Source organism: Chiloscyllium plagiosum, unplaced genomic scaffold (assembly GCF_037043375.1).
Source record: "Chiloscyllium plagiosum isolate Xiang-an unplaced genomic scaffold, Cpla_swu_hap1 HiC_scaffold_35, whole genome shotgun sequence".
Classification (NCBI taxonomy): Eukaryota; Metazoa; Chordata; class Chondrichthyes; order Orectolobiformes; family Hemiscylliidae; genus Chiloscyllium; species Chiloscyllium plagiosum.
The window spans coordinates 34,320,246-34,608,603 of record NW_028270173.1 but is presented as its reverse complement, the minus strand read 5'-3'; the positions used below and the strand labels follow the sequence as shown (position 1 = coordinate 34,608,603).

General features: G+C 42.4%; 5 protein-coding genes, 1 long non-coding RNA gene and 3 pseudogenes across 21 annotated transcripts; 5 read left to right on the top strand and 4 right to left on the bottom strand.

The window, feature by feature from the left end:
- The first annotated feature begins 50,757 nt into the window (after positions 1-50,757).
- Positions 50,758-52,185, top strand: LOC122541323 (muscarinic acetylcholine receptor M2-like; annotated as a pseudogene).
- A 32,393-nt stretch (positions 52,186-84,578) lies between these two features.
- Positions 84,579-102,442, top strand: LOC148140637 (growth hormone secretagogue receptor type 1-like). Its single transcript, XM_087978976.1, has 4 exons — positions 84,579-84,692; positions 88,079-88,268; positions 88,958-89,059; positions 101,538-102,442. The coding sequence occupies exons 1-4, from the start codon at positions 84,579-84,581 to the stop codon at positions 102,440-102,442; spliced, it is 1,311 nt and encodes a 436-aa protein (XP_087835102.1).
- A 19,537-nt stretch (positions 102,443-121,979) lies between these two features.
- Positions 121,980-133,332, top strand: LOC148140636 (major histocompatibility complex class I-related protein 1-like). Of its 2 annotated transcripts, XM_087979508.1 has the most exons (6): positions 121,980-122,110; positions 125,259-125,519; positions 125,730-126,002; positions 126,133-126,396; positions 129,940-130,044; positions 131,656-133,332. In XM_087979508.1, exons 1-6 carry the CDS (start codon positions 122,062-122,064, stop codon positions 131,697-131,699), a joined length of 996 nt encoding a protein of 331 aa, XP_087835634.1. In that variant the 5' UTR covers positions 121,980-122,061; the 3' UTR covers positions 131,700-133,332. The 2 variants fall into 2 exon arrangements, with proteins under 2 accessions (XP_087835634.1, XP_087835635.1); XM_087979509.1 differs by lacking the exon at positions 129,940-130,044.
- A 20,650-nt stretch (positions 133,333-153,982) lies between these two features.
- On the top strand, positions 153,983-199,426 carry LOC122541239 (major histocompatibility complex class I-related protein 1-like). 4 transcript variants are annotated; one of them, XM_087979505.1, is made up of 7 exons: positions 153,983-154,240; positions 160,331-160,591; positions 161,552-161,824; positions 161,942-162,205; positions 164,902-164,986; positions 165,553-165,585; positions 165,919-166,804. In XM_087979505.1, the coding sequence occupies exons 1-7, from the start codon at positions 154,192-154,194 to the stop codon at positions 165,920-165,922; spliced, it is 969 nt and encodes a 322-aa protein (XP_087835631.1). In that variant the 5' UTR covers positions 153,983-154,191; the 3' UTR covers positions 165,923-166,804. The 4 variants fall into 4 exon arrangements, with proteins under 4 accessions (XP_087835631.1, XP_087835632.1, XP_087835630.1 ...); XM_087979504.1 differs by having other exon boundaries at positions 153,985-154,240; positions 164,882-164,986; XM_087979506.1 differs by lacking the exon at positions 164,902-164,986.
- A 5,238-nt stretch (positions 199,427-204,664) lies between these two features.
- Positions 204,665-214,647, top strand: LOC122541324 (uncharacterized). The gene is made up of 2 exons (XR_006309568.2): positions 204,665-204,800; positions 214,206-214,647. It is a non-coding gene; the product is annotated as an uncharacterized LOC122541324 (long non-coding RNA).
- Positions 214,648-222,387: 7,740 nt separating this feature from the next.
- On the bottom strand, positions 222,388-235,922 carry LOC122541240 (class I histocompatibility antigen, F10 alpha chain-like; annotated as a pseudogene).
- Positions 235,923-240,060: 4,138 nt separating this feature from the next.
- LOC122541322 (class I histocompatibility antigen, F10 alpha chain-like) lies at positions 240,061-259,879 on the bottom strand. 11 transcript variants are annotated; one of them, XM_087979500.1, is made up of 10 exons: positions 259,679-259,815; positions 258,631-259,275; positions 255,455-255,959; positions 252,593-252,656; positions 251,589-251,849; positions 251,140-251,412; positions 250,781-251,044; positions 245,792-245,896; positions 244,918-244,950; positions 240,061-241,801 (listed from the first exon to the last, which is right to left on the bottom strand). In XM_087979500.1, exons 5-10 carry the CDS (start codon positions 251,815-251,817, stop codon positions 241,731-241,733), a joined length of 975 nt encoding a protein of 324 aa, XP_087835626.1. In that variant the 5' UTR covers positions 251,818-251,849; positions 252,593-252,656; positions 255,455-255,959; positions 258,631-259,275; positions 259,679-259,815; the 3' UTR covers positions 240,061-241,730. The 11 variants fall into 11 exon arrangements, with proteins under 11 accessions (XP_087835626.1, XP_087835623.1, XP_087835621.1 ...); XM_087979497.1 differs by lacking the exon at positions 252,593-252,656 and adding an exon at positions 244,276-244,320; XM_087979495.1 differs by lacking the exon at positions 252,593-252,656.
- Positions 259,880-264,756: 4,877 nt separating this feature from the next.
- LOC122541241 (class I histocompatibility antigen, F10 alpha chain-like) lies at positions 264,757-275,028 on the bottom strand. 2 transcript variants are annotated; one of them, XM_087979502.1, is made up of 8 exons: positions 274,803-275,025; positions 274,128-274,388; positions 273,681-273,953; positions 273,320-273,583; positions 269,285-269,389; positions 268,268-268,300; positions 267,545-267,613; positions 264,757-266,481 (listed from the first exon to the last, which is right to left on the bottom strand). In XM_087979502.1, exons 1-7 carry the CDS (start codon positions 274,849-274,851, stop codon positions 267,570-267,572), a joined length of 1,029 nt encoding a protein of 342 aa, XP_087835628.1. In that variant the 5' UTR covers positions 274,852-275,025; the 3' UTR covers positions 264,757-266,481; positions 267,545-267,569. The 2 variants fall into 2 exon arrangements, with proteins under 2 accessions (XP_087835628.1, XP_087835629.1); XM_087979503.1 differs by lacking the exons at positions 264,757-266,481; positions 267,545-267,613 and adding exons at positions 267,644-267,870; positions 267,908-267,971 and having other exon boundaries at positions 274,803-275,028.
- A 7,736-nt stretch (positions 275,029-282,764) lies between these two features.
- LOC148140635 (class I histocompatibility antigen, F10 alpha chain-like) overlaps positions 282,765-288,358 on the bottom strand; it is a 16,187-nt pseudogene continuing 10,593 nt past the window's right edge.

Sequence of the window (288,358 nt, the reverse complement as noted above, 5' to 3'; positions counted from 1 at the left end):
TCATCGTATTTAAGTCTCTGGCCAATTGCAACAAAGTGTGATTCGTGCTTTTTAAAGTATTTTTTCTTCCTTGAGCAGTCACATTGAGCCATGTGTCATATATTACATTTGACTATAAGCTGGTCTTGTGTGATTTTGGACTTTGTACACTCCAGTCCAACACTGGCTCCTCCACATCCATGTACTTGTCGTTCTTACCGAGCTTCAAACATTCAGAGAAATTGATGAATCACTCTCTTTCAATGCATAAAAGTTGAATGTCATCATCAGCTGTATAGAATCATCAGCAATTTACATACAGTTTACAGGGATAGCATTTTCTTACTTGGAACAGCTTTTAACACCAATTCTTCCGTTCCTTTTGATTTTGAACTTTAACATTCTCACAGTCAGGTGCATTTTCGTGGCTAGTCATGCCCGAAGGAACCTTCGGATCCACAAGAGCAATGAGGAAAAAGGCGAGGACCCCGAAATGAAGAACCGGAGAAAGTCATTTGTTTTACTTTTTTCAATATCTGTCAATTTTCTCCTGCTGTGGATAACAACAGTATCGTATTTCTTACGCTTTAGAATTAAAGGTCATTTTAATCTCAGATCGATAGTCAACCCTTTGGAAATTTTCAAAACGGTAGGCATCATGCTGCAGCTTCTGAGCTCCTACACAAACGCTGTCATTTATGCAGTGGCCCAGAATAGGTTTAGACAGGAGCTGTTCAATATACTGAAATGTCGCTTTATGCTTGTGGAAACCAAAGCAACTGAGAAAAATGCTACAACGAACACTGAACTATCTCCCTCAGTCGTTCAACAAAATTGAATTTAACAATTATTACATACGCTCACCAAAATGTCTCAACTGTGGAAGTCATAATGTTTAAGTTAAATTTAATTGTTGCTGAATAAACATACCAATTTATTGTCACCCACCAAAATAAAATAGCTGTGCTGAACACAATAATATTCTCAGAACATGATCGTTAACGTAGATACTTCAACAAACATGTTGTTAGAGAAAGTAATTTGATTCAAGCATGTTAAAAATAATCTGGATTTTCTTCACACGGGACTGGTGAAAAATCGAGCCCCACTACTGCATCCGTGGAACTAATTCTCATTTGAAAGTTTTTCTGAGTCCTCCAAAAAGAACATTGTCCTTGCCTTTCGATATTCTTGCACCAGCTCTCATATCTTTTATATCTTTTTCTTTAAAAAAAATGTGTTCAAATGACTGTTGAAGCAATGGAAGTTCGCACTTCTATAAACACACCCGCAATGCTAAAAGTCTCTATCACCTTAAAGCAGAGAAGTTAATGTATCTGGTAGAAGGGTGAAAGAAAAGTTAAATTCAGGAGGTGAATTGTTCTTGGTTGAACATGCAGTCGCAGAACAGAACACAGCAGGAGGTTAAGTAATCCCTAGCATGTAGTTGAATAAGGTTCATCTATCACTTAACACTATCGTCGCAAAAGTTTCACCCTCCCTGTTACATGTAGGTGGCTGGAATTTAGCAAGCTCCAACTTGAAATAATTAATGGATGTCAGTTATTTGTCACATCCAAAAATTTGTCACGTTTTAGTGAGGAACTCTTTCGCAGTTTCTCCCCTGAAAGTTCTGACTGCATTTTTAGTTATAGACTCACCAGCACGTGAAACACTTTTGCTGTCTCATTCTTCTTCATCTCACGAAGTCTTTGAGAAACAAAAATCCATGAGGACATCTAATGTAATTTTCAAAATAGTCATTGGACTGGATGAAGAAGCTGGACATCAACTATTCTCACTCGTTAGAGGTCAAAAACAGAATGTTACTGGTTTCAAATGGTTTGTAAAAGGTGAACGTGGGACGTTGGAAAAATATTTTTTCACAGGAGTCATTCGCAACAGGAACACAATGCCTGGAATTGCAGTAGAGTCAGTTTCGAAAGAATCAGTGAGGAGGACAGTGGCTGATTATTCAAGTAGAACAGTTTTCAAAGAAAAGAGGGAAGGCACGAAAATGATGCCTGGTCATGATGTTCACTGAATAAATCCAGGTCATTTTTCTCATTTTAGCTGTGATATTGCATAATAGAATGGAATCTGGAAATATAGTAGGTATATCCATTATAGTCGAAAAATACCGAGTTTTTTTTTATGTAAGGGTCCCATGCAATCGATTAGGACCTGTAAAAAGTTCCTTAATTGTGGGAATGAGTATTAAGGGTACTGGTTTCATCACTGCCTGAGGTTTTCCAATCGCCTGACACATATGACTTGTCTGGCAAAATCCAACCCCATTCTTATGCTACCCAGTCCAACAAAAATGTTTATTGTGTTTTGGCTTGAGGTTTCCTTACTCCCAACTGATCTCCTACTGTTAATTCATGTGCCGACTGCAACACTTCTTTTCTATAGCCCACCAGTAATAAAATGTTGTGGAATTCTGCTCGTGTCTCATCCACCTGAATATGTGATCTTCTCCATTTCCTTGTCAATATATCATTTTTAAGATAGTAACGTTCTGGGATATACTCAGATTCTATTTTCTAAGTACACTTTTTGATACAACTGCTTTCGTTTCCCATCTTTCTGTTCTAATTCAGTTAATTTCTCTGAATTAAAAATATCCATTTTGTCCAACACAACCTTGAAATTTCTCAATAATTTGATCAAACATGATCTCTGATAAATTGAACTCCGAAATCCTTAACTTCATTCTTTCATTTCTCCTTTTGATTCAGCCTGTGGCTTTCTGATCATGTTACCACATAATCAGGAAAAGTCCCAGGATATACTTTCTGTAATACCTCATTGTCTGATTTTCCGGTAGCTTTTCAAGAACAGTAAGCAACATTCCCACCTGCCATTCACTGATACCAATACCAAGGAGAAGCCATATTCCTGGAACCGAGAATTTCTCTATTAGTCCTATTACTGCTTCATCACTTTTCAAAAAGACTCTCCAACCTTCCTTTACAAAATGGAATACTACTCTCCTCACTGTGAATTTCACATATTACACCTTTTTCAGGCATTACTCCTTCTGAATCACAGGTCTCATAATCTCTCACCATCAAAGATTGACTTGCTCCTGTACCTCTTAAAATTTTAATTTCTTTTCCCGCTCCTCTTGGCATTTACGAGTAAACTTTACCCTCACAAGTAAATTATTTAAAGAGATTTGGCACTTTGCGCTTAACCAACCCCCTGACCAAGTTGTACAATCTGCTTGAGATTTTTTGCTTCCCCTTTGTTTTTCATTGCAACGTCAACAAGACTCACTGGTCTATCCTGTTGTCTCACATCCGTTTTCCTAGTGCTTTCTCTCAAATGTAAACACTGCGACTCCTTGTGGCCAACTTTATTGCAGTGTAAACACCTGAACTTTTTTTGTCTTCTCATTGCCCCTCACGGGCTTCCTTTTCCCTTCTGGTAAACTATCTTTGTTATCTTCAATGATATCCCGTTTTCCCTTACCAAACGAGGATTTCTCTTTTCCCAAATTTCTATCCCTCACAGATTGAAATTGATGTCAGAAGCCAAACTTTGACTTATGATCCAACTCATAATGATCTTCCAATTCCGCTGCCAGTCTTGCAGCCTTAACTCTCTGCTCTTCCAGATGAGTTCTCATTACTTCAGGAAGTGAATTTTTGAATTCCTCCAAAATGAACATCTCTGTAAGACCGTCATATCTTTGATGTGTTTTCAATGCCCTGGCAACCTTTCAAAATTAATTTGTTTGATCCTTTCAAACTCAATGTATATTTGACCAGCTTTCCTCCTTTGCTTTGTGAAACATTGTCGATCGCCTTTTGTTACTAGCTCATGTGCACTTAAGATAGCATTTTTTCAGTCATTATACTCCCCAGATGCCTTCTCTGATACTGACGGAAATGCCTCACCAGCTTTACCTAACAACTTTGTTTAATTGAATAATACCCAAATGGTCAATGGCCATTTCATTTCGTTAGCCACTTTTTCAAATGAAATGAAAAAGGCTTCTACATCCTTCTCATCAAACTTAAGCAATACTTGGACATTTTTAACCAGATTGCTCTCCATCACTGTCCTCATCACTACTCCTATTTTTCATCTCTACCTGCGCCATTTTAAGTAGACTTTGAGTTCACAGTTGCAAACTCTGAAGTTCAGATTCTCTCTCTTTCTCCCTTCCTTCTCTCACCCTCTCCCTTTCTTCCCTCACTTTCCGTCTTTCTTCTGCTTGGGCCGGCCTTTCTTTTTCTTTTCCCTCTGCTTTAAATCGTTATTCAGACTCTTTCATTTCCTTTTCATGTTCAAGCTGCATTATTTGCAATTCAATTTCAGCCATTCCCACCGATTCCGATTGCATTCCTGGCAATTGTAAATGCTGTAAAATTACCACAACTATTTCCCCTTTCCTCTTTGACACAGACAACTCCAACTTCAGTTTGTTTACCAATCCAAAAATATTTGCCTTGCTCACGTTCTGTAAAACCCCCAAAATGACGTCTTCCACCCCCAATGAAAGTTCTCATGAATCAAAGAGCTGTTCTTACAGAAGTCATACACCGTTTAAATTAACCAAATTTAATAACTGAAATAAAACATGCTCAAACTTACCACTGCTGCTTTTCAGTCCAATAATCCTAAACACAACCTGGAATTAAGCATAGTGATCTTGACAAGATGCCCCAATTCGTTATAGGCTGGACCAAACTCGGTCAAAATATTTTAAGATGGGTGCCTAGATGCAAACTTTTTTTTATTATTTTAAAGGTAAATGTAAGGTGCTGCGCTGCAGTTGCAACTTGATTGATTGAACGACTCGATGCTAAGCAAACACACTATAATTAAAATACAACAAACAAAGAAGCAATTGGAAGAACTTCCGTCTATTGGAAAAGAGAGAGAAGAAGGTGGAAAGAGAGAGAAGAAATTGAGAAAGAGAGAGATTTTGAACTTCAAATTTTATGGAACGATTAAACAGAACAAGTGAATCGGCTAGGCAGCACTCAAAAGTAGCACTGCATGTGATGTATCAGGATGCAGAGAAGAAATCAAAAATTCACAACTTTGCCAGTCGAAGTAAAGCATGAGTGTTGTTCCCACTCGGCACCGCACCCTTGAACTGTCTTACCTGTCCATCTTCCTTTCCACCTATCTGCTCCAACCTCCGCTCTGACCTATCACCAACACCCCCGACCAGCAGCCACCTGTCGCCTTCCCAACTACCTTCTGCCCCCAGCGCTATCCTTCTCCCAATTATCTCTCAGCCCCCTTGGGCCCTTCCCCACATTCCTGATGAAAAGCTTATGCTTGAAACATCGACTCTCCTGCTCCTCCAATGCTGCCTGACATGCTGTGCTTTTTCAGCGCCACAGTTTTTGCCCCTGATCTCGAGTATCTGCAGTCCTGACTTTCTCCTTTGTACTCCATGCATCTGATAATGAATCAAATGTAAGAGTGCGAACAGAATTCACTTTGACAGAGGCAAGTCAGTGAGCCTCTCTTCACAGTGCCACACACAACAGAGACTGCTTCAGAAAAGGTTGTACTCACCACAGTGCAGTACATCTCGGGGGTCTCTCTGCACGTGCTGTTTGGGGGATCCAGACTGATCTTCGGGTGTGCTGGTATCATCCCATAATTGAAAGATGTGCAGGTTAGGTGAATTGGACATCGTGTTCAGGGATGTATAGATTTGGTGAATTAGTCAGAATGTAAATATCGGGTAATAGATAAGGGGAATGGGTCTGGGTGGGTGGCTCTTCGGATTGTTGGTGTGGACTGGTTGGGCCAAATAGCCTGTTTCCACACTATAGGGATTCTATGAACATGCTCACACTGACGTCAGGCTCACTAGTCTGTGGTTCCTTTGCTTTTTCGTGCAGCCTCTCTTAAAGAAAAGTACAACATTAACCAACCTCCAGTTTCCAGCACATTGCCTATCACTGACGATGGAACACTCGGAGTGCTACGAGTTCTTACCTAGTTTTCCACAATGTCTGTGGGTGCAATTTATCAGTTCCCATGGATTTATCTAATTTATGTGTTTTAAGACCTCCAGCGCCTTCTTTTCTGTAATGTGGACTATTTTCAAGACAGCATTATTTATTTGCTTGAGTTCCCTAGCTTCCAATTCTTTCTCTGCAGTAAATGCTGATGCAAAAAATTGGCTTAACATCTCACGTGACTCCATACACAGACAGCCAGTTGAGCTTTAAGAGTCTGCATCCTCTCCCTACTTACTCTTTTGCTCTTAATAATCATGTAGAATCTTTTTGGCTTCACCTTAACCTTATCTGCCAAAGTTATCTCATGTCCTCTTCTTATCTTCCTGATTTCCCTCTTAAGCATACTCCTACATCCCAGCATATTCCTCAAGAAACGCTTTGATCCAACCTGCCACTACATGAAATATACCACCTAATTTTTCTTGACCGGAGCCTCAATATTTCCAGTCAACCAGTGTTCTCTGTTCCTGCTAGCCTTGCGCTTCAACAAGAATATACTCTCCCTGAACTCTCGTTATATCATTTTCCAAAGCCTCCCAATTATCAGATGACCCTTTACCAGCGAACAGTCTCTCCCAATTAACATTTAAAAGTTCTTGGGTAATAACATCGAAATTGGCCTTGTTATTTGGCCAGCCTGCAACACATTATCAATGAGGATGAGCCCCCCGCCAAGACCTTCCCCACACCTCCACTGCTCGCCTTTAAACAACCACCAAACCTCAAATCAGACCACGCTCTTCGACTGGAAGAAATCGAAGTCCTTAGCAGGGGTCTCAATTTTGCCACACCACGAAAATGGATTCCATGGTTCTTGCAGCAGACACGGAGGAATTCATCAGACGAAGGAGACTCAAGGAATTATTTCAAGATGTCAGTAGTGATCCCAATGAGCCCATCAATGAAACAGAAACATCATAACAGGGATCCGTAAAGGAGCGACCAAAGAAGGAGTCAACTTGGCCCCCACAAGAAAGCCACTTCCCTGGACTTGACATGTGCAAGCCATCAGGAAATATGTAAATGTCAGATTCATTAGCCATGTCCACAAGGTAGAGCAAAACATCACCCGATCACAACACAACGCCATCCATGCTCTCAAAACCAACGACAACATTGTATTCAAATCAAAAGATTAAAGAGGAGCCATCGTTATTCAGCATAGAACAGACTACTGCAAGGAGGTGTACTGAAAATCGAACAACCAGGAACATTACAGGCAACTACCAGCCAATCTGACCAAACAGCACACCCGTAAACTAAACACATTGATCAGGATTTTGGATCCAGTCCTTCAGAGTTCCCTAAGCACCCTCATCCCACATACTCCTCACGTAGGTGACTTCTACTGCCTTCTGAAGATACACAAAGCCAATACACAAGGATCTCCCATTGTATCAGGCAATGGGACCCTGTGTGAGAACATCTCTGGCTATGTCGAAGGCATCGTGAAACCCACTGTACAGGGAATCCCCGGCTTCTTTTGTGACACTACAGATTTCTTACAGTAACTCGGCACCCACGGATCAGTCGAACCCAGAACATTCTTCGTCACAGTGGACGTTTCAGCACTCTACACCAGCATCTGCCACAATGATGGCATTGCGGAAACAGCCTCAGTACTCAACACTAGCAATTGCCAATCTCTGAGCAGCGTCCTACAACTCATCTACTTTAGTCCCGATCACAATGTCTTCACCTTTGACAACCAGTCCTTCATCCAGACACACGGAACATCCATGGGGACCAAATTTGTATCCCAATATGCCAACATTTTCATGCACAGGTTCTAACAAGACTTCTTTTCTAGGCACGACTTCCAACCAGCACCAGGTACATTGACGACATTTTCTTTCTCTGGACCCATGGCGAGGAGTTACTGATAAACCTGCACAGTGATATCAACGAGTTTCATCAAATTCACCATGGACTACTCTCCAATATCTATCTCGTTCTTTGACACAAGTATCTCCATCAAGGATGAGCACCTCAGCATCTCACTCTACCGCAAACCTACGGATGACATCACGATGCTACACTTTTCCAGCTTTCACCCAAAACATATTAAAACAGCCATCCCCTATGGATAAGCCCTGCGCATACACTGGATCTGTTCAGATAAGGAGGAACGTGACAGGCACCTGGAACTACTCAAGGATGCCCTCATAAAATCGGGTACAATGGTCAACTCATTAACTGCCAGTTCCAACATGTCCCAGCGAGAAACCATAATGACCTCCTCAGGAGACAGATGCGTGTTGCAACCGACAGGGTACCCTTCATTATCCAGTACTTCCCAGAAGGCAAAAATCTATGCCATGTTTTTTTTCACAGCCTGCAGCACATTATCAATGAGGATGAGCACCTCACCAAGACCTTCCCCACACCTCCACTGCTTGCCTTTGAACAATCACCAAACCTCAAACAGATCATTGTTTGTAGCAAATTGCCTGGCTTTCAAGACAATGCCATATAACTATCACGGTAGATGCAGCAAGACGTTGCAGAATGTGGACGTGGATACCACTATTCTGCGTGGTGACACTTCCCACTATATACATGGCAGGTACTCATACGGCTCAGCCAACGTTGTCTATCTCATACGCTGCAGGCAAGGAGGCCCTGAGGTATGGTATATTGGTGAGACCGAACAGAGGCTATGGCAACAGATGAATGGGCACCGCACAATAATCAACAGACAGGAGTGTTCTCGCCCAGTTGGAGAACACTTCGGCGGTCATTGAACCTCGGACCTTCGAGTGACCATCCTCCAAGGCAGACTTCGGGACAGGCAGCAATGGAAAGCGGCTGAGCAGAGAGTGACAGCCAAGTTTAGTACCCATGGGGATGGCCTCAATCGGGACCTTGGGTTCATGTCACATTGCAAGTGACCCCCATTGCACTGTACACACACACACAGACAGATGCACACACAGACACTCCTACACGCAGGCACACATACAGAGAAAGAGAGAGAGAAAGAGACACTCCTACACACACATATTCCTACAGGCACACACACTCAAGCAGACACTCGCATATGCTCACGCATACACTCCCACACTCACAAATGCACCCTCATAGAGTTATACCCCTTTGCACTTACACACATGCCAGCACTCTTTCACAGACATTCATAATACCCTCACCCATACATACACACACCCACTTGCACACATACATATATAAGTTTGTGGTATGAATTTTTGCTTGCAGAAATACGTCCTACTTTGCTCCAAAACTGCATGAATCCACGTGAGATTCTCTAAATCCATTTTTTTTTAAAGATTAGAATCAGTCTAACCACTTTGGCAGATAATCTCACACAGGGGAGTTCACACCTTCAATACATTATCTGGGCTGACACAACACCAATTCTTAAAGTGCACTTGAGAATGTAACTTTTAACAAAAGGTTTTGCGATTTATATATGAAAGAACTGAAACCAACATTGTCATTCCAACAGATGAGCGGCTGAACAAATAATCTAGGTATTTTGCGATATATAATTTCAGTTACAACACACTGTAAACTTTTGCTATAAATTCTGTGTCTTGCAGTCTTATGCTCCATAATCACCTGATGAAGGAGCAGTGCTCCGAAAGCTCGTGCTTCCAATTAAACTTGTTGGGCTATAACCTGCTGTTGCGTGATTTTTAAGTTTGTACTGTGGTATGAACCGTTTCATGACAATATACGTCATTAATCCATCTCCCTCCCAGGTATTGACACAGGCTCGGACTCTCTGACTTCAAATGCTTCCCATGTTCAGGCTCCTATCAATTTACAAGCCTTCTGCAGCAAAGATTCATTAAAGCAAGTGAATAATGGTCTGCAGCTCTCCTGTCTTGAGGCCAAAGCTCCATTGTTTTCTATCCCTCTCTCTCGGACTCAGGTATTGTGTTTGTCATTTTTTTCCTCACACAGCAGGCTGCCTGCTTTCACAGTTTGCCACAAATCCTGCCAAACATTGAAATTTCTAAACATTTAGCAGCTTTCAAAATTCCCAAGTCATTTAGTCAATGTAGACACAAGCCCCACATTTGTTTAATCGCATGTCTCAGCTGCTTCTACGTAAGATTGATCGCAAGCGTGAATAAAATGTAAAATTCAGAAGAAGATTCATATGTGCTTTTAAATTTTGCAATTAGTTAAAAATCGGATGTCTAAAATTCCTCAAGCCATTTTAAGGTCAAAAAAGGAACAGTCCGATGCTATAAGGAAGAAAGGTTTACATTTACTCACATTATTTGAATTAGTTCCTTTTTTTAATTAGCAAGAAATCCCAACGTAGAGATTTTCCAGGATTCTAACAGACGAAGTCTGAGTTACAATTTGTTCTCATTGGACATTGATATTTAGTTTGACTTTTCAATTCATAATGTGTTATAGTAATTTTGACTTCCGCTAAACATCAGCAATAAAATACTTTATTTCTCCATTTCCTTGTCTCTGCCCTCACTCCTTATTTCAAGACAAATCCTTCGATTGTGGGGCGCATTTTGAGTCGCTTATGAGCAGCACAGATTTAAAAGAGTAGAAATTGTGTTTCATAACTGCATTCTTTGAGCATTTAATAAATATGGTGACGGGGAAATTTGGTGGATGTGGAATGCATGGTCTTCACGAAAACCTTGAACAAATTACCACGTAGTTAATTCCAGCGAAGGTAATTTAACATATTTGCGTTTGTTTTCAAACAAGAGAGCCGTAACCGGGACACTTGAACCATTCCAGCCACTCATTGCAAATTTGGAGCTAAAATGCATATCGATAATGACAAGCAACCTTTAAGACCATATCAAGCCCTTTCTTCCAAATCAGTGGCTCCCGCCTTTAAAATTTCCAGTACATTCATGGAGAAGTAGGTCTCTCTGGTTACTTCCACTGGGTGAATAGAAGTGTGGAAAATAAGAGCTGCAGTAGAGCATTCGAACCTTCAAAACTACTTAACTATTCAATCTAATCATGGTTGATCATCCAGCTTAATACCCTAATCCCACCTTCCTCCACATCCGTTGAACACCTTAACCTCTTTCTTAAAAATGAACAATGTTTTAACCTCAACCGCTTTCTCTGGTAGTGAATTGCAGAGACGCATCAATCGCTGGCAAAAGAAATCTCATGTCATGTCAGTCCTCAGTCCTCCCTTATCTTTAAACTATGCCCTCTTGTTCTCAACGCCTCACAGTGGGATATCCTTCCCACGTCTAATCCTGTTATAATTTTACAGGTTTCGATAAAATGTCCCCTTGTTGTTTTAAACTCCAGTGAATACAATCCGAACAGACTCCTAATCTCTCCTCACGCGTCAGTCCTTCCATCCCAAGTGTCAATTAGGTAAACCTTTGGTGTACTCCCTCTATAGAAAGAATATTCTTCCTCAGATAAGGAGAACAAAACTGCACATAATACTCTCGGTGTGATATCACCGAGGGACTACAAAATTGCAGCAGGCCATCCCTGCTCCTGCACTCTGGAAGAAAGAAATATTGATGTCTCGGAGAGAGCCCACATTACAAAACCGAAGATACTGGAATTCTATAAACGCATTAAGATAGATAAATCTCCAGGACGTGATGAGGTGTATCACAGGACATTATGAGAGGCTATAGAGGAACTTTCCGGACCCCTCGGAGAAATATATGTATAATCAAAATCCAGGGATGAAGTATCCGAAGATTTTAAGGTTGCTAACGTTGTCCCGTTATTCAAGAAAAGCTGCAGGCAAATGCCTGGGAGCTACAGACTGGTAAGCATGACATCTGTGGTGGTACGTTGTTACAGGGGATTGTGAGAGTACAGATATGCAAGCATTTGGAGAGGCAAGAACTCGATTGGCATAGTCAGCATGGTTTTGTGCCGAGGAAATCATGTCTAATGAATTTCATTGAGTTTTTTGAAGTGGTCAGCAAGAAAGTAGGTGAGTGTGGTAGATCTTGTCAGCATAGACTTTAGCAAGGCATTGACAAGATATCGCATGGTAGTTTGTTGAGAAAGGTCAAATCTCACAGAATCCTGGGAGAGCTAGTCAATTGATACAAAAGTAGCTTGAGAGTAGAACACGAAGGGTGGTAGTAGAGGGTTCTTTTTCAGACATATGACCAGTGACATGCCACAGCGATTTGTGCTGGGTGCATTGTTATTCATCATTTATAGAAATGATTTGTATGAGAATGTGGAAGTGTGAATGACACCAAGTTTGGTGTTGGAGTGGAAATTGAAGGATGGTATCTGGGAATGCAGCAAGATCTTGACTTCCTGACCCAGTGGGCTAAGGAAAGGCAGGCGGAGTTTATTTTAGATAAATGCAAGGTGTTTCATTTTGTTAAGACAATCCAGAGCAGGACTTACACAATCAGTGTTATGTCTCTGGGAAGTGTTATAAACAAAGACGTCTAGGGATGCAGGTTCATAGCTTCCTGAAAATGGAGTCGCAGGTACATAGGGTGGAGAAGAAAGCTTTTGACATGCTTATTTTCAGACGTCAGAGCATTGATTAGAGGAGTTGGGCCTCCTTGTTGCATCTGTACAAGATGTTGATGAGGCCACATTTGGAGTTCTGCGTGCAGTTGTTGTCACCCTACTCGAGAAAGAATTCTATTAAATTCGAAAAATGCAGAAAGGATTTACGGGAATGTAACTGGACTGGACGGTTTGAGTTATACGGAGAGATTGGATAGGTTGGGACATTGTTTTCCATGAATAGCAGGAGACTGAGGGGTGACCTTATATTATCATGAGAGGCATTGTTAAGTTAGATAACCAAATGCGTTTCATCATGTTAGGGGAAACGAAAACGAGAGGGCAGAGATTTACGGTGGGAGTAGAGAGGTACAAAATGGACCATTTGGGTAATTGTTTCACACAGAGATTGATGCATGACTGGAACAGCCTGATAGAGGCAATGATGGAAGTCAGGGTTATTTTTATCGTTTAAGAAACATTTATTCAGCTACATGGATGGGATGGGTATGGAGAGATACGGACCACACGCAGGCAACTGAGATTGGTTTCAATTGTGAAAATTTGGTAGCCTGCAGAAGTTGATGGCCTGTTTCCATGCTGTCCAACTCTATGACTCTATGAGACTCGAAATCTCTGCCATGAAGGCTAATGTGCCATTCGCTTTCTTTACTGTTTGCTGCACGTGCATGTTTATCTTCAGTGACTGCTGCATGAGGACCCATGTCTTATAATGTAAATGTTGCTATCATACTTTGGGGCAACAATAGAGTTCTTCCACAGCCAGTTGTGATGGGCAGTGAAATAATGCAAATGAGGCAAATGCTCCATACCGAGACACATTCTAAATGAAAGGGGAGTCAAACACTTCAGAGCAAAAGATGACATTACCTCCATCCTCATCCAGAAGTTCTGTGGTTGACCTATCTTGGCCTCCTCTTCTGCCAACCTTAGCAACTAGATGTCAAGAAATAGTTATGAGGAAATGGTTGAAGATCTAAGTAGAGTTGGTGAGAAAGAATGCAGCACCGCATGCAAAATGGGATAACTCAACTGAACTTATGGTTGAATGAAATATATCATATTGGTATTGATGTACATTCTGATAAAAGGTAATTGTAGATGATGCTAATATGTCGATACATTTACGCTGGACATACTTTGATCAGTGCCTTTTCAGAGAACTGAATGTGACAGTCTGATCACCACCTCAGACATCACCACCATGCAGGACAGGTTAAGTGAAAATCAGACAATGAACCACTTCTAATTTCTAATAAGATTATTTGAATGTACAGAAAGTATGGTCTGATATTGAGTAATTGTGTAAGCGCATCAACGTCATGTGCAGCAACTAATGTTATTGACTAGGCCAGACCACTAAAAACATTCTGAAGCTGCCAACCCCAGACCATAACTTTGCAATTTGTTTTGGTAAGTGTGCAGTGAATGTCACCCAGATTAAGATAGCTAGATTGGCTAATAGATTTTAATACAGACAAAAATTTATTCATAAAATTACACAATGAAACACAAAGAACACAATTAAGAACGCCTACAGAACTCAGCCTATCCAACTAGACTTCATCATGCTGTTCTGAATATACACAACAGTCCCAATAAGCAAACTCCTTTTAAAAGCAAGTATAAATGGAGCAGGTTGAAGTTGAAGGGCAAAAAAGAGAGAGACTTTACAAACAGCTCCCTGTTGAACTTCTTACCAGGTCAGACAGAACTAAAGCTGCTCAGCTCAGACACCTAGAGAGCTAACCACATCTCTTTCTTTATATGTTCTCAAACATGAACTCTTTGGCCTGAAGTCTCATCTGTTTCCGTATAAACAAAAAGCTTCTAAAAATCATTTCCATCTCTGTACCAAAGCAGACTGATCAGAGCCCGGTCTAGTTTTATTTCCCCTTGAAAAAAAAAATCAAGGACAGATTCTCCTTTAGCAAAGGAACAGCCTTTTTTTTTAAAAAAAAGGGACTAGCTTTGTGACAGTAACATTTAGAAATATGCTGAAGATTGGTTCCAAATATGCACAGCTACATGACGAAAAGCAGTTTGTAAAAGGTCTAATGTGACCTACACAACAGGCAAAAAAAATCATACCAGTCACTTGCACAGGAACTGACATGAATACAATGACAATGGTAATAGCACAAGGTAATAAAATGGACTTGCGTTTGAATCATAGATAACCTACAGTATGGAAACAGGCCATTTGGCTCAACAATTCCACACCGACCCTCCGAAGTGTCTGCCATGTAGACCCATGCTGCTACTCTATTACTGTATATTTCCCCTGACTAATGCACTTAACCTACACATCCCTGAACACTATGAACGATTTAGCATAATCAATTCACCTAACTTGCACTTGTTTAGATTGTGGGGGTAAGCCGGAGCACCCAGAGGAATCCCACGCAGAGACCAGCAGAATGCGTAAACTCCACACAGACAGTCATCCGAGGCTGTAATAAAACCTGACTCCTCAGCGCTGTGAAGCAACATTGCTTACCACTGAGCCACAGTGCTGCCCTGTTCACGCATGTGTAGGGAAAAATAATACACAATGAGAATGAACCACATGATGGCTACATGTGAAGATTCAGCTCGAAGAGCATTTCAGTTTCTGAATAATCTTGCTCTTAATAAGTGTACTTCAAAATTAACAGCGAAGAAATTAAGACCACTGTGCCAAACGAAGAAATAATGTCTTGAATCGCGTTATCTGCAGAACGACAGTGCTGAAGCAAAGTTAATAGTCAGCATAATTTTGGGAGCTTTGCAGTGTGATTGAGATATGATGAAGAAATTTGGTAAATTACTACTTTAGAAATAACTAGTCGCTAAAAATTGGTTTCCAGAAATTAACAAGACAATTTCCTTCACAACGAGATAGAATTTATACAGTGTGAAACCAGGCCTTTCGACCCAACATGTCCAAACCAACTCCCCGAACAGCATCCCATTCAGTCCCAATACCTTACCACATAACGCTGCATTCCCCTTGGCTTAACACACCTAAACTCCACATCCCTGAGCGTGATGGGTAACTTAATAAGGCCAATCCACCTAACGTGCACATCTCTGGCCTGTGGAAGGAAACTGGAGCATCCAGCGGAAACCCACGCAGACATGGAGAGAAATTATCGATAATGCAGTAGAAAGGGCAGTAACAATGTGAAGATATAATTGCGTGAGTAATAGAAAACAGAGAATGATGGTCAGTGGATGTTTTGAGAGGTGGAAGAAGGGTTCTTGGTGAGTTTTCCAAGGGTCGACACTCGGCCATGAGGTTTTCATGATCTACATTGATGACCAGGATCTTTGCATGCAACAGAAAATTTGAATGTTTGTGGATTCCATAAAACCTGCGAGAATTCTAAACTGTACAGAGGATCATCTAAACTTCAAGTGAAAGTCATAAATTGGTGAAGTTGGAGTTTCGGTGGCAGATGAGGGCCAATGCAGAGGTGTGAAGAGGTAAGTGTTGGATTTTGATTAGACAAACAAAGATAGACATTATTACATAAGGAATGCATTTTCAGATCATGTGCAAGGGCTGAGGACCTGGAAATGTACGTGAATGCACTATTGAAGGCAGCAGGACTGGTGGCGAGAACAGTTCAAAAAATATCGTTTCTTCCAGGGTTATGTTATAGGAGCATAGACTACATGAGCTACAAGCTTATGTTATACATGTAGAAGATATAGGTGAAACATCAGCTAGAAGAACGTTACCTCAGAGTACCATGGGACCTTAATTAGTGGAGCAATGGGCCGAGGAGTGGCATTTGGATTTTAATTTATATAAACGTAAGGTGTTCCATTTTGGTAAGGCAAATCCAGGCAGGACTTACGCATTTATTGGTAAGCTCCTAGGGAGTGTTGCTCAACAAGGGGTGCAGGTTCATAATTCGAAGGAAGTTATGTCTTAAATAGACAAGAGAGTAGAGAAGGCATTTCATACGCTTGCCTTTCTTGTTCAGTGCATTGAGAATAGGAGTCGTGCGGCTGTTCAGGACATTGGTTACCACTTTGGAATACTGCATTCAATTCTGGTCTCCCTACCATAGGGAAATACTGTTAAACTTTAATGGGTTCAGAAAAGATTTACAAGGATATTACCACGTTTGTGATGTTTGAGTGAAATGAAGAGGATGAATAGGCTAGGGTTTGTTTCGCTGGAGCATCACAGGCTGCTGGGTGAATTTAAAGGGGTTCATAAAGTCAAGAGGCACATAGGTGAGGTGAATAGTTAAGGTGTTTTCCCCAGGGTCGGGGGAGGCCGAACCTAGGAGACACAAGTATAATATGAAGCGGGGAAAGATTGAAAAGGTGTCTAAGCGGGAAACAATTTCAGGCAGAGGGTGGTTCATGGATGTAATGAGCTGCCAGGTAGTGTCTGGTTTGACTAACAACATTGAAAAGGCATTTGGATAGGTACATGACGAGGAAGGGTTTAGTGGAATAAGGGCCAAACACTCGAAATTTGGGACGACATTAATTGAGAATCTCTGGTCTATCCTTAATTGCAAAACTTTTCTTATTTCTGGGAAACCAGAAGAATAATGTTGACTGGAACAATTAGAAACATAGATTGGTACAGCATGGAAACAGATCCCTTGCTCCAACACGTCCATGCCAAGCAGATATCCTAAATTAATTTAGCCCTATTTGCCAATATTTGTCTATTGCCTCCAAAACCTTCTTATTCGTGTACCCATAAAAATTCTGACCATTTTTACTGAGACCAGCACTCTGGGTTTAACTGTTGTACATAGACTGAATTGTTTGGAAATGATGACTCATGACCACATTCCCGAGGACAATTTTGGAATGGGAGAAAATTCTGCCCTAAACAGGCGTGTTTTTATTTTATGTCTGGAAAAATATCCCTTTTTGGTTATTCCATTACCTGTCATATTTCTGTGGAGACGAGGGAAACTCAGTGATATTCGTTGTTTTGAGTTTATCTTTCTGAATTCAGTCAGGTTCCAATCAGCAGATGAAAGGGATTTAATGTTTTTAAAAGAACAAAGACCATAAGAAGAAAAAAGGATGGAAATCTCATTTATTCAAGCAACGTTGTGGGGAGAAATACTTCATCAACTCTGAAAGGAAACAAAGAAATCAAGGCTTTTAAGAGTGTAACGAAGAAGATGAGAGAGCCTCTTTTCTTGGACATCTGTGATAGGGTGAAGTGCTGGGACTTTAATTAATAAAAGATTTCATGATGCAGCAGTTAAAGGTACTGCGGTTCTTACATGACTCATCCAGCTCAGTTTCTGATCAACTGTAAATCCCAGGATGCTGAAAATGAAGGTAGTAATGTCATTGAATGTAATTGGCGGGTTGTTAGATTTTCTTGACATTTGACATTTCGACATTGCCTACGAATTATGTGGTGTGAAGGGTACTTGCTTCCTCAGCCGAAGCCTGAAAGTTTTGCAGGTCCTGCTGCATTGGGACACAGACTACTTCAGTGTCTAAGTAGTTGCAAATAGTATCACGTGTTGTGCAATCATGAGGGGACCTCTCTTCACATTTTGATGGGGGAAAGGACATTAAAGCAATTCTGAATGGTTGTCAGTGGAAGACGAGGAACGTCTACAGCGATGTCCTAGGATTGAGATGACTGACCTCCAATAACCGTGAACATCATTTTCTTTCTACCAGATAGGACGCAAACTCGCAGAGAAATTTGTGTTGATTCTCGTTGATTACAGTTTTGTGGGGGGCGGGGCTCCTGGATGCCACTTTCAGTTAAATGTAGCCTTGATGTTAACTACTGCACGTTTCACCTCATCTCTGGAGCTCAGCTCTTTTATTTCTATAAGGTGTGAGACTGAAATGAAATAAGGAGCAAAGGATGGATCCTGTTGCGACCTTCTCTGACCAGATTGTGAAAGGCATTTGGCAGAATACCTCATCGTCAGAATTACCCAGTAAACAACAAGACATCATTTAGTGGTGGGAAGAGCACTGCCGTCAGATCCGTCAAATACAACTGACTCTATTGTTATGAAAATGTGGGCATAATGTACCTTTAAGAGAGTTAGAAGCTAGCTGAGCTACTGAACACAGCACCAAGTGTTCTCAATAGGTAACAATGTAACACTTGTTCGAACAACTCAATTAGCTTGTTGCCTGGAGACATAAACACATTCGAATTTGGCCAACCAGATCAAATTATACCCCAAAATACCAACCTCCAATCAAGTTTGAATTTAGTTTATTGACAATCTTTAAAGCCAATAACACAATCTGAAGCTTTTTGTGGGTATAAAACCAGGGTAAATTGAAGAGTTAGGAGGAGAACTGCCAAGCCACCATGTACAGACTGCCCAAAAAATATCTGTCTTAAAGGTACCTTTATCGATAAGTAAACTGTGAAATAGAATCTCCTAGAAGAAGAAAAGAATACATGAATAAAGAGAAGAACCAAATAGCTGCCTGGTTTTGAGATAAGAAGTTTTGTTTTGTAAATCTTAATCGGGAGTTTTATTGAACTAGTATTACAGAAGGGAAAGCAAAAGGTAGGTTAGAGGAAGGAGTTGTAAATAGTTGTTAGTTAAATATTTTTGGTTATCCGTTTAGAAATACAGTTATTACTTTTACTTCAACTAGGTTTGGCGCTATCGAATTTCACAGATTTCCACATGGCATAAATCTTCACTGTGTTGCTGGATAAAGTGAACAGGAGGGTTTACCCCGTGACTTAACACTGTACAGTACTGCATACTCCCCTTGAAATAGGCATGTTGTGACTGCCACACATCTCCTTTTGGGATGTGCATTTGCAAAGAAGATCTACAGAAAGATAAATTGTTTTTTTGTTAATGTTCATCCCGGGTACAACCATGAACCAGTACTCTGTACTCAATGGGTTTTCACCACAGTTCCTTTGTGGCAGCTGCCCCAAGCGTTGTGTCCCACTGCGCATAGTCTTGGGCTTTACTCTGCAACACTTGGTCAGGGTCAACTCTTTACTTTGGATAACTACCAATTTCCAGGAGACCAAAGAATATTTTTCGCTGAGTTGACTGTCCTCTCAGCACAGTTCGCTGAAGAAATATATCCTCATTTTCGTTCTAAATTGACCCCCTCTAATTATAAGAATGTGCCCACGGGTCTTAGTCCCCCTGTCTAACAGAAACGACTTCCCAGCGTCCACCCTTTCTAAGCCTTGCATTATTTTATAAGTTTCTGCATGTGTAGGCGAGGTTCCTCTCCCAGTCTGTTCTAACCAACTCCTTCCTCATACCGCTCTCGGAAACTTGCCTTTATTCAGCTGCAATACGTTTGCCTCTGATTCTATCTTCTCCCTCACAAATTGCAGAGTAAATTTTAATCATATTATGATCACTGCCTCCTAAGGGTTCCTTCCCCTTAAACTGCCTTTCTAAATCTGTCTCATTGCACAACACTAAATCGAGTTTTGGTTCTTCTCTCGTGGGCTGCACCACAAGCTACTCCAAAAAGCCATCTCGTATATATTACACAAATTCGTTGTCTTGCAATATACAGCCAACTTGATTTTCCCAGTCCACCTCCATAATGAAATTGCCTATAATCACTGTAACCTTTCCTTTCCTTCACATTTCTTTTATCTCCTGATGTACTTTATGGCACAGCTACTGGTTATTATTTGGTGGTCTGTACATAACTCCAACTATATTTTTTAAAGTTTGCAGTTCCTCATCTCTACCCACATAGATTCTACATCATCAGACATTCCTTCGTTTCATAATATTAATTTAATTTCATTTTTTACTCATAAGGGTAACCAACCCCCTCTAACTACCCGCTTATCTTTACGATAGAATGGATATCTTTGAATATTCATCTCCTGTGATGCCCACCATGTCATACCTGCCAACTTTGACCTGTGCCACAAACTCATTTGCCTTATTCTTTATACTGCGTGCATTTAGAATAATGCCTTCAGTCCTGTATTAACCGTCTCTCTTCTAATTTTTCATTCGTTTGTCCAATGTGCTTAAATATTGATTGCGAGCACATTCCATACACTCTGTCCTATTTGTGCCTGTGCTAGAGATTTTAATAACCTCTGTAGAGTTCTGCATTCTTACTTTCTCCATTAATCCATGTTTTGTAATTTCCACTTTAACTGAGTCCTTCGCCCCCACACAGACCCACTCCCTGTTAGTTTAAAACTGTCATGTGATTCGAACTGACTCTGTTTGCAGCATAGTTCAGATGAAGACCATCTCATTGGAACAGGTCCCTTCTTCCCCAGTATTGGTGTCAATGTCCGTAAATTCAAACCCATTTCTCCCCACCCAATCTTTGAGCCAGGCATTTACCTGCTTAAACTCATTGACCCTGTGCCAATTAGCCAATGGCTCAGTTACTAATCCAGAGGATATTATCTTTTTGCTTCCTCGTTCTAATTTAACTTCGAGTTATTAATACACCCTTAGCAAACATCTGGCCTACTTTTAACTATGTCATTGGATTGTCGTGGCATGTAATTATGCAGAATCTAGTTGATAATTGGTATTTCTGATTGAAAAGGATCCACATATACCAGGTGATGAGTGGTTGCGACTTGAGGAATAATCGAATGAAAATTGGTTGCATCAGAGGGCGTGGAATGGATAAGATTTTACCAGCTTCAAAAAGGAAGCATGGTTTTTGTGGGTGGAATGCATCAAATAGGACCACTACAAAATTAAGAACCAACAGTGGAAACATTATCTGGAAGTAGCATGTGTTTATTGAGCAAGGAAATACCTGGACTACAGGCAGAGACAACTGAGAATTGGTGAGTGGGGGAGAAAAGGAAGTGGCAATGAGACACAGTGAGTGAGGGGAAATTGAGAGAGGGTGCGTGAGGGAGTGTGAGTAAAAGATGGCGTGTGATGTGGGTCTGAGAGTCGTTAAGCAGGGGAATCTGAGAATCAGTGTGTGGTTAGCGACTGAGAGTCGGTGAGTGAGTGGTGAAGTGAGAGCCATGTTTCCTCTCTCTCTGTCTCTATTTATTTCTCTCTTTCTTTCTCTGCTATACTCTCTTGTTATCTCTGTACCTCCCTCCCTCTTCCTCTCTCTTTCTTTCTCTCTCTCTTTCCTTCTTTCCCTCTTTCTCTTTCTTGTTCTCTGCCTTTCTCTCTCCCCATCTGGATGATTCCTGTCACTGGGATTTACCCTCAAGCCATCGAGATGACTGTTTGGAAGGATAGAGTGCTGATTAATGAAATCCTGTCCACTGGGATCTTACCCAATCACGACAGGACCTACCAGATCCAGAAATTGCTGGAGTTGATCCAACGGATCAGGCCGAGTGCTCCTATCACGTGGAGAATACCGGATTGGAGAAGAAACCTTCGGCGATTTATGGTAAAACTGTTTCTCACGTTTAGAGTGGAGCCAGACTCAAATCATGATTACAAGAAAAAGATCAGTGCTGACCTGCTTCACAAGCACAGTATGTACAGAAGACCGGGAACTATAGACCTGTAAATCTGACATGTTTGGATAAGTTGTCTGAAGTGAGTCTGAAGGTCAGGATTTATATGTATTTGGAGAGCCAAAGAATGATCAGTGATAGTCACTATGGTTTTGTACAAGGAAACTTTTGTGTCATGACATTAAGTTTTTTTCAGGAAGGAACAAAAATGTTTGACGACGATAAGTGGCAGAAATCATTTGTTTGGACTTTAGTAAAGCCTTTCACAAGGTTCTACATGATAGATTAATTAATAAAGTTATATCAGCGTGAGCTTGCCAATTAGATACAATTTTTCTTAATGGCCAAAGGCAGAGTAATGATGGAAAGATGTTTTTCGGACTGAAGACCTGTAACCAGAGGTATTCCATAGAGATTACTACTATGTCGACTTTGATCTGTCATTTATCTAAATGATGTAGATGGGAATATAAAAAGCATGATTAGTAAGATTGCAGATGACCCTATGGTTGTTGGTAAAGTAGACAGTGAAGAAGGTTATCTAAGATTACAAAGAGATCTTGATGAATTGGGTCACTTTTCCTCTCTCTGACTTTCATTGCCTCGTGATGTTCCTTCTGTCCTAAACACACATTGATTTCTTTCCATGTGATCAGTACTAGTATTTTGATGCCAGCATTTATTTCTAGGCATATGTCTCCTCCTTGTCATATTAAACAGCAAAACATGAAAACCAACTTTTTGTTAATATCAGAATAGATGTTTTCTTATCCTGCTTCAAACAGGATGTGATTGCAGACAATTTTCCTCATTATTCCCATTCCTAAGCTCAAAGAGCACCACCTGAATTTTAATTCATTTCCATTTGACAGCCATTCTAAGAGGAATTTAATGCTGCCCTCTTCTGCTTTGGACAGGGTATGGAAACCTGGCAATTTATGAGTCCATCCACTGTGTAATGCCATTTTTGTGAACTTTAAGACGTTGACTTCAGAGTAAAATTATTGTTTTATTTCTACCGAGAATGCCTGTCCACATAAACCTCAGCTGCAACGTTCATGGTGCAATATTTTGTTTTGAACTTCTGTTAACAAATGGCCAAAATATGATCAAAGGAGAAAGTGACAGTGATCCAGACAGAACAGTTCACTGTTTACAATGCTTTAAATGTTTATCACACACGATTATGGATCAACTGAATGTACCAGAATACTTGACCAATTCGTTCTATTTGCATTCATGTTCTTAGAATGTTTTGATATTCTTTGTATTAATAAGCAACTGTGTAAACTATATTAGATTACATACATGGTGGAAAATGCTCTTCAGCCCAACAAGTCCACACCGACTTGTCAAAGCACACCCATTCCCCTACATTTACCCCTACACCTAACACTACGGGCAATTTAGCATGGCCAATTCACCTAACCTGCACATTTTTGGACTGTGGGAGGAAACCAGAGCACCCGGAGAAAACCCACGCAGACACGGGGAGAATGTGCAAACTCCACACAGTCAGTCACCTGAGGCAGGAATTGAGCCCGGGTCTCTGGCGCTGTGAGGCAGCAGTGCTAACCACCGTGCCGCCCAGAAGGGATGGAAGCAAATAGAGCATTTGATCGTCTTAAGAAGAGAAGCGAGGGACTTTTATAACTCCTTCCAAATGTTCACTATAAACTAAAACAGAAAATAGATGCAGAATCTGGAGTTAAATAATTGTTACAAAGTTGAAAGCGTCTACTGTACCTTTAAAATAGAGTGAATGCTGTTCTGCACTTAGAGCTTAAAATCATCTGAGATATGTCAGGCTAGCAGTTTCAGAGTGTACTGGAAGGTTAAAAATGCGTAGCATTTGGCTATAGATACTTGCAACATTGTGTTGCAACATATTAATATTGCAACAGAATGTGCAAACTCTACAGTCAGTAGCCTGAGGCAGGAATTGAACCCGGGTGTCTGGCGCTGTGAGGGTACAGTGCTAACCACTGTACCACCGTGCCGCCCACATTTTGTGTTGTAAAACATAATACCACTCCATTCACACATTCTAACACTGCAGAGACTAAAAACACTTTGCTGAACAAATGGTTTCTAATAAAGAACATGAGGTCAGTGATTTGATATACTGTGAACATGAAGAACAAGGAAGGTGATGACCTCATATGACCTATCATTAATGGGCTGACAGCCCACGTTTCCTTTTCCAATCCGAATGCATAAAGCACACATCAAACTATTCTCTTAGCAAAAGAACTATAACAAAATCATAACAAATATGATGGGCCCATGGATAGTTGACAAATTCAAAAAACAGGAGAACTTGGGAGGGGACATAAGTTGCTATCTATCGCAGTTAAGATCCGATTAGATGCGAATGGTGATTCATTTAAATCAATTAACATTGACAACCATTTTACCTAGGATACTCACAATGTATTGCTTTAATTCACAATGCCATGTTTCGTGGTTTGGTCAGAGTGAATACGCAGAATTTCTCAATGGCAGAGGCAAGTATGACTTCTATAACTGAAATTATCCTGAAGTCTAATGAAAAGCAAATGATCCTTGTGGTATTTTAGAGAGACTAGTGACTCTCTGTCAACCCCAGATACTGTGCTTAATCAGAAAGCAAAACTCTTGAATCACAAGAGTTTTTACATGCATTATTCATAACTTGAGGTAATATTAATATTGCAACAGAATGTGTACTGCTTCCTATTTTATTCAAGAGTCAAAAGAACAAATTCATATTGCGGTTTGAATTTGAATGATAATCCAGAACTTGCACATCATTGGCCTCACTGAGTTGATTAATTGAATGATATGGTTTTCCAGTACTGTCGTGGGGAGTTATCGGTATCATCAGGCAATAGGTAGTGTCTACTCTTTTAGATCCATCTTTACGTTGAAAGTCTGATTGTTAGAAAAAATTGTACGCTGTAGAGATACAGCTGTCAAGGCAAGGAACACTCATGGTCAGTATTTACGGTTTCTTTATACCTCATAATTTCCCTGTCATATAACGTAATGATAATTATGAACATTTATTAAGGAAAGTGACGCGTTTCTAAATGGCCACCCAAGTATTACTAAATTGTGTGGTTCCCTTAAGATTAACAAATATTGGATCAATATCCAGGATACCATGAAGATTCTGTGAAAAGACATAGAAGTGGAAAGTGATAGATGTGGCATAAACCTCTAGCATCTTCTCCATTTCAAGAAACCCGGGGGAACAAAATCGAGTTCTTTCATCATTTCCAAAAGACGTTCTCTTAACTTTCCTAACATAGACTGAGACTGCCATAGTGTTAAGGGTAGAGTCAGAGAGGAATTTGTTAAGTGTGTACAAGAAAATTTTCTGATTCAGGATATATATGTACCTACTAGAGAAGGTGCAAAACTTGACCTACTCTTGGGAAATAAGTCAGGGCAGGTGACTGAGATGTCACTGGGAAGCACTTTGGGGCCAGTGACCATAATTCTGGCAGATTTAAAATTGTGATGGAAAAGGATAGACCAGATCTTAAAGTTGAAGTTCTAAACTGGTGAAAGACCAATTTTGACGGTATTAGGCAAGAACTTTCAAAATCTGATTGGGGGCAGATGTTCACAGGTACAGGGATGGCTGGAAAATGGGAAGCTTTCAGAAATGAGATAACGAGAATCCAGAGAATATATTCCTGTTATGGTGAAAGGAAAGGCTAGTAGGTATAGGGAATGCTAGATGACTAAACAAATTGTGGGATTGGTTAAGAAAAAGAAGGAAGCATATGTAAGGTATAGACAGGAAAGATCGAGTGAATCCTTAGAAGAGTATAAAGGCAGTAGGAGAGTACTTAAGAGGGAAATCAGGAGGGCAAAAAGGGGAAATGAGATAGCTTTGGCAAATAGAATTAAGGAGAATACAAAGGTTTTTTACGTGTACATTAAGGACAAATGGGTAACTAGGGAGAGAATAAGGCCCCTCAAAGATCAGCAAGGCAGCCTTTGTGTGGAGCTGCAGACGATGGGGGAGAATCTAAACGAATATTTTCCATCAGTGTTTACTGTGGAAAAGGGTATGGAAGATACAGAATGTAGGGAAATAGATGGTGACAGCTTGAAATATTTCCATATTACAGAGGAGGAAGTGCTGGATGTCTTGAAATGCATGAAGGAGGATAAATCCCCAGGATCTGATCAGGTGTACCCTAGACCGCAGTGGGAAGCTGGATAACTGATTGCTGGGCCTCTTGCTGAGATATTTGTACCATCGATAGTCACAGGTGAGGTGCCGGAAGACTAGAGGTTGGCTAACGTGTTGCCACTGTTTAAGCAGGGTGGTAAGGACAAGCCAGGGAACTATAGACCAGTGAGCCTGACGTGGGTTGTGAGCAGGTTGTTGAAGGGAATCCTGAGGGACAGGATGTACATGTATTTGGAAAGGCAAGGGCTGATTAGGGGTAGTCAACATGGCTTTTTTTGCCTGGGAAATCACGTCTCACAAACTTGATGGAGTTTTTTGAAGAAGTAACGAAGAGGATTGATGAGGGCAGATTGGTCGATGTGATCTCTTTGGACTTCAGTAAGGCGTTGTACAAGGTTCCCCATGGGAGACTAGTTAGCAAGGTTTGATCTCACGGAATACAGGGAGAACTAGCCATTTGATACAGAACTGGTTCAAAGGTAAAAGACAGAGGGTGGTGGTGGAGGGTTGTTTTTCAGACTCGAGGTCTGTGACCAGCGGAGTGCCACAAGGATCGATGCTGGGTTCTTTACTTTTCATCATTTATATAAATGACTTGGATGCGAGCATAAGAGGTAGAGTTGGTACGTTTGCAGATTACACCAAAATTGGAGGTGTGGTGGACAGCGAAAAAGGTTGCCTAAGATTAAAACAGGATCTTTATCAGATGAGCCAATGGACTGAGAAGTGGCAGATGGAGTTTAATTCAGATAAATGCGAGGTGCTGCATTTTGGGAAAGCAAATCTAAGCAGAACTTATGCACTTAATGGTAAGGTGCTAGGGTCGGATGCTGAACAAAGAAATCTTCGATTGCAGGTTTTTAGCTCCTTTGAAGAGGAGGCGCAGGTAGATAGCACAGTGAAGAAGGCATTTTGTATGCTTTCCTTTATTGGTCAGAGTATTGAGTACGGGATTTGGGACGTCATGTTGCGGATGTACAGGACATCGGTTAGTCCACTGTTGGAATATTGCATGCAATTCTGGTCTCCTTCCTATCGGAAAGATGTTGTGAAACTTGAAAGGGTTCAGAAAAGATTTACAAGGATGTTGCCAGGGTTGAGTGATTTGAGCTATAAGGAGAGGCTGAACAGGCTGGGGCTGTTTTCCCTGGAGCATCAAAGGCTGAAGGGTGACCTTATTGAGGTTTGCAAGATTATGAGGGGCATAAATAGGATAAACAGACAAAGTCTTTTCCCTGGGGTCGGGGAGTCCAGAAGTAGAGGGCATAGGTTTAGGGTGAGAGGGGAAAGATATAAAAGAGACCTAAGGGGCATCGTTATCACACAGAGGGTGATATGTGTATAGAATGAGCTGCCAGAGGAAGTGGTGGAGGCTGGTATAATTGCAACATTTAAAAAGGCAGTTGGATCGGTATATGAATAGGAAGGGTTTGGCGGGATATGGGCTGGGTGATGACTTGTGCGACCAGATTGGGTTGGGGTATCTGGTTGGCATGGCCTGGGTTGGACCGAAGGGTCTGTTTCCATGCTGGACATATCTATGACTCTATGACTCTATGATCCTATGCTACACGAGTTAATATTTTTTGTGAAGCAATAGATGCCAATTATTAAAGCAGTCCGCATTCTCATATCAAATATATAATTTTTAGCTCAGTTGACTGGATTGTTGATTTGCAGAGCAGCGTGGGTTTAATTCCCACCACCTATTTGAGGTTACCATGAAGAACACTCCTTCTCAACCTCTTCCCTTGCCTGAGGTCTGTTGGTTAAATCATGACAAGTCGCTTCTCTCTCTCATGAGGAGCAGCCCTTATGGTCTGGTAAGACTGTGGCGCCACAACACAAGTGACCCCATCAAGACAAGAACAAGGTGTGAATTCGTTTCGTCACTTCAATAGCAGGAAAAGTAAAACTGTGTTCCACTTATTCACCAAAGTCGTCTTGCCCAGACTTAAACATCATTCTCCCTCAGCCCGTCAATATTAATATGACGTACTTCTCTGAAAGTGTTCCTGTATCTCTTTATTTCCCTGATTCTCACTTCTCTCGTTTCATTCTGTAACTGTTAGTTCCCTCTGGAAATCAAATTTTCTTTGATAATTTCTATAGCCACCCACAAAGGCATCAGAAAAGATTTTGCACAGACAACCCTGTAGCCACTGGTGCATGTGTAACCTTTGGACACAAGCGTCTCCATGGCTGACATCAAATCATTGCCCAATCTGGACAGCGAATTCATGGTTCGCTGTACCACAACCTCGTTATTTCGACCTGCACATTTTTCGGAGAATATTTCGATCCCTTTTAAAGTATATTCAGAAGGTTGAAAAAATGTGTTAAATTGGGGCCCTTGCTTGTCAGTGCAATGAAAATTTGGGGGTAAAAATCGTCTTTGGGAAACCTTATTATCCAAGAATGCATTTATATTTTGAACATAGTAATTATGTACAAGTATCTAAGATAAAGTAAGCAAACTGATTTTCAATTTTCACAAATTCTTTTTGAGGCATCTACAAGTGCCCACTAAAAATGCATTATTGCTGAATCTTTTTTTACTGAGTTAAAAATCACACAACACCATATTATAGTCCAACAGGTTTATTTGGAAGTACTAGCTTTCACTACGCAGCTTTTTCGTCAGATGGCTGGTAGGGCAGGGTTACAAGACATAGAATTTATAGTTGCAAATGTGTGGCTGGAAAAGCACAGCAGGTCAGGCAGCATCCAAGGAACAGGAGAATCGACGTTTCGGGCATGAGTCCTTCTTCAGGAATCTTCATTGATTCCTGAAGAAGGGTTCATGCACGAAACGTCGATTCTCCTGTTCCTTGGATGCTGCCTGACCTGCTGTGCTTTTCCAGCAATACATTTTCAGCTCTGATCTCCAGCATCTGCAGTCCTCACTTTGTCCTCATAGAATTTATAGTGTAAGGCCATAGCATCATATACCTGATATGATATATTGAACAATTTGCTGTTAAATCTTTCATCTTTTAGGATGGGTTGCAAGTTTCAATTCATTAATACACAAATCCCAGAACTTCTTACAACTCACATTCCATAGATAACTTAAGATTTTGTAAAGAGAGGTGACATTTCAGTTCAGACAATGCACTAAAGGCGTGAGGTTAGAATCTGTCTGTATTCCAATCTTGAGTCAGACAGGTTCTATTTCCAAAGTAGGTATTCAGAAAATATCACATGGATTGACTACCTGCATTGACTGACTGCATATTAAGTGTTTTTTAACAAAATAAAATACATCTGCAAATAGAATTCTGCAAATGAAAATTCACCCCATAGACTTTCATGTGTGTGTGTGTGTGTGCACGTCAGGGAGAAAGAGAGTATGTGTGTGTGTGTGTGTGTGTGTGTGTGTGTGTGTGTGTGCTTAGTAGATTTTGTGCATGAGTGAGTTGGAGTATAAGCCTGTGAGAGGGTATGGTCATGGAAGAGAGTGTGGTGGATGTATGTTTGTGTGTCTGAGAGAGAGCATGTGTATGAGAGAGGATCTTTGAGAGTATGTGAGTGTGTAAGTGTGTGTGTGTGTATTATGCTTGCATGGCAGTGTTTGTGTGCGTGAGAGTGTATAGTGTAGTGAAGTTACTTGTCATATGACATGAACTTTAAGTCATGGTTGAGGCCTCTTGGGTATCAAAGTTGGCTATCAGCCTCTGCTCGGCCATTCTGCATTGCTATGTATCCTGAAGTCCGCCTTGCAGAACAAGCACCCAAATTTCTGAGGCCGAATGTCCCTGACTGCTGAAGTGTTCCCCGACTGGGAAGAAGCATCCCTCGTTGACAATTGTTGTGCGATGTCAATTCATCCATTGTCAAAGAATTTGCTTGTCCCGTCAATGTACTGTTTCTCGAGTCACCCTTGCCTGCAACACATGAGATAGACAACGTTAGACGATTCACATGAGTACCTGTCGTGTATATGGTGAGTGGGCTCCTCACGTGTATTGGTGGTATCTATGGCGACATTCTAATTGCCATGACAGAGTTGTATAGTGTTGTGGTCAATGTTGTCCTGAAGGCTGGGCAGTTTGCTGCGAACAATGTTCTGTTTAAGGTCTGGTTGTTGTTTACAGGTGAGAAGTGGAGGGGTAGGCAAGGTCTTGCCGAAGTGTGCATACTCATCGAGAATGTGTTGCATCCTGCAAAGAATGTGGCATAGTTTCTCTGCATCCGGGAAATATGGACAATGAATGATATCCTGTGTCTGTCACCTGAGGAGATCATTACGGCTTCTTGCTGTGACACGTCGGAACTGGCGATTGATGAGCTGAGCATCGTATCCGTTTGTTATGTGGGCGTCCTTCAGCACCTATAGGTATCCGTCACATTCCTCTTCATCTGAACAGATTTTGTGTATGCATAGGGCTTGCCTATAGGGGATGGCTATTTTAATATTTCCAGGAGAAGCTAAAGAAATGCAGCATTGTGAGGTTATCCGTGAGTTTGTGGTAGAGTGAAGTGTCCATCATTGATGGAGGAGCATATGTCCAAAAATGAGACAGATACTAAAGAGTAGTCCATGGTAAGTCTGATGGTGGGATGAAACTTGTTGATATCACTTTGTAGTCGTTTCCGTGACTCCTCGCCAGAGGAAACAAAATGTCATCAATGTATCCCGTGTATAATTCTGGACAAAGGCCCTGTGCAACAAAAGAAGTTTATTCAAACTTGTGCATGAAAGTTTGGTCCCCATGGCTACTCCGTGTGTATGAATGAAGAACTAGTGGCCAAAGGTGACAACGTTGCTGTCGAGGATAAGGCGGATGAGTTGTAGGATGGTGCTCTGAGATTGAAGTTTAAGGTATTAGGTACTGAGGCTGTTGCCGAGATGTTGTCATCATGACGGATGCTGGTGTACAGTGCCAAACCGTCCATTTTGATGAAGAATGTTCCCAATTCGACTAGTCAATGGGTGCTGTGTTTCTTGAAGAAATCTGTAATGTCATGACAGAGCCTGGGGGTCCCCTGTACAATGGGTTTCAAGGTGCCCTCGACATAGCCAGAGAGATTCTCAAACAAGAATATGTTGCCTGAAAGGATAGGATGTCCAGGTGTGTTGGCTTTGTGTATCTTCGGAAGACAATAGCAGTCCCCTATGCGAGAAGTGGGATGAGAGTGTGCACTGAACTCTAAGGGATTGGATCAAAAGTCTTGATCAGTCTGTTTGGTTCATAAGTGTGTTCTTTGGTCGGATCGATGGGTAGTTACCTGTAGTGCTCCTGGTTGTTCAGCTCATGGTTCACTTCCTTGCAGTAGTGATTTTTTAACTGACTGACGGTGGCTCCTCCTTTATCTGCTGGTTTCATGACACTGTTGCGTTTGGTTTTGAGAGCATAGATGGTATTGCATTCAGATCATGTGCTGCTTTGCATTACCTGTGGGTACGGCTGATGAATCTTCCACTTACACATTTCGTGAAGTTTTAAGCATATTGCGAATGAACGGCAAATAAATCTACCACTGCATAGAATGAGAAAAATTCCTTTCAATTTCTAACCTTACACCAAGTTACAGTTTGCATTTCAAAGTTCAATTCACGTTTCTTTTCCTGTATACTTACAAATGATAGAATGAGTATTCACACATTAGCAAGATTCAAAACATCTATGCATTCTGCTTAAAACTCCATGCACTTACAAAACGTGGTGCCTGTAATATCGGAGTCCAAAATAAATACAATATACCCGTTTCCCATTTACAGGTCATGTACAAGTCATGGAGATTGTGCGCTGTAAACTGGAGCACCAAAAGATCCCTTCCCATCATGACTACAACAGACAGTAACCATGACCGTACACCATGCTGTAAAGATTGTAATTTATATCTCCCACCGGCAGATCAGCAGGTCAGGCAGCATCCAAGGAACAAGAGAATCAACGTTTCGGGCATAAACCCTTCTTCAGGCTTATGCCCAAAACGTCGATTCTCCTGTTCCTTGGATGCTGCCTGACCTGCTGCGCTTTTCCAGCAACACATTTTCAGCTCTGATCTCCAGCATCTGCAGCCCTCACTTTCTCCTCCACAGGCAGATTAGCAAGCTTGGCATCTGACTTTGTGGTAAAGCACGGTGATGCAGAATTTATGATAACTCCTTTCCAGCTTCTGTCTGTGTGCATTTATACAGTGGAAAACGAATATTGTTTGGGGTGTAAGTACAAAATCGATGTAATAGGTAAATAACTCAGAAATACACTTATTTGTTAGTGATAAATTATCATTTTTTATGAACTTTACTTTGACCGGAAGTGTTAACTACTTTTCGCTTTCTACATAAGTGACCTGACCTGAAAACAATAGAGTTGCAAAATGGTGAAAGGACAGCATTGCAGGTAGGTTTTGGGAGATAAGAGTACACCCATCATTAATTATCATTAAACAACATTGGGTGTTAGGCATAACTGAGAGACAGTATACAACTAAAAAAGAGAGGGTTGCGTATGTAAGTGGAGAAGATTACAGATTCTTGAGACTGGGGTTGATATATAGAGCAACATGGTAAAATGGAGGACAAATAACTTAGAAATAAGAGAAACGACTGCCGTACAATAAGTCTACATAATGGAGATCAGGAACCATCTCCTTCACCAATATCGTAAACCAGGAAATGCCTGAAGTGTAATGTGTTTTTGTTTCACTCATTTGAGTTTTTCACTCGGTAACACAGATGCTCGGTGATCGCAATGCAGCGCACTTCAACAAAAAATCATTTGAGATGAGAAGGCAGGAGAGGAGGCAAAATGGGTACTGGAGTTGTATTGCTTCGATTGGGAAAGGTTCAGACTCGGGATCCGCTGCTGGTATTTGCTGCTCCAGTAAAACTCAAACTAGAAAAAGATAAATCCAAGCAATGAAGTATCGGGAAAGTCATGATATCATTGGTCGAGGAATGGTAGAGGATGCAGAATAATCTCATGTTTGAATAGAAAATAAAAAGGTTTAATTAATTAGGATTGGCCAAGAGATGGCAGCAAAGGTTCGTGATTCAATTGTTTATTTCATATTTAAGTGTTAAGTGTTTTTGCATGAATCCAGACTAAGTGAGTACAGTTAGCATTATAAGTAGTCATTTATTTAATGAAATAAATAAATATGAACACAATATCGTCATTAAGACAAATCAAAATGGTATGTCTGATCATGTTTTGCCATTCCTGAAATGTACACTATCAAGGCAAATACATTTGATGTAAATGTGTGATTGAAACTTAGTTCTGTGCTGGACACAAAGCATTAGAGTAGTTAAGTCATCTTACTGTTGTGCAGAAAGTTTGGTTACAACCATTAGGACAAGACCCATCCTTTTGGCAGGATTTGGAGTTCACAATAGCAGTAAGGCAATTCCAAGTGAGCACCCAAAATAAGAGTGCAGGATCCCCAACTTTTGTTATTGCCCAAAAGATTTGTGTTTCTTGCAGCTCCAATTTACGAGAATTGGGTTTGTATAATCCACGAGCTAAATCATCACACAATGATATTAGAAGTCATTCCAAACTGGTAAAAGAGAAGCAATGTAATGTTTGTAGGGTACAATAATGTGAAGAAGGTTGAAGCATAGAATTAGAGTAGTGTTATTTTTTAGAAAGTGGCTATTCACCTATTGTATCTCTATCGACATACAATGTATTTCAGCTTATTGCCTCAACCTGCTTAACTTGTATCACTGCTTATGGATAACATTTAAACAATCATCCAATGCCCTCTTGAGTAGTTCAACTGGAGAAACCTTCACTATTAGTATGTGCATTTCAAGCCGTAACAACTTGCAGTGCGATATATTTTTAAAATTTTTCATCCCAGATTTGAATCTTTTGCAAAACAATTTCAAGCTGTGCCCTCTGTTTCTTGATCATCTAAGGGGTGGGGACACTTTCTCCTAATCCATTCTGTTTAGTGCCCTCGTGATTTTTGAAAAGTCCAACCACATCTTTTCTTAGACTTTTGCTTTCCAATGAAAACAGTCTCAATATTTGCTCAAAGTCTGTAGTTATTTGCTCAATATTTGCTCATCTTTGCTCAAAACAGAAGTGCCACATCCCTGGAACTATGATGCATTTTGGAAGATCCAATTGGAGAGCGAACTATTCAGTAAATGGAAAAGTCCTATGGGTAATTGGCATACAGAGATATCTGGGTGTTCAGGTCCATTGTTCCCTGAAGGTGGCAAAGCATGTCAGTAAAGTGGGCAAGAAGGCATGCAGCATGCTTTCCTACATTGGACAGGGTATTGAGTACAAGAGTTGGCAGGCCATTTTACACATGTATAGGACTTTGGTTGAGACGCATTTGGAATACTGCGGACATTTCTCTTCGTCACATTACCAAAAGGATATGGATGCCTTGGAAAGGGTGCAGAGGAGGTTTATCAGGATGTTGCCTGGTTTGGTGGGCACTAGCTATGAAGAGAGGTTGAAAAGATTAGGTTTATTTTCATTATAAAGATGGAGGTTGAGAGGGGACCTGATTGAGGTCTGCAAAATCATAAGAGGTATAGACCAGTTGGATAGTAAGAAGCTTTTTTTCCCCCCAGATTGCAGAACTCAATTACTAGCGGTCACGAGTCCAAAGTGAGAGGGGAAAGGTTGAGGAGAAATATACATGGAAAATTCTTTACGCGGAGGGTGGTGGGGTCCTGGAATGCATTGCCAGGGGAGATGGTAGAGGTAGGAACAATAGCGCCATTTAAGATGTATCTACACAGATACAAGAATGGACAGGGATCAAAGGGATACAGATCTTTAGAAAATAGGTAGCACGTTTAGATAGAGGATCCGGATCAGCTCAAGCTAGGAGGGCCAAAGGGCCTGTTCCTGCGCTGTAATTTTCTTTGTCCTTTGTTCTTTTTTCATAGTTACAACACGGAGACAGACAACGTAACGAAATCAGTCTTTCTACCTCTGCATTCCCAACAAATTTAAAATCAAAACTGGCAACTCAGTTTTCTACTTTCTAAGCTTCCAAAAACTGATGTGGGAGATTAGACAGACAGATATCGCATCTTCATGCTGTCTCACAAGCAGCTAAACGCACCTCCCAGAAAACGCAGTTCACATTTTGATCTGATTTGAATAGATTGATTATCGTTCACAGAGACAAAACCTGCCTACACACCTCCGCCCTCACCTCTATTCAAGCCTCGAAAAAATCATTCCTCGTCTGTCAGCCATTCATGTGCATTTCCTCTAAACTGATTTATTGCAATCATTACTCTCCATGTGATCTCCTCTACATCGCAGAGACTGAATGCAAACTCGGGAACCAGTTCAGGGAACATTTATAATTTGTACGCTCTAATCAACCCCACCTTCCAATTGCCATCCATTTTAACTCGCACTCCCATTCCCGAACGACATGTCCATCCAGGGCTTCTTCCGCCATCATCACGCAAACTGGAAGAAGAACATGTCATCTTCCACCTTGGGAGCTTGAAATCATATGGCCTTAACATACAATTCACCAGCTTCCAAATATCCTGCCCTATCCCACCTACCCATCCCAGCACCCCGACATCATCCTAGACTAGGCCTTGCTTTTGCACCCCGTCCCCTACTTGCCCACCTATCTGTTTCACCCTACCCACTGACCAATTAATGCCACCTCCTCCCCGCATCTAACTGTCACCATCCCACCCACCTTTCCCCAGCCCCAACTACCTTGTTTATTTCGCAGTTCAGTTACCTTCTCCCAGTTCTGTAAGTTTCTGACCTGAAACTTCGATGGGCCTTCTCCTCTCATGCTGCTTTACCTGATGTGCTTTTCCAGTTCCACTCTTTATCCACTCTGACTGTCAAGCGTCTGTAGTTATCACTATCTCTGAGGCGTCAGTTACCAATTAGCATCTGACACCTGCTTGAACATAGCCTGTCTTCCAGACTTGCTGGAACCATTTCCCAGGTACTAAGCTCATGAACAGACAATTTCTGACATCTGCTGAACGACAATACTCCTCGTTGTATCTTGGGAACCCTTTGAATCAAAATGCTGTCTGAAACTAACCTCCAAACGTGGCCGCAAAATCAAACAAAAGCTTTTTTGACCTATTCTCTTCCGTTTACCACAAGCCGTTTCAGAAAACCTACTGTCATCCTCAGCTCACAATTCACAACACCAAAACTGATGTACTGATGTAGGAATAAAATGAAAAGAATGAAAAATCAGCGAGGATTTTAGCACTATTCTCTTCTGAACTCTCGCAAATGCAGGCTCATTCTTCGATAGTGTGCACTTAAAAATCTACACACTACCCAAGCTAAGGATCAAGCGGTACCTTGCATAAATCGATCGCATGTTCCGTCCTTTGCACAATGCGCCTGTATCTTTGAAGCCTATAATCCAGTTAGTGGCATTAACATTTGTGCCTGTACAAATAACTTGAATGCATGTGCACATCAATACCCAAGAGTCTCTGTTCCTTCACAACTCTTACACAGTACCGTTCATCTTATGATGTCACAAGAAGGCTATAACTGCTGTACCTATCTTTCTAAACTCTTTTGTACAAAATATGTACATTGCAATTTTGCAATCTCTGACAGGGCACCTGTTTCAGGAGAAGTTCAAAGTACTTAATTGCCAATGTCTCTGCAAAATTCACTCTCAGTTCCTTCAATATTCTTGAATGCATTTCATCTGGTCCCACTGCCTTATCGATTCAAAATACAGGCACCATATCTAAAACATCCGCCTTATCAATTTTACACTTTTCTCACATCCAAGATTCCTCCTTCAGCATTATGGCTAAGAAGATATTCTCTGTGCTAATCTGGAAATTTATTGGATTCATAAGGGAAATCATAGACAATCCCTGACAGGAAATGGAAAAGGTTTCAAAACTGAGGGTAAGTTAGAGACAAGGATATAACTTGCAAAGATTTAAAAAAAGAGAGAACCAAGAAAAAACAAATAAAGGCTCTGCATAACATTCTGATAACATTTAAAACAAAACAAGTGAACTGAAATGAATGCTACAATATGATAGCCATTGTAGAATCATGATTCGATGACAACATAGCCTGGGACCTGAATATCCAGTGCTGTAGGTTAATAAGTTGGAGAAAGCAGCTAGGAAAAAAAGTACTGACAATGCAATGAACTAGCATTTTAGCACAAGCGATTACCGAGTTCAAAAAATCTGGATGTGGAAGCAATCTGGACAGAGAAATAATAAATGCCAGAAGTCCAATCTGGAAGTCGTGCACAGGTAGTGCAGAAGTATAAATGCAGGAGAAACATCTAAACTGGAAGATTGAACTGGAGACTGTCAGAAAATGCATGGCTATGAACATGTGGGATTTTAAATTTCACGCAGACTAGGAAAACATCATATTGTCAAAGTTTGTGAAGGAAATGAGTCTTCAAAATGTTTTCAGGAAATGTTTTCTTTCGACCAATACATTCTGAAGCCAACGAGGTGGAATTTTTGAAGTTAACTGACTTTTTTTTCATACTCACTAATACTCTACCGTGGTTGATTCACTTTACAATCTTATTCAAAGTGAATGGATGTTTTTCTTAGCTGCTTCAACTGGGGTGGTCTTGAGAACTTTGAAATGCACTGCCTTACTGAGAGGCTGCTACTCACCCACAGTTGCACTGTCCCCATTCTACACATTTCTGAAAGAAAGTGATAGATGCACAGGCATATTATTGGCAATGGATGGCAATTCCCAATGCACAGCATGTTTGTCACTGCGAATCACAGCAGCCCATTTTACCTTCATTTTCGACAAAACAAGTGTTAGAAGTCTTAGTTATGTTGTGCCCAGATGGGTACATTCTGACTGAAAGGACATTTCTGTATTTATAGGATAAGATAGTATTACTTAACAGCATGGTGGCGAGTCATTATTTCTGGATTCATTACACCTGTGAAACAGTTGATGGAGAAATGAGTTTCTTTGTAGTTGTTATCACTGTTTAGTTCTTAGAATTTGGATGTGAAGGGTTGCTGATATAGTTCCAAATGCAGATCGTGAATGGCTTGAAAGGGAACTTTCAGCTGATTGCCCTACTGGGTATTTGCTGTTCTTGTCCTTCTGGGTGTTAGAATTCGAGATTGACTCTTCAATCTGCATTCTCTGCTGAAGATGAATGAACTATTCCAGCCTTAAATTTTGTGCTAATATATTGTTTCCACATCTTGTTGACGGTGAGATATTTGTGGAGACTCCACCTTCTGTTACTTACTTAATTGTCCATCATCATTCACGACTGGATATGACAAGACTATTAAGATTAACACGATTCATTATTCATATGTTTAATTGAAATATTTCCATAGTTTGCAGCAATGGAATGATCAACAGTTGTTCTTTGAGAGCAACATTGATAGTCGAAAAATATCAAACATAAATATTTAAAAATCAGCGAATGTACAGTCACAAATGGTCTTGAACATGCCCATCCAAATAGTCCCAACATTGTTACTTTGGTATAGTCACCTCTGGCACTGAACACAGACCTGTTCCAACATCCAAATTCATTTGTCTTACTTGGGCATTTTTATGCACAAATACAGAACTCTCCAGTCCTGCCCCTGTTTTGTCAAAGGGAGGAGACTGATAGGAAGGTCTGAAGGTTGGACATTTTTTGAGGTGAATCAATAAATTACCTCCAAATAACCCCCATAAAACAAAATAATGCATTCAAGCTCAAGAATTTCAGTGACTGCTGATATTTTATTTCAATTAGCATCTTATAAGGTGGAGTGTCAGAACTGAACAAATTGGTTTCCGAATGTGACACTTTCATTTCTTTTTTCCCCATTTTTAAAATTTCTTCTTGCATAGTATTTCGGCATTGCCAAATTGGTCAGCATTTTCATGACTATAAATTAATCCATTTGAATCGAGACATTTTCTGGCTCATTTCAGAGGGCAGTTGAAAGCTAACCATAATAAAGCATATTTCGATTCACAAGCCATTCAGACAAAAGAAGATGATAGACGTTTTGACTATAGATGATATATGTGTTTATTTAACAGTAGCTTCTCTTCCCCTCCTTTTGGACAGGGAATAAATAGACTCCGTTGCCACAAACTAACCCCACATCAGCACTGAGGGTATTTTTCCAGCTAACAGTAATAATATGCTCTCATGCTAATGACATGAGTCGAGTCTAACCACATGTATTTGATTCGTGAACTGAAAATGCTGAAATTTCCTCTGGCACCCTTTCACTTTAATTAACTAGTTGATTAAATTAATAATAGATGTAATCGGATATTTCACTGCACTTTTGAATTGCTCTCGAAACTTGGATTGCGTTATCCCATAAATAAATGTGTTTGTGCAACAACTTAATTCCACCAGCATAATCCCAATTTCTCTAAATATATAAGAAAAATCACTGTAATATTTGGTATTAATTCCTGTAATGATACAATATAAGAAGTTGATAAGATATAAAAGCCACAGAAGTATGAAGTTGCCGGATATTGTGAAGAGTAAAATTACAGACTTTCTTCTTTTCTCCATTTCTGTGTCACTGCAATTGTCTTCCTTGTTCTTACCCTTTAGTGCCTTACGCACTCGACTGGCAACTACAATATATCTGACTGTAATCGCATTGAATAATATAACAAAAGCACAAGGGAGCAATGGTGTCAAAATCTTGTTAAAGCAGTCAAATGCTATCCATGCAGGATCAGTATAGTAACTTTGCTTTAAATAACAGAACCAGGGAACATTGTTAATTATCTCTCCAGGTTCAAAAGTGAAATAAGTCGATATGCTTTTTAAACTGAGTAGAACATATGTTGTTGTAAGAACTACAGATGCAGTTTTCTTGGTGCAATATTTAATGCTGAACTTTTGGAAACAGATGGCCACCATTCGATCAAAGGAGAAAGTGACAGTGAACCATACAGAACATTCTCCAGATGTATGGAGTAGGACCATGACAACACTACACACAGGTGTGATATCTAGGAAGGATCCTGGGAAATAATAGGAGAAGATGCGTAGCACGATGACAGCAGTGACAATGAACAGCATATCTGCCATTGCCATGGCCACGAGATAGCGAGTCGTGCAGGTGGAGAGACCAGACTTTCCCCGTGACAGGATCATGACAGCCAGTAAATTAACTGTAAAAATAAAAGAGAAGGCAGTGAAAGCTGTAACTTAATGATTATCTTTCTTGTTTTCTCAAATCTACAAGATAAAAAACCAAAGAGAGAGGGGGTAGAGCACATCCTAAATAAATGAATTATACTGTATTCCTGATAACCATAATAACAATGAAATAGCTGAAAAGAGTGACATTAGAATGGCTGATTAACTTCAATGGATCTAAGTATGGAGTGCTGCATTTTGATTGAAAACTAAGTATAATAATATAATAAAGGAGTTTGGATCATTCATGAACTTGTTGAACTTCAGAGCACAATCAAGGGGTGAAACAGTCTACCCCTGTTCTTATTCAATATATCATTTCATTTTCATGATACTGTAATCCTTTACTCTAAAGTCTGTGTCTTGTGATCTTATACTCCACAACCACCTGCTGAAGGAGCAGCGCTCTGAAAGCTCATTTTTCCAAATAAACCTTTTGGACTATAACTTGGTGTTGTGCAATTTTTAACTTTGTCCACATTGTACTCAGATAGACCAGTCCACAAACCACTAAAAGGAACAATTTGGTGATAATGCGAGCTTGGTTTCAAAAATATATTTTCCCCCATTCTTTCTTATTCAATCCTTCATGTGACATGGAAATCACGAACAAGACCAACATTAGTTGGTTCTTGGCCCACGAATTGAATAGCATTTGCACCAATCTCAGCAGCCAGATAATAGACAGTGACATTGTTATCAGTTTCAAATCAAAGTTAACTGAGACTAAGTAAAAACAACAAATTTGCTTCCCGAGATGACAGTAGTCGATCCGTTGGTTTCTTTTTTAGAAAGTCAATGGTATTTTCGTTGTCACCATTATGGTGACAAGAATCAATTTTTTTCCTGGAATTGAAATATCCCTGTTCTATGGTAGGATCTCAACCAAAAACTGGCCAGAGTTGTCGAGGCAAAATCTATTGACATTAGGGAATGACAGGAGTGCTGCCCAAGCCAGTAACGGATTGCACAAACAAAAACAACAAAGTAGAATTATGCCAAAGCCTCCCTGGTTAAAAGTAATAGAACAAAATAATAAATATACTTGAATTAATGAAATTGAAATATAGGATCCAATATTAACTGTGATCACGAAGGAGAGCATGTAACACTCTCAATCAAATAGTAAAGCAAAAGACCAGTTTACATATAGATTTCAGTCACGTACCTGGGACACCAATGGCAGCAATAAGCACATAGTACATTTTACGGACGCTGTGAAATGATTCCATTCTTTCCTGTATGATTTGATCTGCTCCTTCGAACTCGAGAACAATAACTATGGTTAATGATTTATATACAAGATTGGATATATCATTTGTTGTCGTTCCATGGGGACATTGCAATGACAACATATTTCAAGTGTTTTTTTTTCAACTCATCAAAACTGCAAAGATTACAATAGTCAAGTAAAATGCTTGTTGTCTCAGGATATAATTATTGCTATGATTGAATTAGAAGCAATGACGATTGAACAATTTAATCGTATAGTTAAATGAATGAAAATCATAATCAAGAAGCTCCCAGAAATCCTGTTGAGCATTCAAACACCATCAGCTCCACGTATAGGTTTCATGTTGCTTTTCTCAATCGTGCATTCAGCAATTACATTGTCAATATTAACTCTTTTCTAAGAACTATTCTATTGCATTTAAGAATAAATTTGATCATTAAATTAAGTAACCTGTGTCAAAAAAATAATAAAACTGCCATAGTTGCTCACACGAATAGTGTACCAGAAAGAAATACAACTCTGAAAAGTTGTCTAACTCTACTACTACCCTGATCCTCATTGATTTTTACTAGCGCACATACCTTAATACCACACTCAATTAAACAGTGACTAGATATAAGGAAATAACTCTCAAAGTGCGGTTTCTGTAGTCATGTCGAAGATGTCACTACACGGTTCCTGTAGTGCGCCGCTAGTGTCCCTACCTCTGATACAGAAAGTGCAGGTTCAATTCTCACCTGCTCCAGACGTGTATAATGACTACACTCAATAAATCAATTCGTGTTGTGTAATGGAAACGTGACAGTTGTTATAAGTGCAGTGAGAAACCCAAACCACCAATGAGATTATAAGCAGAGCTTTTTTTAGTGATCTTAGCCCAGTGATAAATGTCCACCACAGAGCTGCAGGGGAAGCATACGCTGTGCCGCATGGCCCTCTGATTTTTTTTTGTCCATTTCATTGATCAAATGGGAACATGTTTTAATATCAGTTATAAATATGCCTGCATTTCAACTAACGACAATTTGTCGAAATGCAGGAAAACGTCAGGAGCAATTCAAAGAATGAATGATTAGGCATATTTTGACAGGAACGAAATATGGAATTATCAGGGCAGATGACAAAAAAACGTTAACTGAAGCAAAAGTGTTGAATGATATTTCAAAAATGAATTCAGATACAGAAAGTGTTAGGGAGAGAGTTTCAAAGTTTACAGACATGCCACTGAGGATCCGGCTGGCCCTTCCAGAGAGATGAAATAAAGTGCAACGGAATGGGAGGGGTGGATGTGAGTAGAATGTGAAAAACCTGAACTAGAAAAACATTTATATATCATAGATATATTGGATATTTTTAGAGAGCGACTAGTTTATGGACTGCAGTTTTTGATGCTTTAGTTTAGAGAAAAGAAGAGAACTGTAGTAGTTGAAGACTCATAGATGTTTTAAAATTAGTGTTTGATGGAGTATATGGTCTCAGATCGGGAACGTTTTAGTGCCATCGGGTAGTTCATTATGGGAGTATGGAGACGTTCAGAGATTTGAGGATATTACAGAAATAGCGAAGATCATAAGGTTGTAGGCTATTCCAGTGGTAAGAAATTTGTAGCTTCTGATCAGATTAAAGATATAGAAAGCGCAGTAGATGATAGACTTGCGAACATATATATTGGAGAAATTAATTGGTTCAAGACGGTAGTGAAGTATGCACAGAAATAAGGTAATATATAGTGAGTATAGTTGAATCATACCACAGAAATATGGAGTTTTGTAGAAAATACACCAGCTGCCAGAAGTTACAAGGATGACGAGGGACAATAAATTGTGGGAATTTCCAGTGGTAGAGGTGTGAGAAGAGATTGAAGGAAACTATAGAGATAATTATATGCCTAGGTTCAATATTAGGTTACTGCGATACAGAATTCTTCAGGAAGATGAGAACCTTTCAGAAATTGGAACGTTTGTCAAGGCTGGTGAAGTGTACAGAATTAACGAGAGTTGCCCAATGTTCCATAAACAGGAAGGCGTCAAAAGGCTTCCCCTGTTGTAGAGAGATGGATTTTTTTTTTCAGACCTATCGAACGTTACAGAGAAAAGAAAGACTGCAGAAACTTCACGAAGTTGCCAGGATACTGTGAGAAGTAGTTTTTACAGACAGACGGAGTTTATGCAGACAGATATGTTTCTCTTTTTCTGATGAAAATGATGCAGTGATAGGGAGGGGTAAAATGGAGGCGGTATGTAGAAGATAGTTCCTAAACGTTTTTCTTCTTTTGTGCTTCCTCAACATTTCGAATTCGTTAACAGTATAACTTATAATACCACCACTGCCTTTCTATCCTCTGACCTACTTGTCAGGATCCATTCTATGCTACAAGTTTCATTTAAGTCCACCCCAAAACCGTAGCAAACCTATCCACGAAGTCGCATTCTTCTTTAGATGTATCGCTTCCTATTTATACTCTCACTTCCCCCAGAAACTATCCGAATGCGTCAGTAACCTAAAAACCTGCTTCTTGAACAATCTCTCTAGGTACACATTCATCTGTTCTATCTTTCTATTCCTTTACTCAGTGCTGTTGCTTCTGAACACCTGTTTTTCAATTCCCTAAGTTGTTTGCCGTCACTTTGTTTTTCCTTCTTTCTATGTCAGTGACCTAACGTGGATCTCGTCCACTGGATGTCCACCCTCCTCCTTCAGAATGCACTGCCACCTGTTCGATGACATTCTTCACTATCGCACCCAGGAGACAATATTACTATCCTGGAGTCGCATTGATGGCGACAGAAACCCCTGTCTACTGCTCTCATTAATGAATTCCGCTCATGCACACGTTTCTCCCCGAGTCCCGAAAGAGCTAGATCATCCACAGAGCTGTGGTCTTGGCTCTGGCTTGTCTACTCAGAGGAGCAGCCACTGTCATACTTTTTCAAAGGCGATAAACAGTTTGTCAGTAAGAGTCACAAGTAGGATTCCTTTAATACTAACCCATCACTGAATTCTGACTAGTGTTCACCCATTTCCTCTCAGTCTGCATTTTCTTAAACTGTAGCTGACCACCTCCAAACACTTACTTTCCATCTGTGTCTCAGTCCAGGTAGTGCCTCTGATTGCCGGTCATCTTCTGAAACCTGGAGGTGGAGTTACTCAGACTGAAATGCACCTTCTGACTATCTGGATTTTTTATATACTTGCAAGATGAGCAAAATTAAAGGTCTGATTTCCCCAAGTATATCTTAATTGAGAGAATATGAACTTAACATTTTAATGCGTCCTACTTAATTATAGACTTGGAACAATCTTAATCTTGTGTATATCTGACAAATAACCAGAACAAGGCAATTCTATCAACTGAAGGAATTGAGTTGCGATTTTTAAAAAATTATTATCCTTGTTAAGTTTTGAAGCGGTATACTCCCGAATTTCAGCCTGATGCTCTTCATTTGGGACATCCTCTCTTTACCGGCAACTTTCAAAATCTCTGCCTCCGCACTCTGGTCTCAAATGCTCCTCTAGTGGCCTACCCTTCTTCTTTGTTTAGATCCACAACTCGAAACCCACCCCCCATGATGCTGACTGACTGTCACAGAGTGTTCATTTAGACCACTTCTCTGGATTCAGGAACATAGTCGACCTTGTCCACCTGAGGCCCAAAACCAAACTTGATCAATTCCTCATCTCAATGAAGCCAAATTAACAGTCCACATCAAAGAAACACGTGGAGATGCAAACAGATGGAGCACTCTGACCTTTAAATATTTAAATCATCAGCATCAGAGACACTGTTGTCATGGGGTTAACGTAGTCATGTTGCTATCCATCCATAGTGACAGAGCGATTCTGGTTGCTGTTGGTAGCCTTAAGTACTTAGGCTCTACATGCAAAAATAACCTTTTTTTAAAGCTGACATTATAATGTATATTGCAAGAGCAAAAGTGTTATATGCAAGCTGAGTCACATAGTATGCACTAACAATAAGCTGACTTGAGAATCGCATTTCTTAAGAGCAACAACTCTCAGTTCACAGTGTTCTCCTTGCAGTGGTGACACAAGGGTAACATACGTGTGAGAGGAAAAACCACTAAAGAATTGTCTGATTCGCTGCCTCAGTCAAATCCTCAAATACTCATGATAGAACAAGATCACTGATTCAGAGGCTCACGCCAATAACCACCAATTGCTAAGCCAAAGATATCTGGACACTGTCTATTTGGAGAGATTTTGTGTACACGAGCAGATATAGAAAGATAAGGTGGCTCAGGAGAACCATCTGGGAAAATAAACATCAGTGATTCATTCACTTCCCCAAGACCCTGTGTTCCTCCAAAACAAATGTGGCAGCGAACAGAATGGGATGTCTGACCAAGACCAGGCGATTTTAAACACAACTTCGAACCAAAGTTTGGAGACAAAAAAGGAAAACGGATAATATATTTCGGTCTGGTTTCTGTTTCACCTCGATGAGGCAACTGACGTTCATGATTATGAATGACACACATTTCATACACAGTATAAATGCTATACTTAGAGTGTACTTCTGGTGCAGTATTAGTATCCCGTGCAGTTAGTAACACTGTCTAAAAAACACACATTCAAATCTCACTGCTCCAGCGACGTAACATCTGTGAACAGATTGATTTTGTAAATGGGCCTATGTTACCTGGATCTGTATTTTCTTTTTCACAGTGACTGCAACACTAGTCTCTATAGAATTAAACCGTGCCACTGAGACTTTTCCTTTTTTATTAATAAGGGACCGCTTTCAACGTGATATATCGCTTACTGGAACAGGGAGAAACCAATTCAAGAATCACTGGCCTCTCGACAAGCGTGGACCAGTGGAAGACAATTTGTATCATAGTCGCACAGAAAGGCTTTATTGCACAATCGTCGCAGTCATTGGCGTTCCAGTGAGTCTGTATCTCCTCATACTTTTTACCTATTCGATTACTGATTGCACAATTGTAATTCAGCAGATGCAAATATTTTGATTTTTGCGCAAAGTCCGTTCCTTCTGTGAATAATAATGTTTTAAAATGACTTAACTTGATTACTGCACAGCAATCTGTTCCTTCTGAATCCAATTAATAGCATCTGCCCATAGTCACCATATATCCTCATGGGTGGTTCAGTGGTTAGCACTGCTGTCTCATAGTACCAGGGACCCAGGTTCAATTCCAGCCTTGAGTGACTGTCTTTGTGGAGCTTGCACATTCTCCCCGTGGCTACGTGAGTTTGCTCCGGTTTCCTCCCACAGTCCAAAGATGTGCAGGCCAGGTGAATTGGCCATGCTAAATTGCCCGTAGTGTTAGGTGCATTAGTCAGAGGGAAATGGGACTGGGTGGGTGACTCTTCGGAGGGTCGGTGTGGGCCTGTTGGGCCGAAGGGCCTGTTTCCACACTGTAGGGAATCTAATAATCATTCCTTCTCGAGATTAAAGAAGGTTTCTGATCGTCCATCACAAATCGAAACCAGAAGCTATACCTCTAATAAATGTATGGAATAATTCTGAGCATTAGATACCTGATCGGACAGAGAAATAAAAGATAAATATTGTAATCTTTTGCTATAACGACTCAGAAACTGGTACCAGTGTTACAGTTCACTTTCTTCCATTTGGATTTCGCACCAATCGTTCACCTTCCACATGGTGTGACGTTAGAAGAAGGATGAATTGTCTTTCATAAATCAGGCATTGCGTTCCATTTATTTTCTATTAAGCCGTTTCGAATCATTGTTTCAATATCGTTCAAGTTTACGTTTTCTTTCACCTCTGAATGACTCTGTCGGGCCCACAATAACGTTGCAACAACTCACTCTCACCTTCACTGAGGATGTTTCCTTTCCCATTGTAATATTTGCTCCAACAATCAGTTATTCTTCCTCGAACATGAAATAAAATGCCTGACTGAAATCAACGTTAATCTCATGGTTTACACACTGCTAACGTGCAGGTGCGACTTTATCCTACGTAGGATCGTTTCCTTATTGGTTTACTGAGTGATAGTTACTGTCTCCAACAGACAATGTAGCCACAAGTATAGCAACATTTATTTCAGGTTGGAGTGTCTCCTGAGAGATAGCGTGAAAACAGGATTTAGCCAGATCTTATGATGTCAATCAATGTATGACCTTCAACGGCTGAACAAGTCAATTCCAGGAAGATAATGCATAGAACAAATGTGACTCATGATCCTTACCCTCAAAATAGTGCGCAGACCTGATTTCAGGTCAGAGATCTGATTTGCAGGGTCTGAAACCGCATGTAAAGGAAGGAGAGACATTAATGATCTCCCGCTGCATGCCTGTATGATTACTATCAAGAAAGCTTGGTGACAAATTCCATACGGGATATGAAGCAGAGTCCAGTGGTGATATAGGTTATTTTGCAGTTTGGAAGGAACTTTTATAATTATGACTACAAGAGTTATTTATTCTGATGCTATCCTTTCTGAATGTATTACTGGCCTGCAGTTTTCTCAAAAAATGACATTTGATGCTAACAGAGATTTGATAGTTATGCTTAATAAAAAAAACTTGTAATATCAGATAAAATGAGCAACCACTTGGCTGATTAATTGACATGGGTGTAAAATTAATGCATTGTTTTTGGAACAATGAGCAAAATCAAAATAAATTAAATGAAACCGTCAGACATTAACAATATAGACTAATTTAAACTCATGGACGTCAGCGACAGAAACCCATGCTTGGATGTGGAGGAACAGCTGCCCACCAGCTCCATGTGAATAGTAACTGAAAGTGGATGCGCTTCTCTGGAAAAAGGTACATTGTGTCGAGTCTTTCTTGTTATTCACACACCAGGGCATCTGGCAGCAATACTAATCTCAGGAGAACTATCACTTTCACTGAATGAAAAGAGAGTGGTGTTCAACTGTCAAATGGACTTTGCTTCATGGAGGAGGTGCCAAGTACTATGCATCTGTTAATGATGATTGACAATTAACTGGCAGAACATTTCACAAAAGTCAACCTGTCAAGTTGTCTCTACTCTGGAAAAATGAATTTGTTTATTTGCCATGCAAAAAAATGAAGCATGTTATCTACATGGGGAGAAACTGCAATAGACGTCTGATATGCAGTGTGGTCTGGGTTTCTCATTCTTGAATCGCCAATGTCAGTCTTCAGGTACAAGAAGCAATTTGGAAAGCTATTGCAAATTTATAATTGATGAAGAGGTTAGTACAATGCAAACTTAAAACATTAAATTTGAGTTCTGCCAGGCATTGTTGCAACTGTATCTGACGTGTAGTGCACAACATTTCTCACCATCTTTAAAAAAGTCAGTCAAATATGTTGGAGAAACTTCTAAGAAGGATCAATAGAACAATACCTGAAATAATGCAGGGACGGATGAGGTGGGTTGTCCTATAAGGAAAGATTGGACAGGCGAGAACTGCATCCACGAATTTTAGCGTCCACGTCTTTGAAACTAAAAATATAATCTCCATTCCCCACAGGCAGACACATACGCGCAAACACACACTCACAGATGTGTACACACACACACACACACACACACACACACACACACACACACACACACACACACACACACACACACACACACACACACACACACACACACACACACACACACACACACCAGTACTCACATGCGTACCCAATCATATCTTACTTGCGTCTTGTTCACTTTGGTCTTCACACGCTGGACCAATTTTCCCCCTTCTAGACCTTTACTTACACACTTTCTACATCTTTCTATCCTTTGACTACCACGACTAAACCCGTTTGTCTTTGGCTTGAAGAACGCTTGCAATCTGGTCCACATGCCACCCCTTTACATGGCTAAAATTTATTTTAAGTGTCTAAAATATTTTTAGAAACAGTTTTTTTCAACTACTTTCAGTTTTGAACATCATGTCTGGCTCAACGTTTTTACACCATTTCAATCTTCACAGATGCTGCCTGAACAGTTGAGTTTCTCGCACACTTCCTGTTTTCGTTTTGTTTCAGGATTGCAACATCAGCTGAATGATGATTTTAATTAAGGTCCTGCCGGTTCTTGACAGATAGATGTACAGAGAATCTTTTATTTTACTTAAGAATCCAGAGCTAAAGAAAATTGTTTAAAAATTACGGATCACCCATTGAATACAGAAATGCAGTGATCTGAGCTTTCTCTTCAAGGAACATGAGGTTTTCGAATTCACTTTCTGATGAGGCGGGGGAGCAGAGAACTTGAATACTTTTAATCTCAAAGCACAAATACTTTTTTGTGTGAAGCATGTCTGTAAACGTTTATCTGTGGTAGTCAGACATCCACAAAGGATCAGCCATGTTATTATTGAATGGGAGAGCAGGCTTAATAGGCTGAATGCCCTACCCCAGCCTCAATTTGTATTTTCTGTGCCTTAGAAAATGTAACAGAGAATACGAGTCAGCCATTGTGATATTTCTAAGAAACACTTTTTAAGTGTCCTCTGGTAACACGTCATTCTGCAAAGAAATTATGTCTTGCTTTAAATTTTCAGTTAAAGTTTCAACATGTCAATCAATACACTGTATTCACTTTTCTTTGCAAAAGACGGAAATCCCAAAACATCTTATCTTGCATCTATTCATCATCTCTTCTAGTTCTGATAGCGCTCGTTTATGTATATCCTCTGTATCCTCCTTAATGCAATGGCATTGTTTCTATAATGAACATGCTCGTCAAATTGTGGCAGAACTAATGAGTTATGCAGTTCCAGCTTAACCTTCCTGCTCTTATAATCTGTACCTCAGATGATAACTACGAAGTGTACACATGTATGTTTTAATCCTTTTTTAATCTTCATTGCCATATTAAGATGGGGCAGACAAGGATGTTGGGGTCAAATCAGTTCATGAGTAATCGAAGGCCCAGTTCAAATTCCTTTGGGTCAGTGTTGCTATGCCACAAAAGGAAAATGTGCAAATTATCTTCTTAAATATGACCTATAAAGTTAAGCTCAAAATGGATCACGAAGCTGTCATCATCTATTTTTAAATGTCAGTTTTCCAATCACCTGCCAACTTCTTGTATATCTGACTTATATCCAACTCGTTGCAATATACAACTAAAAGTGAACTGCAATCACTGAACGTTGCGGAATCACACATGTAACATAACACTATATAAACACGAAATCCTTACATATTATAAGACCACTTTTTAAAAGGTGTTCCTGATTGAACTTTAATTCGTAAAAATGCTGTTTCTTTAACTGCAGAATATTTAAAATTTGTTTCCTAATCCTTTCCTTTTCTCTTCTGCGTTTATGCTTTCTAAGTCCTAGATACACAACAGAGCAGACTTATGGCAAGTGAAACAAGGGAAAATCAATCTCTCATCAATTTAACAGACTTGCCTGGCACTGTCGGATGGTGGCCTTACAAAATGGTTGAAGTGGTCTGCATTGTGATTGCGACAGGAGTATTAAGCTTGGTGACCATCATTGGAAACATTCTGGTCATAGTTTCAATCAAAGTAAACAGACAATTACGAACTATTAACAACTACTTTATTTTCAGCTTAGCCTGTGCTGATTTAATCGCTGGTGCATTGTCTATAAATCTATACACCATTTACACTGTCAATAGATACTGGCCTTTGGGTCCAGTGGTATGTGATTTATGGCTTACTGTAGACTATGTCGCCAGTAACGCTTCTGCCACGAACCTCCTTATCATCAGCTTTGTCCGCTACTTCAGTGTGACAAAACCCATTATATACCCAGTGAAAAGAACCACTAAGATAGCAGGGATAATGATTGCAGCTGTTTGGATGTTGTCTTTTCTACTGTGGGCTCCTGCCATTCTCTTCTGGCAGTTCATTGTGGGGGAGCGGATTGTCCTAGACGATGAGTGTTATGTGCAGTTCTTCTCAAATCCAGCTATAACTTTTGGTACTGCTATAGTTGCTTTCTATATCCCGGTTACCATAATGACAATTTTGTATGTGTATATATCTCGGGCCAGCAAGAGTCGAATGAAGGCCGATAGAAATGAATCTGAGTCATGTAAGGCCATCGTTTCTCCCAGTCTAGTGAATGGCAAATTAATGAAACCAAATAATAGAAAAACAGCAAAGGTTCTTGTTGAGTTGCCAGAGGTCAAAACGGAACCTGACACAATAAATAATGAAACATCAGGTGTTAGTTGGGTTCAAGGAGTAGAGGAGGTATTTCCCAGAGAGGCTGACTTCCTCACCCTGGCATCATCAAATGTGAACAAAGAAGGTGCTACACAAACATATACCAACGGCTTAACTGAACTCCACTATTTCAGGTCAGATAACTTGAAACTCTCTTCAATAAATATTTTCAGCAAATTTCAAAAGAATGATACCTGTGGCATCACAGTGCGAGAAGCATCAGGTACCAACAACGGAAATGGGAATATCAGAAAGATAAGAACAATAGATGACGTTGTTAAGGTGACCAGAGCACATGTTAAAAGGGCAAAGGGTGCGGTATTACGAGAAAAGAAGGTGACGAGGTCCATCCTGGCTATTCTTCTGGCCTTTATAATTACAGCAAGTCCATACAATTTCATTGTTCTCATAGATACTTTCTGCCCAATGTGTGTCCCCAGCACCGTTTGGAACATAGGGTACTAGCTCTGTTATATCAATAGTACTCTAAATCCTGCCTGCTATGCACTGTGCAATATTACCTTCAGGAGAACGTTCAAGCATCTTCTACTGTGCCAGTGTAGGAATATAAGTCCTACAAAATAAGACGACAGTAATAATCACAATATAAGTAACACATCCTTAGGTTACTGCAACAATGCATGTAAATTAGAAGCTCGTTTGGAAAGATCATAAGTCATGCACAGATGTTTATATGTCATATTGTCAACAGATTTGAATTATGTACATCGAAATGGTCACGTCTGTTGTGAAAAAAGTTAATATTTCATGTCAGAAAATATATGTGTCAACTGAAATGCATTTGCCACATGTTGCCCATCGTTGCATGTAGTGTAAGATTTTTGTGTTGAAGAATGTTCAGTTTGCAATCTTATTCAATAAAAAGTACAGTCAACTGGGCTTCTAGGGTGTTGTCTCAAGGCCAGTTCTTGTTGTTTATTTTCATTGGCTGACCAACGTCTTGCTTATGGATTAGAATGATATTAAAATTGCAGAGGTCGATTTCCTTTCTGTCTGGTGCAGTTCCTGGATTATGTCTGTACTTCACATGAAGATGTCAACTTGCAACTAAATATATGTACAGATGCGATTCTGTCACTGGAGAAGGTAATGAATCTTCCTTTAATTGGGTCAAATTAGGCAAAGCACAACCTGATTCTGATGTGTAACAAGTCCATTTAAAATGTCGAGATAGCAAATCATTCATACTTTTGAAAGACAAATTTGAAGGAAAAGAAAGGTTCTATTTTAAACATCACTTAGTTCTCCTGATCATCTCATACTCTGCAATCAAATCTCTTGTTGATGAAAATGTAGCACATTTCTTCATCAAATGATCTTCCTATGTGTATCAGCTTTAAATTCCCTCTCCAAATTATTCAGACTGAAGCAATCTTGAGTTCAATCCACACAGACCATGATGCATTTCAAAAATTAAGCTTAATTAGAATCGACACCAATGCAGCCACGTCTCTATTTGTGGTCCAGAGCCTTTTGTAATGCAAAATAATGAGTTAGTTAAGCATGGTGCTTTAGATTTTTTTCCATATAGCCTGCTCTTTGACTCGATCTGTTTGGCTCACGAAGTCAGCCGATGAAAGAAACACTTTCGTTCTGATTTTTTTTTAGGATTATCTACTGATCATTACACAAGAGGTGCACTGTTTTCACCTTTTACAACGTGCAAAACACAAGTTTCTACCACCTGTAAAGTAGATACAAAAAATTCACAGTGCAATAAGTAGAACTCAACTTCGTCAGGGACTGATTCTAATCAAACTATCATTAAAAATGCACTTGGTCAGCCTAGAATTCACTGTATATCCATTTAATAATTGGAGACATGTCGGTGTTCGTTTTCAGTTTCCGTCATGACCAGTGATATTTCTTATGGTATGTAATATTTCTAGATGTAGCTCATGTAAACTAATTGATGAAAAACTTTCGACACAAATGAACATGAAGTCATACATTTACCAATAGGAACAAAATATTGTCATGAACCACTTTTCATGAGTGCGTTGACCTTATTCTCAAACTCTCCATCTCACGAGAATTCTGAACAAAAGCAAAATGGTGCAGGTGCTGGAAAAATGAAATAAAGTAGCAGGAAAGGCAAGAGCTGAGGGGGGGGGGGGGGGGGGGTAATGCTCTACAGCTGTGACACATTAAGTGAAGACAGAGGCACAGTTATTAGTTAAAATGTTCCCATTCAATTCGTGTCAAAACAAGTGGAATAGAAAATCACAGGAAAAATTGTTTTTGTCATGTCCATTGTTGAATTTACTGATTATACTTTTCACGATACAAACTTGCATCCCCAGATAACTGTTTCCGCAGCTGTAGTCACTTATCATTGCCACTGAGGCGAGTGACTTTCGGTGCAATTGACGATAAGAAACAGTTTTGATATGTCACATTATATAGCTCCAGTTTTATTACATTCAGAGACAAGTGTTCAAGATATATGCGCTGCTTGACAAGAATTGGAAACTTGATGGAATGCAGTTCATCTATCAGAAACATCGCTCCTTTCCAGTGACACCCTCCTATTTCCAATTCTCATTTTTCCATTTTGGTATCTGAGGTAGACGCATGTTCTACCTCTGCTCAGGATGGCAAAACCAACTCCCCACCAAAAGCAGAGTTGCATAAGCTTCTTTCTCGTCAACTGCATGCCCCACAACAGCTGCAGATAAAAGAGCATGAGGACTCGGAACAGAAGTAGCCATTTCAGCTCTTCAAGTCTGTTCCACCATTTGTTGCAATCATGGCTGATCTCATTTTGGCCTCAAACCCCATTTCCTGTCGGCTCTCCATTACCCTTTAACCCATTACTAATTACAACCTATCTCTTCCTTAAATTTACTGTGCCCTCTGGCACCATGACACTCTTGGGTGCTGACTTCCACAGGTTCATGTCTCTTTGCTCCTCATCCCGATTTGGAATCTTCCACCCTTTATCCTCAATTTCTACATTACCCCACAATGGGAAAAATCCGTTAATTTGTCAATCCCCTTTCGCATCTACTATACCCCAATTAGATCTGCGCTCATTCTTCTAAACTCTAGAGTTGTAAAGTCAAAACTGCTCAACATTTCTTCAACAGACAATGCTCGACAGTGAGATCGAGTTGAAGGTATTGAGATTCCCAACACAGGGTCCGTAAGCAAGTGACAATATGATGTCTCTTCAGGCTCAGAACAATACATCTCCTAAGTGCTGAATTTTGTCTCAACTTCCTGCATCATGAAGGGCTTCCCAGTTTAGCAAGTGAGCACACACTGTCACTGATCAAAATGATATATACCAGAAGAGTGAAAAACATCTTGGAGTGTGCACATCTCACTAAGCCATGTTGTGAATTCAGCCGGAAGAGGTGAAAACAGAAGCGTCAGCGTGTTGGAAATTATTTGTGCAAAAGGTGAAAATTCGCCGATTTGGCAGGTGACTGCGAGAAACTTTCTATAATAATGTTTGTCTGTGAGTTTTTGCTATTCTTACAGTGTAAAACTAAAGGAGGAAATTGTTTCGGCTGCAAAGAATTACTGTGCAGAATGGTGGGAACGTTCTCTTTCTCTCTACTCTTTTTCCTCTTTTTTTCGGTGCCTGCGTTCTCCTGCTAAAGGAACAAACACTGCATTTGCCACGTCAGTTCAGATCTGCCTGCTCGGATTAGTTTCTTGCTATATTTCTCCAGACTAGTTAAATAGACTGTCAGATTCTGCAGAAGAAATTTTGTCACATTTGGAGGATTGCAACATTTATTTAAGATTATGAAGGGTGGAGTGGAGTGGATGAAACGCTGAGTAAAGAATGGAGGTGGGAAACATTCCACCGTTGAATTGTGGGAGCAGCGATGCACCTATGTGGAAATGACATACAATTGGTCCCTCTTCTAATCAATCACATGCTCTCTTTACAAATCCAATTGGATTCAATTCGGACCAACCAGCTTGTCCACAGAACTGCTCCCTTCTGCACATCGTGAGCAGATCCTTTGACAAGAATAGAATCATGGATTCCTTAGTTGGTTTGAGGGGTGGAAGCATTCACGTTGACCAATCAAGAAGATCATGTTGGTTATTTTTTTTAGAATTAGGCTGAAAAAGTAGGTTTTTAAAAAGTGTGTTTTGTATAGAGCTAGAGTGAGAAAAGATTGAGAGGAAAATTTGATCCATGACCGAGACATTTTATGGCAAGTCTGGAGCAGCTGGTGAAATAGAATGACTACTGATAATAAATTTGAAGGTTCTACCTCTGAACTCGAATTCTTCGTTCAAGTCCGACTTGTTCCAAACATGATATCTCTGCAAAGATTGATTCCAAGAACGCTGCATTTGAAGATTCTGATGACCCTATCTGTCTGCAGACCTTCTTGGGCCAAACGAAAATGCAAAATTCTTGGCTGAAGTTGCGTTCCGAGGTGAGTTAATCCGCCAAGAATCTTTTCCCCGAGCAAAGCCACGCCGAGGTATCGTTGGTGGTTTTGGTAACACAGATCATCGCTGCAACTTCAGTGATTTCCAAATTACAGAAATCTATCATTTCAGAATAAGTTGAAAAGTGAGAATCTGGGAGACTTGAAAAACAAAGGTCCACTCATTGCAGTTTTGGAGAATTACAAAAACGGCTGTTGCATGACATACGACTTTGCATGCTAAAACTTTAATGCAATCAGAGTCAAGAGGTGACCTCGCTAAACTGTCTACATAATTTGCGAAGAACAAACCTTAGTGGTTGAATGTAAGTCTGGGTTAAGCTGGAGTGAAACACCCCACTGATATTTTAATGTAGAAACACGTACACAGAGGTATCCCTGCTATGGCAAGGGTATATGGTTATACCGCAAAGAGATAGCCAATGATGATAATTGATTTAGAAAGCAGTATATTTTGCAATGTGATCTGCCAATTGACCAATGTTGTAGATCTTATAAGTTATATTCACATTGTTTTTGTGAACGTTATGACGGGCATGTTTGCGCAAAATGCCCGTATTTGGTGGTTAGGTTCAAACAAGGATTTAGACAGAGGTATTTGCCAGCATTGAGAGTGTATCACAGTCAAATAGAAACCGCCATCTGTATATGATTCAGATGTGGTTAGAAGAATAAGAAGGACAACTTTATGATAGCAAGTCATTCTAAGACAGTTCCAGGGTCTGAAACAAAATATATATCTTCGTAATACTACGCCACTGTCTGTCAGGTTTCAGAGAAATTTGGACAGTCAACAGACTGCCCTACTTTCCTTCTTCAAAATGTTTTGAGAACAATGCTGAAAAATGCACCTGGTTTTTATTGTATCTTTAAATGGGCTAACAAAGGGCAGAAATTTTGTTTCAACACAGTTGAACATTTTTAGCTCTTGCACAAAGATTTGCGTAGAACCTAGTTTTATTTGGATCACATGTGGCAAACTTTCGTTTCTTTCTTCAAACACACCTCCAATTCTGGCCGAAGAATACCAGCTTAATGGATCCTTAGAATTCAGCTCATACTAAGGTTTCCTTGTTGGAGAAACGATTGGTACTGGGGAGTCAAGAAATGGGCAATACAGAAAGGATAGGTAGAGAGAAGGAAAAATGAAGGTTTGCATGAAGAATTATCCCAAGGCCTACCAGATAGAGAAGTGAAAATAATTCGTCCCCCTGTATATTTCATTAATTAAGCTAGTCGCAAAAATGGTAGATTTGTATCTCCTTCCCGCATATTTCATCAATCATTCCAGCAACGGAAACTAGGTTTATATCTGTGTATCTTATTTCAACTTTAGGGAACTGGGAATGACAAAAAAAAACAAATTGAAGCGCTTGCTGAATACCTTGAAGCAAAAAGTGTTCTGGGTAATCCATCATGGAGGACAGGAAATTTTCGGGGACTGTAGCAGTAATTCCTTTTTTGAGGTATTTTAGGTGTTGGAAGTGATTTCTTCGAATTCCAGGAGCAGCAATTACTGTTTTATATGCTGTTACATTGTTTTGTAACGTTGGAGAAAAAAAGTCAAACCAACAGCACTTTTAAAAATGAGAGGAAAAGACAAAGGAAGCACATGGTGAGGTCAGTGCAGGAGAGAGAGAGAGAGAAGCCCACATTGCTAACTGACAGAGCAGAATCTGCACAGTTACTGACTTTGCTGTTTGAATTCATGTATCGCTGGACATCGCAATGCATCTGGGAAAATTAACAAACAGTGAAATTCACAACTAATCTTGGAGGGACCTGTTTGGGAGAGGTTACAATACAGAAACAGATAAGTGGATGTTTTAAGCGTAGCCTTACAATAAGTCTGCAATAGTGAGTGGCATGGGCTATTTCTTGATTAAACGTTTTTTGAGATATGTCTTGATTAAACTTAAAATGTAAGCCATAAGTATTAATTTAACATGGTGCAATACTTTGCAGTGCTATTTTCGGGTCTGTAGATTGAAAGAAGCAAAAATGACCTTTAGTAGAGTGATGTGCTCTTTTTGTCGGATGTGAGAGATAAGGAGAGTTTATGGGTTAGAGGATTGTATCTGCAATAAATGCCATTGGTACAAAATCCTATCATATCGAATGGATCAGTTGGAGAGACAGTTAGGGGCATGAAGTATTTATAAGAGCAAGGGGATGTGATGGGTGACAGTTATAGGAAGGGGGAAGAGTCGCAGATACAGTCACATAGATGGGTTAACTCCAGGAAAGGTAAGAGAGGTAGGCAGTCAGTGCAGGAGTCTTCTGTGACTAACTCCATTTCAAACAAGTATGCTGTTTTGGAAAATGTAGGGAGTGATGGATTCACAGGGGAACGTAGCATCAACAGCCAGGTTTCTGGCATTGACACTGTCTCTCGTGAAATGAGGGATACGTCGGGTTCCAAGAATTTGATTTTGTGAGGGGCCTCTCTAGTCTGAGGTACACATAGAGATTTCTGTGGCCAACAGTGAAAAATCAGAATGGTGTGTTGCTTCCCTGGTGCAAGGATCAAGGATGTCTCAAAGAGGGAGCAGAATGTTTTCAAAGGGGAGAGGAACCAGCAGGAGGTTATTGTACACATTGGAACCAACGATATGGGAAGGGAAAAGGTTGAGATTCTGAAGGGAGATTACACAGAGTTAGGTAGTAATTTAAAAAGGAGGTCCTTGAGAGAAGTAATATCTGGTGCTACGAGCTAGTGAGAGCAGGAATAGGAGGATAGAGCAGATGAATGTCTGGCTGAGTAGCTGATATACAGAAGAAGGATTCAAATATTTGGAATTGGAATCTCTTTTGGGCTACAGGTGACCTGTACAAGAAGGACAGATTGCACCTAAATTGGAATGGGACAAACATAATGGCATGGAGATTTAATAGAGCTACTCGGGAGGATTTAAAATAGTAAGATTGTGTGATGGGGGTGGGGAGACGGTGGGAACAAGGGAGATAGTGAGGAAAGAGATCAATCTGAGGCTGGTACAGTTGAGAACAAAGGCGAGTCAAACAGCCAGGACAGGCAGGCAGGGACAAAGCAGAGAATAAGTAGGACTGATAACTTAGACTGCATTTATTTCAATGCAAGAGGTCTAACAGGGAAGGCAGATAAACTCAGGGCACGGCTAGTAACATGGGACTGGAATATCTTAGCAAATACAGAAACATGGCTCAGGGATGGACAGGACTGGCAGCTTAATGTTCCAAGATACAAATGCTACAGGAAGGATAGAAAGGGAGGCAAAAGAGATGGGGCAGTGGCGTTTTTGATAAGGGATAGCATTACAACTGTACTGAGGGAGAATATTCTGGGGAAATTATTTGGGTGGAAATGAGAAATAAGAAAGGGAGGATCACCTAATTGGGATTGTATTATAGATCCTCTGATAGAGAGAAATTGAGAAACAAATTTGTAAGGAGATCTCAGTTATCTGTAAGAATATTAGAGTGGTTATGGTAGGGGATTTTAACTTTAAAACATAGACTGGGACTACCATTGTTATGGGTTTAGGTGGAGAGGGATTTGTTAAGTGTGTATAAGAAAATTTTTTGATTCAGTATGTGGACGCACACTACGAGAGAAGGTACAAAGCTTGACCTACTCTTGGGAAATAAGTCAGGGCAGTTGACTGAGGTGTCAGTGGGGAGCACTTTGGGGCCAGCGACCATAATTCTATTAGTTTTAAAACAGTGATGGAAAAGGATAGACCAGATCAAAAAGGTGAAGTTCTTAATTGGAAAAAGGCCACTTTTGATGGAATTAGGCAAGAACTTTCAAAAGCTGACTGGGAGCAAATGTTCACAGGTGAAGGGATGGCTGGAAAATGGGAAGCCTTCAGAAATGAGATAACGAGAGTCCAGAGTAAGCATATTCCTGTTAGAGTGAAAGGAAAGGCTGGTGGGTATAGGGAATGGTGGATGACTAAAGAAATTCAGGGTTTGGTTAATAAAAAGAAGGAAGCATATGTCAGGTATACATAGGATGATCGAGTGAATCTTCAGAAGAGTATAAATGCAGTAGGAGTACACTTAAGAGAGAAATCAGGAGGGCAAAAAGGGAGATGAGATACCTTTAGCAAATAGGATTAACAAGAATCCAAAGGGGTTTTACAAATACACTAAGGACAAAAGGGTAACTAGGGAGAGAATAGAGTCCCTCAAAGATCAGCAAGGCAGCCTTTTATGTGGAGCGGCAGGAGATGGGGGAGATACTAAACGAGTATTGTGAATCAACATTTACTGTGGGAAAGGACATGGGAGGTATAGAATATAAGGAAATTTTGTGATGATATCTTGAAAAATGTCCATATTATAGAGGAGGAAGTGCAGGATGTCTTGAAATGCAGAACGGTGGATAAATGCACAGGACCTGATCAGGTGTACCCTCGAACTCTGTGGGAAGTTAGGAAAGTGATTGCTGGTCCTCTTACTGAAATATTTGTACCATCGATCGTCACAGTCGAGGTGCTGGAAGACTGAAGGTTGACTAATGTGGTGCCATGATTTAAGGAAGGTAGTAAGGACAAGAAACTATAGACCAGTTATCCTGAAATCAGTGGTGGGAAAGTTGTTGGAGGGAATTCTGAGGGACAAGATGTACATGTATTTGGAAAGGAAGGGCTGGTTAGGGATTGTTAACTTGGCTTTGTGTGTGTGGGAAATCATGTCCCACAAACTTGATTGAGGTTTTTGAAGAAGTAACAAATAGGATTGATGAGGCCAGATGGTCGATGTGATCTATATGGATTTCAGTAAGGCATTTGATAATGTTCCCCATGGGAGACTGATTAGCAAGGTTGGATCTCATGGAATACGGTGAGAACTAGCCACTTTTATTCTAAACTGGCTCAAAAGTAGCAGAGGGTGATGGAGAAGGGTTATTTTTCAGACTGGAGGCCTGTGACCAGTGGAGTGCCACAAGGTCGGTGCTGGGTCCACTATTTTTCATCATTTATATAAATGATTTGGATGCGAGCATAAGAGGTAGAGTAGGTAAGTTTGCAGATGACACCAAAATTGGAGGTGTATTGGACAGGAAAGAGGGTTACCTCAGATTACAACGGGATTTTGATCAGATGGACCAATAGGCTGAGAAGTGGTAGATGGAGTTTAAATTAGATAAATGTGAGGTACTGCATTTTGGGAAAGAAAATCTTAGCAGGACTTGTACACTTAATGGTAAAGTCCTAGGAAGTGTCGCTGAACAAAGAGACCTTGGATTGCAGTTTTATAGCTCCTTAAAATTGGAGTCACAAATAGATAGGATAGTGAAGAAGGCACTTGATTTGCTTTCCTTTATTGGTCAGAGTATTGAGTACAGGAGTTGGGAGGTCATGTTGCGGCTGTACAGGACATTGGTTAGGCCACTGTTGGAATATTGCGTGCAATTCTGGTCTCCTTCCTATCGGAAAGGTGTTGTGAATCTCGAAAGCATTCAGAATTTATTTACAAGGACGTTGCCAGAGTTGGAGGATTTGAGCGAGGGGGAGAGTTTGAGTAGGCTGGAGCTGTTTTCCTGGCGTCGGAGGCTGAGGAGTGACCTTATCAATGTTTATAAAATCATGAGGGGCATGGATAGGATAAATAGACAAAATATTTCACCTGGGGTGGTGGAGAACAGAGGTAGAGGGAATCGGTTTAGGGTGAGAGGGGAAAGTTATAAAAGAGACCTAAGGGGCAACTTTTTCATGCAGAGGGCGGAGTGAGCTGCCAAAGGAATTTGTGGAGGCTAGTGCAATTGCCACATTTAAAAGGCATCTGGATGGATATATGACTCAGAAGGGTTTAGAGGGATTTGGACCATGTGCTGCCTGATGGGACGAGACTAGGTTGGGATATCTGGTCGGCATGGACAAGTTGGACCAAAGGATCTGTTTCTATTTTGCACATTTCTATGACTCTATGACTCTACGTCAATAAAAATTCCAAAACAAGGTATGTTGAGTAAAGCTCTTGATGTAAGTCAGAGATCAGTTCTTAGTCAGTAAGTCCGATATCAGTTCCAAATCAGCGTGAAATAGATATGTCTGATCGAATAACATTTCTAAAGCTTGATCAAGATCAATATTACTCTTTGTTCTCGAAATCCACTGCTCAGACTAAAGCCAATTTGGGTCCTTTCCCTACCAAACATTCTAAATATTTCTCCCTGTGAAAATCTCATTCCCTTCAAAATATGACGCCAATTGGTCACCTTTGCTTTGTGAATCAATAAAAATAATTCAAGAAAATGTGTAACGTTTTTGTTGAAAATTAACTTTTTATTCTGTGAAGGGAAAAGAGGGCTTCACGTGAGAAATATGTTTTAAAATACTTCGAAATTATACAGGAAAACTAAATGTTAGATCTTCAATATAAAAGCAGTGGCGAGGTCTGGCGAGGTAACAATTCAAAAGTGACTTCAGTTGAGGGGCAGAACAAATATATCAAAGCAGAGAAGAGCCTAAATCCATTTTTGTGCCTGTGATGGGAGCAAAAGATTGCTTTCTAACTCATTATTGAATGTATGAAGAGTAAGCTATTAGTGCATTTGCACAACAAATTGGAAACACATTACAGTGTCATTAGCATGTATTCCACTCTAAGTCGGCTTTTAAACACATGTCAAATTATCTTGTTGGTATATAATATAGACTTCTGCACGTGTGATATCACATTTAATTGGATATCACGTGTGATATCACTTTTAATTGGAGCTTCTGGAAACCTCGCTTCTATATATGCAGTATTCTGTCTTGTACATTTCAGATAATTATCATTTCTCTTTCTATTTCATTTCAGCACTTGATCTGGTGTTCAATTTAGCTTTCTGTCTTCACAATTCTTGTGTTCGTATCTTCTAAAACCTTGGGTGATGTGAAATCGCTTTCCCTGTTCAGTCTCATTCTGGATTTCTGATCAGAATCAGTTGCTGAGGAAGCATCAATTGGAACATTTAAAATAGCTGTCTTCAACCCGCATGCAACAGTGTTTTATGACAATGGAAGAAGTTGAAAAAGGAATATTTTGTGAGACTTGTACTGAAATAGAAATGGTGCAGATGGTGAATCGGGCAGTAGGAAATAAGAATGGGAAGCAAATATTTAGAGATGATTGTGGAAAAGGTAGTGTTGATTTAACATTGAAGGAAGGGAGGAATGGTGTATTGGTGAAGGGGAATGGGAGAAGGTATTGGGGAAGTGGTAAAGTAGGTAAGGGAATGGGAAACTTAGAGATATGTTTATATTAAAAAGTAATGGAATAAGGGCTGGGCACCACCAATGTGAAAGAGTGAGTCAGTGGGAAGAGGATGACCAAGGGACAAAATGGAAAAGTAAGAATATTGGAGGAAAAGGAACGTGGAGGGGTTAGGCTAGTATGTAATGTGGAGTGTGTAATGGAAAGGGATTAGCAGGAAAGGTGTGGTGGCAAAAAATGTCTGTCAGTACAATTGCGATAGGAAGTTGCTTTAAAACAGACTGCACGGTGGACACATACAGGGCAAACATTGTTTACTCATGATCTTCCAAATTCAAAACTCATGAGTCCATGGAGTCAAACAATATCAAAACATGCCAATGAGTCCATACCGACTATAATCCCGAACTAAAGTAGTCCCACTGAACTGTGTATGGTCCATGCCCCTCCGAACCTTTCTTATTCATGTACTTCTCTAAATGTCTTTTCAACATTCTAATTGCACCCACATCCATGACTTCGTCTTCCACTCATGAATCACTCTCTGTGTTAAAAAAAATCCTCCATTCTGTTTTATTTTAATCTTTCTCTTCTCACCATAACAATATGGCCCCTCGTCTTGAAATACCCCACCCAAGTGAAAAGACAGCTCCAATTCACATTATACTTTTGAACACCTCCATGAGGTTGCTCTTCCTCATCCAATGTTCCTGTGAAACAAGTGATCCAACCTATCCAGCCTCTCTTTACAACTCAAGTCGTCCACTCCAACCAGCATCCTTTTGAATGATTAAAGATAGGGAACATTGTTCCTGCAATGGAAATTATCTCTCACAAACTTCGCTGAGTATTTTTTTATGTTTTGAGGAAGTAACTAAGAAGATTGAATTGAATGTATTGTCACGTGTACTGAGGCACAGTGAAAAGCTTTGTTTTGTGAGCAATACAGGCAGATCACATAGTTAAGTAGCATAGATAGTAAATAACAGGTAAACAGTGGCAACAATCATAAACAGAGGTACAGGCAAATGGTAGGAATTTGTGAGTCCATTCAGCATTCTAACAAGAGTAGGGTAGAAACTGTTGCAAAACCAGCTGGTGCATTTGTTCAGGTGTCTGTACCTTCGTCCCGATGGTAGAGGTTGTAGAAAAACATTGCCAGGGTGGATGGATCTTTAAGAATGCTGGTGGCCTTTTCTTGACAGCAGGCCTGGTAGATGGATTCTCTCGATGGGAGGTTGGCCTTAATGATTTTCCAGGTCGCAGTCACCACTCTCTGTAAATATCTCCAATCTTGAAAGGTACAGTTGCCGTACTAGGTAGTGATACACATCCATGCAGAATGCTCCCGATGATGCACCTGTAAAAGTTGGTAATGGTATTCGCCATTATGCCAAAGTTCCTCAGCTAAGGAGGAAGAGGTGTTGTTGGGCCTTTGTAACCAGTGCATCCACATAAAGACTCCAAGAAAACTTGTTGTGGATGACCACTCCCAGGAGCTTGATACTCATTATTCAGTCCACCTGTGTATTGTTAATGCATCGGGTAGGGGCATGAGTAACATCCTGCTGAAAGTCACTAATGATTTCTTTGGTTTTTCTGGCATTGAGAGCTAGGTCGTTCTCAGTGCACCATTTTTCCAGGTCTTCCACGTCCCATCTGTAGTCTGTTTCGTCCCCAATTGAGATTCGACCAACTAAGATGGTGTCATCAGTGAACTTGTAAATGGCATTAGTCTGGCATTTGGCAGTCATGGGTATACAGTGAGTACGTTAGGGGGCTGAGTACGCACCCTTGAAAGGCTCCAGTGTTGAGTGTTAGTGACAATGAAATATTGTCCCCAATCTTCACTGATTGTGGCCTGTGGGTCAGAAAACTGAGGATCCAGTTGCAGAGTGAGGGCTTAATCCGAGATCACTGGGTTTAGTAATCAGTCTCACGGTGATAATAGTGTTGAAGGCTGAACTGCAGACAATGAGTAGGATTCTTATGTAGCTGTTCTTGGTGTCAAGATGTTCTAGGGAGGAGTGAAGGACAAGTGATATGGCATCTGACATGGACCTGTTGGTCCAATGGGCAAATTGGAGTGGGTCAAGAGTAGTGGGGAGGCTGGAATTGATTAGTCATGACCAGAATTTCAAAGCACTTTATGACCACCGAGGTTAGGGCCACTGGGCGTTAGTTATTTAAACATGCTGCATAAGCATTCTTAGACACAGGGATGATTTTGGCCCTCTTGAAACAGGCAGGGACAGTGGCCTGCTGCATGGAGAGGTTGAAGATATTTGAGAAGACCTCTGCCAGTTGATCCTCATATGCTGTAAGTGCATGGCCTAATACTCCATCTGGTCCCATTGCTTTCCTTGGATTCACACAAAGGAAAACTTATCTGATCTCTGATGCAGTCATTGTTGGAATAGGTTCATCACAACTTGTCGGAATAGGTGTTACATGTCCACCAAAATTCTGCTCAAAGCAAACATAGAAGGTGTTGAGACGATCTGGGAGGAATATGTCATCGTCTGCTATCTTGCACTGTCTCATTTTAGAACCTGTGATGTCTTTCAGTCCTTGCCATCATCGCCGTGTGTCTGTCTGGGTCTCTAGTTTGGATCAATATTGATCCTTGGCTGTCTTAATGACTCTGTGAAGGTCGTACTTGGGTTCCTTATATTTGAGTGGGTCTCCTGTTCTGAAGGCCTCATGCCTGGTTTTTAGCAGGTTCTATGTGTCCTGATTCATCCAGGGTTTCCTGTTAGGGAATACCTGGATTGACTTCCTCAGTATACAGTCCTCCACACACTTGCTGATAAAGTCTGTGACGGTGGTGGCGTATTTGTCCATGGTACCTGCGGACTGTTTGACCATGGCCCAATCAGCTGATTCCAGACAGGACTGGAGTTGATCCTCTGCCTCCTCCAACCAGCACTTGACCTGTATCGGCGGAGGGGGTCTCCTGCTTGAGCTTTTGCCTGTAAGCTGGGAGAAGAAGCATGGCATTGTTGTCGAAGTTCCCGAAATGAGGGTGGGGGGTGGAGCGGTAGGCATCCTTCACAGTGGTGTAGCAGTGGTCTAAAATGTTCGGGCCCCTGGTTCTGTTCTGATGGTACTTGGGCAACACCTTCATTAGATTGGCTTGATTGAAGTCACTAGTCACAATAAACAGGGCCTCGGTGTGTTTTGTCTTCGGGGTCTTAGCGGTGGAGTACAGCACCTCTAGAGCTTCCTCAACCTTTGCTTGTGGAAGTATATACACAGCAATTAGTATAGCAGCGGTAAACTCCCATGGTAGATAGAAGGGGCGGCATTTGATGGAGAGAGGTTCAAGGTTTGGAGGGCATTGGCTGCTCAGGGTTGTAATGTCCATGCACCACAAGTTGTTGATTAAAAAGCAAACCCCTCCACCCTTTGTCTTACCCTCGTGTGCTGTGTAATCCATACGATGGATAGAAAAGCCATCAGCCTGAAGTATGCAGTCGGGAATGGATGGATTGAGGCGGGTCTCTGTGAAGCAGGTTGCAGTTTGATGTATTTTTACAGAGGGTCTGCTTAAGACCCAGTGTAGCAAGTATGTCAGACAGGCGTCTTATGGGGCCTGGAGTATATCCTGTCGGTTGTCCTTGCTGGAGCATTTCTCGTCGGTCGCTCCATTTTCCGGCAGGCCCCAAGCCTGGGACTATGTAGGATGCCTCCGGAGACCTGGTCTCCTTTGGGGTGGTCGGATGGGTCCTGGGCACCACGTGGTCTGCTGCCTTCATTCAGTAAACTGGTTTTGAGGTTCGGAGGAACTTCAGACCTATGAGTTTAGATAAAACAGAGTTATTAGTAAGTTTTAAAAGCGTGTTATTAAGTTTAAAGATTGTAGAACGATTGTAGGAAATAGGAAATTTGATCTTCATGCAGGAGCTTGCAAGGAGTCCACCATATCCGGCGCCATCTTGATCCAAATGCTTGCTGTGTCTCCCTTATTTCCTCCACGCTATGAGCGCAATCGATACCTCCATATCTCTCCAAAGTCCTCCTATTCTGCTACTCCCCCTAGGTCTTTACCTCTACAAATGCGATACCTCAAATATTTGTGCAAGTGACAGACAATGTTTACTGATCCGATTGCCTACTCCCTCGGGCTGATACAATCCTCACTATATTGACCAACTCCTCCATTTCTAAAATGTCTCTATACATCTACAACCTTCTTCAGCCTCAATATTTTCTCTGTCTCGTCAGTTTCCCTCAGTCAAGTCAAGCCTGCCTGTTGTTCAACCTACCTCTGTATTTGTTGCCACTTTCGGGCATTGCACGAGAAGCTATAACTGGTGCCAATGATTGACGTTTGACAGAAAAACTGCATTTGTCAGAGTGTGGGAACTAGAGAGCTGAAGAAACTTTAAGTCAATGTCTGTCACCTATTCTGCTAAATTAAATGAGGCCCATTTGTAAGTACAATTCTATTTTAACTGCAATTCAAAAAAAGGCCAGGTGCAAGCATATGTTTAGCTGTCAGTATGTGTAAGTGTGCTGTGGTGTCGACAGTGCCAAACTAAATTGAAAACCAGACTTTTGTTTTGCATAATCAGGGTTATTCAGCAAATGTAGTCAGTCACATACTCACATCCCACTTTGAATTTTATTTTACAAGCACGTGCTAGTTAGTTATGATTGATGTTTTGCCTGTTCTAAATTCGTGAAAGGTTAAGCTATTCGACAGGATGTATGTGAGTGAATTTTCATTTGTTTGTTTGGGCATTGTGTATCAGCCTTCAATGTTTGAAACATTGCCTACTGTATATGGCACCATAGGTTTTCAGTCAAATTGGAAGGAAAGAACGGCAACTGGAGGGATTGCATCTTGAGTAAAGGGTAAAATTTAAATTAAAATACCCATTCAGATCTATGCATTAATTTATATCCAAAAGATTTTAAAAATTTTATTATTGATTTGTTTTTATGCCCATCATTTGAAAGTTTCATTCGTTAAATTAGTTTTCTCAATAGGAACATAAAGTCAAAATAATAAGGATGGTCTGGATAACTGCTGATCATGAATCAGAAGCAAACTTGCTTTCCCACACCTCTTTTTATTTTCTCAAGATATTGCAACGTTATTTAAATTCCACTGATGCTAACATTTTGCTGTGGTTGTACAAAAGCAAACACAGCAGCCATAATGTCCACAGGTGTGTCTCAAAAAGTCAGACATTTTTCAGCCATTATTGAGACTTAAGTATCGGTCTCAAGACAGCAAGGGCATTTACAATCCTCTGAGAAATTGTGCTTGTGGTACCTTCCATGTCTTCCATTGGCATAGTCAGCCTCAACGTTTTACAACTTATTCAAAAGAGGACGCAGTTGAGTGAATACTTTTGCTCATTGCGTTCCACAAAACATCAGATGAGATCTTTTAATCACATCTCTGCATGGCACAGACTCACAGACAGCCCGATGACTAGCGGCATGCAACTGACACCCAAATGGAGCCATTCTGTCCAATAATCTGTGTTAAACTGTCGTAAAAAAAAAATCACAGCTGAGATATGGAATGAAGAAGCTTTGCTAGAAAAGGCAGACTGGAAATACAAACTCTGCATAAATTTAGCCACTGTGACACAATCGAATGTTTCCAATTAGAAACTAAAAGTTCGAACTGTGCATGCAGAATTTCTCTGCCTGACATTGTGCTAAAGTTCATAATATTTGAAAAGTGTACAGCATTGTTCTGAAAATGGACAAGGATGACCCAGCCATAACGGACCAATCAGTTTAACATGGCTGGTGAGCAGGTGGAAAGTAGCAGGAATGATTAATCGGGCAATTAAGAAGTCAAAGCAGAGATGTGTAATATGGAGGTGCCAGTGTTGGACTGGGGTGAACGAGTTCAGAAGTCACATGACACCAGGTTATAATCCAACAGGTTTATTAGAAACCATAAGCTTTTGAACTGCTGCTCATTTTTCAGGTGGATGAAGGAGCAACGCTACAAAAGCTTATTAGTTTCAAAGAGCAGAGTAATTAAGCTTGGGTTGTACAGAACTTTATTAGGACAGAGTTGAAGTTCGTTATGCTGTTCTGGTCACAACCATCTGCAAAGGATATGATTGTACTAAAAACGTGCCGAGATGCTTCACCATGATGTTATAAGAGATGGAGCAAAGTAGCTATAAAGAGAGGCTGAATGCGCTGAGAAAGGGGGGAATGCCGTGTTCAATTTTATTACCGCTGCGAGTGAAAGTGCGGTCCTTGGAGCTGCCGCGAAGGTAAGTTTTCCTGTTAAATACTTGCCTTGTGAATCAGTGGCTTCCATTGTCGCATATAGATTGGTGAGAGCGCTGATCAGGGTGTTGCAGGAAGGTAAATTTTCTTGTTAAGTACTTGCAGAGTGAATAGGCAGAGTGAAAGCTCAACAGGAGTGGACACGGAGACAGGGATTGCTGGGCATATGAACTGATATATTCGGACTGTGGCTGAACCCCAGACACTATACATGTAATGTCTCCCAGCTATTCTCCTCCTCTAACCCAAAAAAAGACACTGTGTGGAAGGTTGGTAAGGTACTTTTTCTTTTCTTATTTATTCAATCTCTCTTGGCAATTTAGAGCAGAGAGGATGGAGGCTAACGTTGTGTGTTCCACTTGCAGGTAGTTAGAGTTGAGGGTCACCACTGGTGAATCGGCAGATAGTGCAGGGACCCCCTGTGGCCGTTCTCCGCAATAATATATATACTGATTTGGATACGTTTGGATGGGTTGGGGCCTACCAGTGGAATGCCACAGCGGCCAGGTTTCTGGCACTGAGCCTGGCTTTGTGACTCAGAAGGGAAGCGGGAAGAATAGGAGAGCAACAGTGATAGGAGATTCACTGGTGAGAGGAACAAAGAGGAGATTTTGTGGTCGCAAATGAGACTCCCGGATGATATGTTGCCTTCAAGGTGCCAGAGTATGTGATGACTCTGTGTCTACAGGATTCTTAAGGGGAAGGGAGAGCAGCCAGAAATCATGGTACATATTGGTACGAACGACACAGCTAAGAAAAGGGACGAGGACCTGAAAGGATATTGCTGGGAGGTAGGTTGGAAGCTAAAAGACAGGACGAGCAGAGTAGTAATCTTAAGATTGCGACCACGGTCTAGTAAGGCTAGGAACAGAGAGCAAGCACACAGGAATACGTGGCTGCAGAGCTGGTGTAGGAGGGAGATCTTCTGATATATAAGTCATTGGGATACTTTCTGGAAAAAGTGAGACCTGTACAAGAAGGATGGGTTGCACCTGAGCTGGAGGAGAGCCAATGTCATGGGTGAGAGGTTTGCTCCAGTTCTTTAGAAAGGTTTTCGCTAGTTAGGCGTGGGGGTGGGAACCAGAGCTGCAGATCTGAGGATGGAGTAGGTAGTGAACATCCAGATACAGCGTGCAGACAGTCTGTGGGAGGGATAGACAGTTGATAGGGCAAAGTTGCAGTCAGTGTAATGGGTTGAAGTGTGGCTATTTTAACGGAAGAAGTATCAGCAATAAGGGTGATGAAAGTAGAAGATGGATCAGTACTTGCAACTATGTTGTTGTGGCTATTATGGAGACTTGCATATCACAAGGGCAGGAATTGTTGTTGGATGTTCCAGGGATTAGATATTTCGAAAGGAATAGTGGGGAGGTAAAAGAGGTGGGGGAGTCGCATTCGGAATCAAGAATAATATCACAGCTGTAGAAAGGGAGGTCATTGAAGAGGGTTTGCCTACAGAGTCAGTGTAGGTCGAAGTCAGAAACAGGAAAGGAGCAGTCACTTTACTGGGAATTTTCTACAGACCCACCAATAGCAAGAGAGACACAGAGAAGCAGAATGGTGGGGAGATTTTGAAAAGGTGCAGAAGTAACAGGGTTGTTGTCATACGTGACTTGAACTTCCCTAATATTGATTGGAACCTCCTTAGTGCAAATAGTTTGAAGGGAACAGTTTTTGTCAGGTGTGTCAAGGAAGGATTTCTGACTCAATATTCAGACAGGCCGAATAGAGAAGAGGCCATATTGGATTTGGTGCTGGCAACGAACCAGGCCAGCTGGCCATATCTCTCGGTGGGAGAGCACTTCGGTGATAATTATCACAAATCCGTGTTCTTTTTTACAGTCACGGAGAGGGATAGGAGCAGAGGGTATAGGAAAGTATTTAATTGGAGGAGGAGGAATTATAATGCTGTTAGGCAGGAACTGGGGCTCCTAAATTGGGAACAAATTCTCTCAGGGAAATGCACGATAGAAATGTGAAGGTTGCTTAGGGAGCACTTGTAAATAGTGCTGGATAGGTTTGTCCCACTGAGGCAAAGAAAGGATGGGAGGGTGAAGGAGACTTGGGTGACAAGGGATGTGGAACATCTAGTCAGGAGGAAGAAGGAAGGTCATGGAAAGTTGAAGAGGCGAGGAACATAAAGGCTCTGGAGAGTTACGAGGTAGCCAGGAGTGTATTGAGGAAAGGACTTAGAAGAGTCAGAAGGAGGCATGAAAACTTTTAGCAGATAGATTAAGGAAAGCCCTAAGGCGTTCTATACTTATGTGAGAAACAAGAGGATGGCCCCAGTGAGGGTAAGGCCTATCAGGGATAGTGGAGAAAATGTGCGACTGGAGTCAGAGGAGGTACGGGAGGTCCTTCATGAATACTTTGCTTCAGTATTCAATGTGAGAGCTACATTATCGTTTGTGAGAACAGTGTAAAACAGGCTGATATGCTCAAACAGGTTGATGTTAAGAAGGACGATGTGCTGAAAATTTTGGAAAACATAAGCATAGATCAGTCTCATGGGCAAGACTTTATTACCGAAGTTTACTACAGGAAGTGAGGGGAGAGATTGCTACCCCTTTTGTGATGATTTTTGCGTCCTCAATGTCCATTGGAACCAGATGATTGGAGGGTGGCATATGTTATTCCCTTGTTCAAGAAAGGGATTAGGCATAATCATGGCTGACCCATTGAAGACAGAAGGTGATAGTAGCTTGAAAGTATTCAGCCTGGAGCTCAGTGACCAGTGGTGTTCTGCAGAGATCTATTCTAGGATCTGCTCTTTGTGATTTTTATAAATGACTTGAATAAAGTGGAAGAGTGAGTTAATATGTTTGCTGACGACATGATGGTTGGTGAGTGGTGGATAGTGTAGTGGACTGTTATAGTTGGCAACGGGACATTGACAAGATGCAGATTTGGGCTGATAAGTGGCAGATGGAATTTAATCTGGAAAAGTGTGAAATGATTCATTTTGGAAGATTGAATTTGAATGCAGAATACGGGTTTAAACGCAGGATTTTTCACAGTATTGAGGAACAGATATTGCATTCCATGTTCATAGATCCCTCAAAATTGCCACCCATGTTCGTAGAATTGTGAAGAAAGCGCATGGTGCTTTGCCTTTCATTAGCAGGAGGATTGAGGTTAAGAGTCACGAGGTTTTGCTGTAGCTCTGTAGAGCCCTGGTTAGACTACACTTGGAATATTGCATTCAGTTTCTGGTGACCTCATTCCAGGAAACATGTGCAAGCTTTAGAAAGGGTGCAGAGGGGATTTATCAAGATGTTGCCTGGACTGGAGTGCATGTCTTATGAAGTAAGGTTGAGGGAGCTATGGCTTTGGCCATTGAAGCAAAGAAGGAAGAGAAGTGATTTGATACAGGTGTACAAGATGATGAGAGGCATAGAAAGAATTAATAGTCAGAGACATTTTCCATTGGTAGAATTGGCTATCACAAGGGGGCCATAATTTAAGACAGTTGGAGAAAGGTTTACGGGAGATGTGAGAGGTAAATTCTTTATACAAAGTGATTAGATTAGATTACTTACAGATTAGATCAGATTACTTACAGTGTGGAAACAGGCCCTTCGGCCCAACAAGTCCACACCGACCCGCAGAAGCTCAACCCACCCATTCCTGTACATTTACCCCTTTACCTAACACTACGGGCAATTTTGCATGGCTAATTCACCTGACCTGCACATCTTTGGACTGTGGGAGGAAACCAGAGCACCCGGAGGTAACCCACGCAGACACGGGGAGAATGTGCAAACTCCACACAGTCAGTCGCCTGAGTCGGGAATTGAACCCAGGTCTCTGGCGCTGTGAGGCAGCAGTGCTAACCACTGTGCCACCGTGCCGCTCACGTGGTGGGTGTATGGAATGCTCTGCCAGCAATGGTAGTAGAATCAGATACATTCGGGACATTTAAACAACTCTTGGATAGGCACATGGATGATAGTAAAATGACGGGTATATCGTTTAGTTTGCTCTTACGGTAGGATAAAAGGTCCGCACAACATCGAGGGCCGAGGGTCTGTACTATGCTGTACTGTTCCGTTTCCTACTTTCAAGTAGGAGGTGCTTTGACAGGGATTCCAGCTGTTTCCACTTGTTGAAGAATGGATCGTGAGGCAGTAAAGATTTGATGAACGAAAATTCACACAGGTGTTGATGGGAGTCTCGCAATACACTGCCTGAAAAGGTACTTGAAGTGAGAATTATTTAAAGAATATTTGGATGAGCAGTTGAAATGTTTTAGCATTTACGTCTGTGAGCCTCTTGCTCAGAATCCTTTTTTTTTGAGCTGCAGACCTATTGAACCAAAAGGACTTTCTGGAACTGTATAAATCTATGATTCTGTGATTCTATACAAGAATTTGATGTAAACTTGACAGCACTTTTGAAATATTTTCAACTAATTCAGAAAAAAAAAGCATGGACTGACTTTGCACAAGTTCATGTTATCCTTTTGATTCATTTTTTTTATGAGCAAACAGGAAGAGCTTTCAAGGATAATTCAGATGCTGTTGTGTCCATGCTCTTCAAAAAGGCAACATAAAATTCCATATGAAAATCTTGTCAGTGGAGATTAAATCATAAAATGGAAAGTGGGCAAGCCACATTTGCTGATGACATCAAATACGTGATATGATAGGCAGTGTTGATAAAAAGTGTAAAAATTCAAAAGAGATATTGACAGATTAATTGAGCTTTGGCAAATCAAATTAAAGAACATGGAAGCATTCACTCTGGACAGAACATAAACAAAACTTGGTGAATAGACAAAACTTCAAATGATTGCAGATCAAAGAAAATATTGCCAACATGGCTTTCTTCGGGGAAAACCATGCTTTAAAAATTATTAAGACTTTTGGAGATGTAACGATTAGATTATGGCAAGTATGATGGTTCAGTGGGTAATGTCATCATGTGACTGGAGACATTGGTTCTCAACATACCACTTCTTCTGGTACACTGATGCAGGTGGCAAGACAGAAGTCTGCTTCTCTGCCATGCTCATTAATAAATGGGTTCCTTCGAGCACTGCCATCTATTAAGAGGCAAGTAACTTATTCCCAAAAATCCAGGCATGAAACCAAGAGCAAGCATGCATATTTGTCTTATGTGACTTCAAGTGCAGAAGAATAATTATCGAAAAAATATAGCAGTGTGCACTAAGACATTGGAAATGGGGCAACTCAGTAAAATAAAACACGAAATGAATGAGCGTGCTGGGGATATATATTACCCTGTACAGAAAAAAGGAATGGAATACTAGAAGGGCAAATGCTGAGGCCACAGAATGCTGAATCACCATTCTGAATTTAAAGAGATTAGTTTCCCAAATTCTCGGAAGATGCAAAGCTCAGTGGCAATGCTGTGTATAAGGAGGACACCTGATAGAGATGTGAACAGTACAAATAACAGTGCCATAAGGTGATAGATGAAATATAATGTGTGAAGTGTCAGATTCATCACTTCTGCAGGAAGACAAGAAAAATATCATATTTGCTAAAATAAGTCATTGTTTTAATTGTTCAGTACAATATCGATGTACTCTGATGAGAAACAAAGACAGTTACAAACTGATCCATGCATGAAATTAAGAAGAAAAACAGTGAGTTGCCTTTTTTATGGAATGATATTTACAATTATAGAAAAAGACAAAGATGTCTTACATTCATTTTACAAACCTTGTTGAAACCAAGAATACCCTTGCCTTGGAAGAGAAACAATGAATGATTTTGGCTCCCCATCTCACAATTGGGAAGAAAAGTGAAAAATTATGGTATGCCGTGTGTTTGATGCAAAATTAATTTACTGGCAGGAAACAAACAGGATGTGTGCAGTAGCCTTAGATAGGTTGGTCTTGGACTCCTCCATCGCCAGACCACAACAACGCGACGGTTGGAGGAAGTGCACCTCATGTTCCGCCTAGGAACCCTCTAACCACAAGGGATGAACTCGGATTTCATCAGTTTCCTCATTACCCCTCCCCCCACCTTGTCTCAGTCAAATCCCTCAAACTCAGCACCGCCTTCCTAACCTGCAAACTTCTTCCTGACCTCTCTGCCCCCACCCCACTCTGACCTATTACCCTCACCTTGACCTCTTTCCACCTATCTCATTTCCAACACCCCTCCCCCAAGTCCGTCCTCCCTACCTTTTATCTTAGCCTGATGGACACACTTTCCTCATTCCTGAAGAAGGGCTTATGCCCGAAACGTCGATTCTCCTGATCCCTGGATGCTGCCTGACCTACTGCGCTGTTCCAGCAACACATTTTCAGCTCTGATCTCCAGCATCTGCAGACCTCACTTTCTCCCCATAGGCCCAGAACTTGCAACACAATCACAAACTCTCACGGTATGAACCCCATATGCTCATAATTCCTAATGCCCTCCTGAATCTTTCATGTTTAGTTACAGTGTGGAAACAGGCCCTTCAGCCCAACAAGTCCACACTGACCCTCCAAAGAGCAACCCACCCAGACTCATTCCCCTACACGTAACACTACAGGCAATTTCACCTAACCTGCACATTTTTGGACTGTGGGTGGAAACCAGAGCAAAATCTCAGTGCTTCAGTTGGATCACGCATCTCGAACAACTTCAACATTTGATGCCTAGCTTAAAATGTTCTGGACACCAATAACTCAACTTGTGTCCATATACTATCCTCTCTTCGCAGTAGCCGGAATGCCTGGTGAGTTATTTCCTTGTGTATGCATCATGCTTTTAAATTGTACAGATGCTTATGCATTTTGCCTGCTAAATCTATTATGTTGATCTCTAACTTGCAATACGCTCACTGAACAATGTCCAATGTTGATGATCTATTCTCTCCTCAGAACTGAAATGTTTCTCCTAAAGTCTTTTTTTTGTTTGTTTTCCATTCACTCCAAAACTTTCAATCCTTGCTATTGGCATAAATCCTATCTTCAATTATAATCACATTGTCCCTATTCCCACTTTTTGTCAATTATGTCTGTTTTTGTTCTGAAATAACCGACTATTGATACATCCATTGTTCCCTTTTCTGTGTTTAGTGACACTTACTATATATTTCTATTCTAGAGTTATTCTGTCATACTTTATTTTATCCTCGGTATTGTTTACTCTCATACTGTCAATTACTGTACATATTTACATTCTCTAACACTTACATTTTCTCTTTGTTGTTATGTCGCATTGTTATGGAGAGTCTGGTTATTTTTGTATTCCTTCCTTGTATCATTTCTTGGTGTCCCATCTATTTCGAAAACTATTTTCTTTGCTGTCATCCAATTTTACCTAATACATTGTATTGAGATGGCTAGAGAAAATTACCCTTAAGATTCATAAAGAAAGAATTATTATATGAATAAGAGATTTAGCAGCACAACCTTTAGGAGAAGACGGAATAATTCAAGTGATGGATGTGAAATCCAGCATTAGCTCAGTTAACTTTTGTCGTAGATTCTTATTTACTGCTTTCCTTTGCCTTGTTTTTCTACAGTTCACCTCTTGGCCACTGTCATTTAGCATAAGGGAGACTGTGGTCTATCTAAATGTATCACTCAATATCTATTGGCTATGGCGACAGCAGATCTCATGGTCATCATTTGTAATGTGATTCTACACAGGGTTCTTGTACTGTATTTCTGGAACTTCTACCCAATTTACACTTTTGTCTGCAGAATCATTATATTCCTGTCTCCAACTGCCATAGACATTCCTATCCGGTTTACAGTTGCCTTTATCTTTCATCATTTTGTAGCCATTCGCTGCCAGAAGCTGAACACAAAATATTGCACTGTGAAAACTGCTACTCGGGTTATCATCACAATGAATATATTACTTTGCGTTAAAAAAATTCCATGGGCCATCTTGTATATTCCTCATGTGACAATTGACAATATACCACCGGACTGTGTCAAGTCACCAGCCATCTATATTCAATTTGCCAGGATAGCATTCTCTTAGATGGAACAGCTTTTAACCCCGATTCTGCCATTTGTTTTGATTTTAATCTTTAACATTGCTACACTCAGGCGCATTTTAGTGACCAGTCATGCCCGAAAGTAACTACAAATTCACAACAGAATTGGGCAAAAAGATGTGGACCTTGAAATGAAGAAGCAGAGAAGGTCCATTTTGTTACTTTTTGCAACATCCATTAATTTTCTTCTCCCATGGATAACAACAGTTTTATATTTCTTACATTTTCGCATTAAAAGCTATTTTAATCTCAGTTCCTTCTTAAACTCCTTGGAAAATTTCAAAACTGCAGGAATCATGCTGCAGCTTCTGAGTTCCTGCACAAGCACTATCTTTATGCCGTGACCCAGAGTACGTTCAGAGAGGAATTGTTTATTGTCCTGAAATGTCAGTTTGCTACTTTTGGGAAACTGAATAACTGACAAAAGTGCTGGAATCATACTTGAATTATATATCAATTGTTCAAACCGATGGGCATGCTATTTAATAATCATTATGTAATTTTATCAAAGGATTTAAGATGCATAATTTATAATGTTTTGCTTAAATTTTATTGTTCCCGAAGAAAAGTTTCAATTTACGTTCATGCACCAAAAGTAAACACCTGTGATGAACATAATAATGTTAGTAAAACATGTTCTTTAAGTTAGATGCTTTTGCAGTCACGTTTTCAGCGTCTGTGGAGTTGCTTCTCTTGTCAAAATATTTCGAAATCTATTAAAAATAAGTAAGTGTGCGAAGGAGTTTCTCAAAATAGTGAAATTTTACAGTTGTATCAAGTTACATGCCACAGTCAATATTTCTGTACCTTTAAAGTAGGGAATTGAAAGTACCTGCTAGAAGAGAGGAAAGAAAACTACGTTCAAGGGTGCAAATTCATTTTGGTTTTGCGTATTAAAACAAAATTAACAAAAGAGAACTACAGGGCAGGAACAGGCTAACCACCTCCTAGCTTGTGCCAATCATCATGCCCTCACTAAACGAAAATAACACACCTTCTGCCTTATTCACTCCGTATTCTATCTGCTCCTTGTTCATGTAATCAACTAGATGACTCCTGAATGTTGCTAATATGTCTGTTTCCATCATCTCTTCTGGCATTATGTTATAGACTGCCACCACTTTCTGCATGAAAATCTTCCCTCACACATCTCTATTAAACGTTCCCCCTTTCGCTTTGAATATCACAGCAGGACAGGGAACAAAGCAGCAGAAATAAGTTGATCGGTCCCACAGATCTGTTCAATCAAGGTTGATCTGCTGTTTAACCCTTTGCAAATAAATTTTCCAAACTCTCCTTGATACCTGTCTGGGCGAAAATTAGCAAAGTTAAATTTGTAATAAGCAATTGATGACTATTACTTGCCACTTCCAAACCTCTGTCACATTTCAGTGAAGAATCTGTAATCTTGTGGAATTCGGAATGTAATAACTGTTCATGAATGCAATGAATCAACAAAGATTAATTATGACACGTGAAGGTATAAGCAATAACTTTGTCCTGAGTAAGCTATTATGGGACGAAGACAAACTTATGCTGGAATCAAAAGTAATTAACTATGTCTGGGATAAGTAAGAGTTCAAGCTAGTTGAACAAAACTGTTTAGATATTTGCTTGATTACTGGCTGCTTTGTTCCACAAGGACAAACGTTGGCCCTATAGAGGAATTTAAAGTGGTAATCATAGGAAAGCTGTATTTTCAAACAGATAGCCAAATGTTAATGCAACAAGGAACATATGATTTAGTTGTGATTCGGAATTAAGCTGTCAACTCAAGGACTCCAAAACAATAATCAATATTTTGGATGAAGGAATGTCAAAATCATCAATAATATCACACTGCAAAACTGAAAGACGAAAATCTGTATTAAATTACAAAGCCAGAAAAATTCAGCAGCAGAATTTAGAAGAACAATACTGGACAAGGATTCAACTTTGGACACTTGTAGAAACAAACAACCTTGCTCGAAATTGCAGCTAAATTCAATTATTAATTGGTTAATAGCCAAGTTTAATTGTGAGGCTGAACCTGCAAATTTGAAATATTTTATTTTGGCTGCAGCATGAAATCAGATTTAAATCATTATTTCAGTACATGGTTGTCTGCCAGATTTCATAAGCGGCCAAAACAAAGCTAACCTGCAGTGATCTATCCAAAACTAGCATTTTCACGTTTGCTCTCTAAAAGTTCTGACTCCAGATTTTATTCTATACTTATGAGTCCTGGAGACCGCAATAACAAAAGTAGATTCGCTCTTTCATCCTTCTTATTAAATTGAATGCTCGGAGAAAGAAGAGGCCAAGAGGAGATTTAATAGAATCTTCAACAAAACCAAGGACTGAAGTAAAGTAAGTAAGTGCCAGTGCTCCCACTTGTGAAAGGATTAAGTGCAGGAAGTTACTGATTTCAAATGATTTGCAAAGTATGCACATGGGAAGTGAGCGAAGAAAAATCATACAAGCAGACATTTGGACCTGGAACACACTACCTGGACTTGATTTAACCGAGTCTGCCAAAAGGCCACTGTTTGATTGTTTAAGCAGATGTTCACTCTGAGAGCTCAGGAAAACACAATAGACGGAATACCCTCATTCTGCATCATACCACCCTGTGATCATTAATTTCAAACTGTGTCCCCATTACATGTACCATAAGAAAACCCCCATTAGTTAGTAAGAAGGATCACTAGACCGGAAATCTTAACTATAATTTCCATCCACAGCGGGTGCAAGACGGGCTGAGATTTATTTCAGCAATTTCTGTTAAATGCTTCTTTCTTCTTATTTTTTCCCTTTTTGTCTTTCTTGACCACAGCAAACACACTGAGACAACGTTTCTTTTCCTTGATACCGACCAAATTCTCTCCCCTTGATCTCCCATTTAGAATTATACGCCTTGCATATCATTAAATAGACATAAGGTCATAAGTATAACCATAAATGTGTCATGTGACCAACTTCCAATAGTACTTGTACATTCCTTTGTGATTGCACCACCCATTCGATTCCATTACCTCAATGTTTTCGAATCTAGTACAAGACAGTTTTTAAAGCGCTTTTATACATTCTACCAATCAAACCTACTGTACAATATACAAGGAAGAAAATAGCTCATGCAGAACGTATTTGTATATGGAATAAAAAAAGAGCATATATTTATCTATAATGATGTATCTTCTGGTAATCGAGCCACTGAAACTAAGGTGTGCATTCAAACTGAACGTAATTGCAGACTGTTAGTCTCCTGACGCCACATGTTATGCCAAATATTCTACTTCTGTCTGTGACCTTTTTTAAAAATATTTTGTAATGCTAAAGACCTTCAGCAGAACGTTAAGAAGGCCATTCATGTTATGGAATTCAATTAATATGAGTTTAAGGAATCTACTCAGTTATATTGCTCGATAGTGTTCTTGAAGAACTGCAGGTTAATTTCAGTTAACTACATATCATTTTGAAACCAATAATGTCTCTAATTCCTCCAGATACCATGGAGAGTCATTAAGTTTTAGGTCATTGCCTCTGCATAAAAGGAATCTTTCTGTCTTCTGTGTCCCCTACCAACACACCCATACCCACTGCCATTGCTTTCAAATGATGTTTCCCTAAACCATGCAATAAAAGTTAATGGAAGCAGGCAATCGGTACTTACCTTAATTGAACATATTATAATCATTTACACTTCAATCAAATCTAGTGTCAAATATCATTTATTCACAAGAATAACAGTGTTTTCCCACAACTCCCTTAACCCTGATCGTCTTCTGGTAAATAGTCTCTGTGATAGCCTGATAAAGACCTCCTTTCCTTCCGAAAGGTGGTGGAAATAGAACACAGCATTTCAGTTGAAAGGAACAGTTTATAAAGCAGGCTAAAACCTCAGAGAGCCTTAGAGACATAACTACATGCCACTGATTCAAACGATGCAGTGCTGAGAATCTGTCACTTTTTGGTGTCTTTAATTTTTCCATTACTGTGGTCTGTCAGATGTAAATTTTATTTCATCTCTACTGCCATTCATAAATAGCATACTTTGGGCGTCAGTTCTATTGACCTCCCCCTCATATGTAAATACACAGATGAAATGCAAAATTTTGGCATTGCCCTAGATTCATGTAACAGATTTTGAGGGCTATCGCTTTTCATGATACTTTCTTTTCATACAAATGGAACAGATTCGGTGCATTGACTTTAATATTCTTATCTAGTTTTTTTTTGTACTTCCTTTTGTTGGAGCTTTTCGAGAAATGCAAATTGCTTTTGCAGTCATTTGAATTATTTATCTCGGAATCTTAAATGGACAAAATCTGTTTCGTTCAATGAAATGAGTTTCTTTCATTTTGCAGAAAAGTGCCATGCATCAAAGCTGAAGAGAACATTTGCAACAGCTCCTCAAACATGAATCTAATATCGATGTCAGTACACTGCAGACTTGCCCCGACCTACTACAATAAAGCTATAGCTCACGGGTGAGCTACAGCCGGTGGAGAAAATGCAACAATTTGAAACGCAAATGAAGCTGCAGATATTCCAGCTGAGGCCGTCAAATTTACTTCTGATATCAAGTCTGCAAATCATAACCATATGATTTTCGGAGGAAAAACAGCTCCGCTCCACCTGACTTCAGTAATTTGTATACTGTGATTATCTTCAACAAAGTAAATAAATCATGCTGGATAAAGCATCGAGACCGTTCTATCTTCCCTATAGAAGAAAGCATCCTGACATATATTTCCTAGAATCACCCACATTCCTTGCATTAATAAATCTCACCAGAGACATGTTATGTCTAACCGTTTTAAGTTTGTTCAAATTTTTGACCTAAAAGCAAATTTGAAATAAATATAATCAATTGTCAAGAAAAAAGGCTATTTGTTTCACTGATGAGCTTTAGGGAATGATGCCAACTGTTTATTCATTGTCTGACCGACATGTGAATCCACAGACACAGCAATGTCTTTGATTCTTTAATGCGCTCTGCAATAGCTGACAAAGTCACCTAATTGTAGCAAAATACAAGTCTGATGAAAGGGGAAAAAATGAATAGAGTATGCAAATCAACTGAAGCAACCGGAACATAATGGTATACACAGTCCTCTTTACTAACAGACGAGTTAAGGTAGAACCTAAAATAATAATGTTCATGGTATCATGACGTGAAGACAATGTTCTTAAAATAAACCGGGTAAATTCAATTCACTTTGTCATCCATGTTCGTTATGAATGGGGCATTTGAGAAAAGTAATGCATTTATTTGTCAATTTTCCTTCCAAAAGTATATCTTTATACACTATCCGATCTTTCAGTAGTTGTTTGAATCTTGCACTTGCCTACTGAAGATCTAGTGCAGGTGACCAAACGGGAATGCAACATGTTACGCCCCATCCTGTTAAGAATTGTGGGAAGGGTTGCACTGTCAAAGCGTCAGCAGAAAGAGCAGTAAAGGGTTGCGTAAAGGGCTCAATCACCTCGTTCACTTCCCAAATCATGTTTTCGTATTTTTTTTTAATTCATAAATGTATCAGAGAATACCAGTCAGCCATTGTGATCTTTCTAACAATCATTTTATAAATGCCCTCTGATAATGTATCATTCTGCCAAAAACATTGTATTGATAATAATTCAAAATTGACTTTTCAACATCTCAGTCAAAACAATGCATATCCTGTCTCTTCCAAAGTGAAAAATTCCAATTCATCTGATCGTGCCTCTTTTCGTCACCTTTTCTGTCAGTACCCTAGTATATATCCTGTGCATCTACCTTACTGAAATGACATACGTTCTGTTAGGAGATGGTCAAAATTGAAAATGCTACCTATATTGCTGCAGAACTTGCGAGATATACAGTTCCAGCTTCATCTTCCTGCACTTTTAATTTACACCTCATATAACAGAAGTACAAAGTGCACATATGTATGTTTTAATTCATTTTCAACATTCATTGCTACGTTCGGACGGGGGGGAGGTGAGGTGGTGGGTTGAGGGCGTGTTGTGAAGAGACCAGGGTGATGTGGCCAATCGAGTGAATTAGTATTCCAGGTTCCAGTCAAATTCTTTTGGGTTGGTGCTCATTTGCCTTAACAAGAAAAATCAAAAATTAATAAATATAGACTTTAAAATTAACCTCAACATGATGATCACAAAAGTCATGAGATGTTGTTGAATGCCAGTTTTCCAGTCTTCTGCCAAAGTCTTGAGTATCTCTCTTACATTTGTGTATAACTCATTAAGACTTACAATTGAAAGTGAGATGCAGGTAGTTAACTCTGTAGAATCACATATATAAGATAATACCATGTTAACACCAAATCCTTCATGGCAAAGATATTAAGACTTATAAGAGCACTTTTTGAAAGTCTTTCCTAATAGAATTTTAATTCGCAAAAAGCGATTTTTAAAAAAATATAACACATCTAAACTTCGGTTCCTAATTCTTTGCTTCTCTTCTCTGCATTTATGTCTTCTTAATGCTAAATATATCAGTGAAGTAATGGCAGCAGAGGCAAATCAAATTTCAGCAATTTAACATACTTGTCTGGTATTGGGGGAGGATGTTCTTGCTAAACGGTTGAAGTACACTGCATTGTGATTGTGACAGGATCATGAAGTTTGTGACCATCGTTAAACGTTCTGATCATAGTCTCTCAAAGTAAAGAGATAATTACAAACTGTTAACAACTACTTTAATTTCAAAGTAACCTGCACTGAATTGTTCATTTCTGTATTCTCAGTGGATCTATGTACCATTTTTATTGTAAGTGAATACTGGCCTCTGGGTCCAGTGGTATGTTATTTATGGCTTGCTTCAGATTATGTTGTCAGTAACATCTCTGTCATGAGGCTCCGTATTATTGGTTCTGTCCACTACTCCTGCGTGACAAAGCCCCTTATGTACCCAGTGAAGGGAACAACTAAGATGGCAAGAAGATGATTGCAGCTGCTTCGGTACTGTCTTTATCCCTCTGGGCTGCTACCATTTTCTTCCGGCAGTTCATTGTTCAGGAGCAAGTTGTCAAACACGGGAAGGGTTATGTACAGTCCTTTTTAAATCTAGACATCACTTTTGGCATTGCTTCAGTTGTGTTCTATACCTCAGTTACGATAATGACGATTTTATATATCTACATATCTCGGGCCAGCAACAGTCCAATGAATGATGTGGAAAATGAATCTGAATCACGTAAGGCTACCGTTTCTCCCAGTCTAGTGAACGGCAAAGTAACGAAACCAAATAATAGCAAAACAGCAATTACTCTTGATGAGTTGCCACACATCAGAACAAAACCTGACGCGATATAAAAAAAGTGAAACATCAGGTGGTATTAGGGTTCAAGGAGAGCAGAAGGTACTCTACAGAGAGTCAGTTCTCCTTATTCTGGCCCCCTCAGATGCGAGCAGTGAAGGTGCTTCACAAAACAGCACGAATGAATAAACTACACTGCACACCAGAGTAGACAACACCGCACTCTCTTCAATAAATATTTTCAAAAATACCAAAACAGTGATGCCTCTGACATCAAAGGACGAACAGCATCAGATGTCAACGGCAAGAATGGGCATGACAGAAAGAGCAGAACAATAGATGACTTTATCAACGTTACCAGAACACATACCCGTTCTGGTAACCCACGGGTGCGGTACTACCTGCCAGGCATTGTGCAATATGACCTTTAAGAAAACATTCAAGTTCCTTTTCCTGTGTCTGTGTAAGAGCACAAGTGCAACAAAATAAGACAGCAGTAACAGTCACAACGTAATGAATGCTTCCGTAAGATCCATCCAACAATTCAAGTAAACTACAAGCTCGTTTGGCCAGATCATGAGTGAAGTAGAGATTTTTATATGCCAGATTGTGAGCATATTTTAATTATCTGCATCGAAATGGTAATGTTTGGTGTAAATAACGTTTATGTTGCTCATCATAAAGTACGTATGGGTAAACTGGAATGCATTTCCCTAAAATTGTAAGCATGATAGCATATAGTATAAGAATTGATGTTGAAGAATGTTCGCTTTGCAGCCTTATTCAATTTTAAATAAAGCATCGCCTCCAGTGTGTTATATAAGAGTGATTTGGCTCTATTTATTCCAATTGCTTTTGAAGTCTGACCTGGAAATATGTCAACAATGCCGAGTTGGATCTCCCTTCCCTCTGGCGCAGAACTTGAACCCTATCCCAATATATTAAAAAGTCATCTTGCGACCGAATAAATTGACAGATCTGCTTTCTTGCATTGAAAAAGAAAGCTAATCAATCGTCCCTAATTCCTTCAAATCAGGCAGAGCACATTCTTGTTTTATGAGAGCATTGGTGACAAGTGCATGTGAGCTGCAGAGATAACAAATCAACCATACTATTAAGAAAAAATTTCAAGGAAGATAATAATTTCTATTTTAAAAATCACTCAGTTCTCCTAATTATCTGATAATTTTTAATTCAAGTCCTTGCTGATGGCAATGCATGACATTCCTTCCTGTAATGAATTTCTGACGTGTCTCAGCTTTAAAATCTCCAGATAAGTTATTGAACTGGAACAAAATTGAGTTCAATACTCACTGAACAATATGTAATTGAAAAATTAAGATTAATTAGAATCGGAAAAAATGTAGGCAGGTCTCCATTCTGGTCCAGAGCCTTGAGTAATGAAAAATAATTATTCAGCTAATTCTGTCAGTACATTTTATTTTAGAATTTTTGTCCATCAATCCGGCTGTTTGGCTTAATGCATTTAGCTGAATAACTCAGATGAGCAGACCAATGTTCTTGTCCTGAGTAGAAGATTCGTTCCTGATAATTATGTAACAGGTATATTCCTATAACGTACGTTTTAAAACTACAAAACATACATAAACACCTGCAATGTAGATTTTTTAGAAAGCCTTTCACGGGGAAGTCAGCAGACCCAAACATATCAGGAGATTGTACGATTAAAAATGAATTTCCCGAACCAAGAACTCATGGTGTATGCATTTAACACTTGGCCACATGGTGGTTTAAGTTTTCAGTTTCGGTCATGACCAGTGAAATTTTTAGTGCCATGTGACCTGTCCCCCCACTGCTGCTCAAATAAAATAATGAACAAGAAACTCTGCATAGAAATGAATATGGATTAATGAATTTACAGATAGAAACAAGCAAGTGTCGTGAAAAGCTCTCTAAGTATTTGTCCAAATCATTCTCAAACCTTCCATCTCAGTGTAAATCTGACGCAAAGCAAAATGGTGCAAGTGCCAGAAAATTGAGATAAAATAACAGGAGCAGCAAGAGCTGTGGTAAAAAGGAACTCCCCAGCTGCGAGACCCTGTGTGAAGAATTGGATCTCAACGTCCAACCATTGTTCTGGTTCAAATGTTTGCACACTTTGAGGCAGACAAAGTGCAATAGAAACTCTAAGGAAAATTTGTATTTCGGTGGTCCATTGCTGAATTAACATTTTCAAGTCACAATCCTGCATTTTCCAGCTAGCTGCTTTGTCAACTGTCGCCTTTTGTCAATGCTACTGAGGCGAATGCCCAGTGAAAAAAATAAGTTGAATACACTTGATGATGAACAATAGTTTTGCCATGTGACAACGCATAGCTCCAATCATACATACTGAGAGAAAACTGCTGAAATTATGATTTTCTTCAGAAAATATGTGCGCTGTTTTACGGGAAATAGGAAACTTAGTGGAAATGCACTCCATCTATTCAAAACGCCATTCTTTTCCAGCGACACACTTGTTTGCAATTTTTCACCTTGCCATTTCGGTATCTAAGGCAGATGCATATTCTAGCTCTGCTCAGGATCACAAAACCAATCATTTACCATCAACAACATCATCGTGAGAAACAGGTATAACATATTCAGCTGCACAGGTTGATTTCTCATTAACTGTATGTCCCTCGACAGCTGCAGATGTAAGGGCTTGAGAAATAGAGCAAGAGTAGGCAAGTCAGCCAGCCCCCTCGAGAATCTTCCATCATTTGATACAATCATGGCTGATCTCACCTTGGCATCGGCCTCAAGTCCACTTTCTTGTCTGTCTCCATAAGTCTTTAACCAATTGTTACTTAAAAGTCTATCTCCCATTTGAATTCACTCAATGTTCTGGCCAAAAAAGCAATCTAGAGTATCGACTTTCACAGATCTCTGCCCATTTCAGAGAAGTAATTCCTCCTAATTTCTGTTTGAAATCTGCCCTTTTTTATATAGTGCGAGATTGAACCACAGGGTGAAACATTTATCTAATTTCTTAATCCACTTTAGCGTCTTCTGTACCTCAATGGAGATCTTCTCATTCTTCTAATGCAAGCCAGATTTGCATTGTTGAAAAGTATTCAACACTTCTTCATAAGACGATGTTGGACGTCGAGATCCAATTGAAGGAGTTAAGATTCCCAACACAGGATCACAAAATGCGGCAAATTTAGATTCTTTTCGAGCTCAAAACAATTCACCTTTCGAGCGACCTTTTTTGATAGTTTCCTCAAACACAGGAGCTTCCCCGTTTACCAAGTGAGCACACAGATTTAGTGATTAATAAGCTATCCGCCAGATGAGCGACAAACGTCTGAGAGTGTCTACACGTCATTGAGCCATATTATACGTTCTTCTGAAACAGGTGGAAACAGAGACGTGTCAGAGAGTTGTCCAAACTTTACGCATAAGATGCAAGGTCGCCGATTTCAAGAGTGACTCTAAGACTTGTTTACTGAAGGACAATAGCCGATTCTGCTTGGGTTTTGGTTATTTTCAAGATTCAACTTTCGAGGAGAAAATTGCTCAGCTACAGAGGATTACTGTGCAGAATGGTGGGAAATATTTTTTTTTCTTTTTTTTATGCTTTTTTTCTAATCTTGCATTCTCCTGCTGAAGCATCTAACACTGCATTGGCCAATTCAATCCACGTCTGTCTACTTGGGTTGGGTTATTCTTTACTTCAGTTCTTTTTATGTATGCCTCCTCTTATGGCAAACTCTCAGACACTGCAGCAGGAAATTATGTCACGTTTGGGGGATTGTAATACTTAGTGGAGGATGAAGTTGACACTGTGCCAGAAGTGGAGTTGGGCAGCATTCATGTGGCTTCTTGATTAAACCATTCGGATTCAGTTCAAACTGACCAACTTGTCTACAGAATTGCTCCCTTCTGCAAATAGGTCGGAAACCCTTCGACCAGAACAGTATTAATGATTCCTTATCTGGTTTGACAAGTCTGAAGCATTCACGCTGATCAAACAAGGAGATCGAGTGGGTGCTCACTGTGAGCATTCGGCCTAGAAATCAGCTCTGGAAAAAAAGTGTGTATCATATGAGTGGAGTGAATTCAAAATATGGCTGCATCAAGACGTATTATTGACGTGATGCTGAAGTAAAGGAATGCTCGTGAGTCCTTGTGGAATGTCTGGATCAGCTGGAGATTCCAATGACTTCTGATAAAACCAGCAAACGCTCTACTTCTGAGCAAAAATGTCGAGATTCACGTCCCACTTGCTCCACAGGTGACATCAATGCACAAGTTGATCTTCACATAAGCCTAGCTTCTGCTGGCTCCCTTGTGCCAAAGGATAATGCAACATTTTTGACTGAAGAGGCCTCCGAACGTGAGTAATTCCGCCACAAATGTGTTCTACCAGCAAAATCAAAGCCGGGACATTGTCAGAGTTTGGTTATGCTGAGCAGCGCTGCAACTCCAGTGATTTTAAATTTCAGAAAGTTTTCGCTTCCAATCAAGAAATCAGTTGAGAAGTGAGGACTTTGGAGACTTTATCGCTACACTCGAACAGAAATAATGTCTGTTCGATGCTGTTTTGGAGAATTGGAGGGCGTTCTTTGCATGGCAGACTTTTTTTGTGTGTTAAATGATAATCACATTCACAGATAGGAGGTGATTTCGCAAAAGCTAACTTTCTACATATTTTGCAACGCCAATTATTAATGGTGGTCAATGTGACTCCAAGATAAGCCTGAGTTAAATATTCCACTCATATTCTGATGGAGAAACACACAGGGATCCCTGCTATGGCAAGGGTGTGTGGTTTTACTGCAAGGATGTGACCAACAATGATATTTCATTTAGAAAGCAAATATTTTGTAATGCCTAATTTGATATGTCAATTCAATCGATGTTGCAGGTCCTGTAAATTGTATTCTCAGTAGTTTGTTGAATATGATAATGGTCTCTTAAGAATGCTTATTCAAAATAACCATATATGGTGGTCATGTTCCTACAAGGATTTAGACAGATATAATGAACATGAAGGGTGTGTTGCAGTAGAATAGAAGCCATACGTGCAGGTTGCTAATATACATAGCAGTAGGAATGACAGCAACTAATTCTAAGATAGTTAATGCTCGATTTTTGCACACCATAGTGCTCTCCATTATTTTGATTTCAAATATCTAATGTTTACCTTGTACGATTTCGGTGTCATTCTAAAAATCAATTCTCACATAAGCTTTTGTGGGAGCCGTACAGACTTTTCATTAACCCACAGCTGAATTATAGAACGCCCACAATGAGGAAACAGGCCCTCCAGCCCAACAAGTCCACACTGACCTTCTGAAGATTAGCCCACCCGAACGCATTCCCCTATCCGGATACTCTACATTTGCTCCTAACCTACAAATAGGCAACTTGATATGGCTAATTCGCCTGGCCTGCACGTCGTTGGATTGTGGGAGAAAAGCCGGAGCATCCAGACGAGACCCATGCAGACACGGGGAAAATATGCAAACTCCACTCAGACAATCGCCTGAGGGTAAAATCGAACGCAGATCGCCGATGCTCTAAGGCCTCAGTGCTAACCACTGAGCCACCGTGCCGCCAATAGCAACTCTGGCTACCACACTTTAGAAAGGATGTGGTTGCACTGAAGGAGGTACAGAGGATGATGGTGGGGATGGAGAGTTTTAGCAGTGATGGGGAGCTGAATTAGCTCGTGTTGCTTTCTTTGGAGTAGAGAACACTGATAGGGTGCCTGATTGATGTGTATAATATAGAACATAGAACATAGAACATAGAAGAATACAGCGCAGTACAGACCCTTGGGCCCTCGATGTTGCGCCGATCCAAGCCCACCTAAACTACACTAACCCACTATCCTCCATATACCTATCCAATGCCCTCTTAAATGCCCATAAAGAGGGAGAGTCCACCACTGTTACTGGCAGGGCATTCCATGAACTAACGACTCGCTGAGTGAAGAACCTACCCCTAACATCAGTCCTATATCTACCCCCCCTTAATTTAAAGCTATGCCCCCTTGTAATACCCGACTCCATACGCGGGAAAAGGTTCATACTGTCGACCCTATCTAACCCCCTAATCATCTTGTACACCTCAATCAAGTCACCCCTAAACCTTCTTTTCTCTAGTGAAAACAGCCCCAAGTGCCTCAGTCTTTCCTCATACGATTTTCCTTCCATACCAGGCAACATCCTGGTAAACCTCCTCTGCACCCGTTCCAATGCCTCCACATCCTTCCTATAGTATGGCGACCAAAACTGCACACAATATTCCAGATGCGGCCGTACCAGAGTCTTATACAACTGCATCATGACCTCAGGACTCCGGAACTCAATTCCTCTACCAATAAAAGCCAGTACGCCATATGCCTTCCTCACCGCACTAGTTACCTGGGTGGCAACTTTCAGAGATCTGTGTACATGGACACCAAGATCCCTCTGCTCATCCACACTACCAAGTATCCGACCATTAGCCCAGTACCCCATCTTTTTGTTATTCTTCCCAAAGTGAATCACCTCGCACTTAGCTACATTGAATTCCATCTGCCACCTTTCTGCCCAGCTCTGCAGCTTCTCTATATCCTGCTGTAACCTGCCACATGCTTCCTCACTGTCAACAACTCCTCCGACTTTCGTATCATCCGCAAACTTGCTCACCCAACCTTCTAACCCCTCTTCCAGGTCATTTATAAAAATGACAAACAGCAATGGTCCCAAAACAGATCCTTGCGGAACACCGCTAGTGACGGCACTCCATGAAGAAACTTTGCCATCAACTACTACCCTCTGTCTTCTTCCATCCAGCCAATTCCTAATCCAAACCTCCAACTCACCCTCAATGCCATATCTCCGTATTTTCTGCAGTAGCCTACCATGTGGAACCTTATCAAACGCCTTACTAAAATCCATATATACCACATCTACCGCTTTCCCCTCATCAACCTCCTTCGTCACCTTTTCAAAGAATTCAATAAGGTTTGTGAGGCACGACTTGCCCTTCACAAAACCATGCTGACTATCCTTGATCACATTATTCCTATCCAGATGTGCATAAATCCTATCCCTTACAATTCTCTCTAAGACTTTGCCCACAACAGAAGTGAGACTCACTGGCCTATAGTTACTAGGGCTATCCCTACTCCCCTTTTTGAACAAGGGAACCACATTTGCTATCCTCCAGTCTTCTGGGACTACTCCTGTAGACAAAGAGGACATAAAAATCAAGGCCAATGGCTCTGCAATCTCCTCCCTTGCTTCCCAGAGAATCCTAGGATAAATGCCATCAGGCCCAGGGGACTTATCTATTTTAAATATGATAATATGATTAGGGACCTCGATAGGGTGGATAGAAAGCACCGGTTCTCGCTAGTTGAAGACTTACCAAGATGGTATAATTTCAAAGTGAAAGGAAGGAGATTTAGGGGGAATTTTGTTATGAAAATTCACATGGATGGTGACGACTGCTTAGATCGCATTGTTTTGGAGGGTAGTTGAGGAGGAAAACTTTTAAAATAGTTGGATGAGAATTTGAAATGTCATTGTATTTAAGACTCTGTGCCAATTGCTGCAAAGTGCGACAAGAGCATTGTAAAGTTTTTTTTTCCCCTGGAGCAGTCTCATTAATCCAAATGGCCTTTATTGAACTGTCCGATTTGGTGGCTCATTGGAGCTGCAATTCTGTGCAACAATCTGATGTAAAGTTTACAGTATTTTTGAAATATGTCAAGATTAGTTCTGGGGAAAAGCCATGGATTCATTTATGGAAAATTATGTTTAATTAATTTGATTAAGTTGATTAATTTGATTCAGTTTTTTTAAAATGAGCAAACAGGAAGATCGTATAAGGATAGTTTAGTTGTTGTAGTGCACATGCTCTTCAAAAAAGCCACATTAAACGTCATGTTAAATACTTGTATCTAAGGATAAAATTCATCACATAAAAACCGGCAAACCCACATATGCTGGTTATAAAAAGAATGATATTGCACGCAGTCTTGGTACTACTATAACAATTCAAAACAAGATATTGATAGATTAACTGAACTGTCGCAAATCAAATACACGATCAGTAAATATGAAATGGGGGACTGGGGTTGGACTGGGGTGTATAAAGTTGAAAATCACACAACACCAGGTTATAGTCCAACAGGTTTATTTTTCGAAGCACTGCTCCTTCATTAGGTCGTTGTAAACACTCCACAACGTTTAGAAAGCTAGGTGCTTCCAAATAAGCCTATTGGGCTATAACCTGGTGTTGTATGATTTTTTAACTAAACAAATATGAAGCCATTCACTACAGACAACAATAAGGACAAAGTGCTTCGAAATAGAAAAATGTTTGAAACATTGCAGACCAAATGAGGCATTGTAGACATGGCTATCTTGAAGGGAAATAACAAGAAACAAATTTGCCTCAATTTCTGGGCTCCTAACTAATACAGTGTAGGAGATCCGACGTTACTATGCGTAGTGTCCCCATGGTTGAAACAGAATTTCTGTGTTCAGGTCCAACCCCAGGTCTTGATAGTCACAAACTGTAGCATTCATAACGTGACTCGACAGATTGGTTCTCAATTTGCAAATTCATTTTATACACTCTTGCAGATGGCAAGAGCAGGTATTTCCGTCTCTGCTATGCTAATGACAGAATCATGTCCTTCAAGCGAAGCAGCTAACAAGAGGCAAGTGGCCTGTTGCCGGAAATCCAAGCATGAAAATGGATGTGTGCGCTATAATCATACAGACGTGAGACAATAACCAGAATCTTTAAAAAAAATGCAGGATAGGTGAACACATTGGATGTGATACAATTCATTAAAGTAACGCACAAAAGAGGGAGCATGTCGTGGGGATATATATTCCCGTGTATAGAGAAGTGAAATGTATTCCCAGAAGGAAAAATTCTGGGGACTCAATCATGTACATGAACATTAATGCCTTGAAAGAAAGGGGTTCATCAATTTCTCTGAAGACTCAAAGCTAGGTAAGAACAATAGGAACGTGGATGTGGAGGAGACGGTTTTGGACTGGGGTTAGTAAAGTTGAAAATCACACAACACCAGGTTATAGTCCAACAGGTTTATTTGGAAACGCTATCTCTGGGGACACTGCTCCTTCGTCAGGTGGTTGTGAAGTTGAACACTTGGAGAATAATTGGAGGACACAGGGAGCCTTAAAGAAATGTGAATAGAACCTGTGACTCTACCACAAATTGATAGATGAATTACAACGTGGGAAGAGTCATATTGCCCATTTGATTTGGACTCCCCAAACATAGGTAGTGTCTTTCTTGAACTGAGGTGGCAAATGCAATTAAAGGTAACGGTATGAGATATGGGGACGTGATACAAAGATAGGGAATCCTCAATAAAGGGATGGATATTAAGATGAACAGAAAAAAGGAGAAATCATTGATTGCATTCCTGCAGTGCCTTGAGAGTAGCAGGACTGGTGCTAAGTTGGTGAAGAAGGTTTAGATATCATTGTCTTTTGTTGTAAGAAGTGTAGAATTCAAAAGCAAGAATGTTATAATCGAATGGTACGAAGTGCTAGTTAGGCAACAGTAGAAATGTCATGTGTAATTCTGTTCACCACGTGGCAGTAATGACACAACTGCGATGAAGAGATGAAAGAGGAGATTAATAATCATGTTGCTGAGAGTTGGAAATTGCAACTAAAATGCCAGATTTGACTGCCTAAGCTTGTTTTCCTTAGAACTGAGGAAGGTGTGAGTTTATTTGTTTCCAATGTCCAGAATTATGCGGGACATAGATTTAGTCACTCCAAGATGGAGGACAGGAAAAAATTCTGGCTGTAACAGCTGCTTCTTTTTTGAGGTAATTTCAGTGTTGGAGGTGATTTCCTCGAATCCCAAGAGCAACAATTACTGTTCCACGTGCTTTTGCATTGTTTTGGAACTTTGGAGATAAAAAAAATCAAAACAGCAACACTTCTAAAAGGGAGAAGGACAGACAAAGGACGCACATGGTGAGGTCAGTGCAGGAGAGAGAGAAAGAAAGAAACTGACACCACAGTGAACCTGCACAGTTACTGCCTTTGCTGTTTGAATTCATGTATGGCTGGCCATAACAGTGCATCTGGGAAAATTAACAAACAGTGAAATTCACAACTGATCTTGGAGGAACTGTTTGGATGAAGTCACAGCACAGAAACAGTTACGTGAATAGTTTTAAGCGTGGCCTACAGAAACTCTGCAGTAGTGAGTAGAGTGGATTCTTTCTTGATTATACTTTTTTTTAGATATGTCTCTTGATTAAACTTAAAATATAAGCCATAAGTATTAATTTAGCCTGGAGCAGTGTTTTGTAAAGGAATAAGATGGTGTTATTTTCTGGGTCTGGAGATGGTGAAGGAGCAAAAATGGCCTTTAATAGAGTGGTATGGGCTTTTTGTCAGATGTGGGAGTTTAAGGAGAGTTTATGGGTTACTGTTGATTATATCTGCAATAAATGCTGTTGGTTGCAAATCCTGTCAGATCGAGTGGATCGTTTGGAGAGACAGTTAGAGGAAATGAAGAATTTGTAACAGCAACGGTATGTGATGGATGGCAGTTATAGGAAGGAGGGAAAGTCGCAGATACAGTCATATAGATATGTTTTCTCCAGTAAAGTTAATAAAGGGAAGCAGTTAGTGCAGGAGTCTTCTATGGCTATTCCCATTTCAAACACATATGCTGTTTTGGAAAGTGTAGGGGGTGATCAATTCACAGGGGAATGTAGCACGAACAGCCAAGTTTCTGATGTTCAGATTGGCTATAATGCAATGAGGGATACGTCGGATTCCAAGAGATCAATTGTGTTAGGGGACTCTCTAGTCCGAGGTACAGATAGACATTTCAGTAGCCAGCAGCGAATAATCACAATGGTGTGTTGCTTCCCTAGTGCCAGCATCAAGGATGTCTCAGAGAGGGTACATAATGTTCTCAAGAGGGAGAGGGACCAGCAAGAGGTTATTGTCCACATTGGAACCAATGACATAGGAAGGGGAAAGGTTGAGATTCTGAAGGGAGATTACAGAGAGTTAGGCAGCAATTTAAAAAGGAGGTCCTCAAGAGTAGTAATATCTGGATTACTCCAAGTGCTACAAGCAAGTGAGGGCAGGAATAGGAGGATAGAGCAGATGAATGCATGGCGGAGGAGCTAGTGTATGGGAGAAATATTCACACTTTTGGATCATTGGAATCTCTTTTGGGTAGAGGTGACCTGTACAAGAAGGACGGATTACAACTATATTGGAAGGGGACTTGCTAGAGGACTTAAACTAGAAAGGTTGGGGGTGGCGGTGGGACCCAGGGAGTTGGTGAGGAAAGAGATCAATTAGAGACTGGTACAGTTGAGAACAGAAGCGAGTCAAACAGTCAGGGCAGGCAGGGACAAGGTAGGACTAATAAATTAAACTGCATTTATTTCAACGCAAGGGGCCTAACAGGGAAGGCAGATGAACTCAGGACATTGTTAGGAGACTGGGATATCATGGCAATTACAGAGACATGGTTCAGGGATGGGCAGGACTGGCAGCTTAATGTTCCAGGATACAAATGCTACAAAAAGGACAGAGAGGGAGGCAACAGAGAAGGGCAAGTGGACTTTTTGATAAGGGATAGCATTACAGCTGCACTGAGGGAGGATATTCCCAGAAACACATCTATGGAAGTTATTTTGGGTGGAACTGAGAAATAAGAAAGGGATGATCACCTTAATGGGATTGTATTACAGACCCCCTAATAGTCAGAAAGGAAATTGAGAAACAAATTTGTGAGGAAATCTCAGCAATATGTAAGAATAATAGGGTGGTTATGGTAGGGGATTTTAACTTTCCAAACATAGACTGGAACTGCCATAGTGTTAAGGGTTTAGATGGAGAGGAATTTGTTAACTGTGTACAAGCAACATTTTTGATTCAGTATGTGCATGTAGCTACTAGAGAAGGTGCAAAACTTGACTGACTCTTGGGGAAAAAGGCAGAACAGGTGACTGAGGTATCAGTGGGGGTGGGCGGGGGGGGGGGGGGGGCACTTTGGGGCCAGCGACCATAATTCTATCAGATTTAAGATAGCAATGGAAAAGGATAGACCAGATCTAAAAGTTGAAGTTCTAAATTCAAAAAAGGACAATTTTGATGGTATGAGGCAAGAACTTTCAAAAGATGATTATGGGCAGATGTTCGCAAGATAAGGGACAGCTGGAAAATGGGAAGCCTTCAGAAATGAGATAACGAGAGTCCAGAGCAAGTACATTCCTGTAAGCCCCGCCCCTCCAACCGCCACCAGGACAGAACCCCACTGGTCCTCACCTACCAGCCCACCAATCTCCATGTACAGCGCATCATCCGCCGTCATTTCCGCCACCTCCAAACAGACCCCACCACCAAGGATATATTTCCCTCCCCTCCCCTATCAGCATCCCTCCGTGACTCCCTCGTCAGATCCACACCCCCCACCAACCCAACCTCCACTCCCAGCACCCTCCCCTGCAACTGCAGGAGGTGTAAGACTTGCGCCCACACCTCCCCCCTCACCTCCCTCCAAGGCCCCAAAGGAAACTTCCATATCTGCCACAAATTCACCTGCACCTCCACACACATCATCTATTGCATCCTCTGCACCCGATGTGGCCTCCTCTATATTGGGGAGACAGGCCGCCTACTTGCGGAGCGTTTCAGAGAACACCTCTGGGACACCCAGACCAACTAACCCAACCACCCTGTGGCTGAACACTTCAACTCCCCCTCCCACTCCACCAAGGATATGCAGGTCTTTGGACTCCTCCATCGCCAGACCTCAACAACACGACGGTTGGAGGAAGAGCACCTCATCTTCCGCCTAGGAACCCTCCAACCACAAGGGATGAACTTGGATTTCACTAGTTTCCTCATTTCCCCTCCCCCCACCTTGTCTCAGTCAAATCCATCGAACACAGCACCACCTTCCTAACCTGCAATCTTCTTCCTGACCTCTCTGCCCCCACCCCAGTCTGACCTGTCACCCTCACCTTGACCTCTTTCCACCTATCGCATTTCCAACGCCCATCCCCCAAGCCCCTCCTCCCTACCTTTTATCTTAGCCTGCTGGACACACTTTCCTCATTCCTGAAGAAGGGCTTATGCCCAAAACATCAATTCTCCTGTTCCCTGGATGCTGCCTGACCTGCTGCGCTTTTCCAGCAACACATTTTCAGCTCTGAGCTCCAGCATCTGCAGACTTCACTTTCTCCTCATTCCTGTAAGGGTGAAACAAAAGGCTGGTAGGTATAGGGAATGGTGGATGACTAAAGAAACTTAGGGTTTGGTTAAGAGAAAGAAGGAAACATATGTCAGATATAGACAGGATAGATCGAGTGAATCCTTAGAAGGGTATACAGGCAGTAGGGGTATACTTAAGAGGGAAATCAGGAGAGCAAAAAAGGGGACATGAGATAACTTTGGCAAATAGAATTAAGGAGAATACAAAGGGGTTTTACAAATACATTAAGGACAAAAGGATAACTAGGGAGAGAATAGAGCCCCTCAAAGATTGGCAAGGTAGCCTTTGTGTGGAGCCCCAGAAAATTGGGGAGATATTAAATGAGAATTTTGCACGAGTATTTACTGTGGAAAAGCATATGGAAGATATAGAATGTAGGGAAATAGATGGTGACATCTTGAAAAATGCCCAGATTAGAGAGGACCAAATGTTGGATGTTTTGGAATGCATAAAGGTGGATAAATCCCCAGGACCTGAACAGGTGTACTCTCAAACTCTGTGACAAGCTAGCAAAGTGATTTCTGGGCATCTTGCTCAGGTATTTGCATCATTGATAGTCACAGGTGAGGTGCCAGAAGACCGGAGGTTGGCCACTGTTTAAGAAGGCCGGTAAGGACAAGCCATGGATCTATAGACCAGTGAGCCTGACTTCAGTGGTCGGCAAGTTGTTGGTGGGAATCCTGAGGGATGGGATGCACATGTATTTGGAAAGGCAAGGACTGATAAGGCACAGTCAACATGGCTTTGTGCATGGGAAATCATGTCTCACAAAATTGATTGAGTTTTTTGAAGAAGTAACAAAGAGGATTGATAGGGCAGAGCAGTAGATGTGATCTATATGGACTTCAGTAAGCATTCAACAAGGTTCCCCATGGGAGACCGGTTAGCAAGGTTAGATCTCACGGAATACAGGGAGAACTAGCCATTTGGATACTAAACTGGCTCAAAAGTAGAAGACAGAGGGTGGTGGTGAAAGGTTGTTTTTCAGACTGGAGGCCTGTGACCAATGGAGCACCACAAGGATCAGTGCTGGGTCCATTACTTTTCATCATTTATATAAATGGTTGGAATGTGAGCATAAGAGATATAGTTAGTAAGTTTGTAGATGACACCAAATTTGGAGGTGTAATAGACACCAGGATCTTGATCAGATGGGCCAAAAGGCTGAGAGTTGGCAGATGGAGTTTAATTCAGATAAATGCAAGGTACTGCATTTTGGGAAAGCAAATCTTAACAGGACTTATACACTTCATGGTAAGGTCCTAGGGAGTGTTGCTGAACATAGAGACCTTGGAGTGCAGGTTCATAGATCCTTGAAAGTGGAGTCACATGTAGATAGGATAGTGAAGAAGCCATTTGGTATGCTTTCCTTTATCAGTCAGAGCACTGAGTACAGGAGTTGGGAGGTCATGTTGTGGCTGTACAGGACATTGGTTAGACCACTGTTGGAATACTGCATGCAATTCTGGTCTCCTTCCTATCGGAAAGATGTTGTGAAACTTGAAAGGGTTCAGAAAAGACTTACAAGGATGTTGCCATGGTTGGAGGATTTGAGCTATAGGGAGAGGCTGAACAGGCTGGGGCTGTTTTCCCTGAAGTATTTGAGGCTGAGTGGTGACTTTATCGAGGTTTACAAAATCATGAGGGGCACGGATAAGATAAATAGACAAAGTCTTTCCCTGTGCTGGAGGAGTCCAGAACTAGAGGGCATAGGTTTAGGGTGAGAGGGAAAAGATATAAAAGAAACCTAAGGGTAAATCTTTTCATGCAGAAGATGGTACATGTGTGGAATGAGCTGCCAGAGAAAGTGGTAGAGGCTAGTACAATTGCAACATTTAAAAGGCATTTGGATGGGTATATGAATAGGAGGGCTTGGGAGGGATATGGGGCGTTTGCTGGCATGTGGTACAAAATTGGGTTGGGATATTTGGTCGGCATCTCTATGACTCTATGAGTCGACAGGAATGACATGTTTATCCTAGTAGAGATGCCTACTTCTATGCGGTACAGATTTGAAGGAATATAGGGGAAATGAGGAGAAGTATTTCAACTAGAAGGTCACAGATGAATGGAATTCTCTTTTCATTTGATTATAAACGTACAAACATTCCATTTGCACCTGAATGTTGTAACTTTCAGAGAGCTCACTGTCAATGATTGACAGGCAGAGTTGTTCTATGAAAAGAGATAAAAAAAAGTTATATTCCTCATGTAAAACAATGAGAGATAATCACATTGGATGTTATATTTAATTTAAAAGGACTGGCATAGTTGCCTTCTAAAAAATGGTTCCACTGGCTGGCAGAGTATCCGAGAGTTAATATCTGTGAAAATGAAAGGTAGGGGTGTGAGATTGTAACAATAATAGTAATATATATTGCAATTGTCATAGCTGGATGGATACTGATTGGAAAGAAGGATTGTCTCTGGACTTCAAATGAACTGCTCAGATTGATTGTCTAGAGTTAGAAATTATATGTTTCTTGTTAACTTAGCTACGGTTGACAAGATATCATGATATTTTTAGAAATTGTCACTTTTATTCCCATCGTTGTAAATAATTCTTCTATGTTGCATTATGACTTCATGAGTGAAACCCCAGAGAATATTAGTACATCTGTGTTCAAATTCTTAAAACAAACAGCCTTAGAGATTGAACATCTTTGTATCACTTAGGAGTTCACTATAAATAAAATCCACGTTTCTTTTGCTCATCTGAGTACTTTCAGAGATCCATCACCTCGACCACTTTCAAAATTTGAAAACAAACTGAAAATGGTTTTGAGATCAACTCAGCTTGTGTCCATATACTACCCGATCCTGGCAGTAGCTGGAGTGCCTGGTGAGTTATATTCCTGTGTGTGAATCACATTTTTAAATTGTGCACATATATCTATGCCTGTTGCCTGCTAATCCCATTGCATTGATGTCTAACTTGCCATGCACTCACTGAGAAATGTCCTCCATTGACGGTGTCTTGTCTCCTCCAAAATGTAACCTTTCTCCTAATATCTTCGCTCCAAGAATTTCATTAGTCTTTCCTTCCATTTCATTCCCACTTAGTCTCAAAGTTGTCTGTCCTTTTGTTCCGAGCACTTCTGACCTTGGCATTTGCCAACTGTCTTGTGATTGTGCATTGTGTTCTTTTATAAGTTTTCTGACTTTTACTCTTTATGTAGTCTCTCTTCTGATCTTTCTCCTGGGCATTGTTATCTCTCTGACTGCCAGTTACATACATAGTTGTTTCCACAAGCACATTTTCTTCTTTCCTGGGCTATTATCTTCTTCTGTAAAAGCTGGCAATTTTGTATCATTTTCTTCTTTTGTTTGTTGTTTCCTCCTCGATTTCTAAAACTGATAACCTTTTTTGTTATCCAACTTAATCTTTAAATTCAGATGCCTAAAACATTCATGCAGAAAAAGAAAATTAGAATGTGAATCAGAAGCTCATCAGCACAAACATCAGAATGAGATAAATTAATACAAGTGGTGAACATTAAATCTAACATTAACACAGTTAATGCTTACCGTTGATACAAGTTATTCATTTACTGTTTTCATGTTTTCCACAGCTAATTTGGTGGCAATCGTGGTTCTGTCTAAGGGAAAATGTGGCCTATCCAAAAGTGTAACTCAATACCTAGTGGCTATGGCAACAGCAGATCTCATGGTGATCATTTGTAATGTTGTACTACACAGGATAGTTGCTCTATATCGCTTCAAATTTTTCCTGATTTACACTTCTGTGTGCAGACTCATTCTATTCCTCTCTCCAACTGCTGTGGACATTTCTGTCTGGCTCACGGTTGCATTTACTTTCGAGCGTTTTGTAGCTATTTGTTGGCCAAAGCTGAAAACAAAATATTGCACTGAGAAAACTGCCACTCGAGTTATCATCATATTGAATCTTTTCTTTTGCATAAAAAACATCCCATGGCCTATCTTTCATGTTTCACATTTCATAGTTGACAATATACCACGGGGTTGTATAGAATCATCAGCAATTTACCTACAGTTTGCAGGGATAGCATTTTCTTATTTAGAACAGCTTTTAACACCAATTCTTCCGTTCCTTTTGATTTTAAGCTTTAACATTCTCACAGTCAGGTGCATTTTAGTGGCCAGTCATGCCCGCAGGAATCTTCGGATCCACAAGAACAATGAGGAAAAAGGCGAGGACCTCGAAATGAACAATCGGAGAAGGTCCATTGTTTTACTTTTTGCAATATCTGCCAATTTTCTCCTGCTGTGGATAACAACAGTGTCATGTTTCATTCTTTTTCGAATTAAAAGCTATTTTAATTACAGATCGATCTTCAGCCCCTTGGAAATTTTCAAAACGGTAGGCATCATGCTGCAGCTTCTGAGCTCCTGCACAAACACTATCATTTATGCAGTGACCCAGAATAGGTTTAGACAGGAGCTGTTCAATATACTGAAACGTCATTTTACTATTATTGGAAAACGGAGTGACTAAGAAAATATTCTGCAGCAAAAACTGAACTGTCTCCCTCAGTAGTTCAACAAAATTCCATTTAACAATTATTACATACTTTCACGAAAATGTCTCAGCTGTGAGATTAATAATGTTTAACTTAAATTTAATTGTTGCTGAATAAACATATCAACTTAGTGTCACCCACTGAAAGAAAATAGCTGTGCTAAACACAATAATATTCTCAAAACATGCTCTTTAACACCGATACTTTTGCCATCATGTTCTCAGAGAAAGTACGCTGATTCAAGCTTGTGAAATAGAATCTGGATTTCCTTCACTACGGACTGGTGAAAAATTGAGCTCCGCTCCAGCATCTGTGGAGCTAATTCTCATTTGAAAATATTTCTGAGTCCACTAAAAATAATATTTTTCTTACCTGTTGATATTCTTTCATGAGCTCTCTTCTCTATTATATCTTATAATTTTTATTTTAAAATGTTCAAATGATTGCTGAAACAGTGAAATCTCACACTTCTTTAAATGCACCTGTCATGCTAAACCTCTAAAATTTTGAAGTAAGGAAGGGAAACTGCCCAGTAGGAGGATGAAAGAGAAGCTAAATTCAGGGAGTAAAGTTGGTTTGGTTGAGCATATAATAGCAGAAGAGGGAATATCGGAGCAGCAGCAGAAGGTTGACCAATCTTTGGAGGACTAATCCTGGAGGACTAGAGATTTGTTCATGTTGTCTCCTTGTTTAAGAAGGGTAACAGGGATAATCCAGGTAATTACAGACCTGTAAGCCTGACATCAATGATAGGGAAACTGTCGGAGAAGAAATTGAGGGAGAAGATATATTCCCATTTGGAAGAAAATGAACTTATCAGTGATCAGTAACGTGGTTTTGTGCAGGGAACTCATGTCTGACAAACCTAATAGAATTCTTTGAGGAGGTAACAGAGTGGATTGATGAGGGGAGGGATATAAATGTAATATACATGGACTTTGGTAAGGTGTTTGGTAAGGTTCCCCATAGTAGGTTGATGGAGAAGGTGAAGTCAGACGGGATCCAGGGTGTTCTAGCTAGATGGGTAGACAGCTTGGGCAACAGGAGTAAGAGAGCAGTAGTGGAAGGGAGTTTTCCATAATGGAGACCTGTGACCAGTGGTGTTTCAGAGGGATCCATGATGGGACCACTGTTGTTTGTGATATACAGATATGATCTGGAGAAAGGTGTAGGTTGCCTCATTAGCAAGTTTGCAGATGACACTAAGATCGGTGGAGTAGCAGACAGTGAAGGGGACCGTCAGAGAATACAGCAGAGTACATATAGATTGGAGAGTTTGGCAGAAAAATGGTAGATGGAGTTCAATCTGGGCAAACGTGAGGTGATGCATTTTAGAAGATCCAATTCAGGTCCATTGCTCCCTGATGGTGGTAACGCAGGTCAGCAGTGTGGTCAAGAAGGCATACAGCATGCTTTCCTTCATCAGACGGGGTATTGAGTACAAGGGTTGGCAGGTCATGTTACAGTTATATAAGACTTTGATTCAGCCCCAGTTGGAATACTGCATGCAGTACTGGTCGCCACATTACCAAAATAATGTGGATGCTTTGGAGAAGATGCAGAGGAAGTTCACTAGGGTGTTGCCCAATATGGAAGACACTAGCTATGATGAGAGGTTGAGTAGATTAGAATTCTTTTTATTAGAAAGACAGAGGTTGAGCGGGGACATCACTGAGGTCTACAAAATCATGAGAGGTATAGATAGCGTGGATAGCAAGAAGTTTTTTCCCAGAGTGGAGGATTCAATTACTAGGGGTCATGGGTTCAAAATGAGAGAGCAAAGGTTTAGTGGAGATATCTGTTGAAAGTTCTTCATGCTGAGGGTGGTGGGTGCCTGGAATGCATTGCCAGTGGAGGTGATGGAGTGAGAATGATAGCATCATTTAAGATGTGTCTAGATAGATACATGAATGGGCAGAGAGCAAAGGGATACAGACCCTTAGAAAGTAGGTGGCAGATTTAGTTAGAAGACCTGGATCAGTACAGGCTTGGAGGGCCGAAGAGCCTGTTCCTATGTTGTAATGTTCTTTGTTCTTTGTTGTAATCCCTCACACCTAGTTGATTAAGGCTGGTCAGTTGCTCAATTTTACTACAGCCAATTTAGCAAACTTTCTCTGTTATTTGTAGGTGGCTGAAATTTAGCAAATTTGTAGGTGGTTGAAATGATCAATTGATTACCATTATTTGTCACATCGAAACCTTTGTCACATTTTAGTGAGGAACCCTTTCACAGTTTCATCTCTGAAAGTTCTGACTGCAATTTATAGTTATAGAATCGCCAGCAAAAGGAACAGTTTTGCTCTCTCATTCTTCTCCATCTCACGAACACTTGGAGAAAGAAAAATCCAAAAGGACATCTGATGTAAGTTTCAAAATAATCAAGTGGCTGGAAAAAGGAACTAGGTACCAACTATTCCCGCTTGTTAATGGGTCAAGGACAGGATGTTATTGGTTTCAAATGGTTTGCAAATGATGCATGTGGGATGTTAGAAAATACTTTTTAACAGTAGTCGTTCGGAACAGGAACACAATACCTGGAATTGTCGTAGAGGTACGTTCAACAGAGTCAGTAAAGAGGACGTTGGCTGGTTACTCAAACAATAACAATTTTGAGAGGCAAGAAGGAAGACACAAAAATGATGCCAGGTCATGATGCTCATTTGAGCCATGATGCTGCACAATAGAATGGACTCCAGGAATTTTGTAGCCACATCCATGGCAGCCAACCAGTCCTTTTTTTTTGTTTGGTTTTAAGTAAGGCTCCTATGCTCTCAATTAAAACTCTTGTAAAAGTTCCTCAATGGGTATTAAGGGTGCTGGGTTTATCATTGTTCTAAGGTTTTCCAATTACTGGACACATTTGACATGTCCAGCAAATTTCAACCACATCCTTATGCAGTCCTGGCCAACAAATTTTTTTTTTTGTATTTTGGCTTGAATGTTCCTTACTCCCAGACAAATGTATACTGTTAATTCATGAGCTAACTGCAATACCTATTTTCTATAACCCACCAGCAATAAAACTTCGTGGAATTCTGCCCATTTCTCATCCACCTGAATATGTGATCATTTCCATTTCCTTGTCGACATGTCATTTTTAAGATAGTAACATTTTGGGATATACTCAGATTATTCTTCTATGTATGCTTTTTGATACAACTACTTTAGTTTCTCATATTTCTGTTGTAAATCAGTTTATTTATCTGAACAAAAATATTAAATTTGTCCTGTACATTCTTGATTAATTCAAACCATTGTATCTAAACATGATCTCTAATAAATTGAACATCAACTTTCTGATCTTTATTCTTTGACTTCTTCTCTTGCTTCAACCTGTGGCTTTGTGACCTGGTTCCCACACAGTCAGGGAAAATCCCAAGATATACCTTCTGTAATATCTCAGTCATCTGAATTTTCATTGGCTTCTCAACCACAGTAGGTATCACTCCAAAAATGGAAGAGATCATGAAATGAGAGCCATGTTCTTGTCAAAGATTGATGTGCAAAGCCAAGTTTGTTTTACACTGAAATGTCCACTATCATGAATTGCAGCCATTATCATGAATTCATGGACACATTCATTTCTCACACATGACAAATCTTTGAGAACATCCACCAAATCGGGATTGATCTTTTTTCTGTTATGTACACTCCACCCTCATTTCATAATCTCTTGAATTTTTGGAGCTTGAAAACCCATTTGCTTTTCTTGTAGACATTTTGCAAAATTATCAAGAAAACAAAAGCTCTAAAATATGAATGAGCAATGTAACTTGCTATTTGTCACATCTTAATTGCTTCTGGAATGGCCTTCTGCTTCCCGGGCATCATATCTTATCCTCCTGGGTACTGCTGAGAACATTGTAAACTCTGCTGGGCACCACCCCCCAACTCATTCTCCAACCCCCCCCCCCCCCCCCCCCCCAACCTCCACCCCGCCCTGACCCCGACCCGAATATGTTCCTACAACTTTCACTTCAGGCCCTGTCCTGTGGAGCTGATGTGACCTGGCTTCATGGCCTATCTAAAGTCTGCTTTGATAATCCAAAGTTCTTAGAATTTATCTGGAGCTAGAAGCCATTGCATGGCCATGCAGTGTGTTCAGCAAGTTACAGGGAAAATTTCTGGTGAGCTCTTCCTCCCCACCCCCCCCACCCCCCCCCCCCACCCCCCCCCCCCCCCCCCCCCACCCCCCACCCCCCACCACCCATCCTCCTGCTTTAATTTTCCTAAGGCATCTGCTTAAAACCAGGAGTGGATCCGGAAGCCAGGTGATGATTAGATGTGGTTTTGAGAGTGGTGGGCAAGTATCCCAGTCATTGGAAGCTTATGTTTCAATTGAGAGGGATGACTGTCTTTGATGGGCAGTTTATAATATAATCCCTGCAGTGTGGAAACTGGTCATTTGCCTGGAAGAAAGCCAAGCAGAAATGGGGTGAATGTGCAAAGATCACACAGACAGTTGCCCAAGGCTGGGATTGAACCCAGGTCCTAGCGCTGTGACGCAGCAGGGCTAACCACTAAGCCACCATTCTGCTCTTCATGTTTCTGATTGACAGGAATTACTGCTTCTGGTGGGTATTTTATGTTTCTGATTGACAGGGATCACTGCCTGTGATTGGCAGCTTGTGTTTCTCATTATAAGAACATTCGGCCCATCGAACCCACTCCACCATTCAATCATGGCTGATGTGTATGTCAACGCCACTTACCCGCACTCTCCTCGTATCCCTTAATTCCTTGTGAGATTAAGAATTTATCAATATCTGCCTTGAAGACATTTAATGTCCCACCTGCACTGCACTCCATGGCAATGAATTCCACCACTCTTTGGTTGAAGAAATGTCTCCTCACTTCCATTCTAAATTGACCCCCTCTAATTCTAAGGCTATGCCCACGAGTCTTAGTATTCTTGCCTGACGGAAACAATTTCCCAGAGCCCACCCTTTCTAAGCCATGCATTATCTTGTAAGTTTCTATTAGATCTCCCCTCAACCTTCTAAACTCTAATGAATACAATCCCAGGATCCTCAGCTGTTCATCGTATATTAGATCTACCATTTCAGGGATCATACATGTGAATCTCCACTGGACACACTCCAGTGCCAGTTTGTCCTTCCTGAGGTTATGGGGCCCAAACCTGGACACAGCATTCTAAATAGGGCCTAACCAGAGCTTTATAAAGTCTCAGTAGCACACCACTGTTTTTACATTCCAACCCTCTTGAGATAAATGACAACATCACATTTGCTTTCCTAACCACGGACTCAATCTTCAAGTCAACCTTTAGAGAATCCTGTACTAGCACTCCCACACCCCTTTGTACTTTGACTTTATGAGTTTTCTCACCGTTTATAAAATAGTCCCTGCCTGTGTTCTTTTTTCCAAAGTGCAAGACATTGACACAGATCATTGACTCTGGTTGGCAGCTTGTGCTTCTCATTGACAGGGCTGACTATCTCTGATTGGCAGCTTGTGTCTCTGATTGACAGGTATCATCACATACCAGATGGTCATTGGCTGTGACATGAGGGATGATGGTTCTGAGAATGAGTTCACACAATATGAGTAGGACAGAAGGGATTTGATCAGCTTCGACAAGGCATGGCATGGCTGACTCCAGTCCCCTGGACAGAAATCATCAAAAAGAGGTAGAACCAGTATGTGGTGGATAATCAACAATGGAAACATCTCCTGGAGTTGGGATATGTCAAATGTCTGAGGAAATACCTGGAGTACAGACAGAGGGTGCTAGAGTCAGTGAGTGAGGTCCCTGACTCTCCATTTCGACATCCCTGAGCTGACTCCTCTTTCTTTCTCCCATCATGTGTTTTGTCCATTTGGCTAATCCTAACTAGCTGCCCTGCCTTGTCAACACAAGTAAGTCAACAAAAAAAAAACACCAGGAATACTTTCTCTCTCTCTCTCTCTCTCTAACAGTCCCATAGTCTCATTCCCAGATTCTTGTTACTGATGGAATTGTACTTGGAGCCCTTGGGATCTCACTATTGTGGCTGTCATCATTTACAAAAAGACAGGCAGGAATATGTGAGGAAATGGCAGCTCCTCACAGGGAGTTCAGGAGTTAGAGAGCCTGAGGAGCGATTTCCCACTGTGAGGTTAAGAGCCCATGATATGTGTTGCTGCAATGGGTGGGGGAGGAATCTCTATAGTTGTGTTCCATCTCAGAGTTAGAGGTGGCTCAGGCTATGGAGAGAGGGCCTCAGTTTGAGATGGAGGGTCTGAGATTGTGCCCTGGTCCTCAGGGTAAAGTGGAGGGTATCAGGGTTTGAGTCCCACATCGTGAGGCTAAAGTCAGATATTTCAGATTGTGGACAGCTCTCAGTTCACTAAAGAACAACAGGCTGAGTCTCTTTGGGAGTGAGGGTCTCAGGTCGCAATGAGGGTGATGGTCTTGGGTGACTTTCAGGAGTGAGGGTATTAGTTGGGAGACCCAGTGGGAGTGAGGACCTCAAGGGATTAACATCCATCTCTCCATTTCTCTTGGAGTTCCCACCTCTCTGATGTGTGATTTTTTTTTGTCAGTTTCTTATCACTCATTGAATATTCCTGACAAATGGTAGCTCATAATTCAGATATCTCTGGCTCTCTGTGTTATCGTGAGGCTCACTGTTCCCTCTGTACTGGGTACATGCAATGGCTTGTTTTTATCTTCCTCTGCATTTCTCTGTCTCTCTGTTTGCGTATCGGTGTGACACTCTCCATCACTCTGTTAATTTCTCTTTCTCTTCTGTTTATGTTTTCTTCTCTGTCTGTGTATTTTCATGTCTTTGATTGTTTATCACATGGCTTTTTTCCATGTATATCTGTATCTTTCCTCTTCAATTTCGCCTCTCCTTCCTTTTCTCTTTCTCTCATTTTCTCTTTCTCTCATTCTCTTTCCCTAGCTTTGTATCTTGCTCTGGCTCAGGCTCTATGATAATGAACAGTTTATCAGGTCAACACTGAGCTTTCAGACTGACCTCTGGAGGTGGCTGCTGCTGTGCAGGCCTGAGCTTTGAGATAATTTTGAGTCATTTGGGCTTTAGAAGTAGCTGGAAACATCTTATCCTGGGATTATAGCCTCCTGTCAGCTGCTGAATTTCCAATATTCCAAGAATTTCCACTTCAGTTGGGTCCTAGAGATTAGCCTTGCTGTCCCAGGATTCGGAATTACTGGGTGTTTATGGAATGCTGTGTGGTGGATGGGGTTTGGATCTGATGAAGGACTCAGAGCATGAGGAGATTTATCATCTTGGGGCAGTGCAATGTAGATGGACCAGAATGAAATCCCGACTTCAAGGGTCAAATTACGTGGAGATATTAAACAAACTAGAGTTGTGTTCCCTGAAGTGCAGAAGGTTAAGGGCTGGTTTGATGGAGGTTTTCAATTTATTAAGAGATGTGAATATAATAGATAGGAACTATTTCTACTGGTTTGGCTAGCCTTGGACCAGGGAGGGTCAGTATAATTAAAGCCTAAACCCATTGATAGTGAAACTAGAAAACACTTCCTCATTCACATGACAGGAAATGGTTGGAACTCTCTTTCTCAAATAGCAGTTTGCAAAATCAACTGTTAAGAATTTTGGTGAACGGAAAACTATAAATTTCCAAATTAAGGAGCAGGTAGAAGATGGATAAATGGAATGAGATGACAGACCGTGATGTCATTGAATAGGATTGAAGGGTTAACTGGTCTCATTATGTTTCTGTGTCACTGTGGGTTTTGCTGATCTTCTGGCAGTTTGTCTGAGGGGTTTTACTGATGTTTGGGAAATGGGTTTTTTGTGTTTTGCTGCTGTTGCTTAGGTGAATTCTCCAGGATCTGCTGGGGTTTTCTGTGCTCTGGAACCATTTGTTTCTTTCCCTTCCCCAGTGGCCTCTTATATCCTCGCTGGAAATCCAGATTCCCATTACTCCGATTGACTGTTTAATTCATTCTACCACAAGTTTGAAGCCATTCAAATCGATGATCCGGATTAGTGAACTGCTTACATTTCTTTCAGTTTTGGTTCTTGAAACCTTATCTGGCACATTAACAATCAAGTCATATTAAAGAGAAGGTGGGTTTTTATTGGCAATGTCATTTCACCAATAATTGAAGACCTCAGGTTAATGTTCCAGGTCCATGGGTTCAAATCACACTGGGGCAGATAGTGAAATATAACCATTGTTAATTGTTATAAAATACACCCATTTGATTCACTAATGTTCTTTGGTGGAGGAAATCTGTCATCCTTACCTGGTCTGGTCTATGTTTAACTGTAGTTGTGGGTAACTCCTAACTGCTCTCTGGGGTGGCCACGTCCTGTAATTTATATATATATATAAGTGTCACAATAACATTATTATTCCTGGGTAGAAACTCCTCTCTCACCTGGTAACACCCAATGCCCTTGCCACACTGTTGTCGAGAGTGTGATGCTGGAAAAGCACAGCCAGTCAGACAGCATCCGAGGAGCAGGAGGATCGAAGTTTCGGGCAAAAGCCCTCGATGAGGAATGAGACTATTGTGTCTGTTAATTAGGCATGTGATCCATTTGCCAGACATTTATCAGTGTGGCCCAAGACCTCAGTTCGAATATCCCGAGCCCTAATTACTGAGTGAAGCCTTTTTTACTGCCCTAGTTACACAGCAGTTTCCCTGGAGACTGATTGAAGCTAATCATTGCCTTACTGTGGTATAAACGGTCTAACTGTAATATACATCATGAATCCATCTCCCATCCATGTCATGCCACAGTCTCAGACTCTCTGACTTCAAAAATGTTTCCCATGTTAAGGCTGCTATCAATTTATAAACTTCTTTGGGCAAACCTTCATTAAAGCAGGTAAACCACAGTCTGCAGCTCTCCTGTCTAACCTCCATCCCCACCCCATTCAACTACTGTACTCCTTGCTACCTTCCCCCACCCTCCTCTCTTACCTATCACCTCCATCCCCAACCCTATTCACCTATTGTACTCTTTGCTACCTTCTCCCCAGCCCCACCGCCCCCACCCCCATTTATCTCTCCATCCCCAGAGACTTCCTGCCTCTATTCCTGATGAAGAGTTTTTTTCCCGAAAAGTTGAGTTTCCTGCTCCTCGGAATCTGCCTGACCTGCTGTGCTTTTCCAGCACCCACTCTGATCTAAACTCTGGTTTCCAGCATCTGCAGTCCTCACTTTTGCCTGTCTAAGTCCAACACTCCACTCTTTTCTGCCCCCCCCTCACCGGGCTTTCATAGTCAGCCCCAAATCCTGCTAAAGTTTGCACTTTATGACCATTTAGTACCTTTCAAAATTCCTGGGTCAAAAAGACCTTTGGTCAATGGAGACCCAAACCCCAGATTCCCTTCATCCTACCTCTCTGTTGCTTCCACACAGGGCTGATCACAAGGTTGAATAAAACGTAGAATTCAGAAGAAGATTCACATGAGCTTTTTTCATTTGGCAATCAGATAAAAATCTGATTCTAAAGTCCTTCAAGTCATTTCAAAAGTTCAAAGAAGGTGTGGTCAGATGCAATAAAATAAGAAAGGTTTACAGTCACTCACAGTATTTGATTTAGTTCTTTCAAATTAGCAAGAAATTCCAACATAGGATTTTCCCAGGATTCTAACTGGTGAAGACTGTGCAACAATATGTCATTGCTGGAGATTGATATTAGTTTGTCTTTTTCAATGTGGAATGTGTTACAGCAATTTGACTTCCCTGAAACATCAGCAATAAAATAATTTATTTCACGATTTCATTGTCTCTGTCCTTTGTTCAAGACACATCCTCTTGCTATAGAGAATATTTTGAGACTCTTACAGAGAGCTCAGATTTCAAAAGGGTAGAGATAGCTTTTCAAAACTGCTAGCATTCTTTGAGCAGGTGACTGGGAAATATAGTGAATGTAGAGCACATGGTCTTCAAAAAAACCTTGAACAAGTTACCACATAGATAATTATCAGAGAAGTTAATATAAGAAATTTGCATTTGCTTTCAAACAAGAGAAACTTAACTGGAACATGATGTCCTTGGACATTCCAGCCCCTCATCATGAATTCAGAACAAGAATGTAGATAGCTAATGGCAAGCAACCTTCAAGACTCTGTCCAGCTCTGCACCCCCCACACCACAAACCAGTGGCTGCCATCTTTGACATTTCCAATACGTTCATGGAGAAGCAGGTCTCTCTGGTTACTTGGACTGGGTGAATAGAAAAGTAGAAGATAGTAGCAGCCATAGGCCATTCGACCCTTCAGACTTGTTCTGACATACAATCTGATCATGGCTAATCTTCGAGCTCAATACCCTAATCCTGCCTTCCCCTCATATCCCTTAATCACTTTAGCCTCTTTCTTGAAAACAAATAATGATTTGGCCTCAACCACTTTCTCTGGTAGTGAAGTCCAGAGGCTCATCACTCTGTAGCAAAAGAAATTTCTCTCAACTCAGTCCTCAGGAAAGGATAAGGCCCTTATCCTTAAACTATGCCCTCTTGTTCTGAAAACCCTACCATTGGGACATCCTTCCCACCCTTAATCTGACTAGTCCTGTTATAATTTTGTAGGTTTCTATTGAATGCTCACTCATTGTTCGAAGCTCCAGTGAATAAAATCCTAACATACTCCTCATCTCTCCTCACACATCGGTCCTGCCATCCCAGGAGTCAATTAGGTGGGCCTTTGCTGCACTTCCTCTATAGAGAGAGTATTCTCCCTCAGATAAGGAGAATAAAACTGCATACAATGCTCTCAGTATGATATCACCAAGGCACTGTACAATTGCAGCAGGACATCCCTGCCCCTGCACTCTTGTGGACATAAATAGTGATGTCTTCAAAAGAGTTCACTTTACAGAAGAGGAGGTGCTGAAAATCTTAAAATGCATTAAGGTAGATAATTCTCTGGGACCTGATTAATCACAAGACTTTGTGGGATTTTGGGGAAGAAATTATGGGACCCCTAGCAGAAATATTTGTATCATTAAAATCCACGGATGAAGTGCCCAAAGATTGGAGGGTGACAAATGTTGTTCCATTATCTAAGAAAGGCTGCAAAGAAATGCCTGGGAACTACAGACTGGTGAGTTTAATGTCTGTGGTGGGTACATTGTTAGAGGGGATTCTGAGAGACAGAATCTAGAGGCATTTGGAGAGGCAAAGACTCATTTGGTATAATCATCATGACTTTGTACCTGGGAAATCATGACTCATGAACTTCATTGGCTTTTTTGAAGAGGTGACAAAGAAAGTAGATAGGATAGTGCAGTAGATGTTGTCTACATGGACTTTAACAAGGCTTTTGACAAGTTGTCACATGGTAGTTTTTTAAGTAATGTAAATTCTCACATGATCCAGGGAGAGCTAACCAGTTGCATATAAACCTGGATTGATGGTAGAAGACAGAATGGTGGTAGAGGATTGTTTTTCAGACTGGAGGCATGAGACCTAAAGTGTGCCACAGGGATCAGTGCTGGATCCACTACTATTCATTATTTATATAAATGATTCGGATGAAAATTTAAGAGGTATAGTTAGTGAATTTGCAGATGACACTAAGATGGTGGTATAGCAGACAGTAAAGAAGGTTGAGTTATGGAAGGTGAAGTTTAATTTAGATAATTGCAAGGTGTTGCATTTTTGGTAAGGCAAACTAGAGGAGGACTTACACCATCCATGGTAGGTCCCTGGGCAGTGTTTCAAAACACAGACAACCAGGGGTACAGGTTCATAGCTCCTTGAAAATGGAGCCAGGTAAACAGGGTGGTGAAGAAGGCTTTCAACACACTTGTATTCAGTGGTCAGAGCACCGAGTACAAGAGTTGGGCCACCTTGTTAGATCTGTACAAGATGTTGTTGAGGCCATATTTGGAGTGTTGAGTGCAGGTATGGTACCTACTATAGAAAGGATATTATTAAATTGGAAAGAATGCAGAAAAGATTTACTAGGAAGCTATCCGGACTGGAGGGTTTGCGTTATAGAGAGATTAGATAGGCACTGAGGAGTGGTCTTACAGGGGTGTATAAAATCATGAGAGAAATAGAAAGGATAGATAGCCAACAGCTTTTCTCTGGGGTTGGGGCATCCAAAACTAGTGGGCATGGATTTGAGGTGAGAGGGGAGAGATACAAAAGAGTCCAGATGGGCAATTTCTTTCATACAGGGGGTGAAGAGTGTTTGAAATGGGATGCCATAGGTCATGGTGGAAGCAAGTACAATTTTTATCATTTAAGAAACATTTAGACAGGTACATAGATGGGATCTTAGCCTGCTGGACAAACTTTCCTCATTCCTGAAGAAGGGCTTATGCCCGAAACGTCGATTCTCCTGTTCCCTGGATGCTGCCTGACCTGCTGTGCTTTTCCAGCAACACATTTTCAACATAGATGGGATAGGTGTGGAGGGACATGGACCAAATACAGGCAAATGGGACTAGTTTAAACTGTGAAACCTGGGCAGCATGAGCAAATTTGGCCAAAGGGACTCTTTCCATTCTGTAGACCTCTATGACTCGATAACACTTGAAATCTCTGGCATGAAGGCCAAGTGCCTTTTGTCTTCTTGTTGTACCTGCATGGTTATTTTCAGTGACTGGTGAATGATGACCCATACTTTATTATATAAATGTTGCCATCATAGTTTGGGGCACCAACAGAGGAGTCTAGCTTTTACAATTCTTCCACATCCAGTTGTGAATAGTGATGGATAATTAAATAATTAACAAGAGGAAAAAGCTCCATACACAGCCTCACTTTAAATGAAAGAAGAGTCAATCACTTCAGAGCAAAAGACAATGTTACATCCATCCTCAGCCAGAAGCTGTGTAGATGTTTTATCTTGACCTTATCTTGTGCCAGCCTTCAGCAACTCAATGTCAAGATATGGCTGTCAGCGTGAGGAAATGACTGAAGATCAGAGATAGAGTTGATGAGAAAAGACCCAGCACCCCACAGGAAATTGAATAATCAACTCAACTCAACTTGTAGTTCAGTGAAATATATCATATTGGTAATGATGCACAATCTGATGAAAGGAAATTGTAGATGAGGCTAATAGGTTGATAGATTTACCTTGGACATATTTGGATACATGCCTATGAACTCTTATGAGAACTAAATGTGACAGTCTGGTCACCACCTCAGACACCAGCACCAAGAAGGAGAGGATAAGTAAAAATGAGACAGTGAACCACTTTGAACTTTTGCCAAGATTATTTGAAAGTTCAGAAAGTATAGTCTGATATTGAGTAATTGTGTAAACACATCAATGTTATCTGTGGAGTAACTAACATTCAGAAATATGCTGACGATTGGGTTCCAAACATGCACAGCAACCTGACAAAGAGCATGATATAAGACGTCTAATGTGATCTACACAACAGGAAAGCATTTATAAAACACCAAGTCACATGCTGAGCAGAGGAACTGGCATGAAGGCAATGACAATGGTAATGGTGAGAGAGAATAAAATAGACTGATGTTGGGGCACATGAAGGGAGAAATAATGCACAATAAGAATGAACCACATGATGAATACCTGTGAAGGGACAACTTGAAAATCATTTCAGTTCCTGAATAATCTTGCTCTGATTAAGCATATTTCAATGTTGATAGCCTGGAAACTAATAACACAGTGGCAAGCAAAGAAGAAATGCTACAAATATTATGAAATTATTGAATTATCTGCAGAGAGGCAGTGTGGGAAAGGTCAATAGTGAACAGTTAATTCTGGGAGATTTGCTAAGTGTTTGTGTTATGATTATGAAATTAGGGAAATTCCTATTTTAGAAATAACAAGTCACTAAAAATTGGTTTTGAGAAATTAGCAAGAATGTTTCCTTCACAAAGAAATATGAGAAAAGGTATTGAATATGTAATTAACTCAGTAGCAATGTAGGAATGCAGTTGCCTGAGAAAAAGAAAACAGAGTATAGTGGCCAATTGATTTTTTGAGAGGTAAAGGAAAGTTTCTTCTGGTGTTTCTCAAGGGTCTACACCAGAACATGAACTTTTCCTGATATATTTTAATGATCTAGATTATCGCCAGCAAGAAACAATTTCAAAGTTTGCAGATGACCCAAAACCTGGGAGAACTACAAATTGTGAGGAAGATAGTTTAGAATTTCAAATGGATGTGGATAATTTTGTGAAAGAGAAGCGTGGGTGGCAGATGAAATTCAGTGCAGAAAGTGATGATTGATGAGGGCAGAACAGTAGATGTGATCGAAATGGACTTCAGTAAGGCGTTCGACAAGGTTCCCCATGGGAGACTGATTAGCAAGGTTAAATCTCATGGAATACAGGGAGAACTAGCCATTTGGATACAGAACTGGCTCAAAGGTAGAAGACAGAGGGTGGTGGTGAGGGTAGTTTTTCAAACTGGAGGACTGTGACCAGTGGAATGCCACAAGGATCGGTGCTGGGTCCTCTACTTTTTGTCATTTACATAAATTATTTGGATGCGAGCGTAAGAGGTACAGTTAGTAAGTTTGCAGATGACACCAAAATTGGAGGTGTAGTGGACAGCGAAGAGGGTTACCTCAGATTACAACAGGATCTGGACCAGATGGGCCAATGGGCTGGTAAGTGGCAGATGGAGTTTAATTCAGATAAATGCGAGGTGCTGCATTTTGGGAAAGCAAATCTTAGCAGGACTTATACACTTAATGGTAAGGTCCTAGGGAGTGTTGCTGAACAAAGAGACCTTGGAGTGCAGGTTCATAGTTCCTTGAAAGTGGAGTCGCAGGTAGATAGGATAGTGAAGAAAGTGTTTGGTATGCTTTCCTTTATTGGTCAGAGTATTGAGTACAGGAGTTGGGAGGTCATGTTGTGGCTGTACAGGACATTAGTTAGATCACTGTTGGAATATTTACAAGGATGTTGCCAGGGTTGGAGGACCTGAGCTACAGGAAGAGGCTGAACAGGCTGGAACTGTTTTCCCTGGAGCGTCGGAGGCTGAGGGGTGACCTTATAGAGGTTTACAAAATTATGAGGGGCATGGATAGGATAAACAGACAAAGTCTTTTCCCTGGGGTCGGGAATCCAGAACTAGAGGGCATAGGTTTAGGCTGAGAGGGGAAAGATATAAAAGAGACCTAAGGGGCAAATTTTTCACACAGAGGGTGGTACGTGTATGCAATGAGCTGCCAGAGCATGTGCTGGAGGTTGGTACAATCGCAACATTTAAGAGGCATTTTGATGGGTATATGAATAGGAAGAGTTTGGAGGGATATGGGCCGGGTGCTGGCAGGTGGGACTGGATTGGGTTGGGATATCTGGTCGTCATGGACAGGTTGGACCGAAGGGTCTGTTTCCATGCTGTACATCTCTATGAATCTATGACTCTCAGTGATGAATGGACTTAGATTAGAAGATCAAGGATGGACAACATAAAATAGGGGATAGAATTTCAAATACGATGCAAGGGCTGAATGACCTGGAATATGTGTTCACAGAGTATTGAAGGTAGTAGGACAGGTAGAGAGAACAGTTAATAAAATATAGATTTCCTATTGTGTTATTAATAGAAACATGGAGTGCAAGAACATGGAGGTGATGCTGAACATGTATAAGACACTTGTTACACGTCAGACAGAACATTGTGTACAATCATGGGCACCACACTATAGGAAGGATGTAAATGTGCTAGAGAATGCAAAAGATGTTTACAAGAGTGGATCAAGGGATGAGAAACTTCAGCTGCGATAATAAATCTGAAGAAGTTGGGATTATTCTATTTGGAGTGAAGAAGGTTAGGAAGTGATCTTTTCAAAATAATGAGGAGTTGAAAAAAGCAAATAGGGAGAAAATATTTCCACAGATAAATGGATCAAAAATGACACAGATATAAAGTGATTTGCGAAGTATAACAAGTGATTCAGGTCTGGAATGCACAGCCTAGAGATGTGGTAGAAGCACTTTCAACTGAGGTATTCAAGAGGCATTACATGAATAGATAGAAACCACATGTCAAGGCACGTGGAAAAGACAGGAGAATGGCACGAAGTCATGATGCTTATTTAATGAGGCTGTGTACATACAATGGGCAGAATAGCCTCCTATTTTAGCAGAACACTTCTAGGAATCAATGAATTGAGTGCTTTTAATAATTGATCGTTTTTAGAATAGTGTAGACGTCTTGAGGAATTAGCAGACATAGCACTGAATCTCTCTCTCACCCTGTAGAAAAACATAAACATTGCTGAGTATTTAGGGGAGTACAACAATGTTGAAGATAAAACTTGAATTCCCTGTACTGAGGTCACTAGCTTCTACAGATGTTCCTGAACTGATCACGCAGTGACCTCTGGCAACCTGTGTACCCTTTTTTATCAATGAACCACAATGTGAACTGACAAGTAATCTTGACGTAAAGTAATAGACAGGGACTGAATGACTATCTTGACATCCCGGTTACCTGTGCATATGCATTGGGTAGAAATGCTCAGATGGTGGCAGGCATAGGGCAAACTAACCTGCTGTTTGCATTTAAGTACATTAACTAGTGCTTACAGAAAGCAGATTTTCTTGTCAGTTGGACAGAAGGAAAATGTTCCGTGGGAAATGAAGTAAAGCTTAGGGAAGTGTTCCCTCACACAGTGACCAAGAAGCAGAATATCACCAACCTACAGAGATCATTGCACTTCAGTCCAGATGTTCATTAATCTTTTGTGATATGTGAACCACTCTCCATTCTCATGGGCCATGTAGTTCATTGATCTATTTCACTAATTCATGCTACTTCGAAACACAAATTGTCTTAAAATTGCTTACAAATATTTGATGCCCTGTCTTAGGTACTAGTGGCTAGTGAAACCAATAAAGCAAACAGATTAGTGTCAGCAACAGGATCCACACAGTTCGAGATCTCATTGGCATCAAATTTGAGAAACAACAATTTCAGGATGTAGATGGGTAGAGTAGTTTCTTAAGTGAAACCAATGGCTGCTGTAGCATTGTCAAATGCAAAACAAGCATTCCATAGCAAGATTTACCTTGAGGAGTGTAGAAGTGTGTTTCGGAGATTACAAGGGAGTTTTGACAGCTTCTCTGAAGAAGCTCGAAAAGGCAACATTAAATTTGAAAATTGCTGGAATAAGTTGGCTTGTATACATACTTTACAGCTGAGTAAAAAGAACAAGGAATTAAGAGAATGGGTCAATAAGCTGTAAAAAGAACGTTAACAAAAGCAGTGATTTTATACAGACCTGCCAGTAGATAGAGGCTGAACCATGCAGAGCCCAAGGGCAGAGAATGTTGATTTTTCACACATCCTCATCAGCATCAAACAGGCCCCTGCTGAAATCCAAATGTGTTCACAAAGATACTCATGAGTATTATGCTAAGATGCAAGAGGAGGAGGGACACAAGGAGGACAACACCACTTTAATAAACTTTGAAATCCTAAATTTTAAAAGCATTATCATGGTGGGAATAAACAGTCTCAAGGAATATGAGCCAAAGGCAGGTATATGGAGTTAGGTCACAGATCAGCCATGACCCCACTGAATGGAAGAACAGGCTCATGGGGCTGAATAGACTACTCATGCTCCTATATTCCAGTTGTTTTAAATCTCAAGATGGTGAAGTGAATGAAAAATATTGAGATTCTGTCTGATTGAAAAGAGGCATTGCCTGACATTTGTTTGGCATGAATGTCACTCACTAACAGCCAATCCAAACATTGATACTGAACCAAGTTTGGTGCATGGATTGTTTCAATGTCTGAGGAGTCACGACTAGTGATAATAAATGCGCAGTTGTCAGTGACCGTCACCATTTCTGACCCAATGTTAGAAGAAAGGTAATGGTGAAGCTGCTGAGATGGTTGGACCCTGAGGAGTTCCTGCAGAGTATATCTGGAGCTCAGATGATTGACTTCCAACAACCGCAATCTTTTTGCTCACTCCACCTCAACTTGTTTCTTTATTGGCCTCCTTGATGCTGTTTGTTGTCAAGCACCATCTTGGTGTCAAGGGCAATCACTCGACCTTCACTGCAAGTATTCAGATTTTGTGTACATAGTTAGACTATGGCTGTAAAGTGGTCAGGAGCTGAGAGGCCATGATGAAACCCAAGCTAAGCCTTGTAAATGTCACTAAATGGCTCTGCTAGTTACACTTTCCATCATTTTCTGATAGCTGTGAGCAGACTGATCTGGTGGTGACTGGCTGCATAAGAATTGACCTGACTTTGAGGATAGGACATACTTGATTTTGAGTATCTAATTATGATTTTATTTATTATTATTGCCATATGTACCAAGATACAATGAAAAATATTGCTTTGTTTGCAAACCAGACAAATCATATCTTACACAAGTAAATCTAGGGTAAAAGAACAGATGGCAATTGACGCAAGATCATCTCTATAAATTGATGTTTTTAATGGAAAGATATCTGGTCTAAATGCACAATATAGCGTTACAGCTACAGGCAAGATGCAGAAAAGAAAATCAGTTCTAATACATGAGAGGTCCACTCAAAAGTCTGATAACAGCAGGTGAATTTGTTGTTAAATCTGTTGCTACATCTTTCAAACTTTTGTAACTTCTGCCAAATGGAAAATGGTGGAAGAGAGTATAATCTGGGTGAGAGCCATTCTTTTTTTCTATATTCCTTGGTAAATACAGTGTAATTGCTGTTTGAATAGGGGCACAGCAATTTCTGCAGCAAAAGTCTTCAACATTATTGCCAGTCTGTTGTCAGGGCCCATAGCTCTTGCTGCATATCCGTTGGCTTCAGTTGTTTCTCCATATTACCTTGGAGTGAAACCAGAAATCAAAGCCGACGACAAATGAGGAGAAAGTGAGGACTGCAGATGCTGGAGATCAGAGCTGAAAATGTGTTGCTGGAAAAGGGCAGCAGGTCAGGCAGCATCCAAGGAGCAGGAGAATCGACGTTTCGGCTATTCCAGAAGAAGGGCTCATGCCCGAAACGTCGATTCTCCTGCTCCTTGGATGCTGCCTGACCTGCTGCGCTCTTCCAGCAACACATTTTCAGCCGACGACAAATGAATCAAGAAAAGCAGAGAAGAAGATAGTTAATATTAGAGTGAGATTGTTAGTAGTTTGCAGAGAGTCCCAAAGCTCATTTCCACATTAAATGTAAGATACACTGATAAATAGTCTCCTCCAAATGTCGGTGAATCTTGGCCAATTGAAATTTTGGAGTCGAAGATTGATTTATTAATTTTGACTTTTGAAGGAGATGAAACTGGAGTTAAGATCAGCATTGCCTCAATGAATGATGTAGCAGCTTCTGGACGGCTGAATAGTCTCCCCTTTTCCCGTGGGTTTTTCAATCAAATGACTTGGAGTTCAATTCGATTTACAGAAAATAAGAGTGAAAGTGAAAGTGTTTATCTGATTGGCAAGCTCTCGAAACTTGGAAGGGTTTTTTAAACCTGTGTGAAGTCAATTCTACCGGAGCCTGATGACTTTCGGAGTCTGTTTTATTCTGATTGGGTGAATGATATTTTTGCTTCCAATCAGTGTTGAACGTGGCTGAGTGAACAGGAACAGAACACAAAAGTCCAGGACACAACGAACAGACTGAGATGGTCCCCTGGAAAATGGTTTCTCATTCATTTTTCCTCCCAGACTGTCAACTGAAGTCACGATGATTGGACTAATAGTGCTGGGGCTTCTGTGGGGAGAGGTCTCTACAGGTGAGTAGTGCGGGGTATGAGGGAGGCGGTACCGGGCGGATTGGACACTGGGGCATTAGTCCTCAGGCAATGTGTAATGGGGGTAGGGGGCAATGATCGGCTAGGTACTGAGCCTTAACCCTGGAACCTGTTACTGTTGGAATGGTTTACTTGGTATCTGACTTCATCTTTTAACACATTTTTGATTGTAAAAAGAGTACAATTGTGAACTTGCAATCTAAAGAGACTTTGAAGGAGCTGGAATCTGTGTTGAAAACAACAAATACTGGAGATCACAGGAGGTCAGGCAGTATCCATGGAGTGAAAGTCATCTCTACTCGAAATGTTAGTTTGCCTTTTCTTTTGTTGCGCTGGATAATATGTTTGAAAATGTCTCCTCAAACTTCCATTTCTACCATTACATCATTTTTCTTATGCTATAGATTGTTTCATCTATAGTAGACAAAGGTTTGAGTGGTTTCTATCCTGGGAGACAAAAGATGAGCTAAAACATGTGCTAAATGCTGGCTTTTACTCCTAATAAGATCAAGTGTGCCTGTCGGGTGTGCTTGAATAATTAAGTGTTAGTCTTTTTGTCTTTTACGTTAGTAAATGTTAATAACAAATACAAGGCCCATATGCTTTAAATAAGTTAGAAATTGTACCTGCATTTAGTAAAAGAATAGAGGATATTAAACTGATTACTGCAGCTGGGTTGTGAGATTTGTTTACTATACTTACTGAGTTTTGTTTATTCATGTAATTTCATGGAAGCACAATTTATTTTTCTCAGTTAGGGTATGGTGGCTCTGATGAAAAGTATTCAACAAGTACATACTAATTGGGGAAAATGTTTAGTGTTCTGCAATCTGTTCAGGTCTGAGAGACAGTTGGTCAGGGCTGATTAATTTTATAATCTTTCCATAGTTTCAGGTATGGCAAGGATGATATTGTTCTGAGTAGTAGTCTTTGATATTTATTCTGAGTTAAATAAGTCTAAACACTACATGTAACAAATGCTGATAAGAATTGAAGGTGTGAAGAAACAGGAATGGTTGAAAGGGCTGTTCTAATTAGAAAGGGTTGTTTTAATTTGGTTGATCTTGTTAAAATATACTACAGAACTGTGGTTTTATGAATGAATGAAATCATGTTATAGTAAATAATGGGTGAATAAAGCATTATGAATGAATGAACAAGAACCTGGTATTAATGAACATTGCAAGTTGGTGAGTGACTTAATAAAGATGACCTATAATACAATATTTCACAAGGTTATAGTTGTTGGTGAATATGCAGTCTAAATATTATTTGCCACTTATCTGCCCAAACCTGAATGTTACATATGCAGTCTATATACAAATGCAGCAAGACCTCAGTATCTGGGGAGTTGTGAATAGGGTTGACCATTGTACAATCATCAGACAACATCCCCACAACTGGCCTTATGATGGACGAAAGGCCAGTTATTGAAGCAGCTGAAGATGGCTAGGTCTGGAAAATGAGGAACCACTGCAGTAATGTCCTGGAACTGAGGCAACTAACCTCCAGTAACTACTGCCACCTTCTTTTTGAATGAGGTATGACCCCAATCAGTGAAGAGATTTTCCCTGAGTCCCATTGTCTCTAATATTACCTGGGCTCCTTGATGCCACACTCAGTTAAACGTAGCCTTGACATCAACAGCCATCAGTCTCACTTCACCTCTGCAATTCTGATTTTGTGTCTATATTTGAACTAAAGCTGTAATGAAATGAGGAGCTGAGTGGTACTGGCAAAATACAAACTGACATTTTTGTGCACAGAACTTATCTGAGCAATTTTTCACATTGCTTGGTAGGTGTAAATGTTGTTGTTGTATGAGGACAAATTGGTATGGATGCAACTCATTCAGGAGCACAGGTCTTTAGTACAAATGCTGGAATGTTGTCAGAGTCCATAGCCTTTGCAGCATCCAGTGTCTTCAGCCATTTGTTTATATCACATGGAATGGATGGAATTGGCTGAAGATTCGAATCTGTAATGTTGGGGACCATAGCAACAGGCTGTGATAGATCATTTGCTTGACCATTCCGGCTGAAAGAAATTGCACACGCTCAAGATTTGTCTTTGTGCTAGCCGTTTCCATCAATTACCATGGAGATATTAATGCAGCCTCATCCTCTTGATTCCTGTTTAATTGTCAACTGCCACTCACAACTGGATGAAACCAGGTTTACAGAGCTTCAATCTGATCTATTTGTTGTGGGTTTGATTGATTCTCTTCTCTCGGAATGAAATTTGACATGATAGCTCATTGTCTCCCGTTCTTGTGCAGTTAATGCGATGATTATCACTGAGACGAATTCACAGAGGCTATGACTCTTCTTTAACAAAACAATAGCACTTCACTACACAATAAGAAATAAAATAAGAAATAATATCTAAAGATAGAAGACAAATAGATCTCTAAACACACAGTAAACAAATCTTTTCAAATTGTTTCCCGACACTGTCCATCGTAAAAACTGTGAGGGACAGTTTTTTTACACAGAGAGTGGTAGGTGTCTGGAATGCACTAACATGGGTGATGGTGGAAGCAGATATAATAGGGGCATTTAAGAGACTTTTAGGTAACCATGTAAATATGCAAGAATATCAACCAATGGCAGGCAGAAGAAATTAGTTTAATTTGGCATTGGGTTTGGTCCAACATTGTGGGCCGAAGGACCCGTTCCTGTACTGTACACTTCTATGTTCCATCTTGTTGCCTTCTGTCCAACATGGAAGGAACTTTTCAAATTCATGACTCTAATGGCTTGGCCTCTGACCTTCAGGTGAGCTGAAAGAGCACACACAGAAATGTTGGTAGAAAAGGCCAGTAAGGAGGTGATGGAGTTTGGAAACATGCAGAGGTATATATTTTGGCAGAAAGAACGAGGGAAAAAATAAATAATGTCTAAACCCCATGCAGGAGTAGACATTGGGATCGTAAACATCATTGCAGGTTGGGGAGTGAGGGCAAGTTCAGAGAGTGCTTAAAGTGGCAGATGGGATCCTGGGCTTTACAAACACAGATGTTGAGTGTTAGAAGAAGTCAACCTAAGTGTTCAATTGGAGGTTTGTAATTGGTGTTTAGGGATTCATGTCCTGATGTTTTTTTTTCTCTCACTCTCTGTCTCTCTTTCAGACATTCATTCTCTCCGGTATGTTATCACTGGTTTGACTCCGATAACCGGTTTCCCAGAGTTTTTGATTGTTGGTTATGTTGATGGCATCCAGTTTGTTATGTACAACAGCGATCAGAAGAAGTTGATCCCCCGGGAACAGTGGATGGTGGAGAGTGAGGGACCTGAGGCCTGGAAGCGGAAACTATTCCTTGCTCGGGAGCAGGAGCTGTCCTTCAAAAATGATATTCATAACTTAAAAGTAAAGACCAACCAAACAGACGGTGAGTTTTCCCTCTCCACCTGCTCAACATCTTCCTGTGTGATCAGGAAAAATCAGTGGAAATCTGAAGAAACCAGGAGTGGATCAGGATCTGTCACCAGCGCTGATTAGCTCTGGTTGGTGACCTCCCACTGACACTTTATGGTACCTTATGCTTCTGATTGACAAGGATGACCATTTCTGACTGGCAGCTTGTGTTTCTGATTGACAGGAGTCCACACACACCAGATGATGACTGGCTGTGACCTGAGGGATGATGGGACTGCGAGTGGGTTCAACCAATATGGATGGGATGGACGAGATTATATCAGCTTCGATAAGGATCTTATGGTGTGGGTGACTCCGGTGCCCTGGGCAGAAAGCATCAAAAACAGTTGGGATCAGGATGTAGTGGACAAGCAGCGGTGGAAGCATTACCTGGAAGTGGAGTGTATTGAATGGCTGAGGAAATACCTAGAGTATGGACAGAGAGAACTGACAACGGGTGAGTGTGGAGGAAGCCTATGCAGTGGGGGTTGGTGTGTGAGAAGGGAGTGAGAATTGGTGGAAGGAGTGGTGCCTGGGACTTTGTACATTGTGGTTCCTGCACTGATTCCTCTTCCCTTTTCTCGCAGTTGCTCCCATCGTGTCCTTTATCCGTCTGGGTGATTCCAACCGGCTGTCCTGTCTCGTCACTGGGTTTTACCCACAAGCCATCGAGGTGATTCTGCGGAGGGATGGAGTGTTGATCGATGAGACCCTGTCCACTGGGATCTTACCTAATCACAACAGGACCTACCAGATCCGGAAATGGGTGGAGTTTGATCCAGAAGATCACGCCGAGTATTCTTGTCAGGTAGAGCACAGCGGGCTGGAAGAAACGCTGGTGGTGATTTATGGTAAGACTATTTCTCACTGTCAGAGAGAAATCAGACTCAGACCAGGATCTTAGAAGAGAGGGTGAGTGCTGAGCGTTTTCACCAGAACAGCCCAGGTTAGAAACAGGAACAATATATAGAAAGGGGCTCACATCATTTATAGGAAACAGTAATCAAGGCAGTTGCTCCTGGGAAGTACGATATAACATATATCAGTGTATCATGGTATATTAGAGTTCAAAAGCATTGGGTATATGCTGAGATATAACAGAATGACAAGATCTGATGTGCTGCAGTTAAGTGTCACTCACTGTATCTGGTGATACACAGTGTCATGGCACCCAATGTATCCTGAAACAAAATGCCCATTCAAATACCTGGCATATCCAGGAATATTACCGTATTAAAGTATACGGTACATTGTAAGTCACTTTTGAGTGACACAGTCACAAAGTGGTTAGCACCACTGACTCACGGTGCCAAGAACCCGTGTTTGATTCCACCCTCGGGTGACTGTTTGTGGAGCTCAGAAACCCATGTCTGCATGGGTTTCTGCATGGTGCTCCACTTTCCTCACACAGTCCAATGATGTGCAAGTTAGATGGATTGACCATGCTAAATTGCCATCTCGTGTCCACAAATATGCAAGCTAGTTGGATTATCCATGGTTAATATGGGGTTGCGGCACTATGAGGTTAGGATAGGATAGGATGCACTTCAGAGGATCAGTGTAGACGTGATGGGCCAAGATGATTATGGTGTGACAGAACCTGTTGTATCCTCTCTTCGCCACAATCATCAAAGCTCCTTGGACAAACCCTTCCAAACCTGTAACCACTTCCACCTAGAAGAGAGAAGGGATTCCCTGTAAATTCTCTTCCAAGCAGTTCACCATCCTGCCTTGCAAATATATCATCATTCATTCAGTGTCGCTGGGTCAAAAAAACTCCCTTTGCGAGAAAGTTATAGGTCGACCTGCAGTAGTTCCAGAAGGTAGATCACCACCACCTTCTCAGTGGCAACTGGGCATGAGCAATAAATGCTGACCCAGCCAGTAATGCCCACACCATATGAATGAATTATAAAAAAAAGAAAAATATCCGAAGATATTTTGTTAGAGACAGTGCAGTGAATCCTGGGATATTCATGTCCAACAGGACCCCATGTATCCTGACATATTACTGTATGGCTACGTCCAATGTATCATAGAATGATAGCCCAGTCTATTTAATATTGTTTCAAAATGTTTTTCTTTTTCTGATTTCAATGTGCAATAAGGAATATTCAGGATAGATTTTGAGAGGGATTATCTTGGTTGACCAACTTCATTGAAGGAGGGGGTGATTCTCCACTACCATCCCCCCAACCTCACCACCCTTTCGCATTTATCTCTTAGCCACGCCTCCCCTCCCCTGCCCCCGTCCCAGCCCTGGACCACAAGCCTCATTCCTAATGAAGGGCTTATGCCCGCAACTTGGATTCTCCTAATCCTCGGATGCTGCCAGACCTGCTGTGTCTTTCCAGCACCACACTCTCAACTTCATTGAGTACATAATGAAGTACCAGAGCTCACTGTGGTAGTATTGTAGATATAGAACATAAGAACTAAGAGCAGGAGTAGGCCATCTGGCTCTGCTGCGCCATTCGATACGATCATTGCTGATTTTTCTGTGGCCTCAGCTCCACTTACCCACCCTCTCAACATAACCCTTCAATCCTTTACTGTTCAAAATATTATCTATTTTAGCTTTAAAAGTTTTACTGAGGAAGCTGTACCAATTCAATCCTAAATCTGATCACCCTAATTTTGATATAATTTATCTTTAATAGAATGTAATATATTCAGGAATTGTGCTCTGTTCGCCAAAATCGCTGACTGATTAGACTACTCCACTGCAGCACACTTAACCAGACAGTTTGATGTCTGTGCCTCCTTTGAGATTTTTCCATCAGCCATTATTAATATATCTTAATTTAATTTATCCAGGTCATGAAGGAATTATGAAGTTTAGAGAATGTGGAGAGAGGGGAAATATAGTAAAATTGATTTGTTAGGTTGCTTCAAGTTAAGAAGCAGAATAGGGAATAAAGGATAGCTGGATGTCAAAATGCAGTAATTAATGTCTAGAAAGACTCGTGATAGACACACTGCTGGTCACAAATTACAAGAATGATGTGGACTTTCGAATCATGAAATCCCATGATGGTTATGGTGCAGAGGAGGTTCTTTAGCCCACTGTGTCTTCACTGGCTCTCTGAAAGAACACTACTAACTCACTGTCATTCTACTGACTTTTCCCAATCAGCTTGAATATTTTTTCTTTGGAAATGGAGTTTAGAATTAAACTTCCTTTTTTATTGTAAACAGCAACACCAGGCAGTGTCAAGAAGTCAAGACAGGAAGTTTCAGATATTCTAAGACAGCCCTTGGGTAGAGGAGACAGGAGATTGAAAAATCTCAGAGGAGGCACATACACTAGACAGTCTGGTCAAGTGTGCATAGTGAAATAATCTAATCAGTCAGTGAGGAGAAAGTGAGGACTGCAGATGCTGGAGATCAGAGCTGAAAAATGTGTTGCTGGAAAAGCGCAGCAGGTCAGGCAGCATCCAAGGAGCAGGAGAATCGACGTTTCGGGCATGAGACCTTCTTCAGGAATCTGGCACAGACATCATTCCTGAAGAAGGGCTTATGCCCGAAACGTTGATTCTTCTAATCAGTCAGTGATTCTGGTGAGCAAAACACAATTCCTAAATATGCAGATGACACCAAAATGGGAGCTGGACAAAGCTCAGAATAACTGCAACAAGGTTACCAGAAAATATTAATAAATATTAAAATGAACTAGTTCCTTGCAAATAAACTGGAGGAACAAAGGGATCTTGAACTGCAAACACACTAATTACTAAATGCTTTTGCACAGTTTAGCAAGGCCACAGATCAAAAAAAGCGGTTAACTTGTCTATTAGGGAGAGAATTAAAGATTTGGTATGTGACGCTAAATCTCTTGAAATGTGATGAGACCTCAGTTAAGGTCATGATGTGATGTAGTGCTTATTGAGGCACTGGAAAGGATGCAAAGGGGATTTACAATGACAATATCAAAAATGAGTATGTATCAGGAAAGCATCATCAGGTTGAGTCTCTTCTCTCTTCAGCAATGGAGCCTGAGGGGTAAAATTCTAGAGACCCAGGTAAATATGCAATATTTTGAAAGAGTGAAAAGAAGCAGGATGATTTGTCTAGTATGGAAGATCATAACTAGAAGCCATCAGTATAAAACAGTCACTGGAGAATCTAGTAGTAAATTTCAAAGAAACTTATTTGGATGAAGAGTGATGAATATGTAACTCACAGGCCACAGGCCATGGTAGATGTGTTTTTAGAGGACAGTCACAGGAAATAGATGGCGACAATGAGAGATTTTGAGATGAGAAAGGCTGGGAGGAGTTTTAAATGGAGAATAAACACAAATACAATCTGCTTTCAACTGTGCTCTCTCTCTCTCTCTTACTCTCCCGCTATCTGGCTCACTCTCTATCTCATTCTCTCAATCTCTCTGACAGTCCCAAAGTCTCACTTCCAGGTTCTTGCTACTGCCGGGATTGTATTCGGAGTCCTCGGGATCATCTCTCTCACTGTTGTGGCTATCGTCTTTCACAAGAAGAAAGGTAGGAGTTTGTGAGAAAATGGCAGCTCCTCACTAGCGGTTCAGGGAGTTGGAGAATCTGAGGAGCGGTTCCCATGGTGGGGTTCAGGGCCCAGGATGTATGGAGGTTCTGCGGGTGAGGGAGTAACCTTCATCTTTGGGATTCGGTCTCAGGGTTAGTGTGGGATATAGGTAAAGTAGTGTTATTTCTGCTATCATAATTATTATGCAAGGTAAATGAACTCACACCAGTGTATAATTGTTTCAACCAAGAGCTAAGTCAACAAGAATGAAAACTATGTGAAGGAAATATATAATTGTTTTTGTATTAGCTAAGATGTGCATACAAGAATGAAACGTGCCTGCTAACAATGGTCGATGTTACAGACAAATAGATAAGGTGGTGTGAGGATGTAGGTTAAGCCAGATATGCTTGTACAAACAGTAGTTATAAGCATCTGTTTCCCACTTCTGCAAAAACAAAAAACAAACCCCAATTAAAAGGTCATAAGGTTGAATATGGTTGAGGAATGGGATGAAATGTCACAAGTAGGGGAAATAGATGGTAGTGAAGGAGTATATACCTAACAATGGACCACAGCAGGATATGGTGAAATGGCCAAGTAAAACTTGTACTTTGTTATGCACAAAGCCGGATAAGGCAGGAGATAAACAGTAGTAATGGGCACCGGGTTTGGAGTAGTGAATCCTATATAAGATATGTACTTGCTAAACTCTGCGTGTCTATTTTAGGCACCACACTTGCAAGCATATAATAAACATACTGATTGCTTCAGTTCTTGTCTCGGACTGAAATTATTGAAGTGAATGAGCTTCATTTCTCACAGTTAGCAACGGCTCAGGCTGTGGGAGAAGGCCTCAGTTTGTGCAGGAGGGTCTGAGGTGGTGCCTATTCCTCAGGGTAGGATGAAGGGTCTCCGGGTTCAGGTTCTGATGTTTTGAGTGCAAAGTCAGACGGTTCAGACAGGGGCTGGATCTCAGTTCAGCGTTGGGCATCAGCAGCTCAGGGCAACTTGAGAATGATGGGCCAAGTCTGTATGGGAGTGGGGGTCTTGAAATGTGTGGGAGTGAGGATTGCGGATCATTGTCAGAAGTGTGGGCCTCAAGTGGGTTCATGTCAATCTCTCCCTTTCTTTTGTTGTTCCCACCTCAACTCTGACTCAGTTTCTTGTCAATCACTGAAAACATTCCTTGTTTTACGGGGAATGAAGAATGACTAGAGTCCCACAAACTGTAAGCTGATAATTCAGACATCTCTGGATCTCTGTAGTACTGTGACTCTGAGTCTTCTTTCCGGGTCGGATACATGCAATAGTTTGTTTCTGTCCTCTTTTATGTCTCTCCCTGTCTCTGATGTTCTCATTGAATTTCTCCTCTTTGTCTCTTTTTCTCTCCCTGTCCGTCTCTTTCTCTAGCTTTGTGCTTGTTCTCTCACTGTCTGTCTGTCCATGTGTCTCTCTCTCTCTCTCTCTCTCTCTCCCCACCTCTCTCTCTCTCTCTCTCTCTCTCTCTCTCTCCCTCCCTCCCTCTCCCTCTCCCCCTCCCTCCCTCCCTCTCCCTCGCTCTCTCTTTCCACTTGAACAGTTTTAAATGCTTCTCTTTCCATTAACAGCTTCTGATGGAAAAAAGTCCTCAGCCAGGTCTGCTGGAATCTGATTTCTGAATACTATTGACCATTAGTGGGAACAGATCATTCAAGCTGGAATACTGGAACTGGTGTTAACTGTACAAATCTGAAGGGTGGACTCTGAGCTCAGTGCCTCTGTGTGAGTTCATTGGATATCGGCTCACACTGTACAACACTAAGCTTTCGGACTGACCTTTATGGTGGAAGAATCACTCAATATTCTGTTTAAAAAAAAAGTTACAAGGAGATGCAGAAAATCCTTCACAAAATTAAACTTTAATCTTGCAACATCAAAGCTGCGAGAGCCAGAAAACGTCTTCCCTGCCTGCCCATGAGACCTTTGTTTCTCTACAGTTTATACAGTCTTAGGTCCCCTCGCTTATCTGATAGTATTAGCATACCCAATCATACTGGCTTGCTTTGTCTTCCTAACCTAATCATCTTCTGCCTCATAGGTTAAGTGTAATGTAGTGAACCAATCATATTACATCACCATCCTCTTCTGTAATAGCTCATCCATCAGCGACTTAACTAGCTTATCACAGTGCAACAGCATTATCTTTTATTGGAGCTCTGTAAATGATCCTGTGCATGCATTACAATACTAAATTAGCTACATAACTGCCAAATTAACTTCCATACCTTCAGGGGCTGGCTGCCTCTGTACGGGTCTGAATCTTGAGATAACTTCAAGCATTGAGATTTGAGCTATAGAAACATCCAGAAACATCTCATCCTGGCTGTGGCCGCTTGTCCTCAAGGGAGTTAAAATTCCAAGAGTTCTCACTGATATTGGATTTTAGCGTTGCTCTCCTGGGTTTCTGATTTACTGGGTATATGTGAAATGCTGTGTAGTGAGTGGAGTCTGATTCTGACAGAGAACTCCGAGCAGTTCAGAAGACCAGATTGTGAGTGGATTTATCACCTTGGAGGGAATGCAGTGTAGACAGACTTAAATGAAACCTGGACTTTGAAAGTCAAATTATGAGGAGAGATTAAATAAACTAAAACTGTCTTCTGTGAAATGTAAAAGTTTAAGGACTGATATGATGGGGAATTGCAATATATTAAGAGAAATGGATATGGTAAGTGGATAGAAACTTTTCCACTAGTTGAGAGTCTCGGACTAATCTGTGTAATTAAAGCCAGGCCAATTGAGACCCACAGTTGTACAGTATGGAAACAGACCCTTTGAACTAACTCGTCCATGTTGACCAGATATCCTAACCTAATCTAGTCCCATTTGCCAGCAATTGGCCCATATCCCTCTAAACCCTTCCTATTCATGTACCTATCCAGATGCTCTAATTTTAAATGTTGTAATAGTACCAGCCACCACCACTTCACAACATTCTTCCTATAAGAGGAAGACCATAATTGGAAACAATTTTCCAAAAGTGGCCTAATCAATGCCCTGTACAGCTGTAGTACAACCTCCCAACTCCTATACTCAATGATCTGACAAATAAAGGATAGCAAACTAAAAGTCTTTTTCACTATCCTATCTACCTGCGACTCCACTTTATCCAGTTAAATTAATTTTTATTCAAAATTCCAATGAAGGGATTGTCTAGGATTTGAACAGATGAAAATTGAGGAATAATGTTTTATTGTAGATGGATATTTGTTTGTTTCTTTACAAATAAAGATCTGTTCCAGTAATTTTGTCTTCCCTGTCAATTCAACAACAAATTAATTTATTTTATTTCCTGTCTTTGTCTTCAGTCCTTAGTTCAAGGCTAATCATATTGTGGGGAACATGTTGAGTGTCTTAAGGGTGAAAGGATTAAGATGATTTAATATGAATAAATCAGCAGCTAGCATGGATTTCAAAAGGGATAACACTGCTTGCCAAAGAGTGAACAGATAAGTTGACGAGGAAATATGGTAGAAATTGAGCACTTAGATGTTAGGAAAACCTTTTGTCAAGTCAACATATAGATGATTATTGATAAGATAAGTTTAAAATTTGCATCTCTATTCAAACGAAAAAGCCTTAACTGGAGGACGATATCCTGTAGCATTTCAGCCCCTCATTCCAGATTAGGACATGGAATGCAGAGCGTTAATGAAAAGTGACCTTCATGAGCCTTTCCAGTTCCACCTCCTTAAGTATTTCCAATCTATCTCAAGACCATAAGACATAGGAGTGGAAGTAAGATCATTCGGCTCATTGAGTCCACTCTGCCATTCAATCATGGCAGATGGGCAGTTCACTGCCACTAACCCACACTCTCCCCATATCCTTAAATTCTTGATCTCACAAAAGATTATCAATCTCTGCCTTGAAGACATTTAACGTCTCGGCCTCCACTGCACTCCGTGGAAATGAATTCCACAGGCCCACCATTCTTTGGCTGAAGAAATGTCTCCTCATTTCCATTTTAAATTGACCCCCTCTAATCCTAAGGCTATGCCCAAGAGTCCTAGCATCCCTGCCTGACGGAAACAAATTCCCACCATCCACCCTTTCTAAGCCATGCATTATCTTGTCAGTTTCTATTAGATCTCCCCTCAACCTTCAAAACTCTCATGAATACAATCCCAGGATCCTCAGCCATTCATCGTATGTTAAGCCTACCATTCCAGGGATCATACATGTGAATCTCTGATGGACATGCTCCAGTGCCAGGATGTCCTTCCTGAGGTGTGGGACCCAAAACTGGACACAGTATTCTAAATGGGGCCTAACCAGAGCTTTACATAGTCTCAGTAGCACATTGCTGCTTTTACATTTCAACCCTCTTGAGATAAATGACAACATTAAATTTGCTTTCTTAACCACAGACTCAACCTTTAGATTAGATTCCCTACAGTATGAAAACAGGCCCTTCAGCCCAACCAGTCCACACTGACCCTCTGAAGAGTAAGCCACCCAGACCCATTTCCCTCTGACTAATGCACCTAACACTAAGGCAATTTGGCATGGCCAATTCACCTGACCTGCATGTTTTTGGACTGTGAGAAGAAACCAGTGCACCCGGAGGAAACTCACGCAGACACGGGGAGAATCTGCAAACTCCACACAGACCATGGCCGGAATCAAACCTGTGACCCTGGTGCTGTGAGGCAGCAGTGCTAACCACTGAGCCACCATGCCACCCCTTTAGAGAATCCTGGACTAGCACTCCCAGATCCCTTTGTACTTTGGCTTTAGGAATTTTCTCACCGTTTAGAAAATAGTTCCTGTATTCTTTTTTCCAAAGTGCAAGACCTCTAAGTTGCTCACATTGAATTTAATCAGCCATTTCTTGGACCACTCTCTTAAACTGTCTAAATCTTTCTGCAGCCTCCCCACCTCCTCAGAACTACCTCCCTTCCGCCTAACTTCATATCATCAGCAAACTTCGCCAGAATGCCCCCAAATTTTCCAATCATTTGGGACTTTTTCTGACTCCAGTGATTTTTGAAAGATTACAACCAATGCCTCCACTATTTCTTCAGCCACTCCCTCAGAACTCTAGGATGTAGCTCATCGGGGCCAGGAGCTTTATCAATTTTTAGAACTTTTAGATTTTCTAGCACTTTCTCTTTTGTAATGGCTACCATACTCAACTCTGCTGCTTGACTCTCCTTAATTGTTGGGATATTACTCATGTCTTCCACTGTGAAGACTGATACAAAGTATTTATTAAGTTCTATCTCCAATCACAAGCCTTCCTGTGTCAATTTGGAGCAGCCCAATTTCTACTTTTGCCCTCTTGTTTGTTTCTTATGTATTGAAAGAAACTTTTACTATCATTTCTAATATTACTGGCTACCTTACCTTCACATTTGATCCTCTTCTTCCTTATTTCTCACTTTGTTATCCTCTGTTTGTTTTTGTAGTCTTCCTAATCTTCTGATTTCTCAGTGCTCTTAGTAACTTTATAGGCTCTCTCTTTTTCAATGATACATTTCCTGACTTCCATGGCTGTCTGATTCCCCCACCCCAGATAATTTTTCTTTTCTTTGGGATGGAACTCTGTACTGTGTCCTCAATTACACCCAGAAACTCCTGCCATTGTTGCTCTACTGTCTTCCCCACTAGGCTCTGCTTCCAGTTGATTTTCATCAGTTCCTCTCTCATGCCCTGGTAATTACCTTTATTTAACTGTAACACCATTACATCCGAGTTTGCCTGCTCTCTTTCAAACTGCAGAGTGAACACTACCATATTATGATCACTGCTTCCTCAATGTTCCCTTACTTTAAGATCTTTTATAAAGTCTAACTCATTACATAGCACTAAGTCCAGAATAGCCTGCTCCCTTATGGGCTCCATCACAAACTGTTCCAAAAAGCCGTCCTGTAAGCTTTCCACGAATTCCCTTCTTTTGGATCGACCGGCAACATTATTCACCCAGTCAATTTGCATACCATGATCACCGTGACCTTGCCTTTCTGACATGCCCTATCTATTTCCTGGTCCATCTTGCGCTCCTGGTCCTGACCACTGCTGGGAGGACTGTGCATAACTCCCATTTTTTTTTGCCTTTGTGGTTCTCCACTCCACCTACACAGACTCCACATCATCTGACCCTATGTCATTCAGTGCCATAAATTTAATTTCATTGTTAACTAACAAGGCAACCCCTCCCCCTATGCCCACCTCCCTGTCTTTTCGATAAGTTGTAAATCCTTGGATGTTTAACTGCCAGTGCTGAACCTGCTGCACCACGTCTCTGTGATGCCTACCACCTCATAATCATTCATGATGATTTGTGCTGTTAATTCATCTACTTTGTTACGAATACTATGAGCATTCAGGTAAAGCACCTTAATGCTAATTGTCTTATCTTTATGATTTCCATCACCTCTAGTAATATATCCTAAGTTATCCTTCCTTTTTGCATCATTCCTAGTCTGCCTCGAAATTAAAACCTGCACACATGCTAACCTGCTGCTTATCTTTCTACTTGACTCCATACTCCCTGTTGCTTTCCTTTTCCCTTTTTCCCCAACTCACAAGTTTGAAGTCCTAGTGACCACCAAATTTATCGTTTTCACCAGAACACTGGTTCCAGATCGGTTCAGGTGGAGACTGTCCCATCGATACAAGTCTCCCCGGTTCCAAAACTGATGCCAATGTCCCATAAAATGGAATCCCTCTTTCCCACACCAGTCTCTTAGTCACGTGTTCACTTCCCTAACTTTCTTATACCCCTGCCAATTAGCACACGGCTCGGGCAGTAATCTAGAGATTGTGACTCTCAAGGACCTGTTCTTCAATTTCCTTCCTAATGCTTGATACCTCTCAAACTGGTCCTCCTTCTGAGCCTTGCCTACATTGTTTGTGCCAATGTAGACCACAACAACTGAATCCTCTCCCTCCTGCTCTAATATCCTTTCGAGCCGGTCGGAGATGTCCTGTATCCTGGCACCGGGCAAGCAACACACCATGCGAGCCATACGATCTGGCTCGCAAAGGATACTATCCCCCAACACAACTATTGGCTTTTTGCTCCCCCCTCTTAAATGGCCTTCTGCACCATGGTGTCGTGGTTAGCTGGCGCATCCTATCCACAGCCCTTTTCGTCATCCATATAGGGAGCAAATATCTCATATCTGTTGGACAAGGTTAAGGGCTGAGGTTTGTCCACTCCTGAAGTCAGGATCCCCCTACCTGCCTCACTTACAGTCACAGCCTGTTGTTCCTGATCACTAACTGAATTTGAATTACTTCATCTACTTGGTGTGACTGCCTCCTGAAACAAAGCGTCCAAGTAGCTCTTCCCCTTTCCGAATGTGCTGCAGTTTGAAGATCAGATTCCAGATCATCAATTCTGATCCGGAGTTCTTTCAGCAACCAACGCTTACTGCAGATGTGGTCACTGCCATTTACAATTGGATCAGCCAGCTCCCATATCATACAGCTAAAGCACATCACCTGTTCAGTCACCTCTACTTATTTAATTAGTTTATAGAAATTTATGAGTTAAATAATTTCTATACTTCTCTATCACCTTATTCAATTAGCCAACTGATAATAAACTTTTATTCAATCACATGATACACAATAAATATCACTTGAAACACCTTACCTTAGCAACACACAAGAGTCCTTTGTTTTGGTTAGAAGAGGACGGAAGGTAGGAGACACGTGTAGTGTCTTGGGATTCAGTTGCTGTCAAAATATATACTTGAAACTCCCGGAAACAATCTGAAACTATCCATGGAGAGGCGAGTCAATCTGTTCACTTGGAGCAGTTGGGATAACAGAAATCCTGCCATTTTAGAGTGGGACATGATCAGAAACCTATGTATACAATCCTGTGACGTCCAGTTGTGAATGCTGGTGGCCACCTGAACAACTAATAGGAAGAGGAGGCTCCACAAATGTTCCTAACCTCAATGATGCAGGAGCTCAGTATATTAAAGCAAACCAGCACTTGCAATCAATCATCTTCAGCCAGCGGTACTGAGTGGATGAACCATCCTGCCTTCTATCTGCAAATCCCAGCATTACAGATGTCAGTCTTCGCAATTTGAAATCAAGAAATGGCTCTGAATATGAGGAAGTGATTAACAGAAAAAGATAGGGTTTTAGAGAAAAGCACAGTCAGATGGAAATTAGAATTATTCCATTCTGATGTAGTTCGATGCAAAATATCAAGTTGGCATTGATGTCTGTTCTGGTGAAAGACAACTACAGGTGAGACTAGCAGATTGATTAGGTTTATTTTGTAGGTATTTATGCCCTTGCTTATGAATATTGAAGGAGAAAGTGAGGTCTGCAGATGCTGGAGATCAGAGCTGAAAATGTGTTGCTGGAAAAGCGCAGCAGGTCAGGCAGCATCCAGGGAACAGGAGAATCGACGTTTCGGGCATAAGAAGGGCTTATGCCCTGAAGAAGGGCTTATGCCCGAAACGTCGATTCTCCTGTTCCCTGGATGCTGCCTGACCTGCTGCGCTTTTCCAGCAACACATTTTCAGTTATGAATATTGAAGCAAACTCAATGTGATTGTCTAGCCGATATTTGAGACATCAGCATCTCACAATGGAGGATAAATGAAAATCTTCAAACATTAATCCACGTTTAACTTTTGATGAGATTAGATTCCCTACAGTGTGGAAACAGGCCCTCCGGCCCAACAAGTCCACACCGACCCTCTGAAGAGTAACCCACTCAGACTCACTATTTTAAAGTGAGTGTGTGTGATATTTGAGTGTTGTGTGTGTGTTGATGTCAAATGTGCAGAAAGCACTAAAGAATTGATTCCAGACATGCACAGCTGTTTGAAAAACAGCATGACAAAAAATTCTAAAATAACAGAAAAAATATTTATAAAATGCCATATCACATTCTACAGGGGGATTCATATGAAGGCAATGAAGATGATAATGGTGAGACAGACTGAAATAATGTAAAATGGACTGATGTTGTGACATTTGAAGAGAGAAATAATATGCACTAGCAATGAACCACAAGGTGGATCAATACGAATGAATATTTATTACCAAACTTACATCAATGGAATGACACCAGGAATCACAGGATTGTGGAATGTAACAGGACAAAGACACATCTCCATATCGCATAAGTACAAGTTGATTGGAGTCATTTCCCTGTAATGCAGAAATATGAAATGATTAGAGTCATTTACCTGCAACCTGAAAGTATTTCGTTTGTCAAAAAATAAAGTTTGAAAGAACTCACAAAGCTGAGTTGAAGCAAAACCACTTCAGTAATCTGAGAAAGAGCTCCAAATAAAAACACTCACTGTGCATTTTTAAAGGTACAAACCATTCCGAAAAGCACAAGAAGATAGAAAATTTTTCATGATCATATCATGTCACCTCATAAAATGCCAGCCTCTAAATGAGGGAACTATTTGACCAGCATGACCGTAGATCAGTGATTTCCCGGTTCTCAATTATTGCATTGAACAATTACAACTTTTATCAAAGGAGCTCTTTTCACTTAAGATGGAAAATTGAACAGGAATGGTCTTATAATTACCAAAATAAAATCTAACTAGTTCATAAAATCATTATCATTATCTGTGGAGAGAAATCAAAGTTAACATTTCAGGACAAGTGACCTTTCCTGGACCCGAAACATTAATTCTGATCTCACTCCACAGATGCTTCCAGATCTGTTGAGCTTTTCTAGCAATTTCTGTTTCTGCTTCTTATTTCCAGCATCTATGGTTCTTTTTTATTTAAATAAAGAAGTAATCTTGTCTTTAAATTTATAATCGAAGAGGACTTGTTGCATAGAATATAAATTCATGTATACGAACTTTGTAATATTTGTCTGTTTATAACTCATAAAGTGTGGATATCACCATTTTGAATATCCTGGGAGTAACCACTGACCAGAAGCTGATCTGAGCGAGCCATATAAATTCCATGGCTACAAGAATAGGTGAGAGGCTAGGAATTCTATGGAAACAAAACTCACCTTTTGCCTCCCTGAGGCTTGTTCACAGTTTCCAAGGTTCAAGTGAGATGGAATACTTGCTTGGATGAACGCAGTTTCTATAATATTCATCACTCAAGAATGTTGACACCATCCAGGAGTAAGCAGACAACTTAACTAGCACCCAATTCACAATCTTCAACGTTCACTCCTTTCACCACTGGTACCCAGTGGAAACTGTATCATATACAAGATGCATTGCCATAATTCCTCAAGGGAAACCTGCCCCTCAGTCTTAAAATCACAGGCAACAGTTTTAATCAGTAAAGATGGTAAAGAGAATGCAAAACATTTATTAAGCTGTAATAGACAGCATAACTCAACCATTGACAAAGAAGCTGCAAATTCTCCATTTGACAATAGAAAATGTGAATCCTCCATTTTCACCACAGGAGCACGGGGAAATCATCGGTAAGCAGTACAATGCATTGCTATACTGTGAAACGGCAATCCCAGTTAGGAACAGGATCCCTGGAAGGTATGTTGCTTCTCCGGTGCCAGGATCTGGGATGCTGCCGATGGGGTTTACAGGATTCTGAAGGGGGAGGGTGAGCAGCCAGAAATAGTGGTACAGTGTATTGGCACCAATGATATAGCCAGGAAAGGGTTTGAAGATCTGAAAAGCGACTACAGAGAGCTAGGTTGGAAGCTGAACAGCAGGACGAATAAAGTAGTGATCTCAGGTTTGCTACTGGTGCCACGAGACAGTGAGGTGAGGAACAGTCAGCGAATTCAGCTTAACATGTGGCTGCGAGTCTGGTGCAGGCGGGAGGGGTTCAGGTATTTAGATCTTTGCCTTCTGGGGAAGGTGGGACCTGTTCAAGAAGGACAGGTTGCACCTGAACAGGAGGGGCACAAATATCCAGGGTGGGAGATTTGTTTGTGTGGTTTGGGATGGTTTAAACTAGTTTGGGAAGGGTGTGGGAACCAGAGCTACATATCTGAGAGGGGGATAGTTGTTGATAGGATAGTGACAGGATGTAGTGAATCTGTCAGGAAGGTTTTTCACATGATGAAACAAAGGGATCAGTTAAAGTGTGTCTGCTTTAACACAAGGAGTGTCAGAAATAAGAGTGGTGAACTTAGAGAATGGATCAGTACTTGGGACTATGATGTTGTGGCGATAATGGAGATGTGGATTTCACAGGGGTAGAAATGATTGCTAGATGTTCCAGGGTTTAGAACGTTTAAAAAGAACAGGGAAGGTAGAAAAAGAGGAGGGGTGCAGCATTGCTAATCAGAGAGTGCATCATAGCTACGGAAATGCAGGTTATTGAGGAAGGTTTGTCTACTGAGTCAGTATAGGTGGAAGTTAGGAATAGCAAGGGTGCAGCCAACTCATTGGATATTTTCTACAGACCCCCCTAATAGCAGTAGAGAGAATTCATAGGCAAGCAGAGTTTAGAAAAATGCAGAGGTGGCAGGGTTGTTGCTATGGGTGACTTCAACTTTCCCAATATCGACTGGAACCTCCTTCGTGCAGATGGTTTGGATGGAGCCGTTTTTGTCAGGTGTGTTCAGGAGGGTTTCCATACTCAATATGTAGACAGGCCGACAAGGGGAGAGGCCATTTTGGATTTGGTGCTCGGCAATGAGCCAGGACAGGTGTCAGATCTCATGGTGGGAGAACACTTTGGTGACAGTGACCACAACTGCCTCACATTTACCACAGCCTTGGAGAGGGAAAGGAGCAGTTACCAGGGGAATATATTTAACTGGGGAAAAGGAAATTATGACGCTACCAGACAGGAGTTGGAAAGTACAGATTGGGTGCAATTGTTCCACAGAAAAGGTACAACAGACATGTGCAGACTGTTTAAGGAGTGGTTGTTGTGAGTGATGCACAAATTTATTTTCTGAGACAGGCAAGAAAGGGTAAGGTTAAGGACCCTTGGATGACGAGAACAGAAGAGCTTCTCGTCAAAAGGAAGAAGGCAGCTTACATAAAGTGGAGGAAGAAAGGATCAAGCACAGCTTTAGAGGATTACAGTCTTATAAGAAAGCTCAGAAATGGATTGAGGAAAGCTAAGAGGGTGCACGAAAAAGGCTTGGCAGGAAGGATTAGGAACAGCCCAAAGGCATTTTACTCATACGTGAGGAATAAGAGAGTGATCAGGGAGAAGGAAGGGCTAGTCAGGGATAGCGTAGGGAACTTATGCGTGGGGTCTGAGCAGATAGGGGAAGCCCTGAGTGAGTTTTTTGCTTTGGTTTCACTAAGGAAAGGGACCTTGTTGTGAATGAGAACTTTGAGGAGCTGGGAAACACGTTTGAACAGATCAAGATTGATGAAGTTGATGTGCTGGAAATTTTGGTCAACGTTAAGATTGATAGGCCAGACCTAGGTTGCTCCAGGAAGCAAGAAAGGAGGTTGCTATGCCACTTTACTTCCTCACTCTCCATGGGAGTCATACCAGAGGATTAGAGGGAGGTGAATGTTGTTCCTCTTTTCAAGCAGGGGAATGGGAAAGTCCCTGGCAATTACAGACCCGTCAGTCTTACGTCTGTGGTCAGCAAGGTTCTGGAAAGAATTCTGAGGGATAGGATTTATGACTATTTGGAAATGCATGGTGTTATTAAAGGCAGTCAGCATAGCTTAGTAAGGGGCAGGTCATGCCTCACAAATCTTATTGAATTCTTTGATGAGATGAAGAGAAAGGTCGATGAAGGTTGAGCAGTGGATGTGGTGAATATGGATTTCAGCAAGGCGTTTGAAAAGATTCCCCATGGTAGGTTCATTCATAAAGTCAGGAGGAATGGGATACAGGGAGATTTGGCTGTCTGAATTCAAAATTGTTGGCTGACAGAGGGCAGAGAGTGGTTGTAGATGGAAAGTATTCAGCCTGGAGGTCAATGGTGAGTGGTATCCTGCACAGCTCTGTTCTTGGGCCTCTGCTCTTTGTAGTTTTTATAAAAGACTTGGATGAAGAGGTTGATCATTTTCCAATGATACAAAGATTGGAGTTGCCTTGATTGTATCGAGAGCTATTGCAGACTGCAGTGCGACACAGACAAGATGCAGAGCTGGGCTGAGAAATGGCAGATGGAGTTCAACCTGGATAAATGCAAAGTGATGCATTTTGGAAAGTTGCACTTGAATGCTGAATATAGGATTAAAGACAGGATTCTTGGCAGTGTGGAGGAACAGAGGGATCTGGATGTGTAAGTACATCGTTACCACCTCAAAGTTACCACCCAAGTGGATAGGGTTGCTCAGAAAGCATATGGTGTTTTGGCTTTCATTAACAGGGGGATTGAGTTTAAGAGCCGCGAGAGTTTGCTGCAGTTCTACAAGACCCGGTGAGACTACACTTGGCATACTCTGTCCAGTTCTGGTCACCCTATTATAGGAAAGATACGGAGGCTTTGGTGAGGGTGCAAGGAAGGTTTACCAGGATGCTGCCTGGACTGGACGGCTTGTCTTACGGAGGGAGGTTGACTAAGCTCAGACTTTTCTCTCTGAGAGAAGGAGGAAGAGCAGTGACCTGATCAAGGTATACAAGTAATGAGAGGCATGGATAGAGTCAATTGCCAGAGACTTTCCCCAGGGCAGGATTGACTGGCACGGGGGCTTATAGTTTTAAGATATTAGGAGGATGGTATAGAGGAGATGTCAGAGATAGGCTCTTTATGCAGAGAGTTGTGAATGCATGGAATGCGTTGCCAGCGGTGGCGGTGGGAGCAGAGTCATTAGGTATATTTAAGCGACTGTTGGACATGCATATGGACAGCAGTAAATTGAGGGGTGCGTAGGTTTGGTTATTTTTATTTTAGATTAGGAATAATTCTTGGCACAACATCATGGGCTGCTGGGCCTGTTCTGTGCTGTACGTTTCTATGTTCTATGTTCTATGAAATTAAATCCAGGTAATGTGGAGTATTTCATCACTTATCTGACTTGTGCACTATGATGTATAAGGTGTTTGGATCTAAAAGTGTTATTGCTGAGCAGTGTATTCAGCTTGACTCAATGTGGTGATGTCATTCGAAGCCATAGAAACATAGAAAACAGGAGCGGGAATTGTCATCTAATCCTTCAAGCCTACTCTATTAACCAGTGTGATCATGGCTTGTCATCCAACTCTGTTGTTCCTGCTTTCACCCCTTACACTTTGATTACTCTAACCTTAAGAAATATATCTAGCTCCTTGTTGAAAACATTCAATGTTTGGACCTCAACCTCTTTTTGTGGCAGAGAATTCCATAGGCTCACCACTCACTGAGTGAAGAAACGTCTCCTCCTCCCAGTTGTAAATGACCTATCCTGTATCCTTAGAACATGAGGTTTCGGATACCTCAGTCTTTGGAAATATCCTTCCTGCATCAGTCCAATGAACTTTTGTTGTTCTCCCTTGTCATGGTTTAAAGACGTTTAATAACTGTGCATAGATTGAAAGAGGCAGCAACAATTCTGTCCAGAATAAAGTATTAAGGGACAAGGATAAATAGTTATGTGGGAATTGATAGCAAAATTAGCCATGACTGGGAAAAGGAGTCAAAGATATATGAACAAAACTGTTTTAACAACTGCTTGATAAATGGCTGCCTTATGCCACAAGGACAACTTACTGCCCTGCAGAAGAACTTAAGGAGTTAACTTTGGGAAAGCTGTGTCTTCAAACACAGTGTTGGAGAAATTAGCCCAATAAAGCAGAAACCACACAAACAAGATGGGGTGAAATTGACAAGCTGTTTATTACAAGCCATATGGCTAGAAGAGAAATTGACTGACACAGAATAGGCTGACACAGAGCTGACAGTCTGTGCGGGTAGATCAAGGGTTCTCTTCTCCAGCTGAGGAAGAAACCAGATTTTATAATAATCTTGTACTATAAGGTTAATTAGAAATGGGGAAAGATACAATGCATCTGAGAATGGAGTGATCTAGTTACAATTATGCTAATTGGAAAACAGTTATCGGATGAATGTCTTGATTCTCAATACAATACAAGATCCTGACAGTATTAATGGGTCAGGAGATTCCAGTCTTCTAGGTGAGTAAGGTGCTTCCATTGTTCCTGTCCTTCGAGCAGGATCCTTTGGTGCCTCGCTGTCTGACCTTGAATTCTTTGAAAAGGTGACGAAGGAGGTTGATGAGGGGAAAGCGGTAGATGTGGTATATATGGATTTTAGTAAGGCGTTTGATAAGGTTCCACATGGTAGGCTACTGCAGAAAATACGGAGATATGGCATTGAGGGTGAGTTGGAGGTTTGGATTAGGAATTGGCTGGATGGAAGAAGACAGAGGGTAGTAGTTGATGGCAAAGTTTCTTCATGGAGTGCCGTCACTAGCGGTGTTCCGCAAGGATCTGTTTTGGGACAATTGCTGTTTGTCATTTTTATAAATGACCTGGAGGAGGGGTTAGAAGGTTGGGTGAGCAAGTTTGCGGATGATACGAAAGTCGGAGGAGTTGTTGACAGTGAGGAAGGATGTGGCAGGTTACAGCAGGATATAGAGAAGCTGCAGAGCTGGGCAGAAAGGTGGCAAATGGAATTCAATGTAGCTAAGTGTGAGGTGATTCACTTTGGGAAGAATAACAAAAAGATGGGGTACTGGGCTAATGGTCGGATACTTGGTAGTGTGGATGAGCAGAGGGATCTTGGTGTCCATGTACACAGATCTCTGAAAGTTGCCACCCAGGTAAATAGTGCGGTGAGGAAGGCATATGGCATACTGGCTTTTATTGGTAGAGGAATTGAGTTCCGGAGTCCTGAGGTCATGATGCAGTTGTATAAGACTCTGGTGCGGCCGCATCTGGAATATTGTGTGCAGTTTTGGTCGCCATACTATAGGAAGGATGTGGAGGCACTGGAACGGGTGCAGAGGAGGTTTACCAGGATGTTGCCTGGTATGGAAGGAAGATCGTATGAGGAAAGACTGACACTTGGGGCTGTTTTCATTAGAGAAAAGAAGGTTTAGGGGTGACTTGATTGAGGTGTACAAGATGATTAGGGGGTTAGATAGGGTTGACAGTGTGAACCTTTTCCCGCGTATGGAGTCGGGTATTACAAGGGGGCATAGCTTTAAATTAAGGCGGGGTAGATATAGGACTGAAGTTAGGGGTAGGTTCTTCACTCAGCGAGTCGTAAGTTCATGGAATGCCCTGCCAGTAGCAGTGGTGGACTCTCCCTCTTTATGGGCATTTAAGCGGGCATTGGATAGGTATATGGAGGATAGTGGGTTAGTATAGGTTAGGTGGGCTTGGATCGGCGCAACATCGAGGGCCAAAGGGCCTGTACTGCGCTGTATTCTTCTATGTTCTATGTTCTATCTTCTTTTGTGTAGCTTTGGTATTGCTGTGTTATGAGACTGCCCTCAGGGATTTGGGACAGCTGTGGTTGGTCTGGTATTGTTAGTGGGTTTTAGGAAGTCTATTCCCTTGTCTGCGAGTGCTGTCTGGTTTCACTTGACAGCCTGTTTGATCCCTGCTGAGGCATTCTGGGTGTTTTTGGTATAGTTTGGCCAAGTTTGCTTTCCTATGTTCTGTGTGGGCCTATCATAGGTAGGCAGGTTGACACACAGTCAATGCCAAATGTAGCAAAGGAACAGGGAAGCAACTTTTGAGAAGAAGGCAGTCTGCAGACATGCAATATTGGGAATAAAAGAATCAAAGGATCATCAAAAATGTCACACCACAAAATTAATGGATGGAAAATTATATAAGAATTCAATTGCAGAATTCCTTGGTAGCAGAATTCTGGAGAATAACATGCACTAGGATTGAACCCTGGACACATTGAGAGATAGAAACTGTTGGTTGGAATCATAGCTAAATTCCACCATTAATTAGTTAACAGTGAACTTGTGTTGTGAGATGTAACTTGCTTACTTGCGGCGTCTTATTTTGGTTGCTACAGTCAATAAAATTTAAATAATCATTTCAGTATTGTGAGATTTCTCAATAAGTAGCAGCATTAAATGTAGCTTGTGGTAATTTACACAACACCCTCCAGAGCCAGAACATCCTTCTGCAGATCAGGAGACCTTCACTGCACACAATACTGCAGGTGTAGTCTCACCAAGGCCCGACACAATTGCAACAATCCCTGCTCCTGTACTCAAATCCTGTTACTGTGGAGATCAGCTTGCCATTTGTCTTCTTCACCAGCTGCCGGGAGGTCAGTGAGATGATTCATAGTCACGACAGTCAACAGACTTGTAGATCCTGACTGAAAAGGAGGATTGAGGCAGCAAATCCAGATTCTACTGACCAAGAGTCCATTGACCTCATAGAACATGGTGAGCAGTGACAAAGTTCCATCATACAATATCTTGTTGATGATGAACAGACCTTGGTGAGCCAGGAGGTGAGTTACTCACTGCAGAATTCCCACCCTCTGAACTACTCTTAAAGCAACAGTGGCTGGTCTTGTTTAGTTTCTCCATCAATACTGGCAGTGGATAATTCAGAAATGGCAATTCCTGTGAATGTAAGATGGTGAGGTGAATGAAATATGTTGAGATTCTGCCTTGTTGAAGATGGGCTTTGTCTGGTACATGTTTGACATGAATGTAACTTCCCACCTGCCAGCCCAGAGCTTCATGCAGTACCATCTCTAGCTGTCTAAATGCATGGACTATTTTAAAGTCTGAGGTCTGAAGATCCATCAACAAGTACCCCTAGTTTGGACTTTATGATGAGGGGAATGCCCTTGATTAAGCAGCTGGAAATGCTGGGACATACAACACTACTCTGAGGAACTTCAGCAGTTCAGTACTGTGGCTGGAATAGTAGTACTGATCAGCTTGATGAGGAACACCACAATGTCTGGAGCCCAAGACTTCAGCATTACTACCAGGATGTTGTCGGGGCTCATTCTTCTGCTGTCAAAAAGTGTGGTGCTGGAAAACACAGCCCGTCAGGTAGCATCCAAGGTGCAGAAGAGTTGATGTTCCAAGCATTAATTCTTCATCAGGAAGCATCAGCTCTTCACTTTCTCCCTTATTCCTTTCCTGTGCATTCCTTTGCCTCAATGGATCCTGAAACCATGCTTGGCAGGAAGCACATTTCCACTCAGAATACTTAATTTTATTGATGGAGAGTAGATATCATTGACTTGGTCAACATCTATTGTCCATCAGACAATTACTGTGCATCTGAAGTCATATGTAGACCCAGACCAGGAAAGACTGGAAGGTTTCATCAGTGAGTGAGATTGAAACTAACCATGTTGATATCGTCAGCAATAATCCGACTTTTAATTCCAGTCTTTTACTGAATTCACACTTCACTATCTGCCACAAGGGAATGTGAACCCATGTCCCAAATCATTACCCTGGGATGTCAAGCACAGTGACATCACCATTAAGTCACTATTTTCCTTTACATGACATGTTCACTGAATAATGTTTCCTCTCAAGGTCTGTGATTGTTAAGACAGTTGGATTGATCTTTTATTTTTGAAGAATATGAAACAGGAGTTAAGATCAGCATTGATCTCATTGGATGAGTAGCAGCTTCGAGAGACTGATTCCTGGAATCATAGAATAAAATCATGGAATCCCTAGAGTGTGAAAACATGCAATCCCGACAGGCATTCTGCCCATCCATTCTGAAGACCATCCCATCCAAACACCCCATACTCTATTTACCCGACCTGCACATCTTTGAACTGTTAGAGGAAATGGGAGTACCCAGAGTAAACCCATGCAAATTTGGGGAAAATGTGCAAACTCCACAGAGACAGTTGCCCAAGGGTGGAATCAAGCCCGGATTCCTGATGCTGTAAGACAGTCATTCAAAATATTTGGGTATGTTTTTTGAGTGTATTTTTCTGGATACTGATGACTCTTAAAATCTTTTTATTTTGTCAATAATATTTTGGGATCAATCAGTATGAAAGTAACTGAGTGAACAGAAACATAGTTCATATCAGTCCAGGACACAGCTCAGAGACTGAGACAATCTGGTGGGAAATAATTTCTCACCAATTTCTCCCCACAGGCTGTCAACTGAAGTCAAATGATTGGACCGATAGTGCTGGGATTTCTGTGGGAAGAGCTCTCTGCAGGTGAGTAATGGAGGTGATAGGGGGTGGGACAGTGCCAGGCCGGTACTGGGGTATCCAAACTGAGTCAATGGGTAATAAGGTGTGAAGGGCAATGACAGGCTAGGTAATGGGACTTTTACACATGTCATGTTACTATTGTAATGGTTTATATGGTACAGTTTATCTGACTTCATGTTTTAACCTTCACTGAACCCACAAAAATAAAAGATTTATGTTCATTTGAAATGAAACATAAGGCAAGAGCAAACATCTTAGTTGATAAATTTAAATATTGACTGAACAGTAAAAGTCACAGAAGTTTAAAATGATAGAAGATTAATTTTTAAGTAGAAGTAAAAAGAGAAAAGTCACTAGTTTTAGAATGAGACAGACATTGATGACTTCAGTTGTTGGGGCTGAAGTGAATTGTGAAATTCTCTTCTTTCCCCAAGGCTATATAATAGGTTAAGAAAGTGTCTTCTCTAAAGTTCAACTTCATATCTTTAACTTTTTTTTAAGTTATCTCTAATCAGCCTAACTATCAAGCACTCATTGATTAACTTAACTGTCAGTTTATTTATGATTGATTTCTAACACTTTCCCAAATTCGTGAACACTTTCTCCTACAGTAATGTCTCAGAACGTATCAGAATGTTTCTCTATCTGATTGTTGTCTAATATTGCCTGGACTAATGTTGTACATTTCTGAACAAACTGGTTAAAATAACCAAAAGATCAGTTACGAAGGTTTCATTTTCTCAACATTGCTTATCTCTGTATTTGAAAAATCACCATTTTATGCAGCAAAATGTAACAATATACACTTAAAATGTTATAATCTTATAAAACATCACAGACATGCTGTTGTAGGTTATGCATTCAATCTTCATCAATATCTATTAATTAATTCCTTATTCTCTAATTACCTCACAGTTTAGGCTCAAAATCATTCCTGGCTGGTTTCCAACCTTGTAGAAACTGATTTCAAAAGTCTCCTGTGTTAGTCTCATACTGGCTTCTTCTTACCATGTTAACTTACTATAACAACCAAACTGTAGAAATCATAAAATAATACTTAAAGTATTAGTGTTTTCGAATTACTAGCAATATTCGGACCATAGAAATGAATTCACAGCTAACATGACAGATTGTACAGAGAAAACAGTCATTGCCCTCAAGGATGCAGTTTATAGACTGAAAGGGACAGTGTCAGTAAAGGACACAGAGGGAGAGTGTCAGTACAGGACGCAGCTCACAGACTGAAACAGACAGTATAGCATCATGACACAGTTCACAGACTGAGAGGGACAGTGAGAATTCAGGACACAGGTCACAGACTGAGAGGGTCAATGTCAGCACAGGACACAGCTCACAGACTGAAAGAGATAGTCTCAGTACATGATACAGCTAACAGACTGAAAGGGAGAGTGATAATACAGGACACAGTTCACAGACTGAGAGGGATGTTGTCAGTACAAGGATACAGCTCAAAGACTGAGAGAGACAGTATTGGTAAAGGACACAACTCACAGACTGAAAGGGACAGTGTCAATACTGGACACAGCTCACAGACTTGAGAGGAATAGTATCATTAAAGGACACAGCTCAGACTGAAATGGACAGTGTCAATGTAGGACAGCACACAAACTATGAAGGATAGTGGCAGTACAATAGACAGTTCATAGACTGAGGAGAGAGAGCATTGGTACAGGTTGCAGCTCACAGACTGTGATAGACAGTGTCAGTACAGGACACAGCTCACAGACTGAGAGAGACAGAGGGGCAGCATGGTGGCTTAGTGGTTATCACTGCTGCCTCACAGTGCCAGGGACCCGGGTTCAATTTCAGCCTTGGGTAACTATCTGTGTAGAGTTTGCACATTCTATCCCTTGTGTTTGCATTGGTTTCTTCTCACAATCCAAACAAGTGCAGGTTAGGTGAATTGCCCACAGTGTTGAGGGATGTGTAGGTCAGGTGCATTCATCAGGGGTAATGTAGAGTAATGTGGAATGGGTTTGGGTGTGATATTCTTCAGAGTGTTGGTGTGGACTTGCTGGGCTGAAGGGCCTGTTTCCACACTGCAGGGATTCCATGGGAAATTCTATGGTACAGGACACAGCTCACAGACTTGAGAGGGAGGGTGTCAGTACACGGTACTTGGAAGAGGGAGTCAAAGGGTGGGTCAGTAAATTTGGAGTTGTGGATAGTGAGGAGAGCTGTTGTCGGCTGCAAAGGGACTTAGATATGATGCAGAGCTGGGCTGAGGAGTGGCAGATGGAGTGGCAGATGGAGTTCAACCCTGTCAAGTGTGAGGTTGTCCATTTTGGAAGGACAAATAAGAATGCAGAATACAGGGTTAATGGTAGGGTTCTTAGTAAGGTGGAGGAGCAGAGGGATCTTGGGGTCTATGATCAAAGCTCTTTGAAAGTTGCCACTCAGGTGGATAGAGCTTGTAAGAAGGCCTGTGGTGTATTAGCGTTCATTAGCAAAGAGATTGAATTCAAGAGTTGTGAGGTGATGTTGCAGCTGTACAGGACTTAGGTAAGGCCACATTTGGAGTACTGTGTGCAGTTCTGGTTGCCTCACTTTAGGAAAGATGTGGAAGCTTTGGAGAGGGTGCAGAGGAGATTTACCAGGATGTTGCCTGGAATGGAGAATAGGTTGTATGAGGATAGGTTGAGAGTGCTAGGCCTTTTCTCATTGGAACGGCGAAGGATGAGGAGTGACTTGATAGAGGTTTATAAGATGATCAGGGGAATAGATAGAGTAGACAGTCAGAGACGTTTTCCCCGGGTACAATAGTGTTACAAAGGGACATAAATTTAAGGTGAAGGGTGGAAGGTATAGGGGGGATGTCAGGGGTAGGTTCTTTACCCAGAGTGGTGGGGGCATGGAATGTGCTGCCTGCGGGAGTGGCAGAGTCAGAATCATTGGTGGCCTTTAAGCGGCAATTAGATAGGTACATGGATAGGTGCTTAAGCCAGGACAAATGTTCGACACAGCATCGTGGGCCGAAGGGCCTGTTCTGTGCCGTATTGTTCCATGTTCTATGATACAGCTTACAGACTGACAGAGACGGTATTGTACAAGACACAGTGCACAGACTGAGAGGGACAGTGTCAGTACAGGACACCGCTCCCTCACTGAGAGGGACAGTGTCAATATAGGATACAGGTCAGACTGAGAGAGACTTGCTTCACATGAATCTAACTTGCCACCTGCCAGCCCAAACTTTCATGTCGTACCTGTTTCTTGATATACAAATACATGGACTGTTTCAGTGTCTGGGGTGTAACAATTGGTACTAAAAATGTCCCTACTTCTGACATTAAGTTGGAGAGAAGGTCATTGATGAAGCAGTTTAAAATGTTTGTGTTGAGGACAGTTATCTGAGGAACTTCTGCAGTGGTGTTAGTGGCTGAGATAGCTGTGGTCATACAGTTTGATTACAGACATGACGAGTTTTGAAGCAAAAGTCTTCAACATTAGTGCCAGTATATTGTCAGAATCCACAGCCTTTGCTGTGTATTCTGTAGCTTCATCTGTTGCCTAATATCACATGTGGCAGGGGTTTGGAAGCTTCCTTGGACACAGAATCTTTTCATTCATTTAAGTCATGTGGTCATTTTGGGCTAGGTCAGCAATTCTTGTCCAGCAATTGCTGTGGGTCTGGATTTATAAGTCGGCTCAGACCAGGAAAGTTTGGAACATTCATCCCTTAAAAGTAATTAGTGGTTTAGTTGTTTTTGTATCATAACAACTGAGAATGACCCTACTAAACCCCCTACGAAGGGCAGCACAGTGGCTAGCACCGCTGCCTCACAGTGCCAGAGACCAAGGTTCAATTCCAGCCTCGGGCAACTGTCTGTGTGGAGTTTGTACATTCTCCCAGTGTCTGTGTGGGTTTCCTCCAGGTGCTCCAGTTTCCTCCCACAGTCCAAAGATATGCAGGTCAGGTGAATTGGCTGTGCTAAATTGCCCATAGTTTTAGGCGAAGGGGTAAATGTAGGGGAATGGGTCTGAGTAGGTTGCTCTTTGGAGGGTCGGTGTGGACTTGTTGGGCCGAAGGGCCTGTTTCCATACTGTAAGTAATCTAATTTAAACTCGGTTTGAATTCCAGATTTATTTTGAATTCAATTTGCTGTCATTAGGGAGTGCAAACCCATGTCCCCAGATCATTAAAAACTGAAAGAATTGTAGATGCTGTAAATCTGAAACAAAACAGAAGTTCCTGGAAAAGCTCAGTAGGTCTGGCAGCATCTGTGAACTAAAACGTTAACTCTGATTTCTCTGCCCAGATGCTGCCAGACCTGTTGGGCTTTTCCAGCAACTTCTATTTTGTCCCGCATCATTCGCCTGCCATGAGAAACTCTGTGACATCACCACTAAGTCACTATCTCTTATGGAAGAATACACTTAAAAATGTCTGCTCTAACAGTCTGTGAATATTGGCATAATTGGAGCTTTGGGGTGTAAGATTGTGATTTTTTTTGGCGATTGAAGGAAGTGACACTGGAGTTAAGATCAGCAATGGGCCTAATTTGATGATATAACAGTTTGAATTGCCTCCTCCTTTCCAGAATGTTTCTGAAGAAAGCAACGTGTAACTCAGCTCATTCTCGGAGCAACTGGGAGTGAGAGTAGGACTGTTTGTCAGATTGGCAAGGGTCCGATTCTGGGAGGAGCTTTTTAACATCAGTCATGGTTTGGAGATGCCGGTGTTGGACTGGGGTGTACAAAGTTAAAAATCACACAACACCAGGTTATAGTCCAACAGGTTTAATTGGAAGCACACTAGCTTTCGGAGCGTCACTCCTTCATCAGGTGGTAGAGCGACGCTTCGAAAGCTAGTGGGCTTCCAATTAAACCTGTTGGACTATAACCTGGTGTTGTGTGATTTTTAACTTTCAACATCAGTGGGCGTCTGTTCCACCGAAGTCTGATGACTCACTGAGTATTTTCATTCTGATTGGTCCCAAAATATCATTGACCCAATCAGTATGAAGGCGCCTGAGTGCACAGATACAGGGTTTAATATCAGTCTCGGACACCGTTTCACAGACTGAGAAAGTCCGCTAGAATATGATTTCTCACCAATTTCTCCTCCTGAACTGCAAGTGAAATCGCAATGATTGGACTGTTAGTGCTGGGTCTTCTGAGTGGAAAGCTTTGTGCCGGTAAGCAATGTGATATTGGGGGGGAGGTGGTGGTGGTGGTGCCAAGCTGGGTACAGACCTTGACAACTTCCGCAGATGAAGCTGAAAGCGAAACGTGAAATTTCTCCTTCCCCTGAAAATAGGTTAACAAAATGCCTTCGTGAAAGCTTCTCTTTATATCATGATCTCATGTTTTAAAAATCTCCATTCAACCTAACTGGTACTAAAACTCATCGAATAGCCCAGTTTATACTGGGTAGGCCTTTATGAATGAGGTAAAAACAATGACTGCAGATGCTGGAAACCAGATTCTGGATCAGTGGTGCTGGAAACCAGATTCTGGATCAGTGGTGCTGGAAGAGCACAGCAATTCAGGCAGCATCCGAGGACAGGCAAAATCGACGTTTCGGGCAAAAGCCCTTCATCAGGAATAGAGGCAGAGAGCCTGAAGCGTGGAGAGATAAGCTAGAGGAGGGTGGGGGTGGGGAGAGAGTGGCATAGAGTACAATAGGTCAGTGGGGAAGGAGATGAAGGTGATAGGTCAGGGAGGAGAGGGTGGAGTGGATAGGTGGAAAAGGAGCTGGGCAGGTCGGACAAGTCCGGACAGTTCAGGGGATTGAGTTTCTGGAGGTTAGAAGCTAGGATGAGGTGGGGGAAGGGGAAATGAGGAAACTGTTGAAATCCACATTGATGCCCTGGGGTTGAAGTGTTCCGAGGCGGAAGATGAGGCGTTCTTCCTCCAGGCGTCTGGTGGTGAGGGAGCGGCGGTGGAGGAGGCCCAGCACCTCCATATCCTCGGCAGAGTGGGAGGGGGAGTTGAAATGTTGAGCCACTGGGCGATTTGATTGATTGATGCGGGTGTCTCTGAGATGTTCCCTAAAGCGCTCTGCTAGGAGGCGTCCAGTCTCCCCAATGTAGAGGAGACCGCATCGGGAGCAACGGATACAATAGATGATATTAGTGGATGTGCAGGTAAAACTTTGATAGATGTGGAAAGCTCCTTTGGGGCCTTGGATAGAGGTGAGGGAGGAGGTGTGGGCGCAGGTTTTACAGTTCCTGCGGTGGCAGGGGAAAGTGCCAGGATGGGAGGGTGGGTCGTAGGGGGGCGTGGACCTGACCAGGTAGTCACGGAGGGAACGGTCTTTGCGGAAGGCAGAGAGGGGTGGGGAGGGAAATATATCCCTGGTGGTGGGGTCTGTTTGGAGGTGGCGGAAATGTCGGCGGATGATTTGGTTTATGCGAAGGTTGGTAGGGTGGAAGGTGAGCACCAGGGGCGTTCTGTCCTTGTTGCGGTTGAAGGGGTTGGGTCTGAGGGCGGAGGTGCGGGATGTGGATGAGATGCGTTGGAGGGCATCTTTAACCACGTGGGAAGGGAAATTGCGGTCTCTAAAGAAGGAGGCCATCTGGTGTGTTCTATGGTGGAACCGCTCCTCCTGGGAGCAGATGAGGCGGAGGAATTGGGAATACGGGATGGCATTTTTGCAAGAGGTAGGGTGGGAAGAGGTGTAATCCAGGTAGCTGTGGGAGTCATTGGGTTTGTAGAAGATGTCCGTGTCAAGTCGGTCGTCACTGATGGAGATGGAGAGGTCCAGGAAGGGGAGGGAGGTGTCAGAGATGGTCCAGGTAAATTTAAGGTCAGGGTGGAATGTGTTGGTGAAGTTGATGAATTGCTCAACCTCCTCGTGGGAGCACGAGGTGGCGCCAATGAAGTCATCAATGTAGCGGAGGAAGAGGTGGGGAGTGGTGCCGGTGTAATTACGGAAGATCAACTGCTCTACGTAGCCAACGAAGAGACAGGCATAGCTGGGGCCCATACGTGTGCCCATGGCTACCCCTTTAGTCTGGAGGAAGTGGGAGGATTCAAAGGAGAAATTGTTAAGGGTGAGGACCAGTTCGGCCAAACGAATGAGAGTGTCGGTGGAGGGGTACTGTTGGGAACGTCTGAAGAGGAAAAAACGGAGGGCTTGGAGGCCCTGGTCATGGCGGATGGAGGTGTAGAGGGATTGGATATCCATGGTGAAGATGGTGATCCTTTTGTGATAAAGGAAGCTGTTATTCATGTTTGCGAGCGCACTTCCCCATCTCTAATAAATCAGAACTCAACAGATTATTTCCAAAGCTGATTGTTGTAGAATACTTCAACAATGCCCCATTCTTTACCCTATTTACCAAGTTTATACATTACAAAGGGAAAGTGAGGACTGCAGATCAGAGTCAAAACCTGTAGCGCTGGAAAAGTACAGCAGGTCAGGCAGCATCCAAGGAGCAGGAAATGTAGAGTACAGAACGGACACAGACCCTTCGGCCCACTCGACCGTGCTGACCAGGTTTCCTGAACTGAGCTCGTCCCACTTGCCTGTGGTTGGCCCAGACCTCTCTAAACCTTTCCTAACAATGTACTTGCCCAAATGTTTCTTTTAATGTAGTAATTGTAATGACCTCCCACTTAGGTTACGTAGATTGGCCCTTAAGTGTCCAGAGATGTGCAGGCTAAATGTATAGGCATGGAAAATGTGGGATTGTGGGAATATCGTGATGGATGGGTCTGGGTGGATTGCTATTTGGAGGGTCAGTGCAGACTTCATGGGCCAAATGGCCTCTTCCTGCAGTGTAGCGACTCTGATTCTATCAAATATGCAGAAAGTGATTTCTGGAATGTCTCCTGTGTTAATCGCAAAATGGATTCTTCTTGTCATCTTCACTTATGAAAACAACCAGACTGCTAATGTAAAATAAAATAAATTAACCTATGCACCCCTCAATTCCCTGCTATCCATGTGCAACTCCAGCAGTCGCTTAAATGTCCCTTATGGCTCTGCTTCCACCACCACTGCTGGCATTCCTTTCTGCGTAAAGAACCTTCCTCTGATGTCTCCTCTAAACCTTTCTCCTAATATCTTAAAACTATGACCCCTCATGCCAGTCAATCCTGCCCTGGGGAAAAGTCTCTGGCTATTGACTCTATCCATTCCTCTCATTATCTTATATACCTTGATCAGGTCACCTCTCTTCCTCTTTCTCTCCACAGAGAAAAGTCCGAGCTTCGTCATCCTCTCTTCATAAAACAAGCCCTCCAGTCCAGGCAGCATCCTGGTAGACCTTCTTTGCACCCTTTCCAAAGCTTCTGTATCTTTCCTAACATCTACCTGGTCTATGACAATGGATTAAATCACTATTCCAGAAGACTTGCTGACCTTTCATTTCCAAAGCCCTCAAGTTAACAACACCCATGTACCTCTATTTTGAAATCTGAACTCCAAAACTGTTATGAATACAATATATACAAACTGTACCTTTCATCATACCAGGGTTGACCCTTGGATTGGTAATTGGTAAAGTGGTTGATATGATAAGCCATGAGGTTTATAGATGTTCCAGCTTATAGTTTTAAGTACTTGGAGTCATACAAAGTGGAAACCGACACTTCAATCCAACTCAAAAATGCCAATCAGGTTTTCCAAACTAAAGTACTGCCAATTGCTTGCATTTGGCCCATATCCCTCTAACCTTTTCTATTCATGTCCCTGTCCAAATGTCTTTTAAATGTTGTAACTATACCTGATTTTTCTTCTTTATCTGGCAGTTCATTCCACATGTGAATCGCCCTCTGTGGAAAAAGTAGCCCCTCCAGTCCCTTTCAAATCTTTCTTGTCTCAGCTTAAAATTGTCCTCGAGTTTTGAATTCCCCTACCAGAGGGAAAAGACATTTGCTCTTCGCATCATGATTTTATAAACCTCCATAAGGTCATCCCTGAACCTCCTCTGCTCCAGACAAGAGTTCCAGCCTTTCCTTAGACCTCTAGACCCTCTAGTCCCAGTAACATCCTTTGTAAATCGTTTTTGCACACTCTCTCCAATTAGTTTATATCCTTCCTCTAGTAGGGCAACCAGAACTGCATACAGTGTGCCAAAAGTGGCCTAACCAAAATCCTGTATCACCATAACATGATGCCCAACTCCCATACTCAATCCTTAGACAATGTCTTCTTCACTACCCTGTCTATCTGTGATGCTACTTTCAATGAACTATGTAACTGCATTCCTAGGTCACTCTACTCAAAAACACTCCCAGGATTCACTATTAACGGTGTAAATCCTGCCCTTGTTTGCCTTACCAAAATGTCTTGCCTCACATCTGGCTTAAACTCCATCTTTTCCAAACTTCAGCCCACTGGCCCAGGTGATCAAAATCCCATTGTACTGTTAGATAACCTTCTTCACTGTTCATTAAACCATCAATTTTGGTGTCATCTGCAAACTGAGTAACCATGCTTCCTGTGTTCTCATCCCCAATTCCTGAAGATCACTGTTCTGCTGCTGATGGCATACAGTGCCTCGTTGGATATCTTGTTTTCCTCTTTGCTGACTGGCTTAGATTTAAAACAAAGTGGTCGTATCACAACAGAGTGGTGGGTGTTCTTAATGTGAAGATAGAGATTCAAGGTTTTAAAGGTTTTGTTTCACTCTCCAACTCCAAATTTCCAGTATAAGAATATGTATATATAAGAAATATATGCCACTGTTTCATGGTACAGAATTGAAGTACTGTTTGTAAAAAATAAAACAAAAAAAGTTCAATTCAACAGAACTTGCTCATACATTTCTTTGGTCAAGGCATAGATCATTGGCCTATGAGAATTAACCTGGCTTGATTAATAACTTAAAGCTTTGATGTGAATTGTCAATCTGTATTACTGGATGCATTCTCCATAGTCATAGCCTTATCTACCTCTAATATCTGACATCATCTGCCTGTTATCCATAAATTTTGATGTCCATGCAGATCAAAAACTCAGCTTGAAATGTTATCATGTCCCTGGACCATTACCAAGTGCAAACATGGTACACCCCCTTCTGTTCAAAAAGATGACTTTGCTCCATGTTAAAATATTTGTCACAAATTGCATGACTTATAAGATGGCCAAGGTTGGGGAATCTTCACAGTGGATTGCAGAGGGAATTGAGGGAGACAGTTTCTCATCTTCATTGTATGGAAATATGGAAAAAAAACCTCAAAACAAGAAGAGCTCAGACCCTGGTCTCTGAATCTGACTCAGCAACAAAACCGACATATTGGAATGTGTTGTGATGACAAAGGTGCTAAAACTATCAATCAGCAAAGACTTGTTCCATGGATTTGACTGAGGATATATAACCTCCTTTGTGATTGTGAACAGTTTGTTTTGGACCATCCTTTGTTCTGTTGATGGGAGAAAGTGAGGGCTGGAGATCAGACATAAGAGTGTGGTGTTGGAAAAGCACAGCCGGTCAGGCAGCATCCGAGGAGCAGGAGAATCGACGTTTCGGACATAAGCCCCTCATTCCTGATGAAGCGTTTATGCCCGAAACATCAATTCTCCTGCTCCTTAGATGTTCCCTGACCGGCTGTGCTTTTCCAGCACCATGTTCTCAACCCTTTGTCCTGTTGTTGGCCAGTTTCATTTGACAGAAATTCCTCTTTGATTTTTGGAGACCTTTAATAACACATTCTGAACTTCTGAATCAGTCTGTTCCCACTGGCCAAGAAAAATAACAAACTGTCTGGGTTAACAACTAGAACTGCCTGAAAGTTAGAGCCTCAACCTTTTTCTTCTGAAGAATCTAGAATTAATTTGAAAAACAAACTGTTCCTCTACTTACAAAATTGTGAGAAACTGCCATTTTCATCCTGCTGCCTCCTCACTAACCTGGAAGGAATTCTTAGAATTCTTGACTTAAGTTGTTTGGTCTCTGACCTTCAGGTGAACTGATAGAAAACACACACACACACACAATGTTAGTGGAAATGGCCATTAAGTGGCTGATGAATGTGAGTATTGAGAAGTGCAGAGTTATACATTTTAGCAGGAAGAAGGAAGAAAAACAAAATAAACCATTAATTTTTCAATCCTGTGCAGGAACAGACCAGGAGTTGTAAAAGTCATTGGAAGATTCGGGACTGGGGGACAAGTTCAGAAGGTGGTTAATGTCACCAGTGGGAACCTGTGCTTAATAAACACAGGTGCAGAGTGTACACAGAAGTTTCCCTCCATGTTTAGTTGGAGTTTTTGTGATTGGTGTTTAGGGATTCATGTCCTGACATCTCACTCTCTCTCTCTCTCTCCATTTCAGACACTCACTCTCTCCGGTATTTCTTCACTGCTATGACTCCAGTTCCTGCTTTCCCGCAGTTTGTGATTGTTGGTTATGTGGATGGAGTCCAGTTTGTTACGTACAACAGTGATCAGAAGAATTTGATCCCCCGGGAACAGTGGATGGTGGAGAGCGAGGGGCCTGAGGCCTGGAAAAGGAAACTATCCCTTGCTCGGGAGCAGGAAAGGAATTTCAAAAACGCTGTCCTGAGCTTGAAGTCACGAAACAACCAAACAGATGGTGAGTCCTCCCTCTTCAAAAGCTTGACAGTTTCCTGTGTGATCAGGTTTCGGTGAGAATAGAAAGAAACCAAGAGTGGATCAGAATCTCTAACCAGAGCCTGATTTTCTGTGGTTGGCACCTCCCACTGACAGTGTCTGGTAGCTTTTGTTTCTGATTGACAGGGATGACTGTCTCTGATTTTCTACAGAAAATGGCTGAGTAGGATACTTCAGGCAGATTTCCTCTGTTCTGTCTTTTCCTTCTCTTCAGTGTTTTTTATTAAACATTTGCTCAGAGGGGAATGACAGAGACAAGTCCCGGACAGGAGGCTGGTGTGAGGAGGAGATGTCCTTGCAGACTGGCAGTGAGGCCTTGAGTTTTGAAGCTTGGTGCTGTTTGGAGACTTTGCCCTAAGCAGCCTGGAGGCTCGGTGTTGGCAAAGACTGAGGTGAAAGGATTGTAAATAGTGTTTTTAATCTTAGATTTTTTTTAGATTACTTACAGTGTGGAAACAGGCCCTTCGGCCCAACAAGACCACACTGACCCTCTGAAAAGCAACCCACCCAGACCCATTCCCCTATATTTATCCCTTCACCTAACACTACTGGCAATTTAGCATGGCCAATTCACCTAACCTGCACAATTTTGGAATGTGGGAGGAAACCAGAGCACACGGAGGAAACCCACGCAGACACAGGGAGAACGTGTAAACTCCACACAGACAGTTGCCTGAGGCAGGAATTGAACCCGGGTCTCTGGCACTGTGAGGCAGCAGTGCTATCCACTGTGCCGCCCACCTGGATTTTTATTATTGTTTCATTTTTGTACCCAAATATTAAGTATCTATAGATATTTTGTACCTAACGTAGTGCCAGAAGTGGTGACATTGCAAACTTTTCACTGCATTTATTCGAATGCATGTGACAAGAAAGCTAATTCAATTCAATTTGATTGGCAACTTGTGTTTCTGATTGACAGGGATCCATACGTATCAAATGATGACTGGCTGTGACCTGAGTGATGAAGGGATGACAAGTGGATTCAACCAATATGGATGGAATGGACAAGACATCCTCAGCTTGGATAAAAATCATATGGTGTGGGTGACCCCAGTCTCCTGGGGAGAAAGTATCAAGAACAGGTGGGACCAGGATGTGGTGGACAATCAGCGGTGGAAGCATTACCTAGATGTGGAATGTGTTGATTGGCTGAAGAGATACTTGGAGTATGGACAGCGACAACTGAAAGTCGGTGAGTGTGGGGGGAGCCAGTAGGCAGTGAGGAGGGAGTGAGAGTCTTTGAAGGGTATGGTGCCCTGGCAGTGTATCTTATCATTCCTGCAGTGATGCCTGTTTCTGTCTCCCTTAGTTCCCCCTGATGTGTCCTTTACCCGTCTGGGTGATTCTAACTGGCTATCCTGTCTCGTCACGGCGTTTTACCCACAAGCCATCGAGGTGACTCTGTGGAGGGACGGAGTGTTGATCGATGAGACCCTGTCCACCGGGATCTTACCTAATCACAACAGGACCTATCAGATCCGGAAATGGATAGAGTTTGATCCGGAGGATCAGGCTGAGTATTCCTGTCAGGTGGAGCACAGTGGACTGGAGGAGACGCTGGTGATAATTTATGGTAAGACCATTTCTCACTGTCAGAGAGGAGCCAAACATAAACCAGGATTACAGGAGAGGGGATCAGTGCCGACCTGCTTCATCAGGACAGGGGCTCACATCATTTCTTTTTAGAAAACCGTAATTGAGGCCGTTTTCTGATACCCAGGTGCTCTTAACCTGCTGTTATATTCTGGGATATAACAGAATGATAGGACCTGTTATATTACAGTGTATTATCATTGTGTACCAGGGATACTGCAGTACAATGGCATTAGTGTATCCTGATGTATAATGCCATCCAACACCTAACATATCAGGAATATTACAGAATTAAAGTCCAGGGTGCACTGTGTGATTATTGGGTGGCATGGGACCACAGTGGTTAGTAGTGCTGCCTCACATTGCCAGGGACCTGGGTTCATTTCCAGCCTTGGATGTCTATCTGTGCGCAGTGTGCTTGTTCTCCCTATGTCTGCATGGGTTTCCGCGTAGTGTTCTGGTTTCTTCCCATAAGCCAAAGATGTGCAGGTTAAGTGGATTGGCTGTGCTAAGTTGTTCCTTTTAGAATGTGTAAGCTAGGTGGGTTAGACATTGGTATGTGGAGTTACAGGGATGGGTAATGGGATGGATGCTCTATGTCGAGTTGATGTAGACTCAATGGGTCAAACGGCCTCTATCTGCACTGCAGGAATTCTGTAATTCTGTGATTATGGTATGATGTTGTAGCCTCTCCGTTTGCCAAATTCATCCAAGCCCTTTGGACAGCTTCCAAGCTCTCAACCACTTCACCAAGAAGGATATGGGCAGTACTTACAGGGGAACAGTACTTCCTGTGAATTCTCTTCCAAGCTATTCGCCATCCTGCTTTGTAAATATATTACCATTCATTTAGTGTTGCTGGGTCAAAATCTTGAACTCCTTTCGTAACAAATTTGTAATTCTACCTTTAGCAGTTCAAAACAGCAGCTCACTGCCATCTTCTCAGTGGCAACTGTGAACGGGCAATAAATACTGGCCCAGCTACTGATGCCCATGTTTTGTGTGTTATGTTTTCACAGCCCAAAGGTGTGCAGATGAGGCAAATTATGCTAAATTACCCAGAGTAACCAAGGATGGGTCTGGGTGGGATGCTGTTTGGAGGGTTGGTGTGGACCTGATGGACCAAATGGTCACTGCCCACATTGTAGAGATTCTATATTTTGTTACATGACAGTCCAATGTATCCTGGGATATTCATGTCCAACAAGATGTAGTATATCCTGAGAGATTATGGTGTGGTAGCATCCAGTGCATTCTGGAATTATAGCTCCATCTATATAACATGGTTTTAAAATATTTTTGTGATGCTAAGAAATCTTCTATTTTTGATTTAAATGAAATCAAACAAAGTCAGCATAGACTGAGAGGAAATATTATGGTTGACCAACTTCACTGAAGTTTTTCATGTGGGATCAGACTCGTAGCAGTAATTTTATGTATGTATTTTGTGCAGGTTTTTAAAAAACATATTAAATACTTCCATAACAGAAGAATAAATTCATTCAGAGAATGTGGAAAGAGTGGAAATGTCGTGAAATTAATTGTTGGGTGGTTTCAAGACAAGAAACAGATCTGGAAATAATGGATTGTTAGAGCTTCAAGATGCAGGAATTAATGTTCCACAAGGACGAGTGATAGAAACATTGCTGATCACAATTTCCAAGAATGACCTGGACTTTGGAATCATGAAATCCCAGATTGCCCCCTGTGTCTTCACTGGATTTCTGAAATGATTCTGAAATTAATGATTCAGCATCATTTACTGTCTTTTTCCAATAGAATTTAAAATCTTCTTTATAAATGTAAATTTAGAATTAACTTTCCATTTTCATTTACAGATAGCAACAACATGCAATCTCAAGAAGTCAAGTTTCATGTATTCTAACACAATCCTTGGGAATAGGAGACAGCAGAACCAAAATCTCACAGGAGGCACATGCACACTTGGCCAGACTGCTGAGTGTTACACTGGAATAATCTAATCAGTCAGTCATTCTGCTGATCAAAATACAATTCCTAAATTTGCAGATGACACCACATTGGGGGATAGACCAAACTCGTGAGATCTGTAACAAGTTACAAGAAAAAGTACTAAATGTTAAAATGAACAAGTTATTGGCAAATGAACTGGAGGAACAAAGAGATCCTGAACAAAAATATACACCAGTTACGAAATGTTTTTCCACAGGTTAGCAAGGTCGCAAATCAAAGCATGCAATATAATTATCTAGAGAGGGAACTAGTTGGTAGGTGATGCTAAATTAATCTTGAAGTGTGATTGACTCCACATATGGAGTACTGCAGATAGTTGTGATCACCATATAGAAAAGATATTGAGACATAAGAGAAGATGCAGAGAAGATTGACAATGATGATATCAGAAATGTGAGAGTATACATATCAGGAAAGAATTGACATGCTGGATCTCTTCTCTCTTGAATAATGGAGACTGAAGAGTGACCTAACAGAGACTGTAACAGTAGGCAATAGCAAATTGAGAAGAAGCTTCTTTGGGTAAAGAGTGGTGGGAATGTGGAACTTGAAGGCACAGGAAGTGAAAAAGGAAAGTAGAAGGAAATAGAGGGAAACAAAGAGAGATTTAGTTGAGGAATACTGGGAGGAACCTCCTAATGGTCGGTCTCTCTCTCTCTCTCAGTCCCGACATCTCGTTCCCAGGTTCCCATGACTGTCGGGATTCTACTTGGGGTCCTTGGGATCGTTGCTCTTGCTGTTGCGGCTTTCTTCATCTACAAGAAGAAAGGTAGGAGTTTATGAAAAAGTGGCAGCTCCTCCCTGGGAATTCAGGGGGTGGAGAGCCTGAAGAGGGGTTTCCCACAGTAGGGTTCAGGGCCCAAGGTGTGTGCGCACGCGTGTGTGTGCATGTGCGCGACAGATGGGGGAAGACCCTCTGTGTTTGGAGGTTGGTCTCAAGGCTTTACAGGAGCTCAGGCTGTGGGGAGAAGGCCTCAGTTTGTGAAGCAAGATAGGAGATGGAACCCTGTTCCTTAGGGTAGGTAGGAGTACATGTAGGTTCTCTGGGTACATATGAGTGTAAAGTCATTTCAGATTGTGGATGACTGTCAGTTTGGTGTTGGATATTAGCGGCTCAGGGCAAATTTAATAATGAAGGACTGAGCCTGGATGTGAGCGTGGATCTTGGGTACCGGTCAGGGTGAGAGCCTTGGGTAGGTGTCTCATTGGGAATAGTGGTCTCAAGAGGCTTCATGTCCATCGCTCCCTTTCTTTTGGAGTTTCCACCTCTCTCTGTTCTGTGATTCAATGGCTCTTTTTTTGGGTCAATCACCTAAACATTCCTTGTTTTTGCAGAGAAAGTGAAGAATGGCTACGATCCCACAAACAGTAAGCTGATAATTTGGACATTTCTGGATCTCTATTATTGTGAAACTAACTCTTCTTTTTGTGTTAGATGGATATAATGGCTTGTTTCTATGTCTGTGTGTTATACACTGTCTCCCTATATCTTTCTTTCTTTTCTGTCTGTTTTGATCTCTGTACCTGCTTCCATTGTGTCTCTGGTCTGGGTATATTTATCCACCTCTCTGTGAGTATTTATCACACTTCTTTTTCCCCTCTGTCTGTTTCCCCTTCACACACTCCTTCTCTTTGTCTTGTGTTCTGTCACAGTATCTCTGATAATGAACAGTTTTTTAATGCCTCTTTTTCCATTAACAGCTGATGATAGGACACCCTCAGACGGTTCTACCAATACCTAAGATACGAGTAGTGTTGGTCAAAAGTGAGAAGAATGTTGTAACTGGGAAATTGGAGCTGGTGTTAACTGCAATCCGAAGGGTGAACGCTGAGCTCTGTGACTGTCTCCCTGCTGTCAAAAAAGACCAGCTCATATGGTTCAACACTGAACTTTAAGACTTACCTTCTGGAAATAGTTGCTACAGTATGGGCCTGAGCGTTAAGATATATTGGAGGTGGGGTTTGGCATAGAGAAATATCTCAAAACTACTTATTGTGGATAAGATAAAATAAAAAAAACTGCAGATGCTGGAAATCTTGAATCAAAAGGAAGCAGAAATTGCTGGTAAAACTCCACAGGTCAGGTAGCAAGTGTGGAAAGAGAGCAGATTTAATGTTTTGGGTTCAGTGACCCTTCTTGGGAACTGAAGGTTTTTAAAAATTCACTCATGATATGGTCATGCTGCTGGGCCAGCATTTCTTGCTGTCCTAGTTACCCTTGAAGGTGGCAGCAATTTACCTTCTTGAATTGTTGCAATCCATCTACTATAGCTAAACCCCACAATGACCTTAGAAAAAGAGTTCCAGAACTCTGTTCCAGCATCACTGAAGGAACGGTAAAATATTTCCAAGGGTGATGAGTGGCTTGGAAGGAAACTTGCAGGTGGTGGTGTTCCCATGTATATGCTGCCCTTGTTCTTCCAGATGGAGATGGTCAGATGTTGGAAAGATATTGTCAAAAAATGGTTGGCAAATCTGTGCAGGTCACCTTGCATAAATAGTACACTGCTACTGTGCATCTGGTGGTGGAAGGAGTGAAAGTTTGTGGATGCAGTGCCAATCACAAGTAGCTTGGAAAAGATGTTGTATGTGCTGCATGCAGGGATAGGAGTGATGGATGGAGATGCAGAGAGAATGACCATTAGATTGACCGAGAAATGGATGATAACATGTAAGAGAGAAAGAAAAATTGCTGGTTATGGGGAACATAAGTAGGTGAAAATGGGTTAGCTGTGCTGAAAGCAGACCATGCTGTGACAGGCTGGATTATGTGAGTAGGAAAAGGACATCGAAGGTGCTCAGGTTCCAAAAAATGTTTGAACTCCTTTTTGAGTCCTGAAGACTACCTGGTTCCCAAGCCAAACCTAGGTTGTTCTGAGCCTCCTTGGAGTTTTTGGCAGACATGAGACAAAATGCTGACCAGGGAACACATTACCTCGACGCCAACGGTCTTTTTGCAGCAGAGAGCGGCGGGAGCTGAGCGGAAGTGAAGTCGGAGCTCAAAGCCGGTTGGGAAGGTAAGTGATTGTTTTTTGAGTGGAGAAGGAACCCGAGACTCTACACGTGTAGTGTCTCCCACCCTCTCTCCTCCTCTAACCTTAAAAAAAAAGGACTCAGTCGGCTGAACAGGTAAGCTACTTAGTGTTCTTGTTTTGGACACTAAGTGTAGAGTTATGGCAGCGCAGGCAGTGGAATGTTCCTCCTGCAGGATGTTTGAGGTAGGGGTGACCACTGATGCTCCTGCTGACTTCACCTGCAGGAAGTGCAGCCAGCTCCAGCTCCTCACAGTTAGGGAACTGGAGCTGGAGTTGGATGAACTGGGAATTATTCGAGAGGGTGATATGTAGAAGCTACAGGGACATTATTACGCCAGAGAACAGAGGTAGCTGGCTAACAGTTAGAGGTGAGAAGGGGAGGAAGCAGACAGTGCAGGGATCCCCTGTGGTCGTTCCCCTCAATAATAAGTATACCGCTTTGGATACTGTTAGGGGGGACGGCCTAGCAGTGGTAAGCTGCAGTGACTGGGTCTCTGGCACGAGGTCCGGCTCTGAGGCTCAGAAGGGAAAGGGGGCGAGGAGGAGAGTGCTAGTTGGAGGAGACTCTATAGTTAGAGGGACAGACAGGCGGTTCTGTGGACATTGGCGAGACTCTCGGTTGGTTTGTTGCCTCCCGGGTGCCAGGGTCCGAGACGTCTCTGACCGTGTCTTCAGAATCCTTAAGGGGGAGGGTGTGCAGCCAGAAGTCGTGGTGCACATTGGCACCAATAACATAGGTAGGAAGAGGGGTGGGAAGGTCATTCAGGAGCTCGGAGTTAGGCTGGAAGCTAAAAGCTAGGACGGACAGAGTCGTCATCTCTGGGTTGTTGCCGGTGCCACGTGACAGTGAGGCAAGGAATAGGAAAAGAGTGCAGTTGAACATGTGGCTGCAAGGATGGTGTAGGAGGGAGGGCTTCCGGTATTTGGACAATTGGACTGCATTCTGGGGAAGGTGGGACCTGTACAAGCAGGACGGGTTGCACCTGAACCAGAACGGCACCAATATCCTGGGAGGTAGGTTTGCTAGCACTCTTCGGGGGGGTTTAAACTAATTTGGCAGGGGGATGGGATCCGGACTTGTAGTCCAGCAAGTAGGTTAGCTGCTTTTCAGGATGTCCAAGAATGTAGGGAGGCTGTGGAGAAGGTAGCACTGACAGGGAATACTTGCGGACACGGAGATGGGTTCAAGTGTGTATACTTCAACGCAAGGAGTATCTGAAATAAGGTGGGTGAACTTAAGGCGTGGATTGGTAGTTAGGACTACGATGTTGTGGCCATCACAGAAACATGGATAGTAGAGGGACAGGAATGGTTGTTGGTGGTTGCTGGTTATAGATGTTTCAGTAAGATTAGGGAGGGTGGTAAAAAAGGAGCGGATGTGGGGTTGCTAATTAGAAATGGTATAATGGCTGCAGAAAGGCAGTTCGATGGGGATCTGCCTTTGAAGGTAGTATGGGCTGAAGTCAGAAATAGGAAAGGAGCAGTCACCTTGTTGGGTGTTTACTATAGGCCACCCAATAGCAGCAGAGATGTGGAGAAACAGATTGGGAAACAGATTTTGGAAAGGTGCAGAAGCCACAGGGTAGTAGTCATGGGCGATTTCAACTTCCCAAATATTGATTGGAAGCTCTTTAGATCAAGTAGATTGGACGGGGCAGTGTTTGTGCAGTGTGTCCAGGAAGCTTTTCTAACTCAGTATGTAGATTGTCCGACCAGAAGGGAGGCCATATTGGATTTGGTACTCGGTAACGAACCGGGACAATTGATGGGCTTGTTAAGTGGGTGAGCATTTTGGTGGTGGTGACCACAATTCTGTGACTTTCACCTTGGTTTTGGAGAGAGATAGGCGCATGCAACAGGGTAGGTTTTACAATTGGGGGAAGGGTAAATACGATGCTGCAAGACAGGATCTGAGGAGCATAAGTTGGGAGCATAGGCTGTCAGGGAAGGATGTCATTGAAATGTGGTACTTTTTCAAGGAACAGATACAACGTGTCCTTGATATGTATGTACCTATCAGGCAGGAAAGCGATGGTCGTGTGAGGGAACCTTGGTTGACAAGGGAGGTTGAATGTCTAGTGAAGAGGAAGAAGGAAGCTTACATAAGATTGAGGAAACAAAGTTCTGACAGAGCTTTGGAGGGATACAGGATAGCCAGGAGGGAGGTGACGAAAGGGATTAGGAGAGCTAAGAGAGGGCATGAAAAATCTTTGGCGGGTAGGATCAAGGATAACCCCAAGGCCTTTTATGCTTTTGTGAGAAACATGAGAATGACGAGAACGAGGGTAGGTCCGATCAAGGACAGTAGTGGGAGACTGTGTATTGAGTCGGAAAAGATAGGAGAGGTCTTGAATGAGTACTTTTCTTCAGTATTTACAAATGGGAGGGACCGTATTGTTGAAGAGAAGAGTATGAAATGGACTGGTAAGCTAGAGGAGATACTTATTAGGAAGGAAGATGTGTTGGTCATTTTGAAAAACTTGATAGACTAGTCCCCCGGGCCTGATGGGATATATCCTAGGATTATGTGGGAAGCAAGAGAGGAAATTGCAGAGCCCTTGGCAATGATCTTTTCGTCTTCACTGTCAACGGGGGTGGTACGAGGGGACTGGAGAGTGGCGAATGTTGTGCCCCTGTTCAAAAAAGGGAATAGGGATAACCCCGGGAATTACAGGCCAGTTAGTCTTACTTCGGTGGTAGGCAAAGTAATGGAAAGGGTACTGAGGGATAGGATTTATGAGTATCTGGAAAGACACTGCTTGATTAGGGACAGCCAGCACGGATTTGTGAGGGGTAGGTCTTGCCTTACAAGTCTGATTGAATTCTTTGAGGAGGTGACCAAGCATGTGGATGAGGGTAGAGCACTGGATGTAGTGTACATGGATTTTAGTAAGGCATTTGATAAGGTTCCCCATGGTAGGCTTATGCGGAAAGTCAGGAGGCATGGGATAGTGAGAAATTTGGCCAGTTGGATAGAGAACTGGCTAACCGGTCGAAGTCAGAGAGTGGTGGTCGATGGTAAATATTCAGCCTGGAGCCAAGTTACAAGTGGAGTTCCGCAGGGATCAGTTCTGGGTCCTCTGCTGTTTGTAACTTTTATTAATGACTTGGAAGAGGGAGTCGAAGGGTGGGTCAGTAAATTTGCAGATGATACAAAGATTGGTGGAGTTGTGGATAGTGAGGAGGGCTGTTGTCAGCTGCAAAGGGACTTAGATATGATGCAGAGCTGGGCTGAGGAGTGGCAGACAGAGTTCAACCCTGTCAAGTGTGAGGTTGTCCATTTTGGAAGGACAAATAAGAATGCGGAATACAGGGTTAATGGTAGGGTTCTTAGTAAGGTGGAGGAGCAAAGGGATCTTGGGGTCTATGTTCATAGCTCTTTGAAAGTTGCCACTCAGGTGGATAGAGCTTGTAAGAAGGCCTATGGTGTATTAGCGTTCATTAGCAGAGGGATTGAATTCAAGAGTCGTGAGGTGATGTTGCAGCTGTACAGGACCTTGGTAAGGCCACATTTGGAGTACTGTGTGCAGTTCTGGTCGCCTCACTTTAGGAAAGATGTGGAAGCTTTGGAGAGGGTGCAGAGGAGATTTACCAGGATGTTGCCTGGAATGGAGAATAGGTCGTATGAGGATAGGTTGAGAGTGCTAGGCCTTTTCTCATTGGAACGGTGAAGGATGAGGGGTGACTTGATAGAGGTTTATACGATGATGAGGGGAATAGATAGAGTAGACAGTCAGAGACTTTTTCTCCGGGTACAACAGAGTGTTACAAGAGACATAAATTTAAGGTGAAGGGTGGAAGGTATAGGGGGATGTCAGGGGTAGGTTCTTTACCCAGAGAGTGGTGGGGGCATGGAATGCACTGCCTGTGGGAGTGGCAGAGTCAGAATCATTGGTGACATTTAAGCGGCAATTGGATAGGTACATGAATAGGTGCTTAAGTTAGGACAAATGTTCGCCACAACATCGTGGGCCGATGGGCCTGTTTTGTGCTGTATTGTTCTATGTTCTATGTTTTGTTAAACTGGCAGAAAACTGAAAGTCTGGAGACATTTTTACAGAGAGAATGCAGATGTTCCTCATCATCTTGGATGTAACCTCCAGTTGATTGCTTGAATTCCTTAAGTAAACTAATATTCCAAGAGTTCTCACTGAAGTTGGTTCTAAAGTTTAGCATTGCTGACCCAGGATTCTGAACTAGTGGGTGCTTGTGGAGTGCTGTCTGGGGTTGTATGATTTCACTGGTTGGGAAGTATCAGACTGGTGTGTTAATTCTAATTAGAGGCAGACCAATTTGAGAGTGAAACTAGGAAACGCTCCCAACCACACAGGATGGAAAATGGTTAGAATTCCGTTATCTAAAGGCAAAATCAACCATTAATAACTTATGTGAACAGAAAGCTACAAATCTCCAAATTAAGGGTCAGGTGGAAGCCTGTGAATGGTTGAGGTGGCATACCATCAATTATCTCATTGAAAAATGGAACAGAATTGTGGGGCTCAATGTCCTCACCATGTTCCTGTGCCTTTGTGGGTTTCACTGATCTTCTGGGGTGGATATGCTGAATTTTACTGCTGTTTGGGGAACTGTTATTTTGAGTTTCACTGCCTGTGCTGGTGAACATGCAACAATTTTTTTTTAGGTTTTTTGTGCTCTGTAACTGTGTGTTTTGTTTCTGTTTCCAGTGACCTGTTATGTCCTTGCTTGTAATCCAGATTTCCATTGCTCTAAGTGACCTTTTTTAACTGATTCACATTGTTCCAGAACAAATCATCCAGATTAGTCAAGTGTTTACATTTTGTTCAGTTTAAATTCTTGACAAAATGTTTCATATGGTCAGAACTGAGTTGTACTAAGAAGATGTTGTGAAGTGGTGATACCACTGCCCTGTCAATCAAAAACCCCAGGCCAAAAGGTTTTGGTGCTAGTGGGTTTGAATCCCACTGTGGCAGATGGTGAAATTTTGAATTCATTAGAATCTGAAATTTAAAAGCTAGTGTAATGGTTACCATTTAACTTTGTTGTTAAAATTTCATCTGGTTCACTGTTCTTCAGCGAAGGCAATTTGCTGTCCATACCTTTGTCTGATATACATATCACTGCAGATGTGATTCACTCTAAACTGTCCTCTGGGCAATTGGGAATTGGCAATAAATACTGGCATAGCCAGTGCTGCCAACATCCCATGGGAATAATTGATTTTTATTTCAATGTGACAGCATTACTATTCCCATTAAGAAACTTCTCCATCTCCATCTGATAACACCCAGTGGCCATGCCGCAGGCACCATCATGTCAGTCGTTCAGCAAATAAACATGTGATCCCTTGGCCAGCCATTCATTGGTGGGATCGTCCCAGAGCTCACTTCAAGTATCCCTTCATCTTAAATGCTAAGTGACTTCATTTTTTAAAAATGCCTTTGTTACACAGTAAAAGATTGGCTTCAATCACTCATTGCCTTACTGTGGTATGTACTGTCTAATGGCAGTTGAAACAGACCTGATTACAAATGGGAATGAAGTGTTGTACTGGCTTCATCTGAATAATTTTAGAAAACATTTTATAGTTGGAGATCAATATCTGGTTTCTCCTTTTCAATCTGGGATCTGTTCAAGTAAGTTTTTTTTTATCTACAGAAACTTCCACTTCCCTTCTCTGTCCTTAATCCTTTGTTTGAAGAGACATCTTCTAGTTACGGAAAACATTTGAGTCGTTTAAAGATTAAAATTACCAAGAATTATTGAATCACTGTAAAGCAATGCAACTTTTCTTTTTTATTCCTCTTTCGTATCTAAGATTTGTACCGAAATACTTAAGATGGCACCATAAGAGGCATCATTGTAATCTTTTCACTGTACACTAGTAGATTAGATTCCCTACAGTGTGGAACCAGGCCTTTCGGCCTAACCAGTCCACACCGAACCTCCAAAGAGTAACTCAAACCAGACCCACTTCCCTCTGACTAATGCACCTGACATTATGGGTAATTTAGCATAACCAACTCACCTGACCTGCACATCTTTGGACTGTGGGAGGAAACCAGAGCATCCGGAGGAAACCCAGGCAGACATGGGGAGAATGTGCAAGCTCCACACAAACAGTTACCCAAGGCGAGAAACGAACCTGGGACCTTGGTGCTGTGAGGTGAGCCACTGTGCCGCCCTGTACTTGTAAACATGACAATAAACAATATTATATTTTTGCAGAGATTTCAAAAAGGGAGGTACTGTTTGTCAAAGTTGCTCACATTCTTTGAGGAGGTATCAGACACTGATTGTGAATGTAAAGCATGTGGTTTTTAGAAAAATCTATGACAGCTACCATGTAGGTGACTATTAGAAAAGTTTTCAAAACAGGTAATTTGCATTGGATTTCACTCAAGATGGCCTTAACTGGAGCACAATATCTTCGTACCACTCCAACTCCACATTACATATTTAGAGCCAGAGTGCATTCAGCTGACAAGTAACCTTTGAGACTGTCCAGCTCTTCCTCCCTAAGCAGTGATTCTTTCCTCTGACATTTCCAGTATTTTAATGCAGAAGTCAGTCTCTCTGATTACTTGGATCAGTTATGATAGTATAAATGTTGCCTTCGTAGCTCAGGGGCAGGAGCAGAGAGGTCTGGATGTGTACACAATCCTTCCACATCCAGTTGAAATTGGTGATAGTAACAGGAGTAGTGCGCCCACACCTCATCTCATTCTAAATAAAACTACAGCAAAAGACCATTTGCATTCATCCTCAAGCTAATAAACCATCTCTGCCTCATTTATGCTCCCAGTATCACAGATGGTCGTCCTGGACAATTTCAAATCAAGAAATGGCACTTCATGTAAGAAAGTAGTTAAGGATAAGAGAGAGAGTTAGTAAAACAGGACGCAGCATTTGATTGGAACTGGAATTCCTTGACACAACTTGCAGTTCAATAAGGAAATTTTAATTGAGTCTGTACTGATTGATTCATCTTGGACATAGTTGTATCCATATCTACAAACTTTAAGAAGTCCCACGAGACCAAGAGCTGCTACTTTTTTTTGTTTTTGAGGTTTTTTAGGTGTTGGAGGCGATTTCCTCAAATTCCAGGAGCAGTAATTACTGTTTTATAAACTGTTACATTGTTTTGGAACTTTGTTTTGATCTTTTGTCCCCCAATGACACTTTAAAAAGGAGGAAGACAGGCAAAAGCAATAACCACATGGTGAGAGAAAGAAACCTTTTACTGCTGTCTGACACAGCAGTGAATCCACACAGTTACTGCCTTTGCTGTTTTGAGTTCAAGTATCTCTCTGCACTTGAGTGTGTCCAGGAAAAATTAACACACATTGAAATTCACGGCTGACCTTGGAGGGAACCTGTGTGAGACAGCTCACAGCACAGAAACAGCTAAGTGCACAGTTTTTGAGTGTAGCCTTGCTGTCAATGTACAATAATGAGTAGAGTGGATTCTTTCTTGATTCAATGTTTTACTGAGATCTGTCTCTTGATTAAATTTTTAAAATATAACCAAAAAGTATTAATTTAGCCTGGAGCAGTTTTTTTTTCGACCAGAAATTAGCACCACCTTTTTGGGTCTGCAGATTGTAAAGGAGCAAAGATGACTTTTTACTGGAGTGATGTGCTCTTCCTTTTGGATGTGGGACTTTCGGGAGTGTTTCCATGTTACTGATGATTATGTCTGCAGGAATTGTCTCTGTTTGCGAATCATATCAGATCGCATGGATCGGTTGGAGTTGCAGTTAGAGGCAATAAGAAATTAACAGGAGCTAGTGGGTTGATGGACGGCAATTATAGTAAGAGAGAAAAGCTGCAGATACAGTCAGGTAGATGGGTTCCCTCCAGGAGAGGTAGGCAGGAGTGTCCAGTGGCTATCCCCATCTGAAACAAGTATGCTGATTTGGAAAATGTAGGGGATGGTGAACTCTCAGGGAAATGTAGCATGAACAGCCAAGTTTCTGGTACCGAGAATAGCTCTAATACAATGAGGGATACGTCAGGTTCCAAGTGATTGACTGTGTGATGGGGACTTTCTAGTCAGAGGCACGGACAGATGTTTCTGTGGCCAGCAGCAAAAAAATCCAAATGATGCCAACCTAGTGCCAGAATCAAGGATATCTCCGAGATGGTGCAGAATGTTCTCAAATCGGAGAGGTACAAGCAGGAGGTTGTTATACACATTGGAACTAATGACATAGGGAGGGAAAAGGATGAGATTCTGAAGGGATAATACAGGAAGTTGGACAGGAATTTAAAAAGGACGTCCTCAAATGTAGTAATGGATGACTTTCAATGCTACAAGCTAGTGAGGGTAGGAATAGGAGGATAGAGCAAACAATTACTTGACTGAGGAGCTGGTGCTGGGGAGAAGGGTTCACATTTTTGGATCATTGGAATCTCTTCTGGGGTAGAAGAGACCTAGACAAGAAGGATGGCTAGCACCTGAATTAGAAAGGGACTAATTATACTGGCAGGGAGATTTCCTAGAGCTGCTTGGGAGGATTTAAACTAGTCAGGTAAGGGAGTGGGACCCAGGGAAATAGTGAGGAAAAAGATCAGGCTGAGACTGTTACAGTTCAGGAAAGGAGTGAGTCAAACAGTCAGGCCATGCAGGAACAAAGCAGAGAACAAGGTAGGATGATAAATTAAACTTTATTTATTTCAATGCAAGAGGCCAAACAGGGAAGGTGGATGAACTCTGGTCATGGTGAGGAACATGGGACTGGGATATCATAGCAATTACAGAGACGTGGCTCAGGGATAGACAGGACTGGCAACTTAATGTTCCAGAATACATATGCTATAGGATGGATATAAATTGGGGGGGGGGGGGGGGGGTGCACAAGAGAGGAGGGGGAGTAGTCTTTTTAATAAGGGATAGCATTAAGGCTGCATTTAGGGAGGATATTCTTGGGAATATATCCAAGGAAATTATTTGGGTGCAACTGAGAAATAGGAAAGAGATGATCACATTTTTGGGATTGTATTATAGACACCTCAACAGTAGGCGGAAAATTGAGAAACAAATTTGTAAGGAGAATGCAGTTATCTGTAAGAATAGTAGGGTGGTTATGCTAGGGGCTTTTAAATTTCCAAACGTAGACTTAGACTGCCATAGCGTTAAGGGTTTTGTTAAGTGTGTCCAAGAAATATCTGATTCAGTATGTGGATGTACCAGTTAGAGAAGCTGCCAAACTTGATCTAAACACAGGGCATATGGCTGAAGTGTCAGTAGGGGAGCCCTTTGGGGCCAGTGACTATAATTTTATTAGTTTTAAACCAGTGATGGAAAAGGATAGACTAGATCTAAAAGTTGAAGTTCTAAATTGGAGGAAGGCTAATTTTGATGGTATTAAGCAAGAACTTTCAAAAGGGATGGCTGGAAAATGGGAAGCCTTCAAAAATGAGATAACGAGAGTCCAGAGACAGTATATTCTTGTTCAGGTGAAAGGCAAGGCTGTAGGTTAGGGAATGCTGGAAGACCAGAGAAACTGAGATTTTAGTTAAGAAAAAAAAGGAGGCATATGTCAGGTATTGACAGCAGAGATTGAGTGAATCCTTTGAGTATGAAGGCAGTAGTAGCATACTTAAGAGGGAAATCAGGAGTGCAAACAAGTGACATGAGATGATTTTGGTAAATATGGTTAAGGAGCATCCAGAGGGATTTTATAGATATATTGAAGACAAAAGGGTAACTAGGGACAAATAGGACCCTTCAAAGATGAGCAAGTCAGCCTAAGTGTGGAGCCACAAGAGATGGGGGATAGTAAGCAAGCATTTTGAGTCAATGTTTACTGTGGAGAAGGACATGGAAGATAAAGAATGTGGGGAAATCAATGGTGACATTTTGAAAAATGTCCATATTCCAGAAAAGGTGCTGAATGTCTTAAAATGCATAAAGGTGGATAAATCCCCAGGACCTGAACAGGTGCACTCTAGAACTCTGTAGGACACGAGGGAAGTGATCGCAGGGCCTCTTGTGAGAAATTTGTATCATCAATAGTCACAGGTGAAGTGCTGGAAGACTGGAGGTTTGCTAACATGGTGCCACTATTTAAGAAAAGTGGTGAGGAAAAAGCAGAGAACAATAGACCAGTGAGCCTGACATTGGTGGGCAAGTTGTTGGAGGCAATCCTGAGGAACAGAATTTACATGCAATTGGAATAACATGGACTGATTAGGGATAGTCAGCATGGCTTTGTGCGTGGGAAATAATGTCTCACAAACTTGACTGAGTTTTTTGAAGGAGTAATGAAAATGATTGAGAGAAGTGCGGTGGACAGATCTATATGGACTTCAGCAAGGCATTCGCCAAGGTTCCTCCTGGTAGACTGGTTATTAAGGTTAGATCTCATAAAATACAGGGAGAACTAGCCATTTGGATACAGAACTAGCTTGAAGGTAGAAGACAGTGTGGTGGTGATGGAGGGTTGCTTTTGAGACTGGAGGTCTGACCAGTGATGTGCTACAAGCCTTGGTGCTGGGTCCACTGCTTTTTGTCATCTAGATGAATAGGGGGTTTTGAGAAGATTTGTAGCTCAGATTGAGATTCTGGATGTAAGTTTGCTCACTGACCTGGATGGTTCATTTTCAGATGTTTTGTCACCATAATAGGTAACATCTTCAGTGAGCTAGCCTGCTTTCTATTTATATGTTTCGGTTTCCTTGGGTGGTTGATGTCATTTCCTGTTCTTTTTCTCAGGGAGTGGTAAATGGGGTCCAACTCAATGTGTTTGTTGATAAGAGTTCCAGTTGGAATGCTATGCTTCTAGAAATGGATTAGTGATGCTGGAAGGGCACAGCAGTTCAGGCAGCATCCAAGGAGCTTCGAAATCAACGTTTCGGGCAAATGCTCTTCATCAGGAATAAACGCAGTGAGCCTGAAGCGTGGAGAGATAAGCTAGAGGAGGGTGGGGATGGGGAGAAAGTAGCATGGAGTACAATGGGTGAGTGGGGGAGGGGATGAAGGTGATAGGTCAGGGAGGAGAGGGTGGAGTGGATAGGTGGAAAAGGAGATAGGCAGGTAGGACAAGTCCGGACAAGTCATGGGGATAGTGCTGAGCTGGAAGTTTGGAACTAGGGTGAGGTGGGGTAAGGGGAAATGAGGAAACTGTTGAAGTCCACATTGATGCCCTAAGGTTGAAGTGTTCCGAGGCGGAAGATGAGGCGTTCTTCCTTCAGGTGTCTGGTGGTGAGGGAGCGGCGGCGAAGGAGGCCCAGGACCTCGAGGTTCTCGGCAGAGTGGGAGGGGGAGTTGAAATGTTGGGCCACGGGGCGGTGTGGTTAATTGGTGCGGGTGTCCCGGAGATGTTCCCTAAAGCGCTCTGCTAGGAGGCGCCCAGTCTCCCCAATGTAGAGGAGACCGCATCAGGAGCAATGGATACAATAAATGATATGAGTGGATGTGCAGGTAAAACTTTGATGGATGTGGAAGGCTCCTTTAGGGCCTTGGATAGAGGTGAGGGAGGAGGTGTGGGCGCAGGTTTTACAGTTCCTGCGGTGGCAGGGGAAAGTGCCAGGATGGGAGGGTGGGTTGTAGGGGGGCGTGGACCTGACCAAGTAGTCACGGAGGGAATGGTCTTTGCGGAAGGCAGAAAGGGGTGGGAAGGGAAATATATTCCTGGTGGTGGGGTCTGTTTGGAGGTGGCAGAAATGTCGGCAGATGATTTGGTTTATGCGAAGGTTGGTAGGGTGGAAGGTGAGCACCAGGGGCGTTCTGTCCTTGTTACGGTTGGAGGGGTGGGGTCTGAGGGCAGAGGTGTGGGATGTTGACGAGATGTGTTGGAGGGCATCTTTAACCACGTGGGAAGGGAAATTGCGGTCTCTAAAGAAGGAGGCCATCTGGTGTGTTCTGTGTGTAACTGGTCCTCCTGGGAGCAGATACAGCGGAGGCGGAGGAATTGGGAATACGGGATGGTGTATTGTTCAAACGAAATGGAGGCATTACCCCCAAGGAGTTGAGGAGAGATTCTGAAGCAAATCAATGCAAGCCATTATGATATTACTCTATAACTGAGCAGAATTGAAAGTCCAAAGGGAAAGATGAGAGAGCGAAGACAGATAAGAAAAGTGAGTTGGTTATGAAATTGAAAAGACAGGAAATGAGACCTAGTATTAGAAGTGTAAGAGAAAGATAGAAAGGAGACATATAAGTTGAAAATGTACAGTTGCAGCAGGGATCTGTTATACTGATGCAGACCCTGGTGAGAAGAATTTAACTTAAGTGTGAGCTTGATGACAAGATTTTCACCTCTCACCTGACCGCTGGAGTTCAGCTCTTTTTGTCTATGTCACCGTGTCTTCAGAATCCTTAAGGGGGAGGGTGTGCAGCCAGAAGTCGTGGTGCACATTGGCACCAACGACATAGGTAGGAAGAGGGGTGGGGAGGTCATTCAGGAGCTCAGGGAGTTAGGCTGGAAGCTAAAAGCTAGGACGGACAGAGTCATCATCTCTGGGTTGTTGCCGGTGCCACGTGACAGTGAGGCAAGGAATAGGGAGAGAGTGCAGTTGAATACGTGGCTGCAAGGATGGTGTAGGAGGGAGGGCTTGTGGTATTTGGACAATTGGACTGCATTCTGGGGAAGGTGGGACCTGTACAAGCAGGACGGGTTGCACCTGAACCGGAAGGGCACCAATATCCTGGGGGGGTAGGTTTGCTAGCACTCTGCGGGGGGGGTTAAACTAATTTGGCAGGGGGATTGGATCCGGACTTGTAGTCCAGCAAGTAGGTTAGCTGTTTTTCAGGATGTCCAAGAATGTAGAGAGGCTGTGGAGAAGTTAGCACTGACAGGGAATACTTGCAGACACAGAGATGGGTTCAAGTGTGTATACTTCAACACAAGGAGTATCTGAAATAAGGTGGGTGAACTTAAGGCGTGGATTGGTACTTGGGAAAATGATGTTGTGGCCATCACGGAAACGTGGATAGAAGAGGGACAGTAATTGTTGTTGGTGGTTCCTGGTTACAGATGTTTCAGTAAGATTAGGGAGGGTGGTAAAAAAAGGAGGGGGTGTGGCGCTGCTAATTAGAAATGGTATAATGGCTGCAGAAAGGCAGTTCGAGGGGGATCTGCTTTTGGAGGTAGTATGGGCTGAAGTCAGAAATAGGAAAGGAGCAGTCACCTTGTTGGGTGTTTACTATAGGCCCCCCAATAGCAGCAGTGATGTGCAGAAACAGATTGGGAAACAGATTTTGGAAAGGTGCAGAAGCCACAGGGTAGTAGTCATGGGCGATTTCAACTTCCCAAATATTGATTGGAAGCTCTTTAGATCAAGTAGATTGGACGGGGCAGTGTTTGTGCAGTGTGTCCAGGAAGCTTTTCTCACTCTGTGTGTAGATTGTCCGACCAGAGGGGAGGCCATATTGGATTTGGTACTCGGTAACGAACCAGGACAATTGATGGGCTTGTTAAGTGGGTGAGCATTTTGGTGATGGTGACCACAATTCTGTGACTTTCACCTTGGTTATGGAGAGAGATAGGCACATGCAACAGGGTAGGTTTTACAATTGGGGGAAGGGTAAAAACAATGCTGCAAGACAGGATCTGAGTAGCATAAGTTGGGAGTATAGGCTGTCAGGGAAGGATGTCATTGAAATGTGGAACTTTTTCAAGGAACAGATACGATGTGTCCTTGATATGTATGTACCTATCAGGCAGAAAAGCGATGGTCGTGTGAGGGAACCTTGATTGACGAGGGAGGTTGAATATCTAGTAAAGAGGAAGAAGGAGGCTTACATAAGGCTGAGGAAACAAGGTTCAGACAGAGCATTGGAGGGATACAGGATAGCCAGGAGGGAGGTGAAGAAAGGGATTAGGAGAGCTAAGAGAGGGCATGAAAAATCTTTGGCGGGTAGGATCAAGGATAACCCCAAGGCCTTTTATGTGTATGTGAGAAACATGAGAATGATGAGAACGAGGGTAGGTCCAATCAAGGACAGTAGTGGGAGACTGTGTATTGAGTCGGAAAAGATAGGAGAGGTCTTGAATGAGTACTTTTCTTCAGTATTTACAAATGGGAGGTACCGTATTGCTGAAGAGGAGAGTATGAAACAGACTGGTAAGCTAGAGGAGGTAAGTTAGGAAGGAAGATGTGTTGGTCATTTTGAAAAACTTGATAGATAAGTCCCCCGGGCCTGACGGGATATATCCTAGGATTATGTGGGAAGCAAGAGAGGAAATTGCAGAGCCATTGGCAATGATCTTTTCGTCTTCACTGTCAACGGGGGTGGTACGAGGGGACTGGAGAGTGGCGAATGTTGTGCCCCTGTTCAAAAAAGGGAATAGGGATAACCCCGGGAATTACAGGCCAGTTAGTCTTACTTCGGTGGTAGGCAAAGTAATGGAAAGGGTACTGGGGGATAGGATTTATGAGTATCTGGAAAGACACTGCTTGATTAGGGACAGCCATCACGGATTTGTGAGGGGTAGGTCTTGCCTTACAAGTCTGATTGAATTCTTTGAGGAGGTGACCAAACATGTGGATGAGGGTAGAGCACTGGATGTAGTGTACATGGATTTTAGTAAGGCATTTGATAAGGTTCCCCATAGTAGGCTTATGCGGAAAGTCAGGAGGCATGGGATAGTGGGAAATTTGGCCAGTTGGATAGAGAACTGGCTAACCGTTCGAAGTCAGAGAGTGGTGGTCGATGGTAAATATTCAGCCTGGAGCCCAGTTACAAGTGGAGTTCCGCAGGGATCAGTTCTGGGTCCTCTGCTGTTTGTAATTTTTATTAATGACTTGGAAGAGGGAGTCGAAGGGTGGGTCAGTAAATTTGCAGACGATACGAAGATTGTTGGAGTTGTGGATAGTGAGGAGGGCTGTTGTCGGCTGCAAAGGGACTTAGATATGATGCAGAGCTGGGCTGAGGAGCGACAGATGGAGTTCAACCCTGTCAAGTGTGAGGTTGTCCATTTTGGAAGGACAAATAAGAATGCGGAATACAGGGTTAACGGTAGGGTTCTTAGTAAGGTGGAGGAGCAAAGGGATCTTGGGGTCTATGTTCATAGCTCTTTGAAAGTTGCCACTCAGGTGGATAGAACTTGTAAGAAGGCCTATGGTGTATTAGCGTTCATTAGCAGAGGGATTGAATTCAAGAGTGGTGAGGTGATGTTGCAGCTGTACAGGACCTTGGTAAGGCCACATTTGGAGTACTGTGTGCAGTTCTGGTTGCCTCACTTTAGGAAAGATGTGGAAGCTTTGGAGTGGGTACAGAGGAGATGTACCAGGATGTTGCCTGGAATGGAGAATAGGTCGTACGAGGATAGGTTCAGAGTGCTAGGCCTTTTCTCATTGGAACGGCGAAGGATGAGGGGTGACTTGATAGAGGTTTATAAGATGATGAGGGGAATAGATAGAGTAGACAGTCAGAGACTTTTTCCCCGGGTACAACAGAGTGTTACAAGGGGACATAAATTTAAGGTGAAGGGTGGAAGGTATAGGGGGAATGTCAGGGGTAGGTTCTTTACCTAGAGAGTGGTGGGGCATGGAATGCGCTGCCTGTGGGAGTGGCAGAGTCAGAATCATTGGTGACCTTTAAACGGCAATTGGATAGGTACATAGATAGGTGCTTAAGCTAAGACAAATGTTCAGCACAACATCGTGGGCCGAAGGGCCTGCTCTGTGCTGTAATGTTCTATGTTCTATGTTTAGAGTGCTCAGAGGATGCTCTGATGTTCTGACAGATGTTCTCACAGACATCTTCAACATTTCCCTGAGCTGCACCATAGTTCCAACATGCTTTAAGGCTGATACCATTGTCCCTGTTCCGAAGACATCTTCAGCTTCCTGTCTCAACGACTCCCGCCCTGTTGCGCTTTACACCCATCATCAGGAAATGCTTCGAGAGGCTCGTGATGAGGCATACTAACACCCTGCTACCCCCCTCACTGCACACTCTGCAGTTGTGTGTCGAACCAACCATTCAATGGATGATGCCATTTCTACCAACCTCTGTCTAGTCCTCACCCACCTGGAGAAGAAGGACACCTCCATCAGACTACTGTTCACAGACTTCAGTTCAGCATTTATCACCATCATTCTTCAGCACCTGATTGGAAAATTGAGTCTGCTGGGCCTGAATACCTCCTCTGTAACTGGATCCTGGACTTCTTGAGTGGATGACCTCAGTCAGTGTGGATCGGGGACATCATCTCCAACACCATCATGCTGAGCACGAGGCCCGCTCAGGGCTGTGTGCTCAATCCACTACTGTTAACCCTGCTGACAGAAAACTGTGCAGCGATGCACAGGTCAAATCACATAATCAATATTGCTAATGAAATGACTGTAGTGGTTCGCATCAGCAGGAATGACAAGTCAGCATACAGCGAGGAGGTGCAACAGCTCACTGACTGGTGCAGAGCCAGCAACCTGTTTCTGAATGTGGATAAGATGAAAGAGATTGTTGACTTCAGGAGGGCATGGAGCGACCACTCTCTGCTGGACATCAACATCTCCCCCGTGGAGGTCGTAAAGAGCACCAAATTTGTTGATGCGTATCTGGCAGAGAATCTCACCTGGACCCTCAACAGCAGTTCCATATCCAAGAAAGCCCAGCAGCATCTCAACTTTCTGCACAGGTTGAGGAAAGCCCATGTCCCACACCCCATCCTCACCACATTCTACAAAGGGTTCATTGAGAGTGCCCTGAGCTGTTGCATTGTTCCCTGGTTTAGGAATTGCACCGTCTCAGATCATCAGACTCTCCAACGGATATTGAGGATAGCTGAGAAGATTGGGATCTCTCTTCCCTCCATTACAGACATTTACTCCACACACTGCATCTGAAAGGCTACCACCATTGTGGAAGACCCCACACACCCTTCACTCAAACTCCTCCCCTTCTGCTATCTGGCAGAAGATACCGGAGCATACAGTCTCTATGGCAGACTGTGCAACTGTTTCTTCCTCAAGCCATCAGGCTCCTAAACACAGTATAATCTGACTCTTTCCAATCTGAAATTCTCGCATTGCTGCTAGAAAAATGTCTAATATCCATTAATCTTCTGTTACACACTGTAACTTGCATGTTTTGCACTTCTTATGCACTTTATTCACAAACTACACTTTACAATTGTAGTTTGTGCGATCCATGTAGCACCTTCAGTACTGGAGGAATGGTGTCTCATTTTTACTGTATCAGTTGTTTGTGGTAGAAATGACAAAAAGCTACTCTATTCTGTTCTACTGGAGCACAAATCCTATTGAAATGTTAGCATCCATAACCTTTGCCAGTGTCTGCAGAGATTTGTTGATGTCACAAAGACCAAATCGAATTGGCTGAGGACTGGCAGCTGCGCTGCTGGGAACCATAGCAGGATACTACAGTGGGCGATCCATTTGACTCTTCTCACCATTGCTGGTTTGCTCGCCGAGCTGATGGCTTGTCGTGCAAATGTTTCATCAGCATGCTAGGTAACATCAGTACAACTTACATGAAGTGTCATTGTTCTACTCTGCTTAGTATTTATATGATCCAGGAGGAAGTGAGGACTTTAGATACTGGTGGTCAGAGTCACGAGCATGGCGCTGGGAAAGCACAGCAGATCAGCCAGCATCTGAGGAGCAGGAGAATTGACATTCCAGGCTTAAGCCCTCCCTGATGAAGAGCTAAAGCTCAAAACTTTGATTTCCCCTGCTCCTCGAATGATGGCTGACCTGCTGTGCTTTTTCCAGCACCACACTCTGGGCATTTATATGATTCTATCTATTAAGGTAGGTTGTGTCATTTCCAGTTGTGCTCTGCAGTGGTTTGAAAATGGGATCTATTTCTACGTGCTAGTTTTTGGCAGTCCAGGTTGAAAACCAGACCTCTAGGAATCACTGTTAATGTCTCTGGTTAGCTTGTCCTATGATAGTTATGATCTCCCAGCCAAAAAGATGGCCCTCCTTGTCTGTGTGTACTGAGATGAGGGAGAATTGGTCGTGTCATTTTGTTGCTATTTGGTGTTTGTGTATCCTAGTTTTCTTGCTGAAGATGGTTGCAAATGCTTCAACCTTGTCTTTTGTGCTGGGTTTCTCCACATTGTGCTAATTGTGGAGTCTTCTCCTCCAGTGAGTTGTTTAATTATCCACCAATAGTCACAACCGAATTTATCAGGATTGCAAAGCATAATCTGATCCGTGGCTATGGGATTGCTGAATTGTGTCTATCACGCTGCTTCCAGTGATTTTTGTTCAGAATCTGTGACGTAGGTTCACCAGGTTGAGAGATTGTTGTTAGGTATGCCTAATGTAGCTTTTGGGATGACCTCCTTCATTCCTCATTGAGCCAGAGTTACAGAACATAGAACAGTACAACACAGTTCAGACCCTTTGGCCCTCTATTATGCCGACCTTTTATCCTACTCTAAGATCAAACTAATCTACATACCCCTTCATTTTACTGTCATCCAACTCCCAATCCAAGAATCGCTTAACTGTCTCTAATGTGACTTTACCACCACTACTGGCCGTGCATTCCACGCACCCACCACTCTGTAAAGAGCCTACCTCTGACATCTCCCCTAAACCTTCCTCCAATCACTTTAAAATTATGCCCCCTTGCGTTAGCTATTTCCACCCTGGGAAAAAGTCTCTGGCTATCCACTCTATCTATGCCTCTCATCATCTTGTCCACCTCTATCAAGTCACCTCTCATCTATCTTCACTCCAATGAGAAAAGCCCTAGCTCTTTCAACCTTTCTTCATAAGACATGCCCTCCAGTCCAGGCAGCATCCTGGTAAATCTTTCTGTACCCCTTCTAAAGCTTCCATATCCTTCCTAATAATGAGGTCAACAAAACTGAACACAATATTCCAAGTGTAGTCTAACCAGGGCTTTAAAGAGCTGCAGCATAACCTTGCGGCTCTTAAATTCAATCCCCCTGTTAATAATAGCCACCATATGCCTTCTTAACAACCCTATCAAATTGGATGGCAACTTTGAGGGATCTATGGATGTGGACCCCAAGATCTCTGTTCCTCCACACTGCCAAGAATCCTGCCTTGAACTCTAACCTGCATTCAAATTCCACCTTCAAAATGAATCACGTCACACTTTTCAAGGTGAACTCCATCTGCCAGTTCTCAGCCCAGCTCTGCATCCTGTCAATGTCCTGTTGCAACCTACAGCAGCCCTCCACATTTACCACAATTCCATCAACCTTCAAGTTATTGGCAAACTTACTAAACCAACCTTCTGCTTAGATTAGATTAAATTCCCTACAGTAAAGAAGCCGACCTCTCAGCCCAACAAGTCCACACCAACCCTCCGAAGAGTAACTCACCCAGACCCATTCACCACATTTACCCCTGACTAATTCACCTAACACTATGGGTAATTTAGTATGGCCAATTCACCTGACCTGCACATCTTTGGATTGTGGGAGGAAACCCACACAGACACTGGGAGAACGTGTAAACTCCACACAGACAGACAGTCGCCCGAGGCTAGAATTGAACCCGGGTCCCTGGCACTGTGAAGCAGCAGTGCTAACCACTGAGCTACCGTGCCACCCCTAACTGCCTCACCTAAGTCATTTATAAAAAGTCTCAAGGAACAGATGTCCTAGAACAGATCCCTGCAGAACATCACTGGTCACCGAGCTCCAGGCTGAATACTTTGCATCTACTGCAACCTTCTGTCTTCTATGGGCCCGCCAATTCTGTAGCCAGACAGCCAGATTTCCCTGTATCCCATGCCTCCTTACTTTCTGAATGAGTTTACCATGAGGAACCTTATCAAGAGTCTTGCTAAAATCCATCTATTGCTCTACCTTAATCATTGTGTTTTGTCACATCCTCAAAGAATTCAATAAGGCTTGTGAGACATGGCCTGCCCCTCACAAAGCTATGCTGACTATCTCTAATCAAACTATGCTTTTCCAAATCGTCATAAATCCTGCCTCTCAATACTCTCCAATAGTTTGCCCACCATCAGCATAAGACTGACTGGGTTGTAATTCCCAGGGTTATGTCTATTTACTTTCCCATCCTCCAATCATCTGGTACTACTCTAATGAACAGTGAGGACGCAATGATCATCACCAAAGGCACAGCAATTGCTTCCCATACTAACCTTGGGTATCTCTCATCTGCGTTGAAAAATGTGGTGCTGGAAAAACACAGCAGGCCAGGCAGCATCCGTGGAGCAGGAGAATCGATGTTTCGGGCATAAGCCCTTCTTCAGGAGTCGCGGAGGGAGTGGTCTCTCCTGAATGCTGATAGGGGTGGAGAGGGAAATATATCCCTGGTGGTGGGGTCTGTCTGGAGGTGGCGGAAATGACGGAGGATGATACGACGTATCCGGAGGTTGGTGGGGTGGAAGGTGAGGACCAGTGGGATTCTGTCCTGGTGGCGATTGGAGGGGCGGGGTTCAAGGGCAGAGGTGCAGGAAGAGGTTCCTGAAGAAGGGCTTATGCCCGATTCTCCTGCTCCTCGGATGCTGCCTGGCCTGCTGTGTTTTTTCAGCACCACATTTTTCAACTCTGGTACTCCAGCATCTGCAGTCCTCACTTTCTCCTATCTCTCATCTAGTCCAGGGCACTTAACTAAACTCATGTGTTTCCAAATTTCCAGCACATCCTTCTCCTGAACATCAACCTGTTTGAGCATATCAGCCTGTTTCACACTGTCCTCTCAAATGACAAGGTCTCTCTCACTAATGAATACTGAAGCAAAGTATTTGTTAAGGACTTCCCCTATCTCCTCTGACTCCAGGCATAGGTTCCTTCCACTATCCATGATTGGCCCTAGCCTCTTGTTCCTCACATGTGTAGAACACCTTGGGGTTTTCCTTAAACCTACCCGCCCAGGTGCTTTCATGCTCCCTTCTCGCTCTAAGTCCATTTTTCAGGTCCTTCCTGGCTACCTTGTAACCCTGTAGAGCTCTGTCTGATCCTTGCTACCTCAACCTTAAGTAAGCTTCCTTCTTACTGTTGACTAGATGTTCCACATTTTGTCATTCAAGGTTCCTTCTCTCTACCATCCATCCGTTGTCTCAGCGGGACAAGCCTATCCAGCAAGTGCTCCCAAAACAACCTCCACATTTCTGTCATGCATTTCCCTGAGCATTTCTGTTCCCAATTTATGCTCCACAGTTCCTGCATAAGAGTCATGAGATGAACAGCACGGAAACAAACACTTCAGTCCAACTCGTCCATGCTAACTAGATATCCTAACCTAATCTGGTCCCATTTGCCATCACATGGTCCATATCCCTCTAAACCCTTCCTATTCATATACCCATCCAGATGCATTTTAAATGTTGTAATTGTTACCTATTTACTTGAGACTGCAGATTTTATTTATCATAAATTTTTATGTAATTTATTTATTACATAAAAATCATGTTTTTTTTAAAAAAGGTATTTAAATATAGGAGATGATTAGTGTATTCAGTATGGAAACAGACAGTTCGGTCCAACTCAAATGGCAACCAGGTTTCCCAAACTAAACTAATCCAATTTGCTTATGTTTAGCCCATATCTCTATAAACCATATTCCTCTAATCAGTGTACCTGCCAAATGTCTCTTAAATGTTGTAATTGTACCTGCTTTTACTACTTCCTCTGACAGTTCATTCTACATGTGAACTACCCTCTGTGTGAAATAGTGCCCCTTAGGTCCCTTTTAGATTTTTCCCTTCTCACCGTAAAATTATGTCCTCGAGTTTTAAACTCCCCTACCTGAGGGAAAAGACCTTTTGCTATTCACTTTATCTATGCCCCTCATGATTTTATAAACCTTTATAAGGTTACTCCTCAGCCTCCTAGGCTCCAACCAAAAACATTCCAGCATATTGCTGTGCATCTCTGACTCTATTCTGCCGCTCCTCATAACTCAAACCCTCCAGTCCTCGTAACAACCTTGTAAATCTTTTCTACACCCTCTTCAATTTAATAATTGCCTTCCTCAAGCAATGCAACCAGAACTGTGCACAGAATTCCAAAAGAAGCCTCATCATTGTCCTGTGCAGCCATAACATTAGGTCTCAACTCCTACACTCAATGCTTTGACCAATGACAGTATGCATGCTAAACTCCCTTTTCACCTCTTTGTCTACCTGTGACTTCACTTTCATGGAACTATGTACCTAAACCCCTTGCTCTCTCTGTAGAACAGCATTCCGCAAGGCATTATCATTAACCATGTAAATCCTGCCCTTGTTTGTCTCATCAAAAAGCAAAACCTCATATTGTTTTGATTTAAACTCCATCTGCCACTCATTGGCCCAACTGATTTGGATACCATTGTATTCTTAGATAACCTTCACTGTCCATTATAACACCAATTTTGGTAACATCCGCAAACATACTAACCATGCTTCCTTTATTCTCATCCAAATCATAAATATCTATAAAAATGACAAACAACATGGACCCAAGGCCCTCTCTGGAACACCATTCTACCGCTGATGGCAAAGAGAGCCTCAGTGGTGGCTATTTTGTTTTTCTCCACCTGTTTGAAATCTAACCTTTTCAATAAAGTGGGAGTGCCAACAACAGTGGTGGGTATTCTCAATGGGAAGATAAGACTTCAAGAAAGGGAGGTGACAGCTTAGTAGTGTTATCGCTCGACTGTTAATCCAAACATGTGAATGTTCTGGGCACCTGAATTCGAATCCTGCCATGGCAAATGGTGGAATTTGAATTAGATTTTTAAAACATCTAGAATTAAAAATCTAATGAGGACCATGAATCATTCCGTTGTCAATTGTTGGGAAATCCTATTTGGTTCACTAATGCCCTTTCGGGAAGGAAACTGGCATACTTACCTGGTGTGACCTGCATGCGACTCCTGACGCACAGCAATGTGGTTGACTCTTACCTGGAGGAATGGCCAAAATACAATTTAACTAACAATTAGGAATGGGCATTGAATGCTGGCCTAGCCAGCAACACCATCATTCTGTGAATGAATTAGATTCCCTACAGGATAGAAACAGGTCCTTCAGCCCAACACATCCACACCAACCCTTCGAAGAGTAACCCACCAGACCCATTTCCCTCTGACTAATGCACCTAACACTATGGGCAATTTAGCCTGGCCAATTCACATGACCTGTACATCTTTAGATTGTGGGAGGAAACTGGAGCACCCAGAGGAAACCCACGCAGACACTGGGAGAATGTGCAAACTCCACACAATTGGAATCAAACCCAGGTCCCTGGTGCTGTGAGGCAGCAGTGCTAACCACTGAGCCACTGTGCCTCCATTAAAAATCATGTAATAACTTTTACCAATTCTGTCACAGAATGTGCGTCAGGTAGATCAGCGAGGACAAAGTAAAGTAGTTTTTTTTTCCCTTTCTTTGGTTCCCTCACCACCTCCCAGAGACCCAGACCAGCAACTATGTCCTTTATGATTTAGTCAGTGATGCTATTCTTGGTGATGGTCTTTAAAATTGCCTACTCAGGCTACATTCTGTGTTCTTGTCATCCTAAGTACATCTTCAAAGTAGCACTCAACATTGAGGGGTATTGATTCATCAACTGATGGTTTGGGGAAGAGTTGTGTGGTAGTTTTGTCATCAGCAGGAGAGTTCCTTGCCCATATTTGACCTGATGCTGTGAGACTTCTTGGTTTCCTGATGACTCTTCAGTCTTCAATACTGAAGTTATTACAAATCTAGGTTATACAACCTGTTTTCATAATGTAGCCCAGTATCAGACTGGTGAGTGTCCATTGTAGCCTCACCAAGGCCAATTTCCTTTTCCTAAGGAGCAGTTTTGTATAAACTGGACATAACTTTCAAGACTATGTATTCCAGTTCTCAAGATAATTTATTGCATTGTCCACCATCCTTTAAAGGTTTCCATTACACTCCGCAACTCCTTCTTTGCATTGTAAGAATGTAAAAAATTAAAGCAGAAGTACATCCTTCAGCCCATCAAGCCTGGTTCCCCCATTCAGTTAGTGTGTTTGAGAGATTTAGTCTTGTCTCCATTCGTCTGTCTGTACACCTGAACTATTGATTCCCATGCAGATCAAAAATCTGCCTCACTCAGCTTTAAATGTTTTCATGTCCTTGAGAACATGAAGTATATTTCAAAGTGTGAAAAATGGTACATCCCTGTTGTTTAAAGAGATGACTTGTTGCATGTTAAAATGGTTGCTACAGATCACATGACTTAAGGTGCCCAAGGTTGGGGAAACTCTTCACAGTGGATTTGACAGAGACAGTTCCTCATCTGTCATTGTGTGGAGATACTGAAAAACCGTTCAAACAAGGAGAGCTTAGAAAACAGTCTCTGAGCCTGAGTCAGTAACAAAACAGACATCTCCGGACCTATTCTGCCAACAGAGGTGCTAAAACTATTGACCAGAAAAGGTATATTTAATGGATTTGACCATGTAGATGGAAACTCGTCCATGACCATTAATAGTTTACTACTGACCATCCCATTATCCTGTTGATGACCAGTATCATGTAAATTGAAATTCCTTTGGATTTTCAGAGACTATTAATTATATACTCTGATCTTCTGTTATCACCAGCCTTGAAAATAATAGACTATTCAGGTTAATCACTAGATCTACCTTAAAATTAGAACCTCAACCTCTGCTTCTGAAGGATCTGGAATTCAGGTGAAAAGCAAATTGTTCCTCTTTATACACACATTGTGAGAAACTGCCATTACATCTTGCTGCCTTCCCACTGTGACAATACTATGACTTTAAGAGGTGGTTTTGTCCTGTTTGTTTTTTTAAAAAGAGAGATTTTAAGACAGAGGTGATGAGCTGTCTGTCAGGAAAACCAATAAAGTACACAACTTGTGAGATCTTGGCTTATTTCTAAGTTGGAACAATAGAAGCAGCCTGAATAGATGTGGTCAAGCTCTTGCAGAACCAGAATTTTTAAGTTTCTTAGCTTTTCAGTAGCAGATATTGTTGGGGTCTTAGCAGTGTTGGTTGCTGGAGCACGTTTCTCCCTGCTACACACTCTCTCAGGGTTATCTCGATTTGTTTTTCCTCCTGGGCTGTTACAGTTGCATGTAGGACAATCTGTTTCCTATATTTGCCTTTTGCCAAGGGTGTGTTGACGGAATGTTACTATACTGGAACAGTTCCTGTATAGTCATAAAGTAATCTATTATTCTGTGAACCTTTCCAATACAAAATTAGAATAATTTAACTCTTTCTTTTGTTGTATTTTAACTGTTTGAATAAATTGTGCTTCACTTAAAGTAGTTTGACTAATCGAATTGTATCCCTGACACACCTTACATTTACCTTTAAAATAAGACAAAATTAGGGTCTAGACTATCTTCTTAACATATTTTGAGGGGGTATTGTCTAGTCTATAACAAATTGGGGGCTCTTGTCATGATCAAAATCTCTAATTCTAGGTTGATTTGAGGATTATTGGACTCAAAGGAAGTGAGTGGAAAGTGTTAGTGTCTTTTATAAGGGATGTTGAATTATGTTGGTTTAAACAGGGTGAGCTTTGTGATGGACAGCAATCCCAGTGTAGCCAAAGACTCAGGGAGAAAGAAAGAGAGGTCAGAGTAGGAACATCAACACAGAAGGGAACCTTGATACAGAGTCCAGGTCATTCCCTTTGACAACTCTCTCACCCCTGACTGTCCAACCTCCACCCGTACTCTCCAATCCTCGGATTCTTCCCTAAGATCCCCGTCACTCACCAACTCTCAGTTCTCTCTCTGTTTATACTTCAGGTATTTCCTCAGCCATTCAATATACCCCTCTTCCAAGTCGTGCTTCACCAATGCTTGGTCACCACATGTTGGTCCCATCTGGTTTTGATGCTTTCTGACCAAAGGAATGAGGTCACCCACAGCATGTGATCTTTACTGAAGCTGATAAAATCTTATCTATTCCATCCAAATTGATAAAACCCACTCATCATTGTCCCTCAAGTCACCACCACTCACCATCTGCAATGTGTGAATTCCTGTCCATCAGAAACACAAACTGCCAATCACAGCCAGTCATCCATGTCCCTGTCAATTAGGAACACATTGTGGGTCTCACTACAGCACATGGACTGCAGTGGTTCAGGAAGGCAGCTCACCACCACCTTCTCAACGGCAGCAAGGGATAGGAAATAAATAAAATATTTGCGGAAGCTGGACATATGAAACAACAACTAAAATTGCTGGAGAAACTCAGCAGAGTTAATGTTTCAATTCTGGTTCACCTGTCAGCACTAATTGGCCCAGCCAATGACACCCACATCCTACAAGTATTTTTTTAAATTGTAATTCTGAGCCAGTCATCCCAGTCAAACAGAAACTCAAGCTGCCATTTAGAGTTATCGCTGTCGATCAGATTTGTAGCAGTGTGGAAATACCGAAGACAGTGAGTATATGAAAGAGTGAGAAACACCAGGACATGAATCTCTAAATACGTATCACAAAACGCCAACAGAATTTCAACAGAGCACTCAAGGAGACATCTTTACACTGCATAGCAGTCTATTAAAGCCCAGGATCCTGTCTGCCTTTCTTTCACCGCTTTCTGAACCTGTCCTGCCACCTTCAGTAATATTTGCTTTTATTTTAAAATCATCTTTTCTTTTTTCACCTCCCTGGTCAAATCCATTAAACGTGTCTTAGCTGATGGATAATTTTATCAAACCTCTTAGCGTAACAAGTTCAGAGATGTCTGTTTTGTTACTGAGTCAGGTCCAGAGACTGGGATCTGTTTTCCTTTTAAATTTTTTTTCAGTATGCCCACAATAATGGGAAAGAAGCTGTCTCCCCCAAGTCCCTCTACAATCTGCTGCGTAAAGCTTCCACAAACTCTGTAAGCTTGTGCTCCGTGGCATTCTTTTTAAATTCAAAGCCTTTTGTTTTAAAAAAAGGAACACCTTTTTAACACCTTGTAATATCCTTCATTTTCCATGGACATAACAATATTCAAAGCTGAATTAGATTTCTCACCAACATGGAGGTAAAGGTTCTTTAGTAAAGACAGATAAATGGAGATAATGCCAAAAACCAACCAAAGGCTGATAGAATATTGATTTTTATCTTAAGGTCTGGAATACATGAGATTGAAAGTCATGTCCAGTTACTGGTTAGACCTCAGTTGAGTGAATGTGTTCAGTTCGAGGAACTGCACCTGAGGAAAGGGAAATTGCCTTTGGTGAGGGTGCTGTGCAGATTCACCACCCTGATACTAGGGCTACATTATGAAAACAGATTGTATACGCTAGGTTGGTACTTCGTTCAGTATTGAAGACTGAAGAGTCATCAGGACACTATGAAGTCTCATGGCATCAGGTCAAACTTGGACAATGAACCCTCCTGCTGATTAGCACATACAGTCCCCCATCCACTCAGCTAATGAATAAATACTCCTCCATGTTGACACAACCGAAGAGGGAAGTACTTCAAGTTGTCCTCACTGATCTACCTGTAGCACGTTTATCTGTCCGTGACAGTATTGGTACGAATTATGATTACATAATCTAAGTGGAGGCAAAGTCCCATTTTCACATTGAGGATCCCCACCACTGTTGTGTGGCACAATCACTTTGCTGAATGGGTTAGATTTCAAACAGATCTGGGAAAACAAAGCTGGGCACTTATGAGGCACAGTGTGTCATCAGCGGCTGCAGAATTATATTGAAAACTACATTCTGTACCATCTGTAACCTCATGATTTATCACATCATACTTTACTTTTACTTTCAATCTAGGGATCAACCATAATTTGATAAAACATATATAATTTGTTTTGGAGCATGGATTTCAAAATAGAGGTCCATAGGTATTGGTAATCTCTGTGCGGTGTTTCTATTACAAAAATGCAAAGACAGAGTCTTTCTGAAACAGTGATTAAATTGAGCACTATCATATGTCAGGTGACTATAGACCCCTATGGTGCCAAAACTAAGAGGTTTATACTGTTGGGTTTATGACAGGTGAAGTAAACATGCAAGGCTGCTCCCTCTGTTTTTCAGTTTGATTCAGAACATACCAAGGTTGAGTTTAAAAGCTAGGATCATCTTGCTCATGGAAGCCCTCAGGGCAGATTAGGGAATAAGCCATCTCAGCAGAAAAGTTTGGTTTCTGAAACTTCCAAGCCAAGAGAGGCTGGTTAGAAATCACTAAGTTGTTACAATTGAGATAGTTTAAACTTTCACATTTGTAAGACGTTCATGACAATAGTTTGGAAAGGACTTAATGAATGGTCCCCACAGTCCACAACAATGAAACTGACAGGATCTGAGATAAGAGTGTAATCTTCTGTGGACCTGACTCTCTGCAATGGATGGTGTTAGGAAACAGGTTGAAACTTTGTTTTGCTGTATGTTTTGATAACTTCCCAACTGTCTTCTTTGTTTAGATGGATTGATTTTGTTTTAATTTTTATTGTCTAATAAACTCCTGTTCTCTTGCTAAAGAAAATCTATATGCATATTTTAAATATGTCTGAGTGACAATCACCGCATAAACAAACTGCATTAATTTAACTAGGTCACTGTAGTCCCTTTTTTTCTAAAAATGAAAAGTGGTTTGATGTACTGTTTTTGCTTAAAATGAGATTTGGGGCTTCCTATGTTGGCGTCCATAATTCTCTGTTGTATTATAATTGTTGACATGTCTTGTACCTTTATTTTTTAAATTCAAATTCACATAAACAAACAGCATACAAAACACACAAGATCCATTTTATTCTGAGATTTGACTTGTCCACTGGTAACATCATTTAGGTTACTAATACTGGTATAATGAAGAACACCAGGGGACGTGCCAGGAGTATCATCAGACAGATTTAAAAATGAAGTGCCAAACTAGTGCAGCAACAACACAGGACTAATTCTATTTCATACAGTGGAAATAACTCATGATTGAAAGAATCAAGCAATCCCAAAACAATGGATCAGTCAAAGCTCCACAATTCTCCATCATCCAAACATGAATGTTGTTGGACAATTAAACAACTAACAGAAATATAAGGCTCCACAAATGTTTCCATGTTCAATGACAGGGATGTCTAGTATAATAATGCTGAATAATTTATGCCCATTTTCAGCCAGAAGAGTTATAGAGTCAAAGAGATGTACAGCATGGAAACAGACCCTTTGGTCCAACCAGTCCATACTAACCAGATATCCCAACTCAATCAAGTCCCACCTGCCAGCACCCGGCCCAAATCCCTCCAAACCCTTCCTATTCATATACCCATTCAAATGCCTCTTAAATGTTGCAATTGTACCAGCCTCCACCACATCCTGTGGCAGCTGTGAGTGGCATCCAACTATGGCCCTCAGTATCTCAGATGCCAATCTGAAATCAATTTGGTTCCGTCCTTGTGCCATCAAGAAATGGCTATGAATCTTGACAACATTCCAGTAATAATACTCACGACTTGTGCTCCAAAATAGCCACATCCTTTCCAAGCTCTTCTAGTACATAACACTGATATCTACCCAGCAATATGGAAGATTACCCAGATATATCCTGCACACAAAACACAGAACAAACTCCACAAACAATTCCCATCACAGCAGTCTACTTTTAGTCATCCTCAAGGTGATAAAAGGGGCTGTTGACTGAGTTTTCAAGCTCAGCAGTAACTTGGCCAATGGCATTCAGTTTGAGTTTCATAGGACCACTCAGCTTTATCTTATCACAACCTTAGTCCAAACATGTTCAAAAGAGCTGAATTTCACATATCAGATGATATAGAAGCCTTTGAGGTCAAAGCAGCATCTGATATTAAGAGGCCAAAGCAAGACTGGGGTCAATGGGAATCGGGGGAAATCTCACCACATTTGGAGTCATATTTAGCAGAGTGGAAGATGATTGTGGGTATTGGAGGCCAGTCTTTTCAGTCCCAGGACATCATTGTAAAGGTTTGTCATCTTCCAGCCCAACCATCTCCAGCTGCTTCATCAATAACTTTCCATCCATCATTAGGTTAGAAGTGGTGATGTGTTCTGAATATTACACAATCTTCAACACTATTTGCAAGTCCTCAGATACTCAAGCAGTCTGTGTCCAAATGCAGCAAGACCTGGTTACCTGCAAATTGTGTAGTGCCAGTGACCACCTTAAAACTTCGCACAACAGAGCAGTTAACTATCTCATCTTGATATTCAATAGCATTACCATCCTTCACTATCAACAGTCTGGGCATTAACCATTGACTAGAAAATTGGATTAGTCATAGAAGCTTGTTATTTTTGTCAGTTTCTGTACATGAATTGCACACACAGTCTTTAAATTGTGCTGGTCTTTCAATTGTGGATGTGTCACCTGATACCAAAATGTTCACATTGCATATGTGGAAAACTTCTGCACTGGTACACTTTGCGAAACGCCCTGCCAGTGAAGAACATAGGTAAAAACAATGACTGCAGATGGTGGAAACCAGACTCTAGATTAGAGTGGTGCTGGAAAAGCACAGCAGTTCAGGCAGCATCCGAGGAGCAGTAAAATCGACGTTTCGGGCAAAAGCCCTTCATCAGGAATACCCCCAGTGAAGAACATATCAATGCCCAAAAGCACAATAAATATGACTGAATGGGATGGAATCACATCAATGACCATACGGTGGGTATTGCACATATGCATTTTTCACACAAGTAATAAATGCATTTTGGGTGTGTCAGCAAGCATTCTTCTTAAATGTGTGTGTGTACACTGTTGTTGGCTCTTCCTCTGGATGATGCTGCTTCTCCAGGGAATGTAATTCCCAAGTCAGTTATTGTTTCTGCAGGACCCGATTTTTGTTCCATTTCCATTTTGCCAGTTATGTACACCTCCAGGGCTGATGGTTTCTCTGTGGACTGTGTGAATGGTGTGTTCACATTTTCTTTAGCAATATGTAGTGAAGGATAGGATGCTCCAGTTGTATGTGAGTTGATCGCAATAGTGTATCTGCTTATTAACTTTAACAGGATACAATCAATGTTATAAAAAACTACAAATAGTAGAAATCAGAAACTTAAACAGAATTTATTGGGAAAGTTCAACAGGTCTTTCAGCATCTCTGAAGAAAAATCAGAGATAATGCTTTGGGTCCAGTGACTAACTGAAGGCAATAATTGCTCTCTACAGGTCCCAAGTTGACATCTCAGCTGACTCTTGTTGAGAATGTTGAAGGTTTTTACCCTGATTGGCTCGCCAAAGCTCTGCTCTGGAAATGAGTTGACAGTCTTGTTAAAATGATACTTGGCTTTCTGCCATTTTATCATGATATTGACCTTCATATCTGTTACTATTTCTGTCTTCAGCATGTTTTTTTTGCCATCAGAAGAGCAGTTGTATGCGGTGACATTAGACTAGCACATTTCATGCTTTCAGTAGATATGTATTGTTATTTGAGGATTGTATAGGATTGCTTGATTTCTTTGATTTTCATTCCTTAGCTTTTCAATTTGATTAAGGGTAGTGTGAGGTTGATGTGTGTTGTGAATTTCCCAAACCTTCAGAGAGCGGCTGATTTCTTCACTCATGATATAAGAACCATAATTGCTCATCACAATGTTGGGAATGTAGTATTGACTAAAATGCTTTTTTTTTCAGGCATTCTATAATCTTGGTAGTCATCATCAAATCCAGTTGGTCCATCTCCTAGTGGACAAGAACATTAGACTACAATAACAAGATAATCAGTTCCGCTGAGAAGTTTGAATCCAGCCATTTGATTGGTGAGCCTCGACAGTGAGACAATTGAAGAATAATCAATCAATAGGTATTACAAAAGACTGTACATATAACCTATACCACTCTGTAGTGTGTAATAATACATTTCGAGCTTTTACTCTGAAAAATGGTGATTCCCAAGAAAAGAAATAGGTAATGCTGAGTGAAAACCTTTGTAACTGGCCTTAATCTCATTAAATTGAGCTGATTAAAAAAACTTTATTAAAATTATCTACAATGGTGAGATATGGAAACGTTCTGATGTATAATTATAAGAGAAAGTGTTCACAAACATGAGAAACTGTTATATGTCATAAACTAGTCAAATGAACAGTTAAGTTAGTCAATTAGTGTTCAACAGTTAGGCTAATTGGAGATAATAAAATGAGTTAATGGTATATAATTAAGTTTTCAAAAAGACATTTTGTTGACTTATTTCACACTTCACTTCAGCCTAAAGTCATCAATGTCTGTTTAGTTGTCAAGTTATTTCCCTTTCTTTCTGTAACTTAGAAGTGTGTCCATCATATTAACTGCTTCTGCCTTTAATTGTTCAATAAATCTTTTCAATTTACCAACTACAGTTTAGGCTCTTGCCTTACGGTAATTCTTGTATGAATCTAAATAATTTAAAATCTTGGATTCATTAAAAGTTAAAATATCAAGTCAGATAATTTGTACCTCTTGACATTCTAACAGTAGCATGTTAAAGGGTTAATGCCCCAGTATTCAGTCTGGCAACGGCCCTTCTTACCACATTACCTCTTGACTGAGGACTAATGTCCCAGTGTGCCATCTTGTGTTGCCCCACTCTCCCCTGCAACCCCACACCCCATTATTCACCTACAGAGAGCTCTCAAAACAGTCCAATCACCGTTACTTCAGTTGAACGTTTAGGAAGAGAAATTGGTGACAAATAATTTTTTTGTCTTAGTCTATGAACTGTGTCCTGGACTGTTATTAAACCCTGTTCCTGTTCACTCGGACTTCTTCATACTGATTGGTCCCAAAACAGCATTGATTCAACCAGAATAAAAAGGTTCTGAATCATCAGGCTCCAGCAGAATATATCTAAAAACAGATTGAAAGCCAAACTTTCCCTAGTATTCTGTCAGATAAATACTTCCCCTTTCATATCCAGCTGTTAAGGAAAACAGCTGAGATGCAAGTTGCTTCTTTCTTCAGAAACTTTCCAGATGGGAAGGAATAATTCAGCCTCCAATCTGCTATGCCATTTAACAAGAAAATTAGTGATCTTCTGTATGCTCATATCTTTCAGAATCCAAAATAATAGATCAATATCAATTCCAAAGTTCCAATTGTTCAACATTCACAAACATTTGAAGGAGACTGTTTTAAATGTAACACACATTTGGTGTAGAAATGTGGCTCCAGACACTACCCCCACTGCACCAAGCAGAGACAAGGATGGAGAATCATCAATCAATTTCAGCCACAAGTGCTAACAGGATAATTCATCTCAGTCTCTTCAGCAGGTGCCCATCATCACAGAATGAATTTTTAAAGCGGTCGAATTCACTTCATGTGATATCGAGAAACAGTTGAAGTCAGAGGATACAACAGCAAAAAGCTACCAGCCCTGACAACATTCAGGCAGCAACACTGAAGATTTGTGCTCCAGAACTTGTCATGCTCATAGTCAAGGATTACTAACGCTGGTATCTACACAGGAATGTGGAAAACTGCCCAAATATGTCCGGTGCTATTTCCTGACTATTCCTAAACAGCGGATTATGACCAGATTGGTCTACTCTGAATTAACAGAAAGTGATAAGTGTCATTGACAGTGAATAATATGTATTCACTGAAGCTCAGCTTGGAGTTCACCGAGGCAACTTAATTCCTGGACATTAAGATTTTGTCTTCTTGAAGATGGTATTGCCTGCTTTTGTTTGGTAATAAGTTTTACTTAAGTATCCAATAACAAATTGAATCATTTCAATGAGCTGAGAAAAAACAAATGGCAGGACTTAGACTGAAGGGCAACAAAGATTAAAAGGCCATCTGATATAAGATTATGAGAAGCATAGAGAGGGTAGATTGGAAAGTACAGTTTTCAATAGCAAAGGGGTCAACTGGGAGTATAGTTTTAAAATAAGAGGGAGAAGACTAGGAAGAGAGTTGCAAAGAGTTACTCAAAGAGCAGTAGGAGCCTCAAACACTCTGCCTAAAAGGATCAGTGCATTAAAAACGCAAAGATTGAAGCAATGTTTAAATATTCACTTGCAGTAGCCTCCATGGATGGAAAATGGAATTAATGTAGTCAATTCTTTGTTGACTGGTGGAGACAAATTGGACCAAATGGCCACTTTCTGTGCTGTAAATGTGTATGAGTCAATCTCACTCATTAAGGTGACATAACTGACATTTAATGGATATCCTTAAAATATTATTTCTATCACAATTAAAGCTAAAACATGCAAACTTGAAGAGTAACAAACTGGCTATTTATCTGAAATAACTGCAACAGCTTCTTGACCACACAATGTTATTAGGGTAACAGCTGTCAGGGGATCTGTCTAGGGGATTTATAACCTCAGCATTATTAGTGTAACAGCTGTCTGTGAGGATTAGACTCTGGAATTCATATTTTCAGTATTATTGGGATAACATATGTCTGTGAGGATCAGTCTGTGGGATTTATATTCTCAGTATTATTGGAGTGACAGCTGTCTGTGAGGATCATTCCCTGGGATTTATATTCTCAGTATTATTGGTTTAACAGCTATCTGTGAGGATCAGTCTGTGGGATTTAGATTCAGTATTATTGGGGTAACAGCTGGCTGTGAGGATCATAGAGTCATAGAGATGTACAGCATGGAAACAGACCCTTCAGTCCAAACTGTCCACGCTGACCAGATATCCCAACCCAATCTCGTCCCACCTGCCAGCACCCAGCCCATATCACTCCAAATCCTTCCTATTCATATACCCATCCAAATGCCTTTTAAATGTTGCAATTCTATCAGCCTCCACCACTTCCTCTGCCAGCTCATTCCATACACGTACCACCCTCTGCATGAAAAGGTTGCCCCTGAGGTCTCTTTTATATCTTTCCCCTCTCACCCTAAACCTATGCCCTCTAGTTCCGGACTCCCCTACCCCAGTGAAAAGACTTTGCCCATTTGTCCTATCCATGCCCCTCATAATTTTGGAAACCTCTATAAGGTCACCCCTCAGTCTCCGATGCTCCAGGGAAAACAGCCCCAGCCTGTTCAGCCTCTCCCTGTCGCTCAGATCCTCCAATCCTGGCAACATCCTTGTAAATCTTATCTGAACTCTTTCAAGTTTCACAACATCTTTCCGATAGGAAGAAGACCAGAATTGCACGCAATATTCCAATAGTGGCCTAACCAATGTCCTGTATAGCTGCAACATGACCTCCCAATCGTGTATTCAATACTCTGACCAATAAAGGAAAGCATACCAAATGCCTTCTTCACTATCCTATCTACCTGCGACTTCACTTTCAAGGCTATATGAACCTGCACTCCAAGGTCTCTTTGTTCAGCAACACTCCCTAGGACCTTACCATTAAGTGTATATGGCCTGTTAAGATTATCTTTCCCAAAATGCAGCACCACGCATTTAGCTGAATTAAACTCCATCTGCCACTTCTCAGCCCATTGGCCCATCTGGTCCAGATCCTGTTGTAATCTGAGGTAACCCTCTTCGCTGTCCATTACACTTCCAAATTTGGCGTCATCTACAAACTTACTAACTGTACCTCTTATGCTCGCATCCAAATCATTTATGTAAATGACAAAAAGTAGAGGACCCAGCACCGATCCTTGTGACACTCCACTGGTCACAGGCCTCCAGTCTGAAAAACAATCCTCCACACCACCCTCTGTCTTCTATCTTTGAGCCAGTTCTGTATCCAAATGGCTAGTTCTCCCTGTATTCCATGGGATCTAATCTTGCTAATCAATCTCCCATGGGGAACCTTGTCGAACACCTTACTGAAGTCCATATAGATCACATCTACGGCTCTGTCCTCATCAATCTTCTTTGTTACTTCTTCAAAAATCTCAGTCAAGTTTGTGAGACATGATTTCCCACGCACAAAGCCATGTTGACTATCCCTAATCAGTCCTTGCCTTTCCAAATACATGTACATCCTGTCCCTCAGGATTCCCTCCAACAACTTGCCCACCACTGAGGTCAGGCTCACTGGTCTATAGTTCCCTGGCTTGTCTTTACCACCCTTCTTAAACTGTGACACCACGTTTGCCAACCTCCAGTCTTCCGGTACCTCACCTGTGACTATCGATGATACAAATATCTGAGCAAGAGGCCCAGCAATCACTTCTCTGGCTTCCCACAGAGTTCTCGGGTACACCTGATCAGGTCCCGGGAATTAATCCACATTTAACCGTTTCAAGACATCCAGCACTTCCTCCTCTGTAATCTGGATCAGTCTGTGGGATTTATATTCTCAGTATTATTGGGATAACAGCTGTCTGTGAGGATCAGTCAGCGGGGTTTATATTCTCAGTATTATTGGGATAACAGCTGTCTGTGAGGATCAGTCAGCGGGGTTTATATTCTCAGTATTATTGGGATAACAGCTGTCTGTGAGGATCAGTCAGTGGGGTTTATATTCTCAGTATTATTGGGGTAACAGCTGTCTGTGAGGATCAGTCAGCGGGGTTTATATTCTCAGTATTATTGGGGTAACAGCTGTCTGTGAGGATCAGCCTGTGGGGTTTATATTCTCAGTATTATTGGGGTAACAGTTGTCTGTGAGGATCAGTCTGTGGGGTTGATATTCTCAGTATTATTGGGATAACAGCTGTCTGTGAGGATCAGTCTGTGGGGTTTATATTCTCAGTATTATTGGGGTAACAGCTGTCTGTGAGGATCAGTCAGTGGGGTTTATATTCTCAGTATTATTGGGGTAACAGCTGTCTGTGAGGATCAGTCTGTGGGGTTTATATTCTCAGTATTATTGGGGTAACAGCTGTCTGTGAGGATCAGTCAGTGGGGTTTATATTCTCAGTATTATTGGGGTAACAGCTGTCTGTGAGGATCAGTCTGTGGGGTTTATATTCTCAGTATTATTGGGGTAACAGCTGTCTGTGAGGATCAGTCTGTGGGGTTTATATTCTCAGTATTATTGGGGTAACAGCTGTCTGTAAGGATCAGTCTGTGGGGTTTATATTCTCAGTATTATTGGGGTAACAGCTGTCTGTGAGGATCAGTCTGTGGGGTTTATATTCTCAGTATTATTGGGATAACAGCTGTCTGTGAGGATCAGTCAGCGGGGTTTATATTCTCAGTATTATTGGGATAACAGCTGTCTGTGAGGATCAGTCAGCGGGGTTTATATTCTCAGTATTATTAGGGTGACAGTTGAGGCCGATGCTCGGTCTCTGTGGTTGTGGTTTATGTTCCTGGGTCTATTTGACTGGAAGGGGTTTAAACTCTCTCCGCGAATATCCCTACCAGCTTCAGTATTCTCCCTGAAGGCCTGCACGTCCCCACCTCCGGGCCGACTCTCAGCCCGCTGGCTCGATGCTGATGGTGGCGGGGTGGGAGGAGGAGGAGGCCGCCGGTTGCTCTCCGTCCACCCACCTCTCCCCATCCCCATCCCCCCCCTCCTCTCCCCATCCCCATCCCCCCCCTCCTCTCCCCATCCCCATCCCCCCCCTCCTCTCCCCATCCCCATCCTCCCCCTCCTCCCGCTGCCGGCTCCGCCTCGGGCTCGAGGGGAATGGGGGCTCGCTCACCTCCTCGCGCGCTCTCTGGAAAGTTCCGGCGCTTTCTGCATTGGGGCGGTTGGCGGTTCCCAGGAGGACCCGGATGGAGCGGCCGTTACTGCGGAGATACTGGTCCGGCGGGGACAGCCACCTCAACGGTGTGGACTGTAGGCGACAGAGAGAGAGAGACCTACCCAGGATCATGAAATGTGGAGTGTCGGGTCAGTGTGCGCTGAAGTTCACGTTATTTGGAGATGTCGGTGTCGCATTGGGGTCTACAAAGTTTTTTTTTAAAAAAACAAAAATAATCACACAACAGCAGGTTATAATCTCACAGAGTTAATTGGAAGCACTAGCTTTCGGAGTTTGACATCGTTCATTTTCTTACGGCACTGGCCTCATGTTCCCTTTTCTTTCCTCTTGTGTCTTCAAGATCAGCCTCGACCGGGTTCATGACCACCCCATCCGTGACTGTCCTTGGGGAAGGTGCCGGTGATCTACCTCCCAGATCTGCAGGGGGGTGGAGGATGGGGTTGCGGCCCCGGAAGTCGTCTTTTTAGTTGTTTTTGCCTCATCCGCAGTTTAAGGACCGCGGGTGGGGAGGGGGCTCCAAGTCCGGATGGTGTGTGTGTGAGAGAGAGAGAGAGGGAGGGTAACCTGCACCGGGTCGGTGTTGCTCTGCATCTGCTGACAGCCTGCTCCTGGAGGGTGGACCTCGGCACGTGTGGAAAGCGCAATGGAAAGGGAGCATTGCTGAGTTAAGTTTAAAAATCACACAACACCAGGTTATAGTCCAACAGGTTTAATTGGAAGCACACTAGCTTCCGGAGCGACGCTCCTTCATCAGGTGATAGTGGAGAGTTCGATAGTAACAGAATTTATAGCAAACATTTGCAGTGTGATGTAACTGAAATTATACATTGAAAAAATGATTGTCTGTTAAGCCTTTCATCTGTTGGAATAGTGATAGTTTCACTTCTTTCATGTGTAAATCACAAAACCCTTTTTCTTTTAAAGTTGCATTCTCGGGTTCGCTGTTAACAATGGTGATAGCTGGACAATATGTTGAAGGTGTTAGCCCCCTGTGTTCTCTGTCTATGGCCTGATGTTTAGATTGATTCTAATCTAAAAAGTGAGATAACAGAGTTTTTCATAAATTCGTGCAGTTTTTGAGTAAAGTACAATGTAACTCTGCAAGTACAAATTCACCCCACAAAATATGTGTGCATGTGGGTCTTTGTCTGTCTGTGTGTGTCTGTCTGGGGTGGGGTTGAGAGTGTGAGAAAGTGTGTGTGTGTGTAGTGAGTGTAGTGTCTTAAGTCTGTGAGGGGGTGTATGTGTGATTGTGAGTGTGTGTCTATAACGGAGTGTGTGGATGTCTGTGTGCGCGTCTGTGTGTACCTGTGTGAGTGTGTGTGTAGTGCAATGGTGATCACCTGTAATGTGACATAAACCAAAGGTTTGAGGCCCTCCCTATGGGTACCAAACTTAGCTATCAGCCTCTGCTTGGCCACTTTTCTCTGCTGCCTGTCCCGAAGTCCATCTTGGAGGATGGTCACCCGAAGGTCCGAGTTCCTACACACACACACTCACATACAGACGCGCACACAGACACTCTCACACACCCTTATAGACACACATTCACACATGCACCTCCTCATAGACTTAAGACACTCTGCACTCACTATACACACACACACACACACACACCCCACCCCAGACAGACACACAAAGACAGACAGACAGAGACCCACGTGCACACATATTTTGTGGGGTGAATTTGTACTTGCAGAGTTACATTGTACTTTGCTCAAAAACTGTATGAATTTATGTAAAACTCTGTTATCTCACTTTTTAGATTAGAATCAATCTAAACATCAGGTCATAGTCAGAGAACACAGGGGGCTAACATCTTCAACATATTATCTAGCTATCACCATTGTTAACAGCTATCCTGAGAATGCAACCTTTTTTAAAAAAAAAGGTTTTGTGATTTACACATGAAAGAAGTGAAACTATCACTGTATTCTAACAGCTGAAAGGCTTAACAGACAATCAATTTTTCAGTGTATAATTTCAGTTACATCACACTGTAAATTTTTGCGATAAATTCTGTGTTATGATCGAGCCCTCCACTATCACCTGATGAAGGAGCGTCGCTCTGAAAGCTAGTGTGCTTCCAATTAAACCTGTTGGACTATAACCTGGTGTTGTGATTTTTAACTTTGTCCACCCCAGTCCAACACCAGCATCTCCAAATCATGATTGCTGAGTTAGTTAGTGCAGTGCAGCGCAGCTGGTAGCGAATGTGTTGGGGTTGAGGGGATCTCACTGAGACATCACCGATTTGGAGACTTCTGACTGGGATAAGGTGTGTGTGTGTGTAGGGGGAAGGGGGTAAATGGGGAGAACCTGCCACTCTCCTTTCATTGTACAAGTGTTTTGCAAATAAAAACAAGTTTTTTTTATCCTGATTTGAATATAGGTAACAGATACTGCCTTAGGCATCAAAGTCCCTGACCCAGACAAATCAGAATCTCTGCCTTTACGACCCCTCTTGGAAAAAAATGATTTGGAGATGCCGGTGTTGGACTGCATATACAAAGTTAAAAATCACACAACTCCAGGCTATGCTCCAACTGGTTCGTTTAGAAGCACTAGCTTTCCAAGCGCTGCTCCTTCATCAGGTGGTTCTTAAAAGAGCCGTATCGTCACCTCCCCCTCCCCCCCCCCCCCCCCCAAAAAATGCACCATGAATAACCAAAGATGGCTAAATTTTAAGACCCTTTAATCTTATACATTACATTGACAATAGCCATGCAAACATGGACTACTACATTCCAGGCGAAAGTGAGGACTGCAGATGCTGGAAATTACACTCGAGAGTGTGGTGTTGGAAAAGCATAACAGATCAGGCAGCATCTGAGGAGCAGTAAAATTGACGTTTCGGACAAAAGTCCTCCATCAGGAATGAGGCTGGGAGCCTCGGGAGTTGTGAGATAAATGGGAGGGAGTGGGGCTGGGGGGAAGGTAGCTGAGAGTGCAGTAGGTGGATGGAGGTGGGGGTAATGGTGATAGGTCAGAGGGGATTAGATTAGATTACATTAGATTAGATTACATTACTTTACAGTGTGGAAACAGGCCCTTCGGCCCAACAAGTCCACACCGACCCGCCGAAGCGCAACCCACCCATACCCCTACATTTACCCCTTACCTAACACTACGGGCAATTTAGCATAGCCAATTCACCTGACCTGCACATCTTTGGACTGTGGGAGGAAACCGGAGCACCCGGAGGAAACCCACGCAGACACGGGGAGAACGTGCAAACTCCACACAGTCAGTCGCCTGAGGCGGGAATTGAACCCAGGTCTCAGGCGCTGTGAGGCAGCAGTGCTAACCACTGTGCACCGTGCACAGTGGAGTAGAGGGTGGAGTGGATAGGTGAGAAGGAAGATGGACAGGACAGGTCATGAGGGTGATGCTGAGCTGGAAGGTTGGAACTGGGATAAGGTGGGGGAAAGGGAAATGAGGAAACTGATGAAATCCACATTGCCATGGGGTTGGAGGGTCCCAAGGCGGATGATGAGGCATTCTTCCTCTAGGCATCAGGTAGTAAGGGTTTGGTGGTAAACGAGGCCCAGGACCCGCACGTCCTCGGTGGAGTGGGTAGGGGAGTTGAAGTGTTTGGCCACAGAGCAGTGGGTTTGGTTGGTGCGTGTCCTGGAGATGTTCTCTGAAGCAATCTACGAGTAGGTGTCCTGTCTTCCCGATGTAGAGGAGACCACGTCAGGTGCAATGGACACAGTTGATGACATTGGTGGAGGTACAAGTAAATTTCTGTCAGATGTGGAAGAGTCCTTTGGGGCCTTGGACGGAGGTGAAGGTGGAGGTGTGGGTACACACTTTGCACTTCTTACAGTTTTGTACTTCCTGCAGTGGCAGGTGAAGGTGCTGGCTGGGGAGGGTGGGTTGGTGGAGGGTGTGGTTCTGACGACGGAGTCGCGGTGGGAATGGTCTCTCCGGAATCCTGGCAGGGAAAAATATATCTGCTTGTGAGGTCCATTTGTAGATGTGGAGGCTTGAAACTGGGATAATGTTGGGGGAGGGGGAATGAGGAAACTGGTGAACGTGGTGATCAGAGACTCTCTATGCAGAGGCACAGACAGATGTTTCTGTAGCCGGCAACAGAAAATCAGAATGGTGTGTTGTCTCCCTGGTGCCAGGATCAAGGATGTCTCAGGGTGCAGAATGCTCTCAAAGAGGAGAGGGACCAGCAGGAAGTCATTGTACACATTGGAATTAATGACATAGGAAGGGAACAAGATGCGATTCTGAAGGGAGAATACAAAATGTTTGACACGAATTTAAAAAGGAGGTCATTGAGGGTAGTAATATCTGGATTATTCATGGTGCTATGAGCCAGTGAGGGCAGGAATAGGAGGATGGAGCAGATGAATGCATAGATGAGGAGCTGGTGCAGGGGAGAAGGGTTCACATTTTTGGATCATTGAAATCTCTTCTGGGGTAGAAGTGACCTGAACAAGAAGGACAGAATGCACCTAAATTGGAAGGGGACTAATATACTAGCAGAGCTGCTTGGGAGGATTTCAACTAATAAGATGGAGGGGGTAGGACCAAGGGAAATAGTGAGAAAGGTGATCAATCTGAGACTGGTACGTGTTTTCCCCCACGATCCAACAGTAGACCCTTCCTATGAAACCTTTCGTAAGCTGAAATGGCGTAAAGCGAAGAAACGTAAATTTATATGGGAAAATTTTCACCTTTTTCTTATAAAAGCAAAAATTCTCTTTGATTTCTTTCGGTTGGCGAAAATAGGAACTAACATAAGTATTTTGTAAAAAACGAAGTGGCATAAAGTGAACTTTCAAAAAGTGGGCAATACCTGTACAGTTGGGAAAGGGAAAGAGTCGAACAGTCAGGGCAGGCCGGAACAAAGCATAGAACAAGGTAAGACTGATTAATTAAACTGCATTTACTTCAATGCAAGACGCCTAATAGGAAGGCAAATGAACTCGCAATGGTTAGGAACATGGGACTTCAATATCATGACAATTACAGAAATGTGGCTCACAGATGGACAGGACGCCCTGCTTAATGTTCCAGGATACAAATGTTATACGAAGGATAGAAAGGCGGGGGGGGAGCAAGAGAGGAGGGATGTGGTATTTTTGACAAGGGGTAGTATTACTTCGGAACCATACTTAGGGAGGATATTCCTGGGAATATATTCGGGAAAGTTATTTGGGTGGAACTGAGAAATAAACAAGGGATGATCATCCTATAGGGAATGTCTTATAGATCCTCCAATAGTCAATAGTAAATTGAGAAATTAACTTGTAAGGAGGTTTCAGTTATCTGGAAAATTAATAGGGTGGTTATGGTAGGGGATTTTAATTTTCCAAACATACACTCAGACTGCCATAGTATTAAGGGTTTAGATGGAAATGAATTTGAGTACAAGAAAAGTTTCTGATTCAGTAAGTGGAGGTACCTACTAGACAAGGTGTAAAACTTGATCTACTCTTGGGAAATAAGACAGGGCAGATGACTGAGATGTCAGTTTGGGGCCAGCAACCATAATTCTATTAGTTTTAAAATAGTGTTGGAAAAGGATAGACTGGATCTAAAAGTTGAAGTTCTAAATTAGAGGAAGACTAATTTTGATGGTATTCAGCAAGAAATTTCAAAAGCTGATTGGGGGCAAGTAACGGGATGGTTGCGAAATGGGAAGCCTTCAAAAATGAGATAACGAGAGTCCAGAGATAGTATATTCCTGTTAAGGTGAAAGGAAAGGCTGGTACCTGTGGTGAATGCTGGCTCACCAGAGAAACTGAGGATTTGGTTTAGAAAAAAAAAGGAAGCAAATGTTGGGTATAGACAGCAGCGATTGAATGAATCCTTAAAATATAAAAGCATTAGGAGTAGACTTAAGAGGGAAATCAAGAGGGCAAAAAGAGGACATGAGAGAGCTTTGGCAAAAACGGTTAAGGAGAAATCAAAGGGTCTTTATTGGTACATTAAGACCAAAAGGGTAACTAGGGAGAGAATAAGGCCCCTCAAAGATCAGCAAAGCAGTCTACGTGTGGAGTCGCAGGAGATGGGGGAGTAACTAAACAAGTATTTTGCATTTGTTGAGAATGACATGGAAGACAAAGAATGTGGGGAAATAGATGGTGAAATTTTGAAAAATGTCCATATCACTGAGAAGGTGGTATTGGATGTCTTGAAACACATAGAAGTGGATAAATCCCCAGGACCTGATCAAGTATACCCAAAAACTTAGTGAAAAGCTTGGGAAGTGATTGCTGGGCCCCTTGCTGAGATATTTTTGTCTTCGATACTCACTAGCAAAGTGCTAGAAGACTAGCGGCTGGGCTAATGTGGTGCCATTATTTAAGAAAGGCGGTAAGGAAAAGCTACAGAACTATAGACTGGTGAGCATGACAAAGGTGGTAGGCAGGTTGTTGAATGGAATCTTGGGGGACAGGATTTACGTGTATTTGGAAAGACCATTCAGTACTGATCAGGGATAACATGGTTTTCTGCATGGGAAAGCATGTCTCATGAACTTGATTGAGCTATTTGAAGAAGGACGAAGAGGATTGATGAGGGCAGAGTGGTAGACATGGTCTATGTGGGCTTCAGTTAGGCATTCGACAGCTTCCTCACGGGAGACTGGTTAGCAAGATTTGATCCCATTGAATACAGGGACAGCTAGGCATTTGGATGAAGAGTGCCTGGAAGGTAGAACAAAGTGGGTGGTAGTGGAGGGTTGCTTTTCAGACTGGAGGCCTGTGACCAGTGGTGTGCTGCAAGGATCTGTGCTGGGTCCTCAACATTTCATCATTTATATAAATGATTTGGATGTAAACATAGGAGGTGTGGTTAGGAAATTGGAGGTGTAGTGGACAGTGAAGAAGGTTACCTCAGAGTACAAAGGGATCTTGATCAGATAGCCCAATGGGCTGAGGAGTGGCAGATGGAGTTAAATTTAGATAAATGCGAGGTGCTGCATTTTGGAAAAGTAAATCAGAGCAGGACATGTACACTTAATGGTAAGGTCCTGGGGAATGATGCTGAGTGAAAGACCTTGTCATGCAGGTTCATAGTTCCTTGAAAGTAGAGTCACAGTTAGATAGGATAGTGAAGAAGTTTGGTATGCTTTCCTTTATTGGTCAGAGCATTCAGTATAGAAGTTGGGAGGTCATGTTCCAGCTGTACAGGACATTGGTGAGGTCACTTTTGGAATATTGCATGCAGTTCTTATCTCCTTCCTATCGGAAGGATGTTGTGAAACTTGAAAGTGTTCATAAAAGATTTACAAGGATGTTGCCACGGTTCGAAAGTTTTAACTATAGGGAGAGGCTAATTTAAGTGGAGCATTGGATGCTGAGGGGTGATCTTATAGAGGTTTATAAAATCATGAGGGGCATGGACAGGGTAAATAGACAAGGTGTTTTCCGTCGGTTGGGGGAGTCCAGATCTAGAGGGCATAGGTTTAGGGGGGCATTTTAAGAGGCAACCTTTTCACACTGAGGGTGGTGCGTGTATGGAATGAGCTTCCAGAGGAAGTGGTGGAGACTGGTCTACTCAGAACATTTAAAAGCATCTGGATGGGTATTTGAGTGGGAAGGGTTTAGAGGGATATGGGACTAAATTAGGCTGGCTTGTCTGGTCGGCACATATAAGTGGGACCAAAGGTTTATTTCTGTGCTGTACGTGTCTATGATTGGATGAGTCCCTCATGGTCACCTCAGCCAATGCAGAAAAATGAATCCACACTGTTGATACCACTCTGAATTGCAACCAGCCAGGCATTTGAGCTCACTGACCAAAGCAGAGTGACTGCAGAGTGTACCTTGTTTCAGAAACACTGCAAGATCCTGCCCAGCATCATTTGACAGTACATAACCAACTTATAAAATCTCCCATCTCCAAGGAGCAGACTAATGGGAACACCACCATCTGCAAGTTCACCTTCATGTCTCTCAGCATCCTACCTTGGAACTGTATCACTGGTCCTTCACTGTCACTGGACTATAATCTGTGAACTCACTCTATGTTGCAGGGAGAAACATGAAAGAGGAGTCCTAAGTTCTGTGTTCCATTGTACAAGTGACCTTTACTCAGAACTCCATTACCACAATTGTGGAAGAGGCCTGAGACCACCCTGAATCTGGCTTTCACCTGGGGCTTAGTTGCCCTCTGAAATACAGCTCAGATCAGAAGTCAGTGACGCAATGGGTTCCCCAACTGAGTACAAATTTTTATGCCTTTAATGTTGCAACAATTACGTGCAAACTTTACATCATTGTTAGGCTCACCTTCTACCCTTTACTAAATAACAAACTTGGCACTGTGGCTAAAAGAGGCCTTACAAAAGTGCTCCGTACTAAAATGCTTATATGTTTTTAAAACTGCCTGTTTACACAAACGTGAATAACTGACGTATTGTATCTTCTGAAGGAGAATCTTATCCTGTATCTCTGTATGGAGACTGCAAGTCTAGCTTTGAACATCTGCTATATGTAACTGTCCACGCCTTTTGGCTATCATGTATTAACTAAAAAAGCACCAAGTGGCCATCTTGTCAACTTTAGTCATGGTCTGCTACAACACTCTCGAACAACAGTGTGCCTGTTTATGCAAAAGGTGGACTGCAATGAATCAATATTCTTGCTCACCAATACTTTTTAAGGGTGCGTAACACTGTAACACTCAGATGTCATCAGCCAGTTAAAAAGGGGAAAAAGAGCAGTTTGTTGAATCCGCTACACTGGTACAAGAAAAGGCTGTTAAGCCCCTCTAATCTCTTGTGATGGAGTAGGAGGAGGATGTTTGGCCCCTTGAGTTTTTGACAGGAGCATGCCATTCAGTTCTTCTGATCTGTGATGCTGGGTATTATAAGCAGAGAGGACAAATGTCTGCACTGCATATCAATTGACCTGGCTGCAAGATGAAAATCTCTATTGTGTGCCCCATGGGATCATGTGACTCTGCAAAGCCAGGAGTCAATGTATTGTTGCATTTCTAACAAAACATCTCCCTTTACAGTCAAAACTGTTGCTTGTATTTTCGCTTACATAATGAGTTGCCCAGTTTATCCATGATGGGCACGAATGACGGCATGCAACAGTAGTTCATTGTACGTGTTGGCATTCATCATTGGTTGTTCTTCTGGGTGATGCTGCTTATCCTGGGAGTGTCATTCCCATGTCACTTGTAGTTTCTGCATGACGTATGTTCCATTTCCAATATTGGGGTTTTGTGGGCAGTGGGGGCTGATGCTTGATTTTTAGCATGTGCAGATGTTGTATTCACATCTTTATTAGTCAGCTGCTGTGATGGAACGGTCACTCCCTTTGTGCTGTAGATGCAATGGTATAACTGGTTTTATTTGGGGAGATGATGGTCTAGTGGCATTATCATTGGACTATTAATCTTGACATCCTGGTAATGTTCTGGGGACCTGGGTATGAATCCTGCCACGGCAGATGGAATTTGAATTCAATAGATATCTGGAATTAGGAATCTAACAACAACCATGAAGCCATTGCCGATTCTTGGGGGAAAAACTCATCTGGTTTACTAATGTCTTTCAGGCAAAGGAAACTGCCATCTGGCCAGGCCCAGCTGTGACTCTCGACCCACAGCAATGTAATTGATACTTTGAGGCAAACACAAGAGACATTTTAAAATCAGTTTCTGCAAGTTTGGAAATCAGCGAAGAAAAATTATGCAGCCTTGAGACAATTGAAACAATTGAAACAACACTTTGAGACAATTGAAGAATAAGGAAATAATCAATAGATATTAGTAAAGGCTGGACTTCAAATCTGTCATAGAAAGTATGTAATGTTTTATTATAACATCGTTGTAAATGTACATTGTAAGTTTTTATTCAGCAAAATGGTATTCTAAGCAAAGTGATAACAAATACGGAGACCAAACCTTCATCACTGTCCTTGATGCTGTATAGGCTCAGTAAATTGGGAAACAAATTGCTGCAGAATACTTCAATAAAGCATTCTGATGATTTCTGAAGTACTGCTGTAGGGTAAAATGATCACAAACATGGGAAAGTGCTTTCTGTGTCAGACATCACAATTAAACACACAGTTAAGTTAATCAATGAGTATACCCAGTTCGGCTGATTGGAATAATAAATTTTAAGTTAATGACATAAAAAAGAAGTTTTGAAAATGCATTGTGTTAACCAATTATCCAGCGCTGGGCAAAAGATAATTTCATAATTCAGAGTCTGCAGCACAGTCTGTAAGATGTGGCCCAGCATATCCATTCAACCATTACCTTCAAGCTGGTGGATCAACCCTGGTTCAATGGAGAGTGCAAGAGGACATACCAGGAGCAGTGTCTAGTAGACCTGAAATGAGGTGTCAACCTGGTGAAGCCACTAAACAGGACTATTTGCATAAGCAGCAAATGATAGACAGAACTCAGCAATCTCGCAAACATTGGATCAAATCTGAACTCTGCAGTCTGCTACATCAAATCATGAATGGTAGTGGTCAATTAAATAACTCATAGAGGACACGTCTCCACAAATATCCCCACCCGCAATGAGTAAGGATGAAGCTTTTGCAGCAATCTTCAGCCGGAAGTGCTGAGTGGATGATCCATCTCTGCCTCTGCCAGTAGTCCCCAGCATTGTGGGTACCAGTCTTCAGCCAATTCGATTCACTCCACATGATATCAAAAAAACAATTGGAGACAACGGATACTGCAAAGGCTACAGGCCCTGGGAACGTTCCAGCAAGACTTGTGCTCCAGTACAGCTGCAACACCGGCATCTGCCTGACAATGTGGAAAATTGCCTGGGTATGTCTTGTACATAAAAAGCAGGAAAAATCCAATCTGGCCAATTACTGCCCCATTCAGTCTACTGTTGATCATCAGTAAAGTGATGGAAGGTGTTCTCAGGAATAACTTGCTCAGTAATGCCCAGTTTGGATTCCAGCAGGATGGCTCAGCTGCTGAGCTCACTACAGCCTTGGTTCAAAATGAACAAAATTACTGAATTCCAGATGTGAGGTGAGAATGACAGCCCTTGACATCAAGGCCGCATTTGACCAAGTGTGGCATCAAGGAGCCCAAGCAAAACTGGAATCAATGAGTTACACGGGCACACTCTCCCATGGTTGGCATTGTATTGTAGGAAGATGATTGTGGTCACTTCAGCTCCAGGGATCTCTACAGGAATTTGTCAGGGTTGTATCCTGTGCCCAACAATCTTCAGATGCTTCATCAATGACTTTCCCCACCACCCTCAATCATAAGGTCAGAAATGAGAATGTTTGTTGATGAATGCAAAATGTTCAGCACCATTCACGACTACTCAGGTACTGAAGCAATCATGTTTAAGTACAAAAAGTTCAAGTTAACAGCCAGGCTTGCTCTGACAAGTGACAAGGAACAATCGTGCCAAACAAATGCCAGGCTTTAACTATCACTAATGAGAAACAATCTAACCAATGCCCCCTTGATTTTCAGTGGTGTTAGCATCACTGAATCTCCCATTATCTACATCCTGAGGGTTATTATTTAACCAGAAACTCAACTGGACTCACATCACAAACACTGGCTACAAGAGCAGGTCAGAGGCTAGAAATACTGCGGCGTGTAACTTGCCTCCTGACTTCTCAAAGCCTGTCCAGTATCTGCCCCCAATCAACTTTTGAAAGTTGTTGCCTAATACCATCAAAGTTGGCCTTCCTCCGATTTAGAAATTCAACTGTTACATCTATTCTTTTCCATCATTATTTTAAATGAATAGAATTATGCTCGCTGGCTCCCTCACTTACACCTCAATCACCTTCCCTACCTTATCTCCCAAGAGTAGAGTTTTGCACCTTCTGTAGTAGGTACATCCACATACTGAATCAGAAGATGTTTTTATACATGCTTAATAAATTTCTCTCCATCTCAACCTCTCATCACTATGGCAGTCCCAGTCCATGTTTGGAAAGTTAAAATCCCCATCAGAATCACCCCATTATTCTTACTGATAATTGAGATGTCCCTACAAATTTGTTTTTCAATTTCCCGCTGACTACTGGCAGGGTCTATAATATAATCCCAATAAGGCAATCATCCCTTTCTTATTTCTCAGTTCCATAGAAAAAACCTCCCTGGATGTGTCCTCCCCAAATACAGCCATAATGCTATCCCTTATCCAAAATGCCTCTCCTCCTCCTCTCTTGCCTCCATTTCTACATTCCTATGACATTTGCATCCTGGAACATTAAGTTGCCAGTCCTACCTATCCCTTGCCTACACATCTGTAATTGCTGGGATATCCCAGTCCCATGTTCCTAACCGTGCCCTGAGTTCATCTGCCTGTTAAGTCTCTTGCATTGAAATAAATGCAGTTAATCAGTCCTATTTTGTTCTTTGCTTCATTCCTGCCTGTCCTGACTGTTTGATTTGCTCCTTTTATCAACTGTATCAGTCTCAGATTGATCTCTTTCCTCACTATGTACCCACCTTCTCACCTCTCCCTCCCCCCAACCCCAAACCTTACTAGTTTACATCCCCCCGAGCAGCTCTAGGAAATCTCCCTGCCAGTAGATTAGTCCCTTTTCAGTTCAGGTGCAATCTGTCCTTGTACAGGTCACATTTACTCCAGAAAAGATTCCAATGATCCAAAAAATGTGAACCCTTCTCCCCTGCACCAGCTCCTCAGCCACTCATTCATCTGCTCTATCCTCCTATTCCTGCCCTCACTAGCTCATAGCACCAGGAGTAATCCAGATATTATTACACTTGAGGTCCTCCTTTTTAAATTCCTGTGTAACTTTCTATGTTGTCCCTTCAGAATCTCATCTTTTCCCCTTCCTCTGTCACTAGATCCAATGTGTACAACGACTTCCTGCTTCCTCTCCCCTTTGACTATATTCTGCATCCTCTCTGAGATATCCTTGATCCTGGCACCAGGGAGGTAACACAGCATTCTGCTTTTTCACTGCTGGCCACAGAAGTGTCTGTTTGTGCCTCTGACTAGAGAGTCCTCTATCAAATTGATTGCCTGGTAGCTGATTCCTCAAAGAATTCCAGCAGATTTGTCAGACATGACCTCCCCTTGATATAAAAAAACATGCTGACTTTACTTATTTTAAACCATACACTTGCAAGCATTCAGAAATCATATCCTTCACAATGGACTACAAAATCTTACCCACGACCAAGGTAAGGTGAATCTGCCTATAATTTTCCATCTATTGCCTTACTCCCTTTTTAAACAGGGGTGTCATGACTGGATTTTCCAGTCCTCAGGAACTCCCCCCTGATCTTAGCGATTCTTGAAAGATCACCACTAGCACCTCCAATGTCTCTTCAGCTATCTCCTCGAGAACTCTGATCCATGTGATTTATCCACCTTCAGGTCATTTAGTTTTTCTAGCACCAGGACTCAAGTGACAAAGTTACAGGGAGAGGTTAGACAAGCTCAGACATTTTTCTTTAGAGTGTAGGAGACTGAGGAGAGATCTTATACAAGTGTATAAGATCATGAGAAGCACAGATAGGGTGAATGCACTCAGTCTTTCTCCTAGGTTTGGAGACCCGCGGACTATAAGACATCAGTTTAGCGTAATGGGGAAAGAAGAAATGGGATCCTGAGGGACAACTTGTTTTTATATACAGAGGGTGGTATGCATATGGAATGAGCTACCAGTGGAAGTGTTGAGGCATGTATATTAACAACATTTAAAAGGCATTTGGACAAATACATGGATAGGAAAAGGTTCCGAAAGATATGGGCCAAGTGCAGGGAAATGGGGTTAGCGTGGATGGACGTTTTGGTCAGTATGGACCAGTTTGAGTTGAAGGGCCTGTCTCCATGCTGCCGGACTCTATAATGTCAACATTTATATTATCAAAACTAAGTAACCAGAGAGACTCACTTCTCTATGAAACTACTGGAGCCGGCAGAGTCAGGATCCACTGCTTGGAGAGGTGCTGGGCAGGGTCTTGACGATGACATCTTGTCAGCCCTCTATATTCCAGCTCTGAACTCACAATGAGGGACTGGAATGGTACAAGGACATTATGTTCCAGTTAAGGCTCTTTGGTCTGAAAACCCACGCAAATTTCATATTTTAACTTCTCTAGTAATCACCTATGTGGTCATTTGTGAAATGTGTTTCTAAAGTCTACGTACTCTACATCCACCATATTTCCCCGTCATTGTGTCTGTCCCCTCCTCAAAAGAACATTAGCCGTTTTGACAACATGTATCGCCACATTTTCAATCCCTTCTGTTTTTAATTATTAATTCATGATCATTTTATCCTTAAGACACTCAAAATTGTTGTTCCCCACATCAGAAGGATATGTCTTGAAAGAAGGACTGAAGATAGAGACAGGAAGTGGGAAAATAAATTCATTTATTGTTGCAGCTTCAGCATAGACGTTACTGTCATGGATTCCAGATTGAGGATATTTGGTTTATCCTTTTCAACAGATAAACCTAAATGGTCAGAAAATGCTAACTTTAGCAGGGTTTGGGGTTGACTGTGAAAGCAGGTGACCTGCAGTGTGAGAACAAAAAGGATAAACAGCTCAGTATAATCTCTGACTCCAAGAGAGAAGGACAGAAAACAGTGGTGCCTTGAATCTAAGACAGGAGAGCTGCAGACTGTGATTTCCCCTCTTTAATGAAGATTTGCACCAGAAAGTTTACAAATTGATAAGAGTGTGAAGATGGAAACAGCTGAAGTCAGAGAGCCTGACGCTACAGCATGACCTGGGCAGGAGATGGATTCACAACATCTCTTGCATTGAACAGATTATACTACTATCTAGATTAGAGTGGTGCTGGCAAAGCACAGCAGCTCAGGCAGTTTCGAAGGAGCAGAAAAATTGGTGTTTTGGGCAAAAGCCCTTCACCAGGAATGACCTTCATTCCTGATGAAGGGCTTTTGCCTGAAATGTTGACTTTCCTGCTCCTCGGATGCTGCCTGACCTGCTGTCCTTTTCCAGCACCACTCTAATCTAGACTCTGATTTCCAGCATCTGCAGTCCTCACTTTTGCCCACAATATACTACTGTATGGCAATGATTGCCTTCAATCAATCAGTCTCTAGTCTCAATGTGTAACAAGGACATAAAAAATGGTATTTAAGATGCAGGCATATTCGAACTGATTTCTGGGACGTTCCCACTGACAAAAGGCTGATGAAGGGACCATGTGTACGTGCTGAATTGACTGACAGTATAGTGCATGGGGCATGACCAATGGGTGTTGTCCTGTAGAGAAGAAGTTTCTGCTCAGGAAAAATAATCCCACTATCCAACATTAAAAGTTGTTTCCTGAGATTTGGTCATCACCAGCAATACCAGCATTTGCTGTCCAGAGGGCAGTTAAGAGTTAACTTGCTCTGCAGTGACGTGTAGACCAGACCAGGTCAGGATTTCTATCCTGGAAGGGGATTAGTGAACCAGATGGCTTTTTACAACAAACAATAATGGTTACAATTAGGCTCGCTCTTAACTCTAAATTTGACTGAATTCACTTTTCACCTCTGCCACAGTGGGATTTGAACCTGTGACCCCACTGCATTAACATGGAATTCTGAACTGTTAGGGCAGTGACCTTACCACTGCGCCACCAACTTGCCCAAATGTGGCACTCTCCTTATCACATCAAACATTGTAGGTTCTTGACACAATTAACAAAATGCAAACATTTCATTAATCGAGATCATCGATGCAAAATCGCTCCAGAAATTGAAACAGATCAAGTTACAGGATTATTCACAGCAATGGAAATATGGCTTCCAGCGATATCATCAGAGGCCACTGTGGAAGAGAAAGAAACAGTTACAGAGCACAGGAAACCCAGAAGCATCCCCACCAACATCAGCGGCAAAACCCAAAACTCCATTCCCCAAACATTACTAAAATCCACTTCTCAGAGCAGCAGAGGAAGATGAAGCTGTTCAGCCCCTCAATCATGTTCCACAATTCAATGAGATCATGGGGGTCTGTTACATCAATCCATTTCCCCCACCTTCCATCTGTCCTTTAGTAAGCAGATTTATAGATTTCTGTTCAAAGTTATCAACTTTGCTTCAATTTTGCAATAACTGTCTCTTGTGGAAGAAAGTTTGAACCATTTCCCACCCTATGTGGGGAAAAATTTTCCTTGTGTCATTCTTGATACATCTGGTTCTAATTAGGCTGTTGCCTTCCCCCTCCCTCACAATTCCGAGTCTTCTCGATCAGTGCAAACAGTTTCCCTCTGTCAACTGTATCCACTTCTCTTAATAGATTAAAAATCTGCATCAATCAGCCCCTAACTTTCTACATTTCAGGGAAAAACCCTGACTTGTTCAATCTTTTTGCAATTTGACCCTTGAAGTCCAGGTTTCATTCAGGTCCATCCACACTGCACTCCCTCCAAGATCCTAAACCTCATGATCTGGTCTCCTTAATTGCTCAGTTCTCCATCAGATCCAGACCCCACCCAACACACAGCATTCCACAAACACCTAGTAATTCAGAATCTTGGGAGAGCAGCACTAAACTGCAGGAAACAACTGCAGTGAGAACTCTCAGAACATTGACTCCCTTAAGGAGGTTGAGAACTGTCAGGAGGCCATATCCAGGATGAGATGTCTCTGTAACCCAAACCCCCATCACTCAAAAGGTATCATAAGTCTCAGATCTGTACAGGAGAAGCATCTCCAGATGATCAGTCTGAAAGCTCAATGTCGAATTGCATAAGCTGGTCATCACACATGCAGAGAAAAACAGAGAGAAAGAGACTGAGCTCAGAGTCCACCCTCCAGATCATACAGATAACACCAGCCCCAATATCTCAATTAGAATGATCTACTCCCAACATTGACAAACAGTATTCATACTTCAAGTACTAACAGAACTGTCTGAGGATATCATTTCATCAGAAGCTGTTAATGGAAAGACAGGCATTAAAAACTGTTCATTATCAGAGTAAGGGAAAAAAATGAGAAAGAGAGAGCACACATGTGAAAAGAAGAATTGACAGAGAAAGAAAGAGAAAGAGAAAGAGAGAGAAACACACAGAGACACACAGAGAGACAGAGAGAAAGAGACCTCAGAGTCAACCTCTGGATTGCGCAGTTAACACCAACTCCAATATCTGTTCCCATTATTGAACAACATTATTTTTACCTGAGATATTGGTAGAACGGACTGAGGATGATCTTTTGTTGAAAGCTGTTAATGGAAGAAGCATTAAAAACCATTCAATATCACAGTGAAACAGAGACAGACAGGACGAGATGAAGCTCAAGAGGGATAGCAAGAAATGAGAGACAGAAAGACAGAGTGTTAGGCTCATGGAGAAAAGGATGGTGACAAATACACGCATACACGGATGGTGAGATATACACAGACAGGCTGAGACACAATGGAGACTGGTACAGCAAGCAAAATGAAAGTAGAAGAGAAAGAAATTCATTGCAAGACAAAGTGTAACGCGAAAAAATCACAAAGATAGGGAGAGACACAAGTTGTGGAGTATTTCGGACAGAAAAAAAAGAGTAAGTCTCACAGTAACAGAGATCCAGAGATATCTGAATTATCAGCTTACTGTTTGCAGGATTATAGCCATTCTTCACTCCCTCTATAAAACAAGGAATGCTCAGTGATTGAAAAGAAATAGAATCACTGTTTAGAGAGGTGGGAACTCCAAATGAAAGGGAGAGATGAATGTGAATCCAGTTGAGATGCCACTCCCAACACCAACCAGAGGCCTTATTCCTTACCCAGACTCAGCCTCTCCTACCCACATTTCACTGAGCTTCTGATGCTCAACACTGAACTGAGAGCCAGTCCCAATCTGAACTGTCTGACTTTACACTCACAATGTGAGACTCTGAACCCTGAGAAAGAGGGTATCATCTCAGACTCAGTGACCCTGAGACAAATCCCTACCTGGACCACCTGCACATAAGCTGGCCTCTTCACCCCACTATGAGAAACCCCTCCTCAGACTCTTCGACTCCCAGTTAGGAGCTGCCATTTTCTCACTCACACCTACCTTGCTTCTTGTAAATGACGACATCCACAACAGCAAGAAAGATGAGCCCGAGGACTCCAAATTAAATCCCGACAGTAACAGAAACCTGGGAGTGAGACTTTGGGACTGTCACACAGAGAAAGAGAGAGGGGAGACAGAGAAGAGATACAACCTGTTAATCCTTTCCTGATACTAGCACACAAGCATGTCTGATACCATCATTGTAAATCTTCTCTGCACCTTCTCCAGTGCCTCATTATCCTTTGTAGGACATGGATACTTGTCTGCAGTACTCTGCATTATGGCGTAACCAAATAAAGAGAGAATTAAAAGGTTCAATGGGATACTGTAAACCTCCCTGTCGAAAGCCAAGCCAACCCTCTGTTTGTTTGTTTTTAAAATGGTCTTGCTTTCTTGTGCCAGAATATTTAGAAACTGGCATGTTTGCACTCCATGATTTATTTGTTGCTGTAGATCATTTGACAATTATTTGCTCTTTTTAAAAACTTGTTAATGTTCCCCTATAAACTCTTACTGTCCTCCTGACTATTGACTATCTCCCAACTTGCACTCATTCACAACTTTGCGAATTATGTTTCTGATCACCAGAATCGCTAACTGATTGGAATATTATATGTTAGCAGACTTGACCAGACCATTTGATGCATTAGCCTCTACTTCTTGGGATTTTGGATCTCAATTTCCTGTCTTCTATCACTAAAAATTGTCTAAAACGTCCTATCTGTACTGTCTCTCTTCTCACAGAGAACATCTCAGATTCAAGTCTCATTTTCCTGAGACTCCATGGTGTTGCTGTTTCTTAATAAAAATTAATTTTAAGATTTTATTTTTTAAAAAATGATATTCAGGGACATGAGCAGGAAGCAGGAGATGGCATTGAGTCAATAATGCTCATTCAGACATCTGGTAAAGCTTGGGATTCTGGGTAATCCATGCTGGAGATGGGAAAATGTTATGGCCGCAAGAGCTACTCCTTTTTTGAGGTATTTTAGGTGATGGAGGTGATTTCCTCGAATTCCAGGAGCAACAATTACTGTTTTATAAGCTGTTGCATTGTTTTGGGACTCTGGGGGACAAGAAGATCAAACTGATTTAAAAAGGAGGAAGACAGATAAAGGCAGTGACCACATGGTCAGAGAAAGAAACCTATACTGCTATCTGACACAGCAGTGAATCTGCACAGTTACTGCCTTTGCTGTTTGAGTTCAAGTATCACTGGACATCAGGGTGTGTCTAGGAAAAATTAACAAACAGCAAAATTCACAGCTGACTTTGGAGGAATCTGTGTGAGAGAGCTCACAGTGCAGGAACAGTTAAGTGAATGGTTTTAAGTGTAGCCTTGCTGTAAAGCTACAACAGTGACAGAGTGGGTTCTTTCTTGATTCACTGAGATCAGTCTCTTGATTAAATCATGAAAATATATGCCGTAAGTACTAAGTTAACCTGGATCAGTGTTTTTTTAAGAGCAATAAGACAATGCTAGTTTCTGAGTCTGTAAATTGTGAAGGAGCAAAGATGACTTTTAGTAGAGTCATGTATTCTTCCTGTTGGATGTGGGAGTTGAGGGAGAGTTTCCATGTTACTGATGATCATGTCTGCAGGAAGTGTCTTTAATTGCAGTGGATTGGTTGGAGATCCATGTATCGTTTGAAGTGGCATTAGAGGCAATAAGGAATTTATAAGAGCAAGGGGGTGTGATGGATGGCAGGTTGTAGGAAGGGAGAAAAGCCTCAGATACAGTCAGGTAAATGGGTAGAAGATGAGGCGGGTAGTGCAGAAGTCTCCTGTGGCTGTCCCCATCTCAAACAATTATGCTGGTTTGGAAAATGTAGAGGGTGATGGACCCTCAGTGGAATGTAGCATAAACAGCCAGGTTTCTGGTACCGAGAATAGCTCTAATGTAACGTGGGATACGTCAGATTCCAAGTGATTGATTGTGACAGGGACTCTCTATCAGAGGCACAGACAGACATTTCTGCAGACGGCAGTGAAAACTCAGAATGGTGTGTTGCCTCCCTGCGGCCAGGATCAAAGATATTACAGAGAGGGTGCAAATGTTCTCAAAAAACAGGGGGACCAGCAGGAAGTCATTGTACACACCGGAACTAACGACATAGGAAGGAAAAAAGATGAGATTCTGAAGTGAGAATAGAGAAAGTTAGGCAGGAACTTAAAAAGGAGGTCCTCAAGGGTAATATTATCTAGATTACTCCTGGTGCTATGAGCTATTGAGGGTAGGAATTGGAGAACAGAGCAGATGAATGAGTGGCTGACAAGCTGGTGTAGGGGAGGAGGGTTCATATTTTTGGATTATTGGAATTTCTTCTGGAGTAGAAGTCACCTGGACAAGAAGGACTGATTGCACCTGAATTGGAAGAGGACTAATATACTGGCAGGAAGATTTGCTAGAGCTGATCGGGAGGATTTAAACTAGTAAGATAGGAAAGTGGGACCCAGGGAAATAGTGAGGAAAGAGATCAATCTAAGACAAGTACAGTTGGCAAAGGGAGCAAGTCAAACAGGGCAGGTGGGAACAAAACAGAGAACAAGGTAGGACTGATAAATGCATTTATTTCAATGCAAGAGGCCTAACAGGGAAGGCAAATAGACTCAGGGCATGGTTAGGAACATGGGACTGGGATGTCAAAGCAACTACAGAAACATGGTTCAGGGATGGACAGGACTGGCGGCTTAATGTTCCAGGATACAAATGCCACAGGTAGGATATAAAGGTGGCCTAAGAGAGGAGAGGGGATGGCATTTTTGACAAGGGATATCATTATGACTGTATTTAGGAAGGATATTCCTGGGAATACACGCAGGGATATTATTTGACTGGAACTGAGAAATAAGAAAGGGATGATCACCTGATTGGGATTATATTATTGACCCAACGAGTAGTCAGCGAGAAACTGAGAAACAAATTTGAAGGAGATCTCAGTTATTTGTAAGAATAATAGGGTGATTATGGGAGAAGATTTTATCTTTCCAAACATAGACTGAGACTGCTATAATGTTAAGGGTTTAGATGAAGAGGAATTTGTTAAGTGCGTACAAGAAAACTTTCTGATTCAGTATGTGGATGTACCTACTAGAGAAGGTGCAAAACTTGATCAACTCTTGGGAAATAAGGCAGGACAGGTGACTGAGGTGTCAGTGGGGCAGCATGTTGGGACCAGTGACCACAATTCTATTTGTTTTAAACTAGTGAGGGAAAAGAATAGACCAGAACTAACAGTTGAAGTTCTAAATTGGAGGAAGTCCAATTTTGACAGTATTCAGCAAGAACTTTCAAAAGCTGCTTGGGGGGCAGAAGCTCGTGGGTAAAGGTATGGCTGGAAAATGGGAAGTTTTTAAAATGAAATAACGAGAATCCAGAGAAAGTATATTCCTGTTAGGGTGAATGCCAAGGCTGGATGACTTGAGAAATTGAGGTTTTGGTTAAGAAAAAGAAGGAAGCATATGTCAGATATAGACAGGAATGATTGAGTGAAGAGTATAAAAGCAGTGGGAGTATACCTAAGAGGGAAATCAGGAGGCAAAAAGAGGACATGAGATAGCTTTGACAAATAGGGTTAAGGAGAATTGAAAGGGATTTGATAATTACATTCAGGACAAAAGGCTAACTATGGAGAGAACAGGGCCCCTCAAAGATCAGTAAGGCAGCCAATATGTGGAACTGCAGGAGATGGGGGAAGATACTAAATAAGTATTTTGCACCAGTGTTTACTGTGGAGAAGGACATGGGTCTATAAATTGTGAAGGAGCAAAGATGACTTTTAGTAGAGTCATGTGTTCTTCCTGTTGGATGTTGGAGTTGAGGGAGAGTTTCCATGTTACTGATGATTATGTCTGCAGGAAGTGTCTTTAATTGCAATGGATTGGTTAGAGATCCATGAGTCGGTTGGACTGGCAATAAGAGGCAATAAAGGAATTTACAGGAGCAAGTGGGTGTGATGAATTGCAGTTATGGGAAGAGAGAAAACCCACAGATACAGTCAGGTAGATGAGTTAACTCCAGGATGTAGAATGTGGGGAAGTAGATGGTGGATGCATAATAGGTGGATAAATCCCCAGGACCTAATCAAGTGTCCCCCAAAACACTGTGAGAAGTTAGGGAAATGATTACTGGGCCCCTTGCTGATATATTTGTATCATCAATAGTCACAGGTGAGGTGCTAGAAGACCGGAGTTTGGCTAATGTGGTGCCACTATTTGAGATAGGTGGTGAGGAAAAACCAGGGAACTATAGACTAGTGAGCCTGGCATCAGTGGTGGGCAGGTTATTGGAGGGAATCCTGAGGGACAGGATTTACATGTATTTGGAAAGGCAAGGACTGATTAGGAAGGGTCAACATGGCTTTGTGCGTGGGAAATCATGCCTCATGAACTTGATTGGATTTTTTGAAGAAGTAAAGAGGAAATTTATGAAGGAGGAGTGGTGGATATGATCTATAGGGACTGGTTAGCAAGATTAGATCTCATAGAAAACAGGGAGAACTAGCCATTTGGACACAGAACTGGCTCAAAGGTAGAACACAGAGAGTGGTGATGGAGGGTTGCTTTTCAAGCTGGAGGCCTATGACTGGTGGTGTACCACTAGGATCAGTGCTGATTTTCATCATTTATAAAAATAATTTGGATGTGAACATAAGAGGTATAATTAGTAAGTTTGCAGATGACACCAAATTTGAAGATGTAGTGGACAGTGAAGAAGGTTACTTCAGATTACAATGAAATCTTGAACAGATGGTCCAATGGGCTGAGTGGTACATGCAGTTAAATTTAGATAAGTGTGAGATGCTGCATTTTGGAAACGCAAATCAGAGCAGGATTTATACACTTAATAATTAGGTCCTGAGGAGTGTTGCTGAACAAAGAGACCTTGGAGTGCAGGTTCATAATTCCTTGAAAGTGGAGTCTCAGGCAGATAAGACATGAAGAAGGCATTTGGTATGCTTTCGTTATTGGTCAGAACATTACGTACAGGAGTTTAGAGGTCGTGTTGTGGCTGTACAAGACATTGCTTGGGCCATTTTTGGAGTAATGTGTGCAATTCTGGTCTCCTCCCTATCGGAAGGATGTTGTGAAACTTGAAAGGGTCCAGAAAAGATTTATAATGATGTTGCCAGGATTGTAGGAGTTGAGCTATCAGTGGAGGCTGAATAGGCTGGGGCTATTTTCCCTGGTGCATCAGAGGCTGAGTGGTGACCTTATAAAATCATGACAGGCATGGATAGAATAAACAGACAAGGTATTTTTGCTGGGATGGGGGACTCCAGAACTAAAGGGCATAGGTGAGAGGGGAATGGACAGCTTGATGAAGGGCTTTTGCCCATAACGTCAATTCTCCCACTCATCGGATGCTGCCTGACCTGCTGTGCTTTGCCAGCACCACACTCTCAACACTTTATTCTTAATTTAACTAAATTTAACTAGACTGGGCTATAATTCCTGGATATACTGGATGGTGTTTAACTGTAATAGCCGAGGACACATGGGGACTGGGCAGGCTTTAATATTCCAGGATTCACTGAACCGTCTAGCTCCAAAATATCTCAAGGCTTCTATTTTTCTTTTTTTAATTCACTCTTACCGGCTGGGCCAGCAATTATTGCCAGTCCCCAGTTGCTTGGGAAGGTGGCAGTGAGCTGCTTCTTGAACTGCTGCAGTCCGTGTAAGGAAACCCATAATTTTGTGTCAAAAAGAGACTATGATTTTGATCTTGTGACACTGAAAGAATGGCAAGATATTTCCAGGTCAGGACCGTGAGTGGCTTGGAGGGGAACTTACAGGTGGTGGTGTTCCCCTGTATCTGCCACCTTGTCCTTCCAGGTGGAAGTCATTGTGGGTTTGGAAGGTGCTGTCCGTGGGGCTCTGGTGAATTTGGTGAACTGAGAGGAGATAGTAGCTCCTGTCAAACTGTAATGTCAAATGATAAAATGTATGTTCTCATCTTGTAATATTCCTGCATATTCCAGGTGTTGGGGTAGCATTATACTCCAGGATACATTGTGTGACACTCTCCTGAAGTATCCCAGGATATACAGGATACCTTGGTACTGTAGAGTCCCAGGATGTATGCCTCAATTACTAATCTCCATAAGTGGCATAGCACTTTGACATATTAACAATTATTGTTTTCTCTTTCTCTATCCTGGACTGTTCTGGTGAAGCAGCTCAGCACTGACTCTCCCTCCTGCAATCCTGATCTGAGTCTGGTTCCTCTCTAACAGTGAGAATCAGTCTTACCATAAATCACCACCAGCTTCTCCTCCAATCCGCTGTGCTCCACCTGACAGGAATACTCAGCCTAATCCTCCGGATCAAACTCTATCCATTTCCGGATCTGATAGGTCCTGTCATGATTGGGTAAGATCCCAGTGGACAGGGTCTCATCAATCAACAGTCCATCCCTCCACAAAGTCATCTCGATGGCTTTTGGGTAAAACCCAGTGACGAGACAGGACAGCCAGTTAGAATTACCCAGACGGGTAAAGGACACAATGGGTGCAACTGAGGGAGAGAGAAAGAGGAGTCAGTGCAGGGAGCTCGAGATGAAAAGAAACCTCGAGGTACAGAGTCCAGGACACTACACCCTTCACTGACTCTCAAACTACCTGTACTCACTGTCTCTCAATGCCACCACCTCCCCTACACCACTTTACATCCTTCCCAACTCACTCACCGACTTTCAGTTCCCTCTGTCCATATTCCAGGTATTTCTTCAGCCACTCGACACACTCCTCCTCGAGGTAATGCTTCCACCTCTGCTTGTCCACCACAAACTGGTCCCATTTGTTTTTGATACTTTCCGCCTAGGGGACTGGGGTCACCCACACCATGTGATCCTTATCGAAGCTCATCAAAGCTCGTCCATCCCATCCTAATGTGGAGATAATGAAACAGCCAAAAAAATATTGTTTATATTCTTTACTCTCTCTTTTCTCTCTCTCTTTTTCTCTTTCTCTCTTTTTCTCTCTCTTTTTCTCTTTTTCTCTCTCTTTCTCTCTTTCGCTCTTTTTCTCTTTTTCTCTCTTTTTCTATTTTTCTCTTTTTTCTCTCTTTCTCTCTTTTCTCTCTCTTTTTCTCACTCTTTTTCTCTTTTTCTCTCTTTTTCTCTCTCTTTTTCTATTTTCTCTCTCTTTTTCTCTTTTTCTTTCTCTTTTTCTCACTCTTTTTCTCTTTTTCTCTCTTTCTCTCTTTCTCTCTCTTTTTCGCTCTTTTTCTCTTTTTCTCTCTCTTTCTCTCTTTTTCTCTCTCTTTTTCTCTCTTTCTCTCTTTTTCTCTCTTTTTCTCTCTCTTTTTCTCTTTTCTCTTTTTCTCTCTCTTTTTCTCTTTTTCTCTCTGTTTTTCCCTTTTTTTCTTTCTCTCTTTTTCTCGCTCTTTTTCTCTCTCTTTTTCTCTTTTTCTCTATTTCTCTTTCTCTCCTTTTCTCTCTCTTTTTCTCTCTCTTTGTTTACAGTGGCATTTTCTCCCACCCCCAACTGTCCTTGACAATGTGGCAGCAAGCTGTCGTTTTGGACCAATTCAGTCTGTGTGGTGTAGTTACACACATAATGCTGGTCCCAGGTGATAATGTCAATTAACTCCTTTAATTCCAAACTTTGCTAAATTGTGGGAAACCAGATCAATGATGTAAACCTTTTACTGGAATATTTGTAAACGTTGTATTCCAATTCTGACGCTAACTATACTGAAGCCACTGTTTAATGATCTTTCTACCCCTCAAGTCATCATTGTGCAACTTTTCAGTGTTGGTACCCAAAATGAGTGGGATTAGATTCTCTACTGGCTGAAAGTTTGATGTGCTCATTGCCTGAACATTATGTGGTGTAGATGTTACCAGCTGCATATTCGTCCCAGCCTGTGAGTGGTGAAAGACGAGGATGGGATCCTGAGCTTTATTAAGACAGGTATTTCCCAATAGGTTTGAACTGAATTTCCATCTGAATGGTAATCTCAGTTTTCTCAGAAGAGAACCTTGATTAAAGCCTTTGCGGAACATATGAAGAATTGGTCTCAGTGTGAACGTCCACGTGACAAATCCTGTACCAAACTGGTCCAGATGAACTTCCAATCTATCCTTCCATTAACACCAACAGAGGAATTCTCCCAAATGTGGAAGATTTCCCCTACCTGGGAGGCTACATCTCATCTAAGACTGACATCAGTGCTGAGATTCAACATCCCATCCAACCTCTGAGGGCTATCTTCCAATTCCTAAGGATGAGAGTCTTTGATGACCAGGATATCAGTGCTGATACCTGGCTCCTCATATATAAAGGAGAAAGTGAGGACTGCCGATACTGGAGATCAGAGCTGAAAAATGTGTTGCTGGAAAAGCGCAGCAGGTCAGGCAGCATCAAAGGAACAGGAGAATCGACATTTCGGGCATAAGCCCTTCTTCAGGATTGATTCCTGAAGAAGGGCTTATGCCCAAAACGTCAATTCTCCTGCTCCTTTGATGCTGCCTGACTTGCTGCGCTTTTCCAGCAACACATTTTTTTCAGCTCCTCATATACAAGGCAGGCATTCTACTTTTCCACATGACTCCAAAACTTTGGACTATATACAGATCACACCTCAAAAACACTTGACAAATCCCATCAAGATTGTTCAAGACAGATACTCTGCATCAACTGGGAGCACAAATGTGCTAATATCAACATCCTATTGTGCCAGCATCGAGGCCACTATCATCTGAAACCAACTCTGGCATCCTAAGCACATGGCCAGGCAGAGTTCCTATTGCCAAAAGAAATCATCATCACCCACTTAAGAATGCTTTTGAATAAGAGGCAAAGGAAGCATTTCAAAGACACGCTGAAATCTTTGCTCAAGAAATGCAACATAGATATCTTTGCATTGAAGCCCCTCACTCAGAAAAACCGATTTTGGAGGAAACTAACTTTGGAGTGATTTGTACCAGGAGCAGACAGGTGGGACTAGCCTAGTTTGGGATTAAGGTTGGTGTGGACTAGTTGGACCAAAGGGTCTGTTTCCTTGCTGTATGACTCTACGAGTGTGAAGGGATAAAATTCTTTGAGAACATGTGGTGACAAGAGGAAGTATGGAAAAGAAACTGGGGAAAGGGATGCCAATGATTTCAAGACTAAGGAACAATTCCAGCTCCCAGAAACTCCTGTCAAACGTGCTTTTAGAGATGGAACCCTAGGATTGGAATCATCAGCCATATAAGGACCCACAGAATCAATGACCTGGAGTATCCTAGGTGGACAATCATATTGATTAGTGAAGGGTCACCAACATCAGGATTGCTTTTATAACTTTCACAAACAGAGACCCCAATTTCTGACAGATATAACTTAAATTCCTGAACATATTCTAAAAATAACTAGATTTTCCAAAGAGCCAAAAGGAACAGGCTCAAGGGGATAAATATTCTCTTCCAATTCTTATGGCCTTTTCTTTAATTCATTCAAGGATTGTGGTATATTTGGATAGTGAGCCCTTACTGTCTACCCTTAATTGTCCAGAGGGCAGTTATAATGCATGCCCATTCTCGTGGGTCTAGAGTCACATGCAGGTGAGACCAGGAATAGGCATCAGTCTTCCTTCCCTAAAAAGAACACATTACTGAACAAGATGGATACTATGACAATATTCTTCTACATTCTTCATTCCTACTGACTTCCTTTCCTCACTCTCCAACTAAATGACGCTGTCTTTCTATTCCACCCTATTCTCCAGATCTCTGCGTGACACTCCTTCCTTAATCGAGAGTGTTTTGCTGGAAAAGAACATGAGGTCAGGCAACATCCGAGGAGCAGGAGAATCGACATTTCGGTCATAAGCCCTTCATTGGGACTGAGGCTTTTGGGCTGGGGCTGAGAGATAAATGGAAGGGGCATTGGGTTTGGTGGGGAAAGATAGCTGAGAAAGCGATAGGTGGATGAAGATGAGAGAGAAGATGATAAGTCAGAGGGGGGAGTGGGACGGATGGATGGGAAAGGTGACGGAGAGGTTAGGAGGGCGGTGCTGAGTTGGAGGCTTGGGACTGGGAAAATGTGGGGGGGTGGGGGGAAAGAAATGAGGAAGCTGTTGAAATCCACATTTATCCCATATGGTTGCAGGGTCCCAAGGCAGATTATAAGGCGTTCTTCCTCCAGGCATTGGGTGGTAATGTTTTGGCGGTAGAGGCGGCCCAGGACCTGCATGTCCTTAACTCCCCCTCCCATTCTGTTGAAGTGTTCAGTCACAGGGCAGTAGGGTTGGCTGGTGTGGGTGTCCCAGTGAAGTTCTCTGAAACAATCCACAAGAAGGCATCCTGTCCTCCCAATGTGGAAGAGATCATATGAGGTGCAACGGATGCAGTAGATGACATTGGTAGAGGTACAGGTAAATTTCTGATGGATGTGGAAGGATCTCTTGGGACCTTGGAGGAAGGTGAGGGGAGTGGTGTGGGCATAGGTTTTGCACTTCCTGCAGTGGCAGGGAAAGGTGCGGGCTTGTGTGGTGTGTGTCCCTGACGAGGAAGTCGCAGAGGGAATGGTCTCTCCGGAATGCTGATAGGGGTGGGAGGGAAACATGTCTTTTGTAGTGGGGTCCATTTGTAGGTGGCGGAAATGGTGGAGGATGATGCAATGTATGCAGAGGTTAGTAGGGTGGAAGGTGAGGACCGGTGGCGGGTGAGGGAGTTCTGTCTTGTTGCATTGGGAGCAGTGGGGTTCAAGGGCAGTGGTGCATGAAGTACAGAAGATGCACTAGAGGGCATCATCAACCACATGGGAAGGGAAGTTGCGATTTTGGAAGAAGGAGGCTATCTGGGACTTTCTGAGGTGGAATTGGTCATCCTGGGAACAAATGCGGCAGAGGTGGAGGAATTGGGAATAAGGAATGGCGTTTTTACAGGAGGGAGGGTGGGAGTTGATGGACTTGTAGTAGATACCTGTAGTTAGTCGGTCACCGGAGATGATAATGCAGAGGTCCAGGAGGGGAGGGAGGTGTACGAGATGATCCAGATGAATTTGAGGTCGGGGTGGAAGGTGTTGGTAAAGTTCCCAACGTCCTTGTGGGAGCATGAGGTGGCACCGATACAGTCATCGATATAGCAGAGGAACAGGTTGGGGGTGGTGCTGGTGTAACTGCATAAGATGGACTGTTCCACATACCTGACAAACAGGCAGGAATAGTTGGGTCCCATGCAGGTACCCACGGCTACCCCTTTGGGTTGAAGAATGTGGGAGGATTGCAAGGAAAGGTTGTTGAGGGTGAGAACCAGTTCAGCCAGGCAGATGAGGGTTTTGGTGGAAGGGTACTGGTTGGGACGGAGTGAGAGGAAGAAACGGAGTGCTTGGGAGGCCTTCATTGTGGCAGATCGATGCGTATAAGGACTGGATGTCCATGGTGAAGATGAGGCATCGGGGCTGGGGAAACGGAAATCATGGAGGAGATGAAGTGCATGGTAGGTGTCACGAACATAGGTGGGGAGTCCCTGGACTAAGAGAGACAGATCAGTGTCGAGGAAGGAAGAGATGAGTTAATTGGAACAGGCGCAGGCTGAGACAGTGGGTCGACCGAGAAAGTCAGGTTTGTGAATTTTCGGTAGAAAGTAGATTGGGCAGTGCTGGATTCACACACAATGCGATTGGAGGCTGTGAATGGGAGATCCTCAGAGGTGATGAGGTTGTGGATGGCCTGGGAGATGATGTTTTGGTGATGGGACATGATCAAGGGGACAGTAGGAGGAAGTGTCTGCAAATTGGCACCTGGCTTCAGCGGTGTAGAGATCGGTCCGCCACACTACTACTGTGCTGACCCCCCCTCCCTTGTCTGCGGGTTTGATGTGGAGGTTGGGATTGGAGCGGAGGGAGTGGAGGGCTGCGCATTATGAGAGTGAGTGGTTGGAGTGGGTGAGGGCGGTGGACACATTGAGGCTGTTGATGTCACAGCGGCAGTTTGTAATGAAGAGGTCAAGAGTGGGTAACAGGCCAGCATGGGGTGTCCAGGTGGATAGTTGTGTGTTGGAGGTGGGAGAAGGGATCCTCAGTGGGTGGGCAGGTGTCTTGGTTGAAAGTGTGGGCATGGGAGTGGCGGAAGAAATGTTCAAGGTCACACCATGTGTTGAACTCATTAATCTTGGTGCGTAGATGGATGAAAATGAAGCTTTTGCTGTAGACTAAATGTTCGTTCTTTAATTACTTAAATGGGGTTCATTGTCTGTTCAAATTGACATCTTTTGTTTTTAGATATTGGCCAGGATCTCAAGCATGGCTCAAGTGTTCTTATGGTTTCTGGAGTCTCGCTGAGGTGTTCCAGGTCCAGCAACAGTGACACCAATGCCCCAGGACTCCCCAGCTCGGCAACATCAGAGGAATCCCTGCTCCAGGTTCACAAATCATTTCACTATTTCTATAGTCTGGCTGTTATAATTAGCTAGCATGGCAAGAAGACAGTTTGAGACTAACACAACAGATATTATAGTAAAGTCATGATATCTTTTAATAATATATTATTGTAAATATACATTGAGTTATTACTCCACAAATGGCAAATCTCAAGCAAACAATAAGAGCTGCTGAGCTGAAGCTTTCCTACTTGGCCTTAGTATTCAATACACTCAGTAAATTGGGTAAAGAATTGGACATTATTAGGCATTATTGAAATACACTACCACAATATACAAATGTTTTGATGAGTCCTGGTGTACTACTGAAGCAGAAATTGTTCACAAACTTGGGAAAGTATCTTGTGTGTCAGTCAGCAATCATAATTAAACAGACAGTTACGTTAGTCAATGAGTGTACGACAGTTAGGCTGCTTGGAGAGAATGAACTAAGAGTTAATGATATAGAATTAAATTGAGAAGAATTTGTTCACCTGTTACCAAGTGCTGGGTAAAGGAGAAAACTTCACAATTCACGTCAATCTCATCACGTGACATTGTTAAAGGTATAATTCTCAAGTTAACTTTTTTATCTTTTCCTTTCACTTAAAAACATCTCTATCATTTTAACATTTTTACTTTTCTCTCTTTAAATTGTCAATATATCTTTTGAATTTTGCAAATAAAGATTTTGTTCTCGCCTTATGGTTGTCTCGTACTAACCTAAATTTAAGACAATGGATTTACTGACGTTTAAAACCTGAAATTAGATAAATATTACCCCATAAACCATTCTGATAGTAACATTGATCAAAGGTTAAACTCCCAGTTCTCAACCTGGCTCTGCCCCGGCCTCTCACACCCCCATTACTCACCTGCAGAGAGCTCTCCCCACAGAAGCCCCAGCACTATCAGTCCAATCATCGTGACTTCAGTTGACAGTCTGGGAGAAATTAATTTCCAGCGGACTGTCTCAGCTGTGCCTTGGACTGATATTAAACTGATATCGATTCTCCTGCTCCTCGGATTCTGCCTGGCCTGCTGTGCTTTCCCAGCACCATACTCTTGACTCTGATCTACAGTTCTCACTTTCTCCTAATATTAACCCGTTCTGAAGAAGGGTCACTTGACCCAAAATGTTAACTCCGACACCTCTCCACAGATGCTGCCAAACCAGCTAAGCATTTTTGCAATTTCAGTATTAGTTCCTTTTCCTGTTCATCGACATACCTTCACACTGATTGATCCCAAAATATCATCGGTCCAATTACAATAAAAAGACTCAGTGAATCATCAGAGTCCGGCAAAATAGAAAACAAATAGATTGCATAACCCCACCCAGGCTTGGGACCGAAGCAAGTAAACACTTCCACTCTCATTTCTAGTTCCTGGGAGAAGGAACTGAGCTGCAATTCACTTTCGGGACAGAAGCCATTCAGCTCGATGCTGCCTCACCATCCAATGACAAGATTGCTGAGCTTAACTCCAGTTTCATCTCCTTCAATCACCATTAGTCAAACCTTAGTCTCCAAAACTGTAATTATCCCTGGTATGGAGGTGCTTTTGCGTTATCCCCATTCACAGACCTTTAGTGGAGATATGTTTTAATGGATCCTTTGTGTGAGGGAAGGTGGTGATGTCACTGGGCTGAGAATCCCCCCAGCTAATGATCTGGGACATGGGTTGACATCCCCCATGGCAGACAGTGAGGTTTGAATTCAATAAAAAAAATCTAGAACTGAAAGCTAGTCTCGTGGTGGACATGTACCCAATGGTGATACATGTAAAACCATCTAGTTCACTCACAGGAAATCTTCTGTCTTTATCTGGTCTGGGCCTACATGTGACTCCAGACCCACAGCAATTGCACTCTGGACAAATAGGGCTGGACAATAAATAATACCTAGTCAATGATGTCCACATTCAATGAACAAAATAAAGTCTTCTGTGTGGAAATGGGCTTCCTGAGACTGCCCCAAAATCCTGCCAAACCTGACATCAAGGTACAGTTAAACTCGAGGAGTATAAAGCAAAGACTGTGGGCCCTAACAAATTCTTTGGAGTTATGTGCCCCCAGTGAAACTGTTCAGGTACAGCAATCTCAGACACAGGACAGCACTGCTGGAGTTCATCACGAAACATTATTAGGTCCAAAGATTTTCAACTCCTTCATCAATGACCTTCTCCTCATCCTAAAGTCAGAAGTTGAGACGTTCACTGATGGTTGTATATTTTTCAGTCTGAGACCTCAGATGCTTAATCAGTTCATGTATTTATGTAACAAGACTCATGGTACAACATTGGGCTAGCAGGTGCGAAATCACATTCATGCCAAAAAAGTACCAGGCAATGACCATCTTCAACAAGACTGAATCTCAACATCTTTCATTCATCTCACCACTTTGACATTCACAGGCTTTATCATCACTGAATATCCCACCATCCATATTAAGTTGTATTCCACTGGCCAGGACCTGAATGCGACCAGTTTTTAATTTTTTTAAAATTTTAAAATGATTTTAACAGTCAGGAAGAGGGTGGGGTTTCTGCAGTAAGTAGTTCATCTCCTGGCTCCCCAAGGTGTGTTCACCATCAACAAGATGTTGTATGTTGGAATCTTGTCACTGCTCATGGTGTTCAGAGGGAATGTGAGCTGTGAGCAGGATGCAGAGATATATCAGTGTATTTTAGACAAGTTGAATGAGTGGGCAAATGCATGGCAGATGTAATATAATGTAATATTCACCTTATGTTCTTCAGTAGTAAAAACAGGAAGGCAGATTATTATTTGAATGGTGATATATTGGGAAAAGGGAAGGTGCAACAAAAGCTGTACAACAGTCTCTGAAGGTAAGCATGCAGGCGAGGCAGGCAATAAAGAACAAAAATGGCATGTTGAGCTTCATAGTGAGAATGTTTGAGTGCAGGAGCAGGGACATCTTGCTGCAGTTGTACAGGCACTTGATGATACCACACTGAGAATATTCTATACAGTTGTGGTCACATTATCAGAGGCAAGATATTCAGCTGACAGAGGGAGAGCAACAAACATTTATCATATCAACTCCCAGGAAAGCAGGACTGATATATGAGAGAGACTGGATCGGTTAGGACTCTATGCACGAGAGTTTAACAGAATGAGGAGTGAGATCTCATAGAAACCCAGGACTAGACAGGGTAAATGCAGGGAAAATCCCAAAGACCAAGGGGTCCAGACAATAGGTCACAGTCTAAGGATGTGCAGGAGGCCACTTCGGACTGAGATGGGAAGAAATGTCTGCATTCAGAGAGTGGTGAGCCTCTGCAACAATGTCATACTGAATATTTGGAGGAAAAAGTTCTTAGGGCTAAAGGAATCAATGTGGACGGGGAAAAAATGGAAATAGGGTCCTGAGTTGGACGATCAGCCATGATCATTTTGAATGGTGGAGCAGAGTTAAAAGGATGAATGACCTTCTCCTGTTCCTACTTCCTCTGTTTCTGTGATTTCCGTCACTGTTGGGGTGTTCACCTTTTATGGCAACGACTATCACTCTGAGATGTAACTACTTTGCCAATGTCTAGCTTTCACATCCAGCTTCGAATACTGCAAACATTACCTTGAAGTGGTGCAAAGAAAATATACACTGAAAGGGGAACCCATCATCATTGCATAGAGATGTAAAGTAGCGGTCAGTCTCAAAGATAGTACTGCCTGAATTCCTGCTGGACATTAGGGATGATTAAGAATGCAATGACCTGATATCCCACACCTTTCTGTGGAAATCATGGAATGTGAGTGAGGTGGAGGTGAGTTAGTTATTGTTACTGTCTTTGTTACTGTTTACAAAGTTACAGTCTTTGCTGCTCCACACTCCCTTACTGTATCCACCTTTGGCCTTTGTTCATTGAGCCCACCAGGTGGCTCATGAACTGTGCACACAGTATCTGCAGCTTTGACAGTGCTTCTGTTACCCGCTGGAAAGGGAAGCCCTTTAGGAATGTCAGGCAGGAGTGTTCTGTCCAGGATATTCTGATGGGAGACCAGTTCAGAGGTGGTGTCTTTCATTGCCAGGCTGGCATTTTTGCTGAATGTTCTGTAAGTCAGTGCAACAGTTGGTGTTACCATGAACATTGAATGATTGGTCTGGACCTGGAAACAGAATGTGTGGGATTTTCTGCACAATTCCATCCAAACTCTCAGACAGCAACACAATGGTGTGGGGAGCTGCTGGAATTGTCACATCGCTATCAGCTGATGGAGAAAACAATCACACTCACTGATTTTGTAGGTTTGGTCTATGAACAGTAACCTCTGGTAATCTCCCAGTACGGCCTCTGGGCCAGCATCATACATCTTATCGGGTCATTGGATTGATGTGAGCAAGGCATTTTGTCAGTTTCTGTGGCCAGAATGTTCAAGGGCTCTGACCAGTGTGGGCTCTGGCCAGATTCATGGAGACTTCCAGGGTTTTTACCTAGTGACACTGATGAATAGAGACATATTTTCAAGCTAGGATGGTGAGTAGTTTGGCGGGGTATCGTGTAGATGGTGGTTTTCCCATGTATCTGCTGCCCTTATCCTTCTGGGAGGTCATGGACATTGATGTGGAGGGCATTGTTTAAGTACTGTGTTGAAGATTCACAGTGCATCTTGTACTACTGAGTGTCACTTGTGGAGAAGCTAATTAGTTATGAATGTGGTGCCAATGCATTGTCTTAGATGGTATCAAACTTGATCAGTGTTGCTGGAATTGTACTCATATAGGTAAGTCGGGAGTATTACATCACACTCCTGAATTGAGCATTCTTGATGGTGAACAGGCTTTGGTGAGTCAGAGGTGAGTTGCATGTTGCAGTATTCTTTGCCTCTAACTTGCTCTTGTAGCCATTGTATTTCTATGTTCAGTCCAGTTCAGGTTCAGGTTAATGTAATCCCTCAGAGGTTGATGGTGTGGGATTTAGTGATGGTAAAACTATTGATGGTCAAAGGCTGATGGTTAGACTCTTTCCTATTGCAGATGATGTGGAGGTGCTGGCATTGGACTGGGGTGGACAAAGTTAAAAATCACACAACACCAGGTTATAGACCTGCACATTTATTTGGAAGCACTACCTTTTGGAGCGCTGCTCCTTCGTCAGGTAGCTGTGGGACAAGACACAGAATTTATAGCAAAAGATCACAACATCATACAACTGAAACAATATATTGTAGGTTTTGGTTCATTAATATGTAAATATCAGAACTTCTTTTAAGTCACATTCTCGAGATAACTTAAGGTGATATGGATTGACTGCCTGCAGATTATATTTTGCTCCAAAAGTACACAACGTATCTGCAAAAACAATTCTGCAAATGCAAATTCACCTGATAGCCTTGTGTGTGTGCGTGTGTGTGTGTGTGTGAGAGAGAGAGTGCCCGTGAGTTTGTATTTACATAAGACCATAAGACATAGGAGCAGACGTAAGGCCATTCGTTCTATCGAGTCCACTCCGCCATTCAATCATGTGCATGTGCTTGGCAGTGTGTGCGTGATTGTGACAGAGTATAAACCTGTGAGAGGGCAAATGTGTGGATGTGAATATGGGGGGAGTTATGTGTGTATGAGAGACAGCATGTGTATGAGAGAGGGCCTGCGTGAGTGTGAGAGTATGTAAGAGGGGTGTGTGTGTGTGTGTGTGTGTGTGTGTGTGTGTGTGTGTGTGTGTGGAGTGGGGGTGAATTTCAAGACCAGGGACTATTTTTTAAGGTGAGAGGAGAAAACGTTTAAAAAGACATGAGAGGCAACATTTTTACACTGAGAATGGTTTGTGTTTGGAATGAATTTCTAGAGGAAGTGGTGGACATGGTACAGATACACCATTTATATTTGGATGAGTACACAAATAATAAATATTTTTCGTAACATGGACCAGGCACAGCCAAGTGGGACTAGTTTAGTTTGGGGACATAGATGGCATGGATTGTTTGGGTTGAAGGGTCTGTTTCTGTTCTGTAATGACTCGATGACTCAATAAACACCTCAGCACAATCCGAGTTGGAGAGAGTGGGATAGGAAATAGTGCAGCCTTGATCCCAAGACAGGAGGCTGGAATGCAGACCATGAGTACGCAGCTCTATTGAGAATTTGCACGAGGAAGGGTATAAATTGATAGGAGTGGGAACATGGAAACAGTTCAAGTCAGAAAGTGTGAGCGTGCAGCATGCTCTGGGCAGGAGGTGGATTCATGACATCTATTGCCATGAGACAGTATGTACCATCGTAATGTAATGTTGACTTCCATCGGCTCCAGAGATATTGCTGTGTAACAAGTTTGTAGAAAAGGCTTCACTCAGTATTTAAGATGCAGGAAGATTCAAACTGAGGTCTGGGATAATCCCACTGACGAATGGCTGAAGAAGATCATGTGTATGTGCTGAATTGACTGAGGTATAGTGCATGGGGCATGAAAACTGAGTGCTGTCCTGTGGAGATGAAGTTTCTGCTCAGGAAACATAATCACACTGTCCACATTAAAAGCTGTTTCCTGAGATGTGGCCATCACCGGCAATGCCAGCATTTGCTGTCCAGAGGGCAGTTAAGCGTTAACTAGCTCTGTCATGCCATGTAGACCAGACCAGGTCAGGATTTCTATCGTGGAAGGGCATTAGTGCACCAGATGACTTTTAACAACAAACCGTAACGGTTACATGGTCACCATTAGGCTGGCTCTTCACGATTCCGGATCGGCAATTCAAATTGCTTCTGAAATTCAGGTGGAAGAAATTAGAAGGTCAATCGCAGCACTGGAAACCTGGTTTCCAGCAAGGACATCAGAGGCCCCTGGGGAAGAGAAAAAAACTCTGTTACATAGCACAGAAAACCCAGCAGACCCTGTAGCATCTCCCATAAAGACCAACAGTGAAACACAAAAGCCCCATTGCCCAAACATCAGTAAAACCCCTCAGACCCACTCCCTAAAGACCAGCAAAACCCACAGGGACATAGGAAGATGAGGAGGCCATTTAACCCCTCAATGCTGTTCCACCATTCAATCAGATCTTTGCTGGTGTGTTGCCTCAATCCATTTATGTAGCTTCCATTTGTCTCTTAATTCTGAGTTTTCTAGATTTTAATTCAGCTGAAACTTTATTGCTGGAACAGCACAGCAGGTCAGGCAGCATCTAGGGAACAGAAGATTCGACGTTTCGGGCACATGCCCTTCTTCAGGAATGAGCAGAGAGTGTTCAGCAGGAGAAGATAAAAGGTAGGGAGGAGGGACTTGGAGGAGGGGCGTTGGAAATGTGATAGGTGGAAAGAGGTCAAGGTGAAGGTGATAGGTCGGAGTAGGGTGGAGGCGGAGAGGTCAAGAAGAAGACTGCAGGTCAGGAAGGCGGTGCCGGGCTGGAGGGATTCGGCTGAGACAAGGTGGGGGGAGGGGGGAATGAAGAAACTGGTGAAGTCCAAGTTCATCCCCTGTGGTTGGAGGGTTCCCAGTCGGAAGATAAGACGCTCCTCCTCCGACCGTCGCGTTGTTGTGGTTTGGCGGTGGATGAGTCCAATGACCTGCATATCCTCGGTGGAGTGGAAGGGGGAGTTGAAATGCTGTGCTACAGGGTGATTGGGTTGGTTCGTCCGGGTGGCCCAGAGGTGCTCTCTGAATCGCTCCGCAAGTAGGCGGCCTGTCTCCCCAATATAGAGGAGGCCACACCGGCTGCAGCGGATGCAGTAGATAATGTGGGTGGAGGTGCAGGTGAATCTGTGGCGGATATGGAAGTTTCCTTTGGGGCCTTGGAGAGAAGTGAGGGGGGAGGTGTGGGCGCAAGTGTTGCACCTCCTGCGGTTGCAAGGGAAGGTGCCGGGAGTGGAGGTTGGGTTGGTGGGGGGTATGGATCTGACAAGGGAGTCGCGGAGGGAGTGGTCTCTACGGAAAGCTGATAGAAGAGGGGAGGGAAATATATCCTTGGTGGTGGGGTCCGTTTGGAGGTGGCGGAAGTGACGGCGGATGATGCGCTGTACATGGAGATTGGTGGGGTGGTAGGTGAGGACCAGTGGGGTTCTGTCCTGGTGGCGGTTGGAGGGGCGGGGCTCAAGGGCGGAGGAGCGGGAAGTGGAGGAGATGCGGTGGAGGGCATCGTCGATCACGTCGGGGGGGAAATTGCGGTCCTTGAAGAAGGAGGCCGTCTGTGTTGTGCGTATTTTGAACTGGTCCTCCTGGGAGCAGATGCGGCGGAGACGAAGGAATTGGGAGAATGGGATGGCGTTTTTACAGGGGGCGGGGTGGGAGGAGGTGTAGTCCAGGTAGCTGTGGGAGTCGGTCGGTTTGTAGTAGATGTCCGTGTTGATTCGGTCGTCTGAGATAGAAACAGAAAGGTCTAGGAAGGGGAGGGAGGAGTCCGAGACTGTCCTGCAGATGCGGCGGAGATTTTAATTCACTCAAGTTCATTTTGCATCAATTGCCTTTTGAGAAAGGGAGAGTTATTGTGGAAGTGTTACCTAGTTTCACTCTCAATAGGTCTGACTCAAACTATACTGACACCCCAGCCAGTCAGAACAGTTCTCCTCTATCTACCATATCCACTTCACTAAATACATTGAAAACCTCCATTAAAATCAGCCCTTAACCTTCATTTCCTGAAACGCGACCCTAGTTTGTTTGTTTAATGTCTGTGTAATTTAAACCTCGAAGTCCACATTTCATTCTGGCCCATCTATACTGCACTCCCTCCAGGATCACAAATCTCCTCACGGTTTGGTCTCCTGACCTGCTCGGAGGTCTCCATCAGATCTAGACCCCACTCGCCACATTTCAGTAATTCAGAATCCCGGGAGCGCAGAGCTCAACTCCAGAAACAAACTAAGTGAGACAGGAGGCCCCATCCAGGATGAAAAGTTTCCAGATGTTTCTGTAGCCCAAATCCCTCCTGTTGACAATATCTTGAGGCTGAGAACAGTATAAGGACAGCCATCTACAGAAGGACAGTCTGAAAGCTCAGTGTGAAACTGCATGAGCTGGTCTTTAGTGATCACACAAGTAGAGAGAACTGAGCTCAGAGTCCACCCTGCAGATCGTACAGTGAAAACCAGCCCCAATACAGATTACCCTCGGTTATTCAAACATCAATTATCTGAATTTCAGATTATTTGAAAAAGATCTAAGTCCTGTCAATGCTTGCTTTGTTCGGATAACTGATATGATCAAAAACAATCAGTTATCCAAACTACATACTCCCCGCCCATGTCGTTCACATAATCGAGGTTTTTCTGTATCCCAATTAGAATGATCTTCTCACAACATTGACCAACAATACTCATACCTCAGGAAATGACAGAACTGTCTGAGGATGTCCTTTTATCAGAAGCTGTTAACGGAAAGAGAGGCATTAGAAACTGCTCATTATCAGAGCGAAAGAGAGAGTGAGAAACATGAGTGAGAGAGAAAGGGCGTTATAGAGAAAAATGCAAGAGAGGAAGCGTAAGCAAAAGAAATGAGAGAGAGCGGAACAGGAGTGAGAGCAAAAATGACCCACAGATGTAAAAGAAAGAAAGAGTGTATGAGAGAGAGAGAGAGCACATGAGACCAACAGGAGAACGAAAGACAGATAGACCAGTCTAGACCAGACAGAACAAAACAAAAATTGCTGGAGAATCTCAGCATGTCTGGCAGCATCTGTGGAGAGAGAGGAAGCAGAAGTAATGCTTTAGATCCAGTGACCCCGACCCCCACCCACCCCACTGCCACACACTCACACAACAGAACTCCCAGAACAAAAAGTCACTGGACTCAATGTTAACTGTGTTTTTCTCTCCACAGCTGCTGCCAAACCTACTGAGTTTCTCCAGCAATTTCTGCTTTTTTCTGTTTCAGATCTCTGCGTTTGTGGTTCTTTGTGTGAAACAGAAAGAACAGCTTGTCATACACTAACACAGACGCGGAGATGTCTGAATTATCAGCTTACTGTTTGTTGGATTGTAGTCATTTTTCATTCCCCCTGTAAAACAAGGAATGTTCAGTCAGTGTCAGAACGTCAGAGGAAATGCTGAAGACCCTCACTCCCATCCAGACTCAGCCTCTCCTACCCACATTGCCCTGAGCTGTTTATGCCCAACAGTGAACTGAGACCCAGCCCCAATCTGAACTGTCTGACCTCACACTCACAACGTGAGACTCCAACCCCTGAGACACTCCAGCCTAACCTGAGGAACAAGTTAGAGTAGGATCCAAGGGAACAATCTCCATACGAAGGGACGCTTAGACCCTCCTTCACAAACTAATGCCCTCTCCCCACTGCCTGAGCTATCACTAACCCTGAGACTGACACCCAAACACAGACGTTCCTTGCCCACCTCTGAACCAAAACTATCAACTGGAGACTATAAGATATAGAGCAGAATTAGGCCATTCAGCCCACTGTGGTTGATATATTTCTCAACCTCATTCTCCTGCCTTCTCACTGTAACCTTGAGCCGTTTACCAATCAAGAACCTATCTCTGTCTTAAAGACACTCAATGTCTTGGCCTCCACAACCTTCTGCAGCAATGGGTTCCACAGAGTCACCACTGAGGAAATTCCTCCTCAGTTCTAAAAGGTCATCCCGTCACACGGAGGCTGTTCCCTTGGGTCCTCGTGTCTCCTACATCTTCTCCACATCCACTCCTCTCAGTAATGTATACTTTTCATGAGATTTGCTCTCAACATTTTCAACTCCATCCAGTACGCACGCAGAGTCCTCAACAGCTCATCATATAACAAGCTCTTCATCACTGGGATCATTTCCAATTCCCTGAAACTCCCCACCGTGAGGAGCTGCCATTTTCTCAAAACCTCCTACCTTTCTTCTTGTAAATGGTGACAGCCACAACAGAGAGAGAGATGATCCAGAGGACTCGAAATACAATCCCAATAGGAACAGGAACCTGGGCATGAGACTTTGGGTCTGTCACAGAGAGACAGAGAGCCGAGTGAGGCATGAAGAGAGAGAAAGAAGAAAATAAAAGGCACACACTGAACCCATTTGGTCCAATCAACATATTTAGTCTCTTGAAGCTCCACATTCCTTTCTCATTTATATCTATCACCATCACTCCTGATTCCTTTCTAATTTCCCTCTAAATATATCTTGACAATCTCACTCCCTTCAGCAGCAAGATTCACATTCTCCTCATGGTCCGACTGTCAAAGCTTCTCTGCAATCCCTTGTGGAATATTTGGTGACTGCCTTGTGTTGATAGTCCCTAGTTGTGCCCTTCCACAAACATTCTCTCTGCACCCACTCTTTCAAAATGATTCATCATTTTAAAGATCTCTATTCAGGCTCCATCATTCAAGAGAGAAGACATCAAGCCTCTCAATCCTTTCCTGATACATACACTCACACGTTTCTGATATTGACATTGTAAATCTTCTCAGCACTCTCTCCAGTGCCTCAATATCCTTTATATCACATGGTGACCGGAACTGTCTGCAGTTTTCAATATGTGGTCTAACCAAACTTCAAGGTAGAATTGAAGGTGAGGTGGCATATGCTAAATCTCCTCTAAAAAGTAAAGCCTATCCTCAGGTTGTTCATAAAAAAATGCCCTTTCTAATTGTTATCCACGGGGTGAGGTCATGGAAGTTATGGACAGTAGTGAAGGTTATGCGGGCTGCAAAGAAAATCCTGGGAACGATAGACCAGTCAGCCGAACATCTGTGGTAGGTAAGTTACTTGAGAAGATTCTGAGATAAGATATTATATGTATTTGGAAAGACAGTTTGATTAGGAATACTCAGCATGACTGTGTGAATGGGAGATCATGCCTCACAAATTTGTTATAGTTCTTTGATAAAGTGACCAGGAAGGTTGACGAGGGCAGGGCAGTATATGGATTTCAGTAAGGCCTTTGCTAAGATTCCTCATGGTAGGCTGCTCTGAAGGTTAGATTGAATGGAATCCAGGGGGAGCTGGCAAATTGAATACACATTTGTTAGAAAGTAGCAGGTAATAACGGAAGGATGCTTGTCAGACTGGAGGCCTGTGACCATTGGAGTGCCACAAGAATCAGTGGATTGGTGCTGGGCCCATTGCTGTTTGTTATCTATATCAACGATTTGGATGAGAATGTACAAGGCATGGTTAGTAAGTTTGCAGATGATACTGAAATAGGCGGTATCAAATACAGCGAGGAAGGTGATCAGAAATTGCAGCAGGTCCTTGATCAGCTGGGGAAATGAGCAGAGAAATGGCAAATGGAGTTTAATGCAGATACATGCGAGGTCTTCATTTTGGAAACTCAAATCAAAGCACGAGTTTCATGGTGAATGGTAGGGCATTAAGGAGTGTAGTGGAACAGAGGGACCTTGGAGTTCAGTTGCATGGTTCTCTGAAAGTAGAGTCACAAGTAGACAGGACATTGAAGGCAGCTTTTGGCACATCAGCCTTCATCAGTCAGGGCATTGAGTATAGAAGTTGGGAAGTTATATTGCAGTGGTACAGAACATTGGTGAGGCTGCACTTGCAGTATTGTGGTTTTGGTCACTTTGCTAATAGGAAGGATGTTATTAAACTGGAAAGCGTGCAGAAGAAATTTACAAGGCAGTTGCCAAGACACAAGGGACTAAGTTAGAAGGAGAAGTTGGGCAAAGTAGGACTTTTTTCTTTAGAGTGTAGGAAATGAAGGTGGGGGAGGATCTTACAGAAACGTATAAGATCACTAGAGGCATGGATAAGGTGAATGCACTCAGTCGCTTTAATAGGGTTGGGGAATCAAAGGCTACAGGGCATCAGTTTAAGGTTGCAGGGGAAAGAATAAAAGGGAATCTGAGGGACAATGTTTTCACAGAGGGTGGTACATTACCACCGTGTAAAAGGCATTTGGACAAATACATGGACAGGGAAAGGTTTAGAAGGATATGGGTCAAGTGAAGGGAAATGGGGGTAGTGGTGATGAATATTTTGATTGGCACGGACCAGTTTCAGCCAAAGGGCCTGTGTCCGTGCTGTAGGACTCTAATCTGTGCACAACATTCAGTAATTGGGTGTTTTTTCTCCGAGATTGTTTTGTTCCTCTACTTCACTTACCAATCATTTGTTCAGTTTGAAGGTTTGTTAATGCCTTTCTGTAACTTGCTGCTGTCTTCCTGAATACAGACTACCCCCAATTTGGAAATAACTGTTTTTGATCACCAGAATCACTGCCTGATGAGATGTAGTAGACTCAACCTGGCTGTCTCGTGCATCAGGCTCCTCATGTTGGGATTTTGGATCTCCTGCCTCCTATCACACAGGATTGTCTAAAGCTCATCTCTGCTCTTTGTTAGAATATCTCGAAATGTCTCTCTCCCCCTTGGGACTACCTGGGATTCCTGTCTTGTTCTCTGGACTGCTTGGTGCCGGGGTATATAATAATTTAAATTCTAAAATTCCATTTAAATAAAACCATATTCAGGGTGATGGGGAGAAGGCAGGAGAATAGCACTGAGTGGTAATGCTCAGAGAGACAGTCAGGGCATGATGGGCTAAAGAGACTTCCATGTGATTCCATAATTTCAAAGTCCAAATCAATATTGTAAACTGTGAATGGCAATGTTTCCTTGCAGAACATCACTTCCATCATTCTGACACTGACTAAATAAACCTTATTCCCAATCTCTTTCCTGTCTGCAAACTAGTTAACAATCCATTTTAGCTGACTCCACATTCTCTAAATGTTTTTATTATGGGGGTACCTGATCAAAGGCCTTTTAAAGCCTTCAAGAGTACATCTACAACATTACCACTGTGAACCCTGTTACCTACAGTCATAGAGATGTACAGCATGGAAAGAGACCCTTCAGTCCAACTCGTCCGTGCTGACCAGATATCGTAACATAATCCAGCCCCATTTGCCAGCACTTGGCCCATATCCCTCTAGACCCTTCCGATTCAAATATCCATCAAGATGCCTTTTAAATGCTGCAATTGTAACAGCCTTCATCACTTCCTCTGGCAGATCATTCCATACATGCACCACCCTGTGTGAAAAAAAGTTGCCCTTTAGGTCCTTTTTATATCTTTCCCCTATTACCATAAACCTATGCCCTCTACTTTTGGACTCAACCACACCAAAGTACAAATCTTGTCTACTTATCCTATCCATGCCACTTATGATCTTATAAACCTCTATAAGGTCACCCCTCCGCCTCTGAAGATCTGGGGAAAACAGCCCAAGCCTATTCAGCCTCTCCCTACAGCTCAAATCCTTCAACCATGGCAATGTCCTTGTTAATCTTTTCTGAACCCTACAAAGTTTCACAACAACATCCTTCCTATATGAGGAGACCAGAATTGCCTACAATATTCCAAAAGTGGCCTAGCCAATGTCCTGTATGGTCACAACATGACCTCCCAACTCCTGTACTCAATGCTCTGACCAATAAAGGAAAGCAAACCAAACGCCTTCTTCACTATCCTATCTACCTGTGACTCTCCTATCAAGGTCATAAACTTCCTTTCCAAGGTCTCTTTGTTCAGCAACATTCCCCAGAGACTTACCATTAAATGTATAACAGCCCATAATCCTCTGTGTTACTTCTTCAAAAAAACTATCAAGTTTGTGAGATATGTGTTCCTACACACAAAGCCATGCTGACTATCCCTAATCGGTCCTTGCCTTTCCAAATACAAGTAAGTCCTGTCCATCAGGATTCCCTCCAACAACTTACCCACCACTAATGTCAGATTAACTGGTCTATAGTTCCCTGGCATTTCCTTACCACATTTCTTAAATAGTGGCACCATGTTAGCCAGAGTCTAGATTAGAGTGGTGCTGGAAAAGCACAGCAGGTCAGTAAGCATCTGAGGAGCAGGAAAATCAACGTTTCGGGTAAAAGCAAAGCCCTGAAGTGCTTTTGCCCAATATGTCAATTTTCCTGCTCCTCAGATGCTGCCTGACCTGCTGTGCTTTTCCAGCACCACTTTAATCCAGATGACTCCTACAGCCTCTCGTGTAAGGATTCACACGATCTCTCCTGTTCATACTGGACATATGCTTCCTTCTTTTTCTTAACCAAAACCTCAATTTCTCCAGTCATCCAGCATTCCCTACACCTACCAGCCTAACAGGAATATACTGTCTCTTCAAAAATATTCAATGGAGTTGGTCAAACACAATATTCTCCCTCAAAATTCATGCTGACTATTCATCGTTACATTGAGTTAGATAAAAAAGATCATTGAGAAACAAATGTTAAATACACTGGGCTATAATTTGAGGATACACTGGTTGCTGCAATAGTCTCAGAATATATGGGTCCTGTCGGACATTACTATCCCTGAATTCACTGAACTGTCTCAAAGCAAAATAACTCTGGATCTGTTTTTCATTTTTAATCATAGGGATATGGTTGTGACTAGTTGGGCCAGTATTTACAGTCATTCCCTAGTAGTTGCTCTACAGAAGGTGGTGGTGAGCTGCCTTCTTGAACCAATACAGCTCATGTGCTGTAGATGGCCCCACAATGTTTTTCCAAGTCAGGATGGCGAGTAGCTTGGAGGGGAACTTGCAGGAGCTGGTGGTATTCTTTAATCCTGAATGTTCCTGGACATTAAGATGCTGGGGTAGTGTTACACACCAGGATACACTGGGTGACACCCTACTGTAGTTTCCCTGATTCACTGCCTTGATTACTGTCCTGTACAATTGATGTGAGCACTATGATACACTGACAGTTCGTATCAACTTCCTTCTCTCTCTCTCTCTCTCTCTCTCTCTCTACCCTGGAGCGTCCTGCTGAAGCAGCTCAGCTGGTCCTCTCTCTCTTGTGATCCTGGTTCCTCTCTAACAGTGAGAATGAGTCTTACCATAAATCACCACCAGCTTCTCCTCCAATCCGCTGTGCTCCACCTGACAGGAATACTCGGCCTGGTCCTCTGGATCAAACTCTATCCATTTCCGGATCTGGTAGGTCCTGTCGTGATTGGGCAAGATCCCGGTGGACAGGGGCTCATCGATCAACACTCCATCCCTCCATAGAGTCACCTCGATGGCTTGTGGGTAAAACCCAGTGACAAGACAGACCAGCCAGTTAAAATCACCCAGACGGGTAACGGACACGATCGGGGCAACTGAGGGGGAGGGGAAGAGGAAGAAGAATCAGTTCAGGAACGCAGAGAGAGAAAAGCCCAGACATCATTCACCACAACAACTCTCACTCCCTCACCGACTCTCAGTTCCCTCTGTCCGTACTCCAGGCATTTCCTCAGCCATTCAATGCACTCCACCTCCAGAAAATGCTTCCATAGATGGTTAGACACCACATCCTGGTCCTTCCTGTTTTTGATGCTTTCCGCCCAGTGGACTGGGGTCACCCACACCATGTGATCCTTATCGAAGCTGATCAAATCTTGTCCATCCCATCCTCTGAGAGTGAACCCACTTACAGTCCCATTATCTCTCAGGTCACAGCCAGTCATCATCTGGTAAATGTGGATCCCTGTCAATCAGAAACACAAGTTGCTGATCAGAGACAGAGACAGTTGGTGTCCCCTCCAACCATTCCCACAGCCAGTCAGTCTCTGGAACTCAGATTCACTCCTAATTTCTCCCATTCCCACCCATACTCCCCAAACGCACAGAAAGATGTCATGCTGTGGGACGGTGAGCACTCACCTCCTGTCTGGTTGGTCCGTGTCATAAATCTTGGAATATTGCGTCTGACAATGTCTTCTTGCTCCTGAGCAAGCAATAGTTTCCGGTTCCAGGCCTTTGGTCCTTCACTATCCACCATCCACTGCTTCCGGGCAATCAACCCCTTCCAATTGCTGTTGTACATAACAAACTGGACCCCATCCACATAACCAACAATCACAAACTCTGGGAAACCAGGAATCGGAGTCATACCAGTGACAAAATACCGGAGAGAGTGAGTGTCTGAAACACAAAAAGAAATCAGTACATGAATCCCTAAACACCCATCACTCTAACTGAACGCTGAGAGAGAGCTCTCTTCACACACTATACCTGTATTTATAAAGCCCAGGATCCCATCGTCTGAACCTGCCCATCCACATTCTATGATTTTTACTTTTATAACTGCTGGACTCTCTGTCCCTTATTCCTGATTTAGAGCTTCACTCTTTATTTTGTCTTTCCAGGTTTTTCCTTCCAAAATGTATATCTCTGCATTGTTCACGTTAAATCTCATCAGCCACTTGTTGACCCTTTCCACCAACATTTGTGTGTGCTCTCCTCAGGTCACCTGAAGGTCAGCGACCAAGGGGCTAGAGCCACGGATTTGAAGAGTTCTTTCCAAGTTGGGAGATGGCAGTGAAGGGACAGAATGACTATGAGGATCACACGATACCCAAGGTCTGCTTCAGTTATCAGAGTTTATTATTTCATCAGCAGGGAGCAAGTCTCTGGGACAGTTCTGATACTTGTCCACTGAACAAAGGAAATCTTACAGATTAAATAGTTATTTAATACATTTCAAAAGCTATTATCCAATCAGTTAAGGGGCCCCACATCACGTGACCAGGTGATCAGGGCCATAGTCACATGCTCTGCTTGGAAAGACTTCTTGCTAATAAACAGAAGTGACCAAGTTTCAGATATGGGACCGGAGGCCTGCTTTCCAGCAAAATGTTTCATTTCAGCAGTCATCAAGGCCTCACCTTATCTGCTTTGTTATATAACCACTGTAGCTGTTCATGGTCTACCAGATATCATAGGCTCTATCTGAAATGAAAACAGAAACAGCTAGAGAAACTCAGTAGGTCTGGCAGCATAAGTGGAGAGAAAGCTTTTGACATGATCAGTTGTGTGTTATCCTGCTTCTGCTGAGACAACTAATTACTGCAAGGATGTCCTATAGTAACCCTGCTTCTTTAGCTGAATTCTTCCTTCAGCCATGTTGTTGCTGTATTCTATAAGTCAATCATTTTATTGCAGCTTCTGCCTTAAATTGCCCCACAGCAGCAAGCTATGATGGCAGCTTCACACCATGTTTGAAGACAGAGGAACTGTTTGCTTTCCAAGTGAATTCCAGATCCGTCCAAAGCAGGGGTTGAGACTCAAACTTTCAGGCAGGTTTTGGAATGTGCTCCTGAAAACAGCACCTTCCAAATCCATGATCATGTCAATCCAGAAGGACAAGGGCAGCAGATAAAGGAATTGCCTAGATTATTGCTCACATTGCGAGTTATCCAGATTAACCATAATGGACACATGACTTCATACAACAGCAGTTCAAGATTCATGTCAGTCCCTGCACATGAATAGTTTACAGTCTTAAATTGTGCCGTTCTTCATTGTTGGCTGTTCAGGATTATGCTGTTTCTCCTGGGAGAGTTGTTCCAATGTCACTTCTGGTTTCACTTATGTTCCATTTCCAATGCTAGGGTTTGGTGGACCTTGGGATCTGATGGTTGATTTGTGGCCTGTGCAGGTTCTGTTCCCATCTTTCACAGCCAGCTGCTGTGAAAGAACAGTTACTCCAGTGCAATCACCATTGCACTGTGATTGGCAATGGTGTATCTGTGTTCACAGGGAGGGGATGACCGAGTGGTATCATCACTGGAGTAATAATCAGGTAAGGTTCCAGGGACCTTGGTTCAAATCTTGCAAAGGCAGTTGATGGAATCTGAATTCAATAGTTTTCTGGAATTAGGAGTCTGAAACATGAAATCATGTCAATTCCCTGGAAAAGGGCATCTGATTCATTAGAGTCCTTTTCCTAAATGAAACTGCCATCCCTACATGGCCTGGCTTGGACGTGAGTGTAGACACACAGCAATGGGGCTGTCTCTTAAAAATTAGGGATTGGTAATAAATTCTGGCCCAGCCAGTGACTCCCACTTTTCCATGAATGAAGTTAAAAACACTTTGATTGGGTTTGCCAGTGGAAGAGCAGTTTGGAAAGAGCATGACTCACCATGCCTTCAGTGGATCTGTTTCTCCACTGGATTTGCTCAGTTTGTCTCTCATTCCTTTAGCAATTTTGATTTCCAGCTCAGCTTTTCATTTTGATGAACTCTGGTGTGGTGTTCAATTTCACAATCCTCTCTGAAGCAGCTTGAATATCTCACTCACCACCTCACTCTGCCATTTTGTTCATCAAAATGTTGAAAATGTAGTAATGGATACACTGCTTACATAAAAAAAAACAGACATTCTACAATCTGAGCAGTCAGTCAGATGGTCCACCACCTTATAGACAGAAGATTAGTTCATCTACAGTGATGAAAATGTTCAGTTCCAGAGAGACAGAGTGAGAGAGATGAGGTCAACTCCCAGCGTCATCCATGCCTTGTCAGAGATGTCATGTTTCATCAGTGGCTCTCAATTTCTCACACTGGTAACTTATTACAAACAGCCTTCTGACACAAGCATAGTAATCGAGAGCATGGTGCTGGAAAAGCACAGTAGGTCTGGAAGCATTTGAGAAACAGGAGAATTAATGTTTTGCACACAAGCTCTTCATCAGGAATTAAGATAATGGCCGAGGGAGGGGGGGGGCTGAGAAATAAATTGGAGAGGGGTGAGCCTGGTGGGACAGTAGCTGGAACTGTGGTAGGTAGATGAAGGTGGGAGTAAAGGTGATCGGTTGGGGAGTAGGGTCGAGCAGATAGTGGAAAGGAAGATTAACTGGTCAAGAGGGTGGTGCCCAGTTGGAGGCTTGGGACTGGGAGTGGGGGGAAGAGAAAGTGAGGAAACTGGTGAAATCCACATTGATCCCGTGTGGTTCGAGGGTCCCAAGGCAGAAAATGTGGCGTTCTTCCTCCAGGTGTTGGGTGGTAAGGGTTTGTCGTTGGAGGTGGCCTAGGACCTGCATGTCCTTGGAGGAGTGTTGAAAGGTGGTTGTGGAACATGACCATATGACACAGAATTTTTAGCAGAAGAGTTACAGTGTCATGGAGTTGCAATGATATATTAAACAACTTTAGCTAAAAGTCACAGAACACCAGGTTATAGTTCTTAAACAAGTTTAGATGAAGTCTTTCATCTTTTAGAATGGGAAACAATGTTCCCAAACCTGGGAAAGTTTCCTGTGTCAGTAACCAATCATAATTAAACAGAGAAGTTAGTCAATGTGTGGACCACAGTTAGGTTGATTTGAGATGATGAACTAGAGTTAATCATATAAGGTGAAGTTTTCAAGAAGGCCTTTTGTCCATCTGTTACCCAGCGCTGGGGAACGGAGGAAATTTCACAATTCACTTCATCATGTGACGTCGTTAACGTTTTACTCTCAACGCAATTTTTTCTTTCTTTCACATGAAAAAACTATCAATTCTACATTTTTACTTTTCTCCCTTTGGAAATTCAATAAATCTTGCAAATGAAGATTTTTTGTTCTCGCCTTATGGTTAAGTCTCGTACTAACCTAAATAATTTAAACTGTGGATTCACTGACGTTTAGACATGAAATCAGAAAAAAAAGTACCCCATAAACCATTCTGATGGTAACATGATCAAAGGTTAATGGGCCAGTTCCCAGTTTGGCTCTACCCCTCTGTCACACCCCCATTCCTCACCTGCAGAAAGCTCTCCCCACAAAAGTCCCAGCACTGTCAGTCCAATCATCGTGACTTCAGTTGACAGTCTGGAAGGAAAGATTACTTTCCAGCGGACTGTCTCAATCTGTGAGCTGTACCCAAGTGGCATTAAACTGTTCTGAAGAAGGGTCACTGGACCTAAAACGTTAACTCCAATATCTTTACAGATTTTTAGCAATTTCGGTTTTAGTTCCTGTTCCTGTTCACCGAGACACCTTCACGCTGATTGGTCCCAAACTATCACCGGTCCAATCACAATAAAAAGAGTCAGTGAGTCATCAGGCTCCGGAAGAACCGGTTGCATAACTCCGCCCAGGATTGGGACTTCTCAATCACGGAAACACTTCTACTCTCATCTCCAGTTGCTGCGAGAATAGCTGAGCTGCAATTTATTCTCGGGACAGAGACCATTCAGCCCCTCGATGCTGCCACACCACCCAAAGAGTTGATTGCTGATCTTCACTCCAGTAGGTAACATGGTAGGCTGTTGGAGAAAATGCAGAGGCATGGAATTGAGGGTGATTTAAAAGTTTGGATTTGAAAGTGGCTCTCTGAAAGAAGGCAGCGGGTAGTGGTTGATGGAAAATATTCAGCCTGGAGTCTGGTTACTAGTGGTGTGCCACAAGGATCTGTTTTGGGACCACTACTGTTTGTCATTTTTATAAATTACTTAGACGCAGATATAGCCTCACTTTAGGAAAGATGTGGAAGCTTTGGAGAGGGTGCAGAGAAGATTTACCAGGATGTTGCCTGGAATGGAGAATAGGTCGTACGAGGATAGGTTGAGAGTGCTAGGCCTTTTCTCATTGGAACGGCGAAGGATGAGGGGTGACTTGATAGAGGTTTATAAGATGATCAGAGGAATAGATAGAGTAGACAGTCAGAGACTTTTTCCCTGGGTACAACAGAGTGTTACAAGGGGACACAAATTTAAGGTGAAGGGTGGAAGGTATAGGGGGGATGTCAGGGGTAGGTTCTTTACCCGAGAGTGGTGGGGGCATGGAATGCGCTGCCTGTGGGAGTGGCAGAGTCAGAATCATTGGTGCCCTTTTAAGTGGCTATTGGATAGGTACATGGATGGGTGCTTAAGCTAGGACAAATGTTCGGCACAACATCGTGGGCCGAAGGGCCTGTTCTGTGCTGTATTGTTCTATGTTCTATAGGTGGATGGATTAATAAATTTGCAGATGACACTAAAGTCGGTGGAATAGTGGTCAGCTTGGAAGAATGTTACAGGTTGCAGGGGGACTTGGATAAACTGCAGAGTTGGGCTGAAAAATGGCAAATGGAGTTCAATGCAGCTAAATGTGAGGTGATGCACTTTGGGAAGAATAACAGGAAGGCAGAATATTGGGTCAGTGGAAAGATTCTTGGTAGTGTAAGGAAAAGATTATGGAGGTTGTTGTCTGCAAGGGTTGTAGGGCTGGATAGGAGGGGGGATGTAGATTAAGGATGGAAATGTGTTGCTGGAAAAGCGCAGCAGGTCAGGCAGCATCTAGGGAACAGGAGAATCGACGTTTCGGGCATTAGCCCTTCTTCAGGAATGAGGAAAGTTGGTCCAGCAGGCTAAGATAAAAGATAGGGAGGAGGGACTTGGGGGAGGGGTGTCGGAAATGTGATAGGTGGAAAGAGGTCAAGGTGAGGGTGATAGGTCAGACTGGGGTGGGGGCGGAGAGGTCGGGAAGAAGATTGCAGGTTAGGAAGGCGGTGCTGAATTTGATGGATTTGACTGAGACAGGCTGGGGGGAGGGGAAATGAGGAAACTGGTGAAATCCGAGTTCATCCGGGATGTAGATTAAGATAAGCTTACACAAGCAAGCTATGAGCAGTATTTTTTGTGCATCTGCAGAAAAAACCACAATCGGGCCATAAGGCTCGATGTGGGTTAGAAAGGGGGAAGAGTGTCACTTTAGCAAAACACATACACATCTAGCAATAGGAGAGGATATACGCTAACTATAAACTACAGAGGGTTGTGGTAAGACAGTTAAGTTATGTGGTAAAAACAGCCAAGCAGATACCTGCACCTAAGACCAAATAGGGTAAGAAGTAAACAAGGGTAAGGGGTGCCAGGAGTGTGAGTAGTGGGAGATGTAAACAGGGGAGGAGCAATGGGAGAAGGAGAAAGAAGAATGCGGATTGGACATATGGACACGCCAATGAGATGAGTGGGGGAGGAGGAAACTGAGAAGGGATTGTTTAAAATGTTGTGTACCCATTAAACTGGGTGTGTGTGTGACTATCTTACAAATAGTTGACACCACATCCCTCTTGCAAGAGCAAAATAAACGATACTACTGCTTCAGATTTTGTCTCGGATTGAAATTATTGATGTGAGTGAGCTTCGTTTCTCACAGTAGTGTGGATGTGCCCTAGGGATCTTGGAGTCCATGTACATAGATCCCTGAAAGTTGCCACCTAGGTTGATAGTGCTGTTAAGAAGGCATACGGTGTGTTAGGTTTCATTGGCAGAGGGATTGAGTTCCAGAACCGCAATATCATGCTGCAACTATACAAAACACTAGTGCAGTCACACCTTGGAATATTGTGTACAGTTCTGGTTGCCATATTTTGGGAAGGATTTGGAAGCATTGGAAAAAGTGCAGAGGAGATTTACCAGGATGTTGCCTGGTCTGGAGGGAAGGTCTTATGGGGAAAGGCTGAGAGACTTTGGTCTGTTCTCATTGGAAAGAAGAAGGCTAAAAGGGGATTTGATTGAGACATACAAGATTATCAGAGGATTATATAAGGTAGACAGTGAAAGTCCTTTTCCTAGGATGATGATGTCAGCTTGTATGAGGGGGTATAACTACAAATTGAGGGGTGATAGATTTAAGACAGATATCAGAGACAGGTTCTTTACGCAGAGAGTGGTAAGGGTGTGGAATGCCCTACCTGCCAACATAGTTAACTCAGCCACATGAGGGAGATTTAAATAAGCATTAGATAAGCACATGGATGATGATGGGATAGTGTAGGGGGACGAGCTGAGAATAGGTCACAGGTCGGCTCAGCATCAAGGACCGAAGGGCCTGTTCTGCACTGTATTGTTCTATGTTTCATCTCCTTCAATCGCCAAAATATGAGTCAAACCTTAGTCTGTAATTATCCCTGATTATGGAGGTGTTTTTGCAATTATCCCAACATTCACAGACCTTTAGAGGAGATATGTTTAGATGGATCCTTCGTGTGAGGGAAGATGGTGAGATAGTGGTCATGTCACTGGGCTGAGAATCCCCACAGCTAATGATCTAGGGACATGGGTGCACATCCCCTCATGGCAGACAGTGAGGTCAATAAACAAACCAATCTGGAACTGAAAGCTAGTCTTGTGATGGACATGTACCCAACGGTGATAGCTGTAAAACCATCAAGTTCATTCATGTCCTTTTGTGCAAGGAAATCTCCTGTCTTTATCTGGTCTGGGCCTACATGTGACTCCAGGCCCACAGCAATTATCCTCAGGACAAATAGGGCTGGACAATAAATGCTGCCTAGTCAATGATGTCTGCATTCGATGATTAAATTAAAGTATTCCGTGTGGAAATGGGCTTCCTGAGACTGCATCCAAATCCTGCCAGACCTGGTGTACAGTTAAAGTTTAGGGGTATACAGCAAAGACTGTGGGCCCTAACAAATCCCTTGGCGTTATGTGCCCTCAGTGAACCTGTTCAGGTACAGCAATCTCAGACACAGGACAGCACTGCAGGAGTTCCTCACGAAACAATGTTTGCTCCAAAGATTTTCAAATCATTTGTCAATAATCTTCACTACATCCTTAGGTCAGAGAGAGTGAGTTTCTGAAACACAGAAAAATCTGAGCATGAATTCCTGAATCATGAATCATTTTGTTCACCTTTTCTCCAGCACTGGAGAGAATTTCACAATTCACTTCAGCTTCATCACGTGATATTGTTAACTTTTTTCTCTTTTCCTTTTACTTAAAAAAAACGTCTGCCAATTTTACATTTCACCCTGTATAGTTCAATACATCTTTTGAATTTTGCAAATACAGATCTTTTGTTCTAGCCTTATGGTTAAGTCTCGTACGAACTTAATCCATTTAAAACAGTGGATTCACTGACGTTTAAACAAGAAACAGATAAATATTACCCCATAAACCATTCTGATGGTAACATGATCAAAGGTTAAAGCCCCAGTTCCCAGCCTGGCTCTGCCTCTCTCTCACCCCCCATTCCTCACCTGCAGAGAGCTCTCCCCACAGAAGTCCCAGCACTATCAGTCCAATCATCGTGACTTCAGTCGACAGTCTGGGAGGAGAGATTATTTTCCACCGGACTGTCTCAGTCTGTGAGCTGTAATCGAGAGTGATATTAAACTGTTCTGAAGAAGGATCTTCAATATCTCTCCCGACAGATTTTTCAGCACTTTGTTTTAGTTCTTGTTACCATTCCTCTTCACCGAGACACCTTCACACTGATTGGTCCCAAACTATCATCGATACAATCACAATAAAAAGACTCAGTGAGTCAGCAGACTCCGCAGAATAGACAACAACCAGGTTCCATAACTCCGCCCAGGATTGGGAATTTCCAATTACCGAAACACTTCCACTTTCATCTCCAGTTGCTGGGAGAATGAGCTGAGCTGCAATTCATTTTTGGGACAGAGACCATTCAGCTCCTCATGCTGCTACACCACCCAATGAGATCATTGCTGATTTTTAACTTCAGTTTCATCTCCTTCAATCACCAAAATATCAGACAAACCTCAGTCTCCAAAAATGCAATCATCTCTGATATGGAGCTCCTTTTGAATTATCCCAACATTCACAGACCTTTAGAGGAGATATGTTTAAATGGATCCTTGGTGTGTGGGAAGATGATGTGATTGCGGTGATGTCACTGGGCTGGGAATCCCCTCAGCTAATGATCTGGGGACATGGGTTCACATCCCCTCATGGCAGACAGTGAGGTTTGAATTCAAATAAAAAAACAACCTGGAACTGAAAGCAAGTCTCATGATGGACATGTACCCAATGAGTATAGCTGTAAAACCATCGAGTTCATTCATGTCCTTTTGTGCAAGGAAGTATCCTGTCTTTATTTGGTCTGGGCCTACAAGTGACTTCAGACCCACAATAATTATCCTCTGGAGAAATGGGGCTGGACAATAAATTGCTGCCGAGTCAATGATGTCCACATTCGATGAATAAAATAAAGTATTCCGTGTGGAAATGGGCATCCTGAGACTGCCTCCAAATCCTGCCAGACCTGGTGTACAGTTAAAGCCTAGGGGTATAGCAAAGACTGTGGGCCCTAACAAATTCCTTGGCATTATGTGCCCCCAGTGAAACTGTTCAGGTGCAGCAATCTCAGCCACAGGACAGCACTGCAGGTGTTCCTCACGAAACGGTGTTAGGTCCAAAGATTTTCAACTCCTTCATCAATAACCTTCACTACATCCTTAGGTCAGAAGTCAAGATGTTCACTGATGGTTGGATATTTTTCAGTGTGAGACCTCAGACACTGAATCAGTCCATGTATTTACATAGCAAGACACATGATACAAAATTGGGCTAGCAAGTGGGAAATCACATTCATGCCAAACAAGTACCAGGCAATGACCATCTTCAACAAGACCGAATCTTAACATCTTTCATTCACCTCACCACTTTGACGTTCAAAGGTTTTACCATCACTGAACTTCCACTGACCAGAACCTGAATGCGATCAGCAGTATTAACACTGTGGTTTTAACAGTTGGTGAGAGAGTGGGGATTCTGCAGTAAGTAGTTCACCTCCTGGTTCCCCAAGGCCTGTTCACCATCAACAAAGTGTTGTATGATGGAACCTTGTTGCTGCTGACAGTGTTTGGAGAGGTTGGTGAACTCTTGGTCACCAGAATCTGGGTTTACTGCCTCATTTCTCCATTTCAGTTGTGTTTTACTCGACTTTGTCGAGTGTGCTGACTACAAGATCATCTCAACTAAGATCTCATTACATCATCGGATTGGGTGAAGCATAATCCATTACCCCAAATGAAAACTTTAAGAGCCAACTATTTCCCGCGGAAGTCAGGAGTGTATTACAATCCAGCAATGTGTCTTCTGTATTGGTTATTGAAGGATTTTTCTGGGCTTTTGCAGCCAAAATGGAGCATTCCCAACTTTGTAGTTAGAAATGGAGGAATCTGGCTGAGTGTGGCCTAATAAACAATTTGTGTCCTATCGACTGACTCTACTGAATGGAACCAGCTGTCTGTGGTTTTAAAACTAATCCTGTCCTCTTCATAGTTTTTCAAAGATTATTCACACTATTCATGGCATTCTGAATAATTCATGCTGATTTTAATAAAGACTCCTATTCTCTTTAATTGGCTTCACTGAGTGAACTTCCAGCTTGAATAAGTTTGTCCACCTTTACTGTGGTTTCACATATTTCACTGCAGCACATACTGTACAGCAATGTCTAACTAAGTTCCTGGGTTCCTAAATTGTCCTTTGTCACTTTTCAAGAATGAAGAATGAGGAAAAGTTGTGAATGATGCTAATTGGTCTGACCCGTATACTTTAACATAAACCTTTATGAAGAACTATATTCTCATTTCCAATGATTATTGGTGTTTCCCTCTGGCTTACTTCTGACAGTGTAAAATTGTCAGTGCTATAAACTTATTTTTAAATAAGTTCTGTGTGTCTTGATGCGGGTTTGTTTCAAGAACCCATTGGTAGTTGGAAAGCAAGAATATATGTTCATTTTCCTTGTGGCAGTCAATGATGTGTGGGGTTTCACAGTGATCAGTGCTTGGAGCCCAGCGATTCACTACATTAATGATTTAGATGAACAAACTTCATGTAATACCTCAAAATTTGCAGATGACACAAAGCTGGGAGGGAGGGTGAACTGTGTGCAGGATGCAGAGATGTATCAGTGTATTTTGGACAAGTTGAATGAGTGGGCACATGCATGGCAGCTGCAAGATAATGTGGTTAAAATTCAGCTTATGTATTTTAACAGTGAAAACAGGAAGGCAGATTCTTATTTGAATGTCAATAAATTGGGAAAAAGGAAGGTGCAACAAACGCTGTACAGCAGTCACTGAAGGTAAACATGCAGATGAGGCAGGCGATAAAGAACACAAATGTTGTGTTGAGCTTCATAGTGAGAATGTTTGAGTGCAGGAGCAAGGATGTCTTGCTGCAATTGTACAGACATTTGGTGATACCACACGGCGAATATTGTATCCAGTTTTGGTCACGTTATCAGAGGAAGGATATTCTGCTGATGGAGGGAGAGCAACAAACATTTACCAGATCAATTCCAGGGATATCAGGACTGACATATGAGAGAGACTGGATGGGTTAGGACACTATGCAGTAGGGGTTAGAAGAATGAGGAGTGAGATCTCATAGAAACCTAGGACAGGATAGGGTAAATGCAGGGTATATCCCAATGACCTAGGAGTCCAGCCCATGGATCACAGTCTAAGGATGTGCAGGAAGCCATTTTGGACTGAGTTGAGGAGAAATGTCTTCATCCAGAGAGTGGTGAGCCTCCGTCACACTGAATATTTGGAGGAAAGGGTTAGGTACAGCTCTTAGGATGAAAGGAATCAAAGTGGACGGGGAAAAAATGGAAATAGGGTCCTGAGTTGGACGATCAGCCATGATCATTTTGAATGGTGGAGCAGAGTTAAAAGGATGAATGACCTTCTCCTGTTCCTACTTCCTCTGTTTCTGTGATTTCCGTCACTGTTGGGGTGTTCACCTTTTATGGCAATGACTCTCACTCTGAGATGGATGTACTTTGCCAATGTCTAGCTTTCACATCCAGTTTTGAATGTTGCAAACATTACTTCGAAGTGGTGCAAAGAAAATATACAGTGAAGGTGGAAACCCATCATAATTGTGTAGAGATGGAAAGCAGCAGTCAGTCTCAACGATGGTACTGCCTGAATTCCTACTGGACATTCTGGAAATCTGGGAATATGGGATTTCTGTGGAAATCTGGGAATATGAGTGAGGTGGAGGCGAGTTAGATATTGTTACTGTCTTTGTTACTGTTTACAAAGTTACAGTCTTTGCTGCTCCACACTCCCTTACTGTATCCACCTTTGGCCTTTGTTCATTGAGCCCACCAGGTGGCTCATGAACTGTGCACACAGTATCTTTGGCAGTGCTTCTGTTACCCGCTGGAAAGGGAAGCCCTTTAGGAATGTCAGGCAGGAGTGTTCTCTGTCCAGGATATTCTGATGGGAGACCAGTACAGAGGTGGTGTCTTTCATTGCCAGGCTGGCATTTTTGCTGAATGTTCTGTAAGTCAGTGCAACAGTTGGTGTTACCATGAACATTGAATGATTGGTCCGGACCTGGAAACAGAATGTGTGGGATTTTCTGCACAATTCCATCCAAACTCTCAGACAGCAACTTCTGCACAATGCTGTGGAGAGCTGCTGGAATTGTCACATCGCTATCAGCTGATGGAGAAAACAATCACACTCACTGATTTTGTAGGTTTGGTCCATGAACAGTAACCTCTGAAAATCTCCCAGTACGGCCTCTGGGCCAGCATCATACATCTTATCGGGTCATTGGATTGATGTAAGGCACTTGTCTGTCAGTTTCTGTGGCCAGAATCTTCAAGGGCTCTGACCAATGTGGGCTCTGGCCACACTCATGGAGAATTCCAGGGTTTTGACCCATTGACACTGATGAATAGAGATATATTTCCAAGCTAGGATGGTGAGTAGTTTGGAGGATATCATGTAGATGGTGGTTTTCCCATGTATCTGCTGCCCTTATCCTTCTGGGAGGTCATGGACATTGATGTGGAGGGCATTGTCTAAGTGCTGTGTTGAAGGTTCACAGTGCAACTTGTAAACAGTATGGACTGCTGCTACTGAGTCTTACTTGTGGAAAAGCTCGTTATGAATGTGGTGCCAATGCATTGTCTTGGATGGTGTCAAACTTGATCAGTGTTGCTGGAATTGTACTCATATAGGTAAGTCGGGAGTATTACATCACACTCCTGAATTGTGCATTTTTGATGGTGAACAGGCTTTGGTGAGTCAGAGGTGAGTTGCATGTTGCAGTATTCTTTGCCTCTAACTTGCTCTTGTAGCCACTGTATTATATGTTCAGTCCAGTTCAGTTCAGGTTCAGATTAATAGTAACCCCTCAGAGGTTGATAGTGGGATTCAGTGATGGTAAAGCTATTTATGGTCAAAGGCTGATGGTTAGACTCTTTCTTCTTGCAGATGATGTGGAGGTGCTGGAATTGGACTGGGGTGGACAAAGTTAAAAATCATACAACACCAGGTTATAGACCAGCACATTTATTTGGAAGCACTTTCGGAGTGTTGCCCTTTCATCAGGTAGCTGTGAGACAAGATACAGAATTTATAGCAAAAGATCACAGCATCATACAACTGAAACAATATATTGAACAAACCAAGATTGCTGTTAAGTCTTTCATCTTTCAGCGTGGTTATAGGTTTTGGTTCATTAATATGAAAATTCCAGAATTTCTTTTAAGTCACATTCTCGAGATAACTTAAGGTGATATGGATTGATTGCCTGCAGATTATATTTTGCTCCAAAAGTAAGCAACATGTCTGCAAAAACAATTCTGCAAATGCAAATTCACCTGATAGTCTTGTGTGTGTGTGTGTACGTGCATACGCATGTATGTCAGTGAGTGCAAGTGAGTTTGCGTTTACATGTGCATGTGTGAGTGTGACAGAGTATATTCCTGTGAGAGGGCACATGTGTGGATGTGAGTATGGGGGGACTATGTGTGTATGACAGACAGCATGTTTATGAGAGAGGGTCTGCATGAGTGTGAGAGTATGTGGAGCTGTGTGTGTATGTGTCCGCGTGTTGAGGGAGGATGAATTTCAAGACCAGGGACCATATTTTTAAGGTGAGAGGAGAAAGAATTTAAACCAACATGAGAGGCAACATTTTTACACTGAGAATGGTTTGTGTTTGGAATGAATTTCCAGAGGAAGTGGTGGACATGGTACAGTTACACCATTTATATTTGGATGAGTACACAAATAATAAATGTTTGTAGTGATATGGACCCGGCCCATCCAGGTGGGACTAGTTTAGTTTGGGAACATAGATGGCATGGATTGTTTGGGTCGTTTCTGTTCTGTATGACTCAGTGACTCAATAAACACCTCAGCAAAATCTCAGAGTTGGAGAGAGTGGGACAGAAAATAGTGCAGCCTTGAACCCAAGACAGGAGGCTGGAATGCAGACCATGAGTACGCAGCTCTATTGAGACTTTGCACGAGGAAGGGTATAAATTGATAGGAGTGTGAACATGGAAACAGTTCAAGTCAGAAAGTGTGAGACTGTAGCATGGCCTGAGCAAGAGGTGGATTCATGACATCATAGTAAGGTAATGTTATCTTCCATCAGTATCCAGAGATATTGCTGTGTAACAAGCTCATAGAAAAGGCTTCACTCAGTATTTAAGGTGCAGGAAAATTCAAATTGAGGTCTGAGATGATCCCACTGATGAATGGCTGATGAAGATCATGTGTATGTGCTAAATTGACTGGCAGTATTGTGCAGGGGGCATGACCAATGGTATTGTGGAGACAAGGTTTCTGCTCAGGAAAAATAACCACACTGTCAAACATTAAAAATTATTTCCCGAGATTTGGCCATCACCGGCAATGCCAGCATTTGTTGTCCAGAGGGCAGTTAAGAGTTAACTTGTTGCGTAGTGACATGTAGACCAGACTGTAATAATTTCTATCCTGGAAAGGCATTAGTGAACCAAATGGCTTTTTACAACAAACAATAAAGATTACATTATCACCATTAAAGCTGTCTCTTCATTTTAAATTTGACTGAATTCACATTTCACCATCTGCCAAAGAGGGATTTCAATAATCTACAATTAACAAAATGTAAACATTTCAATAAGCTAGATTGACAATTCAAATCACTCCTGAAATTAAGGATGAACAAATTAGAAGATCAATTCCAGCAATGGAAACCTGGCTTCCAGCAAGGACATTAGAGGATCCTGGGGAAGAGAAAAAAAGCTGTTACAGAGCACAGGAAACCCAGCAGACCCTGTAGCATCTCCCAAAAACACCAGCAGTGAAACACAAAAGTCCCATTCCCCAAACATCAGTAAAACCCCTCAGACCCACTCCCGAAAGACCAGCAAAACCCACAGGGACATGGAAGATGAGGAGGCCATTTAGCCCCTCAATCCCGTTCCACTATTCAATCAGATCTTTGCTGGTGTGTTGCCTCAATCCATTTATGTATCTTCCATTTGTCTCTTAATTTTGAGTTTTATAGATTTTAATTCACTGAAGTTCATTTTGCATCAATTACCTTCTGAGAAAGAGAGAGTTCTAACCATTTCCCGGTCTGTATGTGTGGAAGTGTTTCCTAGTTTCACCCTCAATAGGTCTAACTTTAACTACACTGACATTCGAGTCTGAGACACCCCGCCAGTCAAAACAGTTCTCCTCTATCTCCACGTGGTCTGGTCTCTTGACCTGCTCGGAGGCCTCCATCAGATCTAGACCCCACCCACCACACCGCAGTAATTCAGAATTCCGGGAGAGCAAAACTGAACTCCAGAAACAAACTACAGCGAGAACTCTAGGAGTATTGACTCCTTTAAAAGGAGTTAATCAGCTGACAGGAAGCCCCATTCAGGATGAAAGGTTTCCAGATGTTTCTATAGCCCAAATCCCTCCTCTTGACAATATCTTGAGGCTGAGACCAGGATAAGGTCAGCCAACTGCAGAAGGACAGTCTGAAAGCTTAGTGTCAAACTGCATGAGCTGGTCTTTAGTGATTCACACAGGGAGAGAGAGAGTCTGAGCTCAGTGTCCACCCTCCAGATCATACAGCGAAAACCAGCCCCAATATAGAATAACCTCAGTTATCCAAACATCAATTATCTGAATTTCAGATTATCCAAACAAGATCTCAAGGTCTTGTCAATGCTTTGTTTCTTTATGATCAGATCAGTTATCCGAACAATCAGTTATCCAAACCACATACTCCCCGCCCAGCTTGTTCGGATAATTGAGGTTGTTCTGTCCCAATTAGAATGATCTACTCACAACATCGACCAACAATATTCATGCCTCAGGAAATGGCAGAACCGTCTGAGGATGTCCTTTCATCAGAAGCTGTTAATGGAAAGAGAGGCATTAGAAACTGCTCATTATCAGAGTGAAAGAGAGTGAGAAATGCGAGTGTGAGACAGCGTGCAAAACAGTGAGAAACATGAGTGTGAGAGAAACAGTGTTAGAGAGAAATTCACAAGAGAGAAAGCATGAGTAAGAGAAATGAGTGAGAGCGAGAACAGGAGTGAGAGTGAAAATGACCCAGAGATGTAAAAGAAAGAAACAGTGTATGAGAGAGAGAAAGAGAGAGAGAGAGAGAGCTCACGAGAGCAAGAGGAGGATGAAAGACAGATAGACTACTCTCGACCAGACAGAGAACAAAACAGAAATTGCTGGAGAATCTCAGCATGTCTGGCATCATCTGTGGAGAGAGAAAGCAGAATTAATGCCTTACATCCAGTGACCCCGACCCCCCCCCACCGCCACCACCACCACCACACCTCTCCTCCGCGTGCACAAGCGTGGGAGAACTCCTAGAACAAAACATCACTGGACTCAAAATGTTAACTGTTTTTCTCTCCACAGCTGCTGCCAAACCTATTGAGTTTCTCCAGCAATTTTTTCTCTGTTTCAGATCTCTGCACTTGTGTTTGAAACAGAAAGAACAGCTTGTCATACACTAACACAGACGCTGAGATGTCTGAGTTATCAGCTTACTGTTTGTGGGATTGTAGCCGCTCTTCATTCCTCCTGTAAAACAAGGAATGTTCAGTCAGTTCGAGATACTGTCAGGAAATCAGAGGAAATGCTGAAGACCCTCATTCCTATCCAGACTCAGCCTCTCCTACCCACATTGCCCTAAGCTGCTGATGCCCAACAGTGAACTCAGAGCCAGCCCCAGTCAGTCTGAACTGTCTGACCTGACACTCACAACGTGACAATTTCACCCCTCAGACACTCCAGCCTAACGTGAGGAACAGGGCACCATATCTATGACCCTCCTTCACAAACAGAGTTCCTCTCCCAACTGCCTGAGCCATCACTAACCCTGAGACTGACTCCCAAACACAGAGCTTCTTCACAAACCCTCTGAACCCAAACAATGAACTGGATACTATAAGATATAGGAGCAGAATTAGGCCATTCAGCTCATCGGATGTGCTCCACCATTCGATCGTGGTTGATATATTTCTCAACCTCATTCTCCTGCCTTCTCACCGTAACCCTTGAGCCCTTTACCAATCAAGAATCTATCTATCTCTGTCTTAAAGACACTCAATGTCTTGGCCTCCACAGCCTTCTGCAGGAATGGGTTCCACAGAGTCACCACCATTTGGCTGAGGAAATTCCTCCTCAGTTCTAAAAGGTCATCCCGTCACACTGAGGCTGTTCTCTTTGGTCCTCGAGTCTCCTGCATCTTCTCCACATCCACTCTGTCCAGGCCTCTCAGTAATGTGTAATTTTCAATGAGATTTGCCCTCAATATTTTAAACTCCATCCAGTACACACACAGTCCTCAACAGCACCTCATATGACAAGCTCTTCATCCCTGGGATAATTCTTGTAAATCTCCTCTGGGCTCCCGCCAACACCAGCACATTCTTCCGTAGATATGGGGCCCAAAACAGCTCACAATATTCCTTTTTACTTCAGTACAGTCTGGCCATACGCTTCCAGACTCTCCAATTCCCTGAAATGCCAGTGAGGAGCCACCATTTTCTTACAAACTCTTACCTTTCTTCTTGTGAATGACAACAGCCCCAACAGCGAGAGAGATGATCCCGAGGAGTCCAAATACAATCCCGACAATAACAAGAACCTGGGAGTGAGACTTTGGGACTGCCAGAGAGAGACAGACAGAGAGAGAAATAAAATTGGGAGAGAGACAGACAGACAGAGAGAGAGAGACAGAGAGAGAAATAAAATGGGGGAGAGAGACAGACAGAGAGAGAGGGAGAGAGAGAGAGACAGACAGACAGACAGAGAAATAAAATGGGGGAGAGAGACAGACAGACAGAGATAGAGAGAAAGAGGAAGAAAGGGGGATGAGAGATAGAGAGCCAAGTGAAGCAGGAAGAGAGAGAAAGAGAAAGAGACAAAAAATTTGTTTTTTAAAATTCGGCCTTATACAGGATACATGGTACACAGTGAGTCAATTTTATCCAATGAGCATACACTTGTATTTAGTCACATGAAGCTGCTCATCTCATCCTTCCTCATCCACATGTGTTACCATCACTCCCTATTCCTTTCTCAACTCCCCTTAAATACATCCTGACAAGCTCATTCCCTGTAGCAGCGAGCTTCATATTCTCTTCATGCTCCGACTGCAGATATTTCTCTGGAATTCCTTGTGAAAGATTTGGTGACTGTCTTGTGTTGATGGTCCTTAGTTGTGCTTTTCCCCAAACACTGTCTCTGCACCCACTCTTTCAAAATGTTTGGGCTCCATTTTTCAAGAGAGAAGACATCAAGCCTCTCAATCCTTTCCTGATACATACACTCACACGTTTCTGATATCGATATTGTAAATCTTCTCAGCACCCTCTCCAGTGCTTCAATATCCTTTACATCACATGGCAACCAGAACTGTCTGCAGTTCTCGACATGTGGTCTAACCAAACTTCAAGGTAGAATTGAAGGTGAGGTAGGATAGGCTAAATCTCCCTCTCAAGATTAAAGCCTATCCTCGGGTTTTTTGTAAAGAAATTTCCTTTCTAACCGTTAGCCACGAGTGAGGTTCTGGTAGGTGGAGGGTAGCAAATATTGTGCTGGGCTGCAAAGAAAATCCTGGGAACTATGGACCAGATATCTGTTGTAGGTAAATTACTTGAGAAGGTTCGGAGAGATAAAATACACATGCATTTGGAAAGACAGGGTTTGATTATAAATACTCTGCATGGCTTTGTGTGTAGGAGGCTTTGTGCATTCCTGAAGAAGAGCTCATGCCCGAAACGTCGATTCTCCTGCTCCTTGGATGCTGCCTGACCTGCTGTGCTTTTCCAGCAACTCATTTTCAGCTTTGTGCGTAGGAGATCATACCTCACAAATTTCTTAGAATTCTTTGTTGAAGTGACCAGGAACATAATCTAAATGGATTTCAGTAAGGCCTTTAAAAAGGTTCCACATGGTAGGCTGACCTGGAAGGTTAGATCGCATGGAATTCAGGGGAAGCTGGCAAATTGGAGATACAATTGGCTTGATGCTAGGAAGCAGAGGGTAATAATGGAAGCATGTTTGTCGGACTGGAGGCCTGAGACTAATGGTGTGCCTGAGGGGTCAGTGCTGGGCCCATTGCTGTTTGTTATCAATATCAATGATTTGGATGAGATACAAGGTATGATTAGTAAGTTTGCAGATGACACTGAAACGGGCAGTATTGTGGACAGTGAGGAAGGTTATCAAAAATTGCAGCAGGACCTTGATCAGCTGGGGAAGTGGCAAGTGGAGTTTAATGCAGATAAGTGTGAGGTCTTGTGATTTGCAAAGTCAAATCAAGGTAGGGGTTTCAAGGTGAATGGTAGGGCCTTAAGGACTATTGTGGAACAGAGAGACCTTGGAGTTCTGGTGCACAGTTCTCTGAAAGTGGAGTCACAGGTTGCCAGAACAGTCTTCATCAGTCAGGGCATTGAGTATAGTTGGGAAATTATGTTGCAGTTGCACAGGACGTTGGTAAGGCTGCACTTGGAGTATTGTATTTTGGTCACCTTGCTAATAGAAAGGATGTTATTAAACTAGAAAGAGTGCAGAAGGACGTTTCCATGATACAAGGGACTGAATTATGAGGAGTAGTTGGACAAGCTAGGATGTTTTTCTTTGGAGACAATTGTTTTTGATCACCAGAATCAATGACTAATGTGATGTCGTAGACACGACCAGGCTGTCCTGTGTATAAGTCTCCTCACGTTGGGATTTTGCATCTCCTGTCTCCTATCACACAGGAGTGTCCAAAGCTCATCTCTGCTCTTTGTTAGAATATCTCAAAATGTTTCTCTCCTCCCTGGGACTACCTGGGATTCCTGTCTTGGTCTGTAGACTGCTTAGTGCTGCTGCATATAATAATTTAAATTCTAAAATTACATTTAAATGAAACCATATTCAGGGTGATGGGGAGAAGGCAGGAGAATAGCACTGAGTGGTAATGCTCAGCGAGACAAGTCAGGTCATGATGGGCTGAAGAGCCTTCTTTAGAACAATTCTGTGACTCCATAATTTCAAAGTCCAAATCAATATTGTCAATTGTGAAGGGAAGTGTTTCCTTGCAGAACACCACTTCCCACATTCTGACACTCTGACTAACTAAGGAACAGGAGAATCGACGTTTCGGGCATAAGCCCTTCTTCAGGAGTCCTGAAGAAAGGCTTATGCCCGAAACATCGATTCTCCTGTTCCTTGGATGCTTACTGACCTGCTGCGCTTTTCCAGCAACACATTTTCAGCTCTGATCTCCAGCATCTGCAGCCCTCACTTTCTCCTCGAAGAATTTAACCTACTGCGAATCCTCTTACAAGGATGCCTTCCTTGAAGAAGCTGTCTTCCTCCCTCTACAAAGATTTCAGCGAGTCCCTCTCTCACTGCACACCCCAGTTCATCTCCTCTGCACAGAAGCTCTTCAGCCATTCCTGAAGAAGGGCTTATGCCCGAAACATCGATTCTTCTGTTCCTTGGATGCTGCCTGACCTGCTGCGCTTTTCCAGCAACACATTTTCAGCTCTGATCTCCAGCATCTGCAGTCCTCACTTTCTCCACTCTGACTAACCAACCCTTTTCCCCCAATCTCTGTTTCCTGTCTGCAAAGCAGCTAACAATCCATTTTACCACATTCCCACTGACCCCACATTCTCTAAACGTTTCTATTATGGGAGTATCTGATCAAATGCCTTTGAAAACTTTGCAACAGTACATCTGCAACATTACCACTGTGTATCCTCTGTTACTTCATGAAAAATATTCAATGGAGTTGGTCAAACACAATATTCTCCCTCAAAATTCATGCTGACTATTCATTGTTACACTGAGTTGGACAGAGATCATCAAGAAACAATGTTAAATAGACTGGGCTACAATTCCAGGATACACTGGATGCTGCCACACTGAAATATCAGGATACATGGATCCTATTGGACATTATTATCCCTGGATTCACTGGACTGTCTCATAATAAAACATCTCAGGATCTGTTTCTGTATTTTTATTCACAGGGATATGGGTGTCAATGCCTGGGCCAGTCTTTACAGTCATTCCCTAGTTGCTCTACAGAAGGCGGTGGTGAGCTGCCTTCTTAGACCAAATGCAGCTTATGTGCTGTAGATGGACCCAATATGTATTTCAGGATGCTGAGTAGCTTCGTGGGAAACTTGCAGGAGCTAGTGTTCCCAAGTATCTACTGCCCTTGTCCTTTGAGATTAAAGTGTCCATGGACTTGAAGAGTGCTCAGGAAATATGGTGAACTGAAAGGACAAAGCAGGTTCTGTCACACGCATAGCAGATGATATACTAATACTTTAATCCTTAATTATCCTGGATATTAAGATGCTGGGCAGCATTACACACCAGGATACACTGGGAGACTGTCCCTGATTCACTGCCTTAATTACTGTCCTCTACAATTGATGTGAGCACTGTGACACACTGACAGTTCATATGAACTTCCCTCTCTCTCTCTCTCTCTCTACCCTGGAGCATCCTGCTGAACCAGCTCCGCTGATCCTCTCTCTTGTGATCCTGGTCTGAGTCCGGTTCCTCTCTAACAATGAGAATCAGTCTTACCATAAATCACGACCAGCTTCTCCTCCAGTCCGCTGTGCTCCACCTGACAGGAATACTCAGCCTGATCCTCCGGATCAAACTCTATCCATTTCCGGATCTGGTAGGTCATGTCGTGATTGGGTAAGATCCCAGTGGACAGGGTCTCATCGATCAACACTCCGTCCCTCCACAGAGTCACCTCGATGGCTTGTGGGTAAAACCCAGTGACGAGACAAGACAGCCGGTTAGAATCACCCAGACGGGCAAAGGACACATCAGGGGGAACTGGGGGAGAGAGGAAGAGGAGTCAGTGCAGGAACATGGAGAGAGAGACACACAGGCACCATGAAATTTAACAACTATCACTCCCCTGCCCACTCACCGACTCTCAGTTCCCTCTGTCCGTACTCCAGGTATTTCCTCAGCCACTCAATGCACTCCACCTCCAGGTAATGTTTCCACCTCTGCTTGCCCAACTCATTGTGGTCCCATTTGTTTTTGATGCTTTCCGCCCAGGGGACTGGGGTCACCCACACCATGTGGTCCTTATTCAAGCTGATCAAATCTTGCCCGTCCCATCCTCTGAGGTTGAACCCATTCACAGTCCCATCATCCCTCAGGTCACAGCCAGTCATCATCTGGTAAATGTGGATCCCTGTCAATCAGAAACACAAGTTGCCGGTCAGAGACACAGTCTCACCTGGTGTCCCCTCCAACCACTCCCACAGTCAGTCTCTGGAACTCAGATTCACTCCTAATTTCTCCCATTCCCACACAAACTCCCCAAATGCACAGGAAGATGTCAGGATGTGGAACGGTGAGCACTCACCCCCTGTCTGGTTGGTCCGTGACATCAATGTCAGAATATCGTGTTTGGCAAAGTCTTCTTGCTCCTGAGCAAGAAACCGTTTCCTATTCCAAGCCTCGGGTCCCTCGCTGTCCACCATCCACTGTTCCCGGGGGATTAAATCCTTGCGATTGCTGTCATACATAACAAACTGGACCCCGTCCACATAACCAACAATCACAAACTCTGGGAAATTGGGAATCGAAGTCAAACCAGTGACAAAATACCGGAGAGAGTGAGTTTCTGAAACACAGAAAAATCAGGGCATGAATTCCTGAATCATGAATCATTTTGTTCACCTTTTCTCCAGCACTGGAGAGAATTTCTCAATTCACTTCAGCTTCATCACGTGATGTTGTTAACTTTTTTCTCTTTTCCTTTTACTTGAAAAAAACGCCTATCAATTTTTCATTTTTACTTTTCACCCTGTAATGTTCAATAGATCTTTTGAATTTCGCAAATACAGATCTTTTCTTTCGCCTTATGGTAAAGTCTCGTACGAACCTAAATCATTTAAAACAGTGGATTCACTGACGTTTAAACAAGAAACAGATAAATATTACCCCATAAACCATTCTGATGGTAACATGATCAAAGGTTAAAGCCCCAGTTCCCAGTCTGACTCTGCCTCTCTCTCTCACACCCCCCATTACTAACCTGCAGAGAGCTCTCCCCACAGAAGTCCCAGCACTATCAGTCCAATCATCGTGATTTCAGTCGACAGTCTGGGAGGAGAGATTATTTTCCACCGGACTGTCTCAGTCTGTGAGCTGTAATCGAGAGTGATATTAAACTGTTCTGAAGAAGGGTCTTCAATATCTCTCCCGACAGATTTTTCAGCACTTTGTTTTAGTTCTTGTTACCGTTCCTCTTCACCGAGACACCTTCACACTGATTGGTCCCAAACTATCATCGATCCAATCACAATAAAAAGACTCAGTGAGTCAGCAGACTCCGGCAGAATAGACAACAAACAGGTTCCATAACTCCGCCCAGGTTTGGGAATTTCCCAATCACCTAAACACTTCCACTTTCATCTCCAGTTGCTGGAAGAATGAGCTGAGCTGCAAATCATTTTCGGGACAGAGATCATTCAGATGCTGCTACGCCACCCAATGAGATCATTGCTGATTTTTAACTCCAGTTTCATCTCCTTCAATCGCCAAAATATCAGACAAACCTCAGTCTCTAAAAATGCAATCATCTCTGATATGGAGCTACTTTTGAATTATCCCAACATTCACAGACCTTAAGAGGAGATATGTTTAGATGGATTCTTGGTGTGAGGGAAGATGGTGAGATTGTGGTAATGTCACTGGGTTGGGAATCCCCCCAGCCAATGATCTAGGGACATGGGTTCACATCTCCTCATGGCAGACAGTGAGGTTTGAATTCAATAAAGAAACAATCTGGAACTGAAACCTAATCTCGTGGTGGACATGTACCCAATGGTGATAGACGTAAAACCACCTAGTTCATTCATGTCCTTTTCTGGAAGGAAGGAGAAATAGGGCTGGACAATAAATGCTGCCTAGATTGCAATAAAGTCTTCTGTGTGGAAACGGGCTTCCTGAGACTGCATCCAAATCCTGCCAGACCTGGTGTACAGTTAAAGTTTAGGGGTATACAGCAAAGACTGTGGGCCCTAATAAATCCCTTGGCGTTATGTGCCCCCACTGAAACTGTTCAGGTACAGCAATCTCAGACACAGGACAGCACTGCTGGTGTTTCTCACAAAACGGTGTTGGGTCCAAAGATTTTCAACTCCTTCATTAATAACCTTCACTACATCCTTAGGTCTGAAGTCAAGATGTTCACTGATGGTTGGATATTTTTCGGACGTGGTGGCGATACCTCAGACACTGAATCAGTCCATGATATAAGATACATGATACAACATAGGGCTAGCAGGTGGGAAATCACATTCATGCCAAACAAGTAGCAGGCAATCTTCTGACCATCTTCAACAAGACTGAATCTCAACATCTTTCATTCGCCTCACCAATTTGACATTCAAAGGCTTTACTGTCACTGAATCTCCCACCATCAATATTGAGTTGTATTCCACTGACCAGAACCTGAATTCGATCAGCAGTATTAACACTGTAGTTTTAATAGTTGGTGAGAGAGTGGGGATTCTGTAGTAAGTAGTTCACCTCCTGGCTCCCCAAGGCCTATTCACCATCAACAAAGTGTTGTATGATGGAACCTTGTCGCTGCTGACGGTGTTTGGAGAGATTGGTGAACTCTTGGTCACCAGAATCTGGGTTTACTGCCTCATTTCTCTTTGTGTTTTACTCAGCTTTGTCAAGTGCGCTGACTACAAGAACATCTGAACTAAGATCTCATTATGTCAGCGGATTGGGTGAAGCTTAATCCATGACCTGACATGAAAACTTTAAGAACCAAATATTTTCCGCACATGTCAGGAGTGTATTGCAATGCAGCAATGTGTCTTCTGTGTTGGTTATTGAAGGATTTTTCTGGGCTTTTGCAGCCAAAATGGAGCATTCCTAACTTTGTTGTCAGTAATAGAGGAATCTGGCTGAGTGTGGCCTAAAAAACAATTTGTGAACTCTCTACTGACTCTACTGAATGGAACCAGCTGTCTGTAGTTTTAAAAACAACCTGTCCTCTTCATAGTTTTTCAAAGATTATTCACACTATTCATGGCATTACGAATAATTCCTGGTGATTTTAATAAAGATTCCAGTTCTCTTTGATGTCTTCACTGAGTGAACTTACAGCTTGAATACGTTTTCCCACTTTTCCTGTGGTTTCAACTATTTCTCTGCAGCTGTTACTGTAGAGCAATGGCAAATTTCCTGTCTTCCTCCTTCGAATATTGCATTGTTGGATTCCCAAATTGTCCTTTGCACTTTTCAAGAAAGAAGAATGAGGAATAGTTGTGAATGTAAGTGGTCTGACCTGTATACTTCAACATAAACCTTTATGAAGAACTATATCCTCATTTTTAACAATGACGATATTTGTATATTTCGCTCTGGGTGACTTCTGGTGTTGCACAATTGCCAGTGCAACAAACTCATTTTAAAATGACTTTTGTGTGTCTTGATGCGAGTTTGATTAGAGAACTCATTGGCAGTTGGAAAGAAAGAATAGGAATAAATGATCAGAGAATGGGGTGAAGCGGAATCTCCTGTAACTGAGTTCGAGCCTCCATTTCCTTCTCACCTCCCACTGGATGCTACCCATCCAGTGTTTCCCTCACATCCTCAGCTGTCTCTCCAACTGCCTCCTCATTCTCATCTGGTGAAAAGGGGAGAAACTTCCCAGTACAGGGTGTATTGCAAATCAGAATGTACACTCAACATCTCAGCTGCAGTGACAGAGGGCATGGGTGTGCTGGCAAAGTGGTGATGTATTGTACCAGCAACATATTGAGGGTTAGTGGATATAATGGAGAGCTGAGATGCTTCTGTGCAGCAATGTGTGCTTGGAGAGGAATAAGTGCATGCACGGAGAGGCTGTCACTGCAGGTCACTCAGCTGTCATGTAAACTTTTGAATGGACTTAGAAGAGTATAAAGAAAGTAGGAGTATACTTAAGAGGGAAATCAGGAGGCAAAATGGGGACATGAGATAGCTTTGGCAAATAGAATTAGGGAGAAGCCAAAGTGTTTTTACAAATATATTCAGGACAAAAGGGTAACTAGGGAGAGAATAGGGCCTCTCAAAGATCAGCAAGGCGGCCTTTGTGTGGAGCCGTAGAAAATGGCGGAGATACTAAATGAATATTTTGCATCAGTATTTACCGTGGAAAAGGATATGGAAGATATAGACTTTAGGGAAATAGATGGTGACATCTTGCAAAATGTCCAGATTACAGAGGAGGAGGTGCTGGATGTCTTGAAACGGTTAAAAGTGGATAAATCCCCAAGACCTGATCAGGTGTACCCTAGAACTCTGTGGGAAGCCAGAGAAGTGATTGTTGGGCCTCTTGCTGAGATATTTGTATCATTGATAGTCAGAGGTGAGGTGCCGGAAGACTGAAGGTTGGCAAACGTTGTGCCACTGTTTAAGAAGGGTGGTAAAGACAAGCCAGGGAACTATAGACCAGTGAGCCTGACCTCGGTGGTGGGCAAGTTGTTCGAAGGAATCCTGAGGAACAGGACTGATTCGGGATAGTCAACATGGCTTTGTGCGTGGGAAATCATGTCTCACAAACTTGACTGAGTTTTTTGAAGATGTAACAAAGAAGATTGATGAGGTCAGAGCAGTAGATGTGATCTATATGGACTTCAGTAAGGCGTTTGACAAGGTTCCCCATGGGAGACTGATTAGCAAGGTTAGATCTCATGGAATACAGGGAGAACTAGCCATTTGGATACAGAACTGACTCAAAGGTAGAACACAGAGGGTGGTGGTGGAGGGTTGTTTTTCAGACTGGAGGCCTGTGATCAGTGGAGTGCCACAAGGATTGGTACTGGGTCCTCTACTTTTTGTCATTAACATAAATGATTTGAGTGCGAGCATAAGAGGTACAGTCAGTAAGTTTGCAGATGACATCAAAATTGGGGTGTAGTGGGCAGCGAAGAGGGTTACCTCAGATTACAACAGGATCTGGACCAGATGGGCCAATGGGCTGAGAAGATGGAGTTTAATTGAGATAAATGCAAGGTGCTGCATTTTGGGAAAGCAAATCTTAGCAGGACTTATACACTTAATGGTAAGGTCCTAGGGAGTGTTGCTGAACAAAGAGACCTTGGAGTGCAGGTTCATAGCTCCTTGAAAGTAGAGTCGCAGGTAGATAGGATAGTGAAGAAGGTGTTTGGTATGCTTTCTTTTATTGGTCAGAGTATTGAGTACAGGAGTTGGGAGGTCATGCTGCAGCTGTACAGGACATTGGTTAAGCCACTGTTGGAATATTACGTGCAATTCTGGTCTCCTTCCCATCGGAAAGATGTTGTGAAACTTGAAAGAGTTCAGAAAAGATTTACAAGGATGTTGCCAGGGTTGGAGGATCTGAGCTACAGAGAGAGGCTGAACAGGCTGGGGCTGTTTTCCCTGGAGTGTCAGAGGCTGGGGGGTGACCTTATAGAGGTTTACAGAATTGTGAGGGGCATGGATAGGATAAATAGGCAAAGTCTTTTCCTTGGGGTCGGGGAGTCCAGAACTAGAGGGCATAGGTTTAGGGTGAGAGGGGAAAGGTATAAAAGAGACCTAAGGGGCAACCTTTTCACGCAGAGGGTGATACGTGTATGGAATGAGCTACCAGAGGAAGTGGTGGAGGCTGGTACAATTGTAACATTTAAGAGGCATTTGGATGGGTATATGAGTAGGAAGAGTTTGGAGGGATATGGGCCGGGTGCTGGCAGGTGGGACTAGATTGGGTTGGGATATCTGTTGGCATGGATGGGTTGGACTGAAGGGTCTGTTTCCATGCTGTACATCTCTATGACTCAGGGCAGGCACAGGGTGCACAGTTACTGTCTTTGCTGCTCCACGCTCCCTTGTTGTATCCACCTGTGGCTATTCTCCTTGAGTCTATCAGGTGGCTCATGAACTGTGCACACAGTATCTGCAGCTTCAGTAGTGATTCTGTTACCTGCTGGAAGGGGAAGCCTTTTAGGAATGTCAGGCAGGATATTCTGATAGGAGAACAGTACAGAGATGGTGTCTTTCATTGTCAGGCTGGCATTTTTGCTCTGTAAATCATCTGTAAATCAGTGCAACAGTTGGTATTACCACGAATGTCAGATGGTTGGCCTAGAAGCAGGATGATCACACTTTCACTGGAGTAAGCCAGTATTTGAGCACGTTTCCATCCAAGCTCTCAGCCAGTTCCTCCATCACAAAGGTGAATACACCTGCTGGGATTGTCCAGCCCATCACCGATAGAAAGGAATATCACACTCAATGACATTGAGGGTTTGGTCCATGAACAGTAATCTCCAGGGAATATCTCCAGGGAAAGTGAGGGTGGGATTGGAACTGGAAGGGAAACATTGGTGAGTTGTGGGAGGGGATTAGAATAGGACTGGAACAAGGAATGTTCCAGCAATTCCTCTGATGTTTTACACCAGTTTCCAGTTTGCAGGCTCCAGCCGCCTCCTCTTTCCCATGGATGTGCAATCCCTTTACACGTCACCCCCGACCAAGATGGTCTCAGGGCTCTCCACTTCTTCCCGGAAAGCGCAGGCTTGAACTGTCCACTCACTTCCACTGTACTCTGCTTGGCCAGACTTGTCCTCACTTTCAACAGCTTCTCTTTTAACTCCTCTCCCTTTCTTCAAGTCAGAGGGGTGGCTGTGGGTCACCGCACATGTCCCAGTTATACCTGTCTCTTTGTGGGGTATGTGGAACATTCCTTGTTTCAGTCCTATTTTGGCTCCACCCACAAGTCTTTCTCTGATATATCAATGATATCATCGGTGCTGCTTCCCTCTCTCATCTGGAATTGTAAAGTTCATTGATTTCACTTCCAATGTAGCCCTGACTCCTCCCTTTCCTTCCTCGACATCTATTTCCATTTCTGACGATAGACTGTCCACTAATATCCATTATAAACCTACCGACACCCTCAGCTACCTGGGCTATCCGTCCTCGTACCCTGTCCATTCCGTTCTCTCAGTTCCTCCATCTCCATTGCACATGTTCTGGTGATGCCAACTTCGACAAGGGAGCCTCAGTAATGTCCATGTTAGTCTTCCACGAAGGATTCCCCAACACCGTCGTCAACAGGGCCCTCAACTGGGTCTGACCCATCTCCCGCACGTTTGTCCTCATCCCCTCCCACAACAACGATAAGGTTCCCCTTGTCCTTACCCAACATCCCATCAGCATTGCCATCCAGAAGATCATCAGCCCCCACTTCCGCCACCTCCAGCAAGATGCCACCACAGGACACATATTCCCCTCCTCTCCCTTGCCTGTCTTCCGCAGGGACCATTCCCTCTGGGGCACCCTGGTCCACTCTTCCTTCATTCCCAACACACCCCCCACAGCATCTTCGCCTGCAGGTGCTGAAGGTGTAACACCTGCCCATTTCCCGCCTCCCTTCTCAGTATCCAAGGGGCAAACACACTTTCCAGGTGAAGCAGGAGAAAGTGGGGACTGCAGATGCTGGAGATCAGAGTCGAGAGACTTGCACTGGAAAAGCACAACCGGTCAGGCAGCATCCGAGGAGCAGGCGAATCGGCATTTCGAGCAGAAGCTCTTAATCTCCTGCTCCTCGGATACTGCCTGACTGGCTGGGCTTTTCCAGCACCACACTCTCGACTTCCATGTGAAGCAGAGCTTTACCTGTATTTCACACAATTTAGTCTCCTGCATTCGCTGCTCGCAAAGTGGTCTCATCTACATTGGGAAAAATGAAGCATAACCTGGGTGACCGCTTTGCAGAACATTACGTTCTGCCCACAGAGAAGATCCTCAGCTTTGTTATGTGTCAGTTTAACACACCATCCCGTTCCCTGCCCAACACCTCTGTCTCGGGCCTGCTGCAGTCCTCCAGTGAAGCTCAGTGCAAGTTGGAAGAATATCAGCTCACTTTACACTTGGGCCCTGCAGCCATCCAGACTCAGTTTTGAGTTCAATAATTTTAGGGCCTGAACTGCCCATGTCCTAGCCCCCGACCACACACACCAGACGTTGTTACCACTGTCTGCCATTAAACACTACCTATGACTAGCCACTAACAGTCTCCATTAACCGCTATTTACCCTCCCAGCCATATCATTAAGAACTCCAACTGTTCTCTCTCTCTAGCCTCTATCCTCACCTATCATTTACTCCTTATCCCTCCCCCACCCTATCTTCTGCTTATAATCCAACTACCATGGGTTCTGAGGAAGGGTCTCTGGACCTGAAACATTAACTTTGATCTCTCTTCACAGATGCTGGCAGAGCTGCTGAGCTTTTCCAGCAACCTCTGCTTCTGATTTACAGCATCTGCAGTTCTTTCGATTTATTCCGCATTGTCGAAGTTCTTTTAGTTTACAAAGCAGGGGGTGGTGTTTAAATGTCAGAGCATATATTGTTAGGGAGCAGACATGACTGACAAAGACTCTGTACAAAAGAGAAGTGTACGTACCTTGGTTTCAACAACTGACTTCAATTACCTTAATAACAAAGTCTTTGAATCAGGGACAGGCCATTTAGGACAGAGATGAGGAGAAACTTCTTCATTCAGAGGGTAGTGAATCTTTGGAATTCAGCATCACAGAGGGCTGTATATGTTTAAGACTAAGATTGATAGATTTTGACAGGGTATTATGACTGAGGCTAGAGGATTGCACTGTCAGCCTCTCTCTCTCATAGGAACGCCACAGCATTTCTTGAAGTGGTACAACAGAGGAACCTCAATTAGCCGGCATTCGATTAACTGCATTTCAGATTATCTGAACAAGATCACAAGGTCTCGATGTTTGGCTCACTATGTTATCCGGCACTCGATTATCCGGCATTCGATTAACCGAACCGAAATACTCCCTGACCGTGTCCCTCTGAAATCGTGCCAATTGCATAACTCATCCACATTAGTTCGCAGTAAAACAAAATGTTCTGTCAGCCACATTTATTTCAAAAAGTATTGTTTTTTTATAAGAAAACATGAGTCATTCAGCAAAGTCGTATTGCAAACACTGGTCACAAGTACTCATGTCTCAGAATCTGAGTACAAACAGGTTAAAGAGACAAAAAGAATCAAGAGTGTGGACCTGGGAAAGCACTGCCAATCAGGTCAGCATCCGAAGTGCAGGAGAAACGATGTTTTGGGCATAAGCCCTTCATCAGAAAGACTATGATCTCCAGCATCTGCAGCCCTCACTTTCTCCACCTTAAAGAAACAACCATCCAAGATTCCCATATTCCTTAGATCTCAGGAAAAAACATCCCTGGATTCCAAGATGGGTCACTGAGGCAACTGGGAAAGGGAAAGAAATACAGAGTTATAGAGTAAGGAAACAGCAGGGACAGCACCTCAACCACAAGCATCAATAATAAGATGCATCAGACAGAATCTGAAACAGCAGCAAAAACAAATCTCAGACCCACTCCCCAAACACCAGCAAAATTTCCTCAGACCCACTCCCCAAACACCAGCAAAACCTCTCAGACCCACTCCCCAAACACCAGCAAAATGTCCTCAGACCCACTCCCCAAACACCAGCAAAACCCCTCAGATCCACTCCCCAAAAACCAGCAAAATCTCTTGGACAAACACCCCAAACACCAGCAAGACCACTCAGACCCACTCCCCAAATACCAACAAATCACCTCAGACCCACTCGCCAAACACCAGCAAAATTCCTCAGGCTCACTCCCAAAACACCAGCAAATCCCCACAGACCCACTCAACAAGCATCAGGAATATCCCTCAGACCCACACCCCAAACACCAGCAAATCCCCTCAGACCCACTCCACAAACACCAGCAAATCCCCTCAGACCCATTCGCCAAAAAACAGCAAACCCCTCATACTCACTCCCCAAACACCAGCAAGTCACCTCAGACCCACTCCCCAAACACCAGCAAATCCCCTCAGACACACTCCCCAAATACCAGCAAACTCCTCAGACCCACTCCCCAAAAACCAGCAAATCCCCTCAGACCCACTTGGCAAAAAACCAGCAAACCTCCTCTGACTCACTCCCCAAACACCAGCAAATCGCCTCAGACCCACTCCCCAAACACCAGTAAATACCCTCAGATCCACTCCCCAAATACCAGCAAACTCCTCAGACCCACTCCACAAACACAGCAATACCCCTCAGACCCACTCCCCAAACACTAGCAAATCCCATCAGACTCACTCCCCAAACACCAGCAATTCCCCTCAGACCCACTCCCCAGACTCCAGCAAAACTCCTCAGACTCACTCACCAAACACCAGCAAATCCCCTCAGACCTACTCCCAACTACCAGCAAACTCCTCAGACCCTCTCACCAAACACCAGCAAATCCCCTCAGACTCACTCAGCAAACACCAGCAAATTCCCTCAGACCCACTCAGTAAACACCAGCAAATCCCCTCAGACCCACTCCCCAAACACCAGCAAAACCCCGCAGACTCACTCCCCAAACACCACAAATCCCCTCAGACCCACTTCCCAAACAAAAGCAAAACCCCTCAGACCCACTGCCCAAAGACCAGCAAATCCCCTCAGACCCACTCCCCAAACAATAGCAAAACCCCTCATCAATCCCCAAACAGTGATCACACGGGGAAGGAGAGAGAGGGGGGAAGGTGGGGTGGGGGGAGAGGGGGGAAGGTGGGGTGGGGGGAGGGGGGCAATGGATAGGGGGAGAGAGAGAAAGAGAGAGGGAGGGAGGGAGGGACTGAGGTCAGAGGCCACCCTCCACATTGTACAGTAAACACCAGCTCCAATAGCCAGTTACAGTGATCTGCTCCGAACTGGATCAATTCTGTTCATACCTCAGGTATTGGCAGAGCTGGCTCAGGTTGTGTTTTCTGCAGAAGAGGTATTAAAAATACTTCATTCTCAGAGAGACAGATTCAGAGTATGTGACAACCAAAGGCAAAAGCAGAGAGAAATATCCACACAACAATAACACAGAATGAAAATTTGTGATACGAATGTACAGAGACAGATATAGAGACAGAGAGAAGTAAGAGGTGCATCTGCATACACAAACACACACAATAATTAGGTACTGAATGTATCAAAAAACAGCAAACACAGAGAATGCTGGATGATTAGCTTACTGTTGTAAAATGGTGGATGATTTTCATTCTCTCTGTTTAAAAAAAAGAGAATTTTTAGTGAAGAATGTAAATGGATGAAAAGAGAGAAGGTTTCAATCTCCCTCGCCTTGTGCCCCTCTCTCCCAACACTGAACCGCTGCCAACACTGACCCGAGACCCGCACTCTCAAAAATGACCAAAGACATATATTCCTATCTGCAGCCAAAACCCACAGCCCAGCCCTGACCTGAGAACTTCCTCAGTGTGAATATCCACATTCAGGGGACTCACCCTCCACCTCACTCTCTGGGCTCCCCCACCTTTGTGGGGGCCTGACGTTCACAGTTTGAGTCTGTGATTGCTGGCTGAGCCTCTGAGGAACAGGCCCCCACTTTGGCCCATTCCTCTCCAAACTGAGAGCCTCCGCCCAGACTCTGAGCCTGAGAACTGTCCCCCAAAACGCAGAGCTTCCGCCACTCTAAACACCTCCAAAAAAACCTGAGACCTCAAAGTCTCCATGTGCGACAACCCAGGGGGCCGTACCACTCTGAAAGTTATCTGTTCCTACCTCTCTTTCTGTAGATCAAAACAAAGTTGGTGAGAATGAGGAGGATCCTGAGAACTCCAAGTACAATAGAGGTAATAACAGGAATCTGCAGTTGATACTTTGATACTGCAAAGACAATGAGAGATCGAGAGACCATTAGAGACTGGGAAAGAACAAGAGACTGAGTGGAGAGGGAGAGAAAGAGAGAGAGAGAGAGAATAAATGGACAAAAGAGAGAATGAGTGAGACAGAATAAGAGGGCATGGGAGAGATTATGAGAGAGAATGAATGCAATCCTAGTGTTTACATCCTAGAGGGATGTGGCTGAGGAAATAGTGGAGGCATTGGTTGAGATCTTTCAAAAGTCACTGGAGTCAGGGAAAGTCCCAGATGATTGGAAGATTGCTGTTGTAACCCCCTTGTTCAAGAAAGGATCAAGACAAAAGATGGAAAATTATAGGCCAATTAGCCTAACCTTCGGTTGTTGGTAAAATTCTAGAATCCATCATTAAGGATGAGGTTTCTAAATTCTTGGAAGAGCAGGGTTGGATTAGAACAACTCAACATGGATTTAGTAAGGGGAGGTCGTGCATGACAAACCTGTTGGAGTTCTTTGAAGAGGTGACAAGTAGGTTAGACCGGGGAAACCCAGTGGATGTGGTCCACCTAGACTTCCAAAAGGCCTTTGATAAGGTGCCACATGGGAGGCTGCTGAGCAAGGTGAGGGCCCATGGTGTTCGAGGTGAGCTACTGGTATGGATTGAGGATTGGCTGTCTGACAGGAGGCAGAGAGTTAGGATAAAAAGTTCTTTTTCGGAATGGCAGCCGGTGACAAGCGGTGTCCCGCAGGGTTCAGTGTTGGGGCCGCAGCTGTTCACGTTATATATTAATGATCTGGATGAAGGGACTGGGGGCATTCTAGCGAAGTTTGCCGATGACACAAAGTTAGGTGGACAGGCAGGTAGTACTGAGGAAATGGGGAGGCTGCAGAAGGATCTAGACAGTTTGGAGGAGTGGTCCAGAAAATGGTTGATGGAATTCAATGTGAGTAAATGCGACGTCTTGCACTTTGGGAAAAAGAATAGAAGCATGGATTACTTTCTAAATGGTGAGAAAATTCGTAAAGCCAAAGTACAGAGGGATCTGGGAGTGCTAGTTGAGGATTCTCTAAAGGTAAACATGCAGGTTGAGTCCGTGATTAAGAAAGTGAATGCAATGTTGTCAATTATCTCAAGAGGGTTGGAATATAAAAGCACTGTTGTGCTACTGAGACTTTATAAAGCTCTGGTTAGGCCCCATTTGGAGTACTGTGTCCAGTTTTGGTCCCCACACCTCAGGAAGGACATACTGGCACTGGAGCGTGTCCAGTGGAGATTCACACGGATGATCCCTGGAATGGTAGGTCTAACATACGAGGAACGGCTGAGGATCCTGGGATTGTATTCATTGGAGTTTAGAAGATTAAGGGGAGATCTAATAGAAACTTACAAGATAATACATGGCTTGGAAAGGGTGGATGCTAGGAAATTGTTTCCATTAGGCAAGGAGACTAGGACCCGTGGACACAGCCTTAGAATTAGAGGGGGTAAATTCAGAACAGAAATGCGGAGACATTTCTTCAGCCAGAGAGTGGTGGGCCTGTGGAATTCATTGCTACAGAGTGCAGTGGAGGCTGGGACGCTAAATGTCTTCAAGGCAGAAATTGATAAATTCTTGATGTCACAAGGAATGAAGGGCTACGGGGAGAATGTGGGTAAGTGGAGTTGAAATGCCCATCAGCCATGATTGAATGGTGGAGTGGACTCGATGGGCCGAATGGCCTTACTTCCGCTCATATGTCTTATGGTCTTATGGTCTAATAGAGAGAATGGGTGTGAGACAGAGAATTGAGTTTGAGAGAGAGAATGAGTGCAAGAGAATAACAGTGTGTGAGAGAATGAGTGAGAGAGAGAGAGAGAGAATAAGAGTGAGAGACAGAAAGCGTGAGAGAAAATAAGAGTATGAGAGACACAGAAAGCAAGAGAATAAGAGTGTGTGAGAGGGAGCAAGAGAGAGATAGCGACAGAGCAAATAAGAGATTGAGCGACAGAGTGAGGAGAGATGGCGCGTGAGAGACCAAAGAGGAGTGTGTGTGTGAGAATAAGAGAGAAAGCAAGAGAGAATAAGGGAGAGGGAGAGAGACAAAATAAGAGAGTGAGAAAGACAGAGAATAAGAGAATGTGTGAGAATAGGAGAGTGTGAGGGAATAAGAGTGTGGCGAGTGGCGAAGGTTCAAGAAAAGGAATGGGGATAACCCTGGGAATCATAGACCAGTCAGTTTTACATTTGTGGTGGGCAAATTGTTGGAAAGGATTCTGAGAGACAGGATTTATGATTATTTGGAAATGCATAGTTTGATTACAGATAGTCAGCACGGCTTTGTGAGGGGCAGGTCATGCCTCACATTCTTTATTGAATTCTTTGAGTATGTGACAAGACACATTGGTGAAGGTAGAGCAGTGGATGCGGATTCTTGCAAGTTTGATCAGGTTCCCCATGGTAGTCTCATTCAGAAAGTAAGAAGGCATGGGATGCAGGGAAATCTGGCTGTCTGGATACAGAATTGGCTGGCCCACAGAAGACAGAGGGTGGTAGTAGATGTAAAGTATCCAGCCTGGAGCTTGGTGACCAGTGGTGTTCCGCGGGGATCTGTTCTGGGACCTCTGCTCTTTTTGAGTTTTATAAATGATTTGGATGAGGAAGCGGAAGGGTGGGTTAGTAAGTTTGCTGAGACACAAAGGTTGGTGGAGTTATGGATAGTGTGGAGGGCTGTTGTAGGTTGCAATGGGCTATTGACAGGACGCAGAGTTGGGCTGAGAAGTGGCAGATGGATTTCAATCTGGAAAAGTGTAAAGTGATTCATTTTGGAAGGTGGAATTTAAATGCATATTACAGGGTTAAAGCCAGGATTTTTGGCAGTGTGGAGGAACAGAGGGATCTTGGGGTCCATATCCATAGC

What these genes read in the sequence shown, in the direction of transcription:
- LOC148140637 (XM_087978976.1), top strand. Translation starts at nt 84,579, where the DNA reads ATGACGATTTTATATATCTACATATCTCGGGCCAGCAACAGTCCAATG. An exon ending in GAGGATTACTGTGCAGAATG is followed by an intron (nt 88,269 to 88,957) that starts GTGGGAAATATT and finishes CTTGCTCCACAG; the next exon opens with GTGACATCAATGCACAAGTT. An exon ending in GACTGAAGAGGCCTCCGAAC is followed by an intron (nt 89,060 to 101,537) that starts GTGAGTAATTCC and finishes TGTTTTCCACAG; the next exon opens with CTAATTTGGTGGCAATCGTG.
- LOC148140636 (XM_087979508.1), top strand. Translation starts at nt 122,062, where the DNA reads ATGATTGGACTAATAGTGCTGGGGCTTCTGTGGGGAGAGGTCTCTACA. An exon ending in AAAGACCAACCAAACAGACG is followed by an intron (nt 125,520 to 125,729) that starts GTGAGTTTTCCC and finishes TCTGATTGACAG; the next exon opens with GAGTCCACACACACCAGATG. An exon ending in ACAGAGAGAACTGACAACGG is followed by an intron (nt 126,003 to 126,132) that starts GTGAGTGTGGAG and finishes CTTTTCTCGCAG; the next exon opens with TTGCTCCCATCGTGTCCTTT.
- LOC122541239 (XM_087979504.1), top strand. Translation starts at nt 154,192, where the DNA reads ATGATTGGACTGTTAGTGCTGGGTCTTCTGAGTGGAAAGCTTTGTGCC. An exon ending in ACAGCGACAACTGAAAGTCG is followed by an intron (nt 161,825 to 161,941) that starts GTGAGTGTGGGG and finishes TGTCTCCCTTAG; the next exon opens with TTCCCCCTGATGTGTCCTTT. An exon ending in CTTCATCTACAAGAAGAAAG is followed by an intron (nt 164,987 to 165,552) that starts GTAGGAGTTTAT and finishes TTGTTTTTGCAG; the next exon opens with AGAAAGTGAAGAATGGCTAC.
- LOC122541322 (XM_087979495.1), bottom strand. Translation starts at nt 255,584, where the DNA reads ATGCCACTTGGGTACAGCTCACAGATTGAGACAGTCCGCTGGAAAGTA. An exon ending in ACGGACCAACCAGACAGGAG is followed by an intron (nt 251,413 to 251,588) that starts GTGAGTGCTCAC and finishes TCTGATTGACAG; the next exon opens with GGATCCACATTTACCAGATG. An exon ending in CACCATTTACAAGAAGAAAG is followed by an intron (nt 244,951 to 245,791) that starts GTAGGAGGTTTT and finishes CTTGTTTTACAG; the next exon opens with GGGGAATGAAAAATGACTAC.
- LOC122541241 (XM_087979503.1), bottom strand. Translation starts at nt 274,851, where the DNA reads ATGATTGGACTGATAGTGCTGGGACTTCTGTGGGGAGAGCTCTCTGCA. An exon ending in GAAGCTGGTCGTGATTTATG is followed by an intron (nt 269,390 to 273,319) that starts GTAAGACTGATT and finishes TCTCTCTGGCAG; the next exon opens with TCCCAAAGTCTCACTCCCAG. An exon ending in CGGCTACAATCCCACAAACA is followed by an intron (nt 267,972 to 268,267) that starts GTAAGCTGATAA and finishes CTCTCTCCACAG; the next exon opens with ATGATGCCAGACATGCTGAG.